The sequence below is a fragment of the Microcebus murinus genome, chromosome 4, assembly GCF_040939455.1.
Source record: "Microcebus murinus isolate Inina chromosome 4, M.murinus_Inina_mat1.0, whole genome shotgun sequence".
NCBI classification, from domain to species: domain Eukaryota; kingdom Metazoa; phylum Chordata; class Mammalia; order Primates; family Cheirogaleidae; genus Microcebus; species Microcebus murinus.
The window spans coordinates 90,091,022-90,379,379 of NC_134107.1; the positions used below are offsets into that span (position 1 = coordinate 90,091,022).

Consider the following 288,358-nt stretch of genomic DNA (forward strand, 5'->3'; position numbering starts at 1 on the left):
TCTAAATTAGTGGTGCCCAGGGCAAGAATATAAATAGAAGTCTAGTTACCATGAATTTTTTACTTTTTAAGTTATAAATCAGGATAACAAACTATTAAGTAAAAAATTGTCTATCTTCCAACTTTGAAAAAACTACCTTTTAAGGACTTGGAAAGCCAGGTTGGAATTAAGGACTTTCCAGTTTAAGGACTGGAAAGCCATTAGCTTCTCGCTGTACCAGACTATAATCCAAATGACCTCTCACAACCTATAGGCCCCACTGATTTGGCTGCTGTCTACCTTCCTGACCTTATATGATAACACTCTCCCTGCTCATTAAGTTCTAATGTCATCAATCAAGGTTTTTGATTTTTTCTTCTGTATTAAACCTGTGAAACTCATTTCTGCCCCAGGGCCTTTGCACTGCTTTTCCCTTTGGCTGGAACATTATTCTCTATCTTCATATAGTTGACTCCTTATTGTTCAGGTCTAAGCTCAAATATTTTCTCTTTAAATAGATCCTTCCCATATCATGGCTAAAGACACCCTCTGCTGCACCTTAATCACTGTCACATTGCCTTGTTTAATTTATTCATAGCTCTTTTTATTATGTGCAATTATTCAATTTGTTTATGAGTTTTCTCCTTCAGCAGAATAGAAATTGGGTGAAACTAGAGGCTGTGTCTGGTTTACTACTGTACTCTCAAGGCCTAAAAGGCAGAAACATACCAGGCACTTGATAAATATCAGTTAAATAAATAATTGAATTTAGTAAATATTTATTGGGTCCTCATTACATTTCAGGCTATGTACTAGACATCAAGCATATACAAACTTTATGTGATCAACTTCATAATGACCCAACAGTAGGATAGAGCCTTTTCCAGGTCTTGAGTCTGAAGCCCCCATCTGGTGAGGACCTGCCTTGGAGGGAGAATAGAGCTCAGTGATGTAGAGGATCATTTGAGCCCCTGTATCAAGCTTCATCTGAGGTTTAGAACCCTTAGACATTTTGATATCATGAACCAATAGGTTCCTTTGTGTGCTTAAGCCAGGCTGAGCTGGGTTTTTCGCCTCTTAAAAACCAGAGTCGTAATCCATGGACACATAAAAGAGTTGCAAAGAGCCATAGCCTCTGAGTGCATTAATGGATGGGATGTACATAAGAAAGATGATGGAGAAAATTTTATTTTCCAGAGTTCTTGTTAGAAGGCAGCATTTATCTGAGAGGGTGAGAACAGAGACAGCTGGGGTATAAGTGTAATTGCTCTTCATGTGAAAGGGAAGACTTTCCTTAACACATTGACTGCCATACTAGAAAAAAAATTTTTTTCTCTGGGGCCATGGTATTTTATTTTAAAAAAGTGATCCTTTGTAATTTGTTATTTTTTGTTGTTTTCTGTGTGTGAGTTACATGCAACAAAATCTACATCTTTAGAATTAAATTGTCAATAATAATTGTAACAATAAGAACATCAACAAGTAAGATTTTCCCAAACCACGGGGAGGATTTTGCTTCAGGAGGCCCCAGGGTCAAAACTAGCCTGTGTTAAATACAACTCACATGGCAGTCAAAGTGTTAATAATCCAGAGGGTGACGATAGAGGAAGTAAAAAGGAAAGAAGAGGTGATGTTAGAGGCATGAAATGCCAAAATTAAACCAACGATATTATTCCCAAATAATCAGTAAAGATGTTAAACTTACAAAATGCAGGTGGCTTTGTGGGGTGTAGGGGGTGGGGATGAGGTCAGGGAGGGGCAAGGGGACCTGTTGCCGGAGATGGGCTCAGTGCCTGAAGTGACACGAAGTGGAGCTGGGGTAATACAAGTGCAGAGGCAGAGAAAGGCCTAATGAAGAATGTCCCAGAAGTCCCAGAAAATGGGGGGGCATTGAACATCCCTGGGCTGTGGATTTGGGGTTCAGATCATGTTGGTCCAGACCTCCTAGAGGCAAGGTGCTCAAGATGATATCTGATCTATATGGATATATTTTCTTCTATTAAATATATTCTCAGTACACTACATTTCATTCATGTGTTAATATGAATAAGTATCTATATGCATAGTATATATTATATCCTTCTGACTTTATATATAACACTCTTTTATCTTACATAGAACTTTATTCCAGCGCCTTTGAGGATATTTTAAGAGATTCATTGTATTTTATCAATTTCAACCTATTTTAAAAGCATCATCCTTATGGTCTATAATTGCCATAGGGTTTTATGATCATACCCCCTCAAATGCCTTCATAGGAAATTGTTTTCCTTCTAAAAACATGGCCTAATGCAAAACCTGTTATAGATATCTGAGCCAATGGTCAGTGCCAACTCCAGAAATAAATGTTATGAATTTCCAACATATTATATAATCTAACTTTTCTGAAATGACTGATGCTGTTTTAAAAGAGAGAAGTAATCACAGTGCATGATGTGTTCCATGACTTGTCACAACTGTGAATCAGAGGAGAGACACTGGCCAGATCTTGGACGTAGGGCTGAGTCAAATAGGATCTGAATACAGAGTTATTCTCATGTGAAGGGGCTCACGGACCTCAGGCTGGAGGACAACAGTGCTTAGGGATGTTGCTTGTACGGATCTCACATCCTTATTCTGCGGTTCTTTGACATTATCATGTGCTATTGATCGTAAAAAGATGGAGAACATGTGGTCTCCCTGGAGGTGGTAGTAAGTGGAAAAAGACTTAGGCTTTGGTTCAGTCATAGTTTCCTCCACTTTAAGCCTCTTTTATCTTTAAGATTCCTTTGTAGGTCTCAGTTTCTCCATGTATAGAATGGTGGTAATTTATACATACCCCATAGAGTTGTTGTGAAGATTAAGAAAAGATAATGCACATAAAGCTGTTAACACAGAGTCAGTATGCAGAAACCTCCCCTTAAGAGAATCTACTATATGTTCTTACAATTGCCATCAATTCATCAGTGAACGTACTCATTGGCATGAAAAGGCACCTATACAGAAATAATTGGTGGTTACGGTAAAAACAAGCAAGATGTAGCAGAAAATATCTATATGACAATTACATGCATGATGTAGATGATTCTGTGTAAATGTCTTGATTTAGATCTCATTGCTACATCTACAGTGACCCAGGTATCTTGTAGGTAAAATAAAAACTGTTCAAAAAATCAAATTCTCACAATTACTTAGATAAGCTCTATGAAATTATCACAATATTGATATATTGAGATAATAACACATTATGAATTTATACACCACCCAGCTCTACTTCTTACCTGTACTCTGCCCCCATTCTGACTGCTGTATCTCAGGAAGGGAGTATATACTATTTTGATCAATAGTACAGGCTTTCCAGTTAGGAAGACCTGAGTTGAAACACAGGTAATTGACAAACTTTTCTGGGTCTTTTTCTTTATTAAACCTGGGGATAACCTAGCTCACAGTGTTGTAGGAATGCGTTAAGAAAAATGCCTCTTAAGTCCTTGATGAAGGGTCTATTATGCATAAAGCAGTGAATAAGTGGTTGATATTTTTATTTTTGAAAATTTATGCTGTATGTTAATGAATGGCATTCTAGTCTTTCAGTTAGCTTATTAAAAATGTACTCAAGCATCTTGAAAGTATTGCTGTTATCAAGATGCAGTTTATGTACAATACAGATGATGTTCATTATTTGGGCGTTGGTTAGATAAGCATGTCTCAAAACTGTTGTGCAGATTCCTGGGGATCCCAGAGACTTGTGTAGGGGACTCTCTAAGACACTTGCAGGGAATCTGGAAGATCAAATTTTTTTCTTAATAATATTACAATAGCATTTGTCCTTTTTATTCTCATTTTTTCAGGAGCGTACAGTGGACTTTTCCAGAGATTATGTGCTGTGTGATATCACAACAGATTGAATACAGAAGCAGATATAAGAATTCAGCTGTCTTCTTTTAAGCTAGATTTGAGAGACATTTGGAAAATTATAAAGCAATGTTACTCTTCTCACTAATTAATTTTGGAAAATTTAATTATTTTTCATTAAATGTTATTTACATTACATGTAATTGGTTTATTATTGTTTGTTTCATGAATAAAACATTTAAAAATTTATTAGTTTTATTAATAATTTTAATGTGGCTAATATTGACAGATGTAAGTCACACAAACAAAAGCTCTTTGGAATCTTCAGAAATTTTTGAGTGTAAAGGAGTTCTGAGACCAAATTATATGAAAACCACTGGATCTGATACATTATAGTACACACAATATGGACTATGATGCAGTTATTGAAAATGTCACAGAAATAAATGCATTGATATGGAAAAACATTCATAATATATTAAAGGGAAATGGTTACAAAATGATGTGTGATGTTAGCTTACTCTTGTTTAAAAATGCATATACATGTGAATGAAGAAGTGATTCTAAGTATTTTATATTTGCTTTGTTTGTCTCTATTTTCTGTCTTTTCCCATAATGAGAATTTCTTTAATAAGAAAAAAATAGATAAAATTTGCTTTTTAAAAAAAATTTCAATTCACTAAAGTATCCACAGTTGCTGTAAAGAAACATTCAGGATTCTGAAGATGTATCTTTCTTCCTGTATCTAACTCCAGTAGAAAAAATTCTTTGAAAGCAATATAATCTAAATTCTAATCAAATTCTGCTATATATTTTTGGGATAATGGATTTGCAACATTTTGAAAGAAAAATTAGTGGTCACCTGAGAAAATCTTGAAATTTGACAGAAGTGTTTTAAAATGGACTGAACCAAACTTTAATATTCTGGAAAGACACCGTGTTGTGAAACTAGAACAAGTTGGTCATGGATTAGCCTCATGTCCTGTTCTGTGGATATATTTATTTATTTTTTTCCCCCATAATCCTATAAAATGGTAACTTGTACCATTCTCCAGTGACATCATGTGTGTGTTTTTTTTTATCACCAGAACAAGATCATGTATATTTCCAGAGCAAGAACCAAGTCTTAAAATTCTTTTGCCACGACTATAGTACCTGGCAGAGAGTTCAATATGAAGCAGGCAATGAATGAGCACTTGGTAAAAGATTTAAGTGTTTCATCTTTCTTGCAAAAGTATTATTCCATTAACTCATTCTCCTTCCATATAAAATCCATTAAATTGCCCTTATTATTGTATCACGTATACGTCTACAAGGATCTGGAGAATTCTTAATAACAAAATAGTTATTCCTGCAGTTTAAAAAAACAAAATAAGATCCTCTTCTATGACCAGATATAGATGTTTATTACTTAAAAGCAAAATAAAACTGATGCGGCTCTCTCGCTGATTTAGTAGCTGACAGATTTCACACTCTGTGGTGTTAATTGCCTTATTTATGTCTATTTTCCCATTTGAAACAGGAGTGCTACAGTGGATGCATGAGCACACTGAGGCTAACCTGAAGAATGGACAGGCTTCCGTATCAGCTTTCATGCTCTGATGGCTTCTAGGAGAGAGAAGAGGGAAGCAGAAACCTGCTCTGGGTTCAAGTTCAAAGGAGGGCTAGCCAGTGCTAGGGAGCGGCTGCCATGCTTCCCACAAGTGAATCCTGTGCTCTGACAGGGCAGCAGCAGTGGGGATGGCAGCTTGGGCCAGTTTCCAAATCCGGATTCAGTTTTCAGGTTGCAGCAACAGAATTAGGTGATGACTGGGTGGGAAGAAGAAGGAGGAGTTGAGGGTGAAACAAGATTTCTGGCTTGGGTTACAGGAGATTGGAAATGCCATCAACAGAGTCAATGAGATGTGGTGAGGAAGTGGTGTGAATGGACTTAGATATGGACACATGAGAGTGAGTTCAGTTGGGGACCTTTGTGGCACGTGACTGCCTACCTTCTTAGAATCTTCTCTCCATTCATGGTGATTGTCCTCCTGCAGTGTTTCCTCCAGGATGTTCCCTCAAGGTAGAAGACATCTGTGATCCAGCTTCCCTAAATTTTATTCACACGTCTTGAATGTCTACCTTTCCCATCTTCCAAAACCTATCAGAAAGGTGCCAAATTCTCTCCAGCTTCTTCCTATAGGCATTTGTTTGGATGTCCAATTTAGTATGTGATCCGTGTATCTTCTATTTCTACCTGTATTCAAAGGTCTTAGACTGTGCTTAGATTAGGAGTGCCTTAAAAGGCAAGGCAAGTGTCTCTCCTTACAATCTGATTGAAAGTCTTAAAAGCAAATGGCACCATATTCCAAATCAGGGAAATACCACATCAATCTTCAGAACCTGAAGTGTGTTAATAAACTGTATGTTGCAATGGGCAGAGCTCCAGGTAAGACTTAGAATAATTTGATTTATTTCCATTGTTCTACCCCTAATTAGCTAAGTGACTCACTCTCCAGGCCATAATTCACTCAACTATAAAATTAATTATATTAATTTAATTAATTTATATTAATTAATTAATTAAAATTAATTTCCCACCCTCATTTGGTGGGAAAATATAATCATATAACAAGCAAGATGACACTAATAATAATCATCATAATTAACATGCATTGATTATTTACTACATAGCAGGTACTATGCTAAGCATGAATATTGTCTCACTTTCTTATCAGCAACCCTTTGAGGTTAGTGCTATCTTTACTCCCACTTCACAGATAAGAAAACTGAGGCTTAGAGAGTTGAAGCAACCTGCCCAGGTCCACGAAGCTAGCAAGTATTGTTTCGAAATTCAAATCTGGATGTATCAAACTCCCAAGCCATTGCCCTTATTCACCAAACTACTACTTCTCAAGGTCCCTACTGCTTCTTTCTGAAATTTTCGAATGTGAAAGAAACAAGCAAACAAACCATCGTAGTAAGGAGAATCATGGTGATCCCTGCCCCCCCCTTGCCAAAATCAAACAACAGCGCTGGAAAGCCAAAAACAAAAACAAAAAAAAACAAAAAAATCACAACTTTAACACCGTGAACAGGGTCAATATTTGATTTTAGTTGATCCGCCAGCATGTTGAGAACCTACCCCTGTACCAAGGAAAGATGGGCACTACCCACATTGCTCTTAGCACTGAGTAGAGCCAGGGATTGCAAGGGTGCTCATCAGAGTCCGTGTGGTGGGGAGCCACTGGTGTCCCTGCCTCGGGTTAGAGCTCATGATTCATACAGAAGTACTGTGTATGTGAGGTACACATCACAGCACTGCTTCAAAGCTTGGGTGGCTGCACTGGTGACTGGTGAGAGCTGTTGCACTGAGAACATTCCTAAAAGATGTTTGTGCTCAGATGTCGAGTATGACTTGACACGGTTAAGTAGAATAAAGGAATTGAGAAAAAAGCAAGCGAGCGCAAAGGGTTAAGGTATTACTTGTAGACATTGAATGTTGTTCAATGATTACTACTCCTGCAGAAAAGTCTAATCTCTGTGTTAAAGTTGTACGTTTAGAAAACTACAACCCTGCCCCCAAATTAATTCAAGTCCCTGAGCACTCTCTCCCAGACTTTAACTGGAGGAGAAAGTGTAGTCGATGCCATCAGCACCTTGCTCATCTTCCCGCAGCCTGCACCACCCTGAGCATTCCAAGGGCATCCTGGATTTCTCTTGCCTGAAGATAGATCAGACCTCCTGGGGAGGTAATGCCCCAGGAGCAACTCTCTGCTAATGATAGTTGGGAGTTGCAAGATAAATACTCCAATCTCCTTCGCCTTCAGGTGGGGTAACTCAGCATGTCCTACACCATTTCCCAGAGCTCCCCAGCTGGTTGATCCCCACTTGCTCACAGGAGAATCTTCTCATGCACCATTTATTGTCCTCCTTGCCTCTGTCTCACTTCTTACACCCCTACCAGTGCTTCCTGTCTTCACTTACTAGTCTATACCCTACAGTCTCTTGGCCCTCATATTCTTGTCTCAGAGTCTGGGATAACCCATCCTAGGATGGACGGTATTCAGCCCAAATCCTGCTAATGTTTATTACGTTGGCTACTGGGATCATGTCAGGGCATCCATTTGCTGGGTGCTGCTTGAACATTTTTTGTGAGCTTTCTAGACATAGAGGGAAGCATGAAAACTTAGCTTTAACTTGTAGATATATTTTGGAAATTGCAAACTACTACTACAAACCGGGCATAGGCAAGCAAAATGTAGCGAACCACACTCATTTGCATTCTTCTCACTCTTTATATCTTCAACACTTAACCCAGTGTCTGACACTAGCAGACACTCAAAAAACAGTTATTGAATGAGGAAAGTTGGGAATATGGTAAATACCCTGAGATGAGATGAAATGTGCACACTTTGCTATTTCTTAGACTCTTGGAAAACGTAAGATGACAGACGATCTTCCTCAATTCTCCTTCATTTTCTCTCTCTGCACCCAAACACTAGTCTGGGAGATGGGAATGAGTTCTGTGTTGGGGCTGTGACATTCACTTACTTTTCTCTCTTAAATTATCTTAGTTTAGCTTTTATTCAACTAATTAAATAAATATTATTCAGCCTCTACTAAGTGTCAAGCACTCTGCTGAAAATATGGGGATACATGAGCTGGCAAAACAGGCACATCACCTTCCCTTTTGGAACATAAAGATTATTGGGGATAGAGATTTTGAACAAGTTATTACATAATCCACTGCTTTATTATAATCATATTAAGTACTCAGGAATAAAAGTACAGTGTCATGTAGCATATAACTGGAGACCTAATCTAGTCCAGAAATCTAGAAAAGGTTTGAAGGAAGTGACATTTAAACTGATTGGATAAAATGATTGAATTACATATCTTAGTAGTTTCTCTTTGGTTTTGAAATCCTATGAACATATTCCTGTTTTAAACACTGTTTAAACTCTTACGCTGATATCTAGGTTGTGGCTTTAAGGATTGGAGTCAGTTGCTTTTATTGCAGAGGACTTTGTAAGAAAAGTGATCCTGGCCAGGGTCACCCAACACTGTTCCCTGCAAGGACATCTGAGAATTTTAAAGACATGAGGTCATGATGCCTTTATACTTGCTCCATGGTTTTTCTAACTTTCTGTGTACTCTTTCTTGTTGGCCTCCTCTGTTAACCCATTAACAGAACAACAGAACATCTCTATTATAAATACTGGCACCATTTGCAATTTGAAATAGTAAACTCAGAGAATTCTATTATTAATATATAGGCTCTTCTTACATATTGGTGAAGATTCAAGCAGCTGTATAATGCAAGTCATTTTGGGGGGGATTCTCTTCCCTCTTTGTGGCCCAGTAACTTTTATACTACTCACCTTGACACGAAAGGAAGGACACAAAATTTTTCATCTACCAAGATGGCTCTGCTGGGACTACTTTGGTCTCCAGCTCAGGCAATTCAGCTTGGGGTGCCGTACAGCAATTGTGGTGCTGTGCATCTTGTTGGACTCTTGAGTCTTGGTATTTTATTATGAAATCTTGGAAGAATAAGGTATCTTAATCTAACTGTTCCTCAATTTTCAAATCTTTCTTAGATTTGATTATCCAACAATTGAATAAGCACATGTGGAAAACTCCCTGCTTACTAAGGCAAGTGACTCATTCTATTCTTTGAATGGCTCTGTGTTAGAAAGATCTTCCATGTATTAAGCCAACAATTATCTTTCTATAATGTCTTATCAATTTTTTTCTATTTCTTTCCTATACTCTGCTCAAACAGGTATGGAGCTGGAATTTTTGCCCATTTTACATGTGATATTTAAACAATACTGAAAGCTACCTCTCTTCCTTGGCATAGTGATGCATAAAAAAAAAAAAAAACAACACACAACTCCTTCACACAAATTGTGCAAACAGCAACTGCCTGGCAAGTTAGAAAAATTCAATGAAAAGAAGCAAAAAAAAAAAAAAAACCCCAAAGAAAACACCCTCAAATCACCACAAAAATGTGTTTCTTTCACTGTAAATATTTCGGCAGGGTCTGTTTCCTACCAAGAGACAATTTTGGGGAACCCTACTTTTAATCCCCAGAGTGAACCAAAACCATGGTGAGGGCCAAACACAGAGGATAATGGAACCAAGGAGAGAAAGAAAAGTCACGTGTGTGTAGTAAATTATGCTGAATTAGCTGCTCTGCTTGGATCAATGTTGCAAGCCAAAGGAAAGGTGCCCTTCATAGGAGAGACAACTGGGGCAAGTGTCTTTTTAAGAGCAGAAGGATCCTGTCTCATATCAGTAGGAGTAAAAGCATACATCTAGGGAGAAATAATTAGCTATGCTAAATATAGAACATCCTGCGCAAATGCTTGTACCTAAGAATGGCTGTCTAAATACTGAATGTACATTAATTATAATCATTAAAACACAAAACCATAGAAATGTAGACAATAGATGACTGTATATTAAACATAGAAGTTTATCTTTTCTTTGCATTTTTTGAGCAATGTAGCTCCTTAAAGCTAGAGGAGAAATTTTTGTATTTTAATACCAATTTTTAATTAATCTTTGACTCATATGGTTGTTCTCAGGATCATGCTGATAACTAAATTTTACTGAAGCACCTACAGGCTAATATCTTCACAACATCCCATATAAAGCCTCAGGCTTATAAAATGAGTATAATACTCTCCTCTTTTTATAGAGGTAGAAACTGAAGCCATATGAAGGTAAGCAAATTGCTCAAGCCCACACAATCAGTAAATGGCAGAGCCAGGCTTGGAACTCAGGTTGAGTGACTCAGAGTTCATGCATGGGATGTCCACCCCCCCTCCAGCTGCTGGTGAGTAAGGGGCACCAATGAGGAGGAAAGCAAGATGGGGTGGTGGCCACTCATGTCCCTGCAAAGGGCAGACTTGGATCTGGATGAAATGGCATCTGGGATGAGGCTTGAGGGATAAATAGTTGGTGGTGGAGAGCTAGAATGCAAGAAACGGTGCTCTAGATGAGGGGAACAGTATGTGCAACAGTATGCAGGAGCTTGCTCTTGCAAGAGCGGGTGTGGCACTATGAATACATCATGTACGTGGAGAATGGTGAGGGCAGGAGAGAAGAGGGTGTGATGGATTGCACTCTCCAGAGATGGCTGCAACAATAGCTCCTGTCCTGCATGCTCTTCTACAGCCTTGCCACTGCCCCGTCCCAGATGGAGCCCAATTTCCCTCCCTTTGAATATGGGCAGGATTGTGGCTCACTTGAACATAATATAAAGTAATGGAAATGACACCGAATGATTTCTGAGGATAAATCATTTAAAAAAGAACACACAAAGAAAACCACAATGCAACTTTTACATTGTGAGCTGCGACACCCACCTTCAGAGCCCTGAGCTTCCAGAACTGGTGAGAGGCTGCCATGCCGTGAGGAAGTCCAGGCAAGGAGGGGAAAAGCCATTGGAAGGTGTTCGGGCTGAGGGTCCCAGATGAGGTCCCAGCAGCTAGGCAGCATCAACCACTAGAGACATTTATAGATTCCAATCTCTAGCTGTCAAATCACTTCAGCCTTTAAGTCTTCCCAGCTGAGGCCCCAGACACCATATTGCAGAAATGACTGTCCTTTTTTGTACCCTGTCTGAGTTTCTGAATGATTGTTTTATGCCACAGTGTTTGGAGATGACTTTTTACACAGCTATAGTAGCTGGAATAGGCGGTTGCATTTTATAAATAGTTAATTAAGCATGTCTGCAGTTCAGAAGAGATATATGGGCTGGAAAATTTGGCCCTCAGAGTTTTCTGCATTTTAAGTGATGGCTGAAGGCTTAAGAAGAGATGAGGTAATCCTGGGAAGTATTAATATTATATGCAGGATTAAAAGAGAAGAAGGGTAAAAATGTAACCCTGGGGAATTCCAACATTGAGGAGCAGAAAAAAGACAACAAAGAAGAAAAAGACCAAAAAGGAAGCAGCAGAGGAAGGAACAGAACCTGGAAGGGGGGCTGGTTATTAAGGAAGGAAAAGCATGAGAATGTTTTATGAAATACAAAGAGGTCAACACTCTCACATGCTGTAGAGAAAGCACTGGAAAAGTGACCATGGATTTAACAACAAACAGATGACCTTGTCCAGAGAAGTTTCAGAGAGAAATGAGGATGAAGGGGCAGACTGAGGTGTAGCAAAGATTGGGTGCCTTGTATAGTGGGTGCTTCATAAATATTTGTGGAATGAATGAATCTGAGTGATGACATAGAATCAAGTAGGTTGGAGGAAAGGAGAAATAGCTGGAGGAAAGTGAGAATGAAAGGAGTTTGGGTGTTGGGGAAGGGGAAGAGGAGACATTTTAGCATCCGTGGGTGGAGCTGCATAGGTCTCGCCCAGCCGCTGTCCCTTGCTGACCTCCCAGTGCCGGTGTGGGACTTGTGCAGAGCCTGCTGTATGCATCCAGACCTGGTCTCTTTCCACCATATCACAGCAGCGTCTGGATGACAGCGACACGGGTGAGTTGCTAACACTTCCCAGAACATGCAAGTCTTTTGTTTAATAAGGGAGTGGGGACTGGGGGAAGGAGGGAGCTGTCAGCCAACTATAAAACAGGATCACAACCTGTGGACTAATATACAAGGTCTATGGAAACAGTTAAGAACAATGTCTTCTATTCTGACAGCATCTTCTTTCTTCCAAAACCCTATAACACGTTGTAACTTAGATTTGTTCCCCAAATCACCTAAATCCAGCACAAATGTGCCAATTCCTTTGGGAATATATGGGGGAGGGGGAGGGGAAGAAGGGATACAGAATAATCCTTTCGGACGACTTAATTTTCTGATTTTCCCTTACAACTAGGTGAAGAACCAAACGCTTTGCTGTTTTTCCATACCAGAAAGGTTTTTGGTTGACGATACAGTTTTTGTTTTACCTTATGAATTTAAGCTGATATTGAGATAAATTTGCCTGCCACAGATTCTTGACCAGTTGGCTTAGGGATGACTTATGCCAAAAACCCAGTGTTTCCTAAGTAAGGAGAATCCTTGTCTAAATGTACATTGTATTAACAATACAGTATTAAAGGGATGCTGTTTTAATGCGGCTGCCATTCAGGCCTCACTGATTTTCTCTGTTGACTTGAGATCTGTTCTGGGCTGGAGAAAGTCTAGGTCAATGGAAAATTATGATCACTTGGAGCAAGTTAGGAAAATGAGTGAATTATGGATCATAGCCAAATTATATGCCTAAAGGCCAATTTAGACTAACCAGGACAGCAAAAATCCTGTAAAAATGATCATTAAAGTACTCCTGCCTTGCATTTGCTTGCCAGATCTTTGGAGGCGGGGGTCAACTCCTCCAGGCTATTATGTTCTGAAGCAGCTTCTTATGAGAAATGGTTAGAATCTCCATTAATATCACATAATCACAACTTGTTGTAAAGAAAAACCAGCCTTTGATTCTTCTCCATGCCCTGGGACCCTGTTTATAGATGAATGCATGAAACTGTTGTCCTTTTAGTATGCCATTGAAACCAAGTAAAGAAGCTGCCAACAGCATGTCATTTCTTCTGCCAAATCATTATGAGACACAAATGTCTCATAATTTTTCTCTTCCCATCTCCCCAAACTTGTTGTAAACTAAAAGAATACGATAAAGATGCCTGAGAAGACTTCTTTCATCCTTAGCAGGTGTTAGTGTTTAAGAGCCATATTTCTTCCCATGTGGACAATGGCTTCATTTAAGAGGAACATGAAAGTCAAGTCCAGGAGCCAACAGACAGGCTGCATCCGCGGACATGCTGGGTTCCAGAACGGGCTCTTTAATATGGAAGCTTTATAAGATGGATACCCGGAAAGACAGACCCCAGTCTGTGTCTGGAGTGACATGTTTTTAGGGTCACCCCTGCTGAGGTCCTTCTTCCTTCCTCAGGCCTTGTGTTGGCTAATTTCATCTGCCAGCTTGACTGGGCCATAAAATGCCCAGGTATTTGGTTAAACGTTATTCTAGGTGTGTCTGTGAGGGTGTTTCTGGATGAGATTAACGTATGAATCTATAGACTGAGTACAGCAGATTGCCCTCCCTAATGTGGTGGAATTTATCTACTTCATCGAAGGTCCGAATAGAACAAAAGGCAGGGCAAGAGAGAATGTGCTGTCTGTCTGCTGGTCTCCAAGCTGGGACCTCAGTCTTCTCTCTTCAGACTCAGGCTAGAACTGGAATTGACACCATTGGCTCTCCCGGTTCTCAGGCCTTCAGACTGGAGATCTTGGTGCTTCTCGGCCTCCATAATCATGTGAACCAATTGCTTTATCATAAATCTCTTTATGTGTATTAATAGCTCTGCTGGTTCTGTTCCCTGGGAGAACCCTGACTGATATAGACCTCTTGCCATGCTTTTCCTGGTGCACTGTGCAGGCTGCAACAGAAGATGAGGATCCTGGCAAAGAAAGTCATGTTGTCTTGAAATGTGCATTGTGACCCAACATGTCACTCATAGTGGGGTCCTCCCTCACACAGAGGGGGCTGTGATCCTGCCATTCAGGTGGTTGAAGTGGTCTCCCATTCTGCCTCCCATCTCTCTTGGGTTGTTTGATATGAAGGCTCATTCATAAGGACTTCCTCGTTTAGGAAAAATAGATGTGCAGAGCAGATGACCAACAAATTGTTCTTTAAAGCAATTTAAAATTCTTGACTATCCTGAGTCTGATTGTCTAGTTTGTCAATTATTTGGGCCTTTTAATATTGCTATCTCCAGCTGCTCACCTGCTTACAGGTTATTTTTAGCATTAGCTAGCAACTCAACTTGAAGAGGGCCATGGGGCATGGAAAGGAATGAAAGCAGAAGCAGCGATGCTATTGCTTTCCTTCTCTCTGGTCTAGATGGGGTGAGAGATTACACCAGTGTGTTTTCAGTGCCTTTTACCAGGGGAAAAAGAACAGAGTGTGTCCTACCTCAAATGGTCAGTACCCATTTCTGTGCTGTCATAATTTAGGAGATAGGCACATTAACAAATTCATTAAAATGGCAACTGATAAGTTTGCATATCCAAGAAGAGCTTGGGAAGAGTTAGTGTGAACCTTCCAGGGAAGGAAACCTTTTAAAAATATGACTGAGGCACTCAAATGCTTGCTTAATGTTTATTGGGGACATATGAAATACTTCCACAAGAAATAAACTTTTGAGGGGGGCGGAGCAAGATGGCGGACGAATAACACCGCCAGACAGAGGGTCTCTGCAGAAAAGACCGATTCTAGCAGAAACTAGAGGAAAGAAGCAAGAAGACGAGCATACAGCGGACAAGGGCCGGAAGGAGGGGTACCTGAGACCCCGGGAGACTCCTCGGGAGGAGGCTGCGGAGGAGAACTGGAGGCTGAGACCACCGGAGCAGCCCGGAGACCAGCGGCAAGGGTAGGTGGATCTGCTTTTTCCCCTCCCCTGCATTCGGGACTGCTGGTGGGCTCCCCAGCGGGTGGAGAGACCTGCGGACATCAGCCCAGAGACTGCCGCCGCCTGCCAACGGTGAGCCTGTAGCAGACGTGGCACCAGGTTCCCAACTTCCTCCGGGCACCTCCGTGTGCACGGAGAGCCACGCGGCAGGCGCCATATTGCCTCCTCCTCCCCTCCGCCGACCCTACCCGCGGCTGCCCAGAGAGACAATACAGCCACCAGCCGGAGGCACCTCCAGGGAACGGGACCTTCCCGTTTGGGACCCCGCCCGCCCTCCCAGGTGCTGCTGGCACCGTGTTCCCAGGAAAACGGTGCCGACTCAGAGGCTGAGAGACATAGACCCAGCTTGGGCTCCCTGTGGGTGAATTAGGACCGGAAATCCTCTCCCTGGTGGGAATACAGTTTGAACTCTGGGACCCAGAGGTCGGACCTGCAGACCAGATCCCCTGCACCGAGGGCTAGCATTGCCCGGGGCACAGAAGGATTATACGTGAACAGCTTACTGAGGTCTGTGTGCCTCCAGGGGCGGATCGGCGTCCTAGAGGGCAACCCGCCTCCCAGGAGGAGGCCGTGCGCCCAACCCAGGTGGCGTTCCTGTGCAGGGAACCTCCCCGCCGGCATCACAGTCCGGGGAGGCCTGGTGGCTTGTGGTCTGGCCTGCTGGCAGAGGCCCAGGAGTAGCTGCGGAGTTGGGGAGGGTGGAAAGAAGCGAGGCCTGCTGCAGACTGTGGGTCTCAGACAGCCCCACCCCCACACCCAGACTTTCTGGCTGAGCAAGACCATTCCAGCCCCGCCCTGACAGCAGAGAACAGAACTTTGACCCCTGCTAACGGCCTGAGGGCAGGCTTACCCAACCCAGCTCCGCCCAGAACGAGAGCTGATAACAGGACTCAATATCAACACCATAGCCTGTTCCTCCAAGCAAACGCCACCTACTGACAGGGACGGCATCTTGCACAGCCTTTCCACGGCACCCACTGACTCAATATACAGGGAGTGGTCCAATTTCACCCACAGGCACCACCTAACGCCTCAGAAACTAAACAAGGTGTGTGAATACCCAAACAATAACCTAAGGAAAGAAACAACAACTGATCGACATGGGAAGAAATCAGCGAAAGAACTCAGGAAATATGAAGAACCAAACGGAAAACACACCCCCAAAGAGGAGCACCAGCCCCCTAGAAACGGACACCGACCAAAATCAGGCAACCAATATGACAGAAGAGGAATTTCGTATGTGGAACATAAGAACACTCACCCAGCTGCAACAACAACTCAACAACCAACACCAAGAAACCACAAAACGTCTCCAGGATATGAGAAAAGAAATAGACACATTGAAGAAAAGTATAACCGAACTCCTGGAAATGAAGAATCAATTCAAGGAACTACAAAATACAGTGGAAAGTCTCAAGAACAGGGTAGATGAAGCAGAAGAAAGAATCTCAGAGCTTGAAGATAACACCCTCCAATTAAATAAATCAGTCACAGAAATAGAGCAGAGAAACAAGAGAAAAGAGCAAAGTCTACAAGAGCTGTGGGATTATGTGAAAAAACCTAACGTGAGGGTCATAGGTTTAGCTGAAGGGGAGGAAGACAACACTCAAGGGCTGGACAAGCTTTTTGAAGATATAATAGAGGAAAATTTCCCAGGCCTTGCTCAAAATCTCGATATACAAGTTCAAGAAGCCCAGAGGACCCCTGGGAGATTCAATGCAAACAGGAAGACGTCACGTCATGCAGTCATCAGACTGACCAAAGTATCAACTAAAGAGGCCCTTCTAAGAGCTGTAAGACAAAAGAAGCAAGTGACATACAAGGGAAAGCCAATTCGAATAACATCAGACTTCTCTAATGAGACTTTACAAGCAAGGAGAGACTGGGGCCCCATTCTCACTCTTTTGAAACAAAACAATGCCCAGCCTAGAATATTATTCCCTGCAAAACTAAGCTTCATATATGAAGGAGAAATAAAAACATTCTCAGACAAGCAAAGGCTCAGAGAATTCACCAAGACAAGACCAGCCCTACAAGAAGTACTTAAAACAGCGTTATGCACGGAACATCATAATAATAATCCACGGATATAAAAACAACCAAAACCCAAAGATATTAAATGCCAGATATTACAATGGCTCAAGACAGAAATCATAGCAACAACATCCAGCCCAACAGAATGATCAGTAATCTACCTTACCTATCAGTTCTCTCAATAAATGTGAATGGCTTAAACTCTCCACTCAAGAGACATAGGCTGGCTGAATGGATAAGAAAATACAGGCCAAGTATATGCTGTCTTCAGGAAACACACTTAACCTGCAAGGATGCACATAGACTAAAAATAAAAGGGTGGAGATCAATATTCCAAGCAAATAGAAGCCAAAAGAAGGCTGGTGTGGCAGTTCTAATTTCAGACGATTTAGTTTTTAAACCAACAAAAGTAGTAAAAGACAAAGAGGGTCATTATATAATGGTGAAGGGCACAGTCCAACAAGAAGAGATAACAGTTTTAAATATATATGCACCCAACTTAGGTGCACCCAGATTCATAAAGCAAACCTTACTGGAGCTAAGCAAATGGATTAATAGCAACTCCATAATCGCCGGGGATTTCAACACCCCACTGACGGCACGAGACAGATCCTCCAAACAGAAAATTAATAAAGAAATAATGGACTTAAACAAAACTCTAGAACAATTGGGTCTGACAGACATCTATAGAACATTCTACCCAAAATCCACTGAATATACGTTCTTCTCATCAGCTCACGGGACATTCTCTAAGATTGACCATATCCTAGGACACAAAGAAAATCTCAAGAAATTTAAAAAAATAGAAATCATACCATGTACCTTCTCAGATCACAGTGGAATAAAACTAGAAATCAACCCTAATAGAAACTCACATTTCTACACAAAAACGTGGAAATTAAACAACCTCCTACTAAATGATTACTTCGTAAATGAAGAAATCAAGACGGAAATAAAAAACTTCTATGAAGAAAACGACAATGGAGAGACAAGTTATCAACTCCTCTGGGACACAGCTAAAGCAGTTCTGAGAGGAAAGTTTATCTCCATAAATGCCTATAACCAAAAGACAAGAAGATCACAAATAGACAATCTAATGAAACGACTCAAAGAGCTGGAAAAAGAAGAACAGAACAACCCCAAACCCAGCAGAAGAAGTGAAATCAACAAGATCAAATTAGAACTAAACGAAATTGAAAACAGGAAAGCTATTCAGGAGATTAATAAAACAAAAAGTTGGTTCTTTGAAAAAATAAACAAGATTGACACGCCGTTGGCTAAGCTAACGAAAAGCAGAAAAGAGAAATCTCTAATAAGCTCCATCAGGAATAAAAAAGGAGATATCACAACTGATCCCAAAGAGATACAAGATACAATTTATGAATACTACAAAAATCTTTATGCACACAAACTGGAAAATGTGGAGGAAATGGACAAATTTCTAGAAACACACAGCCTCCCTAGGCTCAACCAGGAAGAAATAGATTCCCTGAACAGACCAATCTCAACAGCTGAAATAGAAACAGCAATTAAAAATCTCCCTAAAAAGAAAAGTCCCGGTCCAGATGGCTTCACACCTGAATTTTACCATACTTACAAAGAAGAACTAGTACCTATCTTGCAGAAACTATTCCACAACATCGAGAAGAACGGAAACCTCCCTGACACCTTTTATGAAGCGAATATTACTCTGATACCAAAACCAGGAAAGGATGCAACAAAAAAAGAAAACTACAGACCAATATCCCTAATGAATATAGATGCAAAAATTTTCAACAAAATCTTAGCTAACCGAATCCAGACACTTATCAAAAAAATAATCCACCACGACCAAGTGGGCTTCATCCCAGGGATGCAGGGATGGTTCAACATACGTAAATCTATAAATGCAATTCACCACATAAACAGGAGCAAAAACAAAGACCACATGATCCTTTCAATAGATGCAGAAAAAGCTTTTGACAAAATTCAACACCCTTTCATGATACGAACACTTAAGAAAATAGGCATAGAAGGGACATACCTAAAAATGATACAAGCCATATATGACAGACCCATAGCCAACATCATACTGAATGGGGAAAGATTGAAATCATTCCCACTTAGAACTGGAACCAGACAAGGCTGCCCACTATCTCCACTTCTGTTCAACATAGTGCTGGAAGTCTTGGCTACAGCAATCAGACAGGAAAATGGAATCAAAGGTATCCAAATAGGGGCAGAAGAGATCAAACTTTCACTGTTTGCTGATGATATGATATTGTATCTAGAAAACCCCAAGGATTCAACCAAGAAACTCCTGGAACTGATCAATGAATTTAGTAAAGTCTCAGGATACAAAATTAATACACAGAAATCAGAGGCATTCATATACGCCAACAACAATCTAATTGAGAACCAAATCAAAGACTCAATTCCCTTCACAATAGCAACAAAGAAATTAAAGTACCTAGGAATATATTTAACCAAAGAGGTAAAAGACCTCTACAGGGAGAACTATGAAACACTGAGGAAGGAAATAGCAGAGGATGTAAACAGATGGAAATCCATACCATGCTCGTGGATCGGCAGACTCAATATCATCAAAATGTCTATACTACCCAAACTGATCTACAGATTCAATGCAATACCTATTAAAATCCCATCAGCATTCTTCACAGATATAGAAAAAATAATTTTACGCTTCGTATGGAACCAAAGAAGACCCCGAATATCAAGAGCAATTCTAGGCAACAAAAACAAAATGGGAGGCATTAATATGCCAGATATCAAACTATACTACAAAGCTGTAGTAATTAAAACAATATGGTATTGGCACAAAAACAGGAATATTGACCAGTGGAACAGATGTGAGAATCCTGATATAAAACCATCCTCATATAGCCATCTCATCTTTGACAAAGCAGACAAAAACATACGCTGGGGAAAAGAATCCCTCTTCAATAAATGGTGCTGGGAAAACTGGATAGCCACCTGTAGAAGGCTAAAACAGGACCCACACCTTTCACCTCTCACAAAAACTAACTCACGCTGGATAACAGACTTAAACCTAAGATATGAAACTATTAGAACTCTAGAGGAAAAAGTTGGAAACACTCTCCTAGACATCGGCCTGGGCAAAGAGTTTATGAAGAAGTCCCCAAAGGCAATCACAGCAGCAACAAAAATAAATAAATGGGACATGATCAAACTACAAAGCTTCTGCACAGCCAAAGAAATAGTCATGAAAGTAAACAGACAACCTACAGAATGGGAGAAAATTTTTGCATCCTATGCATCCGATAAGGGACTGATAACTAGAATATACTTAGAACTCACGAAAATTAGGAAGAAAAAATCAAATAACCCCATTAAAAAGTGGGCAAAGGACTTGAACAGAAATTTTTCTAAAGAAGACAGAAGAATGGCCAACAAACATATGAAGAAATGCTCAACATCTCTAATCATCAGGGAAATGCAAATCAAAACCACAATGAGATATCACTTAACCCCAGTGAGAATGGCCTTTATCAAAAAATCTCCAAACAATAAATGCTGGCGTGGTTGCGGAGAGAGAGGAACACTCCTACACTGCTGGTGGGACTGCAAACTAGTTCAACCTCTGTGGAAAGCAATATGGAGATACCTTAAAGCGATACAAGTGAATCTACCGTTTGATCCAGCAATCCCATTGCTGGGCATCTACCCAAATGATCCAGTGACACTCTACAAAAAAGACACCTGCACTCGAATGTTTATAGCAGCACAATTCATAATTGCAAGGCTGTGGAAACAGCCCAAGTGCCCATCAATCAAAGAATGGATTAATAAAATGTGGTATATGTACACCATGGAGTACTATTCAGCTCTAAGAAACAATGGTAATATAGCACACCTTATATTTTCCTGTTTAGAGCTGGAACCCATACTACTAAGTGAAGTATCCCAAGAATGGAAACAACAAGCACCAGATATATTCTCCAGCAAACTGGTATTAACTGAGTAGCACCTAAGTGGACACATAGGTGCTACAGTAATAGGGTATTGGGCAGGTGGGAGGGGGGAGGGGGGCGGGTATATACATACATAGTGAGTGAGATGTGCACCATCTGGGGGATGGTCATGATGGAGACTCAGACTTTTGGGGGGAGGGGGGGAAATGGGCATTTATTGAAACCTTAAAATCTGTACCCCCATAATATACCAAAATAAAAAAAATAATTAAAAAAAAAAAAAGAAATAAACTTTTAAGGAGTGATTAGATTGACACTGAATGGAACATGAGAAAGAAGTCAAAATGAGGGAGGAGGAGGCTTGGATAACAGTCTTGCCTTTGCTACCTGCTTACCTGTGATCTTGGGCACATCATTCTACCTCTCTGGGCTCCTCCTATCACGATGCCACAGGAAGTAACTGAGGAGATTGGCCCTATTGTGGTTTTCAAACTGGGTATCATGATGTCCTGCTGTCCACAGAGGTGAGGCTAGGCTTACAGAGGGATGGTCCATGATCCCCATCCCTGCTTCAACCGGAAAAGCTCCTTTTTGATCTATTTCATATACATGTGGGGCTTCCATGAACTATTTCATTTGAAGAAAAGTTTCCACAACTAAAAAAGCTTACACACCTTTGACTAGATGATCTCTAAGGCTCCTCTCCACCATGATCTTGTGAGTAATTACGTCAATGCTCCTTGCCAAGAAGTAATCCCCAATTTGTCCACGTGGGGGGACACACCTAAGAATTTGCAACTGTTGGCTGTGTTATGGTTTGTCCATTCCTTTCATCGTGTGTTGTTTGTTCACCCTTGCCATTTAAAAAGAAACAAATTGTTATATTTGCCATAAATTTTTCTTTGTGGTCTTTCCCCTCATGTACTTCCTTAAATGCCCAATTTCATTTTGAAGATATTATTTCATTCAGAGGAAACAGCTCGAAGTTTCCCAAATCAAAGATAAATATCTTGGTTTTTCGTTTGTTTGTTTGCTTTTAACCATGGGGGCCATTTTCCTGAAACTTCATCTGCAGAACCTAAAATCCCATTTTGTGCACCATGTTTCTTTCACAGTGTCCTCATAAGCCTTTTCTTCTCCAGGTGGAGCTAATCAAATTCTGAGTCTTGCTGGAGGGAAGGAATCTAAATCTTGTGTGACTTTTTCCTTGCTATAAAAATACCTTACGATATTTTAACAAATACAGAATCTTTTATCCTGGATGTCTCAACCAAACTTAATTTTATTAGAGTTTGCTTCTTTTAATGTATATAGTCTGTTACAGAAATGGGCTTTTGTTTAGGGTCCATAAAGCAAAATCTGTATTTTTTAAAGAGTAACCTGAGGTGTGTACCTCCAAATGTCACTACTGCCTAAAAAGTAAGAACTAACCTTTTTATCAGAGTTGCTATTGTTACTTTTTAAAAAGTGTTCCAGGAAAAACTCATAATGTAAAAACATTAAACTCTGTCCTCTTATCTTTTAGACAATTTTCATTTTTACTTTTTTTTTTTTTTTTGAGATAGACTCTCACTTTGTTGCCCAGGCTAGAGTGAGTGCTGTGGTGTCAGCCTAGCTCACAGCAACCTCAGACTCCTGGGCTCAAGCAATCCTCCTGCCTCAGCCTCTCAAGTAGCTGGGACTACAGGCATGCACCACCATGTCCGGCTAATTTTTTTTCTATATATATTAATTGGCCAATTAATTTCTTTCTATTTATAGTAGAGATGGGGTCTCGCTCTTGCTCAGGCTGGTTTCGAACTCCTGACCTCGAGCAATCCGCCAGCCTCAACCTTCCAGAGTGCTAGGATTACAGGCATGAGCCACCACACCCAGCCCATTTTTTACTTTTGATATTCTGTAATGCTGCTGTCACTAACCAGGACAAAAACCAGGAAATATTCCTTTATCCACATCTGGGGAACCACCTTCTGTCTGCTCTCGGTAATGTTTTTTACAACCATGCCAGCTTAGGCAAATTACTTAGCAAAAAATTAGTCAAGCATGGCTTTTGATAAACCCATTCTCTTTGGTGAGCCTCTCACTTTCCAATCTCAGCCATGACCATTGCCATCAGAAACAGTGGGGAGCAGAGTCCTATTTGTAAAGCCACTCACTAGCAAAATCTATGTAAGGGGAGCCATCCCATTTCCATCTCCACCCCTATGTCAATCTCTATTATCTGTCTACATCTATTATCTATCTATCTATCTATCTATCTATCTATCTATCTATCTATCTATCTATCTATCTCATCCATCTCTATCTCTATACCTATCTATGCATCCATCTCTCTCTCTCTATCTCTCTCTCGCTCTCGCTCTTCCTCTCTCTCTCTCCTCACCCTATTGTAAGCTTAAGGAGTATGGCGACTTTACTGAATTGTCTCCAAGTGTCCCACAGCACTCAATCAAGAAATCAGGCAATGTTTCAAGAATTGAATTACATAGTATCACTTTCCCTGTGTGTCAGGACCGAAGTCCAAGATGCAGAGAGGTAGTGAGTAGACTTCTTAACCCTATTTCCAACATTATTGATTAGATAAGTTGAAATAGATATAATCTCAAAAAATTACAGCAAGAACAATAAACTATTGTTTATGAAAGGAACTAGAAATGAATAAAAAAGCATGTCAAAAGATGGTATCTTTTGATCTTCTTAATATGGTGTGAACATTATCCTGCTCATTTTACAGAGGAGAATTCTGAGACTCAGAGAAATTAAGTGGCTGGTCTTGGAAAGCACCACTAGTGAGTACTCAAGTCAGGATCATTTGCAGACTAAACACTCTTGGCTACATGATGCTCTAAATGAGATAAGGGAAAAACAAATCAGTCAGCTTCCTGTTTGGTCCCAAATATGTATTGGCATTATATAGATGTTTTGTTTACGTAATATTTCTTTCTAAAAGCCTGGGCATCATGTGTCAATGCCAAAGTGAGGCAAAAATGTAACTATCTGAATATTTTCCACGAAACCATGGTTATTTCAAAGACAGACAACTGAGACCGAAAAGTGGCTTATAGGGCATTTCTATTTTCCACCTTATCTGTATGAATGAATGCACCAACGAATTCCTCAGTGGTTATATCTATGCAAGGAATATATTGGTAAGTGATCATTATCTCAAGCCCAGACAATTTTTCTAAAGCCAAAAAACTGCTCTGTGAACATAGGCAAGGTGTGGGAATCTGTAGCTTTGCAACAATTCTTCACTTTGGAATGTCTCTCTGACAACATTCTAGGGCTCAGCACACTGCAGCCTCGCTGACTACCCTTTATCTTGTTTCTCTCCTTTGGAAATTCTGCCAGTACTTTCTGCAACTGCAACCAGATTGAGAGAGCTTTGAATTTTAGTAGAAGTATCTGGTGAGTCCCGCTTACTGGGATCTGGATCACATGGCTGTGAAAAAGCTGCAGATTCCAAGCTTCTATAAGGTCAAACCAAACAAACAAATGATCTCTGAAAAGAAAGTTGGTTCATACTGGCCTACGAGAGATAAGAGGTTGCCAAAAACGTTAGACCAGTGGATACTAAGTAAAGATAACAGACAGCTAAAGAACTCCTACTCTAAGAGAAGAAGAGCCAACCTGCAGCCATAGGACCATTCAGCTCTCAGTAGTTGGGGCTGTGATACCACGATGCCTATTACTGGGACTTGGTTTCTCATTGAATTTACTGCTTTGTCAATGGTGTGCCTTGAATTTTGACACCAATAGCTAAACTATCTGGTTGACTAAATTTTTAACTGAGCTTATGGCTGATTTTTAAAGTCTAGGAAAGGAAGGAGACAAGAAAATGGATCTGGACCAAGAGCTTCAAAGGTAAAAGGCCTTGTCCTTTTAGCAGCCACTCCTCTAAGACAACACTCTCCTTTCCCCATAGAGTCTACACTCTCTGCATTCTGTCTAGAGAATTAATCTCTCTAAAATGTCTCCTTGACTGAGCTGCACTGGTGCCCCACTGTCTTGGGAATAAAAGCCAAATTCCTTCATGGAGCATTTCAGCTCCTCGCTACCATGGTCCAACCTACCTTCTACCCGGATTTCCCCTTCCTAAATCCATGTTTCAAACAGAACCAGTAATTATTCCCCACGTATGCACCCCTAACCCCATGTAGACCATGCGTCTTTATGCCTTTGTGATATTGTTCATTCTGCCTAAAAATATTCCCTTTCCTAGCTCTGTATTTTTAGATCCTATCTCCTCTTCAAGGCCCAGCTGGAGACTTCTCCATGAAGCCCTCCCTGGGTTCCAGGGTCACACTAACCCACCTATGCACCTGTAAGCTGGAAGTTCTCACCTTTGTCCAGAATCTGTTACTTAAATACATATTTTATCTTTCTGGGATGGTTTGCACCACCCTTAATTCCATGCTGATGTATTCTCTCGCCTTTCTCTGCCTTGTTCCATGCCCTGGGAAGCTGATCCTTAAATGTGTTGTCAACTGGCTTTCTTGCCTGCCAGCTTCCATTTGGATTCAGCCAATGGGAAGTACCAGCAGGAAGGTCAGAGGTTGGGGAGGAGAGAGCTTCCCTCTTCCTCCCTTTGGCCAGCAAAGGGATATGTCCAAGTCCTAACACCCAAGCGGTGGTGGGTGTTACCTTATTTGGAAAAAGGGTATTTGTAGATATAATTATGTTAAGCATCTTAATTATATTAGGAAATCATCCTGGATTACCTGGGTTGGTCCTAAATCCAATGATGAGTGTCCTTGTGAGAGACAGACGAGAAGAAGACAAACACATGAAAAGAAGTGGTGATGTGACCATGTAGGTGAAGATTGGAAGCCAAAGAATGCCAGCAGTCCCCAGGAGTGGGACAAGGCCAGTGGGAATTCTCCCCGGAGCCTCCAGAGGGAGTATGGCCCTGCCGACACCTTGATTTTGTACTTCTGGCTTCCAGAACTCTGAGACCATCCATTTTGGTTGTTATGTGCCCTCAAGTTTGTGTAATTTGTTTATAGCCCTAGGAAACTAATGCACAGTGTAAATAATATTCGCAGAAATTCCGGAGGAAAATCCTCTGTAGGTCATTGTCCTAAGGCTAAGTGTACTGTACGAATTTAGAGCACTAAAAGTGACAGTGTGACCTCCCCAAGGGCCCCAGAAACTTGGAGAGTTATTGCCACCCTCAATCCCTTGGGCAAACAGGAAAGAGAAGTCAAATCAATTTTCTGAGGGCAGAAGAATAACAAAGTCATAGAAAGGACATGGGGACTGGAACGTATATCAAACCCCACAGCCGGAGGTGTTTAGAGAAAGGACGAGACTGTCATTCGGTCAAAGCGGCTATACAAGCCACAAATAGGAGCATGTTTAGTTGTCTAATAAGTGGGCTTGGCACCTAAATGGCCCTGCTGTAAAGAGCTGAAGCCGCTGCGGAGTGCCTGAGACGGGGGCCAAAATGAAGCCATCCTTAAGGCCACTGTAGGAGAAAGCCACAGAAAACTCAGGGAAGCTCTGTTTAAGGACAAGAAATATTCAAATTGTGCCTAGTGAGGGCTGGAGCCAGGTGAACCGGGCAATTTGTGTGCGTGGGAGAGAGGGGGGAAAGTTCCCAAACACATTCCTTGTGCACTTCTTTACGAAGCGCTCTGGGGTTTGGAGTCACTGCGGTTCCTGCACACTATTTCTTGCTGGAAAGCTAGGTCCCAGAGGCTGACACTGGTTTTAAGTAGGGTGGTCACCCAGAAGTGGATCCAAGTGGGAGCTAAAGCACAACCAGGCCTGAGAGAAGAATGGAAGGCTGGCAACCAGGAAAGCCAGTTGAGTCATCAGATCTGAAAGCTGAGAGCAGAGCAAGGGTTCGGGGCCCAGGTAGGGACCTGAGCAGGATGAGAGTCTGCAGCAAGCTGGGAATGGGGCATGCAGGACTGGTTTTTATTTGGTGCTATCCACGTGGTATTTGTAGGTCAGCTCAACTGAAGGGAGCAAAGTCAGGGCAAACAAGAACAGATTCGGGCAGTTTCTATCCTGTTGGTGTGGGCCTCACCCAGCAAAAAATGACACTCCCTTTTTAACTTACTAGAGCTTCTACTGTATCAAAGATTAATTAAATTAATTAATTGACTTTTGAACATTAAACAATAAATGATGCCTGGTTTGGAAACTAAGATGACTACATTCATTTTAGCATTTAAGAATTAATAACCATAAGATATCATTCAATTAATGGCCTATGATTAATCAGAACTACCTAAGTCACAACATTGATTCTCCATGTTAGGTCAATGGATACTTATGGATTGTTATTTTCATACCAGCACCTTTAAAAGTTCTTCTCATTTCATTTTTAGCATTGATCCCTTTTGAATTCTCACATGTCCAAGAAATGGTCAATGAGTTTTAGTTGACTTTTTCAAAAGATAGCAAAATCTCTCTCAAACTCCCAGACAAAAATACCTGTGTAACACCAAAGGGCTCCTTTATGATTGCCATTGTTACCTTTGCCATTTGTTCTGAACATGATTCTCAGAGCGCCTTTCAAATGTGATCGCCCCTGACATCAGAAAAATAAAAAATCAAGAGGCATCTCGTCTACCCACTCTACCTCCTGCAGGGTTCCCTGGAGACACTGAGCATGCCAACAGACAGGGATGTATTTTCTGAACTGCTGGCAGGGCCAGGAATTAATAGATCAGGCTGGAAAAAGAAGGCAGCTAAGCAAAATGATGCATTACACACAGTAGAGAAGGCCACAGCTGGAGTACAACAAAACACTGCACCATTACTATTGGAAGCTGTGTGCAGATAACAGCTGATAGCACAAAGCACGTGTTGAATTGGATCGGATTTACGTCGTATACCTGAATTTCCACATGCTCAAACAGGAGACAAAAATAACACCCAGTCCAGGATAGGGAGGGTTGGAATAGGTAGTACTTTTGAGTTATAGAACTACCTTAGCAAATGAAATTTAATGGAAAACAACAACAACAACAACAACAACAACATTATGGAGCTTAGTTACTCACCAAGGGATTTCACAAAGAGCCACCTTTGGTATAAAAGCTTCCAGATATTTCTCCGGGTTTTCTATTCCACAGTTCCCAGAGCCTTTCATTTGAGTTATGTCCCGAAGTCTCAGGAAGTCTGGTGTTTAATTGTAGATCCCTTATTTGGAAGGAGAAGACCTTGTAGCACCTGTTAAAATACTGGCAGGGGCAGTGACTAGTGCAGATGACTAGTGTAGATCATGTAGTATTCCAACGTTATTCAAAAAAATTATTCAACAAGCAGCATCGAATGCCTGCTATGCACCAGGCCCTGGGCTAGGCATTTGGGGAGTAACTGTGAGCATAACGTGGTCTCTGCCTTCGAGGAGCATGCAGTTGGAATGGGAGACAGAACCAGATGTGACAGGTGGATTGGTCCACCTTGAGAGGAAGTACAGTGTGGCTGATAAGAAAGAGACTCAGAGCCACATTTCTGGGTTTGCACCCTGTGTCACTTCCTAGGGAGAATTACTTAACGCCTTTGGATCTCTGTTTCCTCATCTGTGAAGTGGTGATAGTAAGAATACCTTATACGCTGGTGGGGAAGATGACCGTGTGTCAGTGACAGAGAGACAAGTGGCTGTTCTGGGAATACACAGGAGGAGCAGAGCATTTTGTCATGTGGGGGTGGGAGGGGGCTTTCTCCCAGAAAACAACATCTCAGGCGAGAGCCAAAGGTGAGTAGGGGTTGGTGGGTGGGCGGGGCACTGGAACTTGAAGAAAGAGGGGACGGCGTGTGCAAAGCCTGAGTGCAAAGCAGGAGTGATGTTGGCACACGTCCCCTCGAATAATTTAATGTTCTCATGTTGCCTGACTCATTTGGCAGGAAGAATAGGTTCACAAGTTTGCTGCTTTCACTAAATGACAGATTCTCGTTTCTCCAACACCTCTGCTGGGAAATTGTCTCTGCTCTCCTAGCGTGGCTCCGTACCCCTTAATGACACAAGTCACATGACACTCTATGTGTCTACGTGTCTGTCTCCCCCACCAGGCTGTTGGCCCCAGGATGGCTGGAAGTGTTTCTTTTACATATATCCTGGTGTTCCCAACTTCTAGAACAAGATCTGGTTTCCCCTAGGTGCTCAGGAAAATGTGTTGAATAAACAGTACAGCCACTTTGTGACAGAACAGTAGCCTGTTACCAGAATCCAGCCTCAAAATCCATTTCTAAATGTTCTATCCTTTTCAGACAGAGCATTTCATCTCTGCCTTCTTTCAGGTGCAAAAATGTGGGCATGATTTTTTTCCTCCTAAATTAAGCAGCTAGTATTTTGCTGCAATGAGGTAAACGTTGCAAAAGAAAAACAAGTAACAAAATACATTTAATTTCAATGAATTTCAAATTGATGAGAAGACTAGCATTCATGCGGAATCTTGTGCTCACTATATAGCAACAATGCAAAAGTAAACCTCACATTGAAGCCCCTTGCTAACCTTGACCCCAAATTTGGGATCCTTCCTTAGGTTGTCTCAGTTAATTCCCCTTCGTGCATTTACCAAGGGCCTGTGCAAGAAGCCCATGGACTACTCACTCATGGACATTCTCCTTGGTCTTTCTCTTTCCTCCCTCTTCTTGAGGCTGGAGGTTGGGAGTTTAAAATCGAACAGCACTGCTAGCCAACGGACATTTTTCTCCTCACTCAGAACCACTCAGCACCTTTACACAATTCCCTGAGAGGCCATTTGAAGTGTAAGGATGTCCCCAATGCATACTTGCAAAGTCCATTTTCACATCATAAATACTAGCTCATGTGAAGTGGGGGTGAGGTACATATTTGGCTAGATGACTTACTGCACACACACATACTGCAGCCAGGAGGGGAAAAGACTCTCTAAGATCTTTGTATGGGAGGGTTGGAGCTGAGGAAGTTTGTCTGTCATTGCACAAGTGGGGGATGCCTCAGGCCTGCCAGGGCCATGGCCCCAAAGGAAGATACAAGGATTATTGATTCCTTTATTTATTCAACAAAGATGTATTGAGCACTCTTTCTGTGATGGGCACTTGGCACCTGGCACTGAGGATATAGCACAAGCCAAGATAGACAAGGACTCTCTCCTCATGGGATTTACATTATCATGGGGGAGAATCAGACAATAAACACACAGGGAGAAAAACAAACACGTTAGTTCCAGGCGGTGACAACTGTTAGGAAGCACATAATTCAGGGAACTAGTACAGAGAGTGATTAGGTCAGAGAGGTGCTGCAGCTGGGATGCTCAGGGAAAACCCTCTGTGGAGGTGACATTTCAGCTGAGATCGAGTGGTGAGAAGACCTGGGTGTGTGGGGAGGAGAACATTCCAGACAGAAGTTAGTGGCAGAACAGGGACTAGCTCAATGGTTTTCCTGCTAGATTTATCAATTACACCAGAAAAACTGTAACTTGGCCATTTCCAGATTACCCAGGGCCTCTGTGTGACACACTGTGGTGGCATCATGCTCTGCATATTCTGAGGCTTTGCTCACTCTCCTTTCAGTAGGGCTGTTGGAACACACGCTCTGAGACATGGATGGCTGCCTTGTTGGAGGGGTGGAGGTCAGAATAGAAGCAGTTTTTCCTGTGGCTGGAGCAGAACGAACAACAGAGAGTGGCTTGGTTTGATTACAGTTGCTAGGACATAACAATGACATCATAAAAATAGCCATATTACTGGGCTGATTCCTTCAAAAGCATGGTCTAATTTTTCACAGAAACTGTATAAGATGGGTTATTATGTCCTCCTTTTATAGATGACGAAACTTAAGCTTTATAGTAACAAGATAAGAGCTAGAGTTTAGAGAGCAAAAATGGTTGGACCATTTAAGAAACTATTGAAAAAAGAGTCATGGAAACAGGCAGGGAGAGTCCTGACTCACCCTTGTCACTCTGAGTTTCTGGAGGACTTTTCCTCTTCTTCTTGTAGCAGGACATTCCCTTAAGCTTACCGTTTTAGCCCTGAGGCGTTGGAATGAGTCCAGGTGGATACTACTTCCCAACATTTGACTTAATGGTGCTGACCTCGTCACACATGGCATTTTTACCATCTTTGAACTCTGTTAGATAAGGTGACATGGACATCCACTAAGAACACTTTGCTCAGCCAGGAAACTATGCTCAGAGAGAATATGAACTTCTCTAGATACTCATACAATCTTGCATGGTGGGAATCGTGGAGTGTCACTTATGTAGAAACTATGGGCTAACTGGAAAGAACTCCCATTGGATCAAAGAAAGAGCTGATTCTTCTCTACCTCATTTAGTTGTTCATTCCTAAAGATTATGTAGTACCTCATCTCCACATACTTAAAGATTATGTAGTACCATCTCCAGGGTTCTCTTCAACCCCCACGCTTTCTTTTTACTTACAGAGAACGTTGATCAGAAGAAAAGATCATGCTACAGTCTCCCTGGGGTACAGGGACCACACACCAAGGCCCACCCTCATGGCAGAAGAATATGGAAGTCTCTGGAGTGTCCAAGAGCAACAAAACTCCAAGAAGCTGCCTTGATAAAGCCTGATAATTACTCATCCACATTGAACCTCTGATTGGAGGAAAGGATTTCAGACAACTAAAAGGCAGGCCAAATTCTGTCCTCATCTTAGAGAGTAAAGGCATTCTGCAGGTGACTCTCTGACCTATAGTGCTTCTGCCCACAGTAAGGAGGAAGGTGCACTTCAAACATTTTGGGCGTGTGTATATGAACTTTATCAGGAAAGGATGCCATAGGATGCACTTCTTTTCTTCCTACATTTATAATCATTAATCACACACGTTTATATGAGTCCTGCTCATATAACTTGCCAGAGGTATGCAATGCTAAAATACAGAAACAAAAATATAATTAAACTCCATTAAAAGGCACATATAAGATTGAACAACAGTCTAGTTCTATAGCAAATGAAAATTTTTATTTTAATCAAGATAGCAATCATTTCCTATATGATTAAACTTACTTATCTACAAGATAGTTTCAGCCTTTTAACAATGATTGAGTTGAAATAATTTTTTTTCCTATTTACATAGCATATTTTACTCAAGTCCCCTAGAATATCTCATATGTAACAGAAAATTCTCAAGAAAAGAAAGATAAAAAATAATCCCAGTTCTGGAATGACATGCTTTCTGAAACCACAAAACCTGACACATGGCCTGAAGATAGGATATTGACATTTATATTCACATAAATTAACTCATAGTTACTTTATGGCATGGAATGCTTATTAACCCCATTTTATGGATGAGGATTCAGAGGCCCAGGGAGATTAAGTAATTTGCCCAAGATCTCACAGTTAGTGAATAGTAGAGCCAGGATTTGAAGGGAACCAGTCTAGCTTCAGACTTCTCAATGTCATACTATCTCTGCGATACCACCAACATATTCAAAATCATGTCTCTTCCAAATACCTAGAGTGTATTACCATGGTACTGAAATTCTCACTTTTAGATATCTGTTATTGTAAATTGACTATTCTTTCTTCTTTTGTTTAAAAAATATATTGTGAGTAATACACATTCTATACAAAAACTCAAATTATAAAGATGTGTTAAAAATAAACAGCAAAAAGCCATAGCCTGACTTTTAAAGGACTCTTCTTTTCCAGGTGATGGATTTGATCTTTTGTTTTTTTTTTTTAAATCTGTGTCTTGTTATTTATTCCCAGTGATTATCTCATGACCTTGTTCCTTTCCACACACCCAACACCGCTATTCCCTACTGGCTGGATCGCTTTCTGTGGACAACCCGAGACGTCACCCCCTGCTGACACAGTGACTAGACACACTCTCTTTCTCACCGTTATCTTGAAGATTCCTGAAAACGGAAGACCACGTGGGTGTTGTGTGCATATCTGTGTATTTCTTTGCCACGTGTGACAAACACCAAACTGAGTGGCAAATGTGATAAGATTGCATCCAAGGAGCATCAAACACATACCTAAGTAGAGGGAATTTGTTCCAGTTTTGATGAAATCAGCTGGAAAGTTTTGATAGTTTAGAACTTGAAGTTATCTCATAGATAATCTAATCCAAACCATTACTTTACAGCTGAGAAAATGGAGACTCAAAGAAATACACAAGAAAGAAAGCATACTTTGGCATCAGACAGATAAAGATTTGGATCCCGGCTCTGCAAGTAGCTGGCAGTGCAATCTTGCCAATTTCCCTAACCTCTCTGAACCTCAGTTTCCTTTTCTATGAAACTGTGAGGAGTATTACATCTTACTCCACTGCCACTGCTCTCACCCTTGGTGAGAACCCCCATGGTTCTAACCCCCCATGGTTCCAAAGCCTCTTGACCTTTACTCCTTGCAATATATTCTCGGCAGCCAAAGTGGATTTAAAAAACACATAAATCAGATCCTGCCACACTTAAAGTTCTTCAAAGACTTTCTGTTGGCTCCAGAATAAAATCCTACAAAGCTTCGCATGCATGACCCTGCCTTCTCTGCCTCCCTTCTCTTCTTGGCTCCTCTCTGGCCACACAGACCTCCGTTCTCTTCCTGGAACATGCAAAGCCCTTTCTGGCTTGTGGGCCTTTGCACCAGCTGTTCCAGTGTCTGAGATGCTTTCTGCCCAGTTCTTCTGTGGATAGCTCCATCTGATTCTCCAGGGCTCAGGGTAGCCTGCCCCCACGCCTCTTCTGACCATCCCAACTGAAAAGGCCCATCCACTGGGCTCTATGTGTCATAGAGCTCTGTATATTTATTTCAGAGCACTTCTCATCATCTATTAATTATCTATTTTTAAAAAGAGACTATGTTCTATTCAGCCACAAAAAACAATGGTGATCTAGCACCTCTTGTATTATCCTCTATAGATATAGATAGCACCTCTATCCTCTGGATAGAGCTGGTGCCCATTCTAAGTGAAGCATCCCAAGAATGGAAAAACAAGCACCACATGTACTCACCATCAAATTGGTATTAACTGGTCAACACTTAAGTCACATATAGTAATAACATTCATCAGGTGTCAGGCAGATGGGAGGGGGGAGGAGGGGATGGGTAAAATACACAGCTAATGGGTGCGGTGTGCACCATCTGGGGGATGAACACGCTTGAAGCTCTGACTTGGGTGGGGCAAAGGCAATATATGCAACCTAAACATTTGTAGCCCCATAATATGCTGAAATAAAAAATAATTAAAAAAAGAAAATATGTTTAGCCTTAATTATAGGAATCTCTTCTAACAGTACAAGATTCTTATGGACAGGATCCGTATTTGGCCAGAACAGCATCTGATATACAAAGAATACTTCTCAAATGATAGATATTTTATTGGGAACAAGAATAGACATCTAGCTGATGTTTAAGGAAGCCCACTTACCTCCCTCCACAAGGAATGCTTCTCAAATGATAGATATTTTTATTGGGAACAAGAATAGACATCTAGCTGATGTTTAAGGAAGCCCACTTACCTCCCTCTCATCCCACCCTACATAAGATATTGGCTATCATCCAGCCCGGAGCCTGAAGAGAGATAAAGGAAGCACAGAACATCAGCTTTATCATTCATGGGCACATGCCCACTTTCTCCATGCCCTAGCTCTCCTCTCTTTGCGCACTGTGTTTCCTGTAACTTTTGCACTCTGCATCTCAAATGCTTCTCACTAGTCCTGACAGCTAAATTTGCTTCCTATGTCCCTTCAATCACTGTCAGTAAAGAGGTCATGGGCTTAGTCTAGGGGCTCCTTCTGGGTCCTGTATTTGTGATTTATGATAAGCAACTCAGAAGGCAAAGGGTATTCTCCTTCCTCCTATACCCCCTCCCTTTATCCCAATTATCCCCAGCTTATTTAATTAGACACATTTTGGGCAGAGAGTAAGAGAAGGGACATTTGGTTGTGGAACATGAGTTGCCATGTTCCACTCTCAGTTACAGACAAGGTCAATATTGCCACAATGCAGCCTTCAAGGGCAATACCTGTAGATGGCCTGGGCTGGGACCTCCCTGCATCCGTGAGGATCAGGATTCAATAGAGCACTGGGATTCGGGACTCCTGGGACTGGGGTGGTAATCTGGTGGTAGAGGCGGGAAATGGGAGCAGAGGGACGAGGTGAGCCTGTGGTCATGAGCAGGTGAGAGAAGGCTCTGAGCACCTACTTGAATTCCTTGGCCCATCTCTGTGCTCCCTTCTCTCTGTCCTCTTGGAGGCCAAGTCCCCCCATGGCTGGGCCGTGATACTTCTCCAGTTAGATGCAGAAAACCAGCTCAAAGCCTTCTCTTCTCTGAACCCCTAAGGTTTGGCCAGAGCATTTCCACCACCGTTGCTCAAGAGAATATTCTCCTTCCACTGGGTCTTGCTTCCAAGGGCTCTTTGGTCCCTTTTGATCATCCTTTCTCAAATCCTATTGGCACATTATTGGCAGGTCCGTCTTGAGCTTTGATTTGATGTCTTGAGATAAACTCGTTTGAATCCCCAATTCCTGCTTAGACTCTCCCTGTGCCAGAAAAGACCTCATTTGGAATAGGATCTCACAGAATAAACCCAAAACCATTACCATCTAGTCCCGTCCTTATTCCAGCATATTCCTCCCACACTAGCATGGACTTTTAATTCCTCAAACACCCCAGGACATGTGCACTTGCTGTCTTCTCAGCATGGAAGGCTCTTGCTCACACTCTTCATGTGAGAGGCTGCTCAGAAGCCATTTTTTCATAAAAGTCTTCAGTGCCTACTAGTTTTAAATGGTCTCCAGTGTTGCATTCACTGTTGTTTTTTTATAGTCCCTCTCTTACTAGGTAATATTAAATATACAATGTTTCTGCTTGTTTAATGTTTGTCTTCTCACCGTATTCTCTAGAAGGGCAAGAACCATGAGTGCTCTGTGCACCTCTATCTGTGGAGTGCCTAGTGCAGAGTCCTGCAGCATGCTAGGTACTCAGTAAATACTGGGAAGCAGCATAGCAGAATGGTTAAACATGTGAACCTGGAGTCAGATTGTTTGAGTTGGAAACCTGCATTTATAGCTTACTATGTGACCTGGAACAAATGCATTAACCAATTTGTGCCTCAATTTTCCCATCTATACAATGAAGACAATGATGCTTAATGTATAATGCTATTGTGAGCAAACACAAAATGCTTAGTATAACCCTAGCAATTGGGGTATCTCTGCATTCAGGGTCTTGGCAATGGCTATGAGAAATTGGCATAGAGCACAAGGGGCTACAATTGCTTAGATATCAAACCCTTCCAACCACAGTGTTGGTAAAGGATATTAGAAATAGCTTTTCATATTAGGGAATTACAGAGCAGAGAGAGTAACGTGTTTTATCTCATGTCTTATCTGTGTGTCAGGTGCTATATTGGATATTATATGCTGGGAGTTATAAGATGATTTGGTGGGGGTGGGGAGACAGGAAATCCAGTGATTCAAACGTAGGTAGTGAGACAGTCAAACTTTGTGAAACATTGGTTTAGACCATGGTTTAGACCAGGGGTCCTCAAACCTTTTAAACAGGAGGCCAGTTCACTGTCCCTCAGACTGTTGGAGAGTGCTCACTGTGGGCCTGGGACAAGTCGGCTGCTAAGCAGGGCAGGCAGCGGCGGCAAAAACACCCAGCAGGCCAGATAAATGTCCTAGGTGGGCGGCATGTGGCCCATGGGCTGTAGTTTGAGGACGCCTGGTTTAGACCATTTTCTCAGCCCCAACACACCGGCAACTTAGGACACCTCCCATCAGTAACAGAGGCTGACCATGGCAGTAATGTTCCGGGTGGGGGGAGGGGTGGCAGGCAGTGCTGAAGGGGAGGGACATGTGAGTTTGACATAGCCTCATCTCTAGGGAGACTGATGTGGCCTCTTCAGGAGAGAGGACTGGTTCCCATCCTGTTGAGAATGTTTGCAAACAGGTAAAGGAAAGCAGACTAGAGTCACCTACAGTGATTATGATAGGACACGATAAAACCAAACGGATACACAGGGGCCAACGGCAACACTGGGAATGGAGCGCCTGGCAGTATCTAGGGACCAGAGATAGGAGGTGCTTAGGGAAGAGTTCATCTGTGGTCTCATTGTTTGGTGGAATCTAGGGGAGAGCAGGCCAGGTGGAGAAGGGGAGGACAGACGCAGTAGACAGAACTAGCACGCAGAGGCATGGGGCCATGGCAGCCTGGCTGCAGGGGAGAAGACTGCCAGGCAAGTTCTTCTGCTGTAATTCTGGCTCTGCCACCCTCTGTCTTAGTCACCAGGGACATGTTTGTGAAGACCTGTCAGTGACCTCTCACTATGGTGTCCTGAGCTTGGAATTGTTCCAGACTCTTCTCTCCACTGCAATGACCTTGATTCTCATTCCCTCGAGCCTTAGCTGCTGCCAGAGGATAACATAGACCAATGGACTATCAGAATATCTAGCAAACATAAAATATTTCAGATTGTCACATGCCCTCCCCAACCCCCACAGAATTCTCAAGCCTTTGGAAGGCCCAAATGTGAGACACTGAGGACAGGGATTCCATTGATCATGCCATGCTAGGAAGAGGATATTTCTTAACAGGCAGGCTTATTCTTGCTTCTTAAATGACAATAGTAAGTCCCCAATAAGAGTTATAATGACAGCTAACACCTTTGAGCACTAAGAGCTATGCACTCTAATAGTTACAAGTTTTTAGAGGTCGATCTTATTTATATTTTACCTGTGATGAGCAGAGGCTCAGAGAAGTTAACTCACAAGCTAATAAGTGGCCACGCCAGGCTTTCAGTCCAGGTCACTTGGCTGGCTCCTGTGGAGGACATCAGTGAAACTTCTTCCCAGGCTAGACCATACGTGCTCAAGTGCTTGTTGCTCTCAATTTAAGTAAATGTGTCTGGTTAACAGCAAACCTAATTTTAGTAACATCCTCAATTTCTGTGAAGTGATCGAGGGAGTTGAAGGCCAATCCAATTTTCCACATCTAAAACCCAAACAGGATAAGACCATATAAGGATATCTTGAATGTGCCCTGAGTGTTTTCATTTAACATAATGTCGTCTTCCAGTTTCAGAAGAAATTATTACTGTACAGCCTCAAAACGAGAGTTCTCTTGCCTTTCTAGAAAGAACACTTAAATTTGTCTTAGGTCACCTTGAAATTGTATCACTTCTCAACTACTTAAACTTAACACTCGACACAATCCCTACAATCCGATTTCATTTATTTTCACCTGGATAGAGTCGGTCATGGCTCCATGACACACACTTCTCCAAGATGAAAAGCCAGACAAGTAAAAATCACTTTACAGTTTGTCAGGTTTTTTTTCCCCCCAAGTCCTTGCTCAACAAAATTCACATTCTATTCATACAAATCTCATTTCCTCACTAGCTTTTTTTATGTTAGTTTTTTTTTATAGGGGGGAAAGAGCCATTCTAAAAATTTTTGAAATTTCAGGGGACCTCTCTACTACTTTTGCAACTTCCTGTCAATCTAATAATTTCAAAATAATTTTTTTTAAAAAAATTGTGAAACACACACATAGGATATTAAAAGAATATGTATGGCTTGGTGTGAACACCCGAGTGTCTGCCAAACTGATTAAAAAGTATATAACATCCCCATTCACTGAAGCCACTCCACACTGCGCCATGTGTCCCTTACCAGTCATGTCCCCTTGTATCTTCCCCAGATGGACCACCTTCCTGATTTTTATGTGTACTGTATTCTTAGTTTTCTTTACTGACTTGCCACAAATATTTGTATCTCTAAATGATTTTTCATGTTTATTAGTTTTTACCAATAGAATCATTCTGTATTCTATGATTTTTTTATTCAACATTATATTTATGGGATTTATCCATCTTCTTGATGTAACTTATTTATTTTTGGTGCTATATGGCATTCCAATATATGGCCATTCCACAGTTTATTTATCCAATCTATTGATTATTGATATTTGGGTTGTTCCCAGTTCAGGAGAAAATGGGGCTTTGTGCGTGTTTCTGAGTGCACCCAGGCAAGAGTTTTCTATCATGTATGTAACTAGGATTAGAGTTAGTGGGTTATAACATAAGCACATATTCAACTTTACCTGGTGACACCAAACAGAAATTCAAAGAGTTTGTACCCATTTATTCTCCTACCAATAATGTATGAGACTCCCCATTGTTCAACATCTTCACCAGCACTTGGTATTGCCAGACATATTTTTTCTCCTATCCATGGGTAGTGGTGTCTGACAATTTTTCTAACATATGTTCATCTGAATCTGGTTACTAAAGAAACTGGGCATTTTTTTTGAAAATTTATTGGTTATTTGAATTTCTTTTCTGTAAAGTGCCTCCTTAAGTCCTTTGCCCATTTTTTATACTGGGTTTTTGCCTCTTTTTTTATTGATTTGAAGAGTTTCTTTTCATATTTCTTAGATATTAGTACACTGTTAGTTATATATGTTGCAAATATCTTCTCTCAGTTTGTGGCTCACCTTTCACTCTCTTTATGGCATCTTTTCAAAAACAGATCTGAATTCCAATGTTAAATTTTTTGATTTTATCCTGTTTGTGCATTTATATGTTATTTAAGAAATATTTCCAACCTAAGGCTATGAAAATATTTCTCTGTATTATTTTTTGAAAAGTTTCTAATTTTGTTTTTCATGGATATATCTCGAATCCATTTGAAATTGATTTTCGTGGATGATATAAAGAAAGGGTCTAATTTCATTTTTCTCCTGTGGGTAACCAACTGTTCCAGCACCTTTCTTTGAAAAGTGGGTAATTCCATCCTGTACTCATTGATTTGACATCTGCCATGTGTTAAGTGGACATATGTATGTGAGTCTGATTCTGGGCTCCCTGTTGTGTTCTATCAATCTCTGTCGATGCCTGCACCAATCCAACACTGTCTTAAATACTGTAACTTTATAATAATATGTTCTGATATCCAGAATGACAAGTTTCCCATCTTTCTTCATCTTTGAGTGGCTTGTCTTTCTTGGCCTTTTGAACTATTAGAAACAGATTATCAAGTTCTATTTAAAATATTTTTGAAGAATTGATGTGTTTTTGATTATTGAGTTTTGTAAGCCTTGAATTTGTTGTATCACTTCATGTATTTGTGAATTCTTTAATATGTAAAAGACAGGACAGGCCAAGTTATGCTGTGGTTATGGACAATTTCAGAAGCCCAGTAGCGTAACACAACAAAGTTTATTTATTGCCAGTGCTATATGCCCATTGTGGGTCAGCTGAGGATCTGTTCTGTCATTGTCATTCAGAAACCCAGGCTGATTATGAATTGTGCTGCTATAAACATTCGAGTGCAGGTGTCTTTTTTGTAGAGTGTCATTGGATCTTTTGGGTAGATGCCCAGCAATGGGATTGCTGGATCAAATGGTAGATTCACTTGTATTGCTTTAAGGTATCTCCATATTGCTTTCCACAGAGGTTGAACTAGTTTGCAGTCCCACTAGCAGTGTAGGAGTGTTCCTCTCTCTCCATATCCACGCCAGCATTTGTTATTTGGAGACTTTTTGATAAAGGCCATTCTCACTGGAGTTAAGTGATATCTCATTGTAGTTTTGATTTGCATTTCCCTGATGATTAGAGATAATGAGCATTTTTTCATATATTTGTTGGCCATTCTTCTGTCTTCTTTAGAAAAGTTTCTGTTCAAGTCCTTTGCCCACTTTTTAATAGGGTTATTTGATTTTTTCTTACTGATTTTTGTGAGTTCTAAGTATATTCTAGTTATCAGCCCTTTATCGGATACGTAGGATGCAAAAATTTTCTCCCATTCTGTAGGTTGTCTGTTTACTTTCATGACTGTTTCTATGGCTGTGCAGAAGCTTTTTAGTTTCATCATGTCCCATTTATTTATTTTTGTTGCTGCTTTGATTGCCTTTGGGGACTTCTTCATAAACTCATTGCCTAGGCCAATGTCTAGGAGAGTGTTTCCAACATTTTCCTCTAGAATTCTAATAGTTTCATACCTTAGGTTTAAGTCTGTTATCCAGCGTGAGTTGATTTTTGTGAGAGGTGAAAGGCGTGGGTCCTGCTTTAGCCTTCTACAAGTGGCTATCCAGTTTTCCCAGCACCATTTATTGAAAAGGGATTCTTTTCTCCAGCGTATGGCTGTGGAAACAGCCCAAGTGCCCATCAATCCAAGAATGGATTAATAAAATGTAGTATATGTATACCATGGAGTACTATTCAGCTCTAAGAAACAATGGTGATATAGCATATCTTATATTTTCCTGGTTAGAACTGGAACCCATACTACTAAGTGAAGTTTCCCAAGAATGGAAAAACAAGCACCACATATACTCACCAGCAAACTGGTATTAACTGAGTAGCACCTAAGTGGACACATAGGTACTACAGTAATAGGGTATTGGGCAGGTGGTGGGGGTGGGTATATACATACATAATGAGTGACATGTGCACCATCTGAGGGATGGTCATGCTGGAAAATCAGACTTCTGGGGGGAGAGGGGAAAGGGCATTTATTGAAACCTTAAAATCTGTACCCCCATAATATGCTGAAATAAAAAATAAAATAAAATGGATGAGAATTCCTATACCATTATAAATCTCAAAAAAAAAAAAAAAAAAAAAGAAACCCAGGCTGATGGAGCACCCACCATATGGGCCATTGCTGGTTGCAGTGGCAGTGGGGAAGAGAGCTAAGTAGTGCACTGGTTCTTTAAGCTTTCACTCATCTTCCATTGCTCAAAGCAAGTCACGCTGGCCACACCAAGAGCAGGAAGTGTCCAGAACAGGGGGAAACAAACATAATTGTGAATGCCAGAGCATCTTTCTAACAACTTTTACAGTTTTCTCTGTAACTATCTTGGTAGATTTATTACAAGGTACTTCATATATTTGATGACATTGTAAATGGTTACAGAATTTAATTTTCTATTTGCTTCTGATATATAGAAATGTAATTCATTCTAGTATGTTGATTTTGTATTCAGTAACTTTGCTAAACTCTCTCTCTTTTTTTTTTTTTTTTTTGAGACAGAGTCTCACTTTGTTGCCCAGGCTAGAGTGAGTGCCATGGCATCAGCCTGGCTCACAGCAACCTCAATCTCCTGGGCTCAAGCGATCCTACTGCCTCAGCCTCCTGGGTAGCTGAGACTAGAGGCACGTGCCATCATGCCTGGCTAATTTTTTTTTTGTATATATATTTTTAATTGGTCAATTAATTTCTTTCTATTTTTAGTAGAGATGGGGTCTAGCTCAAGCTGGTTTGGAACTCCTGACCTCGAGCAATCCGCCGGCCTTAGCCTCCCAGAGTGCTAGGATTACAAGCATAAGCCACCACGACCGGCCTAAACTCTCATATTAATTCTTTTTTTTTGTTTGTTTGTTTTGACACAGAGTCTCACTTTGTTGCCCAGGATAGAGTGAGTGCCGTGGCATCAGCCTAGCTCACAGCAACATCAATCTCCTGGGTTCAAGCGATTCTACTGCCTCAGCCTCCCAAGTAGCTGGGACTACAGGCATGTGCCACCATGCCCGGCTAATTTTTTGTATATATATTTTTAGTTGGTCAATTAACTTTTTTCTATTTTTAGTAGAGATGGGGTCTCATTCAGGCTAGTTTTGAACTCCTGACCTTGAGCAAACTACCCGCCTCGGCCTCCCAGAGTGCTAGGATTATAGGCGTGAGCCACCACACCTGGCCATTATTAATTCTAATAATTTATCTATATTCTACTTTGGATTTTTTACATACTGGATCAAGTGATCTGTGAGTAGTAACATTTTTGTTTCTTTATTTCTATTTCCATTATGTATTTATTTATTTATTTAGTTATTTGTTACCTAACTTTTCTGGCTATAATCTCTAATACTATATTGAATAAAAGTAATAATAGCAGGCATCTTTGCCTTATTCCAAATCTCAAAGACAATATTTTAAATTTTTTGTCATCAAGTATGATACTTCATGATGAAGTGTTTCTTTGGTAGAAACCCCTTTAATAGATTCCCTTCTATGTCAAGTTTGCTAAGAGTTAAAAAAAAAATCATGAATGGGTGTTAGTAAATGCTTTTCTGCAACTATTGGGATGATCATATCATTTTTGTTCTTCATTTATTTGCTAGTGAAGTGAATATTATTACCTAATTTTCTAATATTAAATGAACTTTGCATTTCTGAAATAAATCCACCTTGATTTTAATGTATTAGCTTAACCCCAGAATATAATATTCTATGAAAATATTCTTTAAACATGAAGGAGAAATAAAGACTTTTCCAGACAAAGGCTGAGAGATTTCATCAACACCAGGTCTATCCTACAAGAAATGCTATAAGGAGTTCTTCAATCTGAAAGAAAGGGACATTAATGAGCAACAAGAAATCATCTGAAGGTGTACAACTCACCTCACTGGCAACTTTAAGGGCACAAATACAGAATACTCTATTGCAGTAATTGTGGTGTGTAAACCATTTATATCTTGAGAAGGAAGACTAAAAGACAAGCCTATAAAAAATAACAACTTTTTGATAGATAGATAGACAGTATAAAAAGATATGGATGTAAACAACAAAAAGTTAAAAAGCAGTGGGGGATGGAGTTAAATGGTAGAATTCATGTTAAATTTCTCTTTGCTTGTTTGTCTTTTTGTAAGCAGAGTTGTCATATGCTTACAATAATTGATTATAGAATGGTTTTTTTTTTTTTTTGCAAGCCTCATGGTAACCTCAAATCAAAAAACCGGGCAATAGATACACAAAAAATAAAAAGCAAGAAATTAAAACCAGAGAAAATCACCTTTAACAAAGAAAGACAGGATGGAAGAAAGGAAGAGAGGACTACAAAACAACCAGAAATCAAATAACAGCATGGCAGTATTAAGTCCTTACCTATCAATGACAACACTGAATGTGAATGGCTTAACCTTTCCGATCAAAAGACATAGAATGGCTGAATGGCTAAAAAAAAAAAAAAAAAAAGAGTCAAATATATGTTGTCTGCAAGAAACCCACTTCCCTTACAAAGACACACAGATTGAATATTAAAGGACGGAAAAAGATATTCCATGTGAATAGAAACCAAAAAAGAGCAGGAATAGCTATATTTCTATTGGTTAAAATAGATTTAAACCAGAGATCCATTCCTTAGCCCACATATTCTCCACTGTGGATAACTTCTTAGGTAACAGAATAGGAGTGAAATCCCGACAACCTTTCTTGTCTCTTAATTTTCAACTGCCCTAAGCCACCGTGCTTCCTGTACCCTCATTTCTCCTCTGATTCTACTGCCACCCTTTGCAAAGCCCTGTTGGTGGTGAGGTGGTGGAGTAGGACCTCCTGCTACCCTTAGTCAACTCGCATGTGACACTGACTACAGGGCCAAGGTCCAGTCTGCTTGAGCCTCTGCAGGGCATTTCTATCACTCCCAGGATTTCTCCATGGTGATCTTCTGCCAGACTCACTCCTGCATTTTCTCCAACATTTCTCTGCTTTTGTCTTCTTCTTTTAGTAGCACCCACCTCTTAAAAGCACTAAGCCTGAATCTAAGAGGTGTTGAAAGCAAAATTATGCCCACATGTAAGAAAAACTGCATGTGGAAACAAAGGAGAATGTGAGAAAGAAAAGCTGAGCCTATGACGCGTATATTAGGACTAATTTTAAGTCAAGTGGATTTTTTTTAAAAAAAATTATATAATAGATTTTTTTTTAAGAATAGCTTTGTTTAGGGAGGACTCTCTCTGTGTTTGGAATAGTGCTAAGCGCTTTGCAGGCATTATGTCATTTCTCTGTGTGGTATACTAGCTTATATACAATTTATAGATCAAGAGACTAAGGATAGATGACTTGTGCAAGGCTATGCAACTACGAAGTGCCAAGGCTGGAACTCAGAACCAGCTCTGTTTGGCTCCCCAAACCTTGAGCTTAACTTCTACACTGCACTGCTTCTATTACACATCCACTCACACGGTTCAAACAACAGAGGGACTCAGTTTTGACAAGAACATAAAAATGAAGCAGCTAGAAGCAGGTAGAATTGATTAGTTCCAGAGCCAGGCATCCCATGAGCCATACCGTTTTGTCTGGCAGATGTGGAAGAATTCGTTATAACAGCAAACAGTCTGAACCTTTCAGGTCTGTGTTTGATATTAAATCCTGGTTACTAAGAGGAAGCTGCTTCCACTCTTCTCCCAATCTCACTGTCAATACACTCTTCTCCTCTCACTCATTATAGACCTTCTAGCGTTGTATGTTTGGGTTCAACAGGCATTATGGGTACAGGAGAAAATGGGGGGTAGTAGGTGCCCCAGGTTTCGTTCAGTTTGAACATCAATTCCATCATTAACTTGACAGCTTTTCCTGGGTGTGAGGAGTTATTTTAAAAAGAAATAAGTAATTGGAATGAGTATAACCTGGGTGTCCTTTTTTCCTTAGAACATTTTAGTAGTGGAATTGGAGTTCTCTAGCTCTTCTCATTTGTTATATAGGCTTTGTCTACTGATTCTCAATATCAGGGAGCAAACTCATGATTTTTTTTGGAATAGTTATTTGTATTTATTTTTTTCAGCATATTATACAAATGTTAAGGTTATGTATATTGCTCTTGCCCCTCTCCCCCCTCGAGTCAGAGCTTTAAGCGTGTCTATCCCCCAGTTGGTGCGCATCACACTCATTATGTATGTATATATCCATCCCCTTTCCCCCCTCACCTACCCAACACCCGATAAATGTTATTGCTGTATGTCCACTTAGGTGTTGATCAGTTAATATCAATTTGCTGGTGAGTACCTGTGGTACTCATTTTTCCATTCTTAGGATACTTCACTTAATAGAATGGGTTCCAGCTCTATCCAAATTCATGATTTTGAATGGTGACCCCTCTTTCCAAGAAGCTGGAGTGCCTTGATGCTAGTAGGAGATGATTTATTAGCTCCACCCTCAAAAGAGGCCTCTGAAGACAACCTCCCCTCCTGCCTCAGGGTGAACTCTTCTCATCTGTGCTGAAGGTCACATACGGAGACTCAATCATCCCATCTCTCTTGAGAGCCCTCAGCTGCTCTCCATGAGATGTGAGCTGTTGTGGAGAGTGTGAGGCAGGGAAGAGACAGGGCTGAACTGGGAGGGGCTGTGGAAAGTAAACAAAAGCAGAATTCTTACGTTTCTGGGCTAGACATATTGCATTGTGTGTTCTCTGAATATTGGTGGGAAATGCAATCAGCAAAATTTCTGTAGATTCCTTTTGGTACCTGTATCCTCTATATTATTTCATAATCACAAATCACAGCTCTGGGTGGGGATGTGCGTGGTTTGTGTGTGTGTGTGTGTGTGTGTGTGTGTGTTTGGGTGTGTGTGTGTGAGAGAGAGAGAGAATGCAAAATCCCATGATAGTAAAGGAATGGATTTGAAGAGAATTTCAACCAGTCAAGTGTCTTAACTTACTTTTGCAGTAGTTTTTTACACAATGTTAATTAGAGATAATCTAAGAACAAAGGCCAAGACTAGTGACTTCTCTAATGAAATGTGTTATTTCTCTCTCCAAAGCATGCTCATCAGAAGAGTCATTGAGTATCTGGTGAGCTTGCATAGGTAAAAGAATAGGTGTCTTCCATAGTGGTAGGATGGATCTGAGGAGCTCTGAAATCACAGACATCTGAAAGAGTGTCAGGGTCATCTTCTTTTAATTTCAAGGTGGAAGTTGTCCCTGAGGATGTCCCATTCTAAAGCCATGTCAAACGTGCATGGCCATCATACAGAGTGGTGCTAGTGTAGGGATCATCCTCCTCATCTCTCCATACTGGGGCCCTGTGGCTTAGCACATGCTCATAATTAGCAGAGAGGCAATGGCCCTCTGAATTCCCTTGGCCTTCAACTTATCCCTTGAAACAATTATCCTCTTACCTGTTTGAAGTAGTCTAGTTGTGCACTCCTTTGGATTTGTGACTATTTGTGTGAGATACAGCTGGAAAGCTAAATCAGTTCTGAATCTTAGAAGACCTTCAGTGTCTGCTAGGGAGTCATTGCAGGTTCTGGAGAAAAGTGTCAGCTGATCATAGTGCACCTTAGGGAGCTTCATCTGGTAAAGACCCAATGACAAATTGGAAGTAGAGAACCTACTTATGATGCTAATATAATAACCTAGGAAAAAGATATAAAAACCTTAAACTGGAGCCATAGGAAGAAGAGAATAAACATGGAAAATATCAGGAACTAGAACAGGCAGAACTTGGTGATGGGGATGAGTATGGAGTATGACAGACCTAGCATTTATTTTCTTCTCCACTTCTTCCTAACAAACTCCAAATTTTGTTCAGAAACGCACTTCTCTTACACATAATCCTGGGCTTCAGCAAAAAGAAGGTGGCTCCATCCCAAGCATCAGTGAGTACATCCTAGTTATCCTATAAGTCAATCATGATCCTACACTCCCTTTGCTTGGAGGTGGACGTGTGTCCAGGTCTAGCCAGAGTGATGTGAGATAAGCTGTCCTTATCCTCATAGGGTTATGGGGAACACCTGGTAAGATTATGCATATGAAGCACTTGTTACTAGTATGCACTCATTAAATTTTGGTTGCCTACTTCCACATTTTCAAATCTGTCATGTGAGTCCAGACAAGTGGTTTCTTCCCAAACCTTACCTACTAGCCTGTTGGTGTAGACCTCAGCTTTAGCACAGCACCTATAGAAAATAACGGATTAATAAAGACCAAACTGAAATGAACCTGACATTAGGAATCACAGAAAGATGAAGGTGGTGGTTTCTTGTGGGGAGGGAATTGGCTGGCTGTGTTAGGAGTAGGGCTAAGCAGTTTTGCAAATGCTTAGTTTACCAGGATGGTAGAATATCAGATGGCATAAACTTCAGGCAGTTTTAAAAGGGAAAAATTGAGTTAACCTCTGTTTTTTCTATGTTTCCACAAGTACCATATTTGAGAGGTTTTAATATTAGTTTTAATTTTAAGTGTCAGATTTATTTGCACTAGGGAGTGTAAAGGACAGAGCCATAAGTATACTAAGCGTCACATTTTTTAGTTGCCACAATAAAGGGTTAAGGGACTTGGGATTTGAGTTCTAATAGCCTGTAAATCTGTCACCTAAATAAGAAGCAAAATCGTGCAATTGCTTAACATCTTGTAAGAAAAACAACTTGGTGTCCTTGTGCAATTAGATGGGTGGCTTTGACATTGCATAGAACCAACTTCAGTCTTCCTTGTTACTGCAAGAGCCAAGTTGCCAGTATTCATAAACATATGGCCGGCAAAGATCTGGGTACCAAAAGAGGGACCGATTATGTGGCAATAAGCAGAGATCTGAGGACAGCCATGAATTTGTGTTTGTGGTTAAAGCCCTCGTGTTCAGACTTTTCATGGGCCCTCTTGATGCCTGGAAAAGCCACAGTAGATATATTATGCATCCAATGTAACTGCAATAAATATAAATTGACCTCATTTGCTCATTGCTTTGGTGTAGAATTTCTGGATGTAGAAGAACAGACTGAATACTAAAACAAATTAACTGACAATTTTGAATGCTGTAATCATATTTCCTGGTTACAAGGGCTTGGGTGATGTTTCTGCCAGTTGAATAATTCTCACTTGAAAAACACAGGTGCGTGTTGGCAGGTCCCGTGCTATCCCCAAACATACTGTTAGAAACTCAAATATAGTTATTTAAATTACCTGATGAAAGCGTGAGTCCTCACCCAGCTCAGCTGTTGCAAATGCTAACATCAGAGTACTTAGCCTCGGCTTTGGATAACAATTCTTTTTGGATCTAGGTGAGAGGTTATAAAAATAAAGATTTAGGAAGCTGGGGCAGAAGTGTTGCTGCTTCTTCATATCCTATCTCTCCTTTTAATTTCTGTAGTAAGAATAGACATGTCGGATAACTTGGTTCTGCTATGGGTCGGGGTCTGGATATTTTTGCAAAACCATGATAAGTACCCGAAGCAATCTTTTCTCTGCAGAGATCTAGGACTATAAACTACAGCTACCATGTACTGAGTAGTTGCTAAGTACCAGTCACTGTGCTTCGACTGGATTATTTTATGTAATCCAGAAAAAATCCCATGAGAAGAGGACTGTCATGATCACTCTGTCGTAGATGAGGAAACAAAGGTAAAGAGAAGTACCTTGTCTAACGTCACGAAAATAGTTAAGTGGCAGAACTAAGACTTGAACCTGAACTCAAGTTTCTTAGATTCCAAAGCCAACATTCCTAACCCTAGACTGCATGGCCCTAAGCGTACAGCCCAGTGGGTGTGGAGTGTTGTAAACCTAGAACGACAAATAACTTTGGGCCTTCAGATATTTCTCAGTGCTGGGAGACAGATCTTTGGAATGAGACCTTGTGGCTTCCTGAGTGAGCTGTAGTCACAGGGTCAGTTTAATAAGAAGATTGCCTTTCATCTTCGACATAAGAATAATGAAACAACATGAGCTATGAAAACTCATCACCTGCTTGGCAAAAACCCTCACAGAGTTAGCTGGAGGAAACTTTGGATGATTCAAAGTTCAAGATGTCTCACAAGCTCACCATTTGGAGCCTGGATCCAGAGCTGGCTAGCTCTCTGCACAGCCTCACTCATGCTTGAGACCTGATGTCTTTTCCTTCATGAAGGTTGTTTTTTCTATTGTCAGGTGCAGTGGCAGATTCTATTTCTACCTAGACTTCCATATAGGCTATTTGGTTCTCCCCTTTTGTCAACTCATAGTTTCCTTTTGCTCATTCTCAACAAATAAGAAATGATCTTACAGGGATCCTTTAATCATGTTGGATTGGGTCCTTTTACTTTGTACTCTTCAGAAAAGGAGATTCATTTTCTTTGGTCTTCCACACTGTGCTCAACAGAAGTTCTTCCTCCGTTGCAACCTAAATGTGTCCTCCTGTGGCTTAAGCTTTCCTCTTGTCTTACTTGCATCATTATTTGGAAACTGGCTCCATGGGAAGAGGGGGTGGCTAGAAGAGATGCGGGTGCTGTGTGGATAGGCTGAGTCCTGACTCAAGCTCAGCTTTTTAGAAGTTGACAGCTGCTTTGCTTATTGAATAGAATGTGTATTTCTTGTACGTCTATTTTTATATCTTTGCAGCACTAGGAAGCCTTCGTTTGAAGGGAGGTGATCTCTCTCAAGAGACTGAGCAACATGGAAAATAATAGGGCTTTCAAGCTTTTCGGGTGCCTAGAAATTGCTCTCTTTTAGAAACAATCCTTCTGCTTTCGAAACAGTTAATTGAATAACGTTTACATTCATAACACTACAAGAAATCATCCGGCCCCATGTGCAGTTGTGACAGCTGGAAAGTATTTTTCAGCCATCTTCGTGCATCAGACCCTATGGAACCTTTGCTGCCCCTTCCCCCTATCTCTGTAAACCTATAAAATACATTTTCTTCTGCTGACACTGCAGCATGAACTTTCCATAGCAACTTATTCCCACACCACCTGTTAATAATGCCAAGAGTCATGCATCTAACTCCCTGCATACTGTGCCAAAATGTTTACACAATTCAGCTTATTTCAGAGTTTAAAGACCAGACATAAATCCTAAACTAGCTGTGTCCCTTCCAAACACTCAGGGAGTTGGTTGCAACATTTTTGTGGGTAGAATTGGGCAGATTTTTCCCAACTAGTTTTCAATAAAATGGAGGAGGGGGTACTCCTTTGGGACTACTTTGCTAACTGTTTTGGGGTCATCAGAAGTGAACTGTTTTGCAGAATGTTGGCCAAGTATGAGTGCATCTTTTCAGTTAAATATCAGCTTTATTGGCAATTCCCTTAAAACAAGAACTAAAACTTCCAAACTGAAAATTTGTTGTTAATATAAATATCTGATGATTACATTTATAATTCATAATCTGAATTAATCATCATATGAACTAACATTGATTTTGTATTTCATTGTTTATAGTCTTGGTTTCTATTTATTACTATGTCAATTATTTCTCATGAAAATTTGGTACTGCACAGATCAAAATCTACCTTTGACTGCCAGCAAACCTCAGACCCACATTAGGAAGCGATCTGCCTAAGATCACATAGCCAGTAGGTGAAGGAGCTGGGATTTACATTCTGATGTGGTCACTTCTAAAGCCAGGGTTCTTTCAACTACCTCATAATTTTCTAAAATGGTTTTCTTGGAACATCACATAAGGAAATATCAACAAGCATGTCTACAAAAGACTGTTCTATTGTTAAGTTACCTCTGAAAATCTGTTACTGTATTTTTCTCTTGGAATTTACAATGCACATAAGCATAATAAAGGCTCTGAGAAGTCTTGCAATAAAGAAACTGGCTTAATTCTGTGCAACCCAGCAGTTTCCCAACTTACTTGAGCACAGTGCTCTTTTTCCTTAGCACATCCAGTAACACAGAGAGAACAGTGTTTGGAAAATAGGTGTGAGAGACACTGTACTCAGCCCAGGCTGCTCCCCAATCAGCTGCCCCTAGAACCAGCTCTCTTTTCTTTGTCACTCTGTTTCCTAGAGGACTTATATAAAACTATTCTAGGGAGCTCTCTTCAGCCATCCCTTACTCATCACTGTGGGCTTCTCCTTCTTGGTAATGCTTTAATCTGACTTCCTAAAAGGATTGTTCCTCACTCCTCTGCATATTTTGAAACAAATAACAACATAAGGCATGGATTAATAAAAGCTCAACCGGTTTATTCAGATCTCTAGGGAGTCAAACATCATATTTTCATCTGAAAAACTACTCAACCCAGCAGAACTCTCTGCTTAAGCAAACAGTTTCATGAGACCTCACCTAGTGGCAAAGCCAAACGAATTGGTCAATTCCTTCAGAAAGTATTTGATATCATGTACACATGGTCTACGTCCAAAATGATGTCACTCCTGAATGAGCGACCCCGTGAATAATGAATTAGTAATTCCCATGATTGTGAAGAAAGGCTCTCTCATGAAAGACTATTGTCCACTAAATACCCAGCACTTAAAACTGAAAAAGCTTGCTTACAATCAATCTAAATATTTGAAAATGTCTTAAGTTCTAATTGGAATGTTCACTTTTCTTCCAAATGCCTAGCATCGTGTAGCTATAGCTAGTAAATGTGAGTCATTGACTAAATGCTTCTTTTCACTTCTTCCACTCCTCCAGTTCATATTAGACTAATTTTGGTGCTTTATATTATGCAGACAACGTTATTGTTAGTTGGCTCCATGCCAGAGACCCTTAGCTATAAATGTTAATTATTTTTTTGGCCAATGAGTAAAATAAAAACTGGGTAAAAACCAAGAAGGAGTAGCCATAGTGTTCCTCCTGGAATACCTAGGAAGTTAAAATTCGCTAACAGAAGTAAATTCCTATTTTATTCTCCTGGATCTTTTCACTGTTAGCCATCTAAAGTTATCTTTTTCAAGGGATCCTACAACAAGATTCAAAAGTGAAAGCTGTGGAATCACAGTTTGGAGTAGCATAGAAAAATCGACTGGAACTGTAAACTCCATGTGACACGAGCAATTTAAAGACACAAAGGGGAGAAATGACCTGGCAGAGTGACATACCAAAGAATTCTGAGCCAGAGGCCCAGGTGAAAATGTCAAAAACTCGCAGCTAAGAATAAAATGAGGAATTAGATAAAACGCTGCTCCTTTGGATTGGATTTCCTTCAGGGCAACAACCACTGAGTCATTAAGAGAAATGAGAGTCCAAGAGTTCCTGATTGCCGGTGACAGGCCCTGTCCCCAGATGCAGTTCGTGTGCTGCTCTTGCCAATCGTGTTGGCTCAGCCACCTCTGCAAGGGTGTGACACCAGCAGAAAGAGCAGAAGCCAAGTCTAGCTGCATCTGCTTGCGTTCCTGGTCAGTTTGCATTTTCAACCTCCTAGTGAGAGGGTATGATTTACATGTGAACATTTCTTAAAGTTCAGTTATTCCGGAGTATTTGTAAAAGACCAAATGCTGCAGAGCAACCATGCTTTTCTTATACCAAGGACAAAATTAAATGTTGTCTGTCAGCTGGACTAGGGAAAACATGATCCAAGCCACATAATGTGCTAGTAGCATAACTACATGCTATGGTAATCACCATGATCATCTCACCATCAGGGTTGTAATGACTCCAGGGTAATGATGAGGTTGGACCATGCTAGCTGTACTCTTTCAGCTGACCGGGCTGATCATCCTTGTGATTAAAGGCGTTGTGGAGTTTGCTTTCGTTGGATAGACCTGCATTTGCCCTCTCTTTGGAGAGAGCCGCATCTGTGCATACAACTTTTCTTTCACATGGGAGTTCTGCTGGCTTTTTGATGCACAACTTGCAGAAGTCTGCTGTCATAGAATCCCAGAGCCAGCAAGGTCCCTGGGGGGTATGGAGGCTGCATGTCCACGCTGCACACAAACAGGGTCAGGACGGTCACATCTGGCCATCGCTGCTCATTTATACAGCTGGGATCCAGAAACATCAGTTTCCTGTGCATGCTGTGCCAAGCACCCCGCAGAGCCTTGGCCTCAAGGAGATGTGAAGAGCTCCATCCACAGCACTGGGTCCTACACACCCAGGTTGCTCATGGGTGACCAGGTGACACTGTGTGTTATGATTTGGGAAGAGCCAGAACTTATGCTCTCAGAATCTCCCCATCTGCTGGCACCACGCCTGGATTTCCCACCAATAGAGTTGCTCTTTTGGTTAAGTGAATGGCTTCTTCACCTTCCCCCTACCCCCCTTAGCACAAAGAACACTTTTTAACAACAAAACATTTTACACATCTTCCACATAATAGTTATATTTTTAGTGCCCGATGACTTAAAAAAGATTCAAAACAAAAAATACTAAAAATCTCAGTGGTGCTTATACATGCATTCATATCTAGTAAAGTATAATAATATCTTCATATATTTGAAAAACAGTTGCCCACATATTTATGAGCTATATTATTTATTAAGGGTAGAGATAACACTTGGTAAATGTAAGGATTCATAGATCCCTAGTTCTGTGTTCTTGCCCCCTACTGTGCCACCTCACGTGCTTTATTACCGAGATTTATGATCCATTGATCAAGGCCACTAAGTTAACCAGCATTTTATAAGCTTGTGTTCTCTGGAACACCGCTTTGCAAGGTGCAAAATAAGTATACAAAGAAAAAAAAGTGTTTGGGAAAAGCTGGGTTATACAAAGTCAAATAGTTCTCTTGACTGCAGGACTTCTCAGAGCCTCTCATTGCTGACCTATTTTGCATCACTAAGAAGGGGTATGGATTTCAGCATCCACTAAACCCCCTGAGCCATGGAGGCATTTTCTAGGCATACCTGTTTATGTATCTGGGAACAGTGTTCTGAAGAACAACACTTTAGGAAACGCTAGGTTAAAACATTGTATCCAGAAGATCTCTGTTGAATATAAATGTATAACCTGGGAGAGGGAAACTAATTCGCCTTTTGCCTCCAATCAGAGAGGCTGATGCATTGCCAAGAGGGAGGTGTTGAAGGAATAAGGATGACCTTCCTGGGCAGCTCTCCTCTGAGGAGCCTGAAGCATGTGAACAGTACAGCTTCTTGTCTCAAGTGAGATTTATAATGATAATTATCATCTCATTAAATATCCCCTCTCCATTATAAAAAATTTAGAGGCTAAGAGCGTAAATGGCTCAGAGTCAGTGAGAAAATTAGGCTACACAGTGAATGGAAGCATTTTGGTATCACTAAGATAAATGTTCTCTAGATGTGATGTAAGAAGAGAGCATGCAGAGTTCCTGTCTCTAGGTTAGATGCAGGTTTTGCTTGTTCGTTTTGTTCCTCATTCGAGGTACAGTTCAGCGTCAGAGTGGAGAACCCTTGCTGGCGCTTGCTCTGCTATATAGCAAGTGTGTCATGTGCAGATGTGGGCTGGGTAGAGACTTCTTTCTCGTGACTTCACCTAGCGTCCCCAAGCCTGAGCTCCGCCTCCTCTAACCCTAGATTTACGCTGAGTTCCAGATGTTACCTTCGAGAGGTTCCTACTCTTTATACTTGAGATATGGACTTCTGTTGGAAGTCTGACCCCCCTGGAACAGATAAACATTTAAATTGATTAGTCTCCAAGAACCTTCGTCAGGAATCAAAAACAGGACATTAGAGGAATGTGTAGAAAGCAAAGGGCATTCAGGTACTGAGGGCAGGTCCCCTGGAGCCACCTAAGAGGGTGTCTGTCTCTTGAGGGAGACCCAAGGGACCCCTGAGGGAGCTTGCTTTGCCCCAGTTAAGTGGCAAGCTTAAACGGCCCCATCACTTAAGGTAAAACAAAGGGCAGGCCATCTGTGCTTGCAGACACAGCTAAACTAACGGGAGGAGAAAATCGGGGCAATTACTTAGAAATTTCAGAGCCTTAAGCAATTCTTTCTCGGTCAAGTGAATATATCAGGCTAGAGAGACTCTTGGACTGGAGGTTACTAGCAGAATTGTTTCAATTTGTCATTCTTTGTTCACGTGTAGACGCTGCTAATGAGCACATCTTCGCCACTCACTTATCTCAGTGGAGACATAATTTTGTTTTATAGCCCTTTCGCATGACATCATGTTGATCGGTTAATAATTTATCAAGAACCTCTAGCCAAATATTAAAACGAATGTGCACCATAACACATCACTGTATCTTTTCTTTGAACCATTCAGAGGGACAGGCAGAAAGTCAAATTGCAAAACATCTGTGCTTCTTCATGATCTTAATGTAATGTGATCTTAACTTTCCATGCAATTAGAATGAAAATCATTGCAATTCAAAGGATTGGACCAATGTGGTGTTCTTATTAAGGTGTTAAAACATTTATTCTATCAAATAGAGAGAAAAAATTGGTTCCCTTTGAGATTTTCTCCATTAAACTAGTTTCCTAATTACTACATGCTATTTAAATCGCTTTGACTGCACTTTTTTTATCTCAAACTATGTAGTTCAATTAGCCTGTAAAAAATTATAGGTCTCTAGAGACAAAGGAATCTCACAACAGACCCAGAGGACAGAGATACCTATTAAAATATTCTTGCTGGCTACCACTTTTCCTTTTTCCCCAACTCATCACCCCCAATGCAACCCCATTATATTCTCTGAATATGAAGTATTATAATTAATGCTGATAGCAGTGCCAACTATAGTTTATTAAGCATCTACTAGATACCAGGTATATCGCATGCATTATTTAATTATTTTAATAGTAGTCTAATAATATAGATATTATCCACATTTTATAGATAAGAAAATGATACTGAAAAGTAATAAGAAAGCTTTTCCATTCACTTAATCGGTGTCTGAAGTGAGATTTAAACCCAGGTCTTTATCACCAAAGTTCATGCTCTTAACCACAGGGCCTATCTTAACCTTGGTTGACCTTTCAAAGAAAATTCATTCAATATAATTGTCCTTTTCTTTAGTTAATTAAACAGTTAATGTCGGGTTAGAGTACAATTGTTCTTTCTTTGCATTATGGTATTTTTTTTTCAAATATACACAAAACTAGAGAGAATAAGTATAATGAATCCCCATACCTACCCAATGCTATATTATCCCCAATATATAACCCTCTTATTCCATTTATCTCTCCACATCTTTTTCAGGAGTATTGAAGGACAAATTGCAGCCATTATGTCATGTCATTCATGAATATTTCAGTATGTGTCTCTATCTGGACACATTTCCCGACATTGCCACCACGCCCAACAAAGCCATCACATAACGTCTGGTCTGTATGAGTCAGGGTCCTCGCAGGAAACAGATCGTATATTTAAAAGAGCTGATTGCAGAGATTTTAATAAAGGGACTATTTGCAGAGGCGTGGCTAGGGGAAAGTGAAACTGACAAGGGAGGGTACAGTACCTGGAGGCTCACAGTAATGAAAAAAAAGCTATTATCACCTGTGGGCCTGGAGCAGCAAAGGGAGGATGCTCACCGAAACTTGGAGAGAATAGCCTGATAGGAGGAAGGGAGAGGAGAGAATAGATATTTAATACCTTTCCTTTCACCCTCAGAGCTCCTCTTGAGGCCACCCATTGGCCAAACCCAATCTGAATTCAGAGGACAAGGGATCCTAGGTAATTAGTTCAGAGCTCCTGGTTAAGTTTTCCTGTAAAAGGCCAGACTGTTAATATTTTTGGCTTTGTGGGCCATGTGCAGTCTCTGTCCCAGTTTCTTTGTTTTTTTATGTTTAACCCTTTGAAAATGTAAAAATTGTTTTTATCTTGCAGGCTCTACATAAACTGGCCCACAGGCTATATAGTTCACCAACCTCTTTTAGAAAGAGGTTTCAGAAAGACCAGCCTCTTTGGGCACAGAGAGTCAAGTAGAGTTTGGAGTGGCTCTGGAAGAACAAATAGAAAACATCCAAACACAGTTACAGGCAAAGATAGCTTCAAATGAGGATCCTAACCGAAACCATACATCACAGTTAGTAGCTATGTCTTTATTCTATAAACTCCTCTCCCACACTTTTTGATTAATACTATAGATTTGTTGGAGAGATAAAGTCTTTTGCCCTATGACAAAAGATTTGGCTATCCTGCTTCCTTGTGTAAATAATAATTCAAAGTTGGTACTGTATACGCTCAAGTACACCAATTCCATCCCAGCATGAGAAGTATAATGTTGCTGGCTGTCTCACTTTTAGTGAAGCTAAGAGTGATCATTGGGATCAGGAGCTATCAGCCTTCTGTCTCCATTATTAAATTTACCATTAATCTTATATTGACTGTTTTACAATATTCGTGGATGATCATTTCCTGGATCTATTATTTCATGAGGTTTGTAAAATGGCAATATTTTAATTCTATAATCACATGTAAATTTATTAGATAGAATTTATTGAATAGAATTCTTCTGTTAAGACTTTCTCTCAGCTATTTGGTTACCCTGAAATACAGTTCATACTAGAAATGAGGAATGAATGCTTGATTCTTTTCCTTTTCCAATTTTAACTTAGTGCCTTAGTGATCTCCAATAGTAATCAATGAGCTTTTTATTTAAAGTACGATTTTGATTTTATAGAACTGTATAAATTTAAAATTTTAAAAACACACACAAATACAGTGTATCGATTCATTGCAAACATCAATCTCTGTGTTCCTCATGTTACCCCATCTTTGGCAAATGGAAGTTTTTTTGTGTTAGCTCGGGTGTCTTTTTTGGTCTGTGTGTTGCTTAAAACAACAGAAATTTATTCTCTCAGTTTGTAAATTAACATGTCAGCACAGCTGGAGGCTCTAGGGGAGATTCCCTTCCTTACCTCTTCCAGGTTGCAGTGGTGGCAGCATCTCTAGGCTTGTGGATACAGCACCCCACAAGAGGCTTGTGGAACCTTCTGTCTTTACATGGACTTCTTTTCTTCTCTATGTATCTCTTATCATATTGGATGCATATTGAATTTAGGGTCCACCGGATAATCTAGGATGATCTTGTCATGAGACCCTTAACTTAATTACATCTGCAAAGACCCCTCTTCCAAATAATTTCACAGATTTTGGGGGATTATGATATGGACACATGTTTTTAAGGGCCATCATTCCACCCACTGCAAATTTCTTTTTGCGATTTGTTGTGTACTGGTTGATCTATTAACAGAAAATGTGTTTGTGAGGACCATTAATTTGTTACAAACTATAATATTGCAAATATAGAAGTACTGGTTGGCATTTATTTTGTTTCATAGCAACATCACACATAGAAGTTTACTGGTGACCTATGAAATATAAAATTATCTAATTGATGGTAATAAAACAGCTACAAACTTAAGAAAAAAATACATTATTTTTCTGAGTATAAATTTGGATTTCCCACCATTCTTAAGTTCTATGTGTATATTTGTGCGGGGATGGAAGAAGAAAGTAAGGTTGAAGGTTAAAATATAAAAGAATAAAAATTAAAGGATTTAAATCCCATTTGATAATAGGAACTTGAATTGGCTTGTTATATCTTCATGAATTCATGCTTACTCTCTGTTGTAAATTTCCTAAACTAATGGTGTCCCACGTCTTTTATATAGTGTAGGATAGCTTATCCATTCTGTAATAGCATAAAAGGGTCGGAAGGTACAGAGGAACCAGATGCATTTTCTCTAAATCTTTTGGAACAGAAAAAATACAAAAAAATGTTAAATTTTTTGTTTGAAATCCATATGACCGTGCTTCAAAGGATCATCATTTCTAAGAGAGAAACCCTTGAGTGCATTGCAGGCGTTCAGAGGTACCTTATGCTGTCAAAAGCTCCCTTTCCTCCTTTAGGACCATGATAATGACTGCAGTGTGGACTCTTGTGTTCTTTTGATAGATTTCTTCTTCCTGGCAAAGCAACATAGCTCAGGCTCATGCTAGGCATTTCTTGCCCTACATCGGAAATCAACTGTTTCTCCCAGAAAACTTTGTTCCTTTCAGTAGGAAATGATATTTAGTAGGAAATATCTAAATGATATTTGGAGACTACAATGGAGACATTTAGGGATGCTTGCTCTAATGGGCTGTCATTGTTTTTTAGGCTTTGTTTCCCTTAAAAGTAACCTGTATCTTGTTTTTGTTTTATAATTGGGTGAACTTACATCTCCTTTCTATTTCTTTCACTGTCCTCTCTCTGTTGTCTAGTCTTTTATGTTTCTTTTGGTTTAGTCTTCATTCTAAAGTGGTTTTTTTTTCTTTATTTTCTCAATTTTTTCCTGAACTCTGACAGTACTTTTTCATATCCTGATGGCTTTCAATCAGGGTCATTTCTGAGAATTTTCACTTTTTTAAAAATATAGTATAGATTCTACTACTAATAATATGTCAATATTGGTTCATGAATTGTAACGCATGTACCATACTAATGTAAGACCTTAATACAAGGGAAATGAGAACTCTGCTAGCGCAATAGTCCCCAACCTTTTTGGCACCAGGGACTGGTTTCATGGAAGACAATTTTTCTGTGGACGGGGTAGGGGGCGGGGGTATAAGAGGGGAACTCAGGTGGTGATGGGAGCCACGGGGAGGGGGTGGGCTGTAAATGCAGATGAACCTTCTCTGGCTGCTCACCTCCTGCTGTGTGCGGTCCCTCCTTCCTAAGTTTCATGGAAGACAGTTTTTTTCACAGGGTGGTGGGGTTGGAAGAAGGTGTGGAGGACAGGTACCAGAGCTCTGGTACGGGTCCATGGCCCACGGTTGGGGACCACAGTGCTGGGGTGTATGAGAACTCTCTGTACTACCACCACAATTTTTCTATAAACCTAATCTGTTCTAAAAATAAAGTTTAATATAAAAAATGTATGGCTGAAGCTTGATCATATTCATTATTTCCACAATTTCCTTTAACATGAAATTGTTGCCTGCCTACTGTTTCTCTCTGAATAAAGCACAGCATGTGTTGGGCATTCAGGTGCAGCTTCTTGTATTTGAATGCCATTCTTGCGACATACCCAGCTGGTGCTTTGTCAGTGCCGATGAGATTTCCCACTTATAAATTAGGCTAAATTTTCACAGCTTCCATACTGTTCTCAATTTATTTTAGCTCCTTCATCAGCCCCATGGTCATATTTTTCAAATACACTTTCGCTAACAGTTAATTTGCCTTTTTTTTTTTTCATGCAATGTCTTTATTGATTACAGTTTCCTTTTCATTTTTCTTCTTGTTTCTTTGAGGTTTTCTTTTTTATTATTATTCTGTTAGAACGAGATTTCTGTGGGGACAGGCTAGGGTAGTTTTCCCAGAGAAATGGCTTTAAGGCCCCTTCCTTATTAAAAAATCCAGTTTATCAGTTCAACAGTCCTGTTGAACTGGACTCTGCTCCTCCCAGTGTTTGTACTTTCTATTTTCCACCATTGCTCAGTTTCTGCATGCATATCAATTTTTTTTTTCTCAGAGTGTCTGTCTTTCCAGAGGGGAAGATCCAGTTGGATACTTGTTGGTGCGGATTGAGGGTATAGGCAGCCTAGGACCTTCTGATTCTCTTCCGGGCACTTACTATGTCATGGAATGTTCCTCCAGTTTTACCAGCTGGCTGTTTCTAGGTCTGCTTGCCAAGGGTTCCACTTTGAGTGAGATAATCTCTTTTTGGGGATAAATATTTGGTGGCGATTTCTGTGTTTCAAAGTTCTTAGGTCTACTCAAACACTCTTCTCTATCCCTGTACTGTCCCTGCAAGTGACAACCCTGTGCATGTCCTGAGCAGATTCTGCTGTTGATGGTGGCTTGGCTTTAACCATTAGTACTCTTCACTGCTTCAGGGGAACTCCTTGGCATCTCCTTTTGTTAAAGATGCCGTCCTTTTTTATTTTTTAAAATCTTGCCATTCTAGTTTATCAATCTGTATTTTTTTTTTCATGACAAGATTCAGGTAAATTAAAATAGCATGTTGCTGTAATAATTTTGTTCTTGTTGAAAGTTCGAGGTCACTTTTTAAAACCTGACCTGACATGGTTAAGTTGGGAAGCATGGAAAATAAGACAGGACCTCACAGATTTCAACCCTGTGCCACATGGGGTAAAAATTCAACAGAGTCGGGAATTAGCTTCCCATACCAGTATGATTGTCTGCAGCTGCTGTCAATGCTTCGGGCGAAATAGCAAGGAAGCCACAGTTTGTCTCTGGCTGCCTTCCTCCCGCCTCAGTCCCATTGCACCTGGCCAGTGGGCAGAGGGCTGAGGCCTTCTGGGCCTTGCTGTTGTGGATCATTATTGGGCAGATCCTGTGGGGTGTAGCCTGCACATTCAAAGTCTGCAGGGACAAGCAAAGCCGATGAATTAGACAGAGGCAGAGGGGTAGCATCTGTGAGCCAAGCTGCAGGCCAGGGAGGCCACAGGCAGGGCCAGCAATTGCTTTCAAAGGGCAATTACCCAGAGTCAGGACAACAGGAGGGACCCTGCCAGGTGGCTGTCCAGGCTGAGGTCACTCAGGCTGCCATTTGCTCCTGTCCTGCTGCCCAAATCTGCTGCACTTAAAGGCTCTTCCAGCGTCTGATGCACAGCTGGGCTATGTTCTTGGGCTACAGTGGGAAACCTAACAGCGCCTTCAAACTTCTATCTGGAGCCTTCAAATCTGGTTCATAAGTTTTGTCCCTGTCAACAGAACTGCCTTTCTCACTGTAAAAATTATCTCATACATATAGCACTGTTAGGATTTGGCCATTCTTGTGCTCTGTCTGAAGCCAGATCAAAACCATTCAAAACACGTGCCCTTTCTCCTTTCTTCAAATCCCCCCATCTCTGCATAATCCTTTTTGTCTCCGATGGGTTGGTGAAAAAGGTGGGTCTCCTTCTCCTCAATGATAAAACCTCAAGTGTTCTGTAGACAATATATCTAGGAGATGCTCAGTGGTAAAACAACAAAGAATCCCACCATTTACCAAAGCTTCTTTGCTAGGCTCCATGCTGTGAGCTGTACTTACAATATCTGATTTCATTTCACAACGAAGTTGGGTGGTAGGTCTATCAGTTAAGGTTCAGTTGTAGGTAACATAAACCACCCTATTTTAGGTCAGAAGAGGTTTAATACAGGAAATGAGGTGCTTACAGAATTATTGAGAGTGTTAGAGATGAAGGCTATAGGCTGGTCTCCCAGAAAAGCAGCACAAAGCTGACCACCCATCCAGGGGCGTCTAACTCTGCCACAATCAAGAAGCTACTGTGAGAATTGCAGGTCTCAAGGTCCTTCTCTTTAGCTGTCGTCTAGTTATCAGGAAGCTGCTGCTGAAACTGTCGGCTCCAGGAATACACTGCATGGCCCGTGTCCTGAGGACCAGGGCCCGGTGCCACAGGCACAGGACCAGCCTGGGTGTCTTAGCAGGCGTGCCACGTTGCAGTCTCACCAGAGTGCATCGATGGGCAGAACCTCAGTTACTCAGCAACCCTTGCCAGGGGGGAGCCATGGGATAGTGGCTTTTAGCTTTCCAGGCTCAGTGACACAGACAGGCACACTAGGACGGCTGTTGGTCCCATTGGCCAAGGAGGACGTGGAGCTGAGCAACAAGCAAGCACTAGCCCCGTAGCTAGAACTGGAAGAACCAGGATTTAGCCTGGATCTACGCTCACATGCTCTGTCGCCTCACTCTTATCCCTGCCTTCAAAGGGGATCTGTGCTCAAACAAGTGTGAGGAAGGCTCATTTATGAACATGGTCAGAGCTTCATTATGTGAGTCTCGTCGTGTGAACTTGTAGTTTATTGAACAGACCGAGAACTCTCCGTTCTATTCGGTATGGTCATTTGCTGTTGGTGCTGACTGAGCCAGTTGGAAATGCAGGTGACATAGTGAGCAATGGTTAACAGGTTAACAGGTTTATCTCAGTAAAGAGTAGCAGATGCTACTGAAACATACATACCATTTAAACATCTTTGCCTTTTTAGTACATATATTGTACCTCTGTAGCATACAGGTAAAATTTTATAAAGATGCACTCTTTGCAAAAGCACATTTCTAATATCCAATGAATTATTCAGAGCAGCAGCAAGACAATTATCATCTTTAAAAAAATGAACTCATTTTTTCCGTATTCTAAAAATTAGGCTCCTGTTATACAACAGTAAGGAATAGAGATTTCCATTTTTAAATAATTAAATTTTTGCCTTTCATACTTATTCAAAGATTTCCTATATTATTTATGAAAGGTGGATTATTTCATAATAATTATTATTTAAAGATGAACACTGTAACGGTACTATTTAATATTTAACTATTACTTTTGGAGGAAAAAAGAAAGCTATGTTCTGCTTCCCTCAAAGCTTTGAATTTTAGGACAGTCTACTGGTGCACAGGTGCTGGCGATTGGGAATGTGGTGGAGGTGTCCCCGTTGTAAGCACGGAGGTAGCGGGAGGGACAATAGGTAGGCAGGAGGCATGAGGGCTTTGGGGAGCGTGGCAGCCCACAACAGCCAGCAGCCAGGAGGCTGAGGACATCGGCCAAGCCTGTCATGTCTTTGGGCCGTGCGTGGAACCTGGGTCTACAACCCTGAGATTACCTCTGAGCCCTTGAAACCCTGAGATTACTTCTTCGATTTTCTGTCTCTCAAGAGTGTGGAGATGGCACCAGAGCAGTTTAGGAGACTTTAAGGTTGTAATAAATTTACTTCCACATGTGCAAGAATGAAACGAATGACAGTGAGTGGCAGGCAGGGCCTGACACACAAAACCCAGCAGGCTGGGAAGTTTCTTTTTGTCCTCCATTTCTGCCTCGCACAGGCTCTGCGAACTTTTGCTGCTCCCTCTTCTATCCTAATTCACTCATCCCCGCCACATGGATCTGGGTGCCAGGCACTATGGGAGGTATGAGGTCATCAGCAATTTATTAAATCATTCAGTAATTATTTATTGAATATCTTGTGTGTGCCTGGCATTGTTCTAATCACTGGTAAATAAGACAGAGGAGGATTCGTGGAGTTCATATTCTGATGGGGAAGGCAAAAACCAATAACCACACACAATGGAAATTTCAGTGTAATGTAGAAAGTGCTAAATGGAGAATTTTAAATCAGGTGATTTAATAGAAACAAGGTGACTACTTTGTTTGGGTGGTAAGAAGGGCTTCCTGGAGGAGGTGCCTATGTGCTGAGCTCTAAATGGCAAGAAAAGCAAGTCCTAGGGAGACCAGGAAAAGAAGGATTCCACACAGAGGAACTGTTACTATAAAGTTCTGTGTCAGGAAGGCTTTGGGCGTGTTTCAGGAAAATGCAAACCCTTATAGCTGGAGCATAGTGAGGGGGAGAGAAGAACAAGAAAGGCTGGAGAGGTAGAGAGAGATGTTTGGGGCCTCATTGGCAAGGGCAGGATGCTTGACTTGATTCTAAGTGCATTGGAAAGCCACTGGGGATTTTTAAAAATATTATTTATCTATTTATTTAGCAATCATCTATCATTGTCCTATAATACATTGCAATGTAGTGTTTGATTGTGATGACATAGATTATACGTTACATAGGCGTCATTCTGCACCTCGTTTTTTTCACTTAACAATATGCCTTAGAAATCTAAGCCACTGGAGATTTTTAAGCAGGGAAATGACATGATCTGATTTATATTTTTTTTAGGAAATCATGACTCTGGCTGCTGTGGGGGAAATGCATGGCAGGAGAATAGGGTTGCGTGGAATGCGGAGAATGGAATGAGTGAAGTAGAACGCTGTCCTCAGGAGCTCAAGGTCTTTCTCTCGTGCCTTCTTCTCAGCACGTGCCTTCTCAGAGTCAGTCAGTTGCCTGCGTGCTTGTCATGGGTCTCCCATACTGAACCGGGAGATACTTGAGGGCCGAGTCATCTCCTTGTCTCAAGCACCTAACAAACTTCCAGACACTTGAGTAGGTGCTCAGTACATGTTTGTTGGAGGGATGAATTAGCAAGGCCAAGTAGTTTTATTAATAAACCATCTTACGCTGAATAGCATGGCTTTCTTCCCATGACTACCCAGTGTTTGTGATGAAATATCCAGTGCGAGATGTCTCAGAGAGGTGCTTTATGTGACAGTATAACAAAGACCAATATTCAAAGATTTTAGCATCTTCTGCTCAGGATGATGGACAGCAATCTGGGTGGTGAAGGGTCCAGCAACGGATCCATATAAAACGGCTGAGCGTGCCGGGGAGGTTGATGCTGGGGAAGATGAGACTCTGGGGAACAGGACAGCTGCCTTCAAACACATCGGGAGCTGTCATGCAGAACAGAGGGCGTGCTTATTTTATCTTGCTCCAGGGGAAGAGGTGTCCATCCCAAATAAAGAGAAATAATTTTCTACAGCTATCCAAAATAGAATAGGTCCCCTTGTGAGATAATGAGCACAGTCTCCCCAGAGATGCTCACACACAAATTAGATAATATAATAATTGGTCAGGGAGGCTGCAGAGGCGACGGCTGGATTTTATGCAATGCTAACAATAGCCACCATTGACTCAATGCTTACCCTGCACCAGACCCTACGCTGAGCTTTACCAACATTGTCTCTTTTAATTTTTGTAACAACTCCATGTGGCAGGAATGATCTATTTTTAGACAAGGAAATTCAGGCTCAGAGAAGTTAAGTGATTTCTTCAAAAGGGCATGCTCATCAATTAGTAAGCGGAGAAACAGGGAGTGGGTCCTGGTCTCTCTGACTTTAAATCCTTTTTTCCTTTACCGTATTGGGCCCAGGAAATTCCTAAGCCATGGCCTCTTTCTTCCCACTGAAGGCTAGGTCACAGTATTTCATTCTACTCCATCACCAAGGAGGAGGAGTGGTGTTAAAAGGCAAGGACATTTGCTGGCCAGTGTTTGTGGGTGCTGAAAACTAGAGGCAACAGGAAGAGTCCTTCTGTTTCTGCCCTCTCTGAAGTGAAATGGAGAGAGTTCTAGGGCAGCTATTCATGAGACATGCGCCAATTGCCAGTCATTTCTCTTTCTCTTTGGCTTCCTCCAGGCCTCTCTGATTCTTGCTTCCATGAGGCAGGGGCCCAGGTTGGCATCCACTGCCCTGCCTGAGGGGGCCAGGGCTGGGTCTGAATCCTTCAGGGATCTCATAGGGAGGCAGCTGCCACTAGCAGGATTGAGACACTCCTGAGTCCCTCATCCAAAGTCATCCCAATCTTACCCCTGCACCCTCTGACCATCAAGTTTCTTCCAATTTTAAGAGTTTAATATTCTCTTTCTCTTTCCATATAAGATGATTTCTTCTGAGAACTCAGAAAGGGGGAGTTACAGGATGGGCTACTACTTGTTGTTTTGTTTAACTGTGTTTGTCTTTGTGGAATTACTGAATGAGAAGAGGTTTTGTTTTTGTTGTTTGCTCTTTGGAGTTTTTTTTGTTTTGTTTATTGGCCTCCTAAGAGGAGAATGTAATGTTTATGACCTCCACGAAGCCAGGGAATCATCATATTTGGGTTTCTGATCAAGTAGCAATCTGAAAAGCCTAATATCCATGCATAATTGACGAGTTGGTGACAAAATCAGCACAGTGCCCTTTTTTTCCACATGCTGTCTGGAGCCTTCTGTGGGCAGTGCTGCTCCCAGGGCAGTACTGGTGGAAAACCCAGCAGAGAAGCGCTTCATTCACAGCCCCAGAAAGGGTAATCCCTCTAGCCCATGGAAACCACAAGGAGCCAGTCTCCCTCAGTGTAGAGCAGAGCCAGTCTCCCTCAGTGTAGAGCAAACCCAGGCTGGTGTCTAACAGTGAAAATGCCACTCATTTATGTACCAGTATATTGGATCAACCTTAAGAGCAAGATGTATTTTTCCCCAAAGGAAAGAGAATGTTTGAAAAGAAGGAGATAAATGGATTGTTCCGTGGATAGGATTAGGGACAAGAGAATGTAATCAACATTTATTGAGTGGCTATTTTGCATCAGCCATTTTGTATATTTAGACAAGGTCATCCCCCCACAACAACCCTATGGGGACATATTATTCTTTTACTCATCAAATAGGTAATGAGCACCATGGGCTTCCATGGAAGATACAGTCGTGAACAGAACCCACAAAGTCCCTGCTCTCTAGAAGCTAACCTTCTTGAGGATGTATTAATAATAATATTGCTAATGTTTATTGAATAACCACATTTCAGGTTCTAGTATATGTGCTATACATGCAGCATATCATTTAATTATTTTAAAACCTCATGAGGGAGGAATGATTTTCAACCCCCAGTTTACATAGGCACAGGCAGGAGAGTTAACTCGCCCCAGGCACTCAGCTAGTTAGTGGCAGAACTGGTATTCCTACCTAACCCAAGGGGTCTGGTGTCAGAGTTCATGCAAAGAACTTTATGCTTTCCTACCTCTACAACATGAAGATGGTCCAGATGAAGAGGATGGAGCTCATATCATCAGTGACTGGCCAAAGTGGGACTTGAGTCCATGTCCGTCTGGCTTTAAAGCCCAAGTTCTTTCAACAGGCTACTGACAGTGGTAGAAATACTGAGTCATTGGAATCAAATCAGATGGAGTTGGAACTAGCTTTTATCTGTATCAGTAGGAGTTCTTCTCTGAAGTTAACAAAGAACACCACACAGTTTAAGGAAGACTCATTGGATAGCAAAATGTATATAAAACTGCATGGCATTATAATAATGTGTCCTTGCCCCTCTCTCCCTCCCTCTCTCCTTTTCTTCCTTCCTTTCTTCCAAGAACAATATATTGACTTCTTTTCAACTATCATGAAGAGTGCTAGGTGCTACGTTCATAACGCAGATTTAAAATTTCTTTAGATACTTTGTTTTTGGTTATCAAGTGTTGGGTAAGCAGAAGATAAAGTCTTTTCACTATTCAGTGATTTAGTCAATATGTATTAAATTTGACATATTTTCTAGAACATTCAGACAGATAATACTGTTTTCTCCAATAACGGTTAGTTTTAAATGTTACTCCTGCCTTTCTTTCGCTATCTCTTGGATGTTTTGGAATGTGCACAAGTCAGCAAAACTTGGGCTGCTTTACTTTTTTCCTCCTCACAGAGGTTTTATCCCAGAGGGCAGGGCAGGGGGCTGGGCATTCCAGGGCTGAGATTTCTGAGTTAGTGTGTGTTTCTTCAGCTGGTCCTGTCGCTGATGAGGCTGATGAGCGTGGAGCAGCAGAACGCCCGGCCTGAATCAAGTGTCCACTGTGTTTTAGCTCTTATAGCATTTCCCATGCTCAAATAGACTAACAAATGGAGAGAGTCTTTCAACCCGCATGTGGGTGAGTTGGAAAAAGAAGGGCATGAAGACAGAAGGATGCATCTACTCTATGAACCTGTATTTATCGAGAGCCCATGCGAGGCACTGCTTGTGGGGCATTGTCTCACAGACAAGGAGACAGCAATGTGTGGAACCAACAGTCCTGCAGGGGAGAAAGGCCATGAACACGTAATGTCGTGTGAGAACACTAGGAGGGCTTGGTCAGCGTACCCCACTTGCTCTTCCAGCTCTTCTGGGAAGCTATGGACTAGCATGGGGAGTCCCATCACAGACTTGCATTGACAAGTTTAGTAAACATAAGACAACTTCAGTCCCACAGCTGTTACATGCAACTTCCCAGACCTATGAGGATTTATTGCCTTGCTCAGGATGGCTACAGATCTGGAAAGTTCTTCTACACTTGAGCCTGTCCCTGAGGTGTGCCCTTCTGAGGTCCTTGCTGTGATTTGCCCCTCCCTCTGGAAACCCAGAGCCGCTCAGAGTGGCCATCTGTCTGAGCCACTTGTTACAGGTCACATTGTCTGCCCGCAAATTGTACAGATCAGGCACTGAGGACAAGTCGGCCTCACTTCAGGAAGATGCAAAAATGGAATTTTATTTTATCACTCAAGTACCCTTCCTGGCTCTGAGCCCTCCGGTCTGCCTAGAGCAAAGAATTTATTTTCTGCTATTTGTGTATCTTCAACCCAGATGAGTGCATTTTATCCAGTGTAATTAGGTTATTGTTAACCTCAGTCTCTGCTTAGATTCCCAAAGATCATTTCATCTTTTTCTCTCTGTCACTGTTTGGGTCAAAGCTCTCTCTGTCCGAGCTTTCCCTCCCCACCCCCTGCCCCATTCTGTGCTGCACAGAAGCCAATCCCCAGCTGCAGTCAAGCCAGGCAAAGACATCCTAGGGCTGGTCAGGACTTGGTGACCGAATGTGGAACCTACAGAGGAGGGAGGAGTCAGAGGTGGCACTCTGACTTGGATCCCACGTGGCTTGGGAAATGATATTTCCATTAATAAACCGAAGGCAGGCATGGCAGACACATGGAAGAGGAACTGATTTATGAAATGTAAACATATGACATGTTCAGTTTGGGACATAATGAATTTGAAGTATGGGCCAGGCATCCTGCTAGAACAGCAGGTGTGAGGTTTAGAAAAAGACCAGGAATACAGACCCAGGTATCTCTGCATAGAGGTGTTGGGGGATGCTATTGGAGTTGGGTGTCTTTTGAGAGGAGATCGCTGGGAAAAGAGAGAGTCAAGTGGAGCCTGAAAGTAGTACCCTTGTCGGGGAGAGAAGGAAGGATTGGAGAGATAGGGATGCAGCAAGATTGCACTCAGTCACTGAGGATGGGGGAGGAGAATTTCAGAATGTCCAGACAATTGCACAAGAGAACATTGTGTTGTGAATTCAGCAGAAGAATAAAGAATGTGCTACAAAATCCACACAAATGAACAACAGAAAATATGTTCTGGAACAACACCTGTGATATTAGACGTCCCTGTGGGTGGGTATAGGTATAGGTCATAAACAAAGTGAGCCTAAGGTATAACCACAAAGAAGGAAACAAAGAGTGACACAAGCTCATAGACCTGCCAACAAGGCTTGGGGTCATGGTCCACATGCCTTAAACACAGCCATGAAGAACACCTTGTTCTGAAGAGTCACAGCCCATGGACAGGACAAGAGAGATGATCAGAAAGAAAATTTACCCTGATGTATGAACACAGATTCCCAAGGCTGAAATTTCATAGAGAACAATTAAAACAATAAAAATATTCTGTAATGCAGAAGTATAAATGCCATGAGAGCATTCTATGGAAAGACTGGTTAGAAAAAGCACACAGATGATGATTTCCTAATGCAACCCACAGATCTGGCACATTAGAAGATACTTTGAGAAGTAGGCCGGAGGGTTTCGATCCTGTGGATCTCTGCTCCTACATTTAGTTTACTGAAAATTAGGACCTGAAAATTTCACCTCTTAGAAGACAGAGAAATAAGTTGAAGCTACTATTAGCCTGGGTTTAACTGATGCCGACAAAGCACTCACTGGCTGGCCAACCTCCCTTCAACGATTACCTCTTTTCCCATCTCAGCCCTTGCAGTTTAAGTATCCTATCCTTAGTCAGAGCTGATCTCGGGATGTTTGCTGGAATGATCCACAAGGAGACACACTCATTTTCTGTAGGACTTAGAGCTCCGTGGATCACCACCTAAGGGGAACCTTCCTAGGAATGAATCCAACATAAGAAAGAAAGCAGACCTGAGAAATCGAGACATCTTTCTGATCACCTCATTCGAACATGTTAAGACTTCACTTTATGAAGCATAAAGTAGCTGGAATTTTTCAATTAAATGAGTCAATAAATAATCTTTTTTGTTTGTTTTGTCTTGTTATGTTTTGCTAAGGTTGGTTTGAATGGTCATTTCGGTCATCTGTAACTGAGTAATACCTAAATATTATGGCTTTTTACTTGGTTTTCTCAATTTTAGTTTTCTAGCACATCTTCTGCTATAAGGTTGCCAGCGATTTCCTTCTAAACCATAAATGTGGCAATTTCAGTAACTACCGAATTAAGTTCAGACTTCCATAGATATTATATAAAGTCTGTTATCATCTGGTCTCAGACTCCTCATCTCTTGCCAGTTCCTTCCACCTCTCTTAAATTCTAGTTTAAATGACTTTCCTCTTTCATTTTGGAAAGCCCTATTTCTGTTTTTTAAACTCATCTGTTTCATTATGCTACTCTGACCTTTCATTTTAATAGTTTGTTTTAGCCTCTAGTTTGTAATTTGGGATTGTGAGCTCATCTTCTGCAGGAGTGTTTTTCTCTGTGGGAACCCATATGAGATAGGTTGTAGACTCTTCCTTCAGAATGGTTGCACGTTAGTTTCTGCCAGTATTTCAGAGACTCATTGGCCTAGGACAAGCTTTTATGCTAACTTCTTTGCTCGGAATTATTGCACAATGAGGGTAATTATAAGTTTGGACTGCACCTATTCATGAGATCTTCTTGGGGATGACTATTTTTCACCCACACACAGTCTTGGTGGGCAGAAAACTTTCTTTTTGCTTCCTAGTCTGGTGGGTAGAGTTTTATTTGTTTCCTTTTTTGTGGTCAGGAGAGCCCATTGAGGCTCTGGTTTTATGAAAGTGTTTCTGTTTAAGACCTTCCCCTCTTGGATGGGCCCAAGACCATGTTCCCTGTTCCTTCACAGTCATTAAAGCCCTAGGAGATGTAGTAAAACAATAAAGTTCTAAGGAAAAGGTAAGTTCCTCTTCCTCAGTTCTTCAGGGGAAAGAAAGCTTGTCCTGAAACTTAGGTCAAAAGGAAATTCTTTATGCATTCACATAGGGAACAATAACTTATGTGTGGGACATGTCTCCAATCATATTTTTCCAATCATATTTTTCCAATCAATGCATGGTAGGGCTTTTTTTATTGGATTATTTCTTGGGTAAGCTGAGAATATAACAGAAAATGAATGTCTATGAATGTAATTTTGCAAGGGTCTAAAACCATGTCATTTAAGTAATTAGCTTTTGCCTACCTCTCTTGATCTAGAGATAAATATGAGAGTATGTAGGCTAGGATGTACAGAGTAATTTCAATTATGTCAATTAACGTTGCTTTGATTTCCTTCCATTACTCCTTCACCATCATTCCACTCCACAAAGAATTGTCTCTCTGGAGCCTCATTAACTAAGTATTGTCCGTATTCACATAGCAACCTTTAAGTGTTTGAAGACAGTTACCCTCATTCTCCCAAGTCTCTTCTTCTTCTGTGTTAATGATCCTAGTTCTCTCAACTGTTCTTCATATGAACCATGGCATGTTTTTCAAAGTCCCCTGCCACCCAACCCCACCACATAGGCCACCTTCTTGTTTAGACATTCCATTGTGTCAGTGTCTGTCTTAAATCCTCAGATGTGTTCTGACAGCACAGAATACAGTGATTGTATTGCTATTAATGCAGCCCAAGATTCCATTAATATTTCAATTAACACCAACATATCATTTTCACATGGACAGTTACCATGCCTGTTGCTGCCATTCTATTAACAGTGAAGACGTTTAGAACCAAGGAAAGAACCCTTTCACCCACTACTAGAGACCTTCAAACATTCTTTGGATGTGGTTGTTCAATAAGCAAAGCACATTCGAAACCTCCCTATTATCCAGGCCACATTTCTCCACCTGAATCAAAAAGCATTACATTTATGTCATTCCTTCAACTCTTGAAATCTTTTCAATAACACAAATAGGACAGTTTTGTGAGTCTCATTCTTGATAATTCATGCTGATTTCATGAAAGAATCCTTTCTTTTCTAAAGGCTCACACACCACATATTTTAAAATTTGCTCTAGAATTTGATTCAAATTGAGGTCATATTGAATGATCTATAGTTTCTGGAATTTATTTATTCTCCCTGAATTCTGAAATAATATTGTTCCATGTTTTACTGCTGTCCATTACCACTGGTGCAGGAAGAAGGGCAATGCACTGGCATGCAAGAGATCAGTTTGGGACCAGATTTGCTCCTAGCTAGCTGTGTAACTTTGATAAAGTTGCCTGACTCATTTATGAAAATTCAGGTTTTGGACTATGGCCGGTAAGAGTGCTTCCTGCTCAGTCTCTTTAACATATTAATCCTTTTGCTACCACACTACCTATATTATTCCGACTTCAATATACAGTCTTAGAGTAAATTGCTTCCCCTTGCTAAGACCAGATAGGCCACCCTGAAAAGCAGTTCAATATCCAGGTTTATTGGCTTCCTTTTGTCCTTTTTTTTATCAAAAATTCTTTATTGAGATGTAATTCACACACCATAAAAATCACCCATGGAAAGTGCACCATTCAGTTTTTTCTGGCACAGTCATGGAGCTGTGCAACTATAACCACAATCTAAGTTTAGAACATTTTCAACCCTTGTTCTTTATTGAACTTGAATGTAGTTTACTCAGGGGTCTACTCATTCTGGCCTGACAGACTAAAATTCAGGATTCAAATGTCCTTTCATTTGTTTCTCCCATCCTAGGTTGTGTTGCCTCATTCAGAAGTACAGCTGGCACTTAGAACAACACTATCTTGCCTAGTATGAATGAGCTTGGAAATGCCCCACCAACGTTTTTGTGGATCCACTAAACACTTATTCACTGTATTTTCTCAGGGTGGAAGAAATTACGTGATTGTTGCAATAGCCTAAAGAAATGGAATCTTGGTACCGTGACTACTTTCCCTCGTTCCTTATGCAAAATACACTTGAGTCTCTCAATTTGTGAACAAATATATCTTGACCCTACCACGCACCACGCTCTAGAGATTCAGGGGTGAATACCATGGGCAAAGTCAGCTGTTGCAGCACTTACAGTCTCGTGGAGGAAGACAGCAGGAAATGGTGATCAAAATAAACGATATAATTTCAGATAGAGATAAGCACTAGGAAGAAAGTTAGACAGGGTTGTGTAATGGCCAAGCAGCGTACAAATACAAAGTTCAGAAACATTTTTATATTCATTATATCAGTCAGTCTTTACAGCCTTTCTGTGACATACAAGGGCATATTTTATTATAGTTCCTATTTGATAGATAAGACATTGAGATGCAGAAAGGTTGAGTGTCTCCAAGGAAGTCGTACAGCTAGTGACTGAGTAGGCATTGGTGCATGGAGGAAGTAGAGAAAGTTTCATCCTGGCTCCTCCCTTCTTCACAAACTCTGCCTCCCTTCCAGTCCCACTTCCCACTGTTAGGTACTTGGCGGTGCAGAAGGAAAAGCGTGGCCAGCAAGGGTCTGGAGGCTAGTGATCAAAAATCAAAACCTCCAAGTCCTTTTTGTTGTTAGGGACTTAACTTCTTTGAATCCATGTGCTTCATGGGCTACTAAAGAGCACAGGCTCTGCAGCCGGACTACTTGAGTTCACATCTTGCCTCTGAAACTTACTATGTGATTCTGTGGCTGCTTTTTTTTATTTCAGGATGTTGTGAGGGTATAAACATTTTGGTTACATTTTATATCATTGCCTCTCCCTAGCGGGGGTGGGGGGGGTGGGGAGGTGGTTAGAGACCTGCCCTTCCCCTCCCCCGCCAATGCACACTGTGTCCTATAGCTGTGAGTTTACCCCCCCAACCCCCTATCCCTAGAGAATATTACTACCATGTGAGCACCATTGTGTTAGTCAGTACCAATTTAATAGCAAGTATAAGTGGAGCCTATTCTTCCAATCTTGTGTTACCTCACTTTGGATAATGGGCTCAAGCTCAATCCAGGAAAATATAAGAGGTGCTAGATCACTGTCATTTCTTGTAAGTGAGTAATGTTCCATTGTATACATATACCAAATTTTAATATTCCATTCATGAATTGACGGCCAGTTAGGTTGTTTCCACATCCTTGCAATAGTGAATTGTGCTGACATAAACATTCGGGTGCAGATGTCTTTATTATAGAATGTCTTTTGCTCTTTTGGGTAGATGCCTAATAGTGCTACTGCTGGATTGAATTGTATTTCTATTTTTAGCTCTTTGAGATATCTCCAAATTCTTTTCCACAGAGGTTGCACTAAAAAAGAAGATGGAATAATAGCCAGTAAACATATAAAAAATGCTCAACATCTCTAATCATTAGAGAAAGGCAAATCAAAACCACAATGAGATATCACCTAATCCCAGTGAGATTGGCCTCTATCAAAAAATCCCAGAACAACAAATACTGGCGTGGGTGCAGAGAGATAGGAACACTATTACACTGTTGGTGGGACTGCAAATTAGTGCAACCTCTGTGGAAAAGAATTTTTTTTTTTTTACTGTCATTCAATTCCACTTAAAAACAAAGTGCTTAGACAGTATTCAACAAGTGTTAGCAATTTTTTTAATCTCAAAATGGGGATTATAGTACCTATGTTCTAGTTTTGTTATGAGAATTAAACTAAAACATATGAAAGGGCTTCAAAGATAACACAGCACTATGGAAGGATACCAACACCATAGGCTTCTACTTCCTCCTCTCCTATCCCTCTCTCTCTCTCCTCTCTTCTTTCATCCATTGAGTAAACAATTCTTGATCCAGGTGCTGTCCTGGGCACTGAGGAGCCAGTGGGGAACAAGTAGATAATAACTTTGTGTTTCTGGAACTCACATCTAACATGGGACCTGTGGATGATAAATAAACTTCCAAATCAATGAAGAAGGTAATGTCTAGTGTGGTAGGAGCCATGCAGAACACAGAGCAGGGAGCTGAGTGAGAGGGTGAGGGTTGGCATGTGAGCGTGCAAATGACAGTGGGGTCAGGAATGGTCTGCTGGTAGGGGAAATTTGGGTGACAAAAAAGATTCCAGCATGGTAAGACTGGTGGTGGGGTGTGTGTGGAAGGATTTTGGCCAAAAGAACAGGAACAGGGAGAAGGATGGTGTGTTTGGAGCCTGGGAAAGGATGAGGTTGAAGAGGTGGGCAGGAATTGCAACTATAAGGTGATAGGTAAAAGTGTGTCATGGTCCAAATTCATTACTTGATCTTGATTAGACACCATTGAGGAGGGTGTGAGGATTAAGATGGTACAAGGAAGGCATCTAGCATTGGAAATGCTATAGCTGCTGTGAGAAAAGAGCCATTGCTGAGGGGTGAGACAACAGAGAAAATGCTGTCCAAGGAGAGGGCACTGGAGCTGAGCCTTGAAAAGGGGGAAAATGACATAAGCAGACAGTTGAAGGCAGGACTTCATCAGCAGGAGGTAAGGGGAACTTGGACAGAGAGGTGGGAAAACATGGAATGTTTCTGCAGAACAAAGAGTTAAACAATCAGATCATCAGCATGGAGGTGGGTGCTTGGAGGTGGTTCTCGGTTCCAGGGAGCAGATTTGCATGCCTGAGTTTCACAGCCAGGCCCTTGCCCCATCTTCTTGCATATGCACCATTAGGTATAGTGGTCACCAGGTTGGGTACCAAGACCTTAGGCTCTGGGACAGAATTCAGCCATGTGTCCACTGGGTCTCGACTTCTCTTGCATCCTCAGTGGATCCCCCGAACACACCAGTCACCATCTAGAAAAGGACAAATCATTGCACTTTCATTCAGTCAATGAGGGTATTAGCTCATGTCACAGTTGTGGAAAGAGTCTTGGAATTTAAACCTGGTTCTGTCTTTACTTTAGTTTTTTGACCTTTTGCAAACTACTTAATTTCTTTAAGTCACCAGTTTCCCCATTTGTAAAGGGGAGACAACATCACCTGCCCCCCCCCCAGGACTGTTGGAAGAATTCATTGACATAGTGTATAAAAAGCTATATTTCCATTCCCTCTACCTCCACCCATCTGTGGCCATTGACTGTCTATAAGTAGATTTTGAAGCTTTGGATATCCTGTGATTGTCAGTCACAGCAGCAATGCCAGAGAACGTGAAGCATCCAAGCATCCAAACGGGTTTCCTCTGGATTAAACCCAGCCAGCAAAATAAACTCCTCAGTCTGATATCCTTCCTGCGAGGTCAGATATCCAAAAGCAACGTGCTTATTCTCCAAGGCAACCACAGATGATTGTATCAACAGAAGGGAAAGGGTCAGACAGTTTAAAATAGAAAACAAGGTCAAAAAGCTCTATTTGGCTAGTGACTAATGACCTTTCACAGACATTTTTAAAGCCCCAAGTGTAGGCTCATTTTCATAAACTCCGCTTCAGATGTAGTTTCTCCTGTCTGGGCAGCCAGGCTGAGTGTCCCCAAGAACTTATAGAATGATCGAATATGTGATCTTCATGGAGCAAATATGCTATTTATTTAGGTGGAATATTTTTAGTCTGTTAGCCTCTATTTGAATGTTTGAGTGGATTCTCACTGCACAAAATGTTTCATTCTGACTCCAGCTCAGTGGGTTGCTAAGGTGAAAGTGTTCATGATTAATTCTGTTCATAACCACACTGGGGGAAAAAGGGGGGGGAAGAAAACGCCCTGGTGTATATTGGCATTTTAAATGCTGTGACTTCGATCGGATTTAATTATTTCCTCCCCATGGTTTTAAATTGAGGGGCTTCAAAATCAGGAGTGGCTTCCCATGAACTTAATTACTTTCCCCTGGTAAAAGAGAATGTGTTTAGACACAAAAGGGCTCTAAAGCGAAGGCAACGTGAGGAGAGAGAGAACAAAGCACTGAATGGGGGTCTGGAGCCCTGGCTGTTAGGCCCAGTCCTGTGACTACCAATCCACTAGGCTCTTCCTCAATGCCTCAGTCTCTTCATTATTAAAAAGTAGGGCAGATAATCTTTAAAATCTTTTCCAGTCCTACAAGGTTATGTCATACAATTGTGGCAATGATATGCAGAGATTATCACTCTCACGCAGTCTCATAAATCTTTCAGTGTTCTGAAGTGCTGGAACAACCCGCTGATTTGGTGCACTCACAACTTATTGACCATGGCCATGGGGAATGGGCCTCCCTGAGCTTTGCTTTCCTCACCTGGACAGCAGGAATAATTATATACTCCTGCAGCTACCTCTCAGAACTGTTGTGAGGATTGAAAATCAAACTAAGGTAATGTATGCAAAACAGCTACTACGCTAAAGGAGCGCTGCGGAGCGGTTGGGATGCTGAGATTCTCTGGAAAGGAGTGTGAAGATAGGGCTGGGGTGGAGGTAGATGGGGTATTTGGTGGATTCCCAAAAATGTGAGGCAAAATGGCAAGTGCTTCTCTGTCTGCTGGAGGTTATAAGAGCTCAGTGGAGGCCTCCGTGAGACTGACCCTTGTTCCCAGCGTCGTACACTGGGGGCATCTGGGCTGTGCCCAGAGCAGAGAAGACACTGCCCTGCATTTCTGTGCACAGTGAAAGTGGCCAGGGGGAGGGGAGACTGCATTATGAAATGGCCATTGCCACCCTGACAGCCACACAGAAGAGTCAAAGTAGCTTCCACAGAATTAATACTGTTAAAATGTCCAGACTAGCCAAAGCAATCTACAGATTTCATGAAATCTCTATCAAAATTCCCCACAGAAATAGAAATAAACATCCTAAAAATGTATATGGATCCACTAAAGACCTCCAATAGCCAAAACAATTCTGACCAAAGCAAACAAAAAAACCCCCACACACAATAAAACAACAAAAAAACAACAAACAAAAGAACTGTCGCAAACCTGGAGACATCATACTACTGGATTTCAAAATATATTACAAAGTACATTACAAAATATATGTTATGCCATGTATTTTTGCATAAAAAAAGACACATCAACTAATAGAAAAAGTGCAGAAATAAGCTCACACACATATGGTTAATTGACTTTTTACAAAGGTGCCAAGAATGCACAATGAGGAAAAGAACGGTCTCTGTAATAAATGGTGTTGGGAAAACTGGGTATCCACATGTAGAAAAGTGAAAATGAACCCTTATCTCATCTGCTATACATGATTCAATTCAAAATAGATTAAATACTTAAATGGAAGACCTGATACTCTAAAGCTACCACAAGAAAATATAGGGGAAAAGCTCCATGACATTGGTCCAGGCTGTGATTTCTTTGATATGACCCCAAAAGCACAGGCAATGTAAGCAAGGGAATCATATCAAACTAAAAAGCTTCTGTACAACAATGGAAACAATTAATAAAGCAAAGAGACAACCTGAAGATTGGAAGAAAGTATTTGCAAATTTGTTAATATGCATAAACCAATCAGAGATTCTGAATTCAATATGTTGACTCAATAAATTGTTTGATTGCATAAAACCTAGACACAACAGTGAGCCGTGCTAAATGAAGTTCCCTGTTATAATGGCAAAAGAATTTAAAGAACTTGGGAAGATTGCAGTGTTGCAATAGATTCATCCAGTATGGCTCAGAAAATCACACCCTAACTATGTGTCCCCTGAGAGGATCCAGAAGACACTCCTTCCCCAAGCCATTAGGGAATAACACTGGTTAGAGGAGCACTTGCATGTTTTAAAAGCAGTGTAGTGACTATTCTCTGTAGGCCAGGGATGCCGGCTTCTATTTTCCCTGTGATGTTCAAAGTGAAGTCATACACTGAGACTTAAGGAAGAAGACATATAACAAGCAATTTAGAGGTATTAGAGATTTGCTGTACTCACTATGGGAAAAGAAAAAGGAGGCTTAGAAATATGTAGAAGTATTACCTGGCAACATTGGAAGCCCGGCTGATGTTGTAAAATATGAAATGTTGGTGGCACCAATCCCCTTGGCATGTGTATGTATGTGTGTACATGTGTGTGTATTTTCCTAATAGCAGTCAGCAGTTCAGTTGGAAGGACTAAGAATGAGACAGGTTAGATTGATCTGTGGTTAGTACATTCCTAAATACCTATAAGAAAACAACAAGGGGATAGGAAGTTTGTGGCATTGAGAGAGGGTAGTTCAGGTATTGTGCCATGAGGAATAGGCTGGAATAGGAGGGCAGGAACAAGGAGAGAGCCGAAAGGAAGAAGAAGCGTTAAAGAATTAGAATTAGATACCTTGATGCAGCTGAAAATGGACAATCAGGTGGGATAATAGAGTTGGAGAGACTGGCTAGATAGTCACCAAAGATGTTTATTCTTTCTTTTAGACCACAGATAGATTACTTTTTCCTATCTTTGTTGTAAACATGTGCCTGAGTTCTGGCGAGTGGATGATGAATGGAAGTGTTGTATGCCAATTCCAGGCTTGACCCATAGAAACTCCTACATGTGACCCTCCACACCCTTTCCCTTCTTTGACTACCTTGGAAGCCACATGTTGACAATGGTGGAGTCACAAGACAGAAGGAACCTGCATCTTTGAATTGCTGCTTGGATAAGGCCTGCCCACTAGTCAGGAGCACCCACTTTCATTTTTAAGAGGTTGAGAAATAAATTTATATGTGGTAAGACACTGAGATTTTGTGTCACTTGCCACAGATAGTGTTCCCTAACTAATAGAGTTGTTTACGCAGAATGGAAGGAAAATTGTGATTCTCAAGTAAGATATTCCAGAAGTGACACCATTTCTGTTGATAAAAAAGGTCCAGGAGATAGCTGTGTAGCTGAAGTGGAAAGATGGATGTCACTGAAATGGAAGAGATCAAGAATCTGGGAGTTAGGGGGGCGGATATCAACATAGATATTAGTGTCATCCCATGTGATGACAGGAGCTAAGGAGGGGAGTAGGCCATGAAAGAGAATAATCTTATACCAGCTAGTATTTATTGGGTACTAGCTATGTACTGTATACTATGCCGAACATTTCCCTTCAATATCTCCTGTAATCTTTACAACTATTGAACACGATAGCTGTTGCTATTAACCTCTTTCACAAGCAGGAAACTTGTACCTTAGAGATATTGGACATGTGCAACATTTCCCAGCTTAACGTGAACTCAGTTTATTTTACCTCCAAGCTAATACTCTTAAGTGCCATATAATAGTTTACCTGAATAACATGGATTTATGTCATAGCCCAAGATGGTCCAAAATATAAGAGCAAAAATCGCTGGGTCAAATATTATAGTAATGTGAAGAACCCTAAACAATGTGCATAGTTTAATTTTTCTACATTTGTAACTGCATTGTTGCAGACTCCAGAGTCTAGGCTGTGGATACTTGCTTAGATAAGTCTAGGCTTAGATACTTGCCTCTATGGCATTGTGATTTTTAATTTTTTTCATATTTTATTAAAGAGTTTTAATTGAATTTTTTTGAATAATCACATCATCTAGTCATTTGGGCCTCACCACACTGAGGAGTGAGCAGAGTCAGAGAGATGAAGTGACTCACACCAAGCCCAGATCAATGAGGTCAGGTCTCCTGGTCTCCACTCTGTACTTCCTCTCTGTGTGAATTAACTCAGAGATTTCCTCTTTTCTTTTTTTTTTAAGCTATGGAAGCTCTCTTTAAGAACGTCTTCAGAAAATGAAAAATGCGTAATAGATAAAAGCAATTTTGTTGTTATCTTCTATAGTTGTCTGTATGCCCATAATATTTCATGACAGTAAAAGCTGTTCTGCTTGGGTAAACAAGATGAGAGAGAAGCACCTGCCTCTCCCCGTCGACAGCCCCAGAGCTGCTCCCACCCCACCCTCCTAGGGCTCTGTGGAGCACCATCTGGTACTATGTGTGGCCTTTAGTTTTCTAGCAACCAATGCAAAGAGGAAATCATGACTGTCTACAAGAATAAAATCAATCCATTGATTGAGAGAAGTGCGATAGAAGGTTATTCTGAACATTCTGAATACTAGTCCTTTAGAAATTTATATTTTTCCTAAAATATATATAAACATAAGAAGATATAGACATATAATGTATATGTAGAAATATTTATTTCCCAGAAATTATATTCTAAAGTGTATATTCCAGGGAAATTATTTCATACGCACTACAAGAATGTTGAGCATCACTGTTCTCAATAATTTCTAAAAGGAGGTTATCAAATATCTACCAAATGTGCAATGGATAAATAAATTAGGGTACTTCGATACACTGGAATAATATATAGCAATAAAAATGGACAAACTATAGCTATGCTCAGAAACACTAACTCTTGCATAATAATATTGAACAAAATAAACAGACACAAAAGAATATATATTGTGATTCCACATATATAGAGAGTTATTTTCAGGGGACAGGGAGATGATTGAGAAGGAAGGGGGGTCCTTGACTTGGGAGGGGGTTCACAGGCAGCTCACTTGCCAAACTGCATATGTTTTATTTTATGCACTTTTCAGTAAATTATACTCCCCAATGAAAAATGTTTGAGTGACACACACATACACACACACACAACTATATCTAAAGAGAGAGAGATTTGGAAAATTATCCTACAAAAGACAATGTGTACTGTAATAAATATCATGTACTAATCGATATTGACTTCCTATTAAGCATAGCATGTTCTTCCCTTGGAGTGATTTCTTGCAATGATCCTGCTGGTGCTGAATCAGTGTACTCTCTTTTGGCTTGTTTGGTTTAGGTTAAGATTTGATTTCAGAAAACCTAGAGGAAGAGAGTTGCCAGATGACTTCTCCATAGGAATTTCCTCTCTTACCCGGACTTTCGAAAGGTTTCCTGACAGTGAGTTCAAGATGAGCTCTCCTTATATGTCCCTGGAGTGGACCTGTTCTCAGTTGCCAGGCATGAGAGAGGATCATCTGGTTCCTCTGAAAATTGAGGCATCATAAAGGAACACATGCCTGACTAGAAGGTCATTTCTGGTTTTGAATGAAGAGAGCTGAAAAAAATACCTGCAAACATGGCCAAAATTTTACTCAGGAGACAATTATGAGTCTGCTGCAATTCATGGAAAAATGGAAAGTTGAGACTCCACATTCTTTGCCGTAAAGCATGACTATGATAATTTGAGCCTAGACAAAAACATCTATAAAGGGTCTACACTTGGGAAATTTAGCTTCCTGGGATACTTCTCAAGATAAAGTAGATGTGAAATGCCCATCTACATGTACCAATGCTACTAGAAGTTCTGGCGTTATTAATTCTATGAGGCATCTTCCTGAAATGACATTTTTGACTTTAGCATAGTTGATTCAAATCCTCTCTTAATGATCATAATTCAATGTTAGGGTCAATTGTCTATTAAAACCATTGGTAGGGTATCATGGTAAAACCACATCATCTGCATCTAAGAGAATCCTTACCTTTCTGTTTCTTGTTGCAGGTATATGTGCATCCAGCTCAGCAAAAAGAGTATCAAGTCGTTAATGGAAACAATTTTTAAAAAGGGGGAAATCAGATTATATCTTTCTTTTATTTCTGCTAGAAATCACTATCTGATCTGTGAAATGAATTTTCCTGACATTTATCAGTCTCGAGGGTGTAGATTGGTGTAACTTTATTATTTGCACCTGTAACCAGCAGTATGCATGACTAATAGTATATAATGAATACAGGCATCTTATTCCATAATAGTGTTCTAGCTACAGAATCATCTTTAACCCTTGAAACATCTGTCCACACAGAGCACATGCTACATAGTATTCCAGGCGTTTGCAGTGGTATAACCATGCCTAAAGTCACCTTCCTGAGGAACACAGCTCAAGCCTTCTACATTTCTAAGAGATCTGTTTCATCACAGTCCAGCAAGAAGTTTTTTCTGAATCCCTTAGTTTCTTTTACCTCTGAATACTTTTTTTCTCATCTGTCTACCCCACTGATGTATATGGAATCAATTCTGCATATGCCAAACACTGAGAAGAGGCAGGAAGCCATAACTGGGCAAAGCCCTCCTGGTTCTAGTATTCACCCAGATATTTTTCCGCTTCCCAATTTACCTTTAGTTCTCAAGTCTCATTTCCCTGAATGTTTGGTATTTGGCCTATGCTCCAGTTCCTGACATCTATCTTGGGCCCTCCTCCTTGTCACAGTTGGCATAGACTCACTTCTCTGGGGCTTCCCACCCAACTAATCTTTGCACTTCCTCCTGATTTTAACGTTTCATCTAGTCTCCTGTGACCAGCAGGCGTCCTGTGATTACCCACATCACCAGGCCACTCCTACTCCACTCCTTCAAGGAAGAATAATCACACCCAGACATCTAGGGTAGCTCTGACCACTGTGCTGTAAATATTTGGTCTTTGCAGCTTTAGAAGACCATGAGATTCCAAGGGAAGCCATTATCGCATTCATCATTGCATCTTCTAGCACAATCCGTGTATGGCACAGTAGCAAGCTCATTTTGTAAACAATGCTGGTCACTAAGGAAAGAGGGCATGAAGAAGTTATATATATTACATTACCACTCTAGGAGTCCCCTTATGTCATCAGTTGGCAGAGAAGGTCCTTCGGGTTGCTATTTTATTTATGTATTAATACTAAGTTTCTATTATATGCAAAGCACTCTAAGTATAATACAGGAAATGCATTTATTTATCTCTTTTTCTATTGCCTCCTAATCCAATTGGGCTGAAGAAGAGAAAAGAATGGAAGAGACCCCTGTGCATGTTTGTGTGTGTGTGGGGAGGGTGAAAGCAATTCTCCCATTCTGCCCTCTTCCTTGAGAACCCTTGGCCTCTGCCCCCAGTTTCCCCACTTCCAGCCCCTAATCATCTTGTCTTCAAGCCAGAGGAGCCTGATCCTTAGAAGGGGGACTAGGAAAGGAATTCCAAAGGACCTTTAAGGATCCTTTCAACAAGGAGATTTTTCTGATTTCAAGAATAAGTAATTTTTCACCCAACTTTTAAGAGGAGCACAAAACTATTGTCCTCTTTCCCAACAGGCATAGATAATAAAGCCTTTGGGTACTTGAATAGCACTTCCCTTAGAAGTGTTTCCTGCTCAAAAACTGCTGTGTCTTAAAGAGCTACTGCTTACAAAACCCATCTTTTACTGCAACAGTGCCTTTGAAAGGACAAATACAAAGTTCAAGTTTTTAAAGCATATGGTCAGTGATTTGAAACTTCAATCATTATAAGTCACTAGTCATTGGTCTTCTATGTAAATGATAGATCTCTTAGGGCAAGGGCAGGAGAGAGGGAGGATTTCCATCTCATTCACTTTTTAATTTTACATTCTCTGTAGTCAGTGCAATACAAGAGTGGGCATCAGGCAAACCTTTGTTGCATGAGTGTGTGTGTGTGTTTTAATTTCAGAGATACAATCCATAATTAGTCAGCTAACTCTTTCTGAGATAAATTAATGTATTAATAGTGTGTATGAGCAGGGACTTTGGAAGGAAATTCCAACCAATAAGAATTAGCATACATGGATAGCAGCCCATGGATAAGCCACATCGATAAGACTGTGCTTAGGAGAAACATAACTTCTGAAGCCAAACCAGGGACATGGATTAATAATGAACTTTTGAGCTGCTTTCATATGCAAGATGAAACTTGCATAAAAGCTCCCTTCTCTTCCTGCTGCTGCACATGAAAATCTACCTCCACCCCCACCTCTTCCACCTTCACTCTCTCCGGTTATTCAGAGGAGCCACCCCACTCCCTATCAAAACCTAGTCCCTTTACCTGTGTTCAGGTTTTCATTTTCCCTCCAGCTTCTACTGTTATCATCACTTGTATATTAAAATTGTTGTTCTCTTTTAGCTTTCAAACAGGCTCAGATAGTTCTCATTTACAAAAAATAAATAAATGAAAACTTTGTCTTCCACGTGATCTTCCCAATCTATTATACTTCCCCTGTGCTGCCAAATTTCTAAAAAGAGTCCTCAAACCTTGGTGTTCTCACCTCTGCCTCAGTCCTCAGCATAAGCTGGCTGCATCTGACAATCAAACTGACAGACAGGTCTCGTTTAGTCACCAGTGACCCTTCAGTTGTTAGCCCCAGTGGACATTTTTAGTCTTTCCCTGATTAAACTCTTGGCGTCACTTAGCACTGCTGGAAAACCCTTTCTTTTCCTCTTGACTTCCTTTTAATTAATTATTTCAAAATATTAAGGGAGTACAAATATTCTTGTTACATGGCTTGAGTCAGGGCTATAAATGTGCCCATAACCCAAATTGTGTCAACTGAATCCATTAGGTGGGTTTTTGGCCTTCCTCTACTTCCTCTCCTCCCACTCCCCTGCTTGAGTTCCAATGACTTTTACTTCCCTCTGTGCACTTGTGTGCCCATCAGTTAGTTTTAGTTTGCTAGAAAGTATGTGTGGTGTTTGTTTTCCTGTTCTTGAGATACTTTGCTTAGGATAATAGTTTCCAATTCCTTTCGTATTGCTGCAAAAGGTATTAATTCATCTTTTTATGGCTGAGTAGTACTCCACGGTATACATATACCACATTTTGTTAATCCACTCATGGATTGATGGCCACTTGGGTTGATTTCACATCTTTGCAATTGTGAATTGTGCTGCAATAAACATTCAAGTGCAGGTGTCTTTTGATAAATGACTTCTTTTCTGGGGAGTACATACCCCGTACTGGGATGGCTGGATGGAATGGTAGGTCTGCTTTTAGTTCTTTTAAAAATCTCCATACTGTTTTCCATGGGGTGGTGCTAATTTTCAGTCCCACCAACATTGTATAGGCATTCCTTTCTCTCTGCATGCACACCAGCATCTATTGTTTTTGGATTTAAAGTATTGCTTTTCTCTGACAATATGTTCTTGTATCTAGGAAACCCGAAATATTCCACCAAGAGACCCCTGGAATTGATAAGGAAATTCAGCAAAATCTCAGGTTATAAAGTCAATGTACACAAATGAGTAGCATACCTATACACCAATAACAGTCTAGCTGAGAGTCAAATGAAAGACTCAATAGCATTCATAACAGCTACGAAGAAAATAAAATACCTAGGAATATACTTAACCAAGGGAGGTGAAATATCTCTACAAGGAGAACTGTGAAATACTGAGGAAAGAGATCATGGATGACACAAACAAATGGAAAAACATACCATGCTCATGGATCAGTAGAATCAACATTGTTAAAATGTCCATACTACCCAAAGTGATTTACAGATTCAGTACAATCCCCCTCAAAATACCAAGGGCATATTTCACAGACCCCAGAAAAAAAATAATCCTCTTGATTTCTGTGACCCTACATTCTCCTGATTTTTCTCTGATTTCTGGCCATTTCTTCTTTGTTTCCTTTGCAACTTCCTCCTCCCCCTACAGACCAATAGGTATTGGAGCTGTCAACTCTTCATTCTAGTCCCTCTGTGTCTTCTGGTCTGTATTTTCTCTAGGCCAGTGGTACTCAAATGTGGCTGCGCTTTGGGAATCACCTGAGAGCTTTACAAATATTGATTCCTACCCTAGATATTTTTACTTAACTGCTTGTGTGGGGAGCCTGATTATTGGGATTTTTTTTTCTCAATGTGGATCTAATCTAAACTTTATTTTTTTAATTTTGAAATTTGTTTTTTTAATTGATAAATAAAAATGCATATGTTTAGTTTGCACACCATGTTGTGTTGAAGCATGTAAACATTGTGGAATGGCTGGCATGGGATTTTTAAAAGACTCTCAGATGATTCTAGAGTGCAGCCAAAGGCAAGAATCACATCTCTCTTAGTTATGTCATTCTCACCCATGGCTTTTATTACTATCTCTATTTGGATGACTCAACAGTCTTTATCTCCATCCCAGAAATCCCTTTTGAGTGCCTGGCCCCGACAATCCACTTGGTATTTCCACTTTCATGCTTTAAAGGAACCCCCCTTCCTCCCCATGCCTCAAATTCTCTTCTGCTCTGGAGGCTTTGTATCTGTAGTTACCTCCACCTGGAATACTCATCCTCTTCTCCTCTATCTAGATAACTCTTACTCTGCCTGCAGTTCTTAGTTCTCAGCCTATTGGCACATTCTCCAGGAAGCCTTTCCGGGTTCCTCAGATGGCTCTCACAGCACCGTGTCTCATCATTTCAAAGCACTAATCACAGTTATAATTCTATGTGTGCGATTATTCATTTAATTCTGTCTCCCCTGCTGGGCTAAAGATCCACATTTTCCTTTGTTTACCACTTTACCATATTTTGTGAGATCTAAGGTGCTGCCTTTAAGATGAATTATTATTTTATATAGTACTAAGGAAAAAAAGAAATGCTTGCAAGTATATTTTAAGAGAAATACTGATTTTGATCTTAAAATGCAAGGCAAAAATATGCGCATATTAGTGAAACACAGTATTTCTGGGACCATACACAAAGCCTGGTCTATAATAGGCACTTACTATTTTATATTTCTTCAACATATTGCCTGCCACACTAGGAAAAAAATTTCCTTGGGGCCACAGTGTTTTATTACAAAAATGGAATAAAAACTTCAAAAGCAAAATGACCCTTTCTAATCTAATTAAAAATTTATTTTTTAATTGTTTTCTGGACATGAGTTATATGCAACTTAAATAATAGTCTTCAGGGCCCCCAAGGTAAAGAGATGTGTGAATTACATATGCTTCATGAGGTCCTGGGCTCAAAACTAATGTGAGTTAAATACAACTCACATAACAGTTAATGTGTTAAGAAGTAAAAGAACAATTCTTAAGGGTTGGGCTGCCGCTATGTTTTAAAAGTTTATGAAGATAATGGGAAAGAATATTTGAAAGTTGGAAAACCCAGTTTTGGGATGCAAAATTGCTGAAAGGCAGCTAGCATTTCAAGACTGCACTTTAAGCTATTGCTTCCAGCTCATGTGTGTTAGGCCTGAATCATTTCCCCGAATGTCTGTGGAGTCAAACTACTCCCTAATTTCTTTATTTTAGTGTGTGAGTGAGTGTGTGTGCATTCTTTTTGAAAAATACTTTATTTTTCAGAGCAGTTTTAAGTTTACAGCAAAATTGAGAGGAAGGTACAGAGATTTCCCCTATGTCCCCTGTCCCCACACAAGCACAGCCTTGCCCATTGTCAACACCCCCTATCAGAGTCACATTGGTTACAATCAATGAACCTACAATGACACATCATTATCACCCAAAGTCCATACTTTACATCAGGGTTCACTCTTGGTGTTGAACATTGTATGGGTCTGGACAAATGTATAATGACATGTATCTGCCACCGTAGTATCATTCATAGTATTTTCACTGCCCTAAAATCCTCTGTCTTTCACCTATTTATATACCTCCCTCCCCACTAATCCCTGGCCGTTTTACTGTCTCCATATTTTGCCTCTTCCAGAATCACGTAGTTGGAATCATACAGTATGTAGCCTTTCCATATTGGCTTCTTTCACTTAGTAGTATGCATTTAAGTTTCCCCCATGTCTTTTCATGGCTTGACAACTCATCTCTTATTTAGCACTGAATAATATTCCATTGTCCAATGTACCAGAGTTTATCCATTTAGCCATTGAAGGCCATCTTTGGTTGCTTTCAGGCTTCTGCAATTGTGAATAAGGCTGCTATAAACATCTGTGTGCAGGTTTTTCATAAGTTTTCAAGTCGTTTGGGTAAATATGAAGGAGCATGATTGCCGGATCATATGGTAAGAGTATGTTTAGTTTTGTAAGAAACTGCCAACCTGTTTTCCAAAGTGGCTGTACCATTTTGCCTTCCTGCAAGCAATGAATGAGAGTTCCTGTTGCTCCATACCTTCACTAGCATTTGATGTTGTTAGTGTTTTGAATTTTAATAGGTGTGTAGTGGTTTCTCATTCTAATAGGTGTGTAATGGTATCTCATTGTTGTTTTCATTCTTTTTTTTCTTTTCTTTTTTGTTTTTTGGACAAGGTCTTGCTCTGTCACCCTGGCTGAAGTGCAGTAGCTTGATCATAGCTCACTGCAGCCTTGAACTCATGGGCTCAAGAAATCCTCCTGCCTTGGCCTCTGGGACTACAGGTGTGTGCCACCATGCCAAGCTTATTTTTCTTATAGTTTTCCAGAGATGGGATCTCATTATGTTGCCCAGGCTGGTCTTGAACTCCTGGCCTCAAGCAATCCTCCTGCCTAGTGCTCCCAAAGTTCTAGGATTATGGGTGTGAGCCACTGCACCTGGTCCTCGTTGTTGGTTTTAATTTGCAATTCCCTAGTGATGTGTGATATTGAACATCTTTTCATATGCTTACTTGGCATCATGTATCTTTTTTGGTAAAGTGTATGTTCAGATTTTTTGCTAGTTGGGTTGTTTATTTTCTTAAATAAAGTCCTTTATTTAAGAGTTCTTTGTATATTTTAGAGAACAGTCCTTTATCAAATATTTTTTTGCAAATATTCCAGGGACTATTATAAATAGTCCTTTTGCAAATATTTCTTCCCACTCTGTGGCTCATCCTCTCATTCTTTTGAGATGGTACCTTTTTTATTGGCCTTATTGCTCAAGTTCTTCAGGGGCACTCTCTGGAGGCTAGTGGAGAGAAGCATTCTACTGGCCTCTTTTACAAGATCTCCAAGAAAAGGAGGTTCTGTCAATTGTTTATCTGTGTTCAAGTGCTCTTTTCCCACTTGCGAGATTTAGAACCAACCTCCACATTTTACATTCTCACTTGAATAAGAGGAGACATCTTTCATGTCTGAGTCAAGAAGGTCAATGCCTCAAAGGAAGTAATTTAAGACAAATGATGGTGGCTCAGGAACTCAAATCAATAAAGTCTCCTATCTCCCCACAGGTCTTGGCTATTCATTCCAGAAGTAGCACATTTCCAAATGCTCCAGCCAGATCTGACTAATGTCCCAAAACAGAACAGTCTGAGCTATGATTTCTTTGCCTCTCCTCTTCTAGTTTCTCTATAATGGCAGCCTCCTTGATTAACATTATTATCACTTATTTCTTTTCAATTTCAACCTATAGCTCAGCAAAAATTGGAAGACTGGAAGAAAAAGAGGTTGTTTTTATTTTAAAACAAATGATATCTCATTCCCAGCAAGGTGCAAACCAAATAGAAGACATTTTTCAAAAAAGAAAAGGCAATTCTATCCTTTTTGGGTCTTTTAGGGGAAACAATATTGTTCACCTGAAGTGGAACAGGAAGGAACTGAGCAGGATGTAGAATGGGGAAGTTGGATACATCTGGGTGAAGTCTTCTATGTGATTTAATTGGTCTGGTTGAAGTGAATTAACAGAATTTTTGGCATTCACCTATTCAAATATAAATATGAAAGTGAAATACTAGGTTGACTATGTGTTGGGTGTTATTTTTGCTTTTTGTGTTTCTTTTTTTTCCTTTGATCTTTTGATGACCTATGCTAACACTTCCTTCCCTACATCTGCTTTTATTTCTCTCTCATCATAGAACAGGTGCCCTTTTCATTTCAGGGGAAATCTGAACATTTATTGTCTTGTATTTCTTTAAACACATAAAAAGTCCTTGATTTTTGCTAACTTTCTTCACCTTTAGTATACAATGTCTCTACCCTTCTCCTCTCACATCAGGCTGTATTTTGTTCTTGCTGTTGAATTGCCACTTTCCAAGGTGCTCTTGGGTTCCTTGCTTGTCTCCACTCAGCCAGGGACCAAGGGCACATGTGGGGGTTGGGGGTAGGAACAAGGTCCAGAGTACAGTTATTCTGAGTCTCATAGGAACCCCTATTTTATTTTATCATGCTAACACTTTCCACATTGAGGACAACACAGTGGAGATTTCCTCTGGGATCACTGGTGAATTTGTCATTTGGATTAAAAAAGCCCATGTTACTCTCTTTATATCATAAATAATACATAATACAAGCTCTACAGGGAAAAAATTAGTGTCTTCTAAATAATTGATTTTTCTCTTTCACTTTTTCTCCCTTTCTCTCTCTCTTTCTTTCTTTGCTTGGATCATTGTGACTTCATGTGCATATTTGATAAGTTTCCTTTCAAATACAAAGAAAAGTACAATTTACAAGTAACCCTTTTAGACATTTGAAAAAAGCAAAAAATCAAAAGGTAGAGACTTGAGACAGCCAGTGGGAAGATGGCCTGATTTAAGAAAGCTTCCAAGGTGCTTCTTTTTATTTCAATTGTGAATAACTCTGCTTTGTATCTACTTCGTTCCTCTGTCTACTTTGAGAGAAAGAAGTTCAGCTGATTAGTGGGGTTTTTTGGTTCGTTTGCTTTTTTCCTCCACTAATATTTAATTATTAAGCATACTTAATTTTTTGGTGGCAGTAGAGGATAATTCATGGAAATTAAAGTTTGGTGGGGTTTTTTTTTTCCTCTCAAGTATTGTCCCATAATTGTGGGGTGCTTCCGATTTGCAAACCTCTTCCCCAGAGACCCGAGAGGCAGCTGTCTGACCTCCCACCCATATCAGCCCTAATAGGCTACGTTGTGCTGCAGAAACAAAGAGCTCCAGCATCTCAGTGTCAGAAAGCAGCAAAGTTTCTTATCATCCATACCCATCCCAGCTTATTACCATCCAAGCTTATCATCCACACCCATTGTAGACACTCAGGACCAGGCTAACAGGGGCTCCGTCTTGACACATGCTGTCATGATAACAAAGGGCAGAAGAAGTGAGAGCATAACCATCATGTCCCCTCACCTGTCATTGGTCAAAGCAAGTCACAGGGACACGTTTGATGCTATTAGGGCAGGTAATTGTAAACACACCCCAGAGAATGGCAGGAAACATTTGTGGACAACCATATTGTTCTCCATGGCACCTTATAGGTAAGGGACCTGAGGCTCAGAGATACTCAGACAATGGCACATGGTCACGTAGGTAAACAGAGGGGAGCTGTGTCTTCTGACCTCAGTGCTGGGTTTCACTAACTGCAAGGACCACTTGACCCACACGTGCTGACTTCTCCCTCCTTCTGGAAGATGGAAGGGCAGCATTACCTGCTTCTTGTGTATCCCTTGCATCTTGTGGGTCGTCAGACCCTCTCATTTTCATATTAAAATCTTATATTTTCTTAGATTCTCCAAGGCTCTCACTCAGGGGTCATGCGGTTATTCTGCTTAATGGAGACTATAAATGTGACTTGGGAGTTATGTAACTGAGTAGGCAGCTGTCTAGTCTAATTTCAGAGAGCTGAAAAGACTCCAGGAGCACGCCCCCCCCACCCCCGCTCCTCCTTGCCTCAAGCTTCCCCTAATAGGTACTATTATTAATAGCTCTCATTAATTGAGGTGTGTACGTGTCAGGAACTATGCTAAGTGCTTTACTTTCCACAATCTCAATTAATCCTACAAGGTAAAGCGCATCCGTGCCCCATTTAACAGATGAGAAATTCATGCTGCTTTCACTTCCCAAAGCAGTACAGTCAGTGAGGGGTTAAACTCTGTTCTTTCTGACTGATAAACCTATGCTTTTGACCTCCATGCTTTGTTGCTTCCGGAAACAGGAGACAAGACTTTGAGTTCCACAATCGCATATGAAATTTCTACGCAGACAGCCCTGGGAGCGTGATGAGTCCTCAGCAAAGTACAAATAAGGTCCTTTAAGGACAGTCCAGTTTTAGAAGGGGAAGCTTTAAGAAAACTTGGAGGAAGACTTGGAGAGGGATGCTCTGGGATGAGAATAGGAGAAGAGAAGTTCCCTGTGCTCATTTCGTAACAAAGTAACAAAGCACCACAAACTGGATGATTCAGACAGAAGAAATGCATGGACCAGAGGCTAGAATTCCAAGATCAAAGTGTCGACAGGGTTGGTTCTAGCTAAGGGCTGTGAGAGAGAAAACCTGTTCTATGCTTCCCGCCTGGCTTCTGGTAGCTTCAGTCATTCCTTGGCATGAGGATGATATTCTCACGGTGTCTGTTCATACCGTTTTACCTCCACATGTGTCTGTGTCCCAGTTTCCCCTTTTTATAAGGACACCAGTTATATTAGATTAGGGACTCACCCTACTCCAGTATGACCTCATCTTAACTAATCCTATCTAATCACATCTTTATTTCCAAATAAAGTCACATTCTGAGGTACTGGAGGTTAGAACTGCAACATGTAAAATCTAGGGAGGCACAATTCAGCCCATAATGGTCCCCAATGAAGACTGCTATAGCTTCCCCAGAGGCTGCCTGAAAAGGCAGTGACCCAGCCCAGGAGAAAGGGACTGTGGATGCCCTGGGAGTAGGGGACAGACTCTGACCAGTGGGAGGCATGAAATTGGAGATCTCTGACCCTGTGGCCTTGGAAGCAACACAAGTCATTGAAGAATCATGTGGTCCTGAAAGCCAGGCCAGTGTGTGCTTTATAAAACAATCACACTTCCCACAAGTCCCTGCATCCTACCCAGGATCGGTAGTCTGCAATGTAGGGGAAAAGGCGCTTCTAATCACAAACATTTTCTTCTGCTTTTTAAAGCTGTTTTGTGTCTTTTTAGTCCCTGCCCAATCTCCTTTTAGGAATAGTATCTCATCTCCAAAATAATCATTTTTACATTTTATTTTGGATAATTCACTGGATGGAAAATTGAAGATAAAATATTTAGGCAACACATTAGTATTCATGGAGGAACTTTTTTTGTTTCTCATTACTGAATATATTTTGTGCTGAAAATCTTCTATCATGCTCCCCAAAGGTAGCATTATTTTGAAGCTACAGTAAGTAGGGATAAAGAACTGGGGGAAAACAAAACAAAACAAAACAAAAAACATCTTTCTGAGCTGGTTTGTGTACTTCCATTTTCTTTTCAGCCTTGGTCTCTCATGAGCCTTCCAAATATGTAAGAGACTTATAGACAAATCACTTAAAGAGAAATGTACTTGATCTCCTTGGGTTCAAAGGATTTCATGGAAAACTTCTGTGTGCCAAAGCAATTGCATTTATTTTCTCTGCCAGGTTAACTTTGTAAAAGTGTAATGTGCATGTAACTTTTGTACCCAGGCACTGGGGACAGCCCTCAGCCATTCTGATTGAGGTGGGCTTGTGACTGGTGGGCAGGGTGGTGTGAGGCACTTAAGCACTGGGCTTGAAGTCAGGACGGGTCGAGACCTAACTCCCGCGTAAACTGGGCATGTGACCAGGCCAAATGCTCCATCTCTCTGGGCTCCAGGTTCTTCATCCTATAAGGAAGGGAGGAGGGGTGTAGATGGTCTTTAAGGTGTTTTCCAGTGTTAACATTCTGCAATTTGTGATTCTCATCGATTACAGATACAGTCAAGTCACCGGTGTATTGAGCGAGGAGAAGCAATCATTCTAAGTTTATGTGTAACCAGATCTCCTGCTCATGACTTTCCTGAGATGAGAACAGACGTGTGAAGGGAAATGCTTATTGTCTGACTTAGTGTAAGGAGCCAGTTTAGCCAGAGAGGTCTTCTTTGTAGTCATGAGGTGTCTCTTAGTTAATAAAGATTGCAGAGCTAGCTGCTTGGATTGGTGACAAGTGAGAGTCACAGCCAGGCCTCAGAAGAGTTGTAACACGATGAGGCCATTTCGGCCTGGGAGCTTTGCCAGGAGCATGCTGGAGCTAAAAGAGTAGACCCCAAGTTACTTCAGCATTCAACATCTGGGTGCCCCGTACCCACCAGCCAAGGAGCGTCGTGACTGAAGGGGACAGGAAAGTTGAACACCCCTCCTCCAACATACCTGGAAGTCTTCTGAGGACAGAAAGTAAGAGCGAGCTGACTCTCTGAAAGATTGCGCCTTTTTTAAAAAAGACCTTTAAATGTTTCGATTGAAGTAAGCTTAAACCGCTCTGGCTAGCTACTTAACTTTCTCCTTCAGCTTGTCATCAGATGAGGCCTCATAACTGGGGCTAGACCAGCTATAGATCAAAATAAAGAAACGGTGTTCTCTTTGTGCTTCTGAGCTGGCCTATAAATTTGTGAGCTGTAAACTTGAGAAACCCCACCATATACAAAAGAGGTCAAGATAAGGGATGCCTTGCAAAAACAGAGGGCAATAGCCTTGATGTGCCCCTCTCGGTCACCCCAGCAGCTCAAGGCACCACTGAAAGACAAAATTTAAGACCTCTGGTGCTGAGGGTTTGCAGCAGCGTGGCCCTCAGAGTCAATCCTAGCTCCCCAACTTACCAGCTGTGCAGCCACAGGCATCCCACCCAACCTCTCTGGTGGGATTATTGTGAGGCTTCTATGAGAGAATGAATGTATGTAAAGCACGAGCCTAGGGCTGTGCACACGGGGGTGAGCCAGAGATGAGTTGGGATGGGAGCATCACATTGGGAACTATGGGCAGCGCCATGGTTGGTTCTTCTGCAAATTACATTTCATTCACCTTGGGACCTTACTAACTCCTAATTGCTGTAACCAAATAGCTAGACATATGGAGAAATCAATCTACTCTCAGTAAAAAAAAAAATCTCAGTGTTTTGCTTTCAAAGAGAAGTTCTCATTTCAAAAAGAGGAAGAGCTCCCACTATGTTAAACGTACAATTGTCAAATATTCCTGTAGCCCGAGCAAATGGCGAGGTTTGAAAATAATCTCCCTGACACTTTGCTTCCTGCTCTATTACTCTGTAGTGGTGAATGGAGCAGTCATCTTAATTGAACACCACCAATGGAATCTAATTTCTACCTTGGCAGAATTGTTCTCACACTTTCATGCACGAAATGTCTCAAGACATACTCAGTCTACCTGTAAAAAGTTCTCACTGCTCAGGCACTGTGGAGATGCCTAGGTAAGGTATCTCAGTTGCATTCAAAGTAATTTACCAATGCTCAGGGGGTTGTAGGCATTGGTGGACAGAACCCTGGGTGAGATAGAAGTCTTGTCTTGGCTTATCCACTAGTAAGTGGCTCAACTGGAACTAACTCCATTATCTTTATTTATAGAATGGATTGAAATATCAACTTCCTGGGAATTTGGGAGTTTTAAGTGACACAGGAAATATTTAAGAAAGAAAGTTATACACTGTAAAGCTTTGCTTATTTTTATTGGTTTTTGGACTATCTTTGCCATCCAGTGATGTCCTATACACACCCTTTCATTGTAGAGATGCTTACTATCTCCTTCTGTGGTTTGAGTATAATTCTATAGTATAAGTCAAAATTCTTAGGATTTCTATAGTTTGGCATTGAGTATTGAGCAGAAATACAGAGAATCAAGCAAAGTCCTGGTGTGGTGTCAAGAGAGCCCTATTCCTTCTAGAAAATTCCTGGCTAATAGGTTAATGGTACTTCTTCCAAGATGCTAGAAACCTATAAAAGCAAAAGTAGAATCACTTGACAAGACCTCTGAGTCCAAGCACCCCAGAATCAGGGGAGAAGGCCATGCTTGCAGACTTGCTCTTTCCAACTCCCCAAATAAAGCTACCCTTGCCCCTAGCCAACCAACCTTGCCTATACCATCTCCCTCTCCTTTCTGGGAGGGAATAGGGGAAAGATGCATTTTGAAACAGGCAAGAGCATTCACTGCTTTAAGCCTGTGTGAAAGCTGACATGAACTAGAAATGGTGTTGAGGAATCACGCATGCTGATGACTGTCACCGTGGCCCACGCAATAAAAATTCCAGGCTGTGAACCAGAGACTGCGGCCGTCTGATGAAGACAATCTCTGTGCTGCTGGAGATCATACTAAGCAGATCAAAATGAGTATCTCCCAGGCCCTCCTACTGTCAATATTTTAAAATCTACTTTTACATTGTCAGAGCCTCTTTTCATTTTACTTATCAGATATGTGTTAGATATAGCCACCACCTGCTTTTAAATCAATTTCCTTTTCCACCTAGGCAGCTCTCTGTGTTATGTAATCAGGAATCAGGAAGCCACGATCCACACAAATTGCTTCTCTCTGCTTTTCAAAAAGAAATAATATTTGTCACCCTAAAACAACTACCCCCAGATCAGTTCTGCACTTCTCTGCCATATTTGAAATGCATAAAACGGAGCAATAGCAACTCAGGCATTTTAGGAGGCAAGGCTGGGTTCCCCGTTGAATACTCAACTGAGAAGCAACAGCATTTGGACACTGTTTCCAGTGAGTGACACTGCATCATGCCCTGGGTATTTGTTTAAAGTCTGGTTTAACATACAGTTTAAAAAAATAGACTTAGGCCCTATGATATCACTAAGTAGTCTTTGTCACTTTATATCTAATCGCTTTCTTTTATCTCCAATTTGAAAGAACAGATGGGAGGGGGGAGGAGGGGAAGAATTTATACTTACAAAATAGGTGCCATGCGCACCACCTGGGGGTAGGACACACTGGATGTTTTGGTAAGGCGGGGGGGTGGGGAGAGGAATGGCAGGAGCAATATATGTAACCCTAACAATATTTGTACCCCTATAATATGATAAAATAAACTAAAATAAAGAAAGAACAGGTTAAAAAATTACAGTAATCAGAGAGAATTTGACCATACATTTGCTTGAGAATCTTCTAAACTGATATTTATCTAAAGCCTAAAGCTAGACTCTTGTAGAAAAGCAATTCATTTTTTAGCAGCTAGAAATAGGTATCTGTCATGGCTTTGATCAAGAAAGCAATAAATGAGAAGTCCTGGGTGTCAATATAAAATGTTGCCCTCATTTATTTTTCTGGAAAGAAAAAAATATATGGAGAAGAACTTATGATCAAAGAGACAGCTGCTAATTAAACCTCTCACTTCCCCAGAGAAAGAAGCATGTACTATACAGTTTGAAATATAAGATAATGATAAAAGGTGACTTCTGTTCTCCAATGACACGTATATTTTGCACCTAAGAAATAAAAATCTCTCTATATATTTTTTCTCATCAACATCACCTTATCAACATCTCTTTTATTTTATCTTTCAAGAGGCTCCTCAGAATGGCATTTGCTCCATGGAGGTTGGCTCAAAGCAGACCAAGCTCTTTCCCAAGTCACCCCAGCTCTAGGCTATAAGCTCCACAAGGTGGGATTTGAATGTGTCTTATACATCATTGTATGCCCAGCACCAGGTATGATGCTTAGCATAAAGTGATGCAAATGACCAAAGGAATAATTTTCCGTATCTTTATTTACGCTCTTGCCACTTCCTGGACTAATCTAAACCTTTCTATCAGCCCAAATCAGTCCTTTCCTAACTGAATGCATATGCATGTCTTCTGCAAAGTGTTTCTGGGCAAAACCCTATCCCCACTCATTGTGTCCTTATTATTAATTCATTGAGAACTCACTCTCTCCACCTTGATTCTATTTACTGTCAAACGTTCTCTAATTATTTTTTTCCCACCTCAATTGCAAGTTCTCTAATGACTGAAAACATGTATCATTTTTCTACCCCTATAGGACCTAGCATAGTACACACACTTAGTGGGTACACCATAAACAACTGGGAACTTGGAATGTAAATGACAACAGGTCTTCCAACACTACATACCAGTAGTGAAATCTGGTATTATATTACATGGGCAATAATCTCTTTAACAAGATCCTCTTCCACATCCCAGCCACAAACCACTTCTTCCTCCCCACCCAATCTTCTAAATCATGAGTTCTCGATGTTTCCAGAATGAGAAGCTAGTTATTGTTGACATACTCTCAGCCCTATCACCTTATTCACGAGGTTGGTGAGACAACTCATCTGTCCAGTTTGTCCATTAGGTGGGCTGTAGATTCAAGGGCAAGGTTGTGCTGAGGTTACATAACAGTGAGAACTCAACTTGAAGTGCTAAATAAAATGGTCAAGCTCTGAAACTCTAAGGTGCCATGTATTAAAAAAAAGTGATATGATTTTGTATATAAATGCAAATGTTTGATTATCTGTGAGAAAACCGAATGATTCTAATCTTTCCTTAAAATTTCAGTCTAATGAGAGAATATATGACTCTTCTCAGGGATCTACGCAAGAGGAGTAGGTTTATTTTAGACGACAACTCTGGGAAGTGGTCTCAGCCTGGGTCTTCCCCAAAGCACAGCCTGGCAGAGGCAGAGAGTTGACTTAGAAAGTCACCCAAGGCAGCAAGAGGGAGGGTCGAGGAAGCAAAACAGGGAAGGAAAGTAAAACGAAAGAAAAATGTTGGACTGGCCACCATTACACTCCATCCCACAGGGCTTTCTGAGGAGCCTACTAACACCCAAGGAATGGAAAAGGGTCGCTGTTGCCCATCAGCTGCTGTCCCCTGTGTCCCCACACTCCCAGAGAGGCTCCAGGGCAGGTGGCAAAAGGATAGAAAGGTCCAAGGGAGTTGATATCAGGAGGAGCCTGCCCAGAGCTGGTTGAAGGCTGCCTGGAAGCGGCTGCCACATCAGGGCTGGAGGAAGAAGACGAGCTGAGAACATCTAACTGTGCAGAGAACAGCTCTGTTCAAGGAACATTCTCCGTGACATCAACACTCCCAGCAGGTCGTATGAGCCCTGATGGCGCAGAGCGGCCTGGCCTCTGTTGTGCTGACTGTCCTTGTGTTACAAAAGGCTTTCAGCCACGTATGGCTCAGACACAGAGCCTGCTTAACTTCTTATGAATTCGGTTGACTATACCAAGCCCTTTTCCTCTAAGCTGGGGAATCAACCCAGCTTAGAGAGGAGGTGATTCAGCATTGCTTACTAAGAAGCCTAACTCCCTGGCAACGTTGACAGAATTTGTTATAACATCTCCTTGGAAACCGTTCCAAGTGTCTGAGCCTCAGAGTACCCAGGCATCCCACAAATATCAGAGACAGGTGCTAACAGGGATAACGGAGGGCAGAAATCAAAGGCTGCCCTTCAAGTGACATAACACATATGCAACCTACTAACAGTTTTGTTATTTGTTGACTTTCCTTCCGTAAATTCATCCAATTGCCAATTTGATTATGCCCTTCAGCTACTCAAAAATAATTTAGGAAAATTCACCTAGTCTTTTAACCCTAGGCAATCCCATGATAGATTTATCATCAATAATATTTAAAGTAAAACAAAGTCATCTTCTAAGCCAGTAACTAGGAAAAATGATCATTGTCAAACAGCATTTAGAGTTCATATATTCTTAGTCACTCAATAGTAGCCAAGTGGGCCCCAAGTGTAGAATATTAAAACTTTATGAACAGAAATTTCCTGTAGCCGTTTTCACCCCACAATTTTAGGACTATCATACTTTGAAGCAAAAAAGTAAGGGCCATTATGCAAAGCCACCCCCAGCCAGTTTTAAGGTAATCACTTCCTTGAAATAACTGAGACAGAATACAAACAGATGATCATAAATGCTGAAAACACTAATCTACAGCAGTGTACTTACACTTTTTGGGCTATAAACCACATATTTCTCCCTAATGGCACTTAGTTCCATCTCCTTAAAATGTTGGAGCTGATTTGGTTTTTTTCCTTGTTGAGATCTGGTTCTCCAGATTTTCCTTTGATTTTGTGAGTTGTTCTCACAACCGCCATGATTTTTGAAGACATTTTGTTTTTGTCTAGTTTGTTTCCATTATTGGCTTCCTTTTGAACAAATAAATCATGTTTACTGATCACTGATATTAATATTTTTCTTTTATTCTTTTTCTTTTTTTTTTTTTGAGACAGAGTCTCACTCTGTTGCCCAGGCTAGAGTGAGTGCCATGGCATCAGCCTAACTCACAGCAACCTCAAACTCCTGGGCTCAAGTAATCCTACTGCCTCAACCTCCCCAGTAGCTGGGAATACAGGCATGTGCCACCATGCCTGCCTAATTTTTTATATATATACTTTTAGTTGTCCAACTAATTTATTTCTATTTTTTTAGTAGAGATGGGGTCTCGCTCTTGCTCAGGCTGGCCTCGAACTCCTGACCTCGAGTGATCCTCCTGCCTCGGCCTCCCAGAGTGTTAGGATTACAGGGGTGAGCCACCACGCCTGGCCGTGATATTAATATTTCTTAAAGCAAACTCCAATGCAAACTATCACTTGCTTAGAGAAGCCACCTGTGCCCCTAGAACATTGTCTGATTTGAAATTTAGTGTATTTTTGAAACGAGCAATTTTTGCATGTGTGTGCACCACAAAACAAATGCTTCTTAACAAAAATGCTATAACACTGAGCAGTTAATACAAATTCTAGGCACTGGGCTACTATGTTAACATGAACTAATTTAATTCTTGTAATAACTCTGCCAGGTAAAGCTTGTCGTTACCTTTTTGAAAATAAGCACACTCAGGTTTACAATAGTTAAATAACTTGACCAGTAGCTTATCTGTTGCAGATTGTTTGAATCTAGGTCTCTTTCAGTCCAAAGCTCATACTTTTCCCACAAAATTTAGAAAAGAAAAGTTTAAATAGGCATAAGAGGAAAAATATGCTGCTTTTATTACAACCATTTTTTAGGTCTCTTTGTACAGTTTTGGTTCAATCAAATGCAAAACACATTTCGCCCAGAGAACTTTTCACCTTAATTTCAAAATTTCCATAACTCATGAGGAATGCAATCCACAGATCTCTAATCTGTTTACCTTAACATCATCAAAATATCACATGCCCAGAAACTGTTTGGAGTCTGATGCATTTTGTCTTTTTAATCCCAGCCTGTTTTCCCCTAACTCATAGCTACTTGCCAATAGAAGTGATGTCAAAGTCCAGAAGATGTGAACTTGGTTTAAGACTGTCGCTTGCTTAGAGAAAAACAGATTGTAAAATTTGTAATTTAAATGTTATTCTTCACATGCTTACTGTAGCAGAACCACCAAGACACCAAAGAACCACGTTGGGGTTGTTTCCCGTAGACTTCTCCCCTACTATTCCTCCTCCTTCCCTCTGTGGATAATACGTTTTCATGGAATCAAATCCTATATCTCGAAAGGAACTCAAAAGAGCTTCAGATCTTTACATTTTAAGGCATTATCATTCCCTTTTAACAAGCAAGACACCTGCAGCCTGGAGTTATTAATTTCCTTGCCTAAAACTACTGGGAAGCAGAGTAGACCAGAACTTTTACTGTGGTACCTTTTTTCGGGTTCCTTTGGTCTTTTCCTTCATTCAAGATGTCAGTCCATTTTCAAGGGTCCTGCTTGTGGGTTGGAAGAGACCAAAAATAAGTTTGGAACATCTGTACTCAGAGTGAATGAGCTTTGCCATGTCAATGAGCATTTGTATGAGTTGGGCGTTGAGCTGGTGTTCTGAGAATACCATGGTGAGTGATAAAAGCCATGCCCTGGTTGCCCAGAGATCATCGTCCTGTGGGGTACACAGACAGTGAGCCTGCAGTCACCGCGTGCCATGGCGTGTGCCCTAATAGGAGGAGTTCAGGGTGTCCTGTGACCCAGAGGAAGATGCCCTAACCCTGGCCTGCTGGTGGGGAGGGGAGAGAGAAGGCCTTTTGGAGGAAACAACATGTCTAATCTAAGACTTAAAGGACAAATGAGATTTTCCTAGGGTTAGGAAAATAAAAAACAATATGGAGGAGCGATCTGGGGAAAAGTATTTCGGTAAGATGTTAGGACCTGTGTAAAGACCCAGAGAGGAGATAGAACAAAATGAGTTCTGGAAACAAGGTGAAGAAGTTTAACACAGAAGGCAAAGGCAAAGGCCCACCGTCCAGAGTCAGAAAGATGGACCCCAGCTGATAAAAGCACACCCTGATGAGTATTTCGGGAGACCGGTATGGCTTTCTCTGCACGTGTCTGATTGCTGCAGCCCAACAAAGGCACGGTAATTCTGACTAGTGTCTGCTACGATTAATTAAGGACTGCTCTGAGGCTTGCTAATTGGCCGTGGACCATTTTCCAAGGGCACAGCAGAGAGAGGCACCCGAAAGTGCCTTTAGATGGTCAAAATGAAACTCAAGGTATATTTTTAGACCCACCAGAGATAGTCTGAACCATGGCTATCTGAAAAAGTAGAAGAGGAACATTTTAGCTCTCTCAGTTTTCTGGAAGGAATGTGTTTGGGGCTCAGGGAAGGAAACATGTTTTTCAGGCCTTTTGGGGACAGTGAAATAATTCTTTTCTGAGTTCAGGCTGCAGAGGAAGGTGCTCAGTGTTTCTGATGGCAGCTGTGTGAGCACAACTAGCTGGGAGAGTCCTGTGCCTTCCCCTGCTACAGTCAGATCGACTGTCTCCCAGCATCAGCGCCACCTGCCAGCAGATGTATATGGAGCAAGGAGGGGCCTGGGCAACTCAACTGGGCAGCGGGACTCAAGGTGCCCACTCAACTCCTACCTTCCACTTAAAAACACAATCCAAACCCCATAAACCTACAACACAAACAAAAGGCTCTTGTAATGCAAATATTGGCCTGTTGTATAAAAGAGAATTCTGCAGATTCACTAATTGGCCCAGATTTCCCCCTAGCAGAATTTGATTGAAGCTTGACACCTTGCCCAGGGCCGCATAACACAGGATAAGCAAGCAAACAGACCCCCCAAACGATCTTGGAGCATTTAATATTTACCAGGCACTAAGCATTTATATCTTCACTGAGTCATTTAATTCTCACGATAACAACGCAGAGTAGATATTTAGTTCCCCATTTTATAGAAGAAGAAGCTGAGGAACAGAGAGGTTAAATAATTTGCCCCAGATCGCAGCTGGAGAGAGGGAAAGGCAGGCAAAACTCAGAGCCTGCCTGATTCCAAAGCCCACGTGCTTTTTATTACATCATACTGCCCCCAAGAAGAGCCAAAGACATTTTGAGGTCACATGAAACATAATATTTTAGAAGCACTTTGGGAAGGCTTAGCCTTGGCCTCTGTTGGCAAACTGATAAAGTAGAGGAAATTAGGCAGACAGTTTAAGTTAAAAAAAAAAAAAAGGAATGAAACAAACAAAAAAATACCCTCTGACGAGTAAAAGTCCTATTCCAAAAACACATTCCTTTTTATAAAAAAAAGAAAAAGCATCTCATCCTGGAAATAGTTGCAACTGATGACCCACTTATTTCAAGGAATTGTTTTTTTTTTCCCCTGGGAAATTTTATTTTATTATGTATTTTTAATTGATAAATCATAGGCGTACATATTTTGAGGGTGCTTCTTATATCTGGATACCTGTATACGATGTGTAAATGATCAAGTCAGAGTAATCGGGATATTCTCCACCTCAAGTATTTATCTTTCCTTTGTGTTGGAAACATTAAAATTCTTTTCTTCTATTATAGCTATTTTGAAATATGCAGTCAATGTTTGTTAATGAATAATTTTCCTACCGTGCTATCAAATACTAGAACTTGTTCCTTCTATTTAACTGTACTTTTGTACCCATTAACCAACTTCTCTTCAGTCTGTAACCTAACAACAGTTCAGTGCAATAGAAGTGGAGTCTTCTTTGGAGTTTGAAGCATTGGTGTTGTGGCTGTGTCAGGAAGAAGGTGTCTGAGCCCGTGGGGCGCCCCCTGAGCCAGTGGGGCAGAGGCCTTCTGCTGCTGGGTGGTCTCAAGGCCCCTACCATCCTGCCAGGGCTCACTGTATCTGTGCAATGTGATTTGAGGTATTGGATGCTAGGCCAAAACAGCTGGGGAGTTTGGTCAACTCAAGGACAAAAGAAGGCCCAACTGTTTGAACACACTGAACAATCAATTTCAGTTAAAGTGGCCAATTCTGGAAGCCCTGTTTAAAAATTTCAATTGGGAGAATACTGCACTAACCCAGTGCCTTATACCCGCCCAGCACATATCAATAATCTTGCCAACTCTCTATCCTCCTCCTGCCCTTTGAATTCACTCTTTCTCTTCTGGGCAGTGTTGGGCTTGGAGGTGGCAACACTGCACTGGCTTAGTTAGGTGCATCCTGGCCGGATGCCTGGGACAGCAGCCTGTGGTGGCCACACTTGTGTTTTACTTCTGTATCCACACTCCTGAGCGTCCAGCAACGCCACTACCGTGGCTCCTTCATGTTACAAACAAGGACATTTTATCCTCTTCAAAGAACTGACACATAACTTTCAAAAAAAAATAATAACTTGCATTTTACACAGATGGGGCAAAAACCACCAATGTGGCAATATTCATAGCTTTTCCTCTTCCCTTCAACCTTTGAGCATCTCTCCCCCACCACCTGCACTGGTTCTTTCCCTACACTATCTTATAATTGGTTTTTGTTAATCCCATTGTTTTCTTGTACCACTTTTATCATATATACATGAGTGCACCCCTGAGCACTATATTTTATTGGTCTATTTGTTTACTGTTTTTGTTACTAGGCTTTGTCATATGATCATAGCTAACATGGTAAGTTCTCTTTCTTCTCTTTGATCCTCTTTTTCAGCCAAGTTGACTTTGCTATTCATGGAAGAATATATTTTTCCACATGCATTTTAAAATAACTTTATCACATTCCTCACAGAAATCTAGTTGGAATTTTGATTGGTATTGCATTACATTTATAGCTTAATTTTGGCAAGAATTGACCATTTTTGCAAGACTAAGTTGTCTTGTGCAAGAGAATGAACTATCTCTCCATTTAATCAGATTTTTTTATATCCTTTACCAGAATATAGAAGTCTTAGACATTCTTTGTTTTGTACTATATACTTCATAAACTTTGTTGCTATGGTGAATGCTATTTAGTTTCTGATTAGATTTTCTGCTAAAGTGAAATGCTATTGATTTTCTGTGAGTTGACCTTGTATCAGGCAACCTTTGTCTCTTTAGTTAGTTAGGGAATCAGTTTTTAGAGGTGGAATATTATTTCTACTAATTCCAATTATGATTGGTTCTATTTCATACAAATAATTAACAGGCATATGAACAGGTACTCAACAATCATCAGGGAAATGCAAATCAAAATCATAAAAATATATCACCTTGTACCTGTTAGGATGGCTATTATCAAGAAGCCAAAAGATAATAAGTGTTAGTGAAAATGTGGAGAAAAGGGAACCCTTATACATTATTGGTGGAAATGCAAATTGGTACAGCTATTATAGAAAACAGCATGGAAAAAAATTAAAAATAGGACTACCATATGATCTAGTGATCCCATTTCTAGGTATATATCCAAAGGATGTGAAATAAGTATCTTAAAGAGATTATCTGCATCACCATGTTCATTGCAACATTATTCACCATAGCTAAGATATGGAAACAACCTAAGTGTTCACTGATGGATGAATGAATAAAAAAATTTTGATGTACATTTATCTTTATAATGGAATATTATTCAGCTTTTAAAAAAGAAGAAAATTTTGCCATTTGCAACAACGTGGATTAACCTGGAGGACATTAGGTGAAGTAAAATAAGCTAGAAAAGGAAAAGACAAATACGATATAATCTTACTTATATGTGGAATCTAAAAAAGTTGAACTCATAGAAATAGAGGGTAGAAAGGTAGTTACCAGGGGTCAGGGTTGGCAGAAATGGGGAGATGTTGGTCACAGCATACAAACTTGTGGTTATAAAATGAGTAAGTTCTTGAGACCTAATGTACAGCATGGTGACAATAAATAATAATAAGGTATGGTAAACTAAAAGGGTAGACTTTAAGTATTTGCACCACAAAAAAAAAGTAGCTATGTGAGGTGATATGTATATTAACTAGCTAGATTTGGAAATAATTTCACCATATATATCAAAACATTATGTTGCACATTTTGAGTATATACAATTTTTATTTTTCAATTATAACTTGATAAAGCTATATAAAAAAAGATTCCTTCTCTTTGCTTTACGGTAGGAATTTCTTACAATTGAGGCATTTGTTTTTCTCCTAAGGCCTATATTGCCACAACTAAGACTTGTCTCTGCAAATGTAAAACTCCAGAAACAAGACCAGAGGCTGGCTGAGGCAAATGGATAACAGTTTCACTGTGCCCAAGGAATATGAATACTTGAAAATAAGACCAAAAGTCAGCCACTAGTCCAGGGCTCAGGCTCAGAGAATCAATGATAATAATTCTTACAAACCACCTAACTCCTTACTTTCTCCAAGTACATTCTTCCTTGCTTTCTCATTTTGAAACTTCCAGGTCTCAACTTCAAGCAAAAACAGCCAAAAGCAACCAGTCAACAATGAGTCTCAATCAGTGGCAAATACTGTGGAAATCAAGATGGAAACTCTGTGCCCTCCATCTTTTCCCAGGGTGTCAAAGAAAGAAGCTTGGGGGCAGGGCTTGCAAATCCTGGGAGGAGGAGCCTTTCCTTTCAGTATATTTAGCAATCTTCCTTTTTCCTCTGAATTGTAAATGGTGTCTGTTCAGGCATGGGGAGGACACAGAAGGGTTAAACAATTTGCCAGATTTAACAGGATAGGGAAAAGCCAAGATATCATCCTGGAATTTGATCTGCATGAAGAGCCAGTCTGGTGGAGGCTGTAGCACTCCATTTACTTTCAGTGGTATATTTTTTAACCCATATTATCCAGAAATTTTTTCAGTTCCTTGTTTTAGTTTGCTTCTACCATAAGTCCAAATCTACCATTCCAAATCAGATTGGTTTGGAAACAACAACAATAAGAAACAACTCTGAAAGATGTAGAAAGCTAATATTCTCCTGCAAGACTACAAAGAGTCACCATTAGTTAGCACATTCCCAGCATTTGGATACAGGCCCTGCACTCACTGCTCCCAGTAATAATTTGTAATAATTTTGCTGTTGGAGTGTGTTTTGTGATAGGTGCTCTGACACCTCGGAAGGCAAATTCCAAACTCTTCTGGAAACTATTTTGTAAAAGAGAAACAGTCATGAGGAAGGATTACTAAGGGGAATTTTGGAAGCTGGCCACCCAATTAGGGCACTTTCTTCTCCAAGGACGTGTAACTTGTGCTCACAGTTCAGTATTTATATGGACACAGCCCTTGCACTCTGACATTTTTAGAAGAAATTAAGCTGCACCAGAGATCTGGGAGCAGTGACAGCCACACTAGTCTCCTTGGAAAGCAAAAGTGCTCCCAGGAAAAGGCAAAGGACTCACCCCTTAATCATACTGCCAGTCACTTCTCGTAAGTAAGATTGCTAAAGGGATAGGAAAACACCACCTTTGTTCTACATTTAGGAGATGAAGGAGGACAAGGGAGAGGGGAGGGGGAGATGCTGAAGAGGGGCAGGAGGTGAGAGAAGATAGGAGGATTCTGACAGTGAAGATTCAAGCTAGGGAAAGGGAAATAGTGCTCAAAGGAAAGAAGTGCTAGAATGGACAGGGAAAGGACTCAGAGGAGGGAGCACCTGGCAGATAAGAGCAGGAAGAGACAAAGGCTATTTTAAGTCACATCTGGTACCACCCATTACCTTTAGCCATGTGAAAAGAGCAGAGAGAAGCAGAAAGAATTGAGCTCAAATGCTGGCCCCATGGCATCCAGATGAGTGATCCTGGGCTTGTTACTTAACCGTTTTGGACCTTAGCTTCTTCATGTGTAAAATCAGGTTAACAATCTCTACCTTGCAGTACTGTTAGCAGTATCAAAATAATGTACCTGAGTCCTTGCACATTCCCACCCTTATAGCATGGTATCGTGGCTGAGAACAAACCCTTGGTCTTTCTCAAGACTTATTAGCCAGAAATGTTATGAGGCTAAACTGCTGTGTTTGTGCATAACTTCATTGTCTTGGTGGAAGCCAGAGCATGAGACCACACCCCTGTGAGCAGAGGTGGCGCTTCCCTGAGGGAAATGGGAACCACAGCTGACATCTATTCCTGGGGGAGGTCAAGGTCAACACTGGGACAGGAAATCAAGACTGTGGATGTGGACAGGGCTTGCAGGAGTCACTTCTTTCTACATGGAGGTGGAGAGGCCTTATGATGGTTGGTCTTGGGCTTTTTCTCTGGAGACACTCTGTAGGGTATTCCCCCTAGAGAGGAGAAAGATGATCTCTTCATGATGGTGGCCTCAGGGAGAAAGTCAGAAGAGCATCTTTTAGGACTTCTTGGGCTCAACAGCTCTGAACCTCACTCAGTCTCTGGTCTATGTCTTCCTTCTGCCATCCCTGCCTCTCAGCGAAGCTTTTCAAAGAACTGCAACCTGCTCTCCACTGTCCTTGTGGGTCAACGAGCCTACGGGAAGCTTCCAGGGGCACAGCTGAGAGTGACTAAGGCCAGAGAGAAGCCTCTCCAGGCGCAGGAGGAGCCCACGTAGATGCCCACGTGAGAAGCAAAGGGCAGCATTTCAGAGCCTGAGCTGCAGGTGACAACCAGGGAGGCCTGGAGGAGACGTGCTCCAGAGTGCCCAAAAGATAGCAGGACATTCTGATAAATGCCAGACTTTATGTCTTCAAGTGGGTGGCACATTTAAAAGGAAATACGAGCTCCTTTTAATTAATATGTTTTTCAATTATTGTTAACTCCAGTCTGGAATCAAGATGTTAGCTAGTTATCTTCCAGCAAAAGATTAAAAGCAATTTATTCTACCATTCCTGGCTTGGGATGTGGGAAACCGCCCACCATGGAGGTCAGCTTCTCAGAAGGCCCCCACAAAAGCACCTTACCCATGCCCACGTGTTCCAAGAAGTGGCTGGTCACCGAAAAACTCTTTGCTCCCGACACTGGAAAACCTTCCTCTTTTGAAATGTCCCCTAACTGCTCACTTGCTCTTTTGCAGCTGACCAAGGATTGCAAACATACCTCAAGGTCAAATAGTCTCGCCTGCCTTAAGGCATCCCGCCTTGTTAGAAAGCTGGACAACCAGATTCTTGCCCCAGTATTTCCTTTTAACTGTCTAAAACTTCCTCTCTTTTCAAACACCCTTAAACCTTCGCTGAAATGGAAGTGACAGCAGATGGACTCCCTTGCTGCAAGTTTATGAATAAACAGCCTATGTTAATTTTGTCTTGAACTTAGTTTGTCTTTGCAGATGGGAATTCAGACACAGATATATGGCATTTGCCAAATGAGAAATTTGGAAGAGAGACCCTAGAGAAGCGAACGATTTCCATTTCTTATAGTTTTCTGGTTAGAAGGGAGCCCAGAGGGGATGAGGACAGGACATCTATGAAAATAGATCTGGAGTCCAAGGGAACGTTGATGCCCTTTCCCCTCCTGTTGGCTACATGTCCTGTAAGCCTTTATGGGAGAATCATGGGGCCTCATTGAGGCAAACAGGCAAGAGGGTCCCTTAATCATGTGAATTGCTGGAGAGGTAGAAAGGAATGCTTTTAGGGAGAGAGGATGTCACTGGGTCCTCATGAGTATAGCTAATGTGAACTTCAGGGTTTAAGGTTATTTTGAAATATAAAATACATACGCTACATTGACACATGAAATCAAACCAAATTATTGTGTTCAACATCTAGCATGTTCAGAGCCAATATATAACTGATAATAAATACTATGCAATGGGAATTTAGTTCAAATAAAGCAACTCTGGCAAATCTAGACATTTTTACCAAAAAAAAAAAAAAAAAATCCAGATTCTAAGTTCGGTATTTCTGCAGAATTTAGTGAACAATGCATCAAAAGAGGATATGGGATTCTAAGATACTCTTTGGGGTGGGTCTGGAAAGCTTCATCTGAAATGACTTGATGTCTTAATTTAGGAAGAAGTTTTGAGTCCATTTTCTCCAAAGTCAATGAGCACTGGTTAGCTTTATTCTGCACTAGGTAGGATAGCAAATACCATTCCTTGGGCAAGTAGGAATGTTGTCCCCAGGCCTCAGAAAAGTGCAGGTACAAATGAGTTTTCAGTGACACGAATGTCCAAATCCCAGTGGCTTTCAGCACCCACTGTCCCATGCGGGGCCTCCAGTCCTCTTCTCCCCATCTTCCTCGGTTATTCCCCAATCCTCCCTGGTGCAGTCCCACTGCCGCCACTGGTGCCCTCCATGAGGCTGCACCAGTCTCCTCCGCTGCTCGCTGCCCTTGGCTGTCAGAGCAGCAACGCCAGCCTCAGGCTGATGGCTCCGAGTGCAGGGCCCAGGAGGAGAACTGGCTTCTCGGTCTGGAGTGCCCGAGACCACCCGCCCCAGTCCCTACACTCAGAGTATTTCAGGAAAGGCAAATCCTTCTGCTTTGGTCAGGAGTACCTCTCTCCTAACCAACTCAAACACAGTCCTTCAGGATCCCGTAGGCCCAAAGGGCATAAAGAAATCAGCCATTCCTCACTGCTTTTCTCTCTCACTCACCCTCCCCTGCATACAATCCCTCCCCTTTCTTCAGTAAAAAACCCCAAAGCCCCAGGCATATCAAAATCTAGTGAGAGCAACTAGATTTTTCTTAAATAGCCACATTGAATCCCAGCTTGATGATGAGGGAAGCCAAAGACCCTTAAGTTGAACCGAACCCCTGAACTTCAGTGCAGAGAAGAGGGGTGGTCTAAATCCCCGGTTTCACTCTGATCAGCGTATACACTTAGGACTGATGTGAGGGCAACCTGTTGGATTGGTCGGGTTTCCTACTGGCTGCCTGGAGCTCTTGGGGGGCAACGTTAGGAAGGGGACACCTTCTTATTTAGACTGAGGCACACCTCTGACCTCCTGACCTCTGTCCAGAAAGCCTTTCCTGGTCCTGCTACCTGGCTGTAGTCTCTGCCTATTTCAACTTATCAGAGCTCAATGTGCCTCTCAAGTAGCTCACACCTGACTCTACCTTAGGATTCGTTGTAGGAACAGCTTGATATATACTCTATTTGATTATATAGTTCATAGTTCAAGAATCTCTTTCCTAGGCTGAGGCTTTGCTGACGGCCATTGTTGAGCAGTGTTTGTTCATTTCGATTCAACTCTGTTCAATTGGATTGCGCCCTTTTGAGGCCAACTCTTCCTAGAATGTGACAGGAGAAATTGAGCTCATGCAATAGAACATCTGCCCCTCCTGGCCTACACCCCCACAGCGCCCTGGCCCTGTCCCAGTAGCAAACACAGGTATAAAGTCAGCCTCTCTCTCTGGACCTGCTCTCTCAATTCTCCTGGGCACAGACAAGTGCTTATTGTCCTATTCCGCAGCTTTCTTGGAAATGCCTTTGGCCTCCTCCCACTAGGATCCCTCCGGGCTGCCCTCCCCTCTCCTTGCAGGGTGGAGAGCTAGCTGCTCCTGCGGGCTCCCACCTGGCCTTCTGACAGGAAGGTGAGAAATGCCCAAGTAAATCAACAGGGGCTCTCAAACTGGCAAAGATCTTTATTTTCTTTTTAGAATTACAATACCTAGTTTGGTGAAACAGAGAAGGTTTCATGAGCTGCTTGTGGGAGGCTGTGTTGTTTCATCACTTTTGAAAGGCAATTTGGCTAAGTGTCAAGCACCTCTAAAATGTTCACATCCTTTAATCCAGCGATTTTATTTAGAGCAAGTTTCCTGCAATTCACAGAAAAAAAAAAGAAAGAAATTTAAAAAGGCCTCCAATCTCACTAGTAATAAAAAAAAATGTAAATATCAAAATACCAAGATTTTTTTTTTTTAAGCATCAGATTGGTAAAAAAATGTAAAAGTTTGATAAAGTGGTAAGGGTGCAAGAGTGTGGGCATTTTTACATACTGCTTGTTTGAATGTGACCTGGGCCAGAGTTTCAGGAAAATTGCCTGCATCATACATTAAAATTAAAAGTACACGCCTCCTTTGAACAAATAATTCAATTCTAGGGACTACCATAAAGAATTAAAAGCATCAGTACATAAAGACACATGTGGATATTTAATGCAGCATCATTAGAAAGTCCTAAAACGTATAAACATGTATGTCTATTTATGAGAAATGACAACCAATATGGTACATTCATATTATAGAGTATTATAAAGTTATTTAAAAAGAATTAGAGCCAATATGTTTTGCCATGGAACATTGCTTGAGACATACTAAGTGAAAATAACAATTTCAAAGAAACACATATTGTAAGACTACATTTTTATTAAAAAAACATTCAATTTCTCATTCTTTAAAACAAATGTTTTTTAAAACCTAGCTAGTTCTGTGCCAGGCTCTAAAGATATAATAGTGAAAAACACATGATTCCTGTCTTCCTATGCACTATGTAAGCAAGGAAATGAATAGGAAAGAAATATACCTCAAGAAGTCATGGAAGGGAGGGAACGGACACTAGTTTTTCTTTTTTATCCCCTGCGTTGCTTTAGTTGTTTCTATGCACCTGTATCACTTTTGTAATTAAATTTTAAAATTCACACACACACAGATAAAAAATATGTATATCCTAAGGAAATAACCAGAGAGGCATGTGGAGACTTAAGTACAAGGAGATGTTGTCAGGCAGGGGTTTTGAGCTTGGCTTTGGAGTCTGCAGTCCGGAGTGTGGTTCCATGTCCGCCACTGACTCAGCTGTGTGAGCCCGTGTAGGTCGCTTGACTTTTGTGCCTCAGTTTCCTTTCAATAGAATAAAAATCATAATAATGCTCATCTTGAAAGACGAGTGTGAGGATTAAATGAGATGATGTATGTAAAGCATTTATTAATAGCACAGTATCTGGCATGTAGTAAATGCTTAACAAATGGTAGCTTAAAAAAGCGGTTGTTTATTTTAGTATTATTTAAAATTGCAGCAGAAACTTAAAAGGTCTAACAATTGCTGATATAAACAGGGACATTCCTGTAATGGAATATTATGAAGTCATTAAAATCATATTTAAAAAAAATTTTTCATGAAATGAAAAAACAAAAAATAATTTTCTAGTGAACACAAACTTATATATTTACTGTAATTTTCATAAAACATCTATCTGTGCATTTGTATAGGAAAAAGCCCTGCAAGGAAATATTCAGTATTATTAACACGTTTGTTGAAGCTTTTGTCACTTCCCCTTGTCTATTTTATAAATCATGAGCAGTAAAACCTCTTAAAATGAAAAGGGCCTCTGTGCTTACCTCCAAGTGTAGAAGATGGGAAAGGACAGGCTTTCCAACTTCCATTCTCCTTCCTCTGGTTGAGGAGGAGGATCCCAAGTGGTCACAGGAATTGTGGCACTGTTAAGTTGGAAAGGAAGGCAGACAGAATTTCTAAAAAGGTAGAGGCCAGCCTAGGCCAGAACAGGGAGAAACTCAGAGGGCTTTGTATAAGGAGGTGGAGATTCTGATTTAGGAATCATAATTTTAGAGCTGGAAGTGAAATTGGAGATCATCTAATTTCTTGCTTCTCTGAGTGCAGTCCATGGATCACCCAGGAGTCTGTTAAAAATTCAGAATCTACAGTCTTATCCCAGATCTACTAAATCAGAATCTGCAATCTAACAAGATTCCCAGGTGATTCTTTCGTACATTGCGGCTTGAGAAGCAAATGACATTCTTGCGATTTATTTAGATGGGGAACTGGTCACTTTTAAGAGATGAAATGACTGAGCTCAAGATCACAAAGCCATTTTAGTGGCAAAGACAGGACCAGAAACAGGTTTCTTAACCCCTGGCCCATTGTTTTCTCACTGCATCTTGCAGCCCCTCTCCACGTCACCCAGCTGTTCACTTTATTTGGTCTACATTATGTGATATCTTCACCCAAGTCTTTTCCATTCCAGCAATTTCTACAGGTATGCTGTTTTATTCATTGCACCTTTATTGCACTGAGACAAATTATTCTTGCTATAGGGCAATGGGTGAATTCAAAGCTGGCTTCCATTGCCAGCATTATTGAAAGTGTCTTGGTCTAACTCATTGCAAGCTTCCTAAGTGTCGATTGAAATTGGTCTTTCATGCCTTATAAATTTGCTGTCACTAGATCCAAGTGAAATCATGGTCCAAAGGACAACTGAATGGCTCAGAATTTCTGACCACAGACTTCATGCAAACATCTTCCCCATCCTGCTCTTCCCTTTGTTGTGTGTTCCGCCTTGGTCCTGCTCCCATTCTCTTTTGTTCTCTTTCACTTTCATCAAAGATTTAATTATGCTCCAGGATTTTGATCACGGATTTATTAAATGTTTAAGTATAATGTCCCTTGAATGATGGTTTCTCAGTAATGAGGTGCATTCAGAAGGAGAATAGCAGGTCAAGCGTGGGTGTAATTTGGAAGAGTTTGACATCAGCCATTTCATCTCTGACAAGGTTAATCACAGCTTTGGTTTTTCAAGACTCAGACTTGCTGGACTGTGCCTGCCAAGGTCAGTTGGGGTGCCCCGAATTAATTTTAAAGACACATGGCTGCTTAGAGTTCCCTGAGTTCAATATTAAAAAAAAAATACTCATTTGACTTCCCTTCAAATTATGAACCAAAATATAAATTACCTTGAAATGGCTAGAAACATTATGCCAGTATAATAGAAAATAAAATCAATAGATGTTGTTGCATTTACAAGGCAAGGCAAATTCTTAGAGAAAAATCTGCCTTTTGGAAGAGAATGTATAGGATACGTTGGGAAAGTTGAGTATTGAGTTAATCCTATTTGATAAAGATTTAATTGATACTTCTTCTGTATAAAATGTTTTAGATGTGGTAAGGGTTCTAAAAATAGCTCTCCACTGAAGTTTATAGTGTAAGCATAGGGATAAAAGAAATAGTAGACATCTATCATTTCAGGCAGAAATATCAGAATCATAGGAGAGGTGGACATTCTCTAGGGGTTTGTCCAGAATACTCATCCATCTGTAGGGGTCAGGAAAGGACACTAGTAGTAGTCTTCAAGAAGAGCTTTTAAATACAGAATTTTTAAAAGGCCTTTTACTTTATTTATAAACTTACAACTTAAAAACTTACAACTACTTATGTGGATTTTCTAATAAGTTAAATCAATCAGAAGTATATAACTGTCTACCCTTTTACCTCTCCAATCCTACCTCCCCTCCAACAAAAGTAATCAGTGTTAACTGCCTGGTATATTCTTCCTCACCAACACATATATCACTGTCTAAAACTTTGCTTTGCTGCTGTTATTGCTTGTGTGGTTTTTATTTTTTTAACCCAAATAAGATATATATATATATATATATAATTTTATATATATATATATAAATATATATATAATTATATATATATAAAATTCTGCAACACTTTTATTTAATCAAATACCAAATATTTTCTTAGCTTAATATATATTATGGTAGCCCATCCATTCCATTGTGATAGACCTTCAGATTGTTACCAGGGTTTTATTACACAATGGGTTGAAATTTGACAGGAAGAGATGGGATCAAAGAGTCAAAAAGGCAAAGAAATATAACTTTGGGTCAAAGTGGTCATGGTCCCAAGAATTCCTCTGTAGTCATTGCATTGTTTGCAGCTGTGTTAACAGGGGTCCTCTCTCATTGGTCCCCTCTGGTTTCTGGGCTCTTTGGCCCTCACTGACCAGTCTCATAGGCCCTCTTATGTTTCATGCTATACCTGAGATCCAAGTATTTCCATCTTCTAATCATGTCTTCCCTGTTCTCACACCCTATTAAGAACTGACTCATACCTCTTTCCCAGCGAGCAGAGGTTAGTGGAATGAGTCATCTGTCCCTGTATTCACGACTGATTGAATTGTGTTGGACACATGATCCCCGCTGTACAATCAGATTCTGTCTTCTGAGGATTTAGAATTGGTACCTAGAGACATGGTGAGGGCAGTGTGAGGTGCTGGAACTCTCGAGAAGTGGTGAGCGGATGAGGTAGGGCCTTGAGTGTGAGTCAGATACTTGCCAAAAAGGAGAAGCAAAGAAGTCCAGATTGCATGGAGAGTGCCGAGAATGAAGCCAAGTGCAGGGAAAGTGAGGGTGGAGCTGGGGAAGAGAAAAAGAGAGAGAGAGAATCATTCTTCACTTCCTATTGACCCAACTCCTGGTTCCAGTCCCTTATAAGCACTGATGGTGCTTTCTAACCTTGAGTTCTGTAAGACACATCTGTCTCCTTTTAGTAAGTTCCTTTTGTCTAAATAAGTTCGAGTGAGATTTTTTGTTTAGTCTTTGGTAACTTGCAACCAAATGATTCTTTACTAAAACCTTTGGCCAGAAGAGGAGTTGAGGCAAAGTCAATTCTTCCCCACCAAATTTAAACTAAAAGAGAGAGAGAGCATAACATAGCTGTCTTACTGGGAGATGTGATAGCCTACTTTCTTTCTGTCTAGAGAGGGATATACATTGTGTGATTTATTAATAGCAGGATGTTTATCACTATTGGATATATCCTCCTAGTGTAAAGATTAATGATTGTCTGCTTTCAGCAAATGTTTTCCTGAGAGATTTAAAAAACAAACTCAAAATGTTCCATGCAGTGAACTTATTTGAGGCCGTACCTCTGGTGTGAATTGAGTATCAGAAGAATCGGGACACCCAGTCTGCTCCCATGGAAAGGAATCAGAGATGACTAGCTTGGACTTAGGAATCAGAGATGACTAGCTTGTGTTCTGCCACATCATCTTAGTTGTATGACCTCAGAGCCTCATTTTCTCTTCTGTGAATTGAGAACAATACCTTAGGTAATTGGGAAGGATTACATGAAATAACGTATGTCATGCGTGGCACATGATGGGTACCCAACGGTGTTAATTCCATCTGTCTTTCTTCTCCCCATTTCCCTAGCTCACCCGCCCACCACTATTTAGGAATCAGGCCCCTTTGATCATCATCTTTTCTAAGGTTGAAGCTGCTCTTCCCTCCTCCTGGTGCCATGGAGCAAGATACAGAGAGAGGCCCACAAGAGACATAGGACTTCAGCTAGTGAGAAGATACTAGGAGAAAGCTACAAAGACCTGGAGCGGTGGAGCAGAGGGGAAGGACTATACCTGTAGCAGAAATCCTTGTGCATATTGCTAAAATGAAAAGGTATCAGGAAAAACAATTTTAGGACCAACTATTGAGCTCTCTTACTACTCCAAAGACCAACTCTCCCAAATAATTAAAAGGCTAGGTTGTTGGGAGACGGAGCCATAGATAAAGGCATGTGGTTGCTTCCTGAGCTGTTTGCTCATTAGCTAATGGTTTTCCCTAAGCAGTTTTCTGAGCTGACAGCTACAGCTACTTATAATTTAATGTTGATTAAATATGGCCATGTGTTGGAATTATATAATTAAAGATTGACCAGTCCTCTCTCTGAAGAGCTTACAAGCTGGAATGAATAGATAAATGCACATGCACATGCATGCACACTTAAGGGACAATAAAAGAAAGCAGCTTTTAAAAATTAGGCCATGAATAAAATTGCTGATTGATATTAAACAATTATGAAGTTCTTAGCACTACTGGTTTCTGTAGAACAGATGAAGACTTTTTGTTTAATTTCTAGAACTACCATTATAAAAAGAACAAAAAGCCTTCCAGAAGGACTGATACTGCCTGGGCTTATCTAGGTAGGAGGCTCTTTACTGTACTAGCTTGTTCTGCTGCATTGAGTCATCCCTCAATAACACAGTTCACTGACTTACTGATGCATTGATCCATTAATGTATACAACATACTGTTCTGTGTACCTACTTGTACCAGGCTCCAGGAATACAAAGAATAAGAAACCATAAGGCTTCTTACCGTATGAGCTCTTAAAATGATGGAGAAAAAAAAACATATGGACAGATAAATTGCACTAAAATTGTGATTCATGACAAAAGTATAGTTATGCACTGAGCTTTCAGGCTGCAGGGGAATGACAAGATTTCACTGAGGTGACATGAGAGATAACCACCTCATTTTACATGTCTATAATTATACATATATAAATTCTAGAAGTATACATGTATATGTATATCTATATACACATGTACATACATACATACACATGTACACACATATGTACACACATACATACACATGTACACACACATGCTGACAATGGATACATGCCCTTCCTCTGCCTCCTAGTGCCGGTACTAATACATGTGGGAAACAGAGTCCTTTGGAAGGAAAATGAAAACAAAATCTCAAATATATCTACAATCGGGGTTCAGGTACAGTGTGTTTGGGAGACCACAGACAAGTGTGAACGGATTCTCCTAGAAACTAAATTTAAGAATAGTAATAGGACTCTGGAGAGAGGAGTCACTGGAGGAAAAGGAGCCCGGCGGGAGCAGCCAGACTGCACGACAACCCTGAGGTTCAGAGGGCAGTGGTGGTTCCAAGTGGCTGCATGGACTCATGTCCCTGGCTGGTTGTGCTGGAGACGCATGGGCACATTGGGAGGACAAGGACACAAGTGTGGACAAAAAAAGCTTCCTTACTTAATCTTAACGCTTCAACGCTTAAAGCACCATGCTTTAAGGCCCTCTTAATTTTGTGTGGCACAAAGAAAGAGTTTTCTACTGCATGCACATATGCGTGCACACATACACACAAGTGAGCTACCATGAAATCATGAAGCGAGAACATTGATGTCCAGGAAAAAGCATCAGAAGATTTCATTATAGGGCTCCCTTAAAATAAAGGATTCCCTAGTGCCTCCAACTAAAGTTTCTTTTATTCCACCATCTGATAAGCACGCATCAAGGTGCTATTCTGCACCCGTGACACTCAGTGTTTAAAAACACGCCTGTTAGCCACTCACCCTTTCTCTCTTTGCTCTAAGCCAAGGGTCTTTCTTTTAAAACCAAAGACACACACAGGCTAAGGTGGCACGATTGGGAGCTTGGAGTGGGGAAGAAAGTGATGTCTGTGGAGGAAGATGTATTATAAAAGCATTACAAATGGAGCTGGCACTGCATGGGAACCACTCCTTCTCATGCACCTGGGCCAATAAGACAGGTGGACCCGGCCGGAGCAAAAAGAGCCTTAAAGAAAGGGGTTTGGAGAGGCCCAATGCTATAGTGGTTTAAAGCAACCATTCTGGACTTGACTTCCAGCCCTACAACTTACGCTGGGCTAGTCACTTGAACTTTATTTTGCCTCAAATTCCTCCTCTCTAAAATGGGATGTCATTTGAATTTACAGTGTTTTATGAGGATGAAATGAGTGTAGACCAGTAGTTATCAATGTTTCCAGGGCCAAACAATCCCTTTTTCACATCTCCCACGCCCAAGTTTTTACTGAGGAAGTTTTCAAAGATGTCCTGGGTGTCATGCTGTGTTACCCAGATCTTCCATTCAGAACTGAAGGGTTCATTCTCCCAGCTGTAGGGTGCTGTCACCACAGCCCTGCTCAAGGTCATGCCCTCTTCCCAGGGCAGTCCACATCCAAAGTCTGCTTGACACCCAGGGTTGGTGGCATGGGGAAACAAGGGTCCTGTCCTCTCACCCTAGCATGGGCCAACAAGGAAGGGCCATCCCAGCCCCCAATCCCTCATAGATTAGCACAGCTGAGTCCTTGCACTTGCAACACAGGCCAGCTTCTTCCTCTGCCAGATCCATCTTCCTTTCCTTTGCCCCATGGCGTTGATCCCGAGAATATTCTCTAATAAACCCTCAAATAATCTTCATCTCAGAGTCAGATTCCCAGAGAACATGACTGATGACAATAGAAAAGTGGAAAGAATAGTACAATAGGTACTCCTAGGCCCTCCACCTACATTTGACAATTTTACCTCTGGTAAAATCTTGACATTTTACCAGAGTTGTTGCTTCGTTTTGTTCAATTTCCCTATTTCCCCTCCTCTCGTGCTAAAGCATTTTAAAAGTAAGTTGCAGAAAGCATGACACTTTAACCCTAAATACTTAGACATATATTTCCTAAGAGTAAGGATATTTTCCTCAAAATCAAAGCACCATTATCATACTTAAGGAAAGTAACAATAATCCTCTGGTACCCATTCATATTCAAATTTACCCAATTGTCCAAAAATGTGTTCTATAGCTGTTTGTGTTCCAGCCAGGATCCAATCAAGGTTTATAAACTTTGTTTGATTATTATGAGTCTTTGGTCTCTTTTAATCTACAATTTTTTTTTTCTTTGACAACAAGGTTTTCAAGAGTCAGGCCAGATTGAGGCTAGTCTAATATACAAATCTTTAAATACTTGGTAACTATATCTGTGAGATAAATTATTATAAATAGGATTGTTTAATAAAACAGTAGACAAATTCTAAATTTTTAAGTTGCATTTCAAAAAAAATTTACAGTGCTATTAAGAATTCAAAAACACAAATTTCCTCATGCTCTAGTCTGATGGGATAGAGCAGTTAAAAAGGAAATGAGATAAACCTCTAAGTACTGCCATGTGCAAAGTCTGTGACTTTTTAAAAGGTATGATTTCACTTTTGCAAATAAGATGTCTATATGTGAATGTGTGTATGTATGTAAGTATAAAATACACACACACATACACACAGGCTCTTTTTTGTTGTTGTTTGTTTTAAATGTCTCTTTAATGCCATTCCACTAGTATTTAAAGATTTGTATATTAGACTAGCCTCCATCTGACTACAGCCTAATCAATACAACCAATAATTGGAATAGTTAAATACATTCATACAATGGAATACTTAAGTAGCTGTTAAAAAGAATAAGGTAGATCTATATGTGGAACAATATTCAAGTTTATTATTAATAAGGCAAGTTGCAGAAAATTACATGGAGTCTGATATCATTTGTGGAAAAGATGAGAGGAAAGAATTTAGGTGCTTGTATGTGAAAGAAAGTTCTACAGGTCTACACAGCAATCTGTTAATGGTGGTTATGTCTGAGGAAGAGGGTTGGGAGAGTCTAAAGATGGGGAGGAAAGGACAAACAATGTATTGTAAATTTTTGCAAAGATAAAATCTATTAGAAGTTAAACTTGGAATATTTAAATCTATACCTACTGATTTCTGCTTTGTTCAAGATAGTTTTAAACTTTTTGAGTTTTTTTTTTTCTTGAAACAAAATGCTGTGGAAGAAAAAATAGGTTAAGAATATTTGGTGATAATCTCTAAATGTTGGTTGGTACAGCATTTTTTTCCTGGAATATGAATCATGTCACATAGTTGCTAATGTATTTAAGTATATTTTATTAAATTATTAAAATAGAAAAAGGGTCAGGCCAGTTTTCTTACAGAATGTATTACACTTCAGATTGTCTGACTGCTTCTTATCTGTCATTTAACTGTTTCTTATATGTCCTGTATTTCCTGCAATCCAAAGCACCTTCTGAGAGCTCGATTATGTTCAGAGTGAGCATTTTGACAAGAGCACTTCTGAGGTGCTGTTTGTATTTTATGTTGTGTACCCTCAGCGGGCACCTGATGTCCAGCTGTCCTCCTGTAAATGATGCCACACCTGGTCCCTTGGTTAAGGCAGTAGCTATGAAATCACCCCAGTGCACTATGTTCCTTTTTATAATTAGTAAGTAAAATATATATCGATATTTCGGTACTGAGCAAAAGATATTCTGCTCCCTGACAATCTTCCAGTCCATGATTTTAGTGTCCATGGTCTTTGCCTGAAACAATTACATGTTGAAATCCATAAATTGTAATTTTCTAATTCTATCTTTTATTCCACTTTTATTAGCTGGTGTTCTTCTGTAAAGGAAGGCTTTCCTGCCCATCTGATGACCCTCTTTTTTATTTTGTGTTGCATATCACTCTGGACACATAGATCTTTTTTTAAATTTGATTTGTCCAATGTGGGCCCCTTCGAAGCAGTTTGTGTCCCTTTGGCATGAGCTCATTAGTCTTTGAGCACATCTTTCCTTTCTAGTGCAGCAACATATCATAGGCTTGCCTTCTACTTTCCCTTCCCCCGCCCTTGAATCAGTCATTTTTTAAAAATAAGCCTTGATTCCTTTTACTGGAAAATGATATTTAGAATCCAAGATCCAGGGACTAGTCATGCTTATTGCTATTAATGTGAAAACACCTTTTGAAAATGAAATCTTCAGATCCCAAAAAGGAAAATAGATAGGAGGGCAGCTTTGATTTGCAGCTGGGAGCTCAGAGCCCGCCTCCATCCCTAGGATTCCATCATAAGAGGACTGAGACAATGAGTAACTTCTGCTTCTTAAACTGTACATTTTTTTTTCCAGAAAATATATCAATGTTTCATAATCTAGAACTGAGTGTCCCATTATTGTGCTCCAGGGATCAAAAAAGGTTTGCTTCCATCTTACATAGAAAGCATTCATTGTCATCGAAATTGATAAATGCCAACTTGAACAGAAGCGCAATTTCAATTAAGAGGTTTCTGATTCTGAAAAAAATTTTCTGAATTTTGAAAAGTCAAACACATCAACCATTGAATTTTTCATTTGTTTTAAATATTAATTTTTCTTTCTTTTGCCAAGGGAGGTATTGGTGTTTGCATGTGCAAAAATAAAAAGGGCTCGTATTGATTTTTATACACAAATTATTAATTTTTTTCATCAAGGTACAAAAGTAAATATATTGTAACAGTGTGAAGAATGTTGTTCTTTTTCTGATACTAGGGTCTCCTTAACTATGAGACATTATACCCTGTTCTCCTGTGACAAGAAGCACAGCACCAGACTCTCATTACTATTCTCTTCAGAGCCATATAATGGACACTTTATTAGACACAATTAAGCTGAGAGGCTATTATAGAGACAGAGAAAAACAGGGGAGTACGGAAAGTATAGAAATGGCTCCTTTTGCACCATTCAAATCCTTCTGAGTGACATTCCAGAAAGTGCTCAGGATCACCTGTGGGGAGAGAACCCATCATCATTTTAAAAGCTGTTTGAAATACGTGGATTTTGAGATATACTCAGGTTCAGTCATTTCTATTCCCTATCAAAAATGAACATGTTGTGAGCCAGCATCGTACTAAGCACTAAGATACATGCAAAAGTCATCTCTTCAGGATCTTATGGTCTACTGTATAATACATACGCACTACATGAGCACATTAAAAAAAAAAAAAAACACATGATTTACAAGGTTTCTGAGCAACACAATGTAGAAAGAGTACTGGAACAGGAGTCAGAAGACCAAGGCTCTACTCCCGACTCTTAAAAAAAAATGTTGTGTATTGCTTTGTGACCTTGGACAAGTCATTTTACCTTCCAGGTGCTCTAGTTCTTAAGCTGCTAAATGGAAGCCTACACTATGTCTAGCTCCCTTCTGGTGTTAACATTCTGTAATGCTTTGCTGAGTGACCGTGGTGACCCGCACAAAGCCTTACTTATGGTGGGCATTCCATAAAGATCTAGTGGCTAACCATTGGCAGCTGTGACTGGATTCTCAAATGAGGGGCACAGGAAATAAGGTGCAGCAGAAGTTAAAAGATATAAGAAACATGGTAGCCTGTGTCAGTGACCTCTAGCCAAAGATGACCGGGAGCACAACTGTAGTTGGACAAGTTGGCTTTACTACTTGTTGCAGTGGGGAAGAACAGACACCCTAGGGAACTATGGAGCATGTCAATAAGTTCTTAGAAAGGACTTGCTGTAGGACTTGGGCTTGTGTTAGGTGATTAGGGGAATTTACAGAGTGGGGTTTTCTTCAATTAGTTGCTGTCAAGAAGTGAGAGTATTTCAATGAGTAGGTTTCTAAATAAATCTTATCTAGGATGAGGGAGGAGAAACCAGACCCAGGCTAAAGCTGTAGTTGGAAAAGAAGCAGTTGTCACTCATACTAGCAGGACAAGGCGGGGGGGATGTTTGGCCATTTTTGTGGTAGGACAATGTTCATTATTTTGTCTGTGTTCAGGCCTTGTGTGATATCAGCGTGTTGTGACATTCTCTATGCTCAGCAGCAGAGCACCAAGGCCTCACTAATCGTGCAGGCCATCTGGCTGTGAGGTTGCTCTTCCTCCCCTGGGGGCACAGGCCTGGATTTGGCCTGAGTAGCACGTGCAGGATGGATCAGTTCATGTTCTGCTCCGGTCGGTATTCATACTTCTGCAGCCCACAGATTGGGTGGGAAAGGAGGTGAATATCAGTGGCTGCTTCTTTTCTTTCTGCTTCTTTGTGTACAAACCAAATATAACCACTCCTAACCTCCCAAATTTATGTGTTCTCGGTTTAAGTGAGCACTAAAAATTAATGACAGTCTCTGAATTTTAACTCTAAATTCCCTGGAGAGAGAATATGATTCACCTGTTTAGGTCAGATGACTGCGCCTGTCCAATAAATTTTGACTGGGAGGGAAGGATTATGCAAGACAAATATTGTTCCTCTGGCTTATTCTCTCAAGGAGGGCAGTCATCAGAGAAGGAGGTCATACGTTGGACATTGCCTAATGCAGGGACAATTTGCCCAGGGTCCCTATTAGGGTCTCAGCAATAAGGTAGAATAATAATAAAGCTATTTCCTTTCAAGGCTTTAGTGCTGTACAGAATGAAAGCATTTCTATCATCAGTTTTAACCCTCCCAAGCACCCTGTGAAATGGGGATTATTTATTTCTACTGAAAATTGAGGAAAGTGAGGGACAGCAGAATCAAGAGATTTTCCCCCTACCCTATGCTGCCTGTTAGTCTAGCTCTGAGATTAGAACCCAGGCCTCATGATTCCCGGGACAGCTCTGCCTCCGCAATGAGGGTGAAATAGCTTTTCCCAGGCCCTTGGGGCATATTAATTGAGGGATCCATGGGAATTTGCTCAAGGAGAAATAGCTAGTAAAAGACCATGCCAGGTCCCACCTCGGTTGTCTAATGCTAAGGCCAGCGTAGGAGTAGGGAAACACTAGCGGAGTGGAGCTAGGGAGCAGTCTTACAGAGAATGGAATTGTTTCATTGTTTTTCCTCTGGAAGAGGAGGGAGGTGGTAGCCCCCAAAAAATAAAATAAAATAAAAAAATGACATGGAGACATAAGACTTAATGCAGGCTCTTTCCACACCTGGAAGATTTCGATGAAGCACGGGAACTCTCACTGAGGACAGAAACCCCGTGAGATGTGGGGACATAGGGATAGGAACGGTGAGGAAGATGCCGGGATGATGGGGTCAGCTCAGTGTCAAGTCAGTGTATCATCTCCCCTCCCACAGCCCTGTCTTTTATGCAAAGATTAAAGTGACTACTTCACTTGGCAGGTGGAAGGGGGGGAGCAGAGAGAATAATGGCAGTATGGCTGAAGTCCCCTCAAGCTCCCCAGCTCTGTGATCTATGATTTTAATAAGCTCTATGATGCCAGGAGACCTTATAAAATTGTCTCTGGAGCTGCACTCTCTCCACTTCCCCAAGGCAACAATTGTGCACTGAACTCATTTTATAGATTTGGTTCTTTCTTATTTTACTGGGCTATTCTTGGGGAAAATGCCCCCCAAACTCATCACGTCCTACCGGATCTGGCACTGCAGCCATTAGCATGACAGATGTCACAGTAGTTCATGTTGTCCTCAAGACTCTAACCAGATATAAGCTTTGACTTGAGCTGGTGGAGGATTTTTAAACTCCCTGGGGGACTTGCCAGTGGGTGTTTGAGGAATGACGAGCCAGTTAGGCAATCGCTAGACTCGGAGCGGGTAGAAATCCAAGGAGCATCAACGCATTTGGGGACGTTTGGTATAAGAAGGTTAGGACCCCCAGTAAGGTGAAGGACAAATTTAATAAGTGCTCAGGACATTTCTTTTCTCTTCATGCTGCTATAAAATAAAAGGAGGCAATTATTTTTTTTTTTATCTTTTGGTTTCTTACTCTAGGAGCTGGAGCTGATTTTAAAGGATCAGTAAATTAATCAGTTCAGTCCCCTCCTTTTGTCAGGGCACAGATGTTCCCTGGCTGCAGAGGGGAGAGCCTCTTGCTTGGTGGCTGGAAGGGACTCAGGAAGGAGTGTCGGGAGAGAAGTATCATTCCAGCCGTCAGACAAAGACCCATCAGCCCCTGTACTGTTTGAATTGTGTTGGGGATGGGGGTTCCTCCACCAGGGTGTCCCAGGACAGGTCTTGCCGGGGAGGCAGCAAGTGCAGTCCTCAGAGTCTGCGGTCTGTTTGCAGTGCCGGGCACTCGGCAAATGGTTAGTGAGGGAGTGGACGGCTCCACCCAGAGGATGCCCCTTGCCACCCCCTGGGGTTCTCCTGCAAAATATTTAAAGCTGTTAATTTTGTCTCTGGTGCTCCACTATCACCCTCAGCATTCCCCCAGCACCTACTCCCACTGTGGGGTTGTGCAAGTCCAGCTCCCCTCCCCTGCTTGCTGTTACTTGTTCGCTTTGCAGCAACAGCAGTGTTGCCCTCCACCCGCCCCCCTGCCCCTGGCTGCAGTCATTATCTGTGGGCCACCCAAACCCCACAGGGGACCTAGAGAGGTAGGATGGCAGCCCCGCCCTGCCTCGGAAGGACAGTCACATGTCCACCCCTGGAGCTGTAGTCTTGCTCTGCTACCCTGGAGTCAGACCCACAAATGCTTCGCCCACAGTGACGGGGTCCTCTTTCCTTTTCTGCTGTGACAGTGTGGTCTGATCTGCAGGTCATTCCGCCCAGTCTTCTCCCCTGTCGCCAGTCTCCAGGCTCAGGCCATATGTCAGAGGTCACAGGCTAATTTTCAGATTCCAGTCATCTCTGATCCTGCAGAGTAGATACCATGAGCAATGCTCACCCTCCCGAGTTGAAAAAATTTATGGACAAGAAGTTATCATTGAAATTAAATGGTGGCAGATATGCCCAAGGAATATTGGAGGGATTTGATCCATTTATGGGTCTTGTGATAGATGAATGTGTGGAGATGACAACTAGTGGGCAACAGAACAATATTGGAATGGTGTTAATGCAAGGAAATAGTATCGTCATGTTAGAAGCCTTGGAATGAGTATACATAATGTCTGTTCAGTGGAGAAATCCACGTCCCTTCTCCAAAGGGTTTGTTTACTATGATGTCAAAATTGGGTCATGTACATTTTCATATTAAACTTTTTTAACAAAACAAAACAACCCAAAAATCAAAGGCTAATTTTCTGTGGTGTCAGGGAACTTCACACCCTCATACTACTACATAACCTTCTGACCTCCAGGCAACGATAAGACCTTCTACCCTCCAGCTCCTACCTGGACATCTGGTCTACCCAAAGTCTCCCCACCCTGGGTCCTCTTCAGCTAACAAACCTGACAACTTTGCCACTGGTCTTCCGTCCCAACTGCCTTACTGGCCTTATGTACCACTGATTGACCCAGGACTTGGGGGCAAAGCTCTGGGAAAGGGCTAAACCTTGGGTGAGTACCTACATTCACGTTCATTCATGGAGGAATCATTTATTTCTGGAATCCTATTCCACAGCCCTTAGAAGAGCTGCTTCCTAAGTAGAATTGGCAATTCTTCTCTCAAAGAAATTTCATATTAGATGCCTTCGTTCTCCAATCTCATGCTTGTAATGACATAGATGGACTTGTCACTTTCTCCTTCCCAAGTTGGCTATAAAACGATATTTGTCCTGTTAATGTTTCTTTTGGCACATAGAATAAAACGTATGTTTCCACCAACATTCCAGGTTTTAGGTTTCTGCAGACTTACAACAAGCAGATGTGCTGCAGCTTATAAAAAGAACAGGCTTAGAGGCAGAGTGTGTGTGTGTGTGTGTGTGTGTGTGTGTGTGTGTGTGTTTGTGTCCTTATTCTTTTGCCATAAATCTTATCATGAAATCATGAAAGGAAAGGCTGGGCTTTCAAGGCACAAAAAGATAATCTTCCCCAGTTCTGCCTAGTGGGCCTGAGGAGAATTCAGAATTTGAGGTACGTGGTGGCCCGGAGTGAAGGGGTGAAGGAGCGAAGGACCTAATGAATCACAGAGATTCCTCCAGAGGCATCAGAGGGAGGGTGTGTGCTGTGGTCTCTGGTCACATCCACTGCCCCCAGTGTGGAAAATAGTTTTAGACCTCAACTTCAAAATCACACTTTGGTGGCCCATTCCATTCCCACACCTCAAGTTCTTCAAACATGATCAGGTACCTAATATATCAGCCAAGTGCTGGGTTTTTTGAGAAGGTAGAGGGCAGAAATTATTTCAATTGTCAGGCTATGGAAATCGGAGGGTACAACCTACTCCCAGCCACATAAGCATAAGGTGGCCCTCCTTACTTCATCCCTCTCATCAGCTGTCATGCTCATGGACTTTTGTAATTTTTAACCTAACAATCCTGAGCCCACATCTATGATTTTTACCTGAAAACTTTGGAGGCATTCTACATTCTTCTTTTTTTTAATTTCAGCATATTATGGGGGTACTAATGTTTGGGTTATGTATATTGCCCTTTTGCCCCATTCCCCCAAGTCAGAACTTCAAGTGTGTCCATCCCCCAGATGGTGCACATCACACTCACTATGTACATATATACCCATCCCCCATCGCCCCTCCCACCTGCGCAACATCCGATAAATGTTATTCCTATATGTGCACTTAGGTGTTGATCAGTGAAACCAATTTGCTGGTGAGTACATGTGGTGCTTACTTTTCCATTCTTGGGATACCTCACTTAGTAGAATGGGTTCCAGCTCTATCCAGGAAAATACAAGAGGTGCTGTATCACCATTGTTTCTTATAGCTGAATAGTACTCCATGGTATACATATACCACATTTTATTAATCCACTCATGTATTAATGGGCACTTTGGTTGTTTCCACATCTTTGCAATTGTGAATTGTGATTCTATAAACATTTGAGTGCAGATGTCTTTTTTATAGAATGTCTTTTGTTCTTTTGGGTAGATGCCCAGTAATGAGATTGCTGGATCAAATGGTAGTTCTACTTGTATCTCTTTAAGGTATCTTCATATTGCTTTCCACAGAGGTTGTACTAGTTTGCAGTCCCACCAGCAGTGTAGGCATGTTTCTATCCCTCCATATCCATGCCAACATTTATTGTTTTGGAGCTTTTAGATAAAGGTCATTCTCACTGGAGATAAGTGATATCTCACTGTGGTTTTGAATGAATCGCATTACTTTCTCTGTATGCTAGGTTGATGCTGCCTTCACTTTAGCTCGAATCCATCAGTATTTATCATTTGTTTGAAAGAACAAGGACCCTAAAGTATAAAGCCTGAAGTCCATATAGACAAAGGTGGCTCATAGACAGGACCAAGGCAGCAAGTGAGATGGAGCCTGAATGTCACACACTTCATCAGTGCAGTGGCCCTGGGGACTGAACTCAGAGAACTCATACCTTGAAAAAAAACCCATAAATATTTAGTGAGCTTATAATCAAGGAAAGGCTGATAGAGAACAGAGGCAGTAAATTCTACTCTGAGGCATATGAGAAATATTTTTCTTGGTTGAAAGAATTTATGAGTACTGTGGGGGCAGAGGAGATGAGGAGTGAAGGATTGAGTGTGTGATTTGTTATGATACTTGCTTTCAAGACTTGAATTCACTTCAGTGTTTTCTGCTCACTCCAGCATTTTATATATATAAAATAAAATTATCAGTCCTGCTCTTAGCCTATAAAACGACATACAATTTCAGGAATTCCCCAGCTCTAGTTCTGTTTAAAAGTTTGATTAATTTTTGATTTATTCTTTTTGTGAGTAATCACTGCAAAGATTATCCACTGTGACCTTTTCCTTCATAGTACAAGATGCCATATTTTGCCAAAATTTGCCAATTTTGCAAAAATCTTGGAAGGTCAGTTGGTGGCCAAAGAAAAGACTGAGTACCAACCCAGCCCAGATGCCAGGCAGAGCCCTCGTCCTAACATAATGTGACACTACTGAGCTCCTGGGTTCCTTTCTACAGGCACCCACTTGAGGACAACGAATGTAGTCTAACAGGACATGATTCAATATCCGGACATTAAGTTCTAGAAAAAGTAAGAGTTATGCATTACTCTGGATTCCCTAAAAATATCTTTATGTTGTCTGGTAAACATCAACGTTGTTCAAAACCTGTCTGAAATGGCCCAGTGTTTCCTGAGTGTGTTCAAGAGAATTCATGTCCCTCAAGATGTCCTGAAACAAAGGGTTTCTATACCACGAGCCTGGGAAATGCTGTACATGCTAACCCGTCTGGGAGACTTACAATGTGGGAGAACATACCAAAGGCTCTGAGATGCCCTGCAGCAAAAAAGTCGGTCTAATTTTATTTAACCCAGAATTTCCCAATTCAACTAGACCACTAACTCTTATTAACCATCTCCTGCCACTCTGCCAGGAGCAGCACTGCTCCAGCCACACCTAATTCTGGGTAGTTCTGAAGACAAGTTGTCATCTGTCAAGCACCTGTGCCACTGCTCATTGTACAACCCACCTTGCTAATTCTGCTATTTCTTTAAGATTCAATGTGAGGGCCACCCACTGTGGGAAGTATTCCTTGACCCCCGGGCTGATGGAAATCCTCTTTTCTGTGCTTCCAGAGGGCATCTGCCTCCCTGTCTTAGCATGCAGGACACAATGTTGTGATTACAGATTTGTAATTATACACCTGCTACTAAAGCTTCCTGTGGGCGGGGAATATATCTTACACCTTTGATTTATCAGCCTCTAGGAAAGCACCAGCATCAAAATACACAATAACAGGACATAAATGAGAATTAATGGGATAATATGTGCAAAGCAATGGAGCCCACTTCCCCAGACCTTTTTCTGCTTAGGAAGGCAGGGATTGCATTACTCACCTGGGGTTTCACCATCTTTCCATGGGGGTCCCCAAACCCTTCCTCTCCATCTGGGCTGTGGAAGTGTTTATGAAAGAGACCTGAATAATAAGGCTTATGTTATTTCTTTTTGACTAAATCTCCTGCAATATGAAATTCCATCTATTGACCACTTGACTAGGCATATCAGAACCTATAGTTTTGGGTTTTTTTATATGATTTCAAAGCCTTTATAATGATTTGAATGGGGTCATCCACAGTGGAATTCCACGGGCCTTGGATTCACCAACCCAAATGAAAAATGCAAGTGGCAATGCTTTACAAATCGCTCTTCTCTCTCTCTCTCTTTTTTTTTTTTTTGAGGTTTGAATTTCCATTTTATTTTTAACAATAGCTTCACAGTTAGTTGACAAATTCCTGAACTATATTTGGAAGAATAACAGTATTTAAGATCAGGAGTGTACATGGACAGAGCCGGCTTTCTACTTTTTCTAAATAAAAAATATAAAACATGTGCGTGTTGTGTGAAATTCATGTCAGGGATTTGAGTCTGCCGGCAGAATTTCTGCTCCCCTCTATAGTTTTAACTGTAGGTGCTATGCATGCAGTTGAAGATGGAGAAGTACTGCTCTCAAGCACAGTAGGGCTGGATGGGTCACTAGGAGATGGGGCACATGTCCAAAGTCTTCAACAGAAGAACCATGCTGGGTGTTAAAGAGAAACATCTAAGAAGTAGGTTAAGTGAGTCTGAAGGTAATAGATGTAGTTAACATGTATTTCTTTTTTATTCTGCCAGGCATTGTTCTATGGTGCTTTTATATGTATTAAATAATTTATACATTGTTTACATTTCCACCGAAATGTAAACAATGGAACAGGAAAGGAAATTATCTTATTTTGAACCGGACCCTTTTAAAAAAAACTTTTAATTTTGACATAATTATAGATTCACAGAGAGCTGTAAAAGCAGTGTAGAGAGGTCCCACATGCCCTTCGCCCAACATTCCCCAGTGGCAGCAACTTACATAACCTCAGTGCAATACCAAACCAGGAAATTGACATTGGTACAGTCTACAGACCTGACTCAGGTTACACCAGATTTTACACATACAGTTGACCCCTGCACAATGAGGGGCTTAGAAGCGACAAGCCCCTGTACAGTAGAAAATTCTCTTGTAACTCTTGATTCCACTAAAACTTAACTACTAATTGTCTACTGTTTACTGGAAACCTTACCATAGCATAAACAGCCGTAACATATTTTTATCTTATATATATTATATACTGTATCTTTACAATACACCAAGCTAGAGAAAAGAAGATGAGTAGATTAATAAAATGTGGCATACATATACCATGGAGTACTACTCAGCCATAAAAAGCAATGGTGAACTAACACCTCTTATATTATCCTGGGTGGAGCTAGAGCCCATCCTTCGAAGTGAAGTATCACAAGAACGGACAAAAAAGCACCACATGTACTCACCATCAATTTGGTATTTACTGATCAACACTTAGGTGCTCATGTGGAAGTAATATTCACAGGGTACCGGGCAGGTGGGAGAGGGGTGGTGGGGATGGGTAAACTCACAACTAATGGGTGCAGAGCACAATGTATGTGGGATGAGAATTCTTGTAGCTCTGGCTTGGGTGATGCAAGGGCATTATATGTAACCAAAATGTTTGAATCCCATAACATTCTGAAATTTAAAAAAAAAGAAAATAAATTAGAAAAAAAAAGATAATAATAAGGAAGAGAAAATATATTTACTATTCGTTAAGTGGAAATGGGTCATAATAAATGTCTTCATCCTTGTTTTCTTTTATTTATTTATTTATTTTCAAGACAGAGCCTCACTCTGTTGCCTAGGCTAGAGTGGCATCAGCCTAGCTCACAGCAACCTCAAACTCCCAAGCTCAAGTGATCCTCCTGCCTCAGCCTCCTGAATAGCTGGGACTACAGGTGCGCACCATCATGCCCCATTAATTTTTTTTCTATTTTTAATAGACATGGGGTCTCGCTCTTGCTCATGCTGGTCACGAACTCCATCCTTGTTATCTTCACATTAAGCAGGCTGAGAAGGAGGAGGAAGTGGAGGGGAAGGTCTAGTTGTCTCATGGGTAGCAGAGGTGGAAGAAAATTTGCATACAAGTAGACCTGCATAGTGTAAACCCATGTTGTTCAAGCGTCAACTACCATGTTTTCCCGAAAATAAGACCTACCCATAAAATAAGCCCTAGCAGGATTTCTAAGGATTTGCGCGATATAAGCCCCTACCCCCAAAATAAGACCCAGTGATGGGCGTGGCTACGCAGCATATCTGCACAACCCATGCATTTCGAGCAAAGCGGTAAAGAAGATGAGCAGCCCTTCTCATCTGCCTCATCATTGTGACAGCTACTATCCCAGAGGTGACCGGAAAGGTGTGGGCAGCCCCACCAACAAGGTGGGCTCCCCTGTCAGGTCCCGGCCATCCTGTGCATGCTGCAAGCTGAGGCTTTGAGGGGAAGTCTCCTCAGTGAAGTGAGGAGCGGGACGCTCCGATTTAGGTATTGTGTGTCCCCAGAGGAATGAAGGAAAGCTGTGGCTGCCATTTTACTATGATGATGTGCCAGAAGAAGACGACCTAACTATATTTGAATAAATGTAGATTGTTGTACTGTACTTAAAAAAAATAACACATCCCCTGAAAATAAGCCCTAGGGTGTTTTCTTGAGGAAAACTAAATAGAAGACACTGTCTTATTTTCACGGAAACATGGTATATGTGTGTATGTGTGTATGTGTGTGTGTGTGTGACAGCTCCATGCAATTTTACCAAATGTATAGTTTTATGTAACCACCGCCACCACACACAGTTCATCCCCAGCAAGGAGCTCCCTCATGTTATTCCTTTATAAGACTGACCCATTTTTAAAAGCACTTGGCAGCTGCAACAAATCCTCAGGTGACAGTTAGCCATGATCACCCATTGTATCATCTGGACATTACCAGTACTACTGCACAGCCATCACTGGGATTCTGGGGAGCAGTTAGTCCAGAGTTAGCACTTCCTCCCAAAGTGTGTTGACTGAGCATGTCCAGAGCTTCCCTCACACATTAACAGTGTGAACAAAAGGGACAAATGTCAAAAACTCAGAGTAGCACTTCTGGCAGTGCAGGAAGTAGCACCAAACTTCCACCCTTGCGTCTTTCAGCTTCTAACATCCTGAGATTAAAAACAAAGACAAAAACAAGATCTGTACCCCCATAATATGCCGAAATAAAAAAAAAGACAAAAACAGAAACTTCCCATCTTGGCAAAATGTTTTTCTATTTGAGAAATCTGGGAGAACAACCAACTGTGTCCAGTGAAATAATCCAACCGTGGATCCTACTAAATCAACTATTACTGCCAATTGCTGCTTAGGCAATTGGCATCCTAACTTGTTCAGATCAACAACTGAAGACTGAAGGTGAGGCTCCCTTCTCTAGTCACTTAGCACGTGGGAGATAGGAAGCTGAGGAAGCAGCCTCCAGCATGGTGCCCGGCACGCTGGAAGCTACTAGTAACCACAGTGACAGCTCTCATTAGTTGATCACTTTCTATATTCCAGGCATTATGCTAAACACCTATTTCATTACCCCATTTAATCCTCAAATCCAAGGTATCTCAATCCATAGTCTGCATTCCTTAACTATTCCTCTTTACCAGCACTCCTAGAAATCGAGAATTCTTTATCACCACAATTATCACATCTATTGTTTTAGTATTCCTAAAATACAGCTTGAGCTCTCTTCCCCTCTCAAATTCACTTTCTGAGACGATCCTATCATGTTCCTCAACTCTTGCCATTTCTGAACTCCAGTTTTATTCATTCTTTTGGTCTTCGTAGAAGATTAAGATTAGCGGTCAGTCTTGAGCATGTCTGAAACAAAGACAGCTTTTGCTATGAACTGTTGATGAAGCCCTTTACCCTTGTTCACTCCTCCTGTGTTTACGAGAATTTTCACTTAGAGGAACTCACTTGCTCCTTACAAAAGCCCAGCAATGTGCATGTGACAAGGGAACTCATGTCCAGGGAAGTTCAGTGTCAGTTAGGGAGGCTGATGGCTTCAAATCTCATGTTCTTTTTGCCCTGCCATACTCACAAGTAACCAGCCTTAAAGAAAAAGAGGAAGAGGAATAATAATAATAATAATAATTATGCTATGCTTACTCCTACTACTACTACTAATAAGACAAAATAGAAGTTCCAAAAGCCCGGGACCTGAATTACAAATAATTATTTTCAGCTGTATGAACCACAAATTTCCTCTGTTTACAGAAATTAATTGCACTTCATGATACTTGCCATATAATTTGTCCTAAGTAAAACAACACTGATGCATTTCCGCTGCACAGCAAACCCAGAAGAGAGGTTGGGGGCAGATGAGCAGAGTAGTCCATAATTTATCTAGACTGAGATACTTTGGGGAGTAAAAAAAGGTCTTATGAATGATGACATCAGAGTAGCAGGCATAATTCTGGGCTGTCGCCAGCAAGCCAGGACACGAGAACACCCTGCAAATGTGGAAATCGAGATTCAGAGAGTTTAGGTAACTTGTCCAAAGTCACACAGTTGCTAAGTGATGTCTGTGGATTTGGGCTGAGAAGAGACTGACTCCAGATCATGAACTTTACCCACTGCATGGGGCTTACGGCTTCTCTGGTGCAGTGTACATTTGAAGACCACCAACCTCATAGCTCCTAGTTATCCATAGGGACGTGAGTCCCTTTGTGGACAAAAGGCAGGCAGGATTTCATAGAAAGTCAATCAGGTGCCATCAAATACCTTGGAACCAATCTCACAGTGTGCCCTAGGATTTCTGGCTGGCTTTGGAGAGCACCAAAACCGGGGGCCCTCCCTAACTCGCACTAACTGTCCCCATCCCTCACTCCCCAAAGCTCCACTATTTATGAAGTGGCTCATGACTGAATGGTGTCATGATCTATGGATGACATCGTGTGCAAAGAATATATTTTTGTTTTAGAATATTATGGGAGCACAAATGTTTTGGTTACATGAATTGCTTTTATATAGTTTGAGTCAAAGTTATAAGCATGTCCATCACTCAGGTAGTGTGCATTGTACCCGTTAAGTGTGACTTTACCCATCCCTTCCTCCCTCCTCCCACCTGCTTGATATCCATTGAATTTTACTACCATATGTGCATGTGAATGTTGATCCATTAATTCCAATTTAGTGGTGAGTGCATGTTGGTGTTTGTTTTTCCATTCTTGTGATACTTCGCTTAAAAAGATGACCTCCAGTTCCACACAGGTTGTTAAAAAAGGTATCGGTTCACCATTTTTCATGGCTGAGTAATACTCCATAGTATACATATACCACATTTTATTAACACGCTCATGTATTGATGGGCACTTGGGTTGTTTCCACATCTTTCTGTTCGTGAATTGTGCTGGTATAAACATTCGAGTGCCAGTGTCTTTTTTATAAAATGTCTGTTTTTTTCTTTGGGTAAATACCCACTACTGGAATTGCTACATCAAATGGTAGATCTACTTTTAGTTCTTTGAGGCATCTCCATACTTTCCATAAGAATTTTAAAAACTAACTTTATGAAGCACAATAATTTTCCCCACCTTTTAAGTGAAATAATATATTACAAGGTCTCTTTGTGAACTATCAGGTGTCATACAGATCATTCATTCATTTACTCATTCATCATTCATTCATTCATTCCTCACAGTACAGTGGTTCCCTTGATAATGTGGGGAGCCCTTCAGGTCACACAACAGCTTCACCATGGCGTATCTGAGGTCCCTGTTTCTTGGATGACCCTGAAAACTTCAGCCCAATCTCCCTTCCTTATCACTCTTCTACCTTGCCCTGGGCTGGGCCATTCTGAACTCTTACTCCTTTCCCTCTCTCAGCCTTGCCATAGGCTGTTACTTCTGCCTGGAATACCCTGGAATACCCCCTTTCTGCAGAACTCCATGCAGCCTGGAAAACCATTTATCCTTCACCTCAAATGTCTTCCCTTCCAAAACTCCTTCCCTGCTTGACCTATCTAGACAGAATTAAGCCTGGGTTTCATCTGTGTGTCCACAGTATCTCCCTTACATCTCTAGCATAGCCCTGATTAAGTTGTTGTCCTCATTTGTTCTTAAGTCTGCTTTATCCACTTGACCATGGGACTCAGGGGGCAGGAACTGAGCTCTGGTCATCTTGGCATCCCCTGTCACAGCACACAAAGGACACTTGAGAAATGCATGCCAAATGAATGACTATCATGTTTGATGTCTAGGCATTATCTGGACTTGCCATCGTGCTCTTTAAATTCCTCATAAGCTACTGGCACTGTGGCCATATTCTGAACTCATGGGAGACCAAATCATTTAAACCTGGGCTGCCAGTCTTATGCCCTCCATATCCAAAAGAAGGAGGGAATGTATTTATGAAGCACTGAATGTGCACAGTACCTTGTGAGAGCTCTGTAAATGTTCATTTCATGACTGAATAACCCACAAAACAGTTTGGGGAGGTAGGTAGCATTTATACCATTTTACGGTTGACAAAAAGAGGTTCAGAAAAGATTAGTAACCTCATAAGGCCAAAATGATAGTAAGTGGTAGAGGTAGATTTGAACTCACACCTATCTGGCTCCAAAGCCTGTCTGCTTTTTCTAAGCTCAAAGGGAAAAAGAGGCAGCCCTCCCTGCTGCCAGCCCTGGAGGCTGAGATGGGAGGCTCTGGCCAGCAGCAGCAGCAGCTCTCCTCCATCCCTGGCTGTGTTCTACAGTGGCCTCTCGGTGGGCTCTGAGATCAGAGGGGCAGCAGCATTTCCCTTTATAGCCTCTGGTTCCTTCTCCAGTACCTTCTGGCCCACACAGACTTGCTTCCTCTTGCCTGGTCTCCCAACCCCTCGTCAAAGCAACCCTGCCCGTGGCCCGTTCCTTCAGACTTAGCCTCTGCCAAGTCACCTGATGAACTCACTTCTGTCCATTGAGTAATAGATGCCCCCACTTTTCTCAAGGTGGGATGTTTATATTAAGACTCTATTTGCTAGAGATTGAAAATCCACGCAGAATAGATGTAGTGGTTACGGGAATTGCAGGTGGCAGGTTGGGGTGGAGGAAGAAAAGAGAGAGTCTAGGACAAGGGGACCTTAAAAACTTACCACAGGTAGCTCACTGCATTAGTGGTTCCTCACTTATCTTGCACACACACTCCCTCTCCCTCCCGAACTTCAGCCCCAGCCAGCAGCACTTCGTTGGGGTCTTTGTTCTGTCACTGCCAACCCAGGGACCCAAGAAGCAGAGGGAGAGAGAATAAAAATGAATTTACAAAAATAAGAGAAAGCTCTGCAAACATCCAAACCTCCATTTAAAATTATCCTGTTTAACAATTGTTTTTATCAATCTCTCTTCCCCCACCCCCTACTCTATTACAAAATGTAGACTTAGGGATGGCAGGGACTTGTCCGTCTTGTTCCTGATGTGACATCCCTAGATCAATGCAGACATAACAGGCCCGCAGGAGAGATATCAATGAAAGAAATGGTGGAGTTGGGATTTGAAAACAAAACTGTGTTGCTTCAAGATCCAGACCCGCTATTCTATCTCATCTTTCTCGACTACTGTTAGCTAATCTGCAAAATGGAGAAGAAGACACCTGCCTTCCACGGGGGTGATCATGCTCGCAAATGCCCTAATGCCTGGCCTGGCACACTGCAGTGACCCACTAAGTGGTGGCCATTGTTATTGTCCCTTCTACCTTGAAAACTTTCCCCATTTGTCAATAAAGACTTCTCTATGCAAAGCAGAACTAGCACTGAGTTCGGCTTAAAAAGGTTATTCTGAATTTTCTCAAGATATAAAAACATTGGGTTTCTTTCAAGTTTTGGGAACACCCAGAATTCTATGAACTTATTAGAGTTTAGGCCAAATGCGGGGCCTGGGCCCAGGTCTTGTCATTGGGGACTGCCTGTTTTCACTCATCACAGAGTGTGACTGCCCTAGTGCGCCCCAGGGGACAGCCACAGCCAAGAGGCCTTATTCCCTGCACACCAGCCCACTTGATGATCAGATGGAGGGCCCCTCCTGGAGCTTCCCCAGCCTGCCCTCCCCCAGCCCAGGAGCACATTCGTGCCCAGTCCTAAGACTCTGCACACCAGATCCCAAAGCCATCAGGATTGAGAGTCCCGTTGTCTAAGCTTGTGTCTCAAAGTCACCAAATCAACCCATTTAAAAGAAAAAGCACTGTGTTTGCCAACATTTTTTCTTTGCTCTGTCCTCCAGTGACTTTTTAACTGAATTTTCTGATTTTAGGGTGAATTATCTTTGCTAAATTTGGCTTTAGAAGAGTAAGCTCTCTGGAAATTGGACCTGTCAGGAGGTATTTTAACTGTTTCGGGCCACAGAAGAACTTGCATATGTCCTGCTCTTCCAGGCAATGCCAGACCAACCAGATCAAAGCTGGAGCTCAACTCCCAGGCCAGCTGGGAAGTCTCCAGGGAGGGAGTGGGAATGGTGCACTCAGAGGAAGGGCAGTAAGAGTTTGCACAAACTCATTTTGAGTTTGGGCAGTTAAGACATGAATGCCTTAGGCCACACCTTTTTAGGCTTCAGCTCCTTTGATCAAGGAACACACCAGGCTAGATGGTGGGTCAATCTGAGAGCAACCTAGCAAACAAAGAGGTGATGTAAGCATGGGTACCACAAACACATAGACATCAGAGGACAGGGATGTCAGTGTGAAATGGAATGACTGAGGAAGGCTCCATAGGGGCAGGGGTAGATCTTAGGAGAGGTATTGGAGGCTGGATGAACTTTGGATAAATAAATAAGAGAGAGGACAGTCCAGATGGGAGGTCCAGCATAAGCAAAGGCTCCACGATGGAGTGTGGGGGTAGAGGAGGAAGTGGGAAACAGAGTATATAATTGGGGAGGCCAGGGATACTTAGCAAAAGCCTAAATTTCGTGCAGAATAGTGGTGGGAAATAGGGCAGCAAAAGGACACAGCTGTTTGGCATCTGACTCGATAACATTTACTTAACCTAGTTTGTTGCCCTTTGAAAGAAAGATGGAATATTCTGCATCTTGAAATCATAGTTATTCGGTCACAAGGAAAGGATTTTGAAGCCATACCTAGGTTCAAGGCAGGAAGCACATTCTCCTTTGCTAGGCGTTCTTTTGCCTGCCTCTTAAATACCGGTGGTCTCCGCAGGAGTCAATCCTTTCTTGACCTCTCCTCTTTCTGAACATCCTCCCAAGGCAATTGCATCTATTCCTGTACCTTCAACTACCATCTATGTGCTGCATCTCCCAAGTCTGTATCTTTGCCCCTGGTCTTTCTCTTGGGCTCTAGAATTTAAACCCATCTCTTTGCTAATCATTTCAATATCTCTTAAATTGAATATAATCTTCTCACTAAGGCCTACATTTCCCTTGCATCCCCTACTTCTCTTAAAGGATCATTTTCCCCTTCCTTCCTTCTTTTCTTCCTTTTCTCCATAAATCATTAATGGAATACTTGCTATATTCTAGACACCACATTAAATGACCTTTTGCCTTTGAGGATCTTACAGTGTAATAAAACAAGTAGTTGGGTTCAATAATTCATTTCCATTCATTTAAAAGCTGTTTGTTAAATAACTGCTTATAAAATAAACATCCATAAAGCACCAGGATAAATAGGAGTAGACAAACAGTTCTTGAGGAGTCCATAAAACTTTTACCCAGAATAGTAGGCTCAAGAAAGGCCTCCTTGGTTAAATGAAATCTGAGTTAAGTCTTAAATCTTGAGAAATTAATTGGACAAAGAAGAGAAGACCTGAGAAACAGTATCTGATAGGACACAAAGAAGAGTGAGCAAGTAATATTTGAAAAAGAGTGTTCATAATGATAAAAATAATAGCTAACATTTATTTAGCCCTCCCTATGTACCAGTTACTTAGATAAGCACCTCACATGTTTTGTTTTTTATTCAATCTTCATAATAATCTCAGCGATAGGTAGTAGAAGCTTACTCATTGGGTAGTTAATGATATTGAGGACATCCAGATAAGCAAGCATGTCCTTGAACTTTTGTGAATAAGTAGTTGAGCTGGAGCCTTAAGTTTCTCCAACTCCAGAGCCTGGAAAATCAAGAGGCGAAAGAGAGAAGTTTAGGGCAGTGAGTAGAAGCAAGATTCTAGAGGGTCTTACAGGCCTCAGGAAAGGATTTGGGTTTTATCTTGAAAGAAATGAGGAGCCATTCCAGGCTTCCAAGCAGAGAAGTTAGCTGAGGCATATGTCCATTAGCAAGGTCACTAGGGGAGGACTCCAGGATGAATTTGGGGGTGAGTGAAAAGACTGGAAGCTGGCAGATCTATTAAGTGTCTGTTGTCATAGCCCAGGTGAGCTTCATGAGCCCTGGAGAAAGAGGTCACATGGAATTACCTTGTCACAGTTGGGTGGTGGGGGAGAGGGTGGGTCAAGAACAGTAGCAGGATTTGACAAAGGCAATTTGCGTTTTTAAAATGACCAATCATTTGGTAATTTAACTAACATTATGAAGTGTCTGCCTTCATAATGTTATGAACAATTTCAGGAACAGTTTTATGTACTGGGGATAAAATTTATAGACAAGATATAGCCCCATGGCCTCAAGGAGCCCATACACTAATGATGGAGATAAATAGAAATCATCAGAGAATAGCTGTGAGAGGTATGTGCAAGCATATCACACTGAGCTTGGCCAGGGAGAACCACAGGTAGGCTTTCTGGGGGAGAGGATGCTCTTGATTTCCCTTTTAATCCATAGACTCACATTTGAAATCAACTGGCCACCTATGATGGGTGTCCCATGTACATTTTTATGTCCAGAATTAAATTAAACCCATATTCTCACCTTCAACCCACGTTGCTCTTCTCAGATTCCATGTTTCATGTCTTGATCAAATTATGATTATTTTATTTTTTATTTCAGCATATTATGGGGGTACAAATGTTTAGGTTACATATATTGCCTTTGCCAAACCCAAGTCAGAGCTTTAAGCATGTCCATCCCACACCCATTAGGGGTATATATACTCATCCTCTCCTCCCTGCTCCCACCTGCCCAACACCTGATGAATGTTACCACTATATGTGCACTTAGATGTTGATCAGTTAATACCAATTTGATGGTGAGTACATGTGGTGCTTGTTTTTCCATTCTTGTGATACTTCACTTAATAGAATGGGCTGCAGCTCTATCCAGGATAATGCAAGAGGTGCTAGATCACCATTGTTTTTTGTGGCTGAGTAGAAATCCATGATATACATATACCACATCTTATTAATCCACTCATGGATTTATGGACATTTGGGTTGCTTCAACATCTTTGCAATTGTGAATTGTGTTGATCTAAACATTTGAGTGCACATGTCTTTTTTATAGAATGTCTTTTTCTCCTTTGGGTAAATGCCCAGTAAAGGGATTGCTGGATCAAATGATAGTTCTACTTGCAGCTCTTTGAAGTATCTCCATATTACTTTCCACAGAGGTTGAACTAGTTTGCAGTCTCATACAGCAGTGTATGAGTGTTCCTCTCTCTCCGCATCCATGCCAACATTTATTGTTTAGGGACTTTTTGATAAAGGCCATTCTCATTCATTGGAGTTAAGTGATATCTCATTGTGGTTTTGATTTGCATTTCCCTGATGATTAGAGATGTTGAGCATTTTTTCATATATTTGTTGGCCATTAGTGTATCTTCTTTTGAAAAGTTTCTGTTCATGTCCTTTGCCCACTTTTTGATAGGGTTGTTTGATTTTTTTCTTGCTGATTTTCCTGAGTTCTATATAGATTCTAGTTATCAACCTTTATCAGATGTGTAGCATATAAACATTTTCTCCCATTCTGTAGGTTGTGTGTTTGCTCTCATGATAGTTTTCTTGGCTATGCATAAGCTTTTTAATTTGATCAGGTCCCATTTATTTAATTTTGTTGATGCTGTGATTGTCTTTGGGGTCTTCTTCATAAATTCTTTGTCTGGGCCAATGTCTGTAAGAGTTCTTCCAACATTTTCTTCTAGAATTCTTATAAGTTCATGCCTTAGTTTTAAGTCTGTTATCCACTGTGAGTTGATTTTTGTGAGAGGTAAGAGGTGCAGATCCTGTTTCGGTCTTCTACATGGGACTATCCAATCCTCCCAGCACCATTTATTGAATAAGGATTCTTTTCCCCAGTATGTGTTTCTGTCTGCTTTGTCAAAGATTAGATGGCTATATCAGGATTGTTTGATATCTGGTTCTTGGTTCAGTTCCATTGGTCCATGTCTCTGTTCTTCTGCCAGTACCATACTGTTTTAGTGAATCTGTAAATTACTTTGGGTAGTACAGACATTTTAACAATGTTGATTCTGCTGACTCATGAGCATGGTATGGTTTTCCACCTGTTTACCTCTTCTGCTATGTCCTTCCTCAGTGTTTCATAGTTCTCTCTGTAAAAGTCTTTTACCTCCTTAAATATATTCCTAGGCATTTTATTTTCTTTGTTTTTATTGTGAAGGGTATTGGGTTTTTGATTTGGTTTTCATTTTGACTGTTGTTGGCATATAGGAATGCTACTGATGTCTTGATCAAATTATTCAGTAAATATGTTCATTGAACACCCATAAAGTGCCAGGTATTGTATCAAGCCTAAAGCCCAAAGAGTTCCTAATGCAAGTTAGTATTTTCACTTTGGTTTAAAAATGAGAAAACAGAGGCATGGGCATCTGAATTATAAATTCTGAGGCAATATCACAAAACTTAATCCAAATAACATCAAGAACACTAGGTTTCAGATTACTGCATTTCATAGGACCTGTCAAATATGTTGTCCTCCCTGGAACTAAATGGATGAACAGGGCTCTGAGGCAGGTTTTACCTTGTGGGAAAGCAGGAACACTACTTCCCTGCTACTGTGAGTTGAGAGTGACACCATTCAGGTCACTAAGGTCTAGCTCCAAATGGCAGAAGCAAGTAGGGGGTGTCAGCTGGGCCCCACATGCTGCCATCATTCAGCCTGGCTGAACTGTGCATGATGAGAACAGCTTGTAATGTCCTCATGATAAAGACTGAGAGATTTAATGGAACATTTCTACTGAGCACAACTTGGCATCCTTCACATCCACACAGTTCTACCCTCCTCTAAGGCTGCTCCATCTTTGTTTGTGTAAAGGCACAATTCTGAGCAGAATCTTTGTGAGTAACCCAAGGGGGCAAAGCAAAGAAGATTCTAGGAACAATATAAAAAAGCTCAGAGAGGGGTATCTCCTGTAGAACTGGCCACTGAGCTTGTTCCTAATATGCACTCCATAGATGCCTACCGAATGAATAAAAAAGTGAATTTACAGATGGAGGGAGGGTGGCAGGAAGGCTCTTGGAAAGCTCTGGGTTTGAGGGAGGCTGTAGCACCCATTATAGCATTTCAATAAGGTGGCTTCAATCACATACCTCCTTATTTGACTCACTGATATTTTATACCTGAAAATCCTTGGGAGAGGGTAAAAGCAGAGGCAAACTGTCCTGATTGGCCCTGTTGGATACTGAAATTAGTACTCTGGGGAACTTCTGCCAAATTTGCACTCCATGAAGCACCATGAGAGGTCTTAGCAGCTGCAGATTTCTACAGAGAATTCCTGTCCTTGATCTAAACTACTGAGCTCATATTTCCAGTACTGTAGTAGAGGGAAAAAGTGACAGGGGATTTCCAAACATGAGATCCATACATATGTTTCCAAACAGTTCTTCACAAATCCCAATACCACAAGCTCCCAGCCAGCTACCCACAGTATACAACAAGCCTTGAAAAATCAGGACTGGTACACTGAAAACTCATGCTCAAGTTTAAAAAAGAATCTCATTTTTGCATCTACTGAGATATGTGATCTTTATCAGACTCATTTTATCATTGAATTATGCCCAACTGGAAACATTTACTGAGCTTCCAACTTCAAAAAATTTTTATGTTTCTCTTCATTCCTTGGTTGAATCTGTAGCCAAAAGTCAAAGAACAAGCTTGCCCTTAGAAAGTGAAGCCTTGATTCTAAAGCTCATTCTGAAAGAGAAAGCACTTTTCTCTCATGGGTGATCTTGTTCTCACAAGTTAGATAATTTAGATAAGCCTCTGGGGTTTGGAAAAGTTTGGAGAACACGCCGTAGTCCAGGGCCATTGAACAAACTGAACTGTTTAACCTTGTAAAGTTTGCACAATTCTCACCACAAGTGTGGTCAGAAAATGAGAGCTTAATTTTCAAATGCAAAGGCTCTTGGTTGTGGGCCCCGAGCCCAGCCACTGTTGTGGAGATGGTGGTTAGAATAGGCTCAGAGGCATGAGCAGGGCCCAAAAAACATTCCAGTTGGGAAGATGAGTACTGACAGGGAAGACACAAGTGAAGTTTACAGCTAAAGCAGATGATAGAAACATAACCACCTCAATCTCATGGATGTTTCTGCAGCCACTGGTCATTTTACTGCTTCAGGTCACTTCTGTGGTCACTAAGATACAGTGCAAGGCCAGACATTTCCTCCTGGTTGTCCGGCTGGACCCTGCTACACCATGGGCCAGCTTTTCCCAAGTGGCCTTTTTGCACCTGCTATTCAACAAGCAGAGGCAGAGATGGTCAGGGCAGCCCCAGGACCAACAAGGTGTGCAGGAAGGAGGAGGGTTATGTGTGAGGATTCAGGGATCCCGGTTCATGTGCAGGTTCTGTTCAGCTTCCATAAACCACAGCAGGATGTTCTCCTGTGTTTTTTTTCTCCTCATAGGTAATCTTGATTTATGTCTTTTTGGTTTAGGTTCTGTTACTTAATTGATACTACATTTGCTCTCACTGAAATTTGATAGAATTATAATTCCTAAAGTAGTGTTTTCAGAATATGGATGGTTTTGATATAACGCTTATGAATATATTATTTCCATCTCATTGGACTCTGCAAAATTAGAGAGCAAAAGTACTGCGTTTCTACTGAAGAAGTCCTCTCTCACTTAAACCATCATTCAGGTGTGACATGAACAGCTGGAAACTTTTAAAACAAAAATGACCATTTCCATATGTTATGAGCTGTTATTAGGAATCTGTAACAGTAATATAGTATTTACCTCAGTAAATTTTATTTATTTTTAATTGAAAAGTAGAAATTGTCAATTGGTATACAATATGATGTTTTGATATATGTATACATTGTGGAATGACCAAATCAAACTATTTAACATAGGCATTACCTCACATGCTAATCACATTTTTGTGATGTGAATGCTTGAAATCTACTCTGTTAGCTATTTCAAATATACAATATATTGTTATTAACTGAAGCCACCATGATGTACAATAGATCTCTTAAACTCATTCCTATCTAACTGAAATTTTGTGTCCTTTGACTAACACCTTCCTAATCCCCCAGCACAGCCCCTAGTATCCACCCTTTTACTCTCTGATTCTATAAGTTAGACTTTTTTTTTATATTCCACTTACAGTATAAATGAGATGATGCAATATTGGTTCATTTCACTTAATATAATGTCCTGCAGTTTCATCCATGTTATCACAAATGACAGAATTTCCTTCTTTTTAAGGCTGCATAGAATTCCATTGTGTAAGAGTTCATATGTTTAAGTTTTTAATTCATTCTGAGTTGATTCATGTATTAGGAATGAGATAAGGGTCCATTTTAATTCTTCTGCATGTGGATATCCAGTTTTCCAAATATCGTTTATTAAAGAGACTGTCCTTTTCCTATTTTGCATTCTTGGCAGCTTTGTTGAAAATCAATTGACTGTAAATGTGTGGATTTACTTCTGGGCTCTCTAATCTGTTCCAATGGCTTATGAGTCTTTTACGCCAGCATTATGCTTTTTTCATTACTATAGCTTTGTAGTAGATTTTAAAATCAGGTAGTGTGATGCCTCCAACTTTGTTCTCTTTGCTCAAGATTAATTTGGTTCCTTGGGGCTTTTTGAGGTTCTATATGAATTTTAGGATTGTTTTGTCCACTTCTGTGAAAAAAGTCATTGGAATTTTGATAGAGATTACATTGAATCTATAGATTTCTTTTGGTAATATGAACATTTTAACAATATTAATTTTTCCAATCCATGAATATGGGATATTTTTCAATTTATTTGTGGCTTTTTCAGCTTCTTTCATCATGGTTTTATGGTTTTTCAGTGTACAATATTTAACCTCCTTGGTTAAATTCATTCCTAAGTATTTTTGTAGGTATTGTAAATGGAATTGTTTATTTTTTTTCCAGATAGTTCACTGTTAGTGTATACAAATGCTACTGATATTTTATGTTGCTATGGTATCCTGCAATTTTATTGAATATGTTTATTAGTTCTAACAGGTTTTTGGTGGCATGTTTAGGGTTTTATCTATATAAAATCATGTCATCTGCAAACATAGACAATTTAAGTTCTTTGTTTCTAATTAGGATGCTTTTTATTGATTTCTCTTGCCTAATTTCTCTGGCTAGGACTTCCAGTACTATATTGAATAGAATCAGAGAGAAGGAACATCTTTGCCTTCCTCCTGATCTTAAAGGAAAAGCTTTCAACTTTTCACTGTTGAGTATGATGTTAGCCATGGGCTTGTCATATATGGTCTTTATTGTGTTGAGTTGCATTCCTTCCATGCCAAAGTTGTTAAGAGTTTTTATCATCAAAGAATGTTGAATGCACTTTCTGCATCAATTGAAATGATTATAGGATTTTTTTCATTCATTCTACTACTGTGGTGTATCACATTTATTGATTTGCATATGCTGAACCATCCTTACATGATCCTTTTCATGTGCTATTGAATTAAGTTTGTTAGTATTTTCTTGAGGATTTTTGTTTCTATATTTATCAGAGATATTGGCCTGTAATTTTCTCTTCTGGTTGTATCCTTGTGTGTTTTTAGTATCAGGGTAATGCTAGCTTTATAAAATGATTTTAGAAGTTTTTCCTCCTCTCCAATTTTTGGAAGAGTTGAAGAAGAGTTGCTACTAGTTCTTCTTTAAATGTTTGGTAGAATTCAGCAGGAAGGGAAACTATTCATTACTGATTCAATCTTCTTACTTGGTGTTGGCCTGTTTGGATTTTCTATTTCTCCATGATTCAGTCTTGATAGGCTGTAAATTTCTAGGAATTTACCCATTTCTTATGATTTCACAGTTGTCTCTTATGATTCTTCATATTTATTTGAGTACTCTCCCTTTTCCTTAGCTAGTCTATCTAAAGGTTTATCTATTTTGTTTACCTTTTCAAAAAACAACTTAGTTTTATTAATCTATTATATCTTCCACTCTCTACTTCATTTATTTTTGCTCTGATTATTTCCTTCCTTCTATTAACTTTGGACTTACCTTGAATTTCTTTTTCTTGCACTTTGAGGAATTAAGATTAGGTTATTTGTTGGAGCTCTTTCTTCTTTTTTGGTGTAGGCATTTATTGCTATACATTTCCCTCTTATAACTGCTTTTACTACATCCCATGAGTTTTGGTATGTTATATTTCCATTTTTATTTGTCTCAAGACATTTATAAATTTCCATTTTAGTTTCTTTTGTGACCCATTTGTTGTTTAGAAGCATGTTGTTTAGTTTCCACATATTTGTCAATTTTTTGAAATTCCTCCTGTTATTGATTTCTAGTTTTATCATATTGTGATCAGAAAAGATATTTGATATGATTTCAATCTTCTTAAAATTGTTAAGACTTTTTTTATGGCCTAACATATGATCTATTCTGAAGAATTTCCCATATGTGCTTGAGAAGAATGTGTATTCTGCTGTTGTTGAATGGAATGTTCTATGTATGTCTATTGGGCCCATTTTTTCTAAAGCATAGTTCATGTGCAACGTTTCTTTTTTATCCAGATTTTTTGTCTGTATAATCTATTGTTGAATGTGGGGCATTGAAGATTCCTACTATTATTGTATTATAGTCTATCTCTTTCTTTGGACCTATTAATATTTGTTTTATATACCTAGGTGCTCTAATTTTGAGTTCACATATATTTATAATGTTATAATTTCTTGATTAATTGATACCTTCATCAATATATAATAACCTCCTTTGTCTCATTTTATAGTTTTTTTCTTAATGTCTATTTTATCTCATATAAGTATAGCTACCCTAGCTCTCTTTTGATTTCCATTTGCATGGAATATTGTTTCCCATTCTTTCATTTTCAATCACGTGTGTCCTGAAAGGTGAATTGAGTTTCTTCTAGGCAGCAGATAGGTAAAAACTTACTACTGCCATTTTGTTAATTATTTTCTGGTTGTTTTATCAATCCTTGTTTTTTTTATTCCTTCTCATTACCTTCATTTATGATTAGATGATTTTCTATACTGGTATGTTGCAATTCCTTACTTTTTATTTTGTATATCTACTATAAGTTTTTTTTTTTTAATTATTTTTTTTATTTTGGCATATTATGGGAGTACAGATTTTAAGGTTTCAATAAATGCCCATTTACCCCCCTCCCCCCAAAAGTCTGAGTCTCCATCATGACCATCCCCCAGATGGTGCACATCTCACTCACTCTACTATAAGTTTTTGCTTTGTAGTTACCATAAGGCTCTCATAAAATATCTTACAATTATAAAAGGCAATTTTAAGGTGATAACAAGTTAACATTGATCACATAAAATAACCATACACTTTTATTCCACCTGTCACATTTTATATTTTTGATGTCATGATTTACATCTTTTATATTGTGTATTCCTTAACAAATTATTGTAGCTATAATTATTTTTAATAATTTTGTCTTTAACAGTTACCGTAAGAATATAAGTGATTTATGTATCACCATTAAAGTATCAGAGTATTCTAAATGTGTGCACTTACTTTTACCATTGAGTTTTATACTTTCATATATTTTTATGTTATTAATTAGTGTCCTTTTCTTTTATCTTGAATAATTCCCTTTAGCATTTCTTATAAGACAGATATGGTGATTAACTCCCTCGGGTTTTTTTTTTTTTAAATCTAAGAAGGGTTTTATCTCTCCTTTATTTCTGAGGAGCAACTTTGCCATGGATAGTATTCTTGGTTGACAGTTTTTTTATTCAGTACTTTGAATATACTATCCCACTCTCTCCTGTCCTGTAAAGTTCTCCTGAGAAATCCACTGCCTTGTTGAAACTTTCATATGTGATTTGCTTCTTTTCTCTTGCTGCTTTCAGAATCCTCTCTTTTTGTCTATGATTTTTGACAGTTTGATTATATAAAACTTGGTATAGTATTGTTTGCATTGAATCTGACTACAGACCTTTGATCTTCCTGTACCTTGGTATTCCACTCTTTCCCCATATTTGGAGAGTTTTCTGCTATTATCACTTTAAATAAGCTTTCTACCCCTTTGTCTCTCTCTTCTCCTTCTCAAAATTCTATAACTCAAACATTTGCAGGTTTTGTGCTGTCCCATAAATCCTATGAGCTTTCCTCATTCCTTTTCATTCTTCCTTCTTTCTTCTCCTCTGACTGTATAGTTATCAGGTAACTTGCCTTTGAGTTCACATATCCATTACTCCAGAATTTTAAAAATATAATTTCAGCCTCTCTGTTTGATTTCTAGTTGTGGTCATTTATTGCTTGTCTGATTTTTATTATATTTTTCTCTCTACTTTATTGAAGTTCACTGAGCTTTCACAGCACAATTATTTTTAATTCTTTGTCAGGTAGTTTGTATATGTCCATTTCTTTTGGGTCAGCCCCTGGGAGATTGTTGTGTTCCTTTGGTGGTATTATATCTCCTTGGTGTTTCATGTTTTTTGTTCTCTTACATTGATATTTGTACATTTGATGAAACAGACATCTCTTACAAACTTTATAGGCTAATTTTGCCATGGAAAGACCTTCCTGTGTGGATGGGTATGAAGGTACTTACTGGGAAGGTTTCAGTGTTTCTGGCACCAGTGAAGGGGTCAGGTATGCAGTCTCTGTGTAGCTCTGTTAACCAAGGTTGGTGATAATGAAGATTACAAGGTTCCTTAGGTTTAACACTGTGGATGCCCACAGTGGTAACAAAGGTTATTGGCATCTTTGGTTTCTAATGTCCTCCTGATTTCTTTTTCTCCCATTGGAGAAGTTGTAGCTGAAGGAAGCCCTTTTGGCAGTGGGTCTGGCTTGTGGGTTTACATGCAGTGGTAGTGGCACAGGTAGTGGCACAGAACCAAGAATGGGAGCAAAGCCAGATGTGTAGTTAAAGTAACTCCAGGGTAGGAGTGGGGTCTAGCTCTCTCTGACAGCTGAGCTGGTGTCTGGAGTGCAGGCATGCACAGCAAAGTCTTAACTCCAAGGTCCAAAGTAAGAACTAGCTCACTATGGCAATAGATATGGTGTCTCAGATGTGGGTAGACCCAATACAGCCATGGAGCCTAAATCTGGAGTGTGGACACTCATTGAGTGGACACAACTACAGAGTCATAGAATGTATGGTCCTGGGAGAAGTAATGGTTCCTTCCTCAAAACAGCTTAGCAGCAGCCAGCAGCTTAACAGCAAGCAGTTCCCCAGAGGAAATGGCTATTAGTTACCTCAGTGGCAAGAGATGCCAGTGTCCTCTGTGTCTCAGGCCACCGGGGACCATGAGAATTCCCACTTCTTGGCCAATAGCCTCCACATTTTTTCTTTATCCCTGGCTATCTCCTGGCATCTCAGTTACGCCAATCTCACCCTTAATTCTTTCTATGTGTATATTCTCCATTCTTTGCTCCATTGTGTTGCTGCTGATCCTTTACTGGGCCTTTCAGCCCTCTCTGGGCTATTTTGTTTTGTGAATAACTGTCTATATATATTTGTGGGGGCGGATGAAAGCTGGTATCTCTAATTCTGTCGTGTTAGTGATGTTACTCATCTTAACACATTGTGATCAGTTTAAAACACACACTCACTCACACACACAACCAAACAACAATAACTACATCCCAAGCTAAACTCAGTAAACTTTTATGAGTTTAGCTCTACCTAACTTCATAGATCCTTCATAACTCCTTTACAGGAGTTAATATTTTGCAAGCATTTGCTTCTTGTTTTATAATCTCTTTTTTACCTTTGTTATTTTGTTTATTGTTTAACATTCCTAAATGTTATGCAGTCGAAATGAAAATTTTACTTTTATGGTAAAAGAAAAAAATGCTAGTTTTCACTTTGTATTTCTTTCTTTCTTTCTTTCTTTCTTTCTTTCTTTCTTTCTTTCTTTCTTTCTTTCTTTCTTTCTTTCTTTCTTTTTTTTGACAGACTCTCGCTTTGTTGCCCAGACTAGAGTGAGTGCCATGGTGTCAGCCTAGCTCACAGCAACTTCAAACTCCCAGGCTCAAGCAATCCTGCTGCCTCAGCCTCCGGAGTAGCTGGGACTACAGGCATGTGCCACCATGCCTGACTAATTTTTGCTATATATCTTAGTTGGCTGATTAATTTCTTTCTATTTATAGTAGAGACGGGGGTCTCGCTCTTGCTCAGGCTGATTTCGAACTCCTGACCTTGAGCAATCCGCCCGCCTTGGCCTCCCAGAGTGCTAGGATTACAGGCGTGAGCCACCACGCCCAGCCCACTTTGTATTTCTAGTTGTTTTTCTTTACACAGTTTTTTTTTTTAGGATACAGAGCTTAACATTTTGCTAGAAACAGAAGTTTGCTGTTTTATTTTTAAAATTCTGTTCATTTAATACTTTAGTAAATATAAAAATTAAATCTACAAAAATATTTAAAAGAAGAATGCGGGAAGGGTGGCAGTGGGAAGACCAAGAGCAAAGTTGCAGAAGCATAAACAGCCACGTGTATGTGTTAACTACAAACTGTTAAGCATTATTAGAGCATAAAGTGTGAGAATGTGAGAGGGGGATGGCAAGGTTAGCATAGCATTAGGCATTGTAGGTCACGCTAATTGAATTTGATTCTCTATATGATTGGGTTCTATTTAAGAGACTGAAGAAAACATGTGTATCAGAAAGGACATTCTGTCTAGAGAAGGAAGACTAAATGGGAGGGGCAGGCCTGGAGGATGGGAGACCAATTAGAAAGTGTTGCTATAACCCAGATGAGAGAAAATTGTCTTTAACTAGGGCACAAATACAGAGATAAGTATAGAGGAAGGAATAGATTCTGGTACCATTTAGCAAGTTCAGAATAAAGAGCATATTCCAAAAACATTTAGCAAGTATAGAGTAAGAGACATTCTAGAAATATTTAATAGGTAAAATCAATAGAACTTAGTGAGGAGTTAAGAGTGGTTCCTGGATTCTCATGCAAGAAATTGAATGTATGAAGGTGCCACTAAGATGGGCAGATGCACAGAAGCTGATGAAGATGAGGGGAAGGTTTTGAGAGGGGAATGGATGAATTATGTTTTGAATGTTTGACTAATTTTTTATTAATTTTTGACTAATTAATTAATGTTTTACTAAGATTAATTTTGGGTGGCTTCAGTGTACGTTGAATACCTTTGAACTCTGCTTAGGCTCCACATCTCAACTTTGAATCCTTGGCCCTGAATTGGCTAATTGACTTTATGTCTCCTGCTTGTGCCCTGGAACTGGCTTCTCAACTATGGATCTCAATGTATTGGTTATAGGGAGTTAATTTGGTGGCTATAGTTTCTGAGTATGTCTTATGGATCAGTGATCTGTTGCAATGATGTCTTCCTTGCTTTGTGGCTCTCTTTGAACCCCAGTGGCAATCCCTACCAACACAGATTGGGAGGAACCACTCTCAAAGGAGTTGCCCAAGTAGTTCTGAGCTACCTCTTTGTAAAGGAATTGGGGAAGGAAGACAATATATATGGCTGTTGCACTGGAATACATGTGGGCTTTCCTGGTTGTTCATATCAAAATCATACCATTATCTTTGCAGTAGACATGGATCAAGTGCCTACTATGCACCAGAAGCTGGGGATTCAGCTGTGGTTGACATAAGAGTAGCCTTTTTTCTCCATTATTTCCCTCCATTATTTCATAGGTTAGTAGAAATAAGAGACAAGTATATTTAGAAGAATAAATCCTCTTTATCCTCTGCCCTTTTTGTATTTGCTCTGGAAAGTGTGTGTATGATAGATCTTATACCAAAAGCCATCCTTGTATATAGAGTCAATGAGAAGGGTGCTCTGTCTGAGAATTTGTTCTGACTGAAAATTAAAAAAAAAAAAAAAAAGTTTCAAAAAATTTTCTATTTCTCCTTAATGTTGTTGTAGTAAAGGTGGCCAATTGGGGTAGGAGGTAGCACTGATAAATGGGACTTTGTACTGGGCTGGCAGGCTCTTGGGGGTGGGAGGTGGACATTTGGATGTGAAAGAGAAATCTCCACTCTTATATTCATTACAGCATTATTCACAATAGCTAAGATACGGATGCAACTTAGGGGTCCATCATCAGTTGAATGGATAAAGAAAATGTTGTATATGTACACAATGGAATACTATTCAACCTCAAAAAGGTGGGAAATCCTGTCATTTGCAAAGACATGAATGAATTTGCAGAACATTATGCTAAGTGAAATAAGCCAGGCACAGAAAGACAAATACCACACAATCTCACTGTATATGGAATCTAAAAATATTGAACTCAAGGAAGTAAAGAGTAGAATGATGTTTACCATAGGTTGAGGGTGGTGGGTGGATAGGGGAGGGGAGATGTTGGTAAAAGGGTTCAAAGTCTCAGACAAGAGGGATAATCTTTAGTGATCTATTGCACAGAAATGGGTGAACTCTAATAAACAATAACACATCACATATTTCAGAATTACAAAAACAGATTTTAAATGTTTTCCCACAAAAAAACATAAGTATGTGAGATGATAAATTTGCTAATTAGCCTGAGATTTAATCATTCTACACTGTTAACGTATATCCAAATGTCACCTTGTATTCCATAGGTATATACAGTTATTACTGTCAATTAAAAATAAAATTTAAAAAATAATAAAACAGAAAAGAAAAAAGAGAATCCTGGTTTTTTATCATCTGCTGTCTTTGGTATTGGGGCCATTGTTCCAATGAAATAATTTTGAGTTCACCCCTCTTAGTTCTTCTTTCCACCTGTTCTACAGAGTCTGGAACTTTCTCTGTCTTCCTCTCTATATTCCGTTTACTTCATAGCAGGAAATAACACAAGATGCTCCTTCTGGAGCTCCCTCCTGTCATCTCCCTGATGACATCTCTAATAGGTGGTGATGCTCTTCTCTACTGAATTCATTTAGTAGCCTCAGAAGTCTTACTCAGCCATACACAAGTGCTCATTCATTGCACTGCTCTCCTTATGTACTTTTCCTCTCTCTGGACCTGATCATCACATTCTATACCTATACCTGTTTATAATTTACCTATTTATAATTTAGGACCAACCATCATTGATGTCCACCAAAACTTTTAAAGTGCTAATACCACAACAGTTAGCTTTCAACAAAAATAGGACAAGGGGCACAGAGTAGGTAACAGAAATGCTGATCAGATGACCGATGGAGTCGGTCAACCACTCATTTTCAAATACTTATTGAAAAGTATGGTTATTTAGGTACCCAGACATCATCTGTTCCAGAAGTTAAAAATAAAATGAGAATTCAATTAAAAGTATGCACACAATTCCCCCAGAGTTGTGCCAGATCTTCTGAGAATACTCTACTTTCTAGCCTATCAGAAACTGAGTATGCATATGCCAATAAAGAAAATACTGTAGAATGCCAAATTGTTTAATTAAATAAGAGATACATCAGTGTGTATCCAAAATAGCAAAGAGTTTTTAAAGCAGTATATCCTGCCTTTAAGCTTATTGCCCCTATATTTCAAGAGACAGAACATGTCAAAAGGATGTAAACAACTTAGTCCCTTAGTACCATTTATCCATTTATCTCCTGTGAGGATGGTCAAGGTCAGTGGTCAAGGTCAGTGGGTGGGAGCTCAGCATTACCCATCTTTTTACTTTATAGTACTCATCCCAAAGCTCAGTAAACCTGGCCCATTTCAGAGCTTACTCCAAAGTTTGACTTGTTTTTTGGCTGGAAAGAAACTTCTAATGGGTGTACACTAAAGCCTTCTTTTTAATCCCAATTTTAGAGAATTCAGAAGAAACATTTTCCTTACTAGGTGAATAGCTTTCATATTTCTTTACTGAATGGTTCTCAGCATATATTTAGTTCTGTTCAAAGTCTGTAACTAAGGGAGTGCATTAAATTAGTTGATCCATTAATCCTGTTACTATATCATTGCTCATTTCAAAGATCCAGATTCTGAGAATTGCAGATGTAAGCAAGATTATGGCAGCTTCTTTCTAGTTAGCATGCCTGGTTCAGAGGTATCACAAACAATCCCCATTCCCAAACAGTGCCAGGTAATCACCTGAGAGTGCTGGGGGAGATGAGTGAGGGAGAATATTGAAAAAGAAATCCAACCGCCCCAAAGAAGTTATCAGATGATCTTCAAATTTCCTTCCAATCCTGAGACTCTAAGAGATTCTCTAAGTCATTCCTTCAAATACTCGGCACACTCAGCAACTATTTTTTGAGCATCTTCCCTATGCTAGGAAATATACAAGGTACTGCAGATGCTGAGTAAAGGAGATCCAATCCCTACTGCTAGACTAGTGGGAGAACTGCATGTGCAATGAAAATGTTCAAAAATGAACATTCCCTCCAGTTGTTCTACCTCCATAGTCTCCCTCACTGATGCTTATTCTTCGTCCTCCATTGCCATTGGGTCACTAAGTGTTATCAATTCTTCCTTATTTATATCCTTCCCCCTGTCTTCTCCACTCTCACCCCCATTGCCTTGGCTTGGGTCTTTATTATTTCCTGCCTGAATCTCTGCAACAGTCTCCCAGTGGATCTACTTGTTTCTATTCTCACTCTCCTATAACCCATCCTGTGAACAGGAGTTATCTCTCTTTAACACAAAAATCTGCTTAAAATCATTCAACAACTTTTCATAGTCTTCGGCATAAAGCCAAACAACTTGGCTCAGCACAGATGTCCTTTGTGATATAGCCTTTATGATTTTCATTTCATTCCTTCCCATTACAGCTTTAAACTCTGTGTCCTAGTCACCTGGACCTTCCTGCAGAGGTTAAGGACATGGCCACATCCACTTCTTACTGGCTGGGTAGCCTGTGCCACTGCACAACACAACTTTGTGAATGGACTCCCAGGGAACTGTGCCACCTGGCTGCCCCAGTGGGATCCGGAGCAACTTCACTTATGGCCGTCTCTGTTTCTTCATCTATGAAATGGGGGTGTTATTTGTGCCTTCTTTAAAAGGGTTTCTGTGAGGATCCAATGAGTTAACACCAATAAATTGTTCCAGCTCATGCGTTAGCTCTGCTGGTAAGCTTTCCCTGAATTCATCCCTCTACATTGTGGTCTCCAACCTTTTTGGCACCAGGGACCAGTTTCAGGGAAGACAATTTTTCCATGGACAGGCAAGTGGAGCTCAGGCGGTGATGCAAGTGATGGGGAGTGGTTGTAAATACAGATGAAGCTTTTCTCGCTCCCCTACTGCCCACTTCCTGCTGTGTGGCCTGGTTCCTAACAGGCTATGGACTGGTTTTGGTCCACGGCCCAGGGGTTGGGGACCACAGCTCTACCACTGTAGACTGAGTTTGCCCTTTCTCTAAGCCTTACCATGCATAGCTCCCCCAGGAAATTTAGCACACTGGTTTGAAATTATTATGGAATTTTTTACCTTGAAAATTTTCAAACATACAGAAAAATTGAAAGAAAAATAAAATGAGCACCCCCTAGATTTGGCAAGTTAACACTTTACCAATTTGCTCCTTCTCTCTCTCTCTTTTTCTCTTCCTCTCTACACACATACATACTCTCACACATATATGCATATATAATATGTATGTACACACACACCACATGTATAATGTATAATTTACATCTTTTAATTGAACCACCTGAATGCAAGTTGCAGACATCAAGATATACCACCTCATCTCTCCTGAGAAGAATAAGGACATTCTCAAATACAAGGATATTTTTGGTTGTGTTCAATTACCCTCTCATTTTTAGTAGCTAGTTTAATTATTCTTATTCATAGTCTAAATGAAATAATCAAGAATATGTTTAATAGAGAACTCTCAATAAGAACAACGATGCAGCACCTTTTCCAGACACAGTGAGATTTTTTTCAGTTTCAGTCATGACAAGACCAGCCCTCATTCTTTTTTAGGACAAACTTTCTATCTCAAAGAGACCAGCATCTAAGCAGGTGAATGGCTCTTAGTAGTTCTGTGGTAAACACATTTGTAGTTTGGCTAAACATTTACTTGGATACCATAAAGACAAAAGGGAAATTCCTTGCCTTCCTTCATAAGTTCTTCTCTTTCTGATTCCAGATGGTAAATCATTTTCTGAAAAATCCTGTGCCTTCCAAATAGAGTTCATCTCCTGGTACAAGCTAGACTGCACCATCTGAGGTAAATTAAGTGACTGGCATCCATCTTTCACACCTTAATAAAACACAGCACACAATTTGATTCAAGTCAGTGAGAAGAGCAAAGTTCCTACTCCCTCTAAATCCAAAGCACTGAAGTGCACATTCTTCAGAAGTAGAACTTTTCACAGATCCTGATGGAGGTGAACATTTCATGCAGATGGCAGCTAGGCAAAGAAAAGTGCAGACATCGACCTGGTCATCACTATTTGTCAACAAAGAAAATTAGAATATTCAACACTCAGACTGAATTTTCAATATAGAAATTGATGGATCTGAGGGAGCCAGTGAATTACATTACAAAATTATTATTTTAGGGCTGTGAAGGGAATCAGGATATTCTCCCTGCCCCCAAAATATGCCACTTTGACTAAGAATTATTTCGAGCTGAATGTCTTTGAGTTCCTGAAATCTCTTATCTGTCTACAAGCAGAGCCGACCAAAAGAACTCAGTTGTCATCAATTCCTTTCCAGGGGGGCAACTCTAATCTTCTCTCTAGAAGCACATCCAGACAAGACATTGTCACAAATCATAACCAATCTATTCTCCTAAGGGCCCACTTATCATTCCATAAGGTCATCCTCTATTCCGTAAGTGACCTTTCTCCCCCTCCCTTTCCCCTACTAGTTAGGTATATACACCGCAAATGCTAACCACCTCTTGAACATTGAGCATTCCCATGCGTATGTGCAATGCACATGCTAATAAACTTCTGTTTGTTTTTCTCTTGTCAGTTTGCCTTTTGTCGGCCTAATCTTACAGGGTCCAGCCAGAGAAGCTAGGAGTGTAGAAGGAAAAGGACTTTTTCCCCCTCCCGTTGCTGTAAGGAACCACTGTGATCATCTAGTAGATGGGTAGCCTGTAGCATAGAAAGATCACAAACCTGCAAACCGGGGAGTGAAGCCAGATCTTGAACCCAACGCTTCAAAGCCCAGGTTGTTTCTACTAAACAATGCCCTTTAGTAAATACCAGGGGCTATTACTTGAAACTAACAGCGTCAGAAATAATAACAGGAAGCCAACTAAATGCCTCAGAAAATGAAAACCACCATGGAAGTCAGTTGTCTGATTTGTTTTGTTTATGGTTACTTTACCCAGGGAGCAGAGAGCTGTGGCCATCTGGAGTTACACACGTTTTGCATTTAATGGGCATGAGTAGTGTAAACCAACCAGATGGGTCTGTTTAGGTAAGTTCAGTTTTCCTTTGCTTTTAATTTTTAATAGGATGCCATAAATTTTATTTTATTTATTAATTTCTTTATTTCAAAATATTAAGGAGGTATAAATGTTTTCATTGCACAAATACCTGGTATAAGAAGGCTTAAGTCAGGGCTTTTGGTGTGTCCATTACCAGAATACTGTTCATTGTACCCGATAGGTAAGTTTTTATACTTCCCCTGTCACCCTCCCCATTTCTTTGTTTCCCATGTCCTTTATATTTCTTTGTGCTGGTTGGTACCCATCATTTAGCTCCCACTTATTAGTGAGAACATTTGGTGTTTGGTTTTCTGTTCCTGAGATACTTCACTTAGGATAATGATCTGTAGTTCCATCCATGTTATTTTTTTTTCTGAGCCATAAAATAAGTCTTAATAAATTTAAAAGGAAACAAGTTACACAAGCTTTCTTCTTTGAATACAGTGGAATTATTATTTTTTTTAATTTTAGCATATTACAGGGGTACAAATGTTTAGGTTACATATATTGCCTTTGCCGAACCCGAGGCAGAGCTTCAAGCATGTCCATCCCCCAGATGGTGCACACTGCACTCATTAGGTGTGTGTATACCCGTCCCTGCCTCCCACCTCCCATCTGCCCCAAACCCAATGAATGTTATTACTATATGTGCACTTAGGTGTTTATCAGTTAATACCAATTTGATGGTGAGTACATGTGGTGCTTGTTTTCCCATTCTTGTGATACTTCACTTGATAAAATGGGCTCTAGCTCTATCCAGGATAATACAAGAGGTGCTAGATCACCAGTGGTTTTTTTTTTGTGTGGCTGAGTAGAACTCCCTGGTATACATATAGCATATTTGATTAATCCACTCATGGATTGATGGGCACTTGAGTTGTTCCCACATCTTTGCAATTGTGAATTGTGCTGATCTAAACACTCTAGTGCAAATATCTTTTTTATAAATATCTTTTGTTCTTTTGGGTAGATGCCCAGTAATGGGGTTGCTGTATCAAATGGTAGTTCTACTTGTATCTCTTTGTATTACTTTCCACAGAGGTTGTACTAGTTTGTAGTCCAACCAGCAGTGTATGAAGGTTCCTATCTCTCCACATCCATGCCAACATTTATTGTTTTGGGACTTTTTGATAACGGCCATTCTCACTGGCCTTTAGTGATATCTCATTGTGGTTTTGATTTGCATTTCCCTGATGATTAGAGATGTTGAGCATTTTTTCATATGTTTGTTGGCCGTTAGTCTATCTTCTTTTGAAAAGTTTCTGTTCATGTCCTTTGCCCACTTTTTGATAGGGTTGTTTGATTTTTCTTGCTGACTTTCCTGAGTTCTATATAGATTCTAGTTGTCAGCCCTTTATCTTTTTTTTTTTTAATTTTTTTTTTATTTTGGCATATTATGGGGGTACAGATTTTAAGGTTTCAATAAATACCCATTTCCCCCCCTCCCCCCAAAAGTCTGAGTCTCCATCATGACCATCCCCCAGATGGTGCACATCTCACTCATTATGTATGTATATACCCGCCCCCCTCCCCCCTCCCACCTGCCCAATACCCTATTACTGTAGCACCTATGTGTCCACTTAGGTGCTACTCAGTTAATACCAGTTTGCTGGAGAATATATCTGGTGCTTGTTTTCCATTCTTGGGATACTTCACTTAGTAGCATGGGTTCCAGCTCTAACCAGGAAAATATAAGATGTGCTATATCACCATTGTTTCTTAGAGCTGAATAGTACTCCATGGTATACATATACCACATTTTATTAATCCATTCTTGGATGGATGGGCACTTGGGCTGTTTCCACAGCCTTGCAATTATGAATTGTGCTGCTATAAACATTCGAGTGCAGGTGTCTTTTTTGTAGAGTGTCACTGGATCATTTGGGTAGATGCCCAGCAATGGGATTGCTGGATCAAATGGTAGATTCACTTGTATCGCTTTAAGGTATCTCCATATTGCTTTCACAGAGGTTGAACTAGTTTGCAGTCCCACCAGCAGTGTAGGAGTGTTCCTCTCTCTCCGCAACCACGCCAGCATTTATTGTTTGGAGATTTTTTGATAATGGCCATTCTCACTGGGGTTAAGTGATATCTCATTGTGGTTTTGATTTGCATTTCCCTGATGATTAGAGATGTTGAGCATTTCTTCATATGTTTGTTGGCCATTCTTCTGTCTTCTTTAGAAAAATTTCTGTCCAAGTCCTTTGCCCACTTTTTAATGGGGTTATTTGATTTTTTCTTCCTAATTTTCGAAGAATTTTCTTTTATAATTTCATAGGCAAAATTGGCTGATCCATCCTCCGTGATCCACAGAACATGTTTCCAGTTCTCTGCAATGGCACCCACCATGGTGGATTATACCATAGTCTGCCTATAGATTTTTACCCCTATAAGACAGTAGTCTCAATCCAGAACAGCTGTCTTATATTGGATTTAGTATCCTGAACATCTATAATAACTTGTAATGTGTCCCGGGCAACCACTTATTATTTCAAAATAATGAAAATTCAAAGTGAGATAATTGTCCAGGTAAAACTTTCTCCTAGGAGTAGAGAACTATAGCAAAATTGAAAGCCAGAATGTGGAATACAATTTCCTAAACCTGAATGCATTCTTTCTTGTGATTCTCCAGACTTTATCATTATCACCATCACCATCATCATGGTCATCATTATTATCATCATCACCATCCAGCCAGTTTTAACCCACTATCTCTCCCACACACATACATATCCCAGTGCTCTCTTTGTTTGTTTTGGATTCAGCAACCAGACAGCCCAATTTTGCAAGATTATCTCATTTCTCAAGAAGTTCATCAAGTGTTCCAAAACTTCCTGTTGGAGCAACATATGCTTCAACTTTGGGCCTTTTAGCCAACTTGGTCACTACTTAGAGCCACAGATGAGTCTTGCTGAGACTCCTCTCAGCCAGACAAAGTCAAGATGTCACAGAGCTCAAGACTAATTTTGCTACATCATAGTAGTACATGATCCTGGTAAGAAATAACACTTCTAAATTCTGATGTTCAGCTCTGACTCAGAACCCAGGGTTCTGATCTGGATATAGCAATGAGACATGGGAGCTTGCTTTTCATAAATATTCCCTACTCTTTTTACATCTGATCAGTGGTTCAGTGCATATTCAGACTGTCTGAATATCTAATCTCTGTTTTTTCTTCCCACTTGAGATCTTGATCTCTTCCCAGTCCATCAGGCCATCAGCTTACCTGAAACCCAAGATTCTCCCAACCTGTAAAACATCATTTTACATCTTTTTAGTGAAACACAGATTATTTTCTATTTTAGGAAGTTCTTCTGAGAACATTAGACTACCTTAAACTTTACTTAATATATATATATATATATGTATATATATATATATGATAAAGAATGCATTGGCTCTTCATAAATTTCATTTCTAACCTAACAACATCTTTAGAGTCCATACTGTAATTTAGTATTACAGATAAGGAAACAAAGGCTTAAAAGTTTCATTCCCAAGGGCACATAGCTAAGTGATAAGTAAGCAACTGAGCCTGGAATTCAAACCCAGTTCTATAGACCTACAAGCCTTGACATTTTCCAAAAGGCTCATGCTATTTTGACATTGTCATTTTGATGCCAGAGCCATGTTGATGGAGCCAGGGCAGGGCTTATGTGTAGCATAGAGGATACATCAGGGATTTCTTTGGTGGACATTATTAAGTTATAAAAAACAATGTTTTGATAAATGGACACACCATTTTAACATGGCTCCATCAAAATGCGCTGACTTTGTTCTATTAATCCACTGATATCTGAATCACAGAGCACACACAATGCAAGAGCTAGAAAGACCCACTTGGAAATGATTTATTTCAGCCACTTCCTATTACTGCTGAGAAGAGCAGGGAAGAGATCTGCCAAAGATTGCAAAGGCAGTTGGTGAAAGAACTGAGTCTAGAGCCCAGCTTCCTGACACACCCCCTCAGGGCTCCACACAACTCTACTTCGTAAACAAAGCCTTGCCCAAGTCAGCTCACATCAATCTCTGCCCTCTTATTAGGTCTGCCTTGATGTTCCTTGGTGCTCTGGTTCCCACTTGTCAAGAATGAGTATTGGTACCAAGTCAAGCCTATGATGGATTGATCACAGATACAGAACAATCCCACACAGTTTATTACAGGAAAGAGAAAGAAGCTATACAAAGTGAAAGTGAAGAAGGAAGCCACAAAAAAAATGACACAAAGTGAAAATACATTCCAGAGAGAGAGGAACTGGTCAGTCTCCACAAAGTCTGACCACACCTTGTCTTTTATATGCTTACTAGTTTGTCCCACCTTTCTTCTGGCAGGATTGGCTGCCATTTCCCACCTTTGGGTGATTGACAGGTTGGGGTTATATAACAGATTAAATAACAGGTTGGTTATGTAATGGTTTCCCTTTCTGCACATGTGTCTTCCCCAGAATCCTTCATGAAAACTTCACCCATGTGAAGCTAATTACATGGTAATAAGCCTCAGGTTAGTTAAAGGTCACTAGGGGCTCCTTACTATGTATATTCCCACAGGGAACAGTTCCTAGCAGCAATTTGGTTCCTAGCTACAATTCAGTCAGGGGCCTTTGCCACTTCCTTGCTTGCCTTGCCACCTGTTTGCCTTCCTCCAGACCCAACGTTCTGAACTGGCTCACTATAAACCATCTCCCAAAGCATCTTCTGGGACTCATACTTCACAAAGCCCTTTTTCCTTATTTATGCAAGAGTTGATATTAAAAGCCTTACAAAGTCATAAAATTGAACACTTAATTCATCAACTTTATCAAAAGAATAAAACTAAGTGAAGTCAGGGAAGTGGTTGAAAAGAGTAAAAATGGAGTAAACTCAGAAAAATGGAGAAGTAGAAAGTAAAAATATCTTTAAAATTTTAATTAAGATTGTAAAACATTTAAATAATATTAAGTAAAAAATATTATAGATAACAACTGTTCAAACATTTAAAAACCACTAAAAAACTGAAGAACATAAAATTATTTTTCGAAAGGAACAAACTAAGAACAAATACAACAAGGCTATTATACACTAGAAATGAAAAGGATTAAAAAACATAGAAAATAGGTAGTGGAATAAATTCTGGAGCTGGAAATCCTGGAATAAGAACAAATTTGGCCAATATGCTTTAGACAGATTGCTGAGGGGCACAGAAAGAAATCTCCCTATACTATATATCAGGAGTTCTGGAAACTTCTGGAAATCCAGAGCAGATGGTGACTATGCCTGACTCTAGAAGGCAGTTCTATGGAGCTAGATACTTGTTGATACCTCAGTGTTATACTATTTCCCAGGTAAGGTTGGTCTGTTCTAACAGGATAATGGCTGCATATTGTAGATTTGAATTGGGAAAGAGCTCTGAAGTCAGTCTAGCTTATAATCCTGGCTCCCTATGTTGTTGGCGTTAACCTTGCCATGCCTCAGTTATCTCTTAAATAGAATGAACATAGTAAGTGTGCCTAGCTCATTGGGATAGCTGTGAATACTAAATGAGATCCTTTTAGTAAAGGACTTAGCATAATACCAGATATATAGTCAGTACTTGGTAAATTTTAGCTATTTAATGATGAATGAGACTGAAAATTTCCTACAGACAGGAACCCTGTATGTTTTGCTTAACACTGTGAACAGCAAGCCCAGTGATTAGCTCATAATGGGAATTCAATTTTTTTTTATTTCAGCATATTATGGAGGTACAAATGTTTAGGTTACATATATTGCCTTTGCCGAACCCAAGGCAGAGCTTCAAGCATGTCCATCCCCCAGATGGTGCACACCACATCTGTTAGGTGTGTGTATACTCATCCCCTCTATCCCCCGCCCATGTGACTGACATCCAATGAATGTTATTACTATATGTGCACTAAAGTGTTGATCAGTTAATACCAACTTAATGGTAAGTACATGTGGTGCTTGTTTTTCCATTCTTGTGATACTTCACTTAGTAGAATGGGTTCCAGCTCTATCCAGGATAACATAAGAGGTGCTAGATCAACATTATTTTTGTGCCTGAGTAGAACTCCATGGTACATGTATACCATATTTTCTTAATCTACTCATGTATTGATGGGCACTTGGGTTGTTTCCACATCTTTGCAATTGTCAATTGTGCTGCCCTAAACATTCACGTGTAGATGTCTTTTTAATAGAATGTCTTTTGTTCCTTTGGGTAGATGACCAGTAATGGGATTGCTGGATAAAATGGGAGGTCTACTTTTAGCTCTTTGAAGTATCTCCATATTACTTTCAACAGAGGTTTTACTAGTTCGCAGTCCCACCAGCAGTGTATGAGTGTTCCTATTTCTCTGTAGCGACGTCAACATTTATTGTTTGAGATCTTTTTGATAAAGGCTATTCCCACTGGAGATAAATGATATCTCACTGTGGTTTTTATTTTTATTTCTCTGATGGTTAGAAATTTTGAGCATTTTTTCATATGTTTTTTGGCCATTAGTCTACCTTCTTCTGAAAAGTTTCTATATGTAAGATTAGTTGGTTCTTTGAAAAAATAAACAAAATTGGCACGTCTCTTGCTAGATTAATAGAAGCATAAAAGAAAGGACTCTAATAAGCTCCATCAGGAATGAAAAAGGAGAAATTAAAACTGATACCACAGAAATACAAAATACCATTGATGAATACTATAAAAACCTGTAAGCTCATTAAACTTGAAAACACGGAGGAAATGAACAAATTCTTAGAAATACACAGCCTCCCTAGTCTCAATTAGGAAGATCAATTCCTGATCAGACCAATATCAAGTGCTGAAATTGAAGCAGCAATAAAAAACATTCCTAAAAAGAAAAGTCACAGACCAGATGGTTTCACACCCAAATTTTACCAGACCTACAAAGAAGAACTGGTGCCTATCCTGCAGAAATTATTCCACAACTGTGAGAAGGAAGGAATCCTCACCAACATCACTCTGATATCAAAAACCAGGAAAGGACACAACAAAAAAAGAAAACTGTAGACCAATATCCCTTATGAATATAGATGTAAAAATTCTCAACAAAATCCTAGCAAACCAAATTCAGGTGCTTATCAAAAAATAATCCAACAAAGAGTTGGTTTTCTGCAAAGATAAATAAAAATTGACAGATCATTAGCTAGATTAATTAAGAAAAAAAGAAGACTCAAATCAGTAAAATCAGAGATGAAAAAGGAGACGTTATAAGTGATATCCTATAAATACAAATGATCATAAAAGACTACTATGAACAACTATATGCCAACAATGTGGAAAACCTAGAAGATATTGATGAATTCATGGGCACGTAAAAACTACCAAAATTAAACTATGAAGAAAGAGAAAATCTGAACCAACTAATAACAATAAGATTAAAGCAGTAATAAAAAGGAAAAGCCCAGAACTTGATGTCTTCACTGCTGAATTCTAATAAATATTTAAAGAAGAACAATTACTAATCCTTTTCAAACTATTCCAAAAAGTAAAGGGGAGGAAATTCTTCCAAACTCATTCTATTTGACAAACATTACTTTCATATCAATACCAGATAAGGATACAACAACAACAAAAACTACAGGCCAATCTCCCTGATTAACACAAATGCTGAAATCCTCAGCAAAATAGTAGAAAACTAAATTCAATAGCATGTTTAAAAGATCATTCACCACAATAAAATGGGATTCATCCAAGGGACACCAAAATGGCTCAACACATGCAAATCAATCAACATGATACATCAAATTAACAGAATCAAGGACCAAAACCATAAGATCACTTTCATGGAGAAAAAACAATTGATAAAATTCAGTATCCCTTCCTGATGAAAACTGTCAACAAATTACATCCAGAAGGAAAGTACCTCAACACAATAAAGGTTGTATATGACAAGCCTACAACTAACATCATACTAAATAGAGAAAAGTTGAAAGCTTTTTCTCTAAGATCTGGAATGAGACAAAGATTCTCACTTTTACCACTTTTATTTGACATAGTACTGGAAGTATTAGCCAGAACAATAAGGCAAGAGAATAAAATAAAAGATATCCACACTGGAAAAGAGGAAGTCAAAGTATTTCCATTTGCAGATGACTTGATTTTATATGTAGAAAACCCTAAAGAGTGCACCAAAAACATTGTTAGAGCTAATAAACAAATTTGAAAAAGTTGCAGGATACAAAATCAACCTACAAAAATCAGTAATGTTTGTTTACATCAATAGTGAACTATTTGAAAAAGAAATTAAGAAAGCAATCTCATCTGTAAAAGATACCTAGGAATAAATTTAATCAAAAAACTGAAATATCTCTATAGGAAAACCATAAAACACTGATAAAAGAAATTAAAGAGGGCACAAATAAATGGAAAGATATCCCATGTTCATTGATTTGAAAAATTAGTAGCATTATAATTTCCATAGTACACAAAGTGATCTACAGATTAAATGTATTCTCCATCAAAATACAAATTATATTCCTCACAGAAATAGAAAAACAATTCTAGAATTGGCATGGAACCATAAAAGTCCCCAAATAGCCAAAGTGACTTGAACAAAAAGAACAAAACTTGAGGTATCACACTACCTGACTTTGAAATATACTACAAAGACATAGTAACCAAAACAGCATGAAACTGGTGTAAAACAGACACACAGATCAAGCAGAAAAGAGAACACACAAATTCATGCACTTACAGCCAACTGCTTTTCAACAAAAGTGCCAAGAACACAAATTTGAGAAAGACAATCTTTTCAATAAATAGTGCCAGCAAAGCTTGATATCCACATGCAGAAGGATAAAACTAGATTCCTATATCAACATATATCAAAAGCAACTGAAAATTAAAGATGTAAATGTAAAACCCCAAACTATAAAGCTATGAGAAGAAAACCTTGGAAAAATGCTTCATGACATTAGTCTGGGTAAGGATTTTTTTTGGATAAGACCTCAAAAACACAGGCAACAAAACCAAAAATAGACAAATGGTATTACATCAAAAAGAAAAACCTCCTGCACAGCCAATAAAACAATAAACAAAGTGAAGAAACAACCTACAGAATGAGAAAATATATTTTCAAACTATGCATTTTGTAAGGGGTTAATATCCAGAATATATAAGAAACTCAAACAACTCAATAGCAATAAAAACAAACAATCCAATTAAAAACAGGCAAAAGACCTAAATAGATATTTCTAAATGTTCCACAGCACTAATTATCAGGGTAATACAAATCAAAACCATAATGAGATATCATCTCACTCTAATCAGAATGACTACTACCAAAAAGAAAAATAATAACAAATGCTGGTGTGGATTTGGAGAGAAGAATACTCTTATACACTGTTAATGGGAATGTAAATTAGTACAGTCACTATGGAAAACAATATGAAGGCTCCACCAAAAATAAAAAATAAAGCTAACATTCAGCAATCCCACTAGTAGGTATATATCCAAAGGAAATGAAATCAATATGCCAAAGAGATATCTGCACTCCCATGTTTAATGAAGCATTATTTACAAAGCCAACATATGGAATCAACCTAAGTGTCCATCAATAGATGAATGGATAAAAATAATGTGGTATGTATACAGAATGAAAACTATTCAGCCATAGAAAAGAATAAAATCCCATCATTTGTGGTAACATGGATGAACCTAGAGGACATTACATTAAGTGAAATAAGACAGGCATGAAAAGTCAAATACCTTGCTCATATGTAATCTAAAAAAGTTGATCTCATAGAAGTAGAAAGTAAAATAGTGGTTACTAGAGGTTGGAGAGGGAAGGGGGAAGGAGGGAGTGAGAAAGATTTGTCAATGAGTACAAAGTTACAGTTAGCTAGGAGGAATAAATTATGGTGTTCTATTGCATAGTATGTTGACTAAGATTAACAATATCATATTGTATTGTATATTTCCAAATATCTAGAAGGGAAAATTTTGAATGTTCTCACCACAAAGAAATGATAAGTGTATGAGGTAATGGATATGCTAAATACCTTGATTTGATCATTACACAATATATACATGCACGGCAACGTCACACTATACCCCATAAATATGTACAATTATGATGTGTCAATTAAAAACAAAATTTTCAAAAATTAAGAAAAATTTAAGAATTAAATATTGGACAACAATACAAGATAGAGGAGAATTACCAGAATTAGAACTTTCTAAGAGCTTTCTATTTTTCTGGTAGGAGGATAAAGACTTATTTTTTATTTCATCTGTGTGTTAAATTTTTAAGGGTAATATTTAAAGAAAATAAAATGTATAACTTCCAAACCTATAGAGGAATAAAATTAGCTAAAGAAAAAACCTTAATTTAAATGAAATTAGAAAGGGATAAAAATATGCAAAGGAGGCTGACTACAAGCACAAAATAAGATGGCAGAGATGAATTCATATATATCAGTGATCACAGTCAACATAAATGAAATAAGCCCTTGTGATAAATGCCAGTTGAGAATTACAGTTTGGAATTTAAAAAATCAGCTATATGCTATTTATAAAATATCTGCTTAAAACATAGCATGCAGACAGGCTGAAAGACAATGTAATAGATTACACCAAAGAGCCATGAATCAAAGAAAATTCCATAACTACATTAGCATTAGAAAAGAATGCATTCTAAGGCAAAAATAATTATAAGGGATGAAGAAAGCTCACAATTTAGTGAAAATGGAATAATTTACCAGGAAGATAAAGCAATCATAAATGTATATGCACCTAACAACATAGTCTTAATTATATAAAACAAAAGATAGTTTTTGAAATCTGGTTACTTCAGAATATGAATTAATGTACACATGCCATTTACCTGTGTCCTGGAAATCTTTTATTCTTGAAAAAACTTTTCTTGCAATTATCAGCTGTATTAAGTCTATAACACCCTCACCTAATAGGTCTTAAAATACAGAGTTAGTTCAAAAGTTATTCACATAGGACTCAGGAAGCAAGAAAATAACCACCACAAAGGAGCTCTCATTTGACCCAGCCTGTTCCCAGCCTCTACCTTCATCCATTGTCCATTGTTGCCCACAGCTGAGACCATCTGTAGGTCAGGTCTCACCCATATTTCCAGGATTAAGTCAGACTCAGCCAGAAATTGGTGAACCTCTCTGGTCAGCCAGCATCTCTTAGCTCAGCGTTGCTATCTTTGGTACTAGTACAAGATAGCTTCTCTACTTCTCAGCCTTGCTCTTACCAACCTCCTTCCAAAGATCTTAATCTTGGTCCCTGAATCACACTTTTATTAAGTGATTGCTGGACTTCTGTGTAACCCCTGGCCTCTGGTCACTGTGCCCCACCTGCCAAGTGAGACAGCCCATTACTTCAGCTTCACTGCCTGATCAGTCAAAGGTTAACAACCAAGACTCTTAGAAACATACTTGTTGGACACAAAGGGGTGTCTCTGTCAGCATCGTATCTGGCTCAGATTCCCTGGCTTCTGTCCTGTTTCTGTGGGTGTAGATATAGTGCCAGGACGCTGCCAGGTCCCTGAGTGTACCTTCCTATGATTGACAGCTATAGCACTAGGCCTCTACCCCAATTCCAGACCATCACTGCCTCTGATTTATAACTCTTGCCTCCCCCGCCTCTATTGTCTGATCTGCCACTCAGTGGAAAGTCATTCAAGTCCTTTAAATTCCTAAAACTTATGGAATATCTACCCTGTTCCAAGCCTGACCTAGATGCCGCTGGAGATAAAAAGATAAATAAAACCTCTTTCAATGCCAAGGCTCTAGAATAGGAGAACAATACACAGAAAAGCATATTTACAATGACCCCAAATCTAGGTCATGTGCTATAATATGAAATTTTTTGACACTTCAGGATTCAATAATGTATTAAACAGACTTCTTGGGTTGCAAACAATGGGAAAAACTCTGGCTAAATTAAGTAAAGAAAGGAATTTATTGGCAAATATTGGTCAGCTCAGAATCAAAGAAAGAACTTTGAAAAGAATAAGAACTTAGGCAGCACCAGGGAACTTTGTGGCAGGCAATAAGTTCAATCTCTTCAGGAGACAAAAATGGGATAAATAATATATAACTTTTTACTTTCCTTATGTCACTTTGTATAAGATTCAAGGGACAGGCATTCAGATGTGCCCACTTTTTGGCCAGGAGATGATAAGGTACTTTGACAAGTCCATAGAAAAATATATGAAGTAGTACAGAGATAATTCATAAAGTAAGAGAGAAGTGCTATTAGCAGAGAAGAGTAGCTATGGAGGGTCCCCAACAGATGTCGGTTACAAAGCAGCAGGCTTGAAGATGTCTGTTGGATGCCAGCATATTGTATCTAGGCCAACGTGTCCCAAGGACTGAATAATTGAAAGCAGAATCGTCCTAAAATATCTATGCGAATGATTGCATTAGGAGGCAGAGTACAAGTGCTATGAGTGGGTAAAAACAAAATGAGGGGAGAGATAATGGAGAAAGTGCTGCCATATTAAGGGAGAAATCAGGGAAAGCCTCAAGGAGGAATTAACATTTAATACGGGGTGTATAAGAGTTTAAGGAGAAGAAAAGGAGACTCCAGGCAAGAGGAATAACAATGATGAAAGTGCAACAATAGAAAAGTAAGGGAGGGTTTTAGGAAGGCTAAAACTATAATGTTTTAACAAAATTAAGGTAGGTAATTTATGAGATCAATATAGAGATAATGGCAGAAAGTTAGATTGGGGCACAGTTGTGGAGAAACAAGTTGAGGAATGAATTTCCTCAGTTCAGGTAAGAGGTAATGAATGAAGGCTTGATCTCTGTGGCAACTGTAGGCAACAGAAGGCTTGAAGAGTAGTTGGGGAAATGGGAAGAATATTGCAGAGGTTGTAAGTAGGCAGTAGAAATAGACTAGGATGCGATGAGTGACTAGCAAAAGGTCAAAACCAATGCTGATATTTCAGACCCGGGGTCAGGAACAAGGCAGGAGAGGCAGGCACAGATATGTTGAGCCAGCGATGATGGTGGGCACAAGGTAAAGAATTCAATTCCAGAGCCATCTGCCTGGAACTTGAACTTGACTATGCTAGTAATGTGGATGCAATGGCTGAGAGAAAGGGAAAAGAAAAGAGGGCCAAAGAGAAAATGTCATTGAATGCCTATGTTCATAGGGTGTGATGGTAAATAGCCAATGAAGGAGACAAAGGAGAGAGCAGGAGAAAAAGCAGGGGTGGTGCCTGTTGGCCAGCAACATGGAAGTCAAGGGAAGAGGGGAAGGCATGGAAGGCTGGATCCACAATGTCAAATGGTGCTGATGTTGTAGAGGCCATTGGATGAGACCTTCAGGAGGTTATTGGTGACTCCGGGGTAGTGCTAGAGGCAAGAGCTATATTGTAACGGTCAGGGAGGAATGAACAAAGAGGATGTGGAAGGTTCATACAAGTGGAGACACAACGTTTGACAATGAAAAGAAAGAGTACTTTGAGAATGAAATGAAGTGGAGAGAAATTTTTTGGAATAAAGGAGAACAAGCTTGTCTTAGACTTAGGGCAAAACCTAGAAGAGATGGAAAGCCTTAAAATGAGAGATAGTGAGACTCACTAGTGGGACAAGAGGGGAGACGAAGGCCATTGTTCCAGGGGTTAGCCAGGCCAGGAAAGGTTCTGAAATACAGGAGGGAGAGGCGGTGGAGGGTCAGAGTGCCTGGAGATGAGAGAAGCTGAGTGCTTTAGCTTTGATCTTCTCAGTAGGTTGAGGGTGAAGCCATCTGCAGAGAGTAAGGCTAGAGAGTCTGGGGTTTAAGAAAAATAGTGAAGATTTGAAACAACTGCTGTGAGTTATCTGTTATAATAACAACTGCCTGAATGGTGGAAAATAGTGCTAACTTTCTTAACTCCTGGAATCCCCCGATTTTGTGGCCAAAATCATTGATTTGCCCACAACCCCGATAATCTATAAGCAAGAGTGGCCATAGGTCTGTTAAACTCTATTCCTTTCTTTACTGGAATGAAGTAAACTGTTCCAATCTAAGCGTAATCAGGCAATGGAATTATTAGCTCGTTGTTCTACCAGGCTCTCACTTCACAGCCACTTTCTCTTTGGGGGCTTGAGAGCATCAAGGGTTAATGTCATCGCGGGTCCCTGTGTCCATGTCCCTGAGCACATGGTACCTGGTGGACATCAGACAAAGGTCTTCATGACTCAGTCACTCCGTCATCTTATCATACACCAAACCCCTGTGGCTGCCACAATATTTTTGACTCATATACCATTTGATATTGTTTTTACTCTTAGTCATACATTGTTTAATTTGTAAGGAATTCTGTTATTGAAATACAGAAAGAGGAAGGGAAACATAAAAATGATAACCTGGCAAATTTGCCTCAAGATGCTCCCACGAGATCCATGGGTAGCATTCAGAGCTCTCATATCACACATCGGGACGTCTACGGGACTTTAACAATGTTTAAAATGTAAAATACAGCAGTGATTACATACAATTAGACTTTCCAGCTATTAAGAGTAAGGCCTATCCACAGCTGCAGTGTGTTATTTGTGAAGCACTTGCAAATCAAAGCCTACAACCTTCTCCCTCATCTCATAATTTGGAAACAAAGCCTGAAAATTATGTATATCTAAAAAAGGATACCAGTTGATTTTTATAAGTTCACAAGAAAAATTTCTAGCTAGTTATGAAAGAACTTTGTTGATGCTAGAACTTGTTGTTAGACTCCACGCCATTTTAGTATATTTAGGTACCGAAGTCAAAGTATGACATAAAGTCATATTAAAATTTATTGGTCCATGAATCATTCTTTTTCATATATTACAGAATTAAGTTAATGTAAATCAAATAATATATACCACTTGGAATATAAATATTTATTGATTGCAATTTCATTTATTAAGGTAATTATCAGACTATTGAAATATTGGCATAGTATTTTCTTTCTTACAATGAAATATTTTGGGAACACAAAAAGGTATAGGTGATAAAACAATGAACACCCATATTGTCATCACCTGGCTTAAGAATTTATAAATAGAACTACAATATGTATATTTTTAACTTAAAATCACCCTTTAATAAATACCATGAAAAAAACCATAAAATAATTTTTCAAATTCCTAAGGAAGTTTGCAAGATTTTATTATAAAGGAAGTGACAAGTCAGAAAACTTCGAGAGATGCTACCCTACAGTGTTCACTGAAATAACAAAGCGCTTTTTAATTGTAGGCAAAGCAACACTCCAAGTGTCTTGCCAGAATAGCTCATTCATTTCACCTTAAGGAAAGACAAACAGGGTAACCGAGGCTTGAATATTTTTATTCATTCTTAAGGGCAGGACAAACAGCACAAAACATTTCATCCAGCCTTCTCTACACTCTGAGTCAGTTTGTGAAGTGGGTACAGAGAGCCAGGACCTGAGTGAGAGTTAGTAGGATGCCATTATTATTCTGGGGGTCTTACTGGGTGCCAGATCCCATGTCACACACGTTATATACCTTAATTTATCTAATTCTTGTAACCATCACTCAAAGTAGGCATTATTGTGGTTGCCCTTTTCCACGTGAGAAATAGGGAGCTAAAGAGGTTATAGGACTTGCCCAAGGCCAATAGTGTTGTAGCCACCGTCCAAACCTGCATGGATCTGACTCCAGAGCCCACATGGGGAATCTTTGCTGTTATCAGTGTGGATGAGGACTTGAAGGTTTAGAACAAATAGCAGCCACATCATGAAGTACCATGAAGGAAAAGCACAATCTGTTCACCTCATCAAGATAAGTAAGGTTCATCTTTTCTACTCTTCTGGGGGCAGAGTGAAACTCAGGCAGGGGCTGCTAAAACTTTCAGAAGTCTCCTGTCTCATTCTTTTCCTAGTAAATTTGGGGGGCACTAGACCTCAGCAGCTTCTAGTAGAAAAAAAATACTCAATTGCCATGGCAACTCGTGGATCAAGAAACAAACATTAAGGACACACCAGGTCCTGATTGCCAGGTTGCCAGGGCCTCTGTATTAATAGATGACCAAATCCCCAGAATGTGTTTCTGAGATAATTAGCCTACTCATTGATAATCTTCACTGTAAGTCAAGGTGTACTTCCAATTGCATTTCCATTCTTTGGCTTCATTGTACCCCAAACGTTGAGCTCTTCCACTCTTGTTTAACATTCACTCAAACTCTATGCAAAATTCAAGATACATAACTTTGCCACTTTGGGAAAAGGAAAAAGGGAGGAGGAAGAGAAAGAAAAGAGTTAGAAGAGGAGGAGAAGCTAAAGGAACAGGAGGGAGAGAGAGAGGGAAAGAAGGACATAATCTCTTTGGGTTTAATTTTGCTGATCTGATAAATGAGGGCATGAGACCAAGCATGTTGTTTTTCATGTTTTCCAGATGTTAGAACCTATGAGAATCTGAGAAAGCTGTGAATGCTTTTTAATACATATAGGGTATTCTGCACACAGTTCCAAGAAGTTTATGAACTTCAGGTTAGAACCCTTTAGACTAGATCTCTATGGTTCCTTCCAACTTTGTGAGAGCAACCTCACCATGAATCTAAATTGAGCCTCTTTGACTGCTAACAAATTCTGGTGCTAATTAAACAGGGTGGTGAACAAATAATAATATCCATGGCTGTTTGCTTAGCAATTTGCAGGTGAAAATCCAGATGAATGTCAGATAGTATTAAGGATATAATCATTACTCCGAGTATTTTAATACACCACAGGTAAGCCTCAACTCCAGCTGAACACTCCACAGAGTGGAAGTCTTATACACGTTCAGTGGCAGCTGCAGCATTTCCTGGCCTGACTGCTCCTCCTCTCCACACTCTCTACACCACGCACCAAATTTTCAAAGAAATCGTGGAAAGGTTCTTTGTTCTAAAGAAAAAGGCTGAATGGTGAGATAAAATAGGCAATGCATTTTTCTGTTTTTTTTTTTTCCTATTCTATTCTTTTATAGTCTGAATGATAATCACAGAGGAAGTTCCCTTGGCAGTATTGCATTTCCATGGTGATAGGATGATAGAAGAGGTCAAGGTCAACAAACCAGGGTGCTGGGAACCTTCTGCTGCAGGGTGGACGTGAGGGAAGGGCTAGCAGTCAGAGTGTCACTAGGGGACCTACTTTCGCAGCCTCATCCTTTGAGCGGACCACAGAGCCTGGCTTGTGCCTTTCTGAATGGACTAATCAGTGGTGTCTTCAATGTAATAATAGCTCCATCACTTCCCCCTATGCAGAAATTTTCTGTGCCCTTCCTCTCAAAGGCCAGGAACTAATGCCTTTCACAACAACAATCCATGGATTGTTGGGTTATGTATGTGCTCTTTGTATTGGCACCAGAAGCTCAGAGATGCCAAGTTTTAGAAACCAAGTGTACTTTAGAAAAGCAATTTGGTCTTTAGGAACAAGGAATCCTAAATAAGTTTTGACCGTGTCAAGGCAGGCGAAAAGATGAATGAACTAAAAGTGGAGTAGGAAGCATACAGTTTAAATATCGGATGACCCAAATCATTCCCCTTAGAATCTAACTCAGTTATTTTGCCTGAAACTAAATGTCCTGATTTCACTCTTTTGAATTTTTCTTCTTATGGTTTTATGTGGAGATATAATGTCATGAACTTGTACAGATTTGTTCAGACCAGAACTAAAGAGGAAGAAATGATAGAATCAAGGTAAGCCCTAATCGATCAAAGATATTTAAAGTAATTGATTCAAAATCTGTGATTTCTTCCAGAGTAGACAAAGGCAGAAGAGACACAAAAGCTCTTAGGGTCTAGGGATGAAATGGAATAGACTTTTGTGCATTGCAGAGCTTTAGGAAAGCCAATTCATAAATGGGGCAGCTCTTCCCATTTTGAGTAATATTAGTGGATGCTTAGGAGTTCTGCTACCAAGAAGACTTAAGTATTCCTTACACACTTTGTCTACCATGGCCATCTATATGCTAAAGACTCTCAAATCCCCATTGAGAGCTCCAGGTCTATACATCCAATTACCTATCAGATTTTCTATTCAGACACCCATCAGACACACTAAACTCAGTGTGAACAAAACTGAACTCCTTGTCTTCATCCCTTCATCCACTCCTCCTATCTCAGTAAATAGTTATTAAATACTAGCCCAGCTAAAGCCTGGGGGTCATTCTTCCCTTTTCTTTATCTCTCATCCTAAACAATTACAAAGTCTAGTCTATACTCTTTTGTTAATATTGCTCAAATCTATTCCCTTTTTTCTGCCTCCAATTCCACCTGCCCTGTTTACACTTCCATCACCTCTCCTGAGGATCTTCCCCTCTTCTTGTACAGAGCTTCCTTCTGTCAACTTGCCCATACCCACCAATCCATTCTCCAATCTATGGTCAGGGTGATCTTTCTGAGATTCAGATATGATCATAGTCATTTCTCTACTTAAAAGCAGCCAGTGGTTCTCTCCTGCCCTCAGGATAAATCCAAAATTCAGTTATGAGTATTGTAAGACTTGGTAGGATCTGGTCCCCCTCCCCCTAACCTCTCCAGCTTCATCTATGGGTACTGTACCTTCCTACCTGCTCCACCCCACCACCCCAACCTTCTGCACACACACACACTTGTCTATGAACTCCAGCTGGGACCAACTACTTGGTTTCTTGAAAGCACAGGCTTTCTCTTGACTCCGGATCTTTGCCTGGAGCTCTGCTCATACTCTCACTCACCCCACCTTCTTGCTGGACACTCATTTTGCTGGTCTAGGTTCTTCTTATGCTTATGACAATTGTCAATAATTAAACACCTTAGGAAACACTGAAGTATAGATTATGTAAGCTCTGAAGTCTTCATGCTTGTTTTGTTTACAAGCTGTAATTTTCACCAAGAACTAACCAAGTTCTTGGATACTTCACAGTGTATTTTTACTGTGGTTAATGTTCTTCTTCCTCTCTTACATTCTACAACTGTAAATTACATTCACCTTCTATGGATTCCCACAAGAATTGTATTGGAAGAACATTTTGGCAATACCGCCTTTCTAAGAAAATTCCTGTGGATTAAAATTTGGCTCACGTAGAAACTAAAAAACTAGTCCTTCCAAAAAAACATGGGTGGAGTGCATTTTCCCAACATTCTTGGCATTTTTTTTCCAAGACAGGGAATAATTTGCATGGAAGAGAGGACAGAAGATCATCTCCTTTGGAAATAACATATAGAGAAAGAAGAATTTGCCAATTGTCTAAATGTTTTCACCATGATGTCTTGGGCCACTTGGTAATCTCTGTAATTTTTAACAAATGTAAAATATTTTTGTACAATTACATTGTTTGAAAGGGTCTTCAGCGGTTTTCTGGCCCTTTTTGATGATTTCAATCGGGACATCCATCTGCCACCAGTCACCTTTCTAAAGCCCAGTGTTGATTATGACACCTCTGTTCACAAATATCTTTTTTGGTTACTCCAGTGGCTATAGAAATAAAAGCTAATGTTATTGGCATGGTTCACAAGACCCCATATTACATGATCCCAACTCTCTTTGAGGGTTCCTCTTTCCCAAGTCCCTCCATGTATCTCACATTCTTGCCATATCCTATAACTTGCCATTCTCCAGACACATCTTGCCCTTTCAAGCTTCCGTAGTTTTGCCTGTCTCTGCCTTGCATCTTGATTTCCTTCTTCCTTAGCCACCTTTGCCTAATACAATTTCACTCCTCCTTCAACACTCAGTATTCCGGCATCTCTAATGCTGGAAAAGCTAATGGGGACCCTGAGCTAGTGCAGGACTCTAAGTATTAGACCAAGGCAGTTGGACGTTATCTCAAAGCAATGAGACTGAACGATTCTGAGTAGTTGGATGGTGCACATAGAGCAGTGTTCAGTGAACAAGTTAAAATGAACTAAGAGTCCTAGGGACCAAGAAATGTGTATTAACATATTATGTAGCCAATTATAAGAAAAAGTCATCACCTCCGAGTTTTCTGGAGGTGAATCCCAGATATTACCATTTTTTCCTTCTGGCCTGATATTTACTACTCTTAACCTGGTGTTCTGCTCGCCACATTGCTGGCCAGCTATAAACTTCTGTTGGACACACCGATCCAGAAAAACAAATAGAAGTGCCTGTGACATCATCGGGCCCTCCTTGTGTCAGCTTTGATTCCTCAGGTTGCCACATTCATGACATCTGCCAAGATTTCCCAATCGGCCATCTGCAAACCAGCTTCATGCTGAAAATGAAAATCAACATGAAAGCATGTTTACTCAATGCCTCAGTGATTTAAAAAATCAAGCAATCTTTCTAGTCCATCTATGTCATCTTTACTTATAGTTTTTGTAAATGACAGAGTAAGACAGTTGAAAATAAAATCACTTGGAAAAGTTCAGATTAAACCAGAAAATCATTTGTGTTTGCAGTCACTGGCATTTCACTGTGAGGAATGGAAGGTGTTGATTTCCAATTTGACAACATAATCAAAAATTATTTAATAATAAGGACATTAAATGGGTACATAGGTATTAAATGTATACAAAAAGCTCTGATGCTCTGTAAAAGAAAAATAAAAGACTTTTCAATTAAGAGAACTGTTTTCAAGATATTCAAATGGTTTTATAGGTCAAGTAAATGCCTCTGAAGAGAAATTCATCCTAAATGGATGTATTTTGCTCATGCTATGTGATTTGTGAGCACTTCAGAATTTCCAGTTGCTCCACCCGACTTGTTGTCTGTCTTTAAATGTCAGAATTTTCTTTCATAACTCAACAGAGAAGGGAAAAGATGCCTTGTCTTCTCATATGAGAGCTAAGCACTTTCTTCTTGTTTCTTTGCTTTAATTACCCCTACCTAGGTGATAAGTTATTTTACTTTTGGTAGCTTCATTGGGCTGTGAAACACAACTTTAAGGAAATGGTTAAGAAGACATAAACAAGGCTTAAATTTAGTGTAACAGTTGTATAGTTTCTGACTTCCCCACTTCCCCTCCCACCCAAATAATGGGTAGCTTAATTGAATCCAATTGGAGTTTCTACAAACTGGTTGGTGCATGTGAACCCTATAGGAAAGACTTCCTGAGATTGTGATTTTTAAAAATGGTTTACAATTTAAACAGCACTTTACTACCCTTCCCTAGCCCCCACAAAGATTAGCAGGTGTGCCTGCATATCTGTTTTTTTCTTTTTTTAATTTTTAAAGAAATCATTTGGGTTTCATTTTTATTTGTAAATATTAGAATTTAAATGTGAATTTTGTTCTTGCAAGCCACCCCCAAATCCTGTAGAAAATAATAGTGTTATACATTATCAATAAGTCATATGTGCATGTTGAGATGTTGAAATCTCAACAACCTCCAAGGAAGTTTCCAAATGGAATTCGTAGCTCTCTCTGGGGAAGTTTAGGTGACAGCCTGAGTGGTTGCAGGTGGCTGCCACAAGATTTCCTGCTTCTTAGTTTTGGGCTCTGCTAGGGCTTGCTGGAGACCTCCCATAGTTAAAAACCAACTTCCTGTAAGCATTCAAAGGAGATTTCAATAGGTTAACATCCACTGCTTGAAGGGAGGAGAGAGAAAGAGAGAGAGAGAGAGAGAGAGAGAGAGAGAGAGAGAGAGAGAGAGAGAGAGAGAGAGAAAGAGAGAGAGAAAGAAAGAGAGAGAGAAAGAAAGAGAGAGAGAGAGAGAGGTCAGAGCAGAAAGAAGGCTTGTCTTTGAGAACGTGGTTTGACAGTTGGCAGGGAGCTCCCTGCTGTAGAGGGTCACAACCCCCAGCTCTGCTTCGTGTTAGGGAGTCATGGCCAAGGTTTGTCAAAACAAAGCCACACACAACACCCTAGTGCCGAACGGGCAGGAGCTCTGGCCTGTTGCAAATGAAATCATTAGGAATTCCTTTGGAGTAAGTGTTACAGCCCTTGAGCTCTCTGTTCCTAAGCAAATGCAGATGTCTAATTGTGCATGTTGTTATCTCCTAAGGGCCCTGCTTGGAGCATGTCACTTTCCTTTTCAAAAATCCTTTAAGGCTGTCACCATCCTTGAACAAATTCCAAAATCTTCAACCCCTCTTTCAAAGATTTCCCCAATCCTGCTCTATGCACTTTTCTAATTTCAAGTCACAATATTCCAAATGTGCCAGACATCCTAGGAGCTGTGGGCCTTTGCTCAAGCAGCAACCTCTGCATTTTGCAACCCCAGATAACCTCCATTGAAGATCTCCTTTTCCCCCTCAGTCCAGCTTAATGGCAGGCTTCCCCTCTTACAAGTAGTCTTCTCCTCTCATTCTGTTCCAACTCTTTTATAGCATTTCTAAAATCATCATTCCCAGGGACAATCAGAAGTTCAGACATTTATATCAAACACATCTGGGTTCTTCTCCCAGCTCTTTGCAGCTTACATAGTGTGATGGTAAGCAGTATACTAATCTTCCCTACACCTCCATTTTCCCCTCTGATAAATGAGAATTATTCTAAAACAGGGTAGATGTGAGGATTAAATCAGAAAATGTCAGGAGAGTGTGTAGAATCGTGCCTGGCACACATACAAGTTTGCTGTTATTATTTGTTTCTCTCAATCTGCTGCGCTTTTAGGCCCACATCTTATTTCACAAATATTCTCAAACGCACTATAATGTCATTCCCACCTAGTAGGTGCTGAATAACTTTTTCTTGAATTAAGATGTTTGTTGAGTAGGTTCATAGTAGGAAGCCAGAAAAATCACACCAAGCAACGCAAATACGTTAGGTCTCTGTGCAGAGGTCCCTGGTTCAAGCCCACTGTCTCCAGCTTCCAGGCAGAGTTCCTGAGGACTCAGCCTCTGCTGCTATTCCCTTTGCCAGGAGAGTAGGCAAACACCAGCTTGCTTACTGGAGTTGTCAACCCCTTCCCTCCCTGTCACAACTAAGAAAAAATGCTGGGGTCAACAAATCCCAAATTACTCCCCAAAGACACCATACTATTTTTTTTTTCCTCTAAAACTGAGTAGGAAAAAGAAGTTCCTACTCTAGATGATCTAGAGCAGTGGGTCTTAAACTTTTGGTCTTAGGATGCCTCTACATTCTCCATTCTTAAAAACTACTGAAGACCTCCAAGAGTTGTGTTTATGTGGGTCCCATCCAGCTATATTTCATCATATTAAAATTGAAATGGAAAATTCTAAAATATGTTTCTTAATAATTTATTGTAAAGATAGCAATAAACATATTATAATTAATATAAATACTATACTTTATGAAAACAACTATATTTTATAAAACAAACCAAACATAAGTGAGAAAATTCACTTTTTCTTTTGGCAAATCTCTTTAATGTCTTGTTTTATAGAGGACCTGTGGATTCCCATATCTGGTTCTGCATTCATTTGGCTGTGATATGTTGTTTTGGTTAAAGTACATAAAAGAAAATTGGCCTCACACTGAGATAGTAGTTGGAAAGGGGAGGACACAACAAGGGGTAGCTTCTTAAAAGTTAGTTGCAATGTAGAATCTGAAACATACCAATGAAACTTCCATACTCTGTTATATTAAAATTCATTGGCCAGTCCTGCATTTTAAATGGCTATTTAGCCATGCATATTTTTTTAAAACCATTGATAATTTGGAAAATATTGGTTTATTGAGTTATGCAGACCCTTAAAATGATAATACATTTTATTACACAATATATAAAGTTCCCATTTGTTAGTATTACCAACCATCTCATCAGAAACGTCTTTAAATACTGGGATGGTGTTAAAGGATATGGTAGAATATATAAGTTTCTAATTTTTTACTTGAAAACTCAAAATTTTATCATTGGCAATGCATGCTATCAATTATTCTCCTTGAAGTGATAGATGCAGTTGGTTCGTTTAGACAAAACACCAGTTTGAATAACCATAGTTTGCTCGTCAGTTACTCTTCCCAGTTAAAATGATGTTTCATGGAAAAAGAGGCCAGTTTAGCTCCCTATGCAACAACCCATCACACAAGTGCTACATTCTGAGAGAAATATTATACTCCAGTGTGCAACAGCATTGCTTTACATATGTATTCCCATTAACATTCTCAATAATAAAAAGATGTGTAAGCAAGGGTTGAAATTTAATAAAATTAATAATTTTTCCTGCTTAATCTAGGTCATATTTAAGTCAAACTGGCATTTTCTTTTTACTGTGAGTTCATGGCAATGTAGAATACAACACCTCTAGTACACAGCTGACAGTGTTCAGCAGATGCAAGCACCATAATTGAACAGATATTCTAGAGGCATATAGATAAGTAAGGAAAGTTTCTTCCCACTACACTGGGCCTAGCACAGGTGTTTTTCCTCCTCTTCCTTGAATTTCTTCCTAAAATGACATGTCCTATTTTTTTTTTAGGATAGGATTAAGCCAAGAGCGATAGTTTCAAGTGTGACCTACTGCAACATTTCCCTTTAAATTTGCTTACTTTAGAAAGGAACAAGAGCTGGGAACCAGAATGCATACTTAACCCTGAAGCAAGATCATTAAAGCTTTTAAATAGATTCCAGAAGATTGAGTCTGTCAACTCTAATGTTCCTTTCCAATTAAAATATTGAAAACAACTTCATTACAATGTTTAATTTACCAATATAATTTTTTTAAAAATCTCTTTTTGTCTCCTTATGAATTTGTTATTTGCAACATGTGCTTTATCAAGTAACACTGGGCTTACTAGAGCCAGTGATAACTCTGAAGACCTTGTGAAAGGGCTGAGCACAACATGAAATCAAAAGTCACTCTCTGTTCAAAAAGAGCAAAGCCCCCCAGATGGTGGCTTTTTTGAGTATTGCTTCTAGCCTTCAGCCTTGGCAACTCACCATCAAAACTCATGGGACTTAGGTTCATGGGATATATCAGTGCATTGAAAAAGCTGACTGAACCAGACCTCTAAGGTAATGCAGAAAGGTAACTTCCTCTCAGTGGCTTAGGAATGGACAGACTCCAACATTGTGCTTACCTAAAACATTGGAAAGACTGTTAAAGAAATCAGACACAAATGAAATGGTGCCTGGGTAATCTAAATAAATCCATCCTGCTCCAATTTGCCTCCTGAGCATACAGAATTGATCTATTCTAAGGTAGCCTAGGTCATTAGACATAATTATATTGTTCTAAGTTAAACAGAGATATGTTGATGACTAACAAGAACATTTTCTTCCATTCACGTAGGCCAAAGAATAGTTCCAATATCTCTTACCCTTGAGCAACAAAAGAAGTCCTGAGTCTATTCTTTTATGGTGGGGATATCATTAAGGAGACAGGGGACATAGGTTCTTTCCTTGACTTTCAACATTACTGGGTGTGACCTGGGGCAGGTTGCTCCGTCCTTCAGAGTGTGAGATGATCACCAGATTGTTCAGCTCCCCTAATTCACAGATACAGCTCTCCTGTCCTATTCTCATGCCTCATAGAGAATCAGAGTTCAACCAAGTGAAGTGGATTGTTCTTAAGCTCTGGGTAAAAAAAAAAAAACAACTGCCTTGAACAGGTGATATAACCCATCTGCTTCCAACTTCAAGGCCTGTGGAAATTCATAGTCTGTGAAGGTTCTTGAGGGACTCAGGTTCTCCTGGTGCCTGTACCTCCTGGGCTCTTAGTTCCCTCACATGCAGGCACCGTCACTCACCTGACCAACTGATGGGAATTCCATCTGCACCTTTGCTTAACATACACACACTCTCACCTAGCTTCCTATTATATATTTGTGGTTTTAACACAGTTTAGTGCCAGAGCCAGGTCAGAGACCAGAGATTATGGATATATATATATATATATATTGGCTTCTCTCTTAAAGAGATTTGAGTTAGAATTCTGGTCTATCATGTAGTTGTATGATCCTGGGCAATTTGCTTAATTTCTCTGAGCCTTCATCTCTCATTTAAAAGACATTACCTCCAGTATAGGATGGCCGTAAGAATAAATGAGATGATGCATGTGCAACTCAAGTCCAGCCTTCTAAGGTCACCCTCTAAAAAAAACATGTAAATAAAACTAACATTGGAAGTTCCACATCCAGGAATATGGAGTGGATTAAATATTTATCCCACTGAGGACAACTAAAACCCCTGGGCATTACATATAAAATAACAATAAGGCTTTTAAAGGTCAAGGTGGGGGGAAGTGTAGGTGGGGGGCCTGTACTTCCACCCTTGCCAGCCTATGAAGAGCCACTCTATCAACCCCACCAGGGTGGTGTCAGCAAAGGCCAGGTAGGGATCCAATACTGTCACCATTACCCAACAACGAGGCCACTTGCCTTGCAGTGGTAGTGGAGACCACGTGGGAGCTGGAACTCCTGAATCTAACCAGCAGTTATGAAATTATACCCCCTTCCTCTGCTAGAGCAGTAATAGAGAAAAACAGCTAAAACAGAAGGTTGCAATAAGATCCATAGTCTGATGACATAATATAAAAATGTCTAGGTTTCAATCAAGTCTCATTCATCATACCAAGAATCAAGAATATCTCAAACTAATGAGGAAGAGTCATCAATAAATGCCAACACTAAGATGACAGACACAGCAGAACAATTTATCAAAGATTTTAAAGCTGCTATTACGAAAATGGTTTAACGAGCAATTATAAATACTCAGGGGGAAGAGGGGGAAATAGTAGAAAGCCTCGGCTAACAAACAGAAAGTCTCATTAAAGAAATAGGAGATATATTGGTACCAGTTCTGACTGAGAGAAAAAAATAGAAAGAAAGAAAGAAATAGGAGCTATAATAAAGACTCCAATGAAAATTTTAGAATTAAAAAATAGAATAGTTGATGTACAAAGCTCAGTGGACTGGCTCAACACCAGAATAAATGAGACATAGGAAAAAAATTATTGAACTGTAAAATAGATCAATAGAAATTATCTAATCTGAACAACAGGAAGAAAATAGGCTAGAAAAAAAATGAGGGAAGCCTCAGATACCTGTGGGACTGTAACAAAAGATCTAATATCCATATCCTTAAGTTCCAGAAAGGAAGAGAAAGAGGGCCTGGCTAACATGGAACTCAAAGAAATAATGGCTGAAATCTCCCAAAGTTGGCAAAACAATTGTATTCGATTATATTTGAGAAGTTGAGCAAACTCCAAACAGGATAAGCCTAGAGAAATCAATGCCTAAACACATCATAATAAAACTTCTGAAAGTTAAAGACAAAGAAGAAATCTCAAAAGCAGCCAGTGAAAAAGAAACCTTTAGCTACATAGGAAAAACAATTCAAATGTTCAGTGGATTTTTCATTAGAAACCATGGAGACCAGAAGTAAGCAGCAGCATATTTTTCAAGGGCTGAAGAAAAGAAAAAAAAACTGCCAAACCTTTACTTAGGTCTCACACTTTACACAGAACGTTACTCAAAATGGATCACAAACTTAAATGCAAAATGTAAAATAGAAACTCTTCAAGATCTATGGCAAGGCAAAGATTTCTTAGACTTGGCATCAAAAGCATGACCCATAAAGGGAAAATCGATCAATTAGAACCCATCAAAAGTAAAATATTTGCTTTGCCAAAGACCCTGTTAAGAGCATGAAGAGACAAGTTAGAATGGGGAAAATATTTACAAACCACATATCTAACAAAGAACCAGTATCTAGAACATATAAAGAATTCTCCAAAGTAAACAATGAAGAAAGAAACGGTACAATTGGATAATGAAGAGTATATATACTAGGCAAATAAGCACATGCAAAGATATTCAACATGAGGGAAATGCAAATTAAAAGCACAATCATGGCGCATAACCACACAATCATTACCCACCTATCAGAATGGCTGAAATTAAAAAATAAATAGTGCAAATGCCAAATCAACAGGGACTGAAAAGAAACTAGACACCCTAGAAAACAGTTTGGCAGCTTCTTTGAACTACCATACCCATCAACTACCATACCCATCAATTGCACTTCTAGGAATTTATCCCATAAAATGCAGATGTATGTCCACGAAAATCTTGTCCATACATGTTTGAAGAAGCTTTATTTGTAATATCCCCAAGCTAGAAATAACTTAGATGTCTTTCAGTGGGTGAACAGTTGAACAAACTGTGGTACATCTATACTATGGAATAGTATTCAGCAATAAAAATGAATCAACTGCTGATACAATGCAATGGCTTGTGTGAATCTCTAGAAAATTATGGTGAGTGAATAAAATCCAACTCCAAAAGGTTACATACTGAATGGTTCCATGTATATAATATTTTTGAAATGACAAAACTATAGTAATGGTGAACAAATTAGTGGTTACCAGGAGTTAAGTAGGGGATGGGGGCAGGAGGGAAGTAGATGTCCCCATATAGGGGCAACTTGAGGGTCTTAGTATACTGTGAGGGTTTTCTGAGACATAAAAATGCATTTGCTTTTAATTTAGGTAAACCCATCAATCTTTTATGATTTTTATCTTTGGAGTTCTCCTTAGAAAAATATATAGCATACACCAAAATTATATAGTAAAAAGCCACTTCTAGTTTCTTCTATCACTTTTATGGCTTTGTTTTTCACTTTTAACTCAATATGCCTGTAAATTGAGGTACAGTGGATATGGTGTGAGGTAGGATTCTACTTTGTTTTTCCACATTTAGACTGAGCTTTCCTTATAGTATTGAATCAGCTATCTTTTACCACTAATTTGAGATATCATCTTGAGCATTTAAACAATTCTTACACTTAATTGTACTTCTTGTATTTGGCCTTTTATGTTAAATATCTGTTCCCTTCACCTTTTAAACTTATCCCTGTGCCTAAGAATCACCATCTTAAAATACCTAGGGCCCAGAAGATATTCCCAGTCACCAACCTTTGCTATCCATGAACTCACTAGCTGGGTAATCTTTGACAAGTAGAGCTTCCTGAACCTCAGTTTCTCTACCTATAAAATGGGGCTAAAATACAATTGTACATATCATATGTAAGCATACCAAGATCCTCCTCCTTCAAGAGCCTACTAATACAGAATTTTTAAAGAAGTTCTGCTTACTCTGTTCAGCTCTTTCAAGCACCAGAATCTTGTTTATAACAATCTTTTTTAAAAAAATCTTTTTAAACTTTTAAATTTTTAGATAGTTTTGGATGTACAGAAGTGTAAAAGTGGTTCAGAGAGTTCCCATATATCCTTCACCCAGCTTCTTCTTGTGTTAAAATTATATATGACAACAGTGAAATGATCAGAACTAAGTAATTAACTTTAGTACAATTCTAATAACTAGACTACAGGCTTTATTAAGATTTCACCAGTTTTTTCCGCTAAGGTCCATTTAGAGTTCCATGATCCCACACTGAATTTAGCTGTCCTGGCTCCTTAGTGTTCTCCAAGCTATGACAACTCCTTAGCCTTTTCTTGTTCTTCGTGATCTTTACACTTTTGAAGAGTACTGCTCAGTTATTTTGATAACAGTCTCTTCCTATCACAATAATGTTATTTTTCTTTTAAAACAACAGTACTTCATTGTTTTCCATTTTCTTTTCCCCTGCCTTTATTAAAATGAAAATGATAAATAAAAATTGTATATATTTACAATGTATAAGGTGAAGTTTTGATATGTATATACATAGTAAAATGATTACCATAATGAAGCTAATTAATATATCCATCATCTCACATAGTTACCATTTGTGTGTGTGTGTGTGTGTGTGTGTGTATGTGTGTGTGCTTGTGTGGTGAGAACATTTGAGGTCTACTCTCTTAACATATTGTAACTGTACAATACAGCATTCGTTACTATAGTCACCGTGTTGTACATTAGGTCCCCAGAACTTATTCATCCTACATATGGGCGGCTGGTTGACACAGAACTAAAAGCACTGCTTTTACTGATTTTTCTTATTGTAGGAGATGGGATTCGAGGGTCCTAATTATTTTTTGTGAATTTTGGCTTTTGCATGCAAAAATTAAAGGCAAGCTGAACGCCTTAAGTTGTTTCCGAAAATTAAAAAAACAAAAAGAAGAAGAAGGAAAACGATGCAACCCTCTGCTCCTCTCCCCCCACCACACACACACAAATGGAAAGGGTTAGCCGAGGACCATGAGCGAAACCTCCACACTTCCTTAATTTCACACGTTATGCATAGTTACTGTTAGCACATGTGCTTCCAATCACTTCCATCTTAAAAACATTGCAAATGTGGGTGTTAAGAGAATTGAACCTGCCAAACATATTTGACATCACAATGCCCTTGGAAGAGCTATCAGCTAAACCCAGATATACATGTACATCTCAGCAGTTCTATTTTATTAAACTCACAACATTTCCACCCAATTTAAACTCGCTGTGATAGCACACGTCCTGATGGATTTGGGTGGCGGTTTCCTTTCCAGTTGGCTCTAAGAATAGCATATTAAGCCAGACCACAATCAGATGCCAAGTCCATGATCAGTTTTCTCTTTCCACTTGAGTTTCTTTTGTTTTCTGAGCAGATATGTAATGTTTGTGGGTAGGCTGAGGATGGGACCTGTTAACAGGGAGATGTGACAATGGCTGTGAAAATCCATGGTAAGTGCTGCAACTCTTGATGCTTTAACATTATCTATGCATTTCCAGCTGAGGGCTGTAACAGCCATTGCAAACTGGTGGCCCCTGGGCCAAATACGGCTCACAGATGTGTTTTATTTGGCCAGCTCAGTGTTATATAAAAGCATCTGAATCTGTGGCCAATATTTACATATTAAGAGATTCTACACAAAAATCTGGATTTCTGGTTTCTCCTGAAAAACTGGATGTGGCCACATTGGGGCCACTTTTCCACATGGCAACAATTGGCTGGGGCTGAAGAGCAGCTGTTCTCTGAGACAGAGCATGAGCCATCTGGTCGGCATAATCTCTCCAGCTCCCTTCTCCCACTTATGCAAATGTCTTCCTTTCTGTGAGTGTTGGATTTTCAACACTGGTGTATCAAGATCAGGAGATCAATGATCACAAGAGCTTCAATTACCTAAGCTTCTGGTTTGACCAAAGTGAGAAAAACTGTGATGGGTAAAGATGACCTGTGTCTTAGTCTGCGTTTCTTTAAGAGCAGACCTTGAGAGAAGGATTCAAGTACAAGGAATTTATTTGTTCCTGGAGGTGAACCCAGGAAACACTGGCAGGGAAATGGAGAAGTGAGTTGGGGAAAGGAAGGTAGCCAATAAAGAATGCATTATCAAGCCAGTAATTGCTGTGGTCACCTGAGGCTTAATCTTCCTGGGGAATTCTAGGAGAGAATGTAAAGGCTAAGCCTCAGAGTTACTCCAACAAGGGGCAGGAAAGCAGGGAAACTTATTCACCTATCCCTATTAGTTATTGGTGGCGGCTCCCAGAGCAGCAGGCCTCAGCATTTGCAGCCTGCCATGCCCATGCACAGAGCCGTGCCTAGAGGTCAGAGAAAACTCTTAAGCGAAGATGCCAAAAGTTGGAAAATTAGTGTTATAGGCACTGCAGTGTAAGGCCCAAGAGGATATTGGAAGATACCAGCAATGTCAGCCACACTATGCTTCTGAGGCTAACTCCAAGGATACCATGATGATTTTGTCTTACAGGGAGGAGGCACTTGGTATTAGCTGACCAGCTACGCAAACCTTCCATCCCTAGTGAGAACTGACCGTCCTTTGAACCAGCTCCAAAAGTTTCCCAAATTGGCCTTCACTTCCTGCTGCTCATTCCTAGTTCCTGAGTAAAAGGTTGGATCGACCAAAACTACCAAAGGCAAGAGAGTTGTGCAGATACTGAGAGTGTCTTTTGAATGCAATGGGCCTTGGCCCCCTAATTCTCAGCTTATATCTCTTTATTACAAAGCAAGGACATTTAAGACCTTTCTGTAGTTAGCCCACGATCAGAATACAGATGTGAGGAGGCCACATGCATTTTTTGATTGCTGAGAATGGTGAGTCATATGAGGATTGGATGTAACTCAAACATGAGCCCAGGGCATGTGAATGCTTTAGTCATGGTAATGTTTCCTTTGGTGAGAATCCCTCCGAATGTCCAAGCATCGTGATATGTTTATAGTGAGTTTTTACAAGACTAGCAGAAAATTATAAGTTGTGTAATTATTTACTTTGAGTTTTAATTACTAATTGATCCAATCCTGCTGGTATGACAGCTGGTGGCACTCAGTTTACCCAGTGAAAACTGACTATAATCTATTAAGGGGAATGGGCAACATTGCCAGCACTCATGAAAAATACGCCTGTACATAGTAGGTGCTTGCTGAATCCCATTGCTCATTCTTTCCTTCCTGCTTGGCACATAATAAATGCTTAACAACTGTATGTTTCTTCCTTTCTTTCTCCCCTCCTTCCTTCCTTCCTCCTTCCCTTTCTTCCTTCTTTATTTTCCTCCCTCTTTGCTTCAGTGCATCATTAGAAGTGGAATAAGGGTTGATAGAAGGACATTCTAGAGGATGATATGTAGAAACAAGTTAAGTGAGGTGGAAAAGAGCTAATTCCTTGAACATTAGGTGTCTAAGAAGGGATTTGTTTTAGGTCCAGCATGTTTTCCTGAGCCAGGAGCAGATGATTAGTGGCTGCAAATAATTTCTTCTCAAGCCCTAGGCAGCCATAATGTTTGATATTGACTCTTGGCTTATAAGGGTTTTTGCCAAATTGATCTCTTTTGGGAACCCTTCTGAATATTATTGTAATGGATTTGAACTAGAATATCATAGAACATTATTGAATACATAACAATTATATTCAGATTCAATTACTCAACAGGAACCATAAAAAGTCAATCCACATTGATAACACTGTTGATTTTTTTTTTTGCATAATTCCTCCAGAAGAGTGTGCACATTCAGAAAAGAGTCAAATAAAACAACTAAAGTTAGCCCTTGAAAAACATGGGGGTTAGGGGTACCAGGTCCCTGCACAGTATAAAATCATACAATTTTGACTCCCCCAAAATTTAATAGCTTACTATTGACCAGAAGGCTTACCGGTAACATAAATCCCCAACGGACACATATTTTGTGTGATATATGTATTATATACTGTATTATTATAATAAAGTAAGCTAGAGAAAGGAAAATGCTATTAAGAAAATCATAAGTAAAATATATTTGCTGGCTGGGCATGGTGGCTCATGCCTGTAATCCTAGCACTCTGGGAGGCCAAAGTGGGAGGATCGCTTGAGCTCAGGAGTTTGAGACCAGCCTGAGCAAGAGCAAGACCCCATCTCTACTAAAAATAGAAGAAATCAACCAGGTGTGGTGGTGTGTGCCTGTATTCCCCGCTGCTTGGGAGGTTGAGAAGTAGGATCGCTTGAGCCCAAGAATTTGAGGTTGCTGTGAGCTAGGCTGACGCCATGGCACTTTAGCTTGGGCAACAGAGCAAGACTCTGTTTCAAAAAAAATATATAAATAAAAAGAAACAAAGAAAAAGAAAAGAAAATATATTTTCTATTCATTATTGGAAGTGGAACTTCATAAAAGTCTTCATCCCTGTTATCTTCATGTTGAGTAGGCTGAGAAGGAGCAGGAGGAGGAAGAGGGGTTGATCTTGCAGTCCCAGGGTGGCAGAGGCAAAGAAAGTCTGCATGTAAGTGGACATGTGCAGTTCAAGTTTGTGTTGTTCAAGGGTCAGTTGTAGAACACTGATTCTCAAGTGGGTATGGAAAATGTGAGAGAACGTATCAGAATCACCTGGACAACTTTCTCAAACTACAAATCTCCCTCTAGGCTGCTGCCTGATTCAGGGAGTGCTGGCTGGATGGATCACTGAGCAAGAACCTCTGGAATAAGGATGCTGTGCCCATATTTAAAAACATGTGCTGCCTGTGTAATTCTTCACTCGGTTTAGCCAAGGGTGGAAAGGACTCCTGTTGGCAAAAGGTACTCTGGACAGCTTTCCTGACGGGGTATTATTCATTCCTTGGGAAAACACAGAGCTGGTAGCCTCTGTGAAGGGCAAGCTCCTCATTGTGCAGACTCCACTGGTCATGACTCTGAGGTTCATAGAAAGTTCCACCCTCCCCACCCCCACCAGGATTGGTCAGTCCCAGTATAGTGTGAAAGGATAGCAATCCCTAAAAACCATAGTCAACCCAATCACTGCCACTATCACCATATCATCAGTGCCCTCAATTAAGGTAGAGATTTCACCACCTGAAATCACTGCGAATCCCATAGGTCCCTATATGTTCCTTCAAAAAGGTAATGCATTCATCCAGAATTACCACTGGACTGTATTTCATACTGTGGGATGCTGCTTATAACTGCTCATTTATTGGGTGCTACACATACAACAAATCACTAAAACCACCATAGGATATTAATATCCCTATCCTTTTCTACAGATAAGGAAACCGAAGTAACAGTAAGGTTAAGAAACTTGCCCAAAGTGTCATGAACCTACTAAGTGTCCGAGGCATCACTCCAGTACACTGGTATGGATTATTTCACAGCAGGCAGGCATCACTATCTAGTGGGGGTGGGGAGAAATGGCCATAATGGAGATAGAGCCAGCTCTAGCATTCTGTATGCAGGGATCTTGGGGATAACAATCTGGTAAGTGGCAGGGTAGAAGTGGTTGGAGGTTTTTTTTTTTTTTTTTTTTTTTAGGGAATTTGCTTTAAAGCTATATTTTACATAGCAGACTCACATTTCTTAATACTCACTTATTTGAAGTGACTTGAAGAGGAGAGTTGATGGAACCTACAGGGGAGCTTAAGATCTCCAACTACCCCTAAATGGTGGCTTAAGCCACCACTAAGTTTGTCCAATAGCACTGGAAGAAGTTACCATGTGTCAGCATCTATGCTGGAAACTATACATATAACAATATGTAGTATTGGGAAAAAATGTAATGTAGAAGAGGAATGAAATCCAACTTTAGAAAGAAGGATAAAACCAATGGAGAGAAGTTATAGGAAGTCCCTCTGCAAAGAGTCAGAGACTGGACTCCTCAAGAAGTTGCAGACTGAGCTCTTACAATAATCAAGGCATCAGAAAGGGGTCTATTAAGTCTCCCAATTTGAAGAGGAGGGTGGCACAGAACACATACTTTTGAAGGAAGGGGGAGAAGACAACAGAAGATTCTGGTATACCAGTTGTCATTTGCAGGCTGGGTCCGAACAGGACATTGTGGTAGATGACTCAGGCTAGTGTGGAGAAGGGAAAAGGTTATGGCATGGAATGATAAGAATGTGAAAGCCAGGAACAAGATAGGAAGAAGATAGGAGCTTGACTCTGGGACTAGACAGACCTGGGTTCAAATATCATCTTCTCATCTATTCAGAGGATATACTTAGGCTAGTGACTTATCTTTCACTTCTCTCATATATAAAATAGAAACAGAATCTTCTCCTTCGAATGATTATCGAGAGGATTAAGTGATATAAATATGTACGTAAAGCACCTTAGTGTAGTACCAAGGCCATAAGTTGTTCAATAAATGGTTATTATTATCAGATTCTTATTATAAACTATAATTTTCCTTGGGACCTGCCCTCTCTTTGACTTACCTTGGCAGTATTGCTTCTAAAGATATGATGTCAGCACTGGGCAGAAAGTCTTCTAAACATGGGCAAATCACTTCCCTTTTATGGAAAAGATTTCTAACTTTTTTTTTGTTTTCCATAAACAAAAAGGCTGGACTATCATATTCCAGAACTCCTTCTCAACCCCGCCTCTTATTTTATACTTTCATTACATCTGTTAATCACACCTCACTCATAGTCTCCCTCACAGGACCCTGACTGCCTCCTCTCCACATTATAGCACACACATGTATGTGCATACACACACATGTATACGTACTCATACACACATACATTCATACACACTGATACACACTGATACACACATTCACACACATACAGACATGCATACACACTCATACACATATATATCCACACTCATATACATTCACACATATATACAGACTCATGCACACATTTATACAGACTGATACACATATATACACACTCATACACACATATACTCATAAACACATGCATACACATATATACACATACTTACATTCATACACACATATACATACTCATACACTCACACTCACATACACATTCATACATACCCCAGCACTATTCCTTCTGCTACTCAATTTCTGGATAAAACCAGCGTTAGATCATGTGTCTCTGGGTGAGTCATGTTTTCTTGCTGAAATAAACAAGGCATAAAATTCCCCTTGCACAGAAGGCAAGCTTCTCCATCTCCTCCACCTCCTCCAGGGAAAGCCTGTGTCTCTCACCAAGGGCACATCGGGGGACTGTGGCACAGACACCAGCTGGCCTTCTGTTTAGGTCTCCCAAGAAAGCCAGGGGGGAAGAAGGAGCACTGACCAAATCATGTGAGCATTTGAGGGCCACAACTCATAGTATGCGGACTTCAGGCACATAGATTTCATAAAGCCTAACACATTCCTCCAGGTTTTCTGATGCATGTGTGTGTGTGTGTGTGTGTGTGTGTGTGTGTGTGTGTGTGTGAGAGAGAGAGAGAGAGAGAGGCAGAGACAGAGATAGAGACAGAGACGCAGAGACACAGAGAAAGAATGTTGCAGGGAGGACACCTGACTCCCCGCTGCGGCCTGACAGAGTTCAGGAAATTTAGAGTTAACATTCTTACTGTCAGCAGTCACATAGGAGACCCAGCCTCAATCTCAGCATTCCTGGGCTGTCGTCAGCATGCCTCACGATTGCAATGTGCCTCGCTGTCTGTTTTGTATTTGACTCTGCCCCACATGGAACATCACGAGGCCTGTCCGTGGTTTTGCTGTCAGGGAATGGTTAATATCTGAAGAGGGTGGGTGCCCTGACCAAGTACCCCCAGGGGAGATCTCAAGCTGGAAAGATAACGATCAGCTTCACGGAGAAAAACCACACAGGCACAAACACCAGAAACTGATATTTAAACCTCAAACTCCTAAGGGACCCCACGTTTGCACATTAGCTGGCTTTGTCTGTTTCTCCTCATTGGCAAACATATGTTCTCCATGGAACCAGCCCAGCCCATCTGAACCAGTTACTATTTTTGTAAGAACTGGGAGGGGGAGGAGAAATTTTACATACCCTCCTCATGTGGTGCTATAAATATTTGCCCACAAAAAGCTATGGGGTCTCATTTGCATGAATGATAATTAAAGGCCAACTGTGCCTCTATGAGCTAATGCATCTCTACTCTGTCCTCAGTGCCCTGCTATAGGGTGAGCTATAGGGTGAGCTATAGGGTCAGGGGGCTCTGCATTTGAATCTCAGCGCTGCAGCATAATATGATGTGACCTTGAGAAACATAACTCAATGATCCCACTCTCTGACCCCTGTCTTCCACTCCTCCAGTTCCCTGCCTCTGTCAGTACTTCAACACCACCACTGACTCCCTTTGGGACCCTGGGTCCACCAATATACAAGTGTGTCCCCATTCCTTACCACTTTCATGCCTCTTTTTATTCATTATCCATTTTAAAATTCCATGATCATTCAGTTATTCCCTTGCATATGTTTTTAACTTCCTTGCCCCTCTCCTTTAGCAACCTTGCTTGACTAAGCGGCAAACCTAGTTACAGCCACCTCTTTGCCTGCGCCTCACCTGAACCTGTGCAGGTGGGTCTGGTTGGGGAGAAACACATTATCTTACTGACTAGTCCCCTTTTTGGTCCTCCTACCATCTTCAGCTGGATCCTGACTGTTGCCTGGCTGACACCGGTGCCTCCCTAGCCCATTCTCTGTCTCAGTCTCCCAGCCAATGATCTCAGGCTTCCTCTGTTCTCTCCCAACCTCCCCCCCCATCCTTCCTCTTGGTTACCCGCCTTGCTTCCTACTTTCCTGAGAGAGAGAAGGATTCAGAAGACAGAACTTCCACAAACTCCACTTCCAAGTCTACCCATCTCCCTGAATCTTGTTTCTGCTCATGCGGATAAACTCTCCCTGCTCTTGTCTAAGCAATCCTGGCCACTTCTTTCTCTCCCACATCATCTAGTTTCCCTTCTCCCCAGCCTAGCACACTTTCATTCCATTTTACTAACTAACTTTCTTTTGAACCCCTTCCCCACTTTCCTTTATAGCTACAGCCCCCATTTCTCCCTTCTCCTCTATAGCAAAACTCTTTGAAAGAGCACTTGATATAATAATCACGGTTGCTATATAATTTCTCCCTGTTCTTTCTTGAACACACTCCCGTCAGGTTTTTGCTCCAATGAAAGTACTCTTATTAAGACCATCAATAACGTCCATGTCCATGCAATGGTAGACATTCAGCTGATATTTGTTGAATGAATGAATGAATGAATAAATCACTCTAAACCTCATTCTCTTCATATGTAGTATGAGAAAATAACACCTACTTCTGATGCTTGTTGCGAAGATTAATTGATACACTATAGACAAAGAATTTGGCAAAGTAAGTGCTAAATTATGTATTGAGCAAAGGAATTTTGCTACATTTTGAGAGGAAATATTTACCTGCAAAGACTCTGCAGCTTCCTTCAATGGTGAACCTTCAGGGAAAAGTATAGATCACACCAGTGCCCACCTCTTGCCCTTAAGAAAAGATTTTCTTCCCATTCCTATGAAGGGAGGGGGGGGGGGAGTAGGATTTCATTTTCCTAAATTGGATGTTAAACTTTTGTACACTGAAAGATGAGAATTTATATCGTTTGTTAATAAAATCATGTGGCTTCCTACCAGTGAGGGGAATGTTAAGCCTCTGGGTTGAAAAGATACCAACACATTGAGCTTGTTCATTAAACAGATCCCAAAATATGTATGCAACCATTTGAAAATACTTAAGACTCTAAGGGAAGAGAGAAAGAGAAAGAGAGAGAGAGAAAGGCAAGAAGAGGTGTCTAGGAACTGAGCACTGTAGCTGTTTGGTTCTGTTTGGTTGGCAATAGTGAAAGGATGGACTGGCCAAGCCAATCCAACAGGCACGCTGATGAGCAAGGTCAAGGACTCTAGATGATTGTAAATTTCTCTACAAGACCCTCATCATACCCTGCTGGAAGGAATACACATTCCTGAAACTTCTGGGGGCAATTTGGCAATGTGTATTAAAAAGGTTTGAAATAAGCATGTCCTTTGATTTAGTTGTTTCATTTCTAGGAATTTACCCTAAAGAAATCATCATGGATGTGCGCAGATTTAGTTGCAAGGCAGTTTGTTACAACATGGTCTATGATGTGGTTAAAAAAAATTAGAAAATCTAAATGTCCACCAATAAGGAATTTATTAAACAAATTATTTACTCTGTGTAACGGCATTCAATGCAGTCATTAAAAATATGCCAGAGATTATGTTACTTGGTGTTGAAATATGATCACAATACATTGTTAAGTGAAAAAGTCATGTTATATATATATATATTATATAACATGTAGAGAATGATTTATATTTTTACAAATTTATAAGAAAAATGTTTGAGAGAATGTAGTAAACAAATAGTAATAATTGTGAAATTATGAGTGATTTTCATCTTTTAATTATTTATATTTTATAATTTTTCTGCAAGTATGCATGATTTATGTATTAAAAGCTAAATACACAAAGGAAAGTTCTCTCTCCATTTAGAATAGGACCATCATCCCCTTTTTTCTTTCTCCTGGCCCTGAGTGACCATATGCAAATAAGGACTGAAAATTGAGAAATACGTAAATTACTAAGCACAGAGCAAGAGGGGAAATATCATAGATATTTTTGAGGAATGTCCATCCATTCATGTAATGAATATGCGTGTATGAACAGCGTTTGGGACTCTACAAGTATCCACACAATGAGATCCATGTGGCCTCCCCACCCTAGTGCAGTTTTTCACCTACTATAGAAAACAGAAACTAGGCAACTAATTATGTAAGTACGAGGATTGTTGCAGAAGAAAAACTCAGCTGTGACAGAAGCACATAAAAGGATTTAACCCAGCCTGAGGGATGAAACTCTTCAGGTTTCAAATACATGGGAAGGAACGCTCTGGAACGGTCCTTAGACTGATTTCTGCCTTCTTGATTTCTCCTATGATGCATCTGAGGGAAATGGCCAGTGTGGCCTGACTGGACAATGCCCTGTCTCTGGTCTCCAGAGTCACAGTAGACTTGCAGACCCCAAACATGAACACTACTGTGTCAGGAGTCAGGATGCCCAGTTCGGGTCCCAGCTCTGCAGCTTCTAGCTGTGTGACCTCATCCACGTCACTTCAGGTCTGGTTTTATTCTCAGTATTTATAGAATGAGTTGGTTGGGTTAGACAATTCAGGAAAGAACTCCTGCAATCGTGGGACCTCAGAGTGCCAGAAAGAGAGAGAAGAGACCTGGGAAGAGAGAGAAGAGGGAATGGCTCTGAGGAGTGCCTGACTAGCCTTGGCCAAGGTGGAATGGGGAAGCCAGAGAAGATTTTCAGAAGAGGGGAACTCAGCTTGACAGGTGAACAGGAATTTGCCAACAGAGGAGCAGGACAGGCATTCCAGGCAGCAGGAGCAGCCTGAACAAAGGCACAGAGGTGTGACGAGGCTGGCATGGGCCAGGCCTGCGTGTCTGTAGGGCAGGAGCCCGACTGGTGTCTGGGGAGAGGTGCCACAGAAAGTGAGTCAGGACAGTGCATCCAGAACGCCAAAAGGCCTGAATGTGATTAAGGAGTCAGGATTGTGTTCTGAGAGAAAGCAGACCATTGGGGGTTTCAAGTAGAGAACGAACAGAAGCAGATCTGCCTCCAGGGTTGAGGGGGCCAGCTGGGAAGCAGGGAGACCAGTAAGAAGACTGCTACAATAATACTCAGAGTGGGGCACAGGAGGTGGAGATGGGAGGAGAACCCTGCACTGAACGGTATGGATGGAGCGGACAGGACTCGGTGGTCAGCTGATAGAACGTGGGGACGAAGGTGCCTGGCCTGCTCAACTGGACAGACTCACGGAGACCAGGAGGAGGGTGGGCGTGGGGTGGGGGAAATCGAGGGTTCCATATTGGGCATGTCTAGTTTGAGATGTCATTCAGAGACTGGAGTATTTGAAAGCCTCAGCTTCTTACCCCTTCCTTGATAATGGATACAGGGTACAGGTGAGACCACCTGTACGGGATAATGGGTACAGGTGAGACCACCAGTGAGGACATGCAGGGTGAAAGGAGAGGAGAAGGACCAAGCATGGACCTCAGGGCACCAATACTTAAGGGATACACAGAAGAGAAGGAGCCAGAAACAATGGCTAGAGACAGAGAGAAGCAGAGGAGCCGAGTTGTTTCACTCTTTCATTTCTTCCTTTCTTGCTGGAGGACCAGTTATGGAGAGGAGAAGGATCTAGAACATGACCAGTCCAGATGGAGAGGTGGAGCGGGGGAGGGGAGGGAAGTGTCCACTATCCCTTTAGCCCAGGGTGGATGGGGGAGCAGGGAAAGAATGCTAGGGAACCCCTTATAACCCCGGACAAAGACTGAGATGTTTCACCCAGAGTGAGATGTTTGCCGTTTAGTTTGTGACATGGGTGGACTCACCATTGGTCACTAGGACACAGAACCTTCTCCTTCTAGCAGGCTGTGGTGGGGGCAATGTCAGATACAAGTCGGGAAGGGATAGGTTGAAATTGCGTGGATATACTTGGACTTTGACTAGAGCCAGAATCAAAATTTTTTTAATGATGACCCAGAGATCCCACCCCTACCAGCAATGCGTCACACTCCGCCTGCCCTGTAGCCAGCCGTCGGCACCGAGGGTCACGGGGGAAGGTGACTCTGACTGCTCCTTAAACGTGCGGCCATAGGTCATATTTGGTATCTCCCCTCACAGAAGTGCAGTGATATCCAATGAGCAATCTGTGCAATTTGATCTCCAAGCAAGTAACTTAAGCAGTAGAGGGTTGCTGATTTTGAGGTGGGAGGGAGGGGGTGTTGTAGCGTGAATATCAAAATCGATCCTTTCTCAGTGCCACACAATGCAATAGAATAAGGACAATCCCCCAGAGTGAGCTCGTGAACACACCTTTTGTCCACAGTTGTTCAGTGGCCCTGTTAAAGAGGCGGTTCCCACGGTTCATGAGTCACAGAGTAACGACACTGCATACACTTAAGTGACTACAGTGCACTGGGGAAACTTCAACAGCACTTTCGGGAAGAATAAATTGATTTTCAGACCTTCAGGATTTGTTACTGACAGACAGAGAAGTGCCATCCCTGACTGGCAGAGACCATGATCCAGCACGCGGCCCTTCCTGCTGCCTGAGCCATGGGCCAGGCAGGAGGCTGCCCCTTCCCCTCCAGGCTGCCACTCTGGAAACTGGACCCCTTCTGTTCCTCCCAGTGGCTTGTACTCCCTTTGAGCACTTTTGTCCTCTGAACTCCACCCCCACCCCCCACCTCTGCCCAGGACCTTAGCACCTGCTCTTCTCTTTGCTTGGACTTTCTTCCCTCAGATACCCACGTGGCTCACCTACTGTCTTTAGCTGACTGCCAGTTGTCACCTGAGTTCTAAATGACATAGAATGGCAAATCCAATACTAAAATGCACCCCCCTGAACTATTTCTAGACTGTCTCACTGTCATGCATATGGGGACCCTGAAACACAACACAATGACCCAGAGACTAGAACTTTGTTCTTTTCTCTATTTTTGCTCAGAAACCAGTCACCCAAGGCACTTTTGTGTTTAGCAAAGCTCACTCACGTTTGGGGGAAGCCGGATGGGGTGGTTTGTACCACAACAGAGCAAAGAACTTCATATTGAATAGTAGACATTGCTATTTTTAAGAGCTTTTGGCCATTCACTTCTGGGGAGATTTTATGGGCCCATTTAACCCCATTGAACAACCCTGCCTTCTTTTTATGCCACTGTCCTCTATCTCTCTTTCGTCTTCTTCTACTGTCTCTTTCTTTTCCCACCCCCTTTTGGTTGCTTAGGAACTCAAAATTTTCCTCCGTGTCATTTCTCTCCAGCTCCTACTCACAAATTCCAGGCCCATCTTTGCAGATCTAAGCCCGTGAGCATGCACGTCAGAATGACAGGGGTTTTCATATGCAAAACCCCATTTTCCTCTGACTGCGACCATACATATGAATAGTAATAGTTTATTTCTATTATAGTGGGGAAGAAAGATTCCGTCTCAGGCTATAAAGCAAGGTGGCTGGTAGGTCCATTCAGCTATTAATAAAGGAAAAAAAAAGAAGCCCTGATTTTCTTTGTATGAGTTCATTATACATTGTCCTGAATACAAATGAGATGACTCCACAGGGAAAGGTTCTGGGAAACGAAGATAATTTGGCAAATGTTGCAGTCTTCTAGGTAATAATGTCATCAGTATCCCCAGGTGAAGAAGATAATAGCACAGGACACCCAGATAAGTCAGCCTCAGAGAAGAGAGACTTTGACTTGAGCATCTGTTTATGTGCTCACAGTCTAAAGGTGCCAGGAGTGCTAGGCTACATTCCTGTGCCCCTTTGGCAGAAGCTATGGGCAGCCTGTGATGCCCAGCACATAGTAGGTGCTCACTAAATATTGCAGAGAAGTGAAGAAATGATGGCCCCACTCATCTCAATGGGTATTTCAATGACGCACAGGTAGAAAAGCATGGTGGAAATGACTCCTTACAGCTGTGGACCACCTGTATTATCTACAGCCCAGGTAGAGATGAGACCACACAGGAAAGTGCCAGAATGGCTGGGACATTAGATGCACATGGCTTTAACACTTCCTGAGAAATAAATGTATCCAGACAGGCTCAGGCATGAGTAAGTGTGTTCTCAATTCTCCCTCCAATAGTTGCAAACCAGTGGTACGATTGCATGGGTCTGCGATAGATTTTCAAATGGTGAAAATCATATATGTATCTGAACCAGAGCAGGCTGATTAATGTTGATTTTTCTCTCCTGCCTAGAATTTGAACATCTCTCTCGGGTAACATTGCTTAGTTCATTCTTCTCAGATTGCTGGCTGAAGCATGGGCTTTGGAATCAGGATCTGGACTCATCACTAATTGACTGGATAACCTTGAACAAGTTATATAATCCCTCTGAACCTCTGCGTGTCTAAGTGAAAAACAGACAGAATGGTGCCCAGTCGATAGAATTACTGTGATGATGAATAAGATGTGTGTGAAAGTACCTAAGCAGAGGTCTGGCCACACTGGCAGTTCCCAATAAGTGATAGTTCCTCTAAATGAACAAATAAGAAAGACATTAGGATTGCTTCTCAATCTTTCAAAAAATTACTGCAGCAAAGACTTGCAAAGTACAGGAGAGCACCTCCAACTCTGCCTGAGAGGACAGGAAAGGCCTTGGGCCGGGGATGACAGGTGAGTATGTGTGTGTGTGTGTGTGTGTGTGTGTGTGTGTGTGTGTGTGTGTAGTGGGTAGGGAGTGACAATTTCGGAAGCCAGAATTCAAACTCAGGTGTGTGTCTAACTCGGGGAGCAGAGGTGGATCACTGGGGAAAAGCAAAGGGCATTTAGGCGGAGGGGACATCACACAGAACAGCCAGGTGACTTTACAGACTGGAAACCAAGGGAAGTTGCATGTGGCTGAGGAAAAAGGGTGGGTGGTGGGTGGCGAAGGTGCAAAGGGAGGGAGGGACCTCTCGGGATGTGGGGACAGATGTGTGGCAGCAACTGGTAGAATACAGAATGGCCTGGAGTGGGGAGAGGCTGCAGACTGGGAGATTTATCATCATTATTTAATTGCATCATTAATAACAAAAACCACTACCTTTTATTGGGCTCCACAATCTGCCAGACAGGGCACTTAAACAGTCTTCATGCTTCATCTCTGGCCCCACAACAACACTGCGAGGCAGACACAATTACCCCCAATTTATGGTTGAGAAAATCAAGATGCTGAAGTTAAGGAGCTTGTCCAAAGTCATATAATGAATAATTTCTGAAGCTGGAATTGAAACCCAGATGTGTGTCTAACGCCCAAGCCAGTGTTGTGCTGATGCTCCTGGTCAGTGAACAGACGGAAAAGGGAGCCCCACCCTAGCCCACAGGCTGCCGGAGCAGGGACTCTGCTCTGGTGACACCTGCCTTCCCCCTTCCCCCACAACTCACCAGTGCACACAAACACACACATGCGTGCACACACATATATACATACATGTACGCGCCATATTTCGACCCCAAATGCTGCTCTTGCATAATTCCATCCTAATTCTGTCTCATTTCACGGATTCTGTACTTTCACTAAGTCTTCTCTGAGTGACTGCAGTTTTGATTGCCCCTTCCTGCATGCTCCACCCCAGGGGAGGCCCTGATTCTTGGTCCTCAGCCCTCCCAATCTAATCATTCTGAAATAACGTTCAGTACATACCCATTCCAGTCCCAAGATAAGACACAATTATTGTATATTTCATTTGCACAGAAGAAAGTTCACAAAACAGAGTCAAAAAAAAAATCTGGGTTCAATCCCCAGCTCTGCCACTTCCTGGCAGCATGCCTTGGGCAGATTCCAGAACCCCCATGAATGTGTTAATTAGGATACTTGAGAGCAAATAACAGAAACCTACTCTTGTGTATATAAATAAACAAAAGAAGAGAGAATTCCTTGGAAGGACACAAATAGCTCCAAGAATCAAATAAATGGTCAAGACCTGGCCTTGGGCAGGGCAGGAAGCAAGGCCACTGGAGATCTGAGTAGCAGTGACTTACTGGCAGTCCCCGTACAGGCTGCCAACTGGCCCCCTTGCTGCTCTGTGATGGCATCTGGTTCCTAATTTCCAGGGCATTGCTTGTCTTGGGTCATGTGCCATGTTCCTGGTTGTCCCTGTGACTGACATCACATTAGAAACACATAACATGAGGAAGGAACATTATCCTTAAAAAAAATTAAAATAAATCAGAAAACTACTACCAGGGTAAGAAGGAAGGGAATCGGGCAAGCAGAAATAACACTTATCCTCTACTCTGAGGCTAAGTTGCCAGATAAAAAGGGGCGGGTGTTACACGGGAGTATTAGGCCTGTGCAAAAGACTGCTGTTTTGAGGATCCCATCAAATGTGGATAATCTTCTAACGATAAGACAATCAAAAATGCAAAGGCTGATTTTTTTCTTTTATACTTTAAAAATTGGAGCTGGATTTGAAGGGACTTTAGTCTTATGATAATAAAGGGCATTCTGCTCCCTTCCCTACTCCAAAGCAAATTAAAAAATACAAAGAGAAAGTGGAGAAGAAAATACCATCTTCAACAAAACTCAAGGAAAAAAGTCACCTACAAGTGCACAGATAAAAACTATTAGGAAGAATAAAGACTACCATGAAAAAAGACATCCCTTTACAGATAAAGTGTAGGATACAGTGTTCTCAGACAGTAATTGACACAAAGACCCATCCAATGATCATTGGCACAAACTTTCAAACTTTAGTGTATAAGAGGGCCCCAGAGCATCTCTGAGTCCATTCCACATCCTGGGATGGCACAAGGAGCAGAGAAGGATGCACTGCACAGGTGAGCCACCTCTGAAAGATGCTGACTGGAAGTGAGGCAGAAAGAGGAGAGAAAACAAGTGCCAACTTAGCAGTTATTAATCAAAGTCAACTCAAGCAAGATAAATGTCTACAATAAATACCTGTTACATAGAGGGCTTTACTGTGCATCATTTTTATCTTGTTCTTACCCCAAAGGGACAGCCCCCAAAGCTGCAGAGATGTATTCCCAGGCAGGGAAGTCATCGTGAGACAACACACCTGAACTGAAGCCACCAACCAGCCCACCCCACTGCCTCCCACGCCTCCCAACACGGTTCTCTAGTAAACAGACCTCCTGCATGGATTGGCACCCACTGAAGGATGACTAATTACCAGAAACAAACCAGCACGGGCTCAATCTATACTTAGATAACAACAGACAAGTGGAAAACAAACTGATCAAATACAAATATAAAGAACAAATTTCCAAAAATGTCTACCTCGCCAAACAAGCAAATTTCATGGTTTTCAATGGGCATCTGCCAAATAGAGAAAAAAAATGTAAACTTTTGAAGTAATTGCCTGAGAAAGAGATAAAAAAGAATAAGGAAGAAACAATGAGACCAGAAAAGTAGCTTACAGTGAGCAGGAAAAGTTCAGGATAGACATTGAAGAAAGAAAGAAAGCCATCAAATAAATGAAATTTATGCTCAAAATATCAGAATAGACACCAATCAAAAAAACATGAAGACATGAAGGACAGACTTGAAACACAACATACAAATCAAAAAATATTAACAAGTCATGAGAAATAAAAGCACTAGAGAGTAAATTACGGCATGCCAGTAGAAGACAAACTAAATAAAGAGATCAAATTTTGAATTAGTGTTAGGAAAAAATGAGAATAGAACAATTAGGGGATATATATATATATATATATTCAAATATATATATTCAATAATACATATATTCAAAAACAACTGAGAAGAAAATCTCACTTAAATTAATAAAGAAATCTAGAATCTATACAGATTTAAATGGTATATCTCAGAAAAAAGTGATACAAAACAACCAGCTCCAAGGTATATCCCAATGAAATTTTCAGACTTCAAGAACAAAGAAAAGAATTCAATGAAATTCAGCATCTCTCATCCCCTACACGACCCAAAAAATCACCTATAGGGAAAAATGATGGTTCCTCAATACTCAGTGTTAGAAAATAATGAGTGACCCACATTTTCTCTCAAGTATAAAAACAGCAGATAGAACTTTTAATATATGCCAGAGATCAGAGAATAAAATATTCATGTGTCTTTCTCTATAAACTAGGTATAACCATATAGTGGTTCAAAAACTTATATAAAAGAATCAACATATATAATGAGCAGAAAAATATGGAGACAAAGATTTCATTCTTAATTTCTATTAAAAAAAGGCAAAATATCTAGAAATAAAAGTAAAAACAAATGTGCAAGACCTATGAAGGAAACCTATAAGAAGAAATGTGTGCTAAAAACCAACAGAAGCTCTAAAATAAACAATCATATTTCCTATAGGTATGCTTACTGTTTTAAGGATTATAAAGCTTCCTAAATTAACATAGAATGGCAATTTAATGACAATCAAAGTACTAAGAGGTTTTTTGGAACCTGCAAGCTGATTTCAACATTCACAAGGAAAAAACTTAACATGGGAATATAGCCAGAAAATTCATAAAAAGAAGCAAAATAAATTTTGAGGAATTTATTTGAGGTCCTAAATTACCGGAATTTATAAAATCTGACACTGCCACAAGTGTAGATAGGCTCACTGATGAGTGGAATGAAGCAAAGAGTCTAGAAGTAGACAGAAACACATTAGTAAAGGGAACACATTCTCTCTCCACAAGCAATTCTAAGGCCTGTCGGGGAGGCAGACAAGAAACAAATAATTCAAAAATGATTCGGTAAGTGTCACACAGGTGACACTTACAGCTCAGCTGCCCAAAGCAAGAAATAGGGTACAAAGTAGAATAAAGGCTCCTTAGCTCACCAGGTGGGATTGGAGTGAGCTCTTCTCTCTCACTCCCCAATGCTTTTCACCAGAAGCTGAAAGAAGGGCAGAGAGAGGCCCGGTCTTCATTGCACTAACATAACCCATGATCCCTCTCCAAGGATGTCTAAGCACAATGTATTCCAAAATAAAAAAAAAAAAAAAGAAAGAAAGGAAGGAAGGAAGGAAGGAAGGAAGGAAGGAAGGAAGGAAGGAAGGAAGGAAGGAAGGAAGGAAGGAAGGAAGGAAGGAAGGAAGGAAGGAAGAAAGGAAGAAAGAAAGAAAGAAAAGAAAAGCAAAAGCAAAAGCAAAAGCAAAAAAACATTGTTTTTTTCAGTCCCACCTCAGCCTTCTGAGTAGCTGGGACTACAGGTGCACACCACCACACTGGCTATTTTTTATGTTTTTTTTTTTGTTTTTGTTTTTGTTTTTTTAGAAATGGGGTCTTGGTATGTTGCCCTGGCTGGTCCTGAACTTCTGGTCTCAAACAATCTTCCTGCCTTGGACTCCCAAAGTGCTGAGATTAGAGGCATGAGCCACTGCACCCGGCTTATTTTTGTTTAAATCTTTCATTGATTGACAGGCCAAGAGATCCCCCTTTCTGCCTAAATAATAAGAGTTTACATTTGCAGAACACTCTCAACTTCCTCTATACTCTCCATGAAAATTTTTAGAATGAGATTCTGCCTGCACCAGAGCTCTCAGACAAAAAAAACCCTGCCCCTAACATACAGGAATTGAGGCTACTGCTACTTACTTTACCAGAGGACTTCAGAGCCAAAATTTTTTCTTTGAGACAAGGTCTTACTGTCACCCAGGCTGGAGTGCAGTGACCCCAATCGTAGCTCACTGTAGCTTGTAACTCCTGTGCTCAAGGGATCCTCCCACCCCAGCTTCCTGAGTAGCTGGGACTGTAGTTGCACACCACCATGCCAACTATTTTTAATTTTTATTTATTTATTATTAGATAGATATCTACTATTATTAGTAGATATGGGGTCTTGCTGTGCTGCCCAGGCTGGTCCTGAACTCCTGGTCACAAACAATCTTCCTACGTTGGCCTCCCAAAGTTCTGGGATTACAGGCATGAGCCACCACACCAAGCCTGTTTATATTTAAATCTATCATTGATTGACAGGCCAAGAGATCCTCCTTTCTGCCTAAATAATAAGAGTTTAAGTTTGCAGAACATCTCATATACAACATATTATTTAATCCACACAACACCTATAAACTGGGTGTTACTATATTCTCCATTTGATAGATAACTCCAAGTAAGTGAAGGATTAAGACACCTACGTGATTTCATTTGAACCTCACAAAACAGTATAAGGTGGTATTGTTAGTTATTTTCTTTCATACTTAAGGATTTTTTCTAATAGTGTTGGTTAATGCCAAGACTGGAGCCAAATTGCTTGTATTCCGTTCCAAGTTTTTCCACTTTGGTGACTGCGTGACTTTGGGCAAGTTGCTTAACCTCTCTGTGCCTGAGTTTCTGTATCTGTAAAAATGAGATATTAAACAAAAGGGTGATCTTGCCAGATATATTAGGAAGGTACTACATTCCATCAAGTTTTGAATAGCTCTCTCTATATAATATTACCTAGAGCATTTAATAAATTTGTGTTAAATGTGAATCTCTTTAGAGGGTTTCCCACCCGAATACTGGCACTGAGGCCTTCTCTTCCTCAGTGTCTTTGCCCCACCTGCTACTAAAGGTCTCTGTTTGGGGAGGAGTGCTCATGAGTGTCCTTGGCCATAAAGGCGAAGGCTATGCACAAGGGGAGCTTTTCCAGAACTGGGTGCCTGGCTGGCCTTCTGCTGTGGGTGATCCATGAACAAAATACAGAGACAGTCACAGACGAAAGGTCCACGCCTCTCAGACACAAGATAAAAGCCAATATCCCCCCTGTACCTGCAGAGCATGGCGCGGACTGCAACTGTAAGGAAAGATCCACTGTCACAAGGTGGCCATGCACCTGTGCTGCTCCCTGGAACGGGTCATCAGTGGCCCTGGGCTCTTTCTCCAGGATGCTGACGCAGTCCTCAGCCCTGTGCGGGGAGGCGCGCTGGGGGATGGCTAAAGGCCGTATTTTTCCTCCAGTCCCACTCTGGATCAAGTGACCTGAGGAATCGTAAACTTTGCTGAAGATGAAGAAGAGAAAAAAAAAATCGTGAGTTTTATGTAAAAGCAGAGCAAGCCTAGGTAGATGGGTGGGCGAGTAGCTTGAGATAATCAGAAGTTTAAAAATGTAACCAACATCTGTGAAATTTTTACACTGAGCAAAGCACTTTCATATCCATTATGTCTTTTGAGTCTCCGGACATTGCTAGAAGTTGTGTGCTAATCATGCCCCTCTTACAGCGAGGAAATGAAAGGCTAGTGGCACAAGAGACCTCTCTGAAGTCACACGGTTAGCGATTGGCAGGGCTGGGACCCCCAAACCAGGTCCTGCCACTCCAGAGCCATTGCTCTTTGTCCACGCTGGGCTGCCAGGCTGAGAGTCCAGGGTCCCTGGAGGAGGAGAGGGGAGAAAGCTGGGAGTAATTGAGGAAATAAAAAATAAAAGTGGAAGGCAGCTTCTCCACAGAGTTGCCTTAGGGCAGGCTCTGAGTAGAGCTGCCAACCCTACATGTTTGATAAGACAAAACCTGCCAACAGTGAATATCCATCCTGCTGAGGACTTTAAAAAATAATTTCAAGCCGGAAATTGCATTTTATCTTTTCATCCCCTTAAGTCCAAAATTCAACTCTCCACAATTGCCTTGCTTAAAAAAAAAAAAAAAAAGATTCCAGCTTCACAATTCAACACACAGCGAGTCAAAAGTCCCTGTGCATCCATGCTGAAAATAGCCAATTGAATTGGGAAGTCTGGCAAATGAGACAGAAACTGTGCATCTATCAAGCATAGGAGCCCATTTTCATCATTCATTATTATTGAAGAAGGAGGAGATTCGTGCTCATGTACACACAGTGGATAGTACTGATTGCCATGCTAAGGTAGCCAGGGACTGGGAGCTGACTCTTTATGACTGGTTTCTTGGGAAACAGTCTTCTCTAAATCTAAGGGCCAGGAAGACAAAGATAATGTGTACTAAGAAGTTTTCTAAGTGCTATTTCCATCCTGAAAGACGTAGTCATAATAAGATAAAGGCAGCATAGTATAATAAAAGAGGGCATAGGCTTTGGAGTCTGATCTACTTTCCCATTTACAAGCTGTATGACACTTTGGCAAGTGATTTCTTCTCTTTGAACTCTGGTTTATGTACCACGTTTTGCTGTGAGAATCAAACACAACAGCCTATGTAATCTGTAGTGGCTTGAATTTACATGCCCAATTATTTTTATTTTAATCATTCATCACAATTCAGTAAGAAAAGAGACACCTTGCTGAGAGCAGCCTTGGCTATCCCACCAAGAGACATTCTGATCAGCAACAGCCTAAAGCAGAAGCTGGTGAAAGTTAGAAGTGAGCAGAAGTTAGATTGGCATCTTGGTTCATTTGTGTCTCCAGTCTATCAGCCCTAGATCCTAAAGCCTGGGTAGTGGGTGGGGGTGGAGCCAGGATGGGGCGGGGTCATGAAGGGGGTGGGGTCGTGGTGGGAGGAGCCGGGCGGGGGCGGGGCCAGGATGGGGCAGATCCTTTGATTCATGGAGGCTGACCATGTGCCAGCCAGCTGCAGCAAAGAATGTTGTCAGAGTAAACTAGTCAAGGAAACAGGCCAGGGATTACTATCCCTCTCCTGGTGCCTGCCAGAAATATGCCCTGGAATCTTGCAAGCCTGAGGGCCCACAATGCCTAGCCAAGAGCCTGTTGCCAAGGAGGTGAAAACTAAACCCAAAACAAAGAGGCAGCCTGGGGAAGTGAAGAAAACACTTCTTTTCAGCTCACCCAGGAGCAGATACCTGGGAGGAGGTTACTGAGGACCAAAAACGCTGTTCCTATCGGGAAGGCACCTCATTTGCTGCCATGATCAGGTTCATTAAACTCTCACTAATGTTACAAAGCACCTCATGTCACCAGCCAGCAGTGTACGCGAGTAGGTGGAGGGACCCATTCTCTACCTACATTAAGTTAGCTCTCCGGAAAGCTGGACTTCATAACCTGGCCCCTTACAGAAATGATTTTCCTGACTTACTGTCCAATGTTAATCTCAGGCATCTTAATTGAGAGTCTAAGAATTAGCCTCAGAAAGTCTACTTTCTACCCTGGTCATTATGTCATCCAATATTCTTTTAAAAAATAACAAAACACTGCCTTTGGCAAATTCCTTTGATTGTCGACAGATACAGGAGAAAGGCCATAGGTTTTGTGAGTAGAGACCTGGATTGGAATCCTGGCTCTCAACACCCTGACAAGTGAGGGAATCTTATTTCTTAAATGGCGATAGTAACACCTTCCTGGAAGGGTGTTATAGGAATTACAGGCACTGTTTACTGGATGTTTACTACGAGATGCAGTGCACTCCCCTAGGGCTTTATAAGCACCTCACTGAATTCTTACAGCCAACTTGTGAGCCAGGGATTGTTGTCCCCCCACCTCCACCCCTGCAAGGTCACAGATAAGGTATCACCTGCACTAAAACATTAGGTAAATTGCCTAATGTCTCCCAGCTAGTGGAGTGCGGGGAGGGAAGGTGATATATGGGAAAGTTCTTGGCAGTTGCTGAGTGGGTGCCAAATGAACATTGGCTACCTTGTCTGCTTCTCCTAAAGACCTGGAATATTCCCTTTTTAGTGATAGAAAAACTAAGCTGTAGCCTCTTGTGTTTTCCCTCTTTTCCCCCCGAGCAATTCAACTTCCAATAACAGCAATTCTGTTTCATGAGTATTTTATTCCCCCAATTTGTTCATGGTTTTGAATTTCCTATTTTAGAAACTCTATTACAGAAGTATTTATTGTAAGTCATTTAACTACCTTTCGGAAGGAGGTAAATTACAAATCCAGGATCGCTAGATGGACTACTGGGTGTAGGATGGACACAGCCCTGATTATAAAGTAGGTTATCTCTTTTAAAAGTTGAGCATATTACAATGTCTGAATCTAAATGAGGACTTGCCTTTAAAAGGGAAGCCTCCAGAGGCTAAACATATATTCCTATGTTAAATAATCCAAAAACTCTTTTCAAGCTCCTCTTTGCAAATTGCCTTTAATATCTACAGCATAATTTCTCTATTCCTAAAAGGATGGCAAATTCACACTTTGGGTGGGGGGTTTAACTTTTGGAAAGAGATGAAAGTCATTCAGAGCTAAAACTGCTGACTAGATGAGTGATTAAACTGGGAAGAATGGGCTTTGGTCCAAAGTCACATCACTAAAATATGAGACTGATTAGCTTTCTCATGGGGCTTCTGAATTGGCTAGAAAGACTTTGTCAAATCCTAAGCATTGGACACTTCAGAGAAAGCCACTGAAAAGAGGTGGTCACTTCGGAAGAAGGACTTGAGTGCCTTCTGTCAGGAAGGATGACTTGGGGTAGGAGGATGACAGTGAGGGGGGACCCAATAGCCATGGGAAGATGAGCTTAGGTGTGGCCAGAGAGAGTTTGAATTAGGCTGAGAAGCAAAAGGGCATGGAAACAGTGATGCTAAAAGTCACAGGACTCCTGCTTCCTTGTACAGTGCAGAACAGATTGCTATGGAAGGAAACATCAAGAATTCTCATCTCAAGAGCTGAGCTTGGTTGAAAGGGATCAGAGAAGAAGAAACATTGACATACATGCGAAGAAAAGCAGGTTAACACATGACAGCCATTGATACCTGAACTAGAATCTCATGTATCGTGATTCTGAGATGCTCAGTTTATCATGCTTGGATCTAGTTGAGCAGAAATTTTAATTGTTCAAAGGACTTTTACATTCTTGTCTCAATGAATCCTCATAACACCCTAATGATGTGGTGGGGTAAGTAATGTTATGAAACCCATTTGATGGTAGGCAGGCCAAGATTCAGATAAATTTGTTGACTAACTGCCCAAGGCCACTCAACTTATTATTGGCTAACCATCACTACTAGAACCTTGATCTGCTGCCCTCAACTTCTAAATTTAGCTGTCTACTACTTTTCTGTTCTCTATTTTTTTACAAATAAATGACCATAGTGACTTTAGCAGTCTTTACTAACACATCTCAAATATAACATAAAAAATAGCTTCAAAAATTAGGAAAGAGTCTCTGACAACTTGTTTTTTAAAACCTAAGAAGACACACACACTTGTCACATGAATCTTCCTCTGGAATGAAGCAAAAGGAGCACAGATAACATTTCGTATGATGCAAGCTGTGCCTCCTTTTCACAGATACTCATGGTCTTCCGTGAACAGCCAGCTATTCCTCCTGAAACATGTACCATGGCAGAGTCTCCATGACTCATATATGTCTGCCCAACTTAGCTGATACAGTTGAAGAACAGCAGGTCACTTTCAAGTTCTCCTGATTCACTTTACTTCTCACCTCTCAGGAATCCAACCAGGAACCCAGTAATAGTTAAGCTCTGGTAGCCTTTAAACCTAAACCAAATTTTACTCCTAAAGCTGAGTTTGATCCAAATCCCCAAAGAATGCAAGGAAAGGCTAGGAGATATACTCTTCAAAGATGGGAATCTCTTGCCAATTTCTTTCTTTTCAGCATTGGTGTGATATCTGCAACATATTTGAAAATTAAAGTAGATGAAGAATAAAGGGGAAGGAAGGAGGGAAGAAAGATAGAAAAAAGAGAGGGAGGAAAGGAAAGAAAAGGGGAAGGAGGGAAAGAAGGAAAGAAGGGAGTGAGAGGGCATCAAGAGAGGAACCTGCATCCTTAATCCTGACCAAGTCTGGGTGAGCCTGGTCCTCGGGCTCTGTTGCTGGACTTTCTAGCAAAGCAACAAAGCAAGACCCTCCAGTGGTAATGTCAGTTCCAGCCTACTCTCCTGTTTTCAACCCTTGATGATTTTAATGAAGAACAGTTATAAAAATACTTGGTCTGTGTTCATAAAAACTGCCAAGGAACAGAGAAAAATGAAGACTGGGAGTTGACTCTACCCAGAGGCATTTTCACTAGTAATTCTTGGCTTTCTTTCTCTCCATGAGCTATGCCCACCTCAGGAGAGTTCATCCAGATAAAACAGAGGTAAAAGACTCCTGGTGGGCCTTGTGGGGTCTGTGCGTTGAACTCTGTCTTCGGGGCATATGTTTACTAAGGAGATAGTGGCGGTCATCACTCTTTCAGGGACAAGCACATCTTCTCTGTGTCTGTGGATCAGCTCCTAAGAGTTTCGCTGATATGGTAACCTGCAGCCAGTTAGCTCCCATTAGGAATGTCCCACGCAATGGCTTGAGCAGATTTTTGCTTCATGCATTCATTTTGAAAGTATTTCTTTATTGCTTTCCATGTATCTGGCACTGCACACTATTTCCCATCCCCTCCTACCCAACAGTACCATGGAAGACAGCAAAAGTTTGTGGCGGAGGGTTATATCTCCCAGTGGCCTTTTTCTCATTTACAACATTCTGGGCTTCTTCCCAGCTCCTGTGGAGGGCAGCAGAACTCATGAGCCCACTGGGAGCAAGCTCTGCAATGGCTCCTAACTGGCTAACACACAAGACTTTTTTGCCTGGCTTCCAAGACTGTCATCATTCCCCTGGACCACAGCAGCCTCTCCCTTGTCCTACAAATATGCCAAGGGGCAAAAGCTCTCTCCTTCATCTACCTCTAGATGGGCTCCTCTAAGCCCTCAAGACCCCTAACTTGTGCTCCATCCCTGGCCCATTTTGTCCAGTTTTAGCAAGAATCTTGCTGGGTCAATTTAGTGAAAATCCTCCAACCTTGATATATGACTAAATTTCTCATCTTCCACTCTTGATATCTGACCATCCTGGCCTGCCTTCAGCAAGGGTACTGTCAAGTATGTTTAGCCTGAATCCTGCTCTTACCTTTGTTGTTTACATTTAGTAATTTTCCACCCACTGACCCCACCCTGCTCCTTGGCTATAAATCCCCATTTGTCCTTGTATTTGAAATGGAGCCCAGTTCTGTGCTGAGGTCTCTCTTCCCTTGCTGCAATAGTTAATGAGAAAAAAAAAAAATTGCCTTCACCACTTTAACTTCTGTCAGGCTCTGGTTTCCTTTAACACAAGCTCATTTTAGATGTCTGCCCCTCTTTTCATGTCAGCCTTGCTGCTGGCCCATGGTACCTTTGTACAAGTGGCCCTTCCTAAAGAGACTTTTGTTCCACCTGATAGAAGATTGCTCAGAACATACTAATTTTATTAGAGCAAAACACTTTACTCTCATCTTCTAGAAAATTATCATAATAATATAGAAATGATGGTACCCATAATGTGAATGTGCTGTTTAGATCTGGCACCTTTGTGCGTGAGTGACAGCGGTCTTGTGTGTTGTGTCTTTCCCCTGAGTGCTTCTGCTTCTCACTCCTCCCATGCAATTTGCCATCTTTCAAGGCCAGATCACACCTGAAGCCCTCCATGATTTGTCCTCCAACAACTTATTCATATATGCTACAAATATTATTTGAGCACTTACTATGTGCCAGGTCCTCATCTAGGCACCAATAATACAACAGTGAACAACAGGTGAAGATGAGCAAGGTTGCTGTTCTCTTGCAGAGACTAAGCGTAGGTAACTAAATTATTATAGAAATGGCAGGGACAGTACAGAAAATAAAATAGCAATGTGCTGGTGAGTTAAGGGGGTGGGGGGCATGAGATGGTCAGGGAAGGCCACTCTGAAGAGCTAGTATCTGAACGAGATACCAGCCATGCCAGGAACTTGGGAAGAGCACTCCAGTTATAAAGAACAGCAAAGTCAAAGACTCTGAGGAAGGCCTGTATTGGGTATGTCCAGATGCCAGGAAGGATGGCCACTATGGCAGGAGAGCAGTGACAGTGGGGGGAAACAAAGTCAAAGCAGTCAGCAGGGGCTATAGTATAGGAGGTTTTGTAGCCATCTTAGAGTCTTTTGATTTTATGGTGGGATTTTTAACAGAATTTAAAACAAGTTATATGATCTATGTTTTAAAGAAATCACTCTGTTCTGTGGAAAAGGAATGGGAGGAGCTAAGATGGATCAGGAAAACTAACTAGGTGAGGAGCAGTTGGTCTATCTAATATATAAGGGTGCCTTCCAATTCTGACACTTCCTAATTTCAAAATATGTTATAAAACTACATTAATTGAAACAGAATAGTAAGTATATAAAGACATATAGACCAATGAAACAGAATTGAGAGCCCAGAAATACAATCATCAATATACAGTTAACTGATCTTCATCATGGGTTCCAAGAATACACAATGGGGAAATCAGAGTCTCTTCAACAAATGGTCTTGGGAAAACTGGATATGAACATGCAAAAGAATGAAATTGCACCCTTATCTTATGCCATACACAAAATTCAACTCAAAATGGATTAAAGACTTAAATGTAAAACCTGAAAGTGGATTGGTGGTTGCTAAGGGCTAGGGGAGAGGGAAATGAAAAGCTACTAATCTATGGGCATAAAATTTCAGTTAAGCAAGATGAATAAGTTCTAGAGATCTGCCATACTATAATATTGTACCTATAATCATAAATACTGTATTATACACTTAAAAATGTCTTAAGAGGATCAATCTCATCTTAAATATTCTTACCACAATAAAATAAAAATTTCTTTAAACAAAGAAAAATAATTAATAATCTTCAGTAATTTACAGATTTGGGGAGCAGGCTTTAATAATAGCCTTGAGACCAAGCTTCCAGAAGGGCTACCCAAAACCACAAGGCAGGACCTCCCTGATAGGAACTTAGCATGTGCACAGTTTGGGACAGCCTGACATTGAGGTCGCTCCTGCATCAGGACAGCTACTGGAAATTGCTGCCCCTGCTGCTTCTGTTCCACCACCAAGAGCCCAGTGGCTTGAGGTGGGGATCAGTATCCCCCAGGACCTAGGGTGGAGCAGGCGCTTGCTTCCCATGACTTTAGAAGGTTCTGGCAGCCAGAGGAGGAGGCAGCCAGAGCCTATAAAAGAATGCAGGAGTCCAAATACTATGTACCATGAAGATTAAGACTGGATGCCGAGGCCAAAGGAACCAGACATAGGAAACAAGACTGGGGTCAAAACCCTCTAAGTGATTGGGCTGAGAAGGTAAGATCAAACTGACAGGGGGCTAGGAACCTTAGGGAGAAGAAGCAACTTTATAATCATTTGCATAATGATGTGATTAATACCTATCTCCCCATTAGATAATATATGGGGACTGTGCTGTATTTGTGTGCTCACCATAGAATAGCTTCAGAATGCAATACTATATTCTTGGTATTTATCCAGAGTTGATGTAAAAACAGCCATATAAAGAGAGTTTCTATGATTTCTCTAGCACTGGTACAGAGAACATTGTTGCCTAGTTTCCTCATGTAATATGCTACCTGACAAATCTTCTTAAAATGTATTGTCAGCTGACAATGCTGGTTTCATGGCTGTGTTGGCTTATGAAAATTCATGGAGTTGTAAACTTGTTATTTGGGCATGTGAGCCAGCAGATCTGACAATGCTAAAGATTTTGTGGCATGAGAATGCTAGGTAGAGCCTCTGGAGCAACTAGAAGAAGGATCACAGGAACCCTAGAGTTCTGGAGCCAGGCCATGCTTCAGTGTCAGAGAACTAGAAGATTCTGCCAAGCTACAGGGACAGAGATATTGTAGATACTCATCATGATGTGGGTATTAACAGGTCTGTCATGTCAGAGGTTTGGTGAGGACAGTAGTCATATGTCACACAATGGAAATGGTCAACTCAGGATTGTCCCTGGGCATCCAAGAAGCATGGGTTAAGAGTCTCAAGCTAATAGGCTCACATTCCTATGTCACCTACCTCTGTTCACTTCACACATATGTTCTCACAGGGGGTTCACTATGACCAACTGACCACAGAGAACAAATATTGGGGCTGACTTGTGCATGAGTAAGCTTGTTATGTTGGTGCTAGGCCAAAGTGAACTGATGCTACATCTAGGCTGCACTCAGCGGCCACCCACATGGGCAGTATCAAAGGGAAACCCTGTCCATGGGCTGAGTTATAAGCAGTGAAGCTGGCCATTGACTTTGTATGGCAGGAGAAGTGGCCTGAGGTTGGGATATGCACAGTAAATGACTTCTTTGGGTGATTAGAGTCTGTAATAAGCAAGGTTGAGAGATGGGAAACGAGGAATTCTGGGGAGAGGCATGTGGGTGGGCCAACAGGAGGGAGCACAAAGGATGCAGACCTCTGCTCCCTTGCATTGGCGCCCACCAGAAAGGAGGTGCTTAGCAGCCGGGTGAACAGCATGTGAGTGTCAGCCAGTCTCTCTCTCCTCAGCCACTCCAGTGCTTGCAGAGTGAGCCACAGATGGAGGGAGGCTGTGCCCAACAGTATAGCTTGCCTCTTACCAAGGCTGGTCTAGCTACTGCCACAGCTGAGCACCCAAACTTCCAGCAGGAGACACTACACTAAACCCTCAACATGGCATCATCCCTGAAGAAACCAGCCAGCCACTGGGCAGATTGATTATGTCATAGCACTTTTACCCTGAAGGGGGAAGTCCTTATGGGATTGATAATACCGATTTGGGGTATGAGTTCACACTGCCTGCCCTAAGTACCTCTGCCATCACCATGCCTAAGACTTACAGGATGCCTGATTTACCAGCGTGGGTTCTTCCACATCTTGCTTCAGACCAAGGGACCACATTTTTAGCAAAGAAGGCATAACAATGAGTGCATGATCACAGGATACCCTGGCTTTGTCATGAGCCTCATCACCTGGATTCAGCTGGCATAGAATAATGAGATGGCCTATTAAAGGCTTAGCTAAGGGATTGGCTCTAGGATAGCTCCCTGCAATGTTTGGGTGCTTCCCTCCAAGATGAAATGTACACATTTAACTACTAGTTTATGTATAGCACTGCTAGAATGCACATGAAATGAAATCAAAGGATGAATATAAGATTGGCCTTTCTTACCATCACTCCCATGTACCCACTTATGGAATTTTTGCTTCCCATCCCCACACACTTGGATTCTGCTGAATTAGATGTCCTGGTTGTTGGAGTGAGGTTAGGGCTGGGAAGGGACATTATGAGCCTAGAAGAGAGGATGGATGGATGGATGGAAAGAATGTGAGCAGGGTGAATGAAGGGTCAGGTGAAAACACCTGCCCAAAGCTGCTTGTTTGCTGTTTGCAAAGGTCAGCTGAAAACAACTGACCTCTATGGATGTTGTTAAATTAGCAAACAGCCCTGACCCTTTGCACGTGTCCTTGGAAATAAATACAGGTAGGAACTTAGCTGGGGAGGCCATTTTCTCCTTCAGACTTTGGTCTCTCCTCATCTCTCTAAACACTAGATGTTTCGAGTAATTATTCCTTTGCTACTGAGCTCTGGAGCAGAAAGCAGCCGCTACACCTGCTCTCTCTTGGGTCCTCATACTGGAGAACCAATGTGCAAAGAAAGGAGTATTGGTGAGGATATTCAATCCAACTACCTTGTTCTCTAGGGTTCTGCTGCACAATGGAGGCAGGGAACTCAGGTGATTCATTATGGTGAACCCATGCTTAGTGTTCCACGCCCAGCAATAATGACACGTAGACAGTGACAGCATCCAGAGCCCCAGAATCATAAGGCAACTTAAGGACTCAGACACCTAAGGGAAGAAGGTCTGGATTGCCCCATCTGGCAAGCAAACTCCACCAGCTGAACCACTGGCTGAGGGTGAAGATCAGCATTGGAGAAGACCCTATAATACAGCCTTGGGACCTGTTGCAGTGGTGGGGACTGTGTCTTGTTCCACTAGATCACCTGTGTGACGTTATCTGTGGAGACTGTGGCTGGCCACCAATGAATTGGGTTTAATGAAAGGTATAATGAAAGGTATAAATGGTGAATGGTATAAGGTGTGTTCTGTTACCAGTTGCCTTTTGTTCGCGGGCTTAACCTGCTCTTGGCCTTACCTCTGATTCTAGACACAGGTATGGGAATCGGTTACACGTAGGCTTTGACCTACTTTGCACTGACACTGCCTCCCCTCCAGTATGTACCCTGGGCTTCGCTGAAGGACACCTGAAGAAATACTATTGGCTCCATTCATGCGAGACCCAGAAACAGACAGGAGTTAACAATCCAAGAGGCAACCCCTGACAAATGGGGAGGGGTAGCTATTGGATAAATTCTTCTCCCTTTTGTCCTTCCACTGGACTAGTTTGAGACACATGGTACATTCTCCTTAGAAGATCCCAGCAGGATCAAGCACCACAGTCATAATTAATTTACTAAAATACTCTCACATCTATTTTCCACCTTTCCTGTTCCTCCTGCCTAGTCTCTCCCTCCTATTCCCTAGGACCACATCCCAAAATACACCATCTAAACACAGCCCTTGTTTCAAGCACTGATTTCCAAGACAAGCCCAGGCGAAAACAGTCCCACAGGCACATTTTTATTTTACCAGGATTGCCTCTCCTTTATAGTTTTACCTCCAATGCCACGCAGTTTTTACTCTCTCAATTTCAATGCAAATATTCTTCAACATCACAGGTACCTCGACATCACTCTACCTTTTCTCACTGTGTTTCCCACCCAACATAGACCTATAACACACTACCTTAATCTTCGAATCATCCTTTTCTTTGAAACCCCCACCTCAAGCCCTTCAAGCACTCTCACTGTGAAAAATCTCAGAGAAAGACATGTTACTTTTGCTTCCTGAAGTGTCTATCTACTTACCTTTCTCCTAATGACAGTGCCCCAACTTTCCCCTGGGGAGCCACCCCTTCCATGGCATGCAAAATACTGACCACGGAGAGGCTTCCTCATAGCAGAGACCTCTGTCCCTGTCTTTAGCCCTCTCCTGATGCCTCCTAATCTCTGGCTGAGATTACTTGCTAGAGGCAACTCACATTTCAGAATAAAGCTGAATGCTGCAGTAAGTAATCAATAAGTAAAAATGCATGACTTATTCCAACTTTGGAGAGAAATGAGAAATGTAGCACTTGCTTAGTACTATACAGGATCTCAGGATTCATCTACTCCAACTGCACTGACAGATGAGGAAACCAGTACTTAGAAAAGTTAGGTGACATTCTCAAGGTCACCTGGCATAGCCGGAACTAGAACTCAAGTTCTATGCCAGGGGTGTCCCATGATATCAGTACTTCCTTCATCATGGCCTAATACCAGTATGATTTTTACAGATATGGGCAGTGTCCGAAGTCCTCTCATTAGTCATTTGCCCACTCAGGCCCCAAGGTAGGACATGAAAAACTCAGAAAACTGGTATTTGCTGTGATTCTATCTATAAAAATCTCTCATTCCGCTTAACCCAATTCAGTCCACCATCCAGTTACAGTGATCGGGCTATTTAAGTTTGAAATCAGAATAATAATTAAAAGGGCCAGTGATGAGGAATTTGGTTGATTAATGAAGCTAATTTCTCCTGCCCCATCAACCCTTTTCACAGGTCCCACCGAATCCCAACTCTAACCCAGATATCAAAGAGGAGTTTGCTTCTGTCAATGGCCCAGTCTGTATACTGAAGTCCAGAGAGTCTGGAATACCTATTCAACTAAGAAACTGAACTGCCTCAAGCCTGTATTTTTTAAAAACCAGAGAAGTCTGGAGAATCAAAACACTTATCTGTTCATGATATAATAAGAAAACTATACCTCGAAACTAAAAATAAGGTTTTTAAAAAACTGACTCAGAAAAAGGAGGAAGAACAAACGAGTAACATGCAAACACCATTTGGTGATGCTATTTCCAAGCACACAACCTTTCCAAGTATACAAAGCTTCCAGTTTAACAATATCCATTAAGTGCCTACTAAGTGCAGGGGATTGTGCTGAGCCCCAACATGAGATCACTGAGATGGGATCTCTGCTCTCAGTAACACCGACAATGACTCTGCCCCATTCTCCCTACTCCTGGGTCTCGTTAAAGCCAAGAGCCACTCCTTCCTCTATGCCCCAAATTCAACCCTTCCTTCTCCCATATCCTGTCATATTCCCATCTAAGCCTCAATCATTTCTGATTCAGGTAATTGCAACCAGTGTTTATTGCTAGCTTGAGGAGCTCTTTCCTCTTGATTCAAATTGGTAAAGGTTGTTCTCTCCTTTACCTAGCACCTCACCTGTGTCATTCTATTTACTCCTCAGGACTTTCTGGCCCTTTGCCCGTCTTCTCTCGAGTCATGATTGCTTTCCCTTTAACTCACTGCCCTTCCTCATCAGACCTCACCCTCCTCTTTCTTGTCCCTTCTGCTATCTCTGTGACCCTAAAGTTAATGTGCTCCTAGGTGATGTGGCTTTCTTTTTCCACTTCCAACCCCAAATCTTTCCTTTAGCGCTATCAAAGCTTGGAATTACTGTGTATCCCACATCTCCCAAACTTCCTATCTCTTGCTTCAAGGTGTCCTTCCTGCAGTCAGCAGAAGGGAGGAATTGCTCATCACCTGAATCCATGAGAGCTACCTGGCCCTTCCCTGTGGACCACCTATTGGTCAATCCTGCCCCTAAAACTAGGCTTGTAACTCAGGGAACACAGGCTCTCCTTTTCTCTGTGTCATCTGTGGTCCCCCTGTCCCCATCTTTCTGTGGCTAAAATGGGAATGCAGAAAGACAACAGAATTTCTTAAGATTTACCCACACCCTATCTTCAAGAAAGCCCAGGCCCTTGAAATTCTTCCAAAACAGTTCCAGGAAGGCACAAGCTCATGTTTTGGCTGGCACGTGCCAGCCCCTGCCTTCCCCACACTTCTCTCTTCTCACTTGGATCGTGGGGATGATGACTGCCAGGGACAAAGGAGCAGCTGTGCTGGTGGTTCCCGCCAGCCCTACCAGTGCCTCTGCCAAGGCCGCCAAGTGCAGGGCTGATCTGCACGCTTGATGCTCTGCCCTTGACCGGGGAAGATGCTGCTGCTGCTGCTGCCGCTGCCAGCAGAGAGAGCTGATTCTCATCAACATCTTCCCTGCCTCTGCTGACTGTCCCTGCCCCACAACACCCTCACACCACTTCAGAGACATTGATGTCAGCGACAAAGATGCTGTTTCTAATCTCTGCCGACACCAATCCTGCTTGGGCTCTCCGTGGCCCACGGAGATTTCGAGCGATCGACCTTGTTAGTTACTACTATATTTGTTATTGGAGCACCCTAAACCTAGGACTCAGATATGAGCGCAGAGTTGCTGAGTCATTGGACAACTGAGTGGTAAACACTTGTGCTGCGGGTAGCATTGATCTTTCCCTTCCGGGCCCACCCAGTGTGTCCTTCATAGCTAAGCCTTCGCTGCTCAGTTCTCTCCTCCTTAGAGAGAGTTCTGTTCTCCTGCAAACAGACCTCTGGCAGGCTTATCTGGCCAGTCCACCCACATGCATAAAAGGAATATGAAAAGTCCTCTAAATAGTGCAGGAGAAAACCTAGGTAAAAATGAGTGACCAAAAATTAGAACATCTGTTTAGAAAAGGAAACTGCCTGACAAAACCTTTCAGATATATATGCCCTAACACAATGATTCTCAACTGATGAGCTGCCACAGAAGAAAATAAATTAGAAGATTCACTAATAAGAATCTTGTTTATTCATCCAGCCATGTGTTTCTTCTGAATGAGAGCTTTATCTCTTAATTATAACTCTTAGTGACTGTCAGTGATGGACAATTTATTTATTGCACAATTTCTTAGAATTCTCTCTCTCATGATTGTAAACAGCCGATAATTCCACAGAATCTAAGTTCTCAATGTTTCATAGGGGCTTATTTAGAGTAACTGAGAGTCACAACAGCACCACAAGCTCAAGTCTACAAACCTCATGCCTCTTGCCTATTATCTCAAATAGACATTTGCAGGAAGGACGAACACCAATGTGAGCTTTAAGAGCTCTGTAATTCTTCCACAGTGCTTACCCACTGTGCTCTTTCAAATACTCCATTCTTTCTTTCTTAGGAAAATTGAATTTTCCTTAAACATTTTCTCATAAGCTGTATTTCTTTCTTTTGAGGAGTCCTGTTGCTTATATAAACCATCTCCACTTTTCTTTGCTCAAGCTGCAGTAAAGCAAGAGATGTCTGTTTCTAATTGTTTTCTTTCTCTTGGCTTTGAACTTCACACGCTTTTAGCTGATGCACTTCCTAAAATCACTTCTTTCCCTGGGAGTGTAGCATTGCTAATGCAAACCATGGCCAGCCCCTTGGGCCAGGTTTTATCTACACAGGAATGTCTTGATCAGAGATTGCAATTCTTATAGCCTGCCTGGGTGACTGTGGATATTATTTGATTTGATTCTATTAGATCAAGTTCACGGTAGACTGTCTTCTCTTCCTACGCTACACTGATTTTATTACACTTTTTATGTGCCAGTGGTTCTCAACATCACCACACTTAACCTTTTCCCTGAGAACATCCCTGCAGTAATTTATCACAAAATTGCACACTGAACTAAGCTTGGATATCTTCAGTTCAGCTTTCTCTTTATCACAATTGCTGCTCCAGGTTGAAGACTTTCAAATAGAGAATAAATAGGAAGGAAAACAAGCACAAAACTAGAAGTCTTGTATAAATAAATATTGTTTATGAGGAAGAGTTGAGGGTAAATTTTTTTTCCTAAAAAATGTATTTGAATGTATTATGTGTGAGAATTCATGGAGTTTTATGTTTCAACCATTGAATTAGTTGTGTGTCTTTGAGCAGGCTCTTAGTTTTCCTGTGCTTCAGCTTTCTTCTGTGTCAAGCCACAACAATACTGTCTTCCCTGACATCTCATAGGCGTTAGGAGTATATGAGATGATCACGTGAGATGGTTTTAAAATAGATAAGGCACCACTCGCCTATAATTTGATATATTTCCATTAGAAGGGTAGAAATAGAAATACCATTTCTAGAAAAAGAAGTCATTTTCTCACTAAGTGGTTTCCCCTTGACTCTCAGCATTGGCCTTCTGATAAACAGAGTAGACAATTCCTGTATACCGAAATTCCAAGAGAATTGGAAAGCACCCTTGACCCGAGAGATGCCTGTGCTGCCTGCTCATTGATATTTGAAATACGATCAATCACCAAGGACACATTTAACAGTTAGAGGTGAAAAACTCATGAAGGAGGAACAAGCTGACATAGGTTTACATCAATGGTGTGGATTAAACATTGGTTTTGGAACCTGTCCTTGGAGCAAGTTTGGATGTTACAGAGTGAGGTCTTCCTTGCTTGGTGTACCAGTCTCCCAAAACTTATGTATTTTGGCTTTCTCCAGAAACTTTGTCTCTCTCGGTCCATCAGTTCATTATCAAAATGGCATAAAAATGTGGTAAAATAGCAATCACCTCCCACAGTCACAGTTGGTGGTTGGCCACAGTGGGTATCCACACCCCTATATAGGAGACTGCTGGCTGAGTCTATAGACCCACAAGCTGGGATGTGATATTCAAAGCTGTCTTACCAAGGCCACTCTGAATCACAGAATGTTAAAAACAAAAAGACATTCTAGAGACTAATCAAGGGCTCAGCAACTTAAATATGCACAGAGGACAGGTGGATAACATGAATGCATTAATCATGATAGAATGAGACAACAGGGAGTGGTAGGGTCTGTGGCAAACAGAGAGAGAACACATATGCTATCTAGACATTTAAATTCAGATCTAATTAAAAGTGGTATTGATCAAATCAAATATGTCCACAGAGTGGCCTCATTCAGCAGCCAGGCTCTCAATGTGTGACTCCAAACTCCAAGCCCCTGATCATAAAGGTGGACTATGGGTTCTCCCGAATTCACATGAGCCCATAAGGTGCAAGTTATAATGTCTCAGCTTGATTAGTAAACTTCAAACTGCCCCCCCCCCGGGCGAACCCCAGTTGTTCCTGGGTGCATCACAACTTTATGATTCAGTCCCCATGTGCTATCTGCTCTGCTCTTCCCTGTCCTCTCCCATTCTGTCTCCTCTTGAACTGCTGATCTTAAAGCTGTCAAAGGAAACTCCCTGTAGCTAATACGGAAGGTGCCTTTGTGGAAACATCAATATCTAGTCCAAGGGCGCTACCCCAGTGCCTTCATCACCACCAATCCCGGTTGCAGAGAGGGGAGAATCACTCTCTGTCCACTCCAGTGCTGCACTTTGCCACCTGGCCCCAAAGCTACTCTGGGTGAGCCCAGAATAGCAGAGGGCCTCTTTTGAAAGCAGCCCCTGTGCCTTCTTTTCTCTGTGCTCATCTGTCATACATAACTCTAAGACAAACACACAAACACCATCCATCTCTGTCAGAACGAGCCACAGTGCAGGCACAGTGCAAAGAGTGCCAAGAGACATTTTTCCCCGCCCACCTCACCACCAAATAAACAAAAGCAAATCTGCAAAGACATTGCTTTGACTAAAACATACCCAGGAGTTTATACTAACCAAAAGAACCCCAGCGTCTCTGTTTAAAGCCTCAGCATGAAGAGAACTATGAAGTCAGTGCAGCAAGTCTGGACTGGGTTTATATTTGTGCAGCTAAAGGGCCTATTCAGTTGATTCTGCCAGAGCATAGGCTTTTCCAAGAAGTATTGAATCTACCTTTCAGCAAGACAACTTCTGGCAACTATCAAACTAAAATGTTTCAGCTTCTACCCATAGTCTCCCTTCAAAAAATCTTGGTCCCAGAATGTCTTGATATACAGTCAGGCATCACATAACAATAGAATACATTCTGAGAATTGCATTGCTAGGCTATTTCATCATTGTGCAAGCATCATAGGGTGTGCTTACCTCAACCGAGATGGTCCAGCCTGCTACACACCTAGGCTACGTTCTATAGCCTATTGCTCCTTGGCTACAAACCTGTATAGCATATTAGTGGACTGAACACTGTAGACAATTATAATACAATGGCAAGTGTATCTAAACGTAGAAAAGGTACAATAAAAATGCATTATGATAATCTTAAGGGACCACCATCATGTATACAGTGCATCATTGACTGAAACATCATGCAGTACATGACTATATATTCATAAATATTTTGAAACTTCAAGAGATGTGTCTGCAAATGACATCATCAATAGAGTGAAAAGACAATCTGCAGAATAGGAGAAAATATTTGCAAATTATATATCTGATAAGTGACTTGTATCTAGAATATAAAAATAACTCTTAATACTCAATGCTAAAATAAATAACCCAATGCAAAAATGGAAAAAGAATCTAAATTTGTCCAAAGAACATATACAAATGGCCAATAAGCACCTGAAAAAAAATGCTCAATGTCATTAGTTATTGGGAAAATGCAAAAAAAAAAAACATAGTGAGATACCATTTCACACCCACTAGAATTACTATAATCAAAAAGATAATAACAAATGTTGTTGAGGATATGGAGAAATTGGTACCCTTATACACTACTGGTAGAAATGTCAGATGGTGCAGCTGCTTTGGAAAATAGTTTGGCAGTTCTACAAAATGTTAGATGTAGAGTTACCATGTGATCTAGCAAGTCCACTCTTAGAAATGGACCCAAGAGAATTGGAAACATACAAAGACACAAAACTTGTGCACGCATGTTCATAGAAGCATTATTTATATCAGCCAAAAAGTGGAAACAACTCAAATGTCTATCAATCAATGAATGGATAAATAACATGCTATATATCCATTCAATGAAATATTATTCCATTTGGCACTGAAGGGGAACGAAGTGCTGATACAGGCTGCAACATGATGGATGAACCTTAAAGACAGTCTGCTAAGTGAAATAGGCTGTCACAAGAGACCACATGTTCTATGATTCATTTATATGAAATGTCTAGAATAGACAAATCCATAGAAACAGAAAGTAGATTAGCAGTTGTCTAGGACTTGAGGGAGGTTTATGAGAGGCACAGGGAGTGACTGCTAGTGGGTGTGGGATTTCTTCACAAAGCCATGGTTGTACAACTCTGTGAATGTGCTCAAAGTCACTGAATTGTACACTTTAAATGGGTGAATCATATGGTATGTGAATTATAGCTCAAAAAGCTGTTAAAATGTATATATTTTTTAAAAAGAGGGAGTGTGGCAGGGGAGCAATTCAAAGCCACAGGGCAGAGGCATAACCAGGCTGGCTCTTCTCAATTCCTAACTGTCAATCTGCAGAAAATCTTAAGTAAAATTGGTTTAGATACAGATATGAATATAGACACAAAAGTAGACATATTTTAAATGATTATGGTAAAAATAGTTCACCCACAAGAAGTTGCAGAAAAAGTACGGAGTGTTCCCTTGTATCTTTCTCCTAGCTTCCTGCAATGACGATGCCTTGCCTATCCATACTACTTTATAGACACAGGTTTTTAAGTCTCTTCTGAATGTCCTTCCCTTGTTCTTTGTGAGACATTTCTCTGTGGCTGAGCACCTCCCATCTGTTTAGTTCCTGCCTTCAAATTTGCCAAAACAGGACAAAACCTTCTTCACCACCAATACTGCAATCTGAACACTGCTTGAGATTTCTGAATTTGTCTCTGATGCCCATAAAAGATACATTCTGCAAGCACATGCCCAGCATCCTTTGAAATGGCCCTCGGACAGGCACGCCGCTGTGACCAGATGGGCCACAGGCTGCCGGGCACAGCCTCAGGCTGAGGGGCCCACTCTGGAGAAGGCTCCCTGAGCCCACAGCGACATCTGAGCTGTGCTCGCTCGCTCGCTGGCTTCAAGAAGCAGGGGGGGAGAGGGAGCGAGTGTGAATGCGGGTGTGAAAAACTGCACTTGCACATTCATCCCGAGGGTAGAAAGCGAGAAGCGAGGCTGCTGAAATGTCAAGTGAGGAAATAGAAAGTCGGTAACAATGGATGGGCCCTGGCAGCCAAACCAGATTTGGGGAGCAAACGGGGACAGAATGCAGCCCTCAAATGGCTGAATGCAAACGTGACGAAAATAAAACGGCCCTGGCTCAGCGCCAAGGGTAACATTCAGCCAATTCTAACTGCAAAGCAAAATGCATAATAAAATGCAAGGAAACGTTGAGTCATTCAGGTTGATTTGAATAGGAGAACACAAAGTATGAGTGGCCTTCTCAAAGGGCATTTGTAGGGTTCTCTCTCCAAGCTCTGCCCGTGCCAACTGCCCCTCCATCATCCCATAGATGCTTTAAAGTACAGCTGAAAATTGGGCAACACAGTGTGCTGGCAAGGCTTTGAAGTCAAGCTAACATGTGCCCCATCTATTCCAGCTGTATTATCTTGAGCTAGTTATCTGCTGGGAGCCTCAGTTTCCTCACCTGCAAAATGGGAACATCAGTAATAATAGCACCTACTTCACAAAGTGTTTCTGATGCTGCATGAGAATAAGCACAGAGTGCTGAGCCACAGTACTAGCTAAAAAAAATAATCCCACTAAACAGTGGCTGTAATTAATATGCGAGCATTGCTTTTCAGTGAAGACCCAAATCCATGCATGGCCTTGGAAGCTCTAGTTCCTCCAGCTGAGAAAGCCCAATATCACCCATGAATTCGCCCCAAGTGCTCTCTCACTGTGCCATGGAGACAAGAGGAGCAGGCTAGGCTTAGTGGTTTTCGCCTCTCCACTGGTCTGTCCCATCCATTTCCAGACTGTAAAGGGCAGAAAAAGAGTCTTCAAAGGCACTGCAAATACAAGCTCAGTGACAGCCTAGATAGGGGCGGCTGGGAAAGAGCAGGGCACCCCCACCCCACGCCCCACCCCTGTCACTCACTTGGGAAGTAGACACTAGGAAAGAGCAGGGACTATTTAAATAGGATGCTGGGGAGATGACATTTACACAGACCACAGAGAAGAGATTCCTGTAAACCTACAACCAACCCTGAGAAATGCAGAGATTTCACCTTCAAACCAGAGAATGGAAAGAGCCTGGCATTCGACTTTTAGTTGTGGGGCCCGGCATCCCCTCCCTCAATCCCCGCATCCCCCCACCCCCGCCACTGCCTCATTGCTCTGTTCCCGTTACAAAAGCAAACCTACTCTTCAATTCCATTTATGTGAAATACCCAGAACAACTCAATCCATAGGCAACAGAAGCGGATTGACAATTGCCAGGGGCCCAGGGGAGTGGAGATTGAGGGAAACCTGATTAATAGGTGGGGGGAGGGGGGGGGCGCGGGGATTTTATTCTGGAGGGATGGAAATGTGTGAGAACTAATTAGAAATAAATGGTGTTTATACAACATTGTGAATGTACGAAGTGCTTCTGGATTTGCTCACTCTAAAATAGTTAAATGCATGTTATGAGAATTTCACCTTAATCAGTTACCTTTTTTTAAACTCTTGAAAAGAGTTGTCTCTGCTTCCTGCTCTGATTGTTCATCTCTCACTTTCTCCGGACCTCATGCCAATCAAGCTTTCCCCTCCACCCAAACTGCTATTGCGAAGGTCCTCGTGACCTCCAGGAGGTGAAATCCCAGGGTCACTCGTAGCCACAGGGAGCTAGCAGCAAGGGAGGCTGGGAAAAGTGTGGTCTTCATTTTGGGCAGCCACATCTCAACTAATATCAGCCTTTCTATTATAGAAAATAAGGGAGACAATAGGAAATAACTGGCAGTTTCTGTTAGCTAAGGATAAATTACTTAAACGCTAGAAACAGAATGAGTAGTCTCCAAACTGGGGGTGGGGCAACAGGGGAAAATGGCATTTTAAAAAGAATAGGCAAATTCAATAGAAGATAGAAAAGGAAAAAACAAACACACAAAAGTTTTGATAAGCAGAAAACGCAAAGTAAGAGGGCAGAAATAATTCAAATATATGGATAATTATAATAGCTATGCATAAATAAACTCACCAATTAAAAGTGAGAGATTCTTTTTTCAAGTAAATTGGTCCCATTTCACCTAAGTTATCAAATTTGTGGTCATACAGCATTCATAGTATTCCTTTTAATGTTCATGGGATTGGTAGTGATGGCCCCTCTTTCATTTCTAGTAATTTCTGTCTCCTCTCATTTTTCCTTAGCCTGGCTAGAAGTTTATCAATTGTATTGATCTTTTCAAAGAATCAGCTTTTGATTTCATTGATTTTATTTTCTTTATCCATTTTATTGGTTTCTTCTCTGATAGTTATTATTTCTTTTTTTCTGCTTACCTTGGATTTGATTTGTTCTTTTTCTAGTGTCCTAAAATGCAGAAGCTTAGATTACTGATTTTAAATCTTCTTTTGCATTGAATGCACATATGCATTCAATGCTAAAAACTTCCCTGTAAGCACTGCTTTCACTGCATCCTATACCTTTTGATAGACTGTATTTTCATTTCCATTCAATTCAAATAGTTTTTAATTTGTCTGACACTCCTTTCTTTGACCCATGTGTTATTCCTAAATCTGTTGTTTAAAGTATTTTGGGGGTTTTCCAGCTATCTTTCTGTTACTGATTTCTACTTTAGATTTTTACTTCAGTTTAATTTTTTAGTTCCACTGTAGTCTGAGAACATACTTTGTATGATTTCTACACTTTTAAATTTGTTAAGGTGTGTTTTGGGCTTAGAATTTAGTCTGTCTTGGTGAATGTTCCACGCGAACTTGAGAATAACGTGTATTCTGCTATTGTCAGATGAAGTAATCTATAAATGTCAATTAGATCCAGTTGATTGATGGTGCTGTTCAGCTCAACTGTATCCTTACTGACTTTCCGCCGGCTGTTCCTGTCAATTACTGATAGAGGGCTGCTGCTATCTCCAGCTATCACAGTGCATTTGTCCGTTTCTCCTTGCAGTTCTTTAGTTTTACCACACGTATTTTGATGAGGCGCATGCACGTTAAGGACTGTTACTTCTTCTTGGAGAATCGACCCCTTTGTCAATGTAATGATCCTTTTTACCCTTGTTCATTTTCCTGGTTCTGCAGTCTGCTTTAAGACAGAGGTTCCTGTATTAGATACAAACTCAAAACAGAGATCTTTGTTGTTCAAGGTGCACCCTTGCCTAAGTGAGCCAAAGCTGGTTTCTGAGGAGTCCTTCTCCCCTCTCCCTCCACTGAGAGCAGAAAAACCCCCACTGCAGCTCTTCTTCTTGACTCGGTCACCTCAGATGGATGGAGCCACAGCTTTCACTGTCGTCTTTATGGTCCAGCAGGCATAGTTAAGGCACTTGAAGCCCCCTTTGTCTCCTGGCAAAAGAAAGGCAGACATAAGGGCTCCCTTTCTCCAGCCCTAGAGACGGAATACCCATCTCTCTGACATCTGCCTACACAGACATCGTCTATTGCCTTCGCCCCCAACTTGATCTCTCTGAGTGGGTGATGGCCTGAGAGTACCAAAATGAGTTCCGTGCAACCCTCTTTGAAAATCTTGCGTAGATATTCTAAACACCCTATTTTGGAATCGGGGGTGTTTGGCCTTTTAAAGCCAGAAAGAGGACGTTTTAATAGCCTGTTACATAACCATCATTATTATTAAGCAATGGGACAAATAAATGTTGAAGGGGTCTCTGACTTAATTAGTCCCCAGTTCTAGAAACATGCATCACACATTTGCACAGTACTCTCAGGTCTGCTCGCCCTCACCCCAAGGCTCTAGGTGATGGGAATTCCAGGAAGTCATGGCAGCAGGGAAGGGAGAGCATTTGGTGGCACAAGAAGATCCAGCCATGTCCATCCAGCTTTCCTCAAATTGAAGCTCAGACTTTTAGCAAATTGTTAGCATTGTGAATTTATAAACTGCTTTTTAGTTTTTCTCATTTCATATTTACGGTGACCTCTGGACATCTGTGTTACTCTCCTGATTTCCTTCTACAGAGTAGCACACCAAAACTCAGAAAAGTTAAGGTCTTATTTAAAGGTTCTGCAGCTGGTTTAGACCACAGAGCAACTTGAACTCTTGCCCTCCCTCTTGCCTGTCTGCGCATGGACACACACAGTTTTAGCTGGTTCTTACCAAAATGTTGAGATGGAGTAGATTTTCAAAAGGCAATATTTTTAAAAAAGCAGGCTGAATACTCCTGCTAGTCAGCCCCATAGTTCAAATTAAGAAGTTCCACTAGGTAATCAGACATATATTTGGAACTCTATGTTGAAGAGTCTCTTAGATATATGGTTTTCGAGGAATGCATTTCTCATGTTTAATGTTCTAGCTTGTTTCTGAGATTGGAGATAAGTCTCTGAAAATATTGGTCTAATAAGGAAGAAGCACTAAGCAAAAGGCTCCAGCTAGAGAGTCTCTCCAAGTTGGGTTGGACAGAGGTTTTGATTAGTTTGTGATTTATCATATGTTTAATTTTCAAAACAAATTAAAATATTTTCCCTCCATTTTATGCCCCAAAGCCTTGTGACTTCTTATGGCAATCTTCTTGGCAGCTGCAGGAGTTTGGAAGATTAAGTGGCTTCTCATAAGAGTGAGTCGGGGAGGGTAAAATGATATCAGCAGCGTGTGATCAGACTACTTGGCTCCCATATGAGTCCCTAATAAATGAATTTTGTCAGAGAACCCATAAACACAGTGTGTAAGGCAGGCTTCAGGACTGTCGTGGCTCACCCCTTCAGCGTGGGTCCCTTGCTGACTGACCCCAATCCAACTTAAGCAAGTGGCAGCCAGGAATCCTTAATCTAAATGACAGCACCTTTAGCCATTTTATCATGGTTGCTGCTTGTGTTCCATCAGAAGAGAAATCCATTTTGTATATCTAAGTTAATTCAAATTAGGGAAAAAGAATTCTATGAATACATGTGCAGAAACTTACTTTCTTTTTAATTTTGGCTGCCTAGAAGCAGAATCATCTTTAAAACACCTCCAAGCAAAAATAAGTTCGGACTCTATACCTGTCACAAAAATGAACTCAACATGGATCATGGCCCTTATGCAAAACACAAAACTGTCAAACTACAAGAAGATAACACAGGAGAAAATCGAGATGACATTGGTTATGATGATGACTTTTTGGATTCAACACCAAGGGCATGATCCATGGAAAAAATATGAAAGCTAGCCTTCATTAAAATTAAAAACTTCTTCTCCTCAAAAGACCATGTCAAGAGAATGAGAAGACAAGTTATGGACCAGGAGAAAATCTTTGCAAAAGACATAGCTGATAAAGGACTGTTATGCACAATATACAAAACAATGCTTAAAACTCAACAACAAGAAAACAAAAAACCTGATTTAAAAATGAGCCAAAGACCTTAGCAGACACCTCACCAAAGAAGATACACAGATGGCAAATAAGCATTTGAAAAGATGTTCAACATCCTGTGTCACCAGGGAAATGTAAATTGAACAATAAAGAGATACCACTACACACCCCGAAAATGGCCAAAATTCAGAATACCAACACCACCAAATGCTGGCAAGGATTTTGAGCAACAGGGGCTCTCATTCACTGCTGAGAGGATTGCAAAATGGTACAGCCACTTTGGAAGACACCTTTGGTGGTTTCTTACAAAACTAAACATACTTAACATACAAAACTTAACAAACAATTCAGCAATCACACTCCTTGGTATTGAACGGAGTTGAGAACTTACATCCACTTAAAAACCCACATGCAGATGTTCATATGCAGATTCTTTATAATTGCCAAGACCTGGAAGTAACCAAGGTGTTCTTTAATATTTATGAATATTAATAGTTCATGAATAAATGAACTATGATATCCAGACAATGGAATATTACTCAGTGCTAAAAAAAAAAAAAAGAGAGAGTATCAACCCATGAAAAGAGATGGAAGAATCTTAAATGTATATTACTAAATGAAAGAAACCAATCTGAAAAAGCTACATACTGCATAATTCCAAAAATATGACATTCTGGAAAAGGCAAAGCCTTTTTTTACTGTTATGGAGACAGTAAAAAGATCAGTGGTTTCCAATTATTAGTGGAGAAAGTTAGATGAATAGGCAGCGCCCAGAGGATTTTTAGAGCAGTGAAAATACACTGTATGGTACTTTACTGGTGGATGCATGTCATTATACATTTGTCCAAACTCATAGAATGTTAACATCAAGATTGAACCCTAATGTAAACTGTGGACTTGGGTAACCATGATGAGTCAATGTGGGGGTATCAATTGTAATGAATGTACCATTCTAGTGCGGGATGTTGATATTTGGGGAGGTTGTGCATGTGGGGCGGGGGTATAAGAGAAATCGGTACCTTTCTCTCCATTTTGCTGTGAACTGATACTGCTCTAAAAAATGAAGTATTTTTAAACACTGCACACGATAAAATAAAATAGGGAGTAATTTGCTCCCACAGGCATCTAGAAAGCTGGTTCCAGCCTGCCACCCATGACCTGGAGGCAGTGGCTTGCAGTGCTCAGGAAAGGGAGAGTCACAGGGATGGCACCAAGCCTAAGCAGAGAAAACTGGGGCTACACCAAGGTCTAGGAGTCTCTCTCTCTGGGCCTCAGTCATCAAAATTGGGGTACCATGCAAATCTGAAAGCACAGAAATCAATCAACTATTTTGTAAGAGCTATTCAAAAATTCACATTTCTGATTATATGATATTCTATCCGTAAAATGCCCCCAGAATAAATTGAGGAGGAAAGTGGGGATTGCATCTGTGCCTCGCAAGAGTCGGTGACATAGTGGGCAATAGCATAGCTTTGGGGGAGGGCTGCCTGGGTGTGAATCTTGGCTCAGTCACTCAGTGGACAAGTGACACAAGCAGGGAGACCCTTTACCCTTCTCTGTGCCTCCGCTTTATTATCTTTAAAACCTCATGGTGTTGTCAGAAAGATTGAAGGAGTTTGCATATACGAAGCGTTAGAATGGCATGTGCATACAGTAAGTGCATAATCAGTGTTAGCAATGCTTGTTCTCCTTTTTCATACACACCAGCGAACACAGACAGACCTACCCCGAGTAAACATATTCAAGGTGAGGCAGAAGGAAGGACCAGGTAGAATAGTGTTACCTGCACTGTAGGAGTGAACTTAGGTTATATTTAAGTGTTTAGATAAGTAAGAATCAGTGCTTGGCTCCTATGATGTATAGACACCAGACTGAGCACTTATGTGCATTCTCTTTGATGTTGTCAAGAGTCCTCCAAGGTAGATGGTAAGGCATTATTACTCTGCTCATTTTGCAGATGACAAAAGTGAAGTTAGAGCAAGTGTCCAAATCCTTAGGGTAAGTGGCAAAACCCCAATTCAAATTCAAACCCATCTAAGTACTCAGACATGCTGCCTCAAGAGTAACCATGGCTGCTTCCCTTACACAGTGTCTTTAGACCTCACGGTCTTGCGGAGTGGGCATTATTATCTCCACTTTTTGTGTCAAAGATCTGAGCCAAGCCTTCTACTTAGCATTGCCTAGTGCTCACCAGCAACTGCGAGGTGGGAAGCATCTGAAATTTTTCAAAGTAGGAGTTGGGATGACATTGCTGACAACACTCAGATATATTTATTTCCAACCATGCCAACTGGCACCTCATATTAAATAATGAGCCTCAGTCAAGCTGGAAGGATGACTCATCACCTGTCAGTGCTAACTAGCAAGACTTGCTGATTGCAGCCTAAAGCCAGGGACTCTCTCTCATTAGAGCTGGTGATGTCCCACCCTCACCTCCCGGCAAGAGCCATCTGAGGCCTTACTGTCCCCACTACCCTGCCCACTTCTGCCTTGAGAAGGCAATGCAATAGATAGAAAGTCAGCCCAATCACCCTAATTGCCTGTCACAGCACAACAGACCATAAAATCCTTACCTAGGGGTGAGTGGCCAAGTTTGCATATTTATTTTTAATTATAGCATCTTATAAAGTTAAAAGAAACTGGAATCTGCCTTGCTATGACACTTAGGAATCCCAAGCCCCATTATAATTTTCTTATTTTTTTGTTTGGGGCATGCTTTCCAGAGGGGCTGACCAGACAGGTGGTCATCACCTGTCTCATATTTGCTTGGCTGCAGCAAGAAGCTGGCCATTTGCATCTGTTTGGAAGATGCAAAGGGAGAGGGTGGCATGCAGAAAACAAGCTTGTGAGATGAGGGTGATGGCTGAGCTCTGTAGCCATTACCAGCTTGCAAATCCATGTGGTTCCTTTCCTTCTCTGGTCTTCGTTTTTCAAATGTGGATTTTAAAATTATGTGAAGAATATCACATACTCTTCTCAGCACTCTTTCTACAGCAGTACCTGTGGTTTCTAGACCATCCAAGCCTATCGTTTGGCTGCCTGTCTGAGTTTTCTCCCAGGCTCAGTCTCCCAACCTCAGCCTGCTTGCTGGGACTCAGCTTTGCTGCTCTTGCGTGCTCTGCTTGATCCACTAGAGTGTTAAGCCGGTTGCTCTCACAAGAGGCAGCCTTGGGCAGTGGTTAAATGAAACATCCCTCAAAGCGTGTTCTGTGGGACACAGGTTAGCAGGGGTATGAAGTAAGTGCTCCAAGACATGGCTCTGGCCTCAAACACACTTTGGAAATGCTGTGCTGAATAGAGCTGAACAAGCATCTATATTGCAAGGTGTCGAGGTGAGGTCTCTCTTCCTTGCCTGTCAGAGCTGCTGGGACTGTGGAATTGCCCCGTCCTGGCACAGTTACCCCAATTCTACAGACCGGACAGTGAGGGAGGTGCTTTCTCCATCACTCCTCCCAGGCTAAGTGCCATCTCTGCTGCAGCAGATGCCACCATGGGGGATGAGCAAGATCAAGGTCTTGGAGTACACAGACCACCAAGGCCCAATTCCCAGCTCTGCACTTTCTACTCATGTGACATTCGGCTTATTCTCTCTCTACGCTCTGTATCCTCATCAATGGGGAAAGAATACAATACCTGCCATGCAGGGCTGTTGTGTTGAATAACTGAGGAAACACAAATAAAGGGCATAGTTACTCAGACAATTCCGAATACTGTCAGAACCCAGTCCGACCCCTTGAGTACCAAGCAGGGCCCCTTGCCCCCTGCCTCCCGTGAGGAAGAGGTTGACATCTCCTTTCTGTGTCATGCCTGACCCCTCTTCCTCCTCAGAAAGGGTGTTGTCCAGACCCTCAGGGATGCCTGCTCAAGGAATATCAAGGCTGCCTTTGAACGGTACCGATGGCCGATCCCTGACACAGGCAGGACATTCGGTGGAGGGGCAGCTTGTGAGTAGTTTGAAAACCCACAGACACACTGAAAATGGAAGACTGCAGAGTCCTCGGGAGAGTGGAAAGGGACACATCTTATTCCTGATGTTGGTGGAAAGCCCTGCAGGGCCGTCCTGGCTCCAGGAGAGGTGGAGTGTCCTCTGGAGACCGGTCAATACTCATTTGCCACCTCCAGTTTCTAAACAAGATGAAAATTGGCAGCAGTCAGACATGTTTCATTTGGCCCACACAGTGGTTTTGAAAATTCACATTAGTTGCCAAGATTTAAAAATTCAGAAAGTTCACATAAAAATTCAGATTCACAGCTTCTTTTTCTTTTCTGAGTCTAAATATCCCTGCCTCATAGCATTTGCCCAGGGTAGAGTAGATGCAGTCCCTGTGGGAGCTGCGTTCTCAAGTAACCATCCTTCCCTATTTTGTTTGACTTGTCTTCTTGACTTACTGTGTTACTCAATGGCACTTCCAGGCATTTGAGTTGGAACCTGATTCATTCAACAACTGCGTCAGTTATTTTGCCAGGCACTAAATGTACAAAACAGGCTAGCGATGGAGAAAGATATGCAAACAAAGGCAGTAGTATTTAGGTGCTCCGGTAAATATAGACAAAGGGCTGCTGGAATCCTGCAGTGGGAAGGACAATTGCCCGACATGAATACCTATAATTTATTGAGTGTCTACTATGTGCCAAGCGTTTTCCTGTTCTAAGGAATCAAGGATAGCTTTATAGAAACGTTTCACTTGAGTAGACCTTTTAACCACTTCCGTACGGTGCTCACCGGCTGAGAAACCTTGCCCACAGCCGGCACTCACAGTCCGCACCATAGTTTGTGCTGTGCATTGATGACGAATCTGTTTTGCTCTTGTGTGATGAGGAAAGCTTTAAAGCACTGAAAGCTTGTTTTACTTTACAGGCAGCTTTACTTGTAATGTCAATCAGAATAGGTAACATATACATATATGTTTTTATTACGTTATTTTTAAATGTTCGCAATTTTATTTTGATAAATGAAAAATTAGAAAAGTCATATCACAGCTATTGGCTAAAGTCGTTGTGCGCATTCATCTGTGGCTGTAGACCACAGTTGACGCTTGTCCCCAAGTGGTTAAGAATGAGAAAACCATTGGGTATTTCAGACAGAACTGCACATTCAAAGGTTGTAGCAATTTACATGCTTACCAACAAACAGTGTACTAAGGGTTCCTTTTCCTTCACATCTGTGCCCATTTTTTAATTAGGTTGCAGCAGTCCCTCCTTATTCGAGGGGGATATGTTTAAAGACACCCCCTCCCATGGATGCCTGAAATTACAACTAGTACTGAACCTTATAAATACCTTATATTTTTTTCTATAAATACACACCTATGATAAAGTTTAACATACATTAGGCAGAGTAAGAGATTAACAACAATAGTAATGAAGTAGAACAACTATAGCAATGTACTGTAATAAAAGTTGTGTGAATGTGGCTCTCTCTCTCTCTCTCTCTCTCTCTCAAAATATCTTATTATACTGTACTCACCTATTTTCCAACCACAGTTGACCACAGGTAACAAATCAAAATCACAGATAAGGGTGGACTACCGTATTTGTTTTTAGATATTGAATGGTGTGAGTTGTGTGAACAGGCCAAAAGACTTCAGTGAATAATGGTTGTGATGTGATTGTTGTCTGAGTTGCACTGGGGTTAGGATGAGATAAGGAGCTATCAGATTAGTTTGGGGATACAGGGCACCTGAACTCTAGCCCACAGCCAATAAGAGTGCATCTGAATTACCTTTTATTTTAAGATATTTAATTGACAAGTAAAGACTGTATATATTCAAGGTGTACAACATGATTTCATATATACACACACTGTGTGATGGTTATCACAGCCAAATTAATCAATACATCTCTTGACATCCATCCTATACATTAGAACCCCAGAACTTGTTTATCTTAAAACTGAAAGTTTGTACCCTGTGACCAACATCTCTTCATTTCTTCCTCCCCCAGCCCCTGACAATCACCACTCCATTCTTTGATTCTATGACTCCAGCATTTTTAGATTCCACTTATAAATGGATCATACAGTATTTATCTTTCTGTGTCTGGCTTATTTCAATTAGCATAATGTCCTTCAGGTTCATCCATGTTGTCACAAATAGTAGTCTTTCCTTTCTTTTTATGGTTAAATAAAATTTTATAGATATGTGTGTGCATATATATATATATATATATATTATATATATGCACACACATACTCCCCACATTTTTTCATGCATTCATCCGTTGATGGACACAGGTTGTTTTCATATCTTGGCTAGAGTGAATAGTGCTACAGTAAACATGGGAGTGCAGATTATCTCTTTGAGATCCTGATTTCATTTCCTTTGTATATATACCCCAAAGTGGGATCGACAGATCATATGATAGTTCTATTTTTAACTTTTGTAAAAACTTCCATACTGTTTTTCATAATGACTATACCAATTTACAGTCCCCCCAAGAGTATACAAGGGTTTTCTTTTTTCCACACCGTCACCAACACGTGTTATCTCTTGTCTTGTTTATATTAGGTTATTAAGTACAAAATGTCCAATTTCCTTAAGTACTAAGTTTGACAGTTGATGTCTCTGACATTTCACTTTGACATTTCTTGTCTTATTTTTATTGTGATGGTCCATCCTCAGTCTTTCAAACACACAGTTTGGCTTGTGATTAGCTTTCAAAAAATCTTCAGAGCAATCTTTGTGAAACCATAGATAAGTAAAAAATTCGTGTTATTTTCAAATATGAGTTTCATCGTGGAACCAATGATGCCCAAACAGCTAAAAATATCAATGAAATGTTTGGGAAGGATGTGTCTAATGAATGCACATTACATTGGTGGTTTCAGAAGTTCTGGTGATTTTAATCTTGAAAATGACCCACAAGGGTGATCTGAGACCAAGATGAATAATGATGAGCTGAAAGCTGCAGTGGAAGTGAATTCATCTCAACCTACACATTAATTAGAAGCAAGGTTTAACGTTACTACTCCAACAATATTGGGCCATTTGAAACAAATGGGCAAGGTGAAGAAGCTGGATAGATGGGTTCTGCATGAATTAAATGAAAGTCAGAAGAGGAGTCATCTTGAAGCTTGCCTTTCTTTGTTGTCACAACATGAAGGAGAACCATTTCTACACTGTATTATTACATGTGATGAAAAATGGATTCTTTTTGACAATCACAAGCGTTTGGCACAATCCTTGGATAAAGATGAAGTGCCTAAACACAGTCCAAGATGGAATATTCATCAAAAAAGCACTAATGCTATCCATTTGGTAGTCCAGTGCAGGTATTAGCCACTAAAACTTCTTGAAACCTGGTTAATTGATTACAGCAGATGTCTACTGCAACCAATTGGATGAAATGATGAGGATGCTTGCAATTAAGCAGCCAAGATTGGTCAATAGAGACAGGCCAATCCTCTTGCAAGACAACGCTTGACCACATGTCTCACAAACAGTGCTGCTCAAACTCCAGCAGCTGGGCTTGGAAACTCTCTGTCATCCACTATATTAAGCAGACCTTGCACCAACTGATTATCACTTCTTCCAAGATTTGGACCACTTCTTGCAAGGAAATATATTCAATTCTTAACAAGCTGTGGAAAACGCCTTTCATGATTTCATCATTACTTGCTATCCAGGCTTCTTCACTGCTGGCATAAACAAGCTACCTGTAAGATGGCAAAACCATGTGAATAGTTTTGGTGCATACTTGGATTAATTACATTGCTTCTTGTTTGAGATATAATAATCTACACTTTTGATTTGAAATGGGACATTTCATATTTAATAACCTAATAGTAGCCATCCTAACAAGTATGAGGTGATATCTCATTGCATTTTGATTTGCATTTCTCTGATAATTAATGATGTTGAGTACCTTTTCATATACCTGTTGGCCTTTGTATGCCATATTTGGAATATGTTTATCTAGAGCTTTTGCTCATTTTTAAATCAGGTTATTTGTTTTTTTGGGTTTTTTTGGTATTGGGTTGTGTGAGTTCCTTATATATTTTGTAATTAACCCTTTATCAGATATATGATTTGCAAATGTTTCCTCCCATTCCATAGGTTGCCTTTTCATTTTGTTGATTCTTTCCTTTCCTATGCAGAAACTTTTAAGTTTGAGGTAGTCCCACTTATTTATGTTTGCCATTATTGCCTGTCCTTTTGGGATCATATCCAAAAAAACCATTGCAAAGACCAATGTCAAGGAGCATTTTTCCTGTGTTTTCTTCTAGTTTTATAGTGTCAGATCTTACATTTAAGTCTTTAACCCATTTCAAGTTAATTTTTGTATGTCGTGTAACGCAAGGGTCCAGATTCATTCTTTTGAATGTGGATATCCAGTTGTCCCAACACTATTTAGTGTTGAAAAGTTCACTGTTTAGTGAACTTCACTATTTAGTGAAGAAGAGACTTTTCTTTCCCCACTGTGTATTCTTGAAACCTTGACAAAGAATCGTTGACATACATGAGAAGAGTTTTATTTCTGCACTGTCTTTTCTATTTCATTGTTTTCATGCCACTTCCATACTGTTTTGATTACTGTAGCTTTGTAATATAGTTTGAAATCAGAGCATATGATGCTTCTAGCTTTATTTTTCTTTCCCAACATTACTTTGGCTATTTGGGGTCTTTTTTGATTTCATCCAAATTTTAGGACTGTTTTTTCTATTTATGTGAAAAATGACATTGGAATTTGGATAAGGATTGTATTGAATCTGTAGATTACTTTGGGTTGTATGGACATTTAAACAATATTAATCCGTTCAATCTATAAACATGGAATATCTTTCCATTTATTTGTGTCTTCTTTAATTTCTTTCATCAATGTCTTCTAATTTTCAGTGTATAGATCTTTCATCTCCTTGATTAAATTTATATTCCCAAGTATTTTATTCTTTTTGTATGATATTGCAAATGGAATAATTCTTTAAATTTCTTTTTCAGATAGGTTATGGTTAGTTTATCAAAATGTATCTGAATTTTAATTGGCTCCCCTATTGCTCTTCCTTGGGACAGGCTTAGTAGAAGTAAAGGATCAAGGATCCTAAAAAGGAGGAGGGACAAGGGATGGAGTCCACCCTAACCACTGCCCTGTCTGGACTACTGGGAAGTAAGGCTGGTGTGAATTAACCTAGGCTGGTTCCTATTATCCCTTACACAGATCTTCTATAGGACATGTTCAGGGAATTCAAAGTTTGCATAGATATTAGTGTAAGTCCAAAATACAAAGAAAGGTAAAGTTGATGCCAAAAATACCGACAATGCATTTGAAATCCAACTGTGATTCATGCCCCTCTATCTTGGGTTGATAACATTCTTCCCACATCAGAACATAGGTTTGAGTCTGTCTAAGCATCTGCAAATGTATTTCTTTCCTCTCAAAGTCATGCTCAAAATACCTTCCATAAATACATGTTTTCATCGCTGCTCTTTTCCAGCATCTTCTCTATTTTTTTTGTTAAATATTTCTACTTTGTGAATCACTTCTTTTTGGCAATACCCATTCATGCTAATATGCAAAGGGATCACGGGGCAGGTCTGGGGCCACTTTGCCATGCAGATTATTTAGAAGAAGCAACATGAGAGCCCTTTGGGAAATTCTCAAATGTAACTGAATCAGAAAGTAATATCCTGTTTTGTCTGCACTCTGCTCTAGTCCTCCTGTGTCCTGTAGAGAAATCCTGGAGTTTCTCCCCGCTGGCTGAAAGATAAACAAACCGCCAGCTCCCAGTCCTACCCTAGAGCCATCCTAGGGAATTACACTGAAAACAAAAGTGTCATCAAAACTGAACCAAAATGATGGAAATAAAGCCTTAAAGGTCTCTGTAGCTGCTGATTGCAATTTTTGAAGCAGAAAATTCAATTTGCATGTAGAATAAGCATTTATGTCAAGAGTAACAGGCTCCCAAACTTTTCTTATAAGAGGGTTCCCTTTTCTACTGCAAATAATTTTAAGGACTCTCCAGAATATTGTCAGTATCAAGCAGCTGGGGGAAAAATGATAAAAGCCCACTAATAATTCAGTAGGGATTTTTAGAGCAATTTTAATTCTAATAATCCTAATAGTATCTCTGTTTGCCCGTTGAGAAATGGCATGCCTCATAAGTGTGAAGCATCTCTTTTCTGCTTAGTCTGAAGTGTAAACAGCATTATTTGGTAAGTGTATTGATCCTGCAGGCCTTTGCAAGAGTTTTCTTTCCCACACTTTATCCCCAACAGGGGTCCTCTGCTCGCAGATTGAAAATCGCTATGACTCAGAAGAAACAGCAAGGGTGCAGTGTTTTGTGTTTCCTTTAGGTTTGTTTTTTGTTTTGTCAAAGGACAGAATTCACTGGGATATCTGCAGAATACTACTGGGATTTGGGCAAAGCCCTGTAAAACTATGCTCTCTGTCTGAGTTTCTTCTGCTAGAATTAGCCACAGTCTCCTCAAAGGGTAGACTCTTTGAAAGTCTCTCTGTCATTTACTCCATCTTTGGATAATCTCTCTTAGGGTCTGCAGCTCCATGCTCAGCGTGGTGTGCATGAGTATGAGTATGCATTCCTGGCTATACAGTTTCTCCTCCAGTAGCTAATACTCCAGAAGTGACCAGGATTATCTGGACTTAACACAAGAGGAGACATAGCAATGAGCCTAGAAAGGGCACCCCAGGTCATCAAGATCCCAAAGTTTCATGAAGAAGAACTTAGTCATACACTACACTTATGATTTTAGCATCAGGTACTAAATGTAATACTATATGTCAGGTAACATGGGGTAAGACTTTTAAAAAGCTGACCTCAAGGAGATGATAGATACAGGTGGAGGTGGTTTTTAGCTCATTAGAGAACTATGGAGGAACAGGAACTAAAATGAGTTAAATTCTATGAAAGGCACAAATGAAGCATCAGAGTCCGGAGAAGGAAAGTTCAGAGAAGGAAGTTCAGAGAAGGAAAAATTGTCCTCCCACCACGTGAGATCCTAGAAGTCTTAAAAAAGAAGCTGCATTTGAGTTGGGCCTTAATAGCCAGGAAGATTTGGACAATTCTTCAAATCCCATGCTTGCTATAGTATTTGTGGTTTGGGTCCAGAAATTAGAGTTGTGGAAAAATAGTCACTTGGCTTTCACTTAATCAGGAAAGACTTTTCAATAAATGATGGGTGAAATAATCTTTGGAAGAAGGTAAAAAGAATGCCCCCCATTGCCAGATATTATAATTAATAAGCTTCCAGATTACCTGGGCTAGTCACAAAGATCCAAGTTCTAACAAAACTGAATAAATGACTTTCCTTATTATAGGCTGAATTGTGTCCTCCCAAATTTTATATTTTGAAGTCTTAAGCCCCGGTACATAAGAATGTGATTATATTTGTAGATAAGGCCTTTAAGGAGATAATTAAGTTAAAATGATGTCATTATGATGGGCCCTAATGCAATATGACTGGTGTCCTTATAAAAAGAGGAAATTAGGACAGAGAGAGAGAAGACCAGGTGAAGACATGAGAGAAGACAGACATCTACAAGCCAAGGCCTTAGAACAAACCTATCCTGCTAACTCTTTGATCTTGTAGCCTCCAGAACTGTGAGGAAATACATTTCTGTTATTTAAACCCCTCAGCCTGTGGTACCATGTTATGGCAACCCTAGGAAACTAATACTTTCCCTATGTTACAGTTTCTTGATCTTAGACTCATAAGGCATCCTACGCGAGCATTCTCTACTACAATATGCAAAAAACATTGACATTTTGTACCTCTCTGGCCTCACCTTTTACAACCCTTCTCCATTTGCTACCCACCAGCATCCTTCCATACTTTCACACTTCACACTCTCACCCATATCACCATGCTGATTAGAGACTTCTGTACTCACAGGAAGGTCCATTACCCTTGCATATGTCCTCTCCTTTGCATCTTGTCTATTTGGGGAATTCCTTATAATCTTTCAAAGCTCAGCTCAGAAGCATGACCTAGACTCCTCAGAAGGCTTCCCTAGCCTCCTCTACCCATTTTTTTTATTTCAGCATATTATGGGGGTACAAATGTTAAGGTTACGTATATTGGCCTTGCCCCTCCTCCTCCCTTGAGTCAGAGCTTCACGTGTGTCCATCCCCCAGATGGTGCACATCACACTCACTATATATGCATATACCCATCCCCCCTCCCATCTGCCTGATCCCCGATAAATGTTATTCCTATACAGCCACTTAGGTGTTGATCAGTGAAACCAATTTGCTGGTGAGTACAAGTGGTGCTTATTTTTCCATTCTTGGGATACTTCACTTAGTAGAATGGGTTCCAGCTCTACCCAATTCTTAATGACCTTCTCCTCTATATTCTGAACATAATTGCCTTATTGCTTGTATAGTGGTATTTTGTTTCAGAAATAGTAAGCTTATTTATAGACAGTGTCTCATTCATCTCCATAAGCCTGCACCTAACACAGATCTTGGCACATAACAAGTACTCAATACATGCTTATTAAATTTAAAAAGTAATCGAACAGGTTGCCTTCAAATAAATTCACATTTTAACAAACATTTTATGTGCAGCAAGCTATGAACTGGGAAAGAACACAAAAATGGGACTTTTGGGTTGAAATTACATTGATATAGTACGTAATTGCTTACTAAACACTTTTATTATCATCAAATATGTGTTAGGGACTAAAAAGACCTTAAATCTAGATAAAGCATCTTCATTTGCAAAGGAAGAGAATTAGGTGGAGAAATCTACCCAAAGTCACACAGATAGTCAAGTGGGAGACAGAACTAAGACACAGACACTGACAGGTGTGCCAGGGCTTTTTCACTTATCCAAAGCACAGTCGATGCTTTGGGCCTGGATGGAATCCCAGCTCCTCCATGGACCTCTTATGAGGGCTCCAATTCATGCTAATACTCCTCTTCTCTGGAGTTAACATTGGCTCAACCTATGTTGACTCTTGGTCTTTCTCTCTCATGTCATGCTCTGTAACTCTGTTTTTCAGAACAGGTTCTGAAATCAGGAAAACTTAGGCCCAAATCCCAGCTCTTCATACACACACACACACACACATGCACGCACACTTACCGAGATAAACTGGGGCTAGTGCTGCTATGAGTATGCAGATATCTGGGACATGTACAGGCAGGATTATGTCTCTAGGCTATAGAACAAGGGACTCAATACAGGGCAGAAGGAACATGGCCCAGGATGTGGCAGGTGAGTTCTCTAGTGGATGTTCCTAATGGCCAGAAATCTTGGAAGGTTCACAGATATGAGATGTAACTACCGGAAAATGTGATCACTAAAACAATGTGAGATCCGGTCACCTCAGGCTGTTTGACAACCTCATCCATTTTCCCCTGGTGATCATTTAAATATAACCTAGTTCTTCTCTACCCTGTGCCATGACGGAACAGGGTGGAGAAGCCCCGCATTGTCATCCCTGCCCCCTTCTCAGCTACCATGCCAAATTACCTGGTGCTGGTTTGTGGTGCAGAGAGAACACTCCATGAGTCACCTACAGTACATTGTGGCCAACAGAGCCCTCGCAACCTGAGGCCACACCATGGCAGCCACTGCTACCATGTGGCTTGCTGATAGCCAGGAAGCTTTAGTTGTCTTTGGTGAGGTCATCCTTAAGATCAAGCTATGGGAATGCTGAGCCTGGAAACAAATAGAAAATTAAATAGGTTCTACTCTTTGAGGTTAAAATAGACTTGTTAGGAAAAGAACTGAGAGAAGAGAAATCTAAATGCCCAAAACAATGTAAGATGAGAGCTGATGTCACAAGAAGGGCACTGACTAGACAATGGATCAGAATCCATCCAATTCCATGAGACTGATGCCAAAACAACTATGAAATTATGTCAGGAGAGTGAAGAATAAGTAGAGATAGCATGGAAGAAAGATATGGATGAAAATTCTCATGCATAGGAAAACACAAAACTATTGTCACACGAAGCTGAAGCATGGGGAAAAAAGAATGAATGAAGTGCACAAACAAAAATAGTTAAACATTCTAAAGCAGGTATAGAAAGTATTCTCTATAAGAAAAAACATCAGATAGAGTCTCTAACTGAATGCCTACCAAAGACAGCAAATATAGCATAGACAATGATCACTGGGGCTGGACGGAAGGAGAGAGTCCAATTGGAGATCACTAAGATGATCATTCAAAAAAGGGCTTTTGAGGAAACTGATTTGTGCCCCAAGCTAACTCTTTCCTTATAAACTCTTAAAAAAAGAAAATAACCAGATATATATTAAACCTGATGAGGAAGATAAAAGGAAACACTTAAGGATTCTATCAATGCTCTCTAGAGGAAGAAAGAAACTTGGGAATCAAATTATGCAAAGATTGAAATATTAGAAAGCTTAAATTTAAAATAATGACTGAATTGTTATAAGGAAATGAACCAAAACTTCACAGGTAGAGGGAAAAGGTGGTTTAAAGATAAAGTAGAAATGCCCCAGCAGATAAAAACATGAGCTATACACTTGAGTAGCTGGATACCTATGGGAAATAAGACAATATTAAGGGAAGAAATGCAAACACTCATGTGTTCTTTCAAAAACCAGATTAACAAACCTCATAATATGTGGTTAAACCTTCAAACTACAATGACTTTGGAGAAGGTGGTGCACACAGTGGACCAAAATTAACTGAAACATATTGTGTTTGAGTTTTCAGAAAAGATATTCAAGGTTTTGATGATCTGATTACATCATTTGACCAGCCTGGGAAGAACATGGAATCCTTTGGATTATCATATCACCAAGGCAGGAGCTGTGCTCAACTGGGATGGCTCAGAGACCCTGGGTCCAAACCACCCAGTGTGGACCAGATATCCCCTCCGTAGGATCCGGATGCCGGGATGATGATCTCTTTGTCCTGTTGACCTAATTCTGAACCAGTTCTTCCTCCTGATGGGTAAGATAGAATTTACCCCACTGCTCATAACTCTGCTCATCTCTCTGGACCAGCCTAACTCACTTATATTATCTAAAGAGAATAATGAAATAAAATAACTTATTCAAAAGAGCCTAATTGATAAATCATCTCCACTCACAGAAATACTACCCTAAGATTTAGAGCTCTAATCAAGCTTCATTTTGAGCAAATGTATAAGCTCTTAAAGAAAAGCAGTTAAACTAGAAAGAGACATATTCAAAATGACCCTAAAAAATAGAAGATGACCCTAGAAAATATACCTTCTTTTAATGAAGCATGAGGTCCAGCATTCTTAAAAGTCAAGTCCAGTAGAAAGGATACTAACATGCTCTTGGAAATGTACATTCTCCAGGTCCCTTTCTCCCACCTGAAAGTGGAGCAGCTAGCCCAGGTTTCTTTCCTGTATCTCAGTGTCAAGGCAGGTGACCCATACCGGAAATTGATTCACAGGGCAAGCTCACGAAAGGGATGGGGAATCTCCTGTCCCTCCACCCCAATAAGTCCATATAAAGCCCCTTCAAATTATTCCCACCCAGGGGATTTTCTGCATCATCCCATTCTCCAGAAGCACTGAGGAACATCTGTCCTTCAAGGAGGTGTCCTTGTCCTCCTTATACAAGCACTGAATTCCATCTCCACAACCACTTATGGAAGCAAGGAGTGAAAACCTGTGGTGCCAATTCCACCTTCAAGTGAGGCTTCTTATAGAGCCAGAGAAAGAAACTTCCTATTTTCTAGGGTCATTTTGCATATGTCCCCTTTTAGTTTAACTGCATTTCTTTAAGTACTTATAAAATTTTGTTCGAAAGGAAGCTTCATTAGAGCTCTAAATCTTAGGGTAGTATTTCTGTGAGTGGAGATGATTTATCAATTAGGATCTTTGGGATAAGTTATATTATTTCATTATTCTCTTTAGGTAATATAAGTATTATATTTTTGTTTGATTAAGCAGTCCACTGCAGCATAAGCAATAATAGACGTTTTGCATGGACAGTTCAGCAACTAAATACGTTTGAAATTTTAAAAGCTATTCCTATTTACCAAGAACTGTATTTACTGAAGTTATGAAAAACATGTGAAAGCTCAAAGTTTACACAAGTAAATTTTCATTAGTTCTAAATAAACAAATATTACTTCTACCCTTCTCCCTTAATGACAGCTTAACTGGAGGACAGGGATGACAGCTGATATTTCCTTAATATCTTCAAAACACACAATTTTCATAGTGACACTAGGTCCTCAAAAACTATTGACTAAAAAAATGAATAAACTGATCAGTTAGTGTTTAAAAATTGTTTTTGTTTTTATATCTCTTTATCTAATTTCATGTTTATCACAAAATAATTTTCTAAGTTACCAGGTCTGAAATGTAGCACATAGCACATTTCCTCATGGATTTATGGGCATGACCAGTCTTCATTCCAAGTCTGCCAGTCTTAAAATTTGCTGCTGAGTGTTCTTGATGGTTAACACTACTGATCCATTTTAAGAATGCTGAGTATAATTTTAGTGGTAATAATCATAAGAGCTAGCGTTTAACAAATGCTAGCACCAGACACTGAGTACCTGACACTATGCCCGCCATCTCACATGTATTATTTAGTTTATTTCTCCTGAGCTCTAGAAGATAGGTTCTCTGATTTTCTGCTTCTTAAGGCACAAAGAAGTTAAACTGTTGGCTAGCAAGTGAATAAGTCCTGCCCACAACTCAGATCTCTTTCTCTCCCTCTCTCTCAATTTAAGATCTTATTCATTACGCTATACTCACTTCAACTATAGGCCAAAATACACATTTACAGATCATACTGGCCTGTGTATGAAGTACAGTATATGCTGTATAGACCCAGCTTCAGAAGACTTAAACTTTCACTCTGATTATTTAATAGCACTCTGGCCTTGGGCCAAGCCATTTACACTCCTTTGCCTAAGCTGTACTGGGGCCCATGGTTCATGCCCATTTATTAGGATGAATGTAACCCTGCCCTACAAACCTCAATGACACATTAGTTCAATCTTTGAGTTCTTCAATATGGATCATCAGTTTGTCTAACACTAGGAACTATGCCTTCTAAGAACATTGCCAAACCCCATTACCAATGATATCTGCTAGTCTAAAGACATTATTAATTAATTCTGGAAAATATTCAAGAAATTTTTACCAAGATTCTTAGGAAAACAACAAATTGATACTGAGTATCTCTTAAGGGCATCATAATTTTAATGTGTGGTGAGTTTCAAAATTACATTCTTACTTCATCCTATACCAAATAAGAAGTTCCAGATGAATTTCCAGGTGTTATCTAAGGAAAGCCTAAGAAAACTTTCTGAAGTATTTTTTACTTTTTTCACCATATTAGGTGCTTCACATACATTAGACAATGTTGATTGAACTTTTTATTATTACTATATAGTCTCTGTCATTGATTGCAATTTCTCTGGAAGAGTTAAGTTCTAGAATTTAGATAATCATTTAATTTTGAAATGGAAAAATGGTAAATCATAGATGACATTTGTCGTTTTCAGTTTTCCCTAACCGAGTTTTCTTTTCTAAGAACCAACTATCATATTAACAATCAAAGAGCCCAGCCCGCAGGCTCTTACCCTGCCACTTTCCTACGCAAAACTAATTCCTAGCCTAGAAGCTGGTGGATAATAAAATGTCCAAAATATTAATAGGACATTTAAAAAAAAGATCTTATAAAAGGAAGGAGCCGGAATCAGAACAAAGTAGAAAAAATTGTTTGTGATAATTGATACTCAACTGCCACAAACAGGAATTGAATATGGGAGTGCAATGCTTTGGAAATCCACAGGACCCTCAGCTCTTCCAAAAGGGCTAAAATTGAATCTTGTAGATCAAATGAATCTTTCTGGAAATCTTGAGTATAAGAGAATTTTAATTAACATTAAAGTAGCATAAAATTAGCACTATTTCTGGCTAGATTAATTCTTTCTTAAACACATTATTGTATAAGATCCAGAAATTGCCTGCCCAGGCGGTGTCCACATAAGGCCATGGCCTGAAGCTGGATCTCTGGGTACAAGGACTTGTTCTCTTTCCCAGTGCTGGAGGGAGGCAGGACCTGAATGGTACCAAAGAGGCTCCCCAGCCACGCAGAGCCAGGCATGGTGAGTCCATCATGAAAAGACTGGAGAGGCAGTGCAATTGATGGCATGCTGGAGGACCGATTATTCCTGTTTGTTTCATAGATGTTGATGGAAGACCCCAGCTGTCTTTCCATTTCCCTCCTGGCTTGCTGAAATCTCTTTATCTAAGTGTGACTACTCATCCCCTAGAAAAATAGACAGGATGCAGCAAAATTAAGAAACATGAGGAAATCACAAACATTCCAGGAGTTTTAGAAAATTCTTTCTCATGGCTGAGTAGTACTCCATGATGTGTGTGTGATATAAATATATATATATTACATTTTCTTTATCCACTTATGAATTGATGGGCACTTATGTTCATTCCACATCTTTGCAATTGTGAGTTGTGCTGTGATAAGCATTCGAGTGCAGGTGGTTTTTTTTGATAAAATGACTTACTTTCTTTTGCATAAATACCCAGTAGTGGGATTGCTGGATTGAATGGTAAGTCTACATTTATTTCTTTGAGGAATCACCTTACTGTTTTCCACAGAGGTCATACTAATTTGCAGTTCCACCTGCAGTGTATAAGATTTCATTGCTCTCTGCATCCATTTCTCTCTGCATCCATACCAGCATCTATTGTCTTTTGACTTTTGTATATTGGCCATTCTGACAGGAGTGAGGTGGTATCTCGTTTGAAATAATGTCTTTTGCAGCAATTTGGATGGAACTGGAGACCATTATCTTAAGTGAGTATCTCAGGAATGGAAAAACAAACGACACAAATACTTGTTTTACTTGTTTACTTGTTTACTAAAGCTTGTTTTATAGGCAGCTTTACTTCTAATGTAAATCAGAATAGGTAACATATACATATATGTTTTCATTACGTTATTTTTAAATGGTGACAATTTTATTTTGATAAATGAAAAATTAGAAAAGTCATATCACGGCTCGGCTAAAGTTGCTGTGCGCGTTCAACTGTGGCTGTCGACTATGGTCGACGCCTGTACTGAAGTGGTTAAGCACATCACTACTGGGAGGCAATTCCCCACTGGTCTTCTGCACGTGTGACACTAGCAGAAACATGTCGGTCATTAGAGAAAAGGAATTGATCATGGTTACCTAGAACTCCCCCAGGGAAGAGCTTCAAAACACAACATGGGGAGCATGCACACAGCAGGGCAGAATTTGAAGAATAGGGAAGGCTCTAGAATCCTGCTAATATCTGTAGGATCAATTCAAATAGGGATGGATTAACTACAGAAAAAGGAAAGCCTTATTTTAGTCGTGCTTTTAGAAAGTTTCTCTAGGGTCTTGCTCTTGAGGCAGGCAGATAAATGACATTGGAATGGAAGGGGCTCTTAGTAAACCCTAGTGCCTTATTCTACCCTCCACTCTGCTTTCACTCTGGTGCCACATCTAGCCCTCAAAAAGAAAGGTTTCCCCAGGCCCACCAAGTCCAAAACTGCTCTCCTGCACTCTCTCTCTGAGACATTTCCAGTCTGCAGGAGAGCAGAAATAAGGCCTTGGGAGAACAGCTGTTCCTTTCATTGCACCCCCTGCCACATGCTGGAGATGAAGACACAGGGCGTGCACGGCATCTTCATTTTATTTTCTGATGTGCCTGGCACAAATGCCAAAGACAGCTACAAGTAATTGCTCTCCAAGCTCCAGTGAACTAGAACATCTTCATTTAAGTCATGCATAGCCTGGAATTTTTTTTTTACGGAGAGAAAGATGACTTTATGCGGTAGTTGCTAAGCAGCCAGGCTCTCAGGGAGCTCCGACACACATGCAGCTTTGCAGAAGCTCAGCAGCAAGCCATGCTGCCCTCTCTGAAAAGCTCTCCTTACACCACTCTGGATTTTCACTGCGTCCAAAAATACAAGCTTCTCCTGTTGTTTGTAACCACCTCACCACTGCCACCACCACTGACTAGTGGTAAACCAGGAGATGATTGTGTTAACCAAATGTCCTACCTCACTGAGGGCCTTGAGGCAGCCTAATCTTTGGCAGAGTTTCAGTGAAAATACTGGAAGAAATGAGATTTCATAGCTTTTCATTTATTGCTTTACATGGACCTGGGGAAAAAAAATTTGGAAAATACAGAGAAGTACAAGGCAATAAATACAAATGATAAAAAATACCATGGTTCAGAACAATCAATGGTCTTTTGGTAATCTTTCCTTCTGTAATGACATACAACAGAATTACAATCATTACGTGGATTTAACACAGTATGTACAAAATAGTAGGCATTTACACTTAATAAATAATTTTAATGAATGGATGAGCACATTTCAAGTGAATTTTTTCAATGAATATTGATTGCAGTTTGAGTATTTTCACACTGTTAAAAGATTTTTTTAATGCTTGATCAGTATTTCTTCACATAAATGTATTATAAATCTTTTTTCTATTTCTGTCTATTCTACTATTTTAGGTATTTATTTTTTCCTAATTTTTTGCTAGTTTAGACAATGCTGTTATAGAAAGCCTTTACATAATTTAACTTAATAATCTATTTTAATTTCCTTGACTTTCATAATTTATTTTTCAGTTTTCCTTAGAATATAGAATAGAAATAGAATTATTTGACCAAAAGTAATAAATTCTGCTAAATTTCTTAATAGCTATTGTCAAAATGCTTTCAAAAACATTGGTAATAATTTATATTTCCATCACAGATTATGCTAATTTCTGTCTCACTACACTTTTATTAGCATAGTTTATTGCCATTTTTCTGTCAATTTTCTTGACATTTTATTCTATAAAGATATAATTTGTTGTTAAATATACATGTTATTTCTATCTGATATTAAATATTTTTTCACATTTAGTAGTCACTTACATTTATTATTTTGAGAATTGTGAATTAATTGCCTTTGTTGATTTTTTTTTTCCCTCCTGGGGAGGGGGCTACACAAAGACATGAACACCAGAGGCCAAGGTCATGGAGCTGCCCTCTGGTATGTCTGTCACAACCATCTCAAAATCAGTTCAGGTCCCTTAGTCTCACCTATTCCTGAGTATAAAAGTACTGATGTTATTAATAAAGAGGCCACAAGGAAGGATTTCTTTTTGGAGCACTATCAAGCTATCAAGATGTTTTGTGCTTCTCATTCTACTCCCCCTGTGGAGGGACAGGGACAGAAAGGGTTTCCCCTCATCTTCAGCCAGGTGACAGCAAAGGCTCCATGAACACCGCTCAGAGAGCTTGGCATGTGTCACCTCAGGTTATGAGGAGCTGAGCGTAGAAGCTGCCTGAGGAAACAGAGGAGAGGGGGCCACCCTCAGCTTGACCACATTACGCCCCACTCAGGAGGGACAGAGTATCACACAGGTCAGATGGGGCCACGTGGAAATGTCCTCACTCCCACACAGGTGACTGCTTAGAAGGGTGACATGCAGCCACTGGGAGGGCCAACTGCCAGGTGCCCAGTGGCTAAGAGAGGACTCAGAAGTAACTGGCAGAGGCAAACCACCACACATGTCAGGAACTACCCTCTGAAGGCTCCAAATGGTGGTCCTTCCAACAACCTATGAGAGCTCCTCATGAGAGAAAGAATCAGCCATAGAGACAAAGACTCACCAGAACACCCAGAGGGCACCATCTTGTAATCATCTCTGTGTCAGTCAGCAAGACCTTCACTGTCCCTGTCTGTCCTCCATCCCTCTCTTCAAGAAATCAAAACATGTAGTAAATCCAACAGAGGAGCAAGAGCCTCAACAGCCTAGAAGCCTATGGCATCTTCTGCCCCCATTACCATAGCTCTCTGGTCCTAGTCGAGGGAGAAGGGAAGATAAAACTTTAAATGAAACATAGAGTTTTAATTTTACACTACACTGGACACTGTCATCACTAAAATGAGAGTGTTTTCTTATCATTAAAGGGACCAAAATGCATTTTAAAAAATCTCAATGTGACTAGAAACTTTAAAACCTTCCCACATTTTCATCCAGGGATAGGAAAGAAACAGTCTGCCAAGCCAGGGTCAGGGGTCTACAGAGAGAAAGAATAAGGTGATTTTCTGCCTATACTCTATCACCAAATTAAACCATCTGCAAATAATGATACACGTGTCTCCTCATTTTATATAAATTTAATTTCTGCATTGTATTTTATGAATTGCTAAAAAACCATAAAAACAAATTATCAATGGTGATATAGATTGGGTAGGTCTTAATTTCAAATAGACTCTGTCTAGTGTTTCAACCTCAAGAATGATATCGGCTTTGTCATTAGAAAGATGTCTTTTGTAGATTGAGTAAATGAAATGTTATTCCTAGTTTTATAAAAATTAGATCAAGAATGGGCATCTATTTCAGTAAAGGCCATCACTTAAAGATATTTCAACACCCAAAATAGCAACTCTTTCCAATGTTTAAACACTCTAGTTGATGCATAATTTCAACTTTATGTTATAAATTCTGTCTATATGCTTACGTTTTGCCTGAAATCAAGATATAAAACATTGTCAGCTCTTGCCAATGTTTAAGGCCTTTATAAAACTAATAAATTGACTAATAGGACTATTAATCATTAGGCTGTATTATATATATATATATATTCAATTTTCAGAAAAGGAGAAATGACAGATTTTTCAAGAATTCTATAATCACAATAATAGCAGCTAACATTTTTAGCACATGTAAACATTTAGGCAAGATTAGATAATCACCAGGAACCGATATATGTTCTCTGAGAATAACACATGTCAAATTAACCAACCTAATTTTCTTTTTTTGATAAGGCTGTTAAATGAAGGGAATTTGGTAGACTGAGTAAACCAAGATTTCATGAATTTATCTACTAGGTAAAGCCTCTCATGATGTTTTTCTAGGTAAGATGGTGAAATATGTATGGTTGCATAGATTTGCAGCTATTTGAAATTAAAGGAATTATCAGAAGAGGAACTTTTCTTTCCTTTCTTTTTCTTATACTGTAACTTGAAGTCACAGGAAAGGATCTCAATCCTCCTCACTGAATATTTATGTCAGTTATTGGGATGAATGCAGGTATAGGAGGCATTTGTGCTAAACTTCAAAATGTCACAAAGCTGGAAAAGAGAAGAAATCAAATGGCCAAAAGTTCTTTAAAAAACAAAATTTTAAACAATATTAGTAGCTTAATAATATTAATAGCTTGAAACGTAAGGTAGAAATCTCAAACCATAAGATAACAAGTGAGGTCTTACAAAAATCTATCACACAGTATAGGATGAGGAGACTGGCTTGGCAGCTGTTCACATCAACACCACGAACAATAAACATTTTCTAAACACCCTAAAGCATGAGTTTTCTGAATATAGAGTGGCCTTGTGTGGGTGTCCGGTCTTGTTTCCCAGGAAGCAGGCAGCAAAGCAGAGGTAAGAGGACAGGACATTTCCCAGTAATGCACTGGGAATCAACACCCCCGAAAGACTGGGAAAGAATCAGAAGCAGGAAAAGGCCGAAGTGAGGCTGTGAAGCAGGCTCAGTGGCTGCCTTGACCACACTCACTCATGGCGAGCCCCAGGATGAAAATGGCTCTGCAGCAATGCCCCGAGTTGGGCCAAGGTGGCCCAGCCCTTGTGCTCTTGCATTCATCGGTCACTGAATGCAGGCCGGCCAGGGAAAGACGGGAGCATGACCTTGGAGGAGGTGGCTTTCTACAGCTGAGGCAATCCCCGAAAGGGCTGACAGCTGAGGACCATCTACAGACAGCACTGCCGGCAGCTGGGTAAACAAATCCTTCAGCGAAAGGGTTTCTGGGCCGTGCATCACAGGGTCCACCACAGTGGGAAACCCCAGTGCCTGCTCCAAACCCATAGAAATGCCGGGGAGAATATATTTTTCAAGATGTTTTCAATACATGATTATACATAAAAAAGCAAGAAGGGATGCCAAAAGCGGAGAACAAACTGACAAAGCACAAGAACCACATATATGCATGAGCAGAATATGATTTCAAGTTCATTGAGGAGGAAATTAAGCCTTTGGGCTCTGTTCCCAGTCCTCCAACAGAAATGAGAACCCCAGACTCATGCCATTTATGGGTGTGTGGTCCAAATTTTTACTAGTCTCAAGATGAGACAACCCTATACTAATATAAAAATTGATATAAAATTGGTTCTATGTATAAAGCCTCTGCAGAGAAAAAAATTCAAAAAAAACCCATGAGATGTTCCCATGCCCAGCGCAGCTGAAACTCCCATGATAAACACCAGCTGAAGACGAGCTCACACGTCCAATGAGGATATTACAAGGGAGAACTTTCAAATGCCAGAATCGACAGAACTTAGAACATGCTGCAAGAGACTTAAAAATAAATGTTTAAAATATTCACAGACATAAAGAAAGGAACAAGATCCAAAAAGCAAACAGATTAGGGAAAATCACAAATAGAAATTGTAAAAATTAAAAGTACAGACACTGAAATTTTAAACAATGTATTGAGTTGCAAAATGTATGTGCAGACATCACCTGAGATGCAGGCCAGAAAATTAAATTCATGGAAAATATGAAAGTGTCTGCTATGCTCAGGGAAACTTGTAAGATGCTTAAAAACTGTCTTCGTTCATTAAATATTTATTGAATACCTACTATGGGCCAGGTATTGTGCTAGACATTGGTAACACAAAAATGACCAAGAAAGAGTAACATTTATTTACTAAGGAAATTTATATTGGCTTCTCCAAAACACACAGTTCATACGTTTCTAATTCATGACACCTCCACAATTAAGTGAATAAATTAAATGATAAAGGTAAGAAGACCTATGTGGTAGTCTTGGGCTATGTCAAGATAATGAGGAAAAATCAGTCCTATTATGTTTTTAATTAGTTTAATTAGTTAATTAGTTTAATTAGTTAATTAGTTATATCTGCAGTAATGTTAGCCTTTCCAGATACCACAATTTAACGTTGGATGTTGACAAATTACAGAGAGTCCACACTCAGGCAACAAAGATATAGAATAGTCTGGAACATATGTCATTTCAAAAATCGTTGGTGGATGCTCCGCCCAGGAAAGAAGAAAATAAATAGGTACAAAACCCTCCAGTACTTTCCAACTCTAAAATATTATGATTTGGCTCAGGGCTTCTACATCAGAGTTTAACTGTTCACTTCTTTCTTCCCCCAGCAACACAGACTACAGTTTCCAGCTTTCCCCCTGGTTAAATGAGGTCATATGGCGGAGTTCTACCCAAACGAATGGGACAAAGAAGTGCTATGTGCCACATCGAAGCCTGGGTCTCCTCACACAGGCATCTATACTCTTTCACCATCTGCTGAGTTTGACCTTGGAAACCAGTGCAGAAGAGGATGGAGCTACAATCTAGAAAGAGCCTTGGTTCCTGAGTCACTGCATGGAAGAAAGCTTCCATCAGTTAGGTATCATTGTTTTGGACTTTACATGATCAAGAAATAAATTTTTATCCTATCTGAATGATTACACATTTTCCTTTCTCTCTCTCTTTTTTTAATAATAGCTAACATTACCTTAATTGATATAGTTTGTTTAAACAGGGTTCCCCATCCAATTTTCATTCCTGTTTCCTGCCTGATAAATCTAATTAACTCTATTTAATATAATTCTATTGTCTCTAGGGAGGCACTCTTGCAGGAAGAAAAGCTTTGTCCCTACCTAGAATTCTTTTTGTCATAGAAGTTGGCACATCATTTTGTCACTGGTCCAACTTCTCTCAAGAGAAGGGCATTTCTTATTTATTCTTCTTCACCAGAAATTAATTTCAGTGTTTGTCCATTGACCACATTGAGTTACTTGAAGGCTGTTTCATGATCATGTTTATATCCTCAAGAACTATCATAGCACTAGGTATAGGGCAGGTGATAGTTGATTGAATCAATGAACAACAGAGGAGAGTCACAAATGTGAAGCTATGCCTCTGATCTCTTGATGAGAAAAGCAGACAGAACGATATTTTACAAAAACAACACAGTGAGCTATAGGTACAAACATATAAAACATATTTCCATCCAGGTTACGTATATCTATGCACATTTGTATAGAAAGGAAAACAGTTCGATTTTAAATCAGTTATTTCTGTGTATAATGCTAACGGCTTCCTTATTCATTCTCTACAAGATCAAGGAAACCTGAACATGTAGCTATTTTTAAAGCACACACAGGATTCCCTTGAGCAAATGGTCTCTCACTAAATTAGTAAATGAGTAATGGTAATGAGATTACTCTGGGAATAGCACATGTCAGAAAATCATAGTACTCAGGAACAAAAAACAAGCAACCAAGCCTTTCAGGAAATCTTAATCTTCTGCTACTGAACAAACACATCTGTCCAGCTCAAGGCCAAATATCTAATAGATCCCTGATTTTTATGAGCAGAAATAAAAAAAAATCTAGGCAATGCTAAGGGTAATGCATTCTTACCTTTTCTGGGATCTGCACTGGAATGAGAAACTAGAGAATGAGAAGAAAATATGTCCCTCGTCATTTTCAGAGACAAAGAGAAAAAACCAGGGTTTGCAAAAAGGAAAACGTCTAATTATGGTGCATCTCAATCAATGCTCTAGAAACCTAAACCCACCCCCCTTTGGAGGGTTCACTCTTCTCCTCTTGCACAGATCACATCATGCAGAAGCTAAGCATTTCCCATCTGTCTTCTCCTCCTCACATGAGATTCGTGAGGACAGGAATAATTGTCAGCCACAGGTTTGGTCCCTGGGACTTGGGACTTGGCACAATCTGAGGCTTCAGTAGGTGTTTATTAAATGCTTGTCAGACAATCTTGGAATTTGCCTAAGAGTATCAAGCCAGTTGTGATGAATTCTCTCCTGGTTATAAGTAGACTTGGAGGAACAGAGCACAAAAAGAATCAACAGTCACACATTCTCTTTTCTGACTAGGATGTAAGTCCCATGAAAACAGGAATGCTGTCCATCTTATTCGGGGCTGTGTCGCCTGCATGCTCTCAAGAAATACTTGTCGAGTGAGTGAATGACCAGGCTCGTGCAATCCTTTGAGAAAATTTCATTCAACAGATAGCTTTATCATGATGAATCCTTGACATTATCACTTCCCTAATCCCTCTCTATGTTCACAGCTTGGCAACTGGCTTCTTGCTATGTATTCGTTTGCTATTGATACCATAACAGATTCCCAAGAATTTGGCAGCTTAAGAGAACACTCATTTATCACCTTACAGCTCCGTAGATCAGAAGATCCGGTAGGCTCAGAGTCTCTGCTCAGACTCACCCAGGCTGAAATTAAAGTCAGCCAGGCTCCAGGGAAAATTCACTTCCAGGCTCATTCCGGTGGTGGGCAGAATTCAGTTCCATACGGTTGCAGGACTGGGGTCTTCATGTCCTTGCTGGCTGTTGACCAGGGCTCATGCTCAGCTCTGATGTCCCCTGTATTCTAGGGCTGGTGACCCCTTCATCTTTAAAGCCAGCAATAGCAGCTGAGTCCTTCATGGTCCAACCTCTTCCATCTCCCTTTCTGCCTCATGCCTCCTGCCTTCTTCTGATTTGCTCTTCTGCTTTTAAGGGCTCATGTGATTACATGGGCCTGTCTGGATGATTGATAATCTCTTGATTTAAAGATCATCTGATTAATAACCTAGTTCCTTCTGTAAAATCCCTTCACAGAAGTACAGAGATTAGTGTTTGAATGAATGACCAGGAAATGGGAATTCAGGAGATTTCTTTAGAATTCTGCCTACAACACTCAGAGTGAGCAAATGAAACAGTGCCCCAAATGATAGTCAGTCTTTATGTAACCTCATCTCAGAAGTGACATCCCTTAATTTTGCCATATTCTAATTGTTTGAAACAAGTCAACAAACCCAGCCCACACTCAAGGAGAGAGGAGCAAACACAGCCTTGAACTAGTTATCAGGGATCATTGGGAACCATCTTGGAGGCTGTCTACCACAGAAATGAAAAGTAATTACATCTTATTGTCTGGTTCAGCTACTAAAAATAATTTACATAATCATAATAATAAAAATACTGAACATTGATCTAAGCAAAATTATCATAACATTATACTGAGAGGAAAAGAATAGGACAGGATAGAATAGAATAGAATAGAATAGAATAGAATAGAATAGAATAGAATAGAATAGAATAGAATAGAATAGAATAGAATAGAATAGGTGTTTGATAAAAGAAGCAGTAAGAAAAAAGCTAAGCTATCCTAGTCAATTGGGGAGAATCAATATAAAATACCTATAAGTGGTCAATCAAGAAATAGCACTAAGTATGTTATTTAGAAACATGAAGGCGAAATGTCAAACAATCAGGTAAAAAAGATGAAAGTACTTCTGGGATGGGGAAATGTCAGCATAGGGCATATGAGGATGGCTATCTTTTATAACAAACCTTATAGAATTCTTGGACTCTTTAAACCATGTATGCATATGACTTTGATTAAAGCAATGGGGAGAAAACAGCAAAAAAGAAGCATGCAGAGACTTTCCACAGAAAATTGTGAAATTATTGCATCCAGTGAAAACAATGTGATGCATCTCTAGCTGGGAGAGAAAATCTTTTGGCCCAAGAAATACAAAATAGGATGCAGATAATGAAGACAGACCAGAATCAATTCAGTGGGACCACAGCTGTCTGTCCAGCTGCACCTTTAAGCCAGCTGACCTTCCCCAGCCTGGAGGCCACTCCTTGCTTCCACTCTTGTTTTCTCATCTGGCTCAGCTGCTTCCTGAGGCTTGGTTTTATTTCAAGCTATCAACCCAGCTTCTAGCCTTTGGAATATTTTTAATGTTAATTTTACAGGTTTTGGTTATTTGAAAGACACTTAAGCCTGTTCCTAAGCCAAACTCATTTCCACCATAGGACTCTGCCATTGCTGTTCTTCTACAGAAGTTCTCTAGGGCTGGATTGATCATGCCCTGGCTGCCTTGTCCTTGTTGTTCATGTCCCCTTCAAATGTTTCCTTCTCAGAGGCTCTCTCCTACCACCCAAACTAAATGTGCCCTCTTATGCGACCCCATCACTGTTAATCACATCACCCCATCTTGTTTTATTCCTAGCATTTAAAAAATTGCAAAATTATCTTGTTCACTTATAAACATAAATAGCTTTCTTTGTTTTATTAACTGTGGTATCCCTTGAGCCTATATTACAAGTGTCTGGCATATATCAGTTACCTAACAAATAATTATTGAATGGAAAAATTGATCAGGTAGTGTATTAGTTCAGTTTTACTGTAACAATGTTGCAAGACAAATCACCCTAAAACTTGATGTTTTAAAATAACATGCATTTATTTCTTTCCCATGGGCCAACTTGAATTCGACTGATCTTGGATGAGCTTGGCTGGCTTGAGTTGGGCCTGGTTCCAGGGTGTGGGTTGGATTGAATTCCATGTCATGTGTCTCGTCATGCTTCTTGGAGTAGAGGCTACCTGGGACATGTCCGTGACAAGAAGACCCTTGGAAAACAAGGAGGCAAGCAGAAGCATGCTGGGCCTCTTCAATGCTTGGCTGAAACTAGCACACTGTTACTTCTTTGCACTTTCCACTGGTCAAAGCAATCACGTAATGAAGCCAAACATCAATGAGGTGGGAGAGTATCCTCTGGCCACTATCACTGATGATTATGGCACTAAATTAAAAACATCTACATAAGCAGAAATGTCCATATCATTGCAGATAAATAAACATTAAGTTTATCACAGAATATTAACATGATAAAGAATTTGGTCTTCTTCAAATTGTTCACTTCATTTTACAGATGAGAAAAGAGACCCAGAGAAATGAGAGTGTGAGAATACTACAGAGTTATATGGTAAAGGGGTGAACATGAAATGCTATTAAAGGGAAGTAAAGAATTCAGATCAATAATTCAATTTGATCTGATTGAATGAATAAAGGAATGAGTTGGACTGAGGGAAAGGAGCCAGCGGAGAAGGAGAAATGGAAGACACGATAGAAAAAGCAAGGTCCTGGGAAAGGCAGTGGGCAGGAAATGAAATGCATTAGTGGAATATAGGATTTGGAAAGGAACGATCCTGCTTGAAGGAAGGAGAGGATGGGTGGGTATGTAGACACACTAAGGAAGGAAAAACAGGAGTTGGAAGAGTTCAGGTCTGTGAGATAAAGAACAACCGCTGATTGACATAGTCCACAATAAGCTGCCCAGTAACTCACATATGGGTGTAAGTAACAGGTCCCAGAACTGCTGGCTAACTAGCTGCCCCTACACAATGGTGCTACAGGAGAGTTTTGGTGTCTTCAGTGCACCAAACTGTACTCAATACAAAGTCAGTGAGCGTTAGTCTCGTTCCACTGCATGACCTCAGTTTTCTCAGTGAGGTAGGTATGAGAGCCATTCACTTAAAATAAAGGGAGCAGGTCTAGTAGTGACAAATAAGAACTAATATCCAGAATCTACAAAGAACTCAAACAAATTAGCAAAAACAACAAAACAAAACAACAACAACAAAAAACACAAACAAGAAAACCAGCCCCATTTAAAAGTGGGCAAAAGACATAGACAGAAGTTTTTCAAAAGAAGATAGACAAATGGCTAACAAACATTAATAAATGCTCAGCACCAGTAAATTAAAGCCACAATGAGATATACCACATTACTCCTGTCAGAATGGTTATTATTAAAAAAGTAAAAAAAAACAATAGATGCTGCCATGGATGCAGAGAGAAAGGAATGCTTATACACTGTTGGTGTATTAGTACAAAACTCTATGGAAATTAGTACAACCTCTATGGAAAATAGTATGGGGATTTCTCAAAGAAATAAATATAGAGTTACCATTGATTCAGCAATCCCACTACTGGGTATCTACACAAATGGAAAGAAGTCATTTTATCAAAAAGACACTTGAACTTGAATGTTTATTGTAGCATAATTCATAATTGCAAAATGTGGAATCAACCTAAGCATTCATCAATTCATGAGTGGATAAAGAAAATGTGTTATATGTATACCATGGAGCAATACTCAATAATTAAAAGGAATGAAACAATGTCATTGCAGCCACTTGGATGGAAGTGGCAACCATCATCCTAAGTGAAGTATCTCAGGAATGGAAAACCGAACACCACAGGTACTCTCTAATAATTGAGAGCTAATTGATGGGCATATACAGGCACAACGAGATGTAAAAGTCATTAGAAAGCAATAAGAGGGGAGGGGTAAAAACCTACCTATCAGGTACAATGAACACTATTTGGTTGATGGGCACACAGAAAGCCCCAACTTAAGCATTATGAAAGGTATCCATGTAACAAAAACATTTGTACCTCCTAAAGATTTTGAAATTTTTTTAAAAAGAAAGAAAATAGAACAGAAAAGCTCTCACAAAAAGAAAAAAAAAATGAAGGGAGCAAGGGTTGTGTAGGTGGCTTGTGGCTGATAATGAAGGTTTGGAATAATATCTCAGGGAAATGGAAAAGAGGTGGCAAAAATCCCCTAAAGAATTGACCCCCAATGATTGAGGGCCAGCTCCACTGACATTAGACCATGAATCAGAGGAAGCAGTGTCCATTCACGTGGTCAATGATTTCCTCTAGCATTCCTCCCTTCAACCATTTATGGAGTTCTTCCTGTGCACGGCAGCCAGGTACAGTTCCCAGCTCCAAGCAGACAGTGATGTAATCAGTAAATATCTAGAATGAGTTAATGACTAGAGAAAGGACTGTGTTATTAATATAATTAGGAACTTAAAGCTAAAAACTAGAAGATGGATTCATGCAAATGTAACCTTTCTATCTCATCTGCCTGCATCAAATGTCACTGTCATTTAATTTTCTAATAAATTGCAGACATACACAGTGTTTAAATGCAAAGTTTAATGAAGTCAATAAAATAAGGGCATAAAACAGCAGAATGTAAATTCCATTCCTGTGCTTTACTACCTAATTGAGAGAGAAATGTCATTTACCCTGAGACAATATTTTTACAAAAAGCACTTAGAAGAGTTTCAGCTCCAATATTCCAAAAGAATCCCTGCTGGCCACTATTGTTTATGATTATGACAATAAATTAAAAACACATATACAGATAGAAACCTCCATATCATTGCTGCTGATTACATATTAAGTGTGAGTGTCACAGAATGAGAAAACTGAAAACAACTCAGCTCCGGTTCAACTTCCTCATCTACATACAAGAAGAAAGATCTGAAGAATTGAGATAAATTATTTTGCAAAGAGAATGCAACATATTAGTGGCAGAGCAGAAATAAATTCCAGATCTCCAGGTTCCCAATCCAGGTCTTCCACTGCAATAGGCTGTCTCTTGTTCTTGGCCATCTTACCATGGCCAAGGTAGGGGTCCCAGGTACCACAAGAAGCAGCTCTGAACAGAGATCACTATAAATATACTTATACTTTCTCCAAAATGTTTTTAATCAACTAGAATTTAGTGCTAGATTGTTATGAATATACTTTCTTTGGCCCATTCTTTTGAAATAATAATGAACTTTATCAAGTTACTTACCCCTTTTATCCCACATATCTTATCATTTTCTTCTGGATATATTTCTCTTCTCAGCAGAGAACTTCCTCCAAGGATGTTTACAAAAAGGATCTTTGGGTAGTAAATCTAAGGTCATGTATGGCTGAGGATATCTTTACTACATCCTAACATGTGTAATTGCTTATATGGGTATATTTAAAATATGGCATTACTCCATTGTCTTGCATCCAATGTTGCTATTGAGAAATCTGATGTCAGTATGATTTTTATTTCTTTGTCAGTGATATGCTCCTTCCCAGTGGAAACTAAGATTTTCTATTTTCTTTTTATGTACTTAATTTCTATAATGTTTTATGTGTTGATTGTTATTTTTTTTTCCTTATCTGACCTGTTTGGCATCCAATGAGTCCTCTCAACCTGAAATGCAGGCAAATTCTTACTTATATTTTTTCAAATATTTATTACCCTACAGTTATGTTTTTCCTTTCTAGGGACACCTATGATTTGCTTGGTGTCACTTCCATTCTATCTTCCATATCTCTTATTTTTTTCTTTTATATTTCTAATATCTTTATGACATCTTGATACATTTTGAAGGAGTTCCTTTGCTTGATCTTGTTAAGGCTGAACTAATTGTGCAGCTATATTTTCATATACTCATTTTTTTAAAAAAAATATGGAACAATTTATGAAATTGTGTATGTCAGCCTTGCACAAGAACCATGCTAATCTTCTCTGTATCATTCCAATTTTAGGAGATGTGCTGCCAAAGTGTACACCATTTACTGAGTTCTTATTTCAATAATTATATTTTTTAGCTAATTTTTTCCAGTTGGTTCTTTTTTATACCTGCTTATTTTTTATTCACTCAACAATATTCTTCTATATCTCTTTGTAGATATAAATTGTTAGTTATTAAATGCTTGACCGAATTCATGCTGGGGCCGTGAATTCAGTTGCATATAGTATAGGTTATTCAATTTGTAGTCTTTTATTATCATTACCATTATTAGTAGTAGTATTATTGTGATAAAAAACACTTAACATGAGATCTACTCTCTTAGCAAATTTTTAAGTGTACAATACACTATTGTTGACTATAGGTACAATGCTGTGCAGCAGATCTCCAAAACTTACTCATCTTGCATAATTGAAACTTCTTACTAGTTGATCAGTAACTCCCCATTTTCCACTCCTGCCAGCCCCAGAAATCACCAATCTACTTTGATTCTGAGTTTGTTTATTTTAGATACCTCATATAAGTGGAATCATGCAGTATTTGCCCTTCTATGAGTGGCTTATCTCATTTAGCATAACATCTTCAAGATACATCCATGTCTCCTATTTCAGGATTTTATTTTTATTTTTAATATTTTTAAGGCTGAATAATATTGCATTGTATATCTATACTTTTTTTTTTTTGGCAGTGTCTCCTGTGAGCTTGTATTTCCCTGGTTAGCAATAGGAAATACGAAATAGAGCCAAGTGCTTGCCCCTGGCTAGTGTGCTTCTCCTGGAGTGCTTAAAGAGGAAAGAGGCCTGCCCCAAAGTGGGAGACCCTGCTCCACAGCTTGACTCTGCCCATCATCACGTGCACAGTTCCACCAGCCAAAATAAGAGGTTTTCTCTCTTCATTCCTTATCCCTCCAATGTGAAATGGGGTGGAGTGATAAAATGCCAGTACCACACACCAAGTCGCTGTCTAGCTGTTCCTCACCACCATGAGCACCAGAATGATCCTGATGTTGCTGTGGGCAACACTGCACTGGGCTGGCACTGATGGAGATTTGGGTTTCATATTTTTGTTCTTGGCTTTTTAAAAAATCCACTGGCGAAGGGATAGGCAAAGGTCTGAAAACATAGGGTGGGAGTGGGAAGACAGCACAACTCTGCAGCTCCCCAATTTTATTCCCAGATCCTGGTGCCTCTTCCGCCATGTCTGCTCTTTCCTCCCACTTATGGAAACAACCACTTTCCAGCTCCTCGGAGACTCCGATTTTAAATGTTAAACACTCAGATCCATAAACTTCTTTGTCACTTTCATGGCATCTCTAGGATTGAGTCTGGAAGAAGGAATCAGAAATAATCATATTTATATCTTCTTTTTAAAAAGTTTTTTAATGAATTCCTCTAAAATATATACGATGTTCCTGAATACGAACTTGGTTCCAATTTTTCCAAGTATTTGTATTGCCTCTGATGTGACTTTTGTCTTTAAAGGCTTTCATTTTTTATTTCCATTTCTTTCCTGATCTTTGGAAAATTGCTATTTAACATTTTCTGCTATCTTACAGTTTCTTATGTTTCAAAAAACTTCAAGAGGAGTCTAAGCATAAACTATGGACTTGGAAGAATACATGATAAGTCAGGAAAACCTTCCCATTCTGGAATCTAATTGAGATTCCCTGGGTTAGGTTAGGAAGAGAGACTATGAGCGGAAGCAAGATTTGTGGTAGAACTTGTGGGTTCCTTGGGAAAAGAAGCTTGAAAAGGAAATAGTAGCACCCCCAAATAGGAATGAAGACTCTAAGAAGGGAATCCAGGGCCCTAGGAGACACAGACTATACAGGTAAGGGTGGGTGCTGTGTCAGCAGAGACTGGCTCAAGGCTGCTTCTCCAAGTGTCCCTAGCCCTGGAGGGGCCTGAGAGCAGCTGAGAAACTCTGGACAATCAGATTGTCGTGGAAATTGCCAGGGTTCTAGGCCATCCCACAGGGCATCCGGTGGTCTGACATGGACTGAGAGCTGCAGATTCAATTCTCTGGCACATGAAAAGGTCACAGAAGGAGCAAGGAGATTCTAGGAACCTAAAAAAGGCTTTTCCTGTAGAAACATGTATTCATAATAACTAGTCAGCAGCCTGCATAGACTGGTCACAGACAATGAAATATAAATAGAGACAACTCAAAAATGTCAGTGTTTATAGGAGGCAAGCCTTGGCATAGCATCACATCCTAGCTCCAGTACTCAGGCACAAATCTGGGGAAAAAGACGGGGCACCCCAAATCAACTGAAACTAAGCACCACAGTCTTAGTGGTATGGAGGTTCATAACAGAAAATTTTTCCTGCTCCAGAAATTCACATTTCTTCCACCCCTTGACTTGTGGTCTGAAATTACTATAGATGACCTGAATACGTGGCCCACCACATACAGTAAGTCCTTCTTTAAGCCTCAACTAACTCCCTCTTCTAATGCCCAGGTATTGCAGGTGAGCTGGTAACAATCACTCCTTAACTTGCCTTTATTTCTATATAATTACAAATATAGCTACACTAGAGTCCTCTTTATTATGCCAAAACATGAAGAAAAAGCCTTGTTAAAAAACATAATTCAACACAGAATTTAAAACCACCACTGAGTGATGCCTCTGAGTTTGATTAAGCATTTAAACCCTTAGTGGAGTAGGAAAAGCTGCAGCGGCAGGGCCAGGAAGATCTCTTAAGGTTTGTAGCAGTGGCTGTCAAGATTCATGTGCATTTGCATGTAACAGTCATTTTATTTCTACCTTAACTATTATAATTAACATTTTTGGCACTTCTTATGTGTCTGACATTTGCATATGCTTTGCATATATTAATTCATTTAATCCTTACAGAAACCTATAAGCTAAAGCCTACTATCCTCATTGGCAGCTCAGGAATCTGATGGCAACTGGTTCAAGGTCACAGAGGTACTAATGACCACACCAGGTCTATAGGACTCCACAGCCTATTTTTCTAATCATTATACTATCCTGTCAGCCCAGTAGGCTTTGTTCCCCTAGTGCAAATTGTCCCCAAAAATGTAATTAAAAAGAAAAATATCTGGTCATTCAGGGACACAATCCATGAAAATGTATTTATAATTCAGGAAGAGGAGGCGGGGGAGGGCATTCTCTACTAACCATGGTAAGCAATCTGTTCAGTCCCTAAAGCATGAAGTTTGATTTTCTTTTTATCTGGCTTTTATGTTCAAGGGAATATAAATGTCAGGAATCAAGCATTCCCTCTGGGTGGTGGAGTAATAAATAACTTTCATACCATTTTGCACAGATGCTGTGACTAAATTGAGATCAGGAAAGATATAGACAACTATAGCAACAAACTGATGATGGATCTATTTTTAAGAGCAACTGTTAAATTAGAAAGATTTGTCCAAAAAAAAACCTCAGGAGGAAATAATTTGGGCACAATTCTAAGAAATTCAAAGGATATTCAAAGCTAGAGTGAATGAACAATTCACTCAGCCCAGAAAGGGCTGAGATCATCATTTCCCAGTTTTAAATAAAATTCTGAATATTTTAAGGCATGAAGGCAAAGGAAAGTTTTATACCTTGGAAGACTTAAAATACTAATGTGAATAAAGGATAATATTTCTGAAATAATGGCAACTTTATACCCAAAATGTAATATGTATAGCTATCTTTTGGGAAATTTATAATTAAAACCAAAATATGAATATTCATCCTAACTTGACTCAATTTCTTTCATTCATATGACAAATATTTTGAACCATTCCAGCCCAGTAATACCATTCCTGAATATTTATCCTAAGGTAATAACACAAAAATGTCAATAACAACAGATGTTCAATGCAGCATTGTTTTGTAATAGTAATATATTAGAAATAAAACCAAAACAAAGGAAACTAATAATATATTCAATAACAATTATTTGTCAGGCATTATCTAGGTACTTTATTATGTTATTCTATTTAGCAGTAATAATCTAGATATTCTTTTCATAATGAGAAAATAAGTTCAAAGAGATTAAGTTACCCATCAAAGATTAAACACCTGGTTAATAAAGAAGCAAAATATAATCTAAACAGCATTGAATAAAAGGATGGTTAATTTATTAGGTAATTAATATGGCATGGTCAATTTTGAATCAGAAGTGTAGTTTATTATATCTCAATCAAGAAGCAATACAATAAATCAAAGTATGTGCCTAAATAAGCAACACAGTTTTGCCACCTTAAAGGTAGCTTGTTTATGCCAGCAGCAAAGAAGCCTGTAGAGCGAGTTGCAGTGGAATTGGGAAAGGTGATTCCCACGGCTTTTTGAGAATTGAATATTTTTCCTTACAAGAAGTGGTCCAAAGCCTGGAAGAAGTGGTAGTCAATTGGTGCAAGGTCTGGTGAATACAGTGGATGGCAGAGAGTTTCCAAGGCCAGCCTCTGTAGTTTGAGCAGCACTGTTTGTGAGACATGCGGTCTTTCTTGCAAGAGGATTGACCTGTCTCTGTTGGCCAGTCTCAGCATCTTAATTTCAAGCATCCTCATCATTTCGTCCAGTTGGTTTCAGTAGGCATCCACTGTAGTCGATTGACTGGGTTTCATGAAGTTTTAGTGGATCATACCAGCACTGGACCACCAAACAGACGCCATTAGTTTTTTGTGATGTTCAGTTTTGAGACTGTGTGTCATCACTTCATCTTTATCCAGTCATTGTGCTGAATGCTTGTGATTGTTAAAAAGAATCCATTTTTCATAACGTGTAACGTTACTGTGTAGAAATGGATCACATTTATGTCATAACAGCAAAGAAAGGCAAGCTTCAAAACCGTTTCTCTTCTAACGCTTGTTTAATTCATGTGATACCCATCCCTCCAGCTTCTTTACCTTGCCCATTTGTTTCAGATGCTCCAATATTTTTGGAATAGTAACATTAAACCTTGCTGTTAATTAACATGTAGGTTGAGATGAATTCACTTCCACTGCAGCTTTCAGCTCATCATTATCCACCTTGGTCTCAGGTTGCCCACATGGATCATTTTCAAGATTAAAATCGCCAGAACAGAATGTCTCAAGCCATCTATGTACTATGCACTCATTAGCCACATCCTTCCCAAACATTTCGTTGATATTTTGAGCTGTCTCCACTGCATTGGTTCCAAGACAGAACTCATATTCGAAAATAACTCGAAGTTTTTACTTATCTATGGTTTCACAAAAATTGCTCAAAAAATATTGGAAAGATAATTCCAAGCCAAACCATGTGTTTAAAAGAATGAGGATGTACATTCACAATAAAAATAAAACAAGAAGTGTCAAAGTGAAATGTCAGAGATATCAACTGTCAAACTTAGTACTTATGGAAATCAGTCATTTCATACTTAATAATCTAATACTATTATTTTTCATAAAGCCATTAAAGCTAATAGTTCTGAAGACCATAGAACAGAATGAAAAATGCTTAAGATTTAATATTTAGTTAAGTATGTAAATACACATGCACATATATGCATATAATTGTGTCAGATATAATTAAAAATGTAAAATTATATTTAGAAATAGGCAATGTGTTGAACATGAAGACAGATGATATTTGTTAGGATAGTGGTATTGTGACTGACTTTTCTTAATTTTAAAATTTCCACTTTTCATTCATCATTCAAGAAATACTTACTGATTTGGAGACTTTTTGATAGAGACCATTCTCACTGGAGTTAGGTGGTATCACATTATAGTTTCGATTTGTATTTCCCTAATGATTAGAGATATTGGGCACTTTTTTTATATGTCTGCTGGCTTTTATTCTGTCTTCTTTTGAAAAGTTTCTGTTCATGTCCTTTGCCCGTTTATTGATGGGGTTGTTTGATTTTTTTCTTGTTGATTTTCTTAAATTCTATATAGATTCTTATTATCAGTCCTTTATCAGATGTGTAGAAAGCAAATATTTTCTCCCATTCTGTAGCTTGTCTATTCTTTACTCTAAGGACAGTTTTCTTGGCTGTGCAGAAGCTTTTTAGTTTGATCAGGTCCCATTTATTTATTTTTGTTGATGCTGTGATTGCTTTGGGGGTCTTCATAAATTCTTTACCTAGGCTGATGTCTAAAAGAGTCTTTCCCACATATTCTTCCAGAATTCTTAAGCTGGGTGACAGTCAAGAAGGGGGGATGGGGGTAGAGCAGGTGGGTGGGTAAACCCACAGCTAATAGAGATGGGATGCACTGTATGGTGGACGGACACACTTATGGCCCTGGCTTGAGTGAAGAAAATGCATTTCATGTAACCAAAATGTTTGTACCCCCATAATATCCTGAATTAAAATGATAATAATAATAATAAAAGAATACTTATTGAGAGTCCACATCAATGAGCAAAATAAAGTCCTTGCCCCCATGGAAGTTATATTCTAGCAGAGGAGACAAATAATAAATATATTACATTAAATCAATGAGTAATACATACTATGAAGAAAAATAAAGCAGAGTGTGAGGATGAAGAAACATAGGTTGTGCTTTTAGAAACAATGGTCAAAGAAGGTCTCTCTGATAACATGACATTTACACAATGGAGGAAGAGAGGGTAAGCTACATAGATATATGGAAGAGCATCACATGCTAGAGAAATAGCATGTGCAGAGGCCCTGAGGCTGAAATGGGACGCCATATAGATACTTTAAAGATGTAGGGGAAAGGTCATGTAGAAAGTAAAAATAGGATAAGAACAAAGGCTACAAAATTATGCCTTATAACCTAACAACTACGTAAAAAAGCAAAGAGAAAAATACATTGAAATAAAAAGTACACCACCATGTTGGTGGTAAGTTATCTTGGTATAATGCAGCTTTTAAGAGCAAGAACTCCAGAAACAGACTATCTGGGTTTAAATAACAGTTTCATAACCTCAAGGAATTTGCATTGCCTCTCTGTGCTTCATCTGCAAAGCGAGGGTGATAATAACAGTACCTATTGGTACTTTAGCATTGGTGAGAGGTGTGGTAGGCAGAATAATATTCCCACAATGTCCATGTTCTGATCCCTGGAACTTGTATGTTACTTTACATAGAAAAAGGGGAATTAAGATTGCAGATGAAATTACGGTTGTTGATCCGGGAGATAGGGAGATTATCTGGGGTTATTAAGCTAGATTATCTGGGGTTATTAAGCTGGACCCAATATGATCACAGCGGTTCTTCTATGTGAAAAAGGGAGGTAGAAGAAGGAAGTCAGAAAAAGAGATGTGATAACAGAAGCAGCGTCAGAGAGATGCTATGCTTCTGGCTTTGAAGGTGGAGGGAGGGACCACGAGCCAAGGAGTCTGGGTGGCCTCCAGAAGCAGAAAAAGGCAAGGAAACATTCTTTCCAACAACTTCCAGGAGGAAAAAACAAAAACCAAAACCAAAAAATGCAGCCCTGCTAACACGTTGATTTTTGCCCGGTGAGACCATGTTGGACTTCTGAACTACAGAATTGTAAGATAATAAATATGTGTTGTTGTAATCCACTAAAACTGTGATAATTTGTTGCAGCAGCAATAGAAAAGTAATACAAGAAGACTAGGTTTTGCGAGTAAAACATTTAGAATAATTTCTGGTACATAGTGAGCATTCTGTAAGCTGTTATAATATTTACAATGGTATTTTATACCACATTTTCCAATAAATAAGAAGTATGTATTGGTTAAGTTTTCCCTTTAAAAATAACAAGGGGCGGTCTACTTTTATCATTAGTGTTATTAACACATGAAAGAAAGATTTTAATTGCAGGAGAACAAAATTAATTGAAATATAAAATAAAAATAATGAAAAAGGAAAAACAATAAACCTGTTCCCTAAATTAAAAATATCTTTTGTTTTTAAGATACATTCTTCAGTTGCTAACAAAATACTGACAAGTAGTGGGACTGGAGTAGATTACAAGAGATTTCATTGGGATGTGTGATTTATAGACTCTGAGGAAAGTGTGAATCCATTTAGAATCCAGATGTAGGTCAGTAATCTATGGCATGGAGTCCAGTAAGTTCCTTTACAGACAAGAATCATAAAAGCTTGGAATTTCACTCCTAGTAAAAGCCTCTAGGAATTTGTGAATTTCATTTTCATTCCAACAGAAAAGTGACAAATCAGATTGTAGCAAATCAACCGAGAGTACCCCATCCGTTAATTCTTGGCTTAATCAGATCTCCAGGGCACTCAAAAATTCTAATTCCATCCAAACACTCAGCAAGCATCTCCCATATGTATGGCCAGACGCTGTGTTAGTAGCATTGAGCTTACAGACAGAACATAATCTGTAACTTTTATAGTTAAAAAAAATACAGCCTCATTATTTTAAAAAATTGGAACATTTACTGTTCATGCTCAATTTTGTATTCAAAACTATTTATTGAATATCCTTCTGAATATATTTAGATATCACGAAACACTTTCAAATAAACTACATGGTTTCTCAAATAATTTGTAGGAAGGAATAGGAAACTTTGTAGCTTTTTTACTTTACTACTTTGGAATTACTTTCAGATACCTCATCATTTAGATATTTGGCAAAAAAAGTCAGAATATTTATGATTTCGTAACAATTATATAACAAAATATTTGTCAAGGTGTTTGATTTTAAGAGAGTACTTTTTCTTCTTAATTTAATTTTGCTTTTATTAAAATCATGCACCAAAAAAAAAAACAACAAATACCTGCCCCTTTCTCATTCCAACTCCCTAGAATAAGCCACTTTCAATAATTTATGTCTATTTTTTCTGGTTTTTACTTCCATGCTTCTAAATAGCTTGTTTATATTGCTTTTTATTATTTTAAAATTTTAACTTATATCTATTGATTCCTACTACGTACAATGAGAATTTAACTCTCACGATCACACCTGTCACACACAGACATATAAACTCATCGTTTCCTAGTCTTCTAAATAGTTATATCACCCCTTTTGGTTTAATCAATGTTCATTGATTACATTTTATAACTATGTTAAAATAATGCAGAGTAAATCAATACAGTATATTAGAGTTTCATTTCCTCCCTTCTATAATATTAACATTTTGCTCCCTGGAATTAATAATTTCCTCGTTTAGTCCAGTTGTTTGGTTTACTATGTAACTGTCACTCATTCCCCGCCTCTGAAAGAACTGAATTCCAGCACAACTGGAAACCCATCAGTTTTGCTTTTTACATTTTTTTTCTTGCAGACATCCCTGCTGGAACCCTCTGTCCTCATGCTCCGAACTGGACTGGTTGCTCCAGAGGTCTGCCACATCACAATTGTCCAAGAACTTTTCTTCTCCATTATCCTGGGAATAATTGCTTTCACCTTGTTCCTATGTTATAAATCTTGTTTCCAAGACACCTTGACTTCTCCCTTGGATTATGTCATAACTTCAGGAAAGCACATTTCTCAGGAGTTTCCTATGAAGGATGCTTGGAATCTAAACTTGTAGGTCCAAAAATATCTTTTCTCTAACCTTGTGCTTGGTTGTTAGTTTGGCTAGATATAAAATTCTGGTTTGTAAATCCATTGTCTCCTAGCTTCTTCCTATGTTGATTTCAGGAGACTAATCTTACTCTGATTCTGTCATATGTGTGTGTAAATTATTCCCCCTACCCACCGAGGTTTTTAAAATTTTCCTTTATGTCTAATGTTCCAAAACTTTTATAGTGATATGCCTTGTTTTCATTTGTTTTTGTTTTTTATCTCCCATTTTTCTGGTCAATCTTTCATCCTTTTCTTTGAATCTGAATTCCCATAGTTCTGAGAAATATTTTTAAAACAGACCTGTAATATTTTGTTTCTTATTTCCTCTAGTATCTCTGTGTGGTTCCTATTACCTCTTACTATCCTATCTTTTGGCACTCCTCAACTTATCCCTTAATTTTCTTGCTTTTCTTGTCACTTTTGGGAGATATATGAAGAAATATTTTCTCAAATTTATTTTCTGAGCCATCCACCGATTTTTTAATTCCTGCTATCACTTTTTAATACCTTAAATCTTTCTTTCTAAAGCAGTCTGTTCTTTTCCATGTGCGTGTTTTCTTCTCTTATGTTTCAGAGAATATTAAAAGTGTTAATCACTTTTATTTTTCTGTTTGTTCAATTCATTGTTAGAGTCTTTCCTCAAACATCTGATGATTTGGGAATATCTGATTGGAAAGGAAATGGCTCAGAATGGGACTTCTTAACTAGTAGGCTTTGCTGCAAGGTGAGCTAGTACGGACACAGTGCCACAAAAGTAGTCTCTGTAGCACTTCACTCATGGGCAAGTTATGTTTCCCCAAACAAAAATCTTCCAGTCTTATAGCTAACGATCTAAGGAAGATGGTTACAAGCGTCATTGTTAGTGTTTGGGAAACCTAGTGGGGCTGGGTTGGACGTCTCATTTTCAATATGCAAATTTAAGCTTAGCATCCTCTGTTTTCAGTAAAGGGACTCTATTTTACCCACACAAGGAGAAAGCCTCTCCAATTTGAGAGCCTGATTCATTCTCTCTAGATAGTAAATGTCAAATCCTTGGCCAGAGTATGGAGGACCAGTTACTCTGGGGAAGAAGGTCTGGAGGCCAAGCTGCTAACATAAATAAAGATTTTCAGACACTCCATCTGCTTTGAGCCCCATCCTGCCCCTCCTACTCATCCAGATACCTGTGGTCCCAAATTCCTGTACCTTTCTCAAATTCTGCCAGATGAATTGGTTTGCTTTTATTAGCTTTCCACACTACAGGCTTGGATATTTGATTTTAATAAGTCAGTTATTTTTAGTTCCTCCAAAATTTCTGCTTCCAAGTTTGAAAAAATTGTCTGCTGTAAACTTAAAAGTTTCCTTTATTGTCATTCTAGTGAGAATTTGGGAGTAAGAAGAAGTAAAACGATGTATTTATTCTTCCATGTTGACCTGGAACAATCTCTTACATTTTAGAAAATAATTCAATATTATTTTTGTCTTATGATGACATTTTGAGATTTTATAAATATGAAGCATAATAGACACCTGTCTACTTAATTTTCAATATATAGTAGTTAAAAGCATGAAAAATGAGAATTAACAGACCTTGAATAGAATTGTGGTACAGCCACTTACTGTTTGTGTCATCTTAGCAACTTATTTGACATCTCTAGGCTTTTGCTTTATTTTCTATAAAACAGGACTAATAATGATACCTATCACATAGTAAAGATTAAATAAGATAATTTGTATAAACCACCCAGCACATATTAAGCTGTTAAATGTTAATTTTTAACTATCGTATAACAACTTTCTCCATTTGCAGGGCTGAGATACAACTCTATATACTCAAAAAGTTGACCCTGCCCAACTTATAGTCTTTTACTTCTAAACACAGTTTCGCCCAGTAACTTTCTTGCAACTATACTCATTTGTTATTAACCCTCATGTTGAACAGCAAATTTTCTTTATCAGCATACCCAGGCAATCAATGACATAATTTGGATTTTGCAGTGATGAAGTACATTAAAAGGGAAGAACATTAAAAGGGAAAAGAGTCAATTGATAAGTTTTAACCTCAGGAGGTAGAGTGTTCAGCAAAAGGTCTGAGAGACACAGTTTTCAGGGTTCACTTATGAGTTTAATTACATACCCCAAAATTCCCCACCTAGACCATTAGCATAAAGTCCCAACTATCATCAGACACAACAGCTATGTGAAACTTCAGAACTTTGGAAAGAATAGTAGACATGACCTTTCCATTTGGCCAGAATTTTCTTCCTTTACTTAAGGAATTCCCACTTCTGATATAAGGTAGAACCCATCTCCTGCCATAGAAGCTATAAATCCTTTCTACTATTAATACCTTTCCCAGGCTGGGTTGCAAGTAGGGCAAATGCACATGTTTTAGGCTCTGCCAAATAGACATACTCACCCCAGTCTTTGAATTGAGCAATAATAATGGAGGAAAAAAACCCACAGGCAACTATGGCTGGTGGCAACAGCAATCAGAATGACCAAGTTCACGGGGTTTCCATGGCGACTGTGGTAGTGCTGTTATCCAACATCCAGTGACTCAAAGTGTGGGCAGGGCCAACTGCAGTATCCCGTGCCCAGTAGGAGCAGCAATGCTGTCCTCACCAGACTAGGTGGCTGATTTGCCACCTAGTCTGTGATTTGCCTAGATGTGATTTGCCAGGACATTTCTCCTGTCTGCATAGCCCCAGACTGGTCTCCATTAGTCCTATCAATTCTGTTAGCTGCACATCAGTATCTCCCCCTGCTTTTCTCATTTATTTCATATCTATTACATTTGGAAACCAATCATGTGAAACTGCAAAATCAGCAAATGTCTAAAAGTTTTATATAAAATATGAATTACCTCTAGTTCCAAACTCATTAATTTATTAGTGTGTCTCTCCATCAAAACTGAAAATAAAAACAAATTCTTTTTAAGAAAAAAAAAAGCAGCTGCCATACCTTATTTCAAAATACATCATTTCATTATCTTGGTCATAGCCATTTCCAAAATGAGATTTCCTATTTCCTTCACATAGCTTCTGATTATCAGAAAGTCCATGCATTCTTTACTGAAGGGGGTTGGTCCTGCTGCTGTTGGTTTGTCCCTTCCAATATTCTCCATCTTCTACTTTGCTCCTAAAGGCAATTCCTCTGGTTCCCTAAAAGCTGCTGCTACTGAAAGTGTTTCTGGAGTGATAGTCAAGACAGAGTCTTTAGACTGCCTTGATCCCAGTGTGATGGATATAACTAAGCCTTCCTTTGCCACTTCCTTCAAATCCAAGCTTGAAGTCTTTGCAAACTCCACTGGGAAGTCTCCACTACTTCTTCAGCTGATCGCTTCTCAGTGGTAAGACTGAAACTTTCTTCCCCATGACTAGGAGAATTCGCCCTGGTTTTCATAGGTTTATTTATTATCTCTTCTGCAGATTTTGGTGAAGTTGAAACAACTCACCAGCATGAGCTATTTTTTACTGAGAAGATTAACAGAAGCAACAGGTTCAGAAAGCATTGTTCTAAGGAAGTTACCTGTGTAGTTTTTACCTCCTAACATAACGATACTCTTTCCCCCATTAGAGTACACAACAGGAACTGAGATTGTGTGGGCAGAAAAGCAGCTCTATGAATTCACTCTGGTCACTCCAGCTCACTGTGTTTTCTCTGTCTTCTCCTCTCTTGCCTTCTCATCACCATTTTCCTCATCATTTTCTCTTCTTCAGCCACACTAGCTCTCTTCAATACATTTCCTTTTGTTCACACCGACCAGAGTAGGTTTCACTGTACCACTACCAACCCTGGTCGATATGATGGACATGCTGAGAGAACTGGACAGCCATGCCAGCTTCTTACCAAAAAAAAACCCAAAAGACTTAAAAACTATTATACTTCCAAAATAAGTGACTTGTTCACTATTTTTCATAGGACAAAGACATTTCCAGACTAAAATGAAGCTTGGTTTCCATGATGTGGTAGGTAAGTGAGGAATTACAGGGTCCTAGAACAAGCTTTCCTTCCATCAGAAGCTACGTGTGGTCTCCTCATTAGATCTATGAAAACGTCACTCTTCTGAAAGCAACAGCTCTGTCATTAGTGTGCTTCACTTTTGAACATCAACTTTTATTTCCTTATTCTAGATTTATATGAACACCTCACAGAGAACTATTTGAATGGGCCACATTATAAGGCAATACTAAGACAAATATTAACAAGAGGAAAATCTTCTAAATAGATTTCCAAGGAAAAGGAAATCATTTAGCCCAGTGTTTGGCGTACAGGAAGTACCCACTAAACTCGAGATTTATTATTGTAAACATACACAGGCAGTGCTAAGTGACTACCCTCAGGGGACACATTAAGGGGAGCACGAAATCCTTTTTGCCACCTAAGTCTCAGAATTGTCTTTTCCACTTCCATCAGGAAGCTTTCCCTGATCTTCTCAGGCTAAATTAGGCACCTACACTTTGTGTTTCTATAGCACTGTACACAGCTCTTTCTTTGCATATAAACAAAAGGTGTTGTAGTTATCTATTTATGCCTAGCTTCCCCATAAAATTGTGAACACCCTAAAACACACACCTCCTACGATGCCTGATGCAGAGGCAGCACTCATCAACACTTTGATGTGCGACTGAATGGCCTCAAGATAGAAACAGAAGAGAGATTACGGTATCCGAGGAGCTGCACACAGTTCAGCTGGCTGGGACATTCATTTCAAAGAGTGCAGAGAGTGTTCACCATGCCTGGAAGGTGTCATAGGCTATGCTAAGGCACTTGAGTTTTATCCTGAGGCCAGTGAATTCCTTTCCTGCAGGAGGAGATGAAGATCACATTTGTGGTTTTGAAATACCATTCTGGGTTGCAGTACAGAGAAGGGAAGGGATATAAGGTAGCAGGGGTCCAGGGTAAGACTAGAAAGCCGCTCTAGTATCTCATTCTCAAGAAAGAAACTGGAACCAGGGAAATAAAATCAGCAATGGAAATCGATGAATTATGGGGATACCAAATAGATTAATTTGACAGAACTTGGTGACCCATTAAATACGGGGGAAAGAAGAATCAAAGATGTCTCTGCGTTTCAAGTTTGGGAAACTGGGTGGATAGTGTGGAAAGAAGAGAACAGGCAGGTTTAGGAGGGAAGGTTTCCATTTCAGAATCATTGTCTTTGAGAGGCCTCATAGACATTTAAGTGACCAAGTCTAAAAGTTGCATAATTAGGCCTATAGATCAAAAGAGAGCTCTCAGGGCTATCAAATTAAATTCTAAAATCTGTTCAAGTAATAGAGGGGCTGGAAATCATAATATTCTTTGTAGAATACCATGAAATATCAAAAAAATAAACCTACCCATAATAAAGGGTTTAAAATTTTAATAGCTATCAGCTTATATGATATTAAACAAGTAGCATCAGACATAAAAGATTTTAAAATACACACATGGGAAAGAAATGTATCATTCTATCCATCAGCTTAATTTTTTTCATGAAATTTAGGGAAAGTGCAACATTGTTTGATTTTAACAACAATGCTAAAAGTATTATTGGGATTTCCAAACCACTGCATAAGCTCATAGAAGACCACTATACTAAAACTATTGGAATGTTAATATTGATGAACTCAGTTTAATCAAAAAAAAAAAAAAGGCTGCCTTCTAAGGTAAGCAGATGTTAAAAGTACCTGTCCATATTTCCAAATGGCTAAAGAGAACATCTTACCTTATGAACATCTACAGAGAAATCCTCAATGGTTTTGCTTATCTCTTAGATGATTTTAAAAATCATCTAAGCCAACTAATACTTTTTCTGAACTCTGGTTTTATTATTTTAAAAATAAAGGGTGCTAAAAGGCTTTTTTTTTCCTCCCTAGTGTCCACTCTTTCTGTGCCACTTATGAAAAGAACTTCTATTAAGATCATATGTGATTTGAAGGCCATATCACTATCCCACATATAGTAGTGTATGTAAATTCACTGCAATTTATCAAAAGACAGGCTCAATAAAATCAACAATCATCTATTAAACTCGCAAACAAATGAATTGGGGTGTCTGACCAGTTCCCCTCTCTTCCCTATATTTCACTTAAACATACTGTTCTGGACGAGGCCATGAGGCCCCAAGGTACTCAGCAGCGACCATGCTTCCTACTGCCCACAAAAGAACAGCCTCCTCTCATACTTTGTTGAGATTTGCAAAGCAATGTGCTTGCAACCAAAGTAATCCTACTCTGCTGGCCTTAACTGATTGGACCCAAGAACACAGGCTTGTGCTAAGGGCAGCCCACTAGGGATGCTCCGTTATAGATGGTGAACAACCAACCTCAAAATCAGACCAATATATGCCTTAAAAGTAACAGGCTAAGTAGCAAATGGAGCAAATTCAAATATAAGTAAGATTTTAATCAAGTTGCTAAAAAAAAAAAAAAATAGCTTAGAGCAAGGCATAAATATGAAGAGGATTCTCTCTTTTTTTTTCTTTTTTTTTTTTAAATTTCAGGATATTGTGAGGGTACAAATATTTTGGTTACATTTTATATCATTGCCTCTCCCTAGCAGGGGTTAGAGGCCTGCCCTTCCTCCCCCTCCCCCATAATGTGGTAGATTCTTGATGCAAAATCAATGCCATTTCAATAGCCCAGGAGAGGAAGACTCCTAGCTCTAACTTCTGGTTCTGGCAACTAGCCCTTCTAATTGCAAGAGTTTGCTGTTCACCCCTTGTGAAATGCAAACCCCCTGAGGTACCTGCTGGAGCTTGCACATAAACTTCCTGCCCTGTGTTCCCCAACTCTCAGGACAACATCATGCAGTGAGAAAGCTCTCGCCTGGAGTCAGAGGCCTCAATGACCATCAACTCTCCCCGTGAACTTGAACAAGTTGCATCTTCCCTGGACAAGTCTATCTTCTGATTTGTAAGAGGAGAGAACTGAACTGGGTGGTCTCCACGTGAGTCTACTTGATGAGAGCACAGATTGAGATCTGCTTCCACTCCGTCCCAAGAGTGCAGTGTGGAAGGTAGAATATTGTCCTCCCCTTAAGATGTCCATGGCCTAATCCCCAAAATTTATGAATATGTTACCGTATATGGCAAAGGGGACTGGGCAAATGCAATTAAGCTAAAGATCTTGAGATAGGGAGATTATCCTGGACTATTTGGGTGGGCCTGATACAATCACAAAAGGAGACAGTAGGGTCAGAGTCAGAGGAGGGGATGAATCAACAGAAGCAGAGGTCAGATGACATGACCACAAGCCAAGGAATGCTGGTAACCTCCTTGCTGGAAAAGGCAAAGAATGGAACATCCAGAAGGGAGACAGCTCTGCTGATACCTTGATTTTAGCCCTGAAAGTCAGGCCTGCCTATTTCTGGCTTCTGGCCTGCAGAAATGTAAGATGTAATAGATTTGTGCTATGTTAAGCTGCTAAATTTGTGGTAATGTGTTGCATCAACAATAGGAAACTAATACATACAGTAATCTGGAGAAAGGATAGAAAAAGACTTTTGTCTATGCAGAAAGTAAGGATCTACAAAAAAAAAAATATGAGGCTGCAGAAAAGCAGCTGATGCTTTTTTGGGAGCAGCAGGAATGTGATGTCATTCTGTGTAAGCTGGCATGGGGCAGAGAAAAAAAATCAGGCGATGTTTCATACTGAGTGTTGTTTAACAACTACAGTATCTTCTTGCAATGACTCCAGGTAATACTTTAAATATCTACAAATGTATTCTTTCCTCTGTATTCAAAAGTGATGGATGATCAAGGCAAGTATTCTGTTTAAATATTACCCACATACATGTACAAATGCTATATCATTAAATTTATTATTACTCATTCCCACAAATATCTATTAAGTACCATTATGTACACTATTTTAGGTACAGAAGAATAAAATGATAAAATAATGATAATGATATCTTACAAACTAGTAGGGAAGATGGTTATCAAAACTATTAGGAAAGGGAAAGAAAAGAGTTTTTCAGATCTCTCTATAGCAAGGGGAGAAAGAGAGAGAGAGAGAGAGAGAGAGAGAGAGAGAAAAGGGCATATATTGACAAAGCTATTCAAGGTCTCACAACTCACAAAGAAGCTAAATTAATTTATATTTTGGTTTCATTATCTCCAGTCCTCTGTTTATGGATAAATATGTGTGTACCTGGTGTATAATACATATTATTTTTTTATACATGGTATAATACAAAATACATACTATAATGTGAGGAGGGGCAGCTAATATAAAGGGGGATCAAGGAAGGCCCCTTCGAGGTTGCTCTTTACCCAGGGTAATGCTTAAGTTGGATCCTGCGGGCTGAGTAGAAGCTGGCAAGATAAAAGGGGGTAGACGGAGGAAGGAGTGTTCTAGATGAAGAGAATAGCACAAGCAAAAGTGCCAAGACGGAGGGAACATGGGGCCTTAAATGGACGTGGAGAAGAACAGAATGGCCAGGGCACAAGAGCTGAGGGAGAAAGGTGTGCGAAGGGGAGGTAGGAAGGCACTGGGGCACAAGGGCTCGAGTAAGCCAGTGTAACAGTTGTGACTTAATTCCAGGGCAATGAGAACCCATCAAAGGCTTCAGCTAGGAAGATATCATGATCAGGATCATGTTTGTAAAATCTGACTACGATTGCCACACAGACTGGACCACAGGCATGTTCAGTACAAGAAGGTCAAGAAGAGAAGCATAGAGGTGAACATCAAGTTCAGGGGCGATCCAGGAGGCTTGTTATCAAGCTCCAACTTTCCTACTAAATAACAACTTGTGGCTATCATTAATTGAGAGATTACTGGGTACCAGACACTGGTCTAAGTGTTTTACCTATAATAACTTCTTTATTCCTCCCAGAAACTCTACAAGGCTAGAATCATTACTATCACCATTTTGTTCAACTTTCTCCAAATCACTTAGTGATATGGTGTGGATGTTTGGCTCCTCCAAATCTCACGTTCAAATTTGATCCCTAATGTTGAATGTGGGGTCTGGTGGGAGGTGATTGGGTCATGGGGGAGGATCCCTCATGAATGGCTTGGTGACCTCCCTGTGATAATGAGTTAGTTCTCACTTTATTAGTTCACAGGATAGCTGGTTGTTTAAGAGCCTGGCACCCCCTCCTCTCTCTCTCTCTCTCTCTCTCTCTCTCTCCCCTTTTCTCTCTTTCTCTCTCTCTCCTTCTCCGGGACACGCCTGCTCCTCTCCACCTTCCACCTTGATTGGAAGCTCCCTGAAGCTCTCACCAGAAGCAGATGTTGGCATGATACTTCTTGTACGGTCTGCAGAACTAGGAACCAAAGAAAGCTCTTCTCTTTATAAATTGCCCGGCCTCAGGTATTCCTGTATAGCAGAGAAGAACAGACTCATACACTTAGTGAGCTACAGTGCTTTGATCCAACCCAGGCAGGCTGCTTTCAGAGGCTGTGCTTTAAACCACCGCACTGCACTGCCTCTCATGACCCGCTGCATGTCCCAGGGAAGTCGTAAAACACAGAGCTTCCCATGCCAGGCAAAGGAACCGGGGGACATGAGCTGAGTCAACACTTATCTCACTTATCTCTTCTGGTTCCAATTCTACAATTGTGTGTAGAAATCTGAGATTCTGCAGCCCATTCTTTACCCAGTGGGAGTGTTTGGGGCCTGAGGGGAGCAGCCACAGACGTAGACTATGGCTGGACTGAGAACCTAGCTCAGAGTCCCTAGAGGTATAAGTAGACAGCTGAATCCTACATGGTTTCTTTTTTTTATTATTATTTCAAAATATTACAGAAGCACTCATGTTTTTGGTTACATGGATAGATCTTGTTATGCTTGAGTCAGGATTATAAGTGTGCCACAGATAGTGTTTGTTCACTGTGCATGTTAGGTAGGTCTTCACCCATCCCCTCTTTCCCCTCCCAACTGCTCGATTCCCGCTGAGTTTTACTTCCGTCTGTGCACATGTGTGCTCATCAGTTAGTTCAAATTTAATAATGAGTAAGTCCGTGTGTTTGTTTATCTATTCTTTGGATACGACACTTAGGACAATTATCATCAGTTCCATCCAAATTGCTGCAAAACACCTTAATTCATCCTTCCTCATGGCTGAGTAGTATTCC

At 40.3% G+C, this 288,358-nt stretch overlaps 1 non-coding gene and 1 pseudogene across 1 annotated transcript; one reads left to right on the forward strand and one right to left on the reverse strand.

Annotated features, from left to right (window-relative positions):
* The first annotated feature begins 127,827 nt into the window (after positions 1 to 127,827).
* LOC109730743 (small nuclear ribonucleoprotein G pseudogene) lies at positions 127,828 to 128,060 on the forward strand (annotated as a pseudogene).
* A 140,727-nt stretch (positions 128,061 to 268,787) lies between these two features.
* Positions 268,788 to 268,894, reverse strand: LOC142870752 (U6 spliceosomal RNA). The gene has a single exon (XR_012919096.1). It is a non-coding gene; the product is annotated as a U6 spliceosomal RNA (small nuclear RNA).
* Between the last annotated feature and the right edge of the window lie 19,464 nt (positions 268,895 to 288,358).